Raw genomic sequence first — 280,355 nt, 5'->3', positions numbered from 1 at the left:
TTTTAAAATACTTTTCAAACTAATAAAAACATGTTATTAGAAATAGAAAATAATTTTTTGAAAACTTTTAAATTTTGAAAAACACTTTTCCAAAAAAGTTTAATAAAAAAAGTTTTTGAAAAAAATACAGTTTTAAAAAAATATTTGTTTATAAAAAATAGTATTTGAAAAACGGTTTAACTGTTTTTTTTAAAAAAAATTCTTTTAATAAAATACAATATTTTTCTTAAAAACATTGTTGAGAGAGAGAGAAAGTTTTGGTTATTGGCAAAAAGTTGCTAGTTTTGATTATCTAAGGCCATCCACAGTGGCATAATCAAAAATGGATAATCAAAAGTTGACACATCAGCTTTTGATTATCCATTTAAGAGGTTGTTAAGCTTAACAATATTGAGGTCCACAATGGTCACTTCTAGTCCATAACTAAAATAAGGGATACATTACAATTCCACTCTCTCTCCCCTTGTGTTTTCCACCATTGATTACTTCCCTCCATTACACTTTTTTTTGGCAAAAATATATCGATTTTCTCCTTTAATTTTGGGGAAAAAATTGGTGACTTCCTTCCCTAATATTATGAATTTGAAAAAAAAAAATCATGTACTAAAAAAAAAAAACAACAGATGTGTTCTTGAATTTGTAAAAAAATGTAAGGTTCTTTATGTATTCAACCACAGGGAGAGGAACGAAAAAAGAATAAAATAAAAACGGAAAAAAAAACGTGAAATACCTTAATGCGGTGACAAATGTTTTCCACCATTGATCACTTCCCTCCATTATGGTTTTTTTTTATAAAAACAGATGTGTTTTTGAATTTGTAAAAGAATACAAGGTTTTTCATGTACTTAACTACAAGGAGAGGAATGAAAAAGAATAAAATAAAAACGGAAAAAAAAGTGAAATATCTTAATCCGGTGACAATGAATTGAATTGTAAATAATTGAAAAATATGAACTTCACTTTTGGAGGAAAAGAAAAAAAAAGAGTTTGTGACGGAAGAAAATGAGATATAGAGCAGGCGAAGAAAATAAGAAGAAAATACCATTTGAAACACGCGTGTACATAAATTTTAGAACCAGTTAATTTATGTGGTGTAAGATCCACAAATTTTGATTATTGAAAAATGTTGCTAGTTTTGGTTATCCAAAACCCAAAATTTGATTATTTCTAAGAATGTTATTAAGTTTGATTATACCATTGTGAGCCATCTTTTACCCTAATATTGTTAACTTTAAAAATAATTTGCTTTTGATTATGCCACTGTGGATGGCCTAATGATCAAAATTTGATGAGTTGCTAGTTATGCCATTGTGAATACTTTTTGGAGGGAACATTGGTAACTTTAACAACCTTATGGTTTTATTTATTCCACTGTGGATGCTCTTACTATTAGGATTTAGAGAGTTTACTAAGTCATGACTCAAGATTTATAAAAAAAATTAGAGTTATTTCAGGTATAGATCTATCAATTTTTATATATCGCCTCAACCCTGTTAAAAACTACGCGGCGCAAGGCGAAAGGAATAATCCGGAATGAATCGGATAAGATACTCAATAGATATAGTAGGATTTTTTTAAATTTAGTCTAGATATTATTAGATATTCCTAGATAATAAAACATTTGTTTAGATTTTATTAGATATCACTAGATATTACTAGATAATGAAAGATTTGTTTGGATAAGATTAGGACATACTAGAACTCTTTACCTACCTAGTATAAATAGGCATACTCCCTTCACATTCATTCCACACCACAAGCACACACATCACACACACACACACCCACGAGGCACCAAAAAGAAATAAACAAAAGAGAGAAGGATAGAAAAGAAAGGGAGGGAGGAGGAAAAGAAATTGGTGAGTGCTCACACTCCTTTTGTTTTCGGCAAGCTCACACTCCTCTTTCTCACTAATGTTGGAAAATATTATAGGATATAATATTTTATTTTTAGTGTGAATGAAAATTGATTTATTTTAGAGTTACATCTTTTCATTGGCGCTTGTTCACTGTGGATGGACGCGTCCTTCATGAACAGATGTGTCTCTTTCCTTGGTGACTTTTCGTAGAGGTACGAGTGGGCCTATAAATATTATTTCCCTAATTCATTTTTAGATGTTAATTTTTCCTTCATTCAAGTCCATTCGTATGAGAGAGTTACAAACATAAGATGGTTCGCCAGGCCCTCCAATTGAAATGCTGCTTTGGGGGGATTCCGATCAAGTAGTGTTGGGAGATAGTCGTCCAATACAAACCGTGAGCACCTTAGCGGAAGCGAAATCTGTCTTAAGTACAGAGTGTTACACACAAACACTCGCCTTGGTCACCAATTTGTTTCCATCAATTTTCAAGTTTTGCGTTCCGAATTTATTGCACTCATATTATCGGTTTTATCACAAATAGTAAGCATATTTTTCCAACAATCATAAGACAAATTTGGTTTACTTTTGGTGTACATTATGATTTGGAGAACTGATACATGATGGACTTGATATATGGGTTCAGTGATAATCTGATCACGTCATAAGTCTGCATGTCAAATGGAATTAAATGCTTGTATTTCATTTCACACATCGTTCACGGCATAATTAGAATGTGATGCAATGAAGTCCTAGTTTGGTGTTACTCATTCCTACAAAACTAAGAATGTTGATGGTTTATTTTATGCATTGAAGACATGAGACCATGGAGTTATGAACCATGGCCAGATTGTTTAATTTCTTTGAACCGCTGTCTCGAATCGTTGCAATTAGCATATTAGTTCTCATCTAAATTTCCTATTGTGTTTTGCTATATGGATATGATGTGCATGTGCACAGATGAGAATAAATTATACACAGGTTGTTTGCATATATTTCCCATTGTTTTGGACACCCCCACACTTGTCGATGTCTCACTATAATTGAATGTGTTCTGGTAGTGGGACCGTGGGAGTAATGATCTAGTACTACATAACATTAGTCGTGGCTTCGGGTTTGAGGATTAAATCGATTCTTTTGCAAGTGACAAGATTGGTTATTTTATACATTATCTGATTGTTCTGTAATACGGGACACAACTATTCCGTTAACAATCCTAAGTGTCTGATTGGTTTTGTGTGTTGAAAGGAATAGGTTGTGTAGACTGTAGAGAACCGGCCGTTTCATAATTGGTTCTTGATCGAGGTTGTTATGCCGGAAAAACTGTGAGTATTGCAATCTTGTGAAAAGACACATTTCTTGGTTAGTAAGTGTCCTTTGAGAAATGACACATCCATACCCTTTGGAATGACACATTCATACCCTTTGGTAAAGTCATGACTTTTATTCATGAACCACTATGTTCTTTTGAAAAAGAAGAACCATTTCATTTTGGTCGTGACTGTTCAAGAGTATGGATCAGTTAGCATAATTCTAGTTTTTACCTGTTTCGTATTATTGCATGTTCAAGTCATGCATGGTTGGTTCTTTGTTCTATTATGAACGGCTTGTCTAGCACGTGCACTGTGTTTTGGTATATTATTCCAATATATTACGTGCAAGGTCAATTACAGTGAAGGAGAAATACTAATGTGTTTGGTGGGAACAGTGACAACTGTGATTTTATATTCAGGTATGAAGAATTAGTTTACGCAATTTAGAAATGATTGCAGTGTTGGAATGTTATCCATCACAAATTAAAGATGAATCTACTTGTTCATTCGAAAGAGGGTTTGAGTAAGTGTGACACCATCTAATATGTCACATTGCTCTATATGTGAAGGTGTTTGACCCTTGGGATTCAACTAAAATGTGTGACCTCTTGTAGTTAAACCAAAAGGTGTGACCTTTGGGTTTACGTCAAGAGACATGACTGTGAGATTTAAACCAAGAGATGTGACTGCTGCGTTTACACCAAGAGACGTGACCCTTGGTGAATAAGTTATGTGACTATTGATGAATAAGTCACAAATTCTTATGACAATTCAAAAGTCACTTAGGCCAAATCTACTGGAGGCATTAAACATGTAAATTCATGTTTTGAATGATTTGAAATTTAGTTTAAACCCATCAGATTGGGTCACTATGTTTGATTTGGCATGAAACTGAAAATGAAATTGAAATTATGCGGAAGCGTTCAATCTACTCCTAGAGGGGGGGTGAATAGGAGGGGTGAATAGGAGTTTTAATAAAAATATACCAATTTTCAGATTTTAAAAATTATATCTCGATTAATCAAAATAAAAAATAAAAAATAAAGTACTGCAGTAGAATAAAAATTGTAACAAGAGACGCACGATTTATGCGGAAAAACTTAGGGTCCTAAATAACCCTAAGCCAAAACCACGGCCTAACACTACTGCTTTATTCTATTAATCGAAAAGAAGTACAGATTGCGAAATAGCAAAAACCTTACCCCAAGCCTTTACCTATTCTCGCCAATCTCCGATGCTCCCAGAGCTTCTTCAAGATCCAATAGATGCACCACGGACTTCACGCCCGATCTCCAGATTCAACTGGCTCCGAATCAATTTCCAAACGATTCGGCCACAGTAGCAAATAACACCAAGAACCACGAATAGTGAATGAATGATATGATGAGGAGCGTGATCTAAACAAACCAAACGGCGTTCAAAGAAACAATATGCAAGAACGGAAAGAAGGAATCTGGGCGGCAATGAGAAAACTGTTAATCTCGCCCCCTACAGCAGTCGTGCACCAATTCTTTCTTTTATAAATAAAATCTCTCACGCCTCTCTATAAATTTATCTTTTGTGCACACCTATTTATGACCCAATGGGTCAATATATATACACATGCAGATGCAAATAAAATCCTTGGTTTTCCTAAAAACGTAGATGGTCTTTCCTTTTGATATATATATATATATATATATATATATATATATATATTTTCCGGAGAGTAAATGATATATGATGGTAAACGAGTGTTCGGAGAGATTTAGTAACCTTTTTTATACTCCATGAAGAAAATCTCGTAATGATATGTGTGTGTGGAAAACGAAATTTCGGAGAGAATTTATAGGAAAGACAAACGTGTAGAAATAAGATTTCTAATCTTGGAAATAATATGCATGATATGTTGTGTAATACTTTTACCTTTTATGCAATTGGTTCGATTTTGTAGTGGTCAATTTGGCGCAGATAATGGGAGGAGCATCGAGCGAGCAACTACCCCTTAATTAACCTACCCATTACAATCAAACGAAGTCAATATAACAAAGACACCAAAAGAGGTTTTGAACACCCCGGAAAGTGCCAAAATATCTAACAATCTCCCCCTTTGGCATTTCCGGGACAAAACCAACTGCACTAAAATACAATGGAAAAATACAACTTAAAGAGACAAACACTAGTCTAAACTAGGTCAATCCAATGAAGCTTGAGTTGCACTTCCAATACCTGCAAAGATAGCTCAACAAAAACTACGCGACAAAATATATGTTTCGAAAAGTAGAATGGGTCAGCATAATTTAATAATAAATGATAAAGCAACATTATATCCAAAAGCATGAAAACTCAACCAGCGATTCATCAATAAAATTAAATCTCTCCTTATAAGTATCTCCCCAAATGAACAAAGCACTCAAAAATTCTCTATCTTTATGCAAGACTCAACGACACATATCACTCTCCATTACTCCCCAACCCATGACCATAAAAACTCTCCCCCTTTTTGTCACGGAAAAACAAAGGACATGACTGTATCCGAGTGAGATACATGCAACCTGAAAGCATACGAGAGAATCATACGATATGTAATAACAAGAATCACATAAGCAAGATGGCTATAAGAGAAATGCATCGAATGAAAAATTTAAGACCATATCAACTCATGGAAGCAGAATGATGCAGATCAAAGAATGGACAGAATACCATGCTCAAGCCTATGAATGTGAAGCGTAAACGCCGTGCATGAGGAGCAAGAAAACTTATCAAGGACTAAGTGGGCGCTATAATCTTATCTCAAGAAAGGTTTAAACAAGACTATCACAAGGAAGTCAAACCAGAAACGCTCGGACCTAGGAACTTAAGCACAAACCTCATCGGTTGTTTTAGACTCGAGATTAGCGACTTAAACCTAGCCTTGTGGGGCAAAGGACCAGGCAGCTATAACCTCAAAGTTGAAGAGACAAATGTAAATAAACCCCCTCTTTTTTTTTTAAATAGGGGTATTGTTCCTTTTTTTTTAAAGCAATAGACAAGAAAGAAAAGAAAGTCTCATTTTGATTTTTCCAAACCTTAGAGGTGCTTTACACACTAATCCATAGGCGGCCCATCTCATAAGGAGTCAAATGAGGGAAAGCATCCCTAGGTAAACAACGAACATGTGGTCAATCAAAGTGATGAGTTAAGATAAACTCAACTGAGACTCAATAGAGACCACTTAAACAATGTAAGTTTACTAGCTCCAAGTGAGATTGTGTGCATAGAAACGTGAGCATGGGATTCTATTACCAAAGCAGAGAACAACATCACTATGTAACAGAGAGATATGATAGAAAATTTGATTCGATACATAACTCTCAAAGACATAAACATATGTAAAACTGATATCAAGACAACACATGATTCCCAAGCACGCAAAAACATTGCAAGCACGCACACGATAATTTTTTTATTTTTTTAATTTTTTTAATTTTTTTTGAATCAAAACAATACATCGAAAAAAAAAAAAAACTACTAAGTACATACCAACACATGACAACTCAAAATTAAAAACATTCATAGCAAGTATATGAGATGACATGTGACCCCACACACAACCTAATCTAGAGAAATTAAACCAAGAGATTTCCTAAGGTACTCAAACCTAAGAGAATCTAAAGGCTTAGTGAAAATATCCGCTTTTTGATCTTGTGTGGGTATAAACTCAAGTGCCACGACCCCATCTTCAACCAAATCACGAATAAAATGATGATGGATGTCGATATGTTTAGTCCTAGAATGTTGGACTGGATTTTTAGAAATATTAATGGCACTTGTGTTATCGCAAAAAACAGTCATTACACCTTGAGATAGACCGTAGTCTTGAAGCATTTGCTTCATCCATAAAAGTTGGGTGCAACAACTACCAGTGGCAATATATTCAGCCTCTGCAGTGGACAATGAAACACAATTCTGCTTCTTGCTATGCCAAGCAACCAAGCAGTTTTCCAAATAAAAACAACCACCGGAGGTACTCTTCCTATCATCCGCGCTTCTAGCCCAATCGGCATCGGAAAATGCGGCTAAGTCCACATTAGTACCCTTAGGATACCAAAGACCAAGCATGGAGGTGCCCTTAACGTAACGTATAATTCGCTTGACAGCAATCAAGTGAGACTCTTTAGGGTCAGATTGATAGCGGGCACACACTCCAACACTAAACGAAATATCAGGACGACTAGCAGTAAGATATAATAAGCTTCCTATCATACTACGGTAAAGCGTGGAGTCAACACTAGCGTCCTCAATATCTTTAGCAATTTTAACGGTGGAACCCATGGGAGTACGAGTACTCTTGGAATCTTCCAAACCAAATTTTTTGACTAATTCTTTCGCATATGTGGATTGGGACAAAAATATCCCATTGTTCAACTGACGAATTTGAAATCCTAGAAAGTAAGTCAATTCTCCCATTAGGCTCATTTGAAACTCATGGGACATTTGTGCCCCAAATTGTTTCGCATGCCGCTCATTTGTGGAACCGAACACAAGATCATCAACATATATTTGAGCAATTAAAAGGTCACTTTCAATTTTCTTCAGAAATAAGGTTCGGTCTACTCCCCCTTTCACAAAGCCGGTATTTAAAAGATGATCAGTTAAACGTTCATACCAAGCTCGAGGGGCTTGTTTAAGGCCATAAAGGGCCTTACGAAGGCGGTACACATGATCAGGAAATGAAGGATCAATAAACCCTTTAGGTTGTTCCACATACACCTCCTCCTTAAGGTCACCATTCAAAAAGGCACTTTTAACATCCATTTGAAATAATTTAAAATTAAAATGAGATGCAATGCCAAAAAGTAACCTTATTGACTCCATTCTTGCTACGGGGGCAAAGGTATCATCGAAATCAATTCCCTCAATTTGGGTGTACCCCTGGGCAACTAACCTAGCCTTATTACGCACAACTATGCCATCTACATCCTTTTTATTTTTAAATATCCACTTAGTGCCTATGACATTAGTGTGAGAGGGTCTCTGTACTAAGTACCAAACATCATTCCTCACAAATTGTTGTAGTTCTTCTTGCATGGCTCCTATCCAATAGTCATCTCCTAAGGCCTCTTCTACCCTTTTTGGCTCTAATGTGGACGTGAAACACACATAATTGATCTCATTCCTAATTTGCCTCATAGTTTTCATCTCATCATCGGGTTCTCCTATGACTTGGCTAATGGGATGGTTAAGTTTTACTCTAGCCGAGGGTTCTTTGGCAGAGAAAGGAACTAAGTTGTGTTGACCTAACTCCTCATCTTCTAAAGGCTCATCTACCTCAATCTCACTATCTTTTTCAACTCTCTCATCCACACCCGTAGGAATGTCAACAACCTCTTTAGAAGAAACTCCCTCATCTAAACCATTGGATTGAAACTCCCCCTAAAAAATTTCCCAACTCCCTTCATCATCATCATTAACCTGAGGGACTGACTGATCAAGAGTGGTATCATCAGCAACTACATTGGCCGACTCAACTAGGGTAGAGGTGCGTAGATTATATACTCTAAAAGCTCTGCTCGTGTTGGAATACCCTAAAAAGATACCGTCGTCACTCTTTGAGTCAAATTTGCCTAAGGACTCACTATATCTCAAAATATGACATTTACTACTGAACACCCTAAAATACTTCACTGAAGGCCTCTTACCATTCCAAATTTCATAGGGTGTGAGAGTAGTCCTTGGTCTAACATACACTCTATTTATAGTATAGCACGCAGTATTAATAGCTTCAGCCCAAAGGTTTCTAGGGACACGCTTTGCATGAAGCATAACTCTCGCCATCTCTTGAAGGGTTCTATTCTTTCTTTCAACAACCCCATTTTGTTGGGGTGTGCGAGGTGCGGAGAACTCGTGCTTTATACCCTTTTTATTACAATATTTTTCAATGTCGGAGTTCTCAAACTCACGACCATGATCACTGCGGACTCGTGTGATAGGGTACCCTTTCTCATTTTGAATACGTTGACAAATAGTTTTGAAACAAGCATAAGCATCCGATTTTTCTCTAAGAAAACCAATCCATGAGAAGCGAGAAAAATCGTCAACTATAACCAGAATATATCGCTTGCCCCCTAAACTTTCAGTACGTGAGGGTCCCATCAAGTCCATGTGAAGTAACTCTAAACATTTTGTGGTTGCAACTAAATTTGTCTTTTTATGAGGGCTTTTTATTTGTTTGCCCTTCATGCAACCACCACACACAAGCCCTTGCCCATTGGCAAGTTTGGGCACTCCCCTCACAATCTCGTTCTTGGTTATTCGATGCAATTCTGGAAAATTTACGTGTCCTAAACGTTGGTGCCAAATTTCTACATCATCAAGCAAGACTCGATGACACACATTAGACCTTGCAGTTTCAACACAATAACAATTATCCGAAGATCGAATACCTTTAACCACACACACACCTTTAGCATCTATAATAGAGCAATTATCTTTAGAGAAATTTACTTCATGCATATTATCACAGAATTGCCCTATGCTTAACAGGTTAGCTTTTAAACCCTCAACATATAACACATTATCTATCAGAGGGATTCCGGGTGCGTTTACGGTGCCTTGTCCTACAATTTTACCCGTATTACCATCGCCAAATGTTACAAAACCACCATTATACTTCTCTAGCTTAGCAAAGAAAGATTTATTTCCGGTCATGTGTCTAGAACATCCACTGTCTAAGTACCAAGCGCAAGCATCTTGTGTCCGAAAAGCAGTGTGTGCTACATGACAAACGACAGCGACTCTCTTCCATGTTTGCTTTGGTTTGGTGTTTGCTTTGGTTTGGTGTTCACATGCGATGTGTGACCGTGTGTGATACGTCTTTCAACAATCCTATTAGTCTCTCCATTGTTATTAGCCAAATTTGACAACTTTTTGATTTCCTCGACGAGGTGAGAAGTTTGATTCGCCAACTAACTCAATGTCTTTTGAAAATTCTCATTCTTAATGTTTGTGGGAGACTGACGCACAATTTGAGGTCTTCCCACATTGGGTTGACCATACCAAACACTTTTATTAATTGGGGCTACAAATAGTTTCCCCTTTGTTCTCTGATTGTCCCTTCTAAGTGTATAACAAAAAGGTCGAATGTGACCTTGACCACCACAGTAGTGACAAATAAACAGATTTTTCTTTTCAGGAACATGATTACTGTTGTAAGCATTCTTAATGATGGTGGGAGATTTAATAGAAGATTCAGGTTTATCGCTCACTACCTCATTCTTTGCAATATCAGATTTCACAAACTTGATTTCGTTCTTTGTGACCTTGTTAGCCATAGGTGTCAATGAAGGTGGATCAATAAACCCTAAGCCGCTTCTATTTCTAAACGTACGTGTCATTTCGGCAATACGAGTTGCGCCACACTCATTACGCTTTATGGCCTCAGTGGCCTCCCTAAGGTCACGCTCCAATTCAAAAATCCTATCCTTAGACCCTTCGAGAGCCTTTAAGGCATCCACATGCTCTTTCTCTATTTTGGCAAACTTGTCTTTCAAATTAGCGGTATAGGTTTTTAATTCTTTAAGCTCGATGTTCGTAGATTCAATGTCATCACTAAGTTTGTTCCTCTCACCACTAATTTTCTCGATGACACTCATGAGTTCCTTCTTTATCTTTTTCAATTTTACACCCTCTTTAAACAATTGATTATAGGCCTCATGAATAGAATCTATATCATCATCACTATTCTCACAGTCTTCGTCAGTCGAGACATACTTACTATCATCGCTAAGAGTTGTAGAAAGTTCAACCGATTTGGGGGACGTGGGGGACTTAATGTTGGCAACAAGCACAGAATATCTAGGAGCTTCAGAACCCCCATCACTACTGTCATCACTATCGTCATCCCACGTAGCCTTATAACCCTTGGCCACTTTCTTTTTAAGAGTGTTTGCACACTCTGCTTGAACATGCCCAAAACCATGACACTCGTGACATTGTATACCTTGGGGTTTCTTGGATTTATCAATAGAAAATTTCTTTTCATTATCCCCAGAATTAAAATTCTTGCCCCCATTAGTCGAAGAAGAAAAATTTCCAGAATTATTATTTTTACGGAATTTGACAAATTTTTTGAATTTTTTAGCAAAGAAAGCAAGTTCTTCTTCGTCAAGGTCATCATCACTCTCATGTGTCACAAAAGATTCTTCTTTAGAAGATTTGAAAGCAATGCTTTTATTAGGCTTTAATGTAGGTTTCTTTGAGAGATGATTCAATTCAAACGTTTGAAGTTTACCTACAAGTTCCTCAAAAAGAATGTCATCAACTTTATCACTTTCTTCGATCACAACTACTTTAGCCCTAAACCTCTCAGGAAGTGACCTAAGCACTTTTCGTCAAACTTTAAGATTAAGGATTGGTTCTCCTAATGCGTGGAAGGAATTAACGATGTCACTCAACTTAGTGACAAAACTATCAAATGTCTCATCTTCCTGCATTCTTAAATCTTCGAAACGTGTTGTAAGCATTTGGAGTTTTGAAGTTTTAACAGTCTTAGTACCCTCGTGTGTGACTCGGAGAATATCCCAAGCCTCTTTTGCAGTAGTGCACGCGGAAATACAACTAAAATCAGTTTTACTCAATGCTCCATAGATGGCTCCTAAAGCTTTAGAGTTTGCCTCAAACCTTTCATTGTTAGCAGAATTCCACTCAGTGTCCTCCTTAGCCCTCATTTGTTTAGTCGTAGTGTCTTCTATGGTAGGGGCCTCATAGCCGTACCTAACAGATCTCCAAACCCTAACACCTAGGGAACTCAAATGCGTGGTCATACGGGCTTTCCAGTACGGATAATCATTACCGTCAAAAAAAGGTGGCCTCGAGTTTGAGGCTCCCTCTCGTGGTGCGTTCATGTCCATTATAATATAACCAGAATTAAACTCAGGTGGTTAAACCTAAACAGAGCAACCCGCTTTGATACCAATTGAAATTATGCGGAAGCGTTCAATCTACTCCTAGAGAGGGGGTGAATAGGAGTTTTAATAAAAATATACCAATTTTCAGATTTTAAAAATTATATCTCGATTAATCAAAATAAAAAATAAAAAATAAAGTACTGCAATAGAATAAAAATTGTAACAAGAGATGCACGATTTACGTGGAAAAACTTAGGGTCCTAAATAACCCTAAGCCAAAACCACGGCCTAACACTACTGCTTTATTCTATTAATCGAAAAGAAGTACAGATTACGAAATAGCAAAAACCTTACCCCAAGCCTTTACCTATTCTCGCCAATCTCCGATGCTCCCAGAGCTTCTTCAAGATCCAATAGATGCACCACGGACTTCACGCCCGATCTCCAGATTCAACCGGCTCCGAATCAATTTCCAAACGATTCGGCCACAGTAGCAAATAACACCAAGAATCACGAATAGTGAATGAATGATATGATGAGGAGCGTGATCTAAACAAACCAAACGGCGTTCAAAGAAACAATATGCAAGAACGGAAAGAAGGAATCTGGGCGGCAATGAGAAAACTGTTAATCTCGCCTCCTACAGCAGTCGTGCACCCATTCTTTCTTTTATAAATAAAATCTCTCACACCTCTCTATAAATTTATCTTTCGTGCACACCTATTTATGACCCAATGGGTCAATATATATACATATGCAGATGCAAATAAAATCCTTGGTTTTCCTAAAAACGTAGATGGTCTTTCCTTTTGATATATATATATATTTTCCGGAGAGTAAATGATATATGATGGTAAACGAGTGTTCGGAGAGATTTAGTAACCTTTTTTATACTCCATGAAGAAAATCTCGTAATGATATGTGTGTGTGGAAAACGAAATTTCGGAGAGAATTTATAGGAAAGACAAACGTGTAGAAATAAGATTTCTAATCTTGGAAATAATATGCATGATATGTTGTGTAATACTTTTACCTTTTATGCAATTGGCTCGATTTTGTAGTGGTCAATTTGGCGCAGATAATGGGAGGAGCATCGAGCGAGCAACTACCCCCTAATTAACCTACCCATTACAATCAAACGAAGTCAATATAACAAAGACACCAAAAGAGGTTTTGAACACCCCGGAAAAGTGCCAAAATATCTAACAAAAATATTTTAGTTTCTACGATCTTAAGCGGTTGGTAATTATGAACAACTACACCCCATAAGATACTACTGAAAAAAGTGAAATTGGTTTATATGCTATAAAGAGTATCTATTGAATCGGCAAAGATACTTAGAATGCAAGGTGCAGTTAGCATAAAATCATCTCAATTTGAGTATAGAGTTATTCGATATTGGGTGAGGCACTCAATGTGGGGGTTGTTTCTTGCTCCTGTGTCTTGGAACACGAGAGATGAAGAGAAGTTTAGATATTGTTTGTGTCGTGTCATAAACTATAGAAATTATTTTGTTGAATTCTGGATTAATTTCAGAATTGTGGGGGAAACAATATTTATAATTTCCACAATATATATTTACGTGTTGCACTATGGAAGATTTTCAACTATACTTAAAGAATAAAGTATGGTGATATGAGTATCCAATTTAAAGTTTTAGAATCCAAAGGTGGATTTAATTATACAATTGGAGTGCAACAATGATTTGGAAACCTTATGCATGTATAGCAAGGTCTACGATGGAGTCTGATCAACTTATTGTATTAGACAAAGAGGCTAATAAGCGGATGGTTGTGCCATCTCTTAGAGGATGTTCCAACAGGGGTCCAATTCTATGCCAGAGTTATAATGTGATGGCCATCAGTTGTTAGAAAGGCATAGAAGACCACGTATAACGGTAAGTCTTGATATTGCAGACATGGTACCGTTAAACATTTGTTCTCACTAAAGAATGAAACGTCAAAAGAATTTATAACGGATCCGTCGAGTTGAGTTTTGACTAGAGAACAAATGATCATCGAGGGGAATGAGATTAAAGCCTATTATTTAAAAGTCTCTATAACGGCAACCCAACCTAGTTGAATGGAGATCCCAAGATCTAGGTTCAACGGGACAACCGAGTTGTATGAGACTTAGGAGTATCATTGAGGAGATATCTCTCCAACTCATTCCTGGGGTGAAACAGTGATGCCTACAGCGTTTTAGGTTAAGTTTAACTTTTAATGATTCTTATACCTTGGTAAATTCAAGTGGGGTATTAGCAGGACACTCTTAATAAGAGATCACCTATGTGAGTGTGAAGGAGCTACTTCTGTCAGAATTTTCTAAGGCTGAATTCTCTAAAGCACTCTCTGAAACTAGTCGGTGTTCCAGGGCCAAAATGGGCACAACTGTAAGAACCAACTGTGTTCGGAAAGATTCTGTGTGAATTCTATTGTCTTGGTTTACACAAAATGCTGAACAGTTCAAGGCATCACGTCCACTGGTTAGCAAGTAAATCCGATAGTCTTTCACAATGGAAGGTTCAAAGCCAAAAGCTACCTATCCTATGCAGGAAATTTCCACTTGTACTCTCTTTGTCGATTGCATTGTTTTGCATTGGTTATCGAGTCAATTTCATTCATGTGGGTGATTGTTGGAAAATATTATAGGATATAATATTTTATTTTAAGTGTGAATGAAAATTGATTTATTTTAGAGTTACATCTTTTCATTGGCACTTGTTCATTGTGGACGGACGCGTCCTTCACGAACAGATGTTTCCTTGGTGACTTTTCGTAGAGTTACGAGTTGGCCCATAAATATTATTTCCCTCATTCATTTGTAGATGTTAATTTTTCTTTCATTCAAGTCCTTTCGTATGAGAGAGTTACAAACAAAAGATGGTTCGCCAGGCCCTCCAAATGAAATGCTGCTTTGGGGGGATTCCGATCAAGTAGTGCTGGGAGATAGTCGTCCAATACAAACCGTGAGTACCGTAGCAGGAGCGAAATCTGTCTTAAGTATAGAGTGTCACACACAAACACTCGCCTTGGTCTCCAATTTGTTTTCATCAATTTTTAGGTTTTGCGTTCCGAATTTATTGCACTGATATTATCGGTTTTATCACAACTAGTAAGCATATTTTTCCAACAACTAAAAAAAAAAGAGGGGGGAGGGGGATTAAGGAGATTGGAATTGGAAAACATTATATGTATATATATGCTACATATATATTTCTGATATATATGTACCACCTCATCTTTCATTCTCTTTCCTCCTAATTTGTTTCTATCTTATTCTTTCTTCACCACAAGCCGCCACGCCACCGCCGCACCGCGGCACTTGCACGAGAGAGCTAGTATTGTTTGTTTCCCAGAGCTCTCGGCTCACTCACACTCCTTCTCCATCATACTACAACAATCACCCACACCGCACCGTAAGCCACCACTTCACGGGCCCATGTTTTGGCTGCCAAGAAACTGTCGTCGCCATATCGTGGCTCAGACATGCATGGCAGCAGCAATAGCTGCTTGATCTCTCTCGGTTTCCACTTTTCCCTCAAAAATTACATATATGATACTAGCTAGTATATAATAACAAAAGTAGATAATGATAATAATAGTATCAAGAAAATAGATGTAGGGATAGTGATGAAAGGTAGTATTAAAATAATAAAGAACTAGCTGAGCAAAAAAAATAATAATAAAGAACTAATTGATAATCAAAGAATTAACGTGGGTATATAATTATGTGGCTTAACAGGTTCCGCTAATTAATCAATATACGCGCGGTACATTGTGTGCTTCACTATCAAGGTGAGTTACGAATATACTCCGGTTACATAATTCTTTCAAATTGTTTTGAGATTGTTTTTATAAAATGTTATGTTTGGGTATATGTATAGACGTCTCTAGTGGAAGCGTCATAGTGCAATATTAAGCACAACTTTGCGAAAAAGAATTTTAAAAGAACAAACATGGGATTAATTTTTTGAAAGAGGAACAAAAAGTTTTGTGGCAATATCTGGGCAATGAGTAATTTGTGGGCGGTGAGTTATTTATGGGTAGTGAGCTGCTCTTGGCGCTTATCAATGGATACTGTCGGGTATCCCTGTGGATTTGATATCATTTCCCTTGTTTTGCTGGCGTTGCTCCCCATGCTACCGCCGGTGTTACGCCCATTACGGATTCGAGCCTGGAAGTTAAAAAAATATTGTTGATTTTGTGCATATGGGATGTTTTATTTTGATTATGCCAGGTTTTATGTTGATGCCACGTTTTATGGTGATTGAGATTATACTCTGCATGCTTTATTCAAATTATCTTATGTTTTCTTATGTAATCTTAGTATATCGTAACTTACTGAATTGGTTTTATATTTTCATTAAACCTTTTCAGGTATTCAAGGTTAAAGAAGGTTGTCATTATATGTGGAAGATTCTAGTAGTTATGGCTAAATAATAAAAGGATGTGATGATAGTTGACACGTGTGTGTTGGCCACATTGATGTATTTTACTTATTGACGTTCAAAGTTTGTACTGGGTTCGGATGCTAATAAGCTCTGTTGTAATATATTTTAATTTTTAATTTATAGACTTGGGAGTTTTTAGAATAAAATTTTATGGTTGTTGATATCAAGGCCTGTGGTGATTTTTAAATCACTGGCCATGTCACGGATTTTACCATTCAAATTTGGGTCGTGACATTACCACATGCCAAAAATAGGGAGATTTACTTTTAGGGTTCAAGTACTCTTAAATATTGTCAAACCACATTGCACTGTGTTGTATGTGGACCGCTTGACCATTAGATCATGTATGGCACAACTCGTTTACCTTTCTCTGCTTTTAACCAATCCGATAACAAACCTAACTTTTTCAAACATGATACATCTAATCCATTTCAAGCAAGTGAATTTCGAAAAAAATATACTACTAGTTTACAACTACCAACAAAAACATGTCTAAGTTTTTCAAGATAAAAATTAGATCACAACCTAAGCAAATTAAACCACTACATAATGATTTGCTCTTTCAACTTCTGTAACCTCCTCAAAATATGCATAGAGCAATTTTAACAATTCATCAATTAAGTTAGATACAAAAAACTTGCACATTTCATCACACCCCTTTACATAGTGTTAAACCAACTACTCTATTTAAAGTTAGGAAATACAAATCAAACAAATTGACTATAGTACAATTGCATGTGCTAAAGCTCATACCAACCTAAACCAATTACTCTATTTTACTATTCACCTCATCTGTCTAACAAAAGGCCCAATTGCTCCATCTCCAAAATCATTGACACCTGAAAAAATAAAATAAAAATTATATTCATGTTAGTATGAAGTGTTACCTGTTACAGGCTTAACATGAGAGGCAAAATATGGTTTCTTTTATACTTTACTACATGGAAGAATTGCCATAGTCGAAGAATGCAAATCAATCATGTGTATTTGATGTGTACTATAGCGACTGAGCCCATGCCTGAAGGCCCTTAGCGTAAAAATCCTACAAAAACCTTTACTAACACTACAGTTTTCCTGCAATGCTCACATCAGCAAATAATCTGACTAATGCAAGAACACTCGAGATCAAGAAAACTGCTATTTAGGCCACAATGAACATTATTTAGGGAACATGGAAATAAATTAAACATGTAGCAATCTTCCAATCTAAACACCTTACGAATATGTTTGCTTTCTTTTCAACTCTGCAAGTATACACAGCACATACCAGTTAACAGAAAACTCACACACACATATGATTATAGGGCATGTTACAATTTAGAGAACATGGAAAGAACTTAAATGGGTAGCAATCTTCCAATCTAAATACCTAACGAATGTGTTTGCTCTCTTCAAATCTAAACCTCCACAAAGTCACAAAATTGCTCAAGAGGGGAAACCTTTCTTAAGAGGTAAGACTGACACTATACAATATGGTTAAGTTCTCAAAATTAAGTATTTAGCATCAAATTTAAGTATTGCGACCATGCAGCAAAGTTCTGCTTGGTCAAAATATCCATAACAAAAGAACAGACTAAAAGGACATGGACATAAAGGCCAGCGCAACCTCACTTTATCTCATCGACCGATGACTTTATCTTACAAGTTGTGTCTTTCTTAAGCTGTTTCTTCCTATTTGCTCTAAGTTCTTCTTCAATACATTTAACACCGACAAACAAAAATTAGCTCGTATAATGGCCGCTATTATCAACATTTTAAAGAAATGTGATGATTTTTTTTTCAGAAGAATGTGCAGCGCATAACCACCATTCTAGTCTGCATTGTTGCTTGACCGATTCCTAGACCTAAAATAATGGGTTGCCCCAAGCGTAGGGCGGAGACCGACATAGCACAATATCCGGTAAGACCGAAGTCGAATCCACTAAGGACGGTGAAGTGTGCTGACTAAAAACTCGGGTTCTAGTATTAAAATAGCTCTTAGGTAGCCACCCCTAATCTTTTGGTTGATTGACTAACTATTGCTACTAATAGATTGCTTGAAAGAATAAAAAGAGAGGCGCGGTCTTAGGGAATCCGGCGCTTGCTACCCAATTAGAATCCTCTCGATTTTCATAGTTCTAAAAAAATGGTTAAATTTAGGGAGAATTGGAAACCCCGAAGAATGCGAATCCTAAGATTGCCGGTCCCGTACACAGCGGCGAACAGGTTTTGGTCCCCTGTTCCCGCTCACATGAGCCCTGGCAATGCCTCAGATCGTCCAACGGACGTAGTTTTCACCAACTAAATTTATTTAATTGAATTAATGTGCAGAAAATTGCGAGACGAATCCTAATTGGGTCGCGGCGCGCCTTTACCCAGCGACCAAACCTCAGAAAAACTACTCACTCATTATTAAAAATAAAAAGAAAGAAAAATAAACCTTAACTTACATCATGTTTGAAATCTAATTTAAACAAGATATTAAAACTAAGTTAAGATTCACGAGAAACTTTAATTAAGAACGAAACATAAAATAAGTTACCGGAAGATGTGTTCTTGAACAAAACTTGAAAACTTCCAAAGTAAAGAGCTCTGGAAAGAAAGAACGTGAAAAGAAAGCTGCTAATCAAAAGTCCGAACCCTAAAAACAAAGTTCTCTAGGGTATTTATAATAAAATAACTAAAAAATAATAATCGGAATAAAGAAAAGAAAAAGCAGAACCAACGAAAGCCAAAACGACGTAATTAACAAAGATTATCTCCGCAACGGCCGTCGGTATCGATACATGAAATGGGAGTATCGATGCCCAAGTTCCCGTTCTTCCGTGGACCAATTTAACACTGCATTGTATCGATACATGCAATTGTGGTATCGATACCCAAGTTCCTGCTAGCCTTTGGATCACTCTTGCAACTCATTGTATCGATACATGCCACGGTAGTATCGATACCGCCCGCTACAGTGACCATCTTTCGATCCTTGCATGGGTTTTGACCACCCGACATGCAAACGACGTCACCCGACGTTTACGCCTCCGCTTTGGCATCCCGGCAACGTATGAACCGGCCTCGAAACCACTAATTCCAACCTTGGCGCTAAAACCACCCGATTACCTGTGAAAATAATAAAAACACAAAACCAAAGCAAAGCACGGCATCAAGTGGAAAATGGAATAAAACGAGCCTCTAATGCGCTAATTTGCCTTACTTAAGTGCTCATATCCAAGATATCACGCACCTATCACACCCCCCAACTTGAGCGTTGCTAGTCTCGAGTAATGAACGAATGGAAAATTATAAAAACAAAAACTGAAATGGTAAAAATGGGGATACGAGGGTTATGCAAAATTAGCAATGATTAGGCGACCGAGAGATTTCTGCATCCTCACTCTCCTGCAACTCAAACATATGCAAGCCTTGGAAAAACAGGAACAAAATTAGTGCCGAAACACATGCAGAGATAAATGCCCCACAATGGCAATGTTGCTACCCTCGCTCACCGGAACTCTCAAACATCCCATGAAAAGTGTTTGGCAAACTACGTGGGATCGAAACAAAAGTCACCACGCGCCAATCAAAAATAACGCTCGCAAAGAATAACAGCCCAAGATACCACTCATGATTCCACAATTTGAGCGACATTAAATAAATCACATGCATCTACGAGAGTTAACAACGTGCGTAAGATCTACTAAGGTCTTAATAAAGCTTATAACGACCATGGTTCTGAATAAATTAAAAGGAGAGATATGCAAAATTAGGCGGCAGCCTATAGTAGTGAAAGGTAAACTACCCAGACTGGCCGCCACCTTACCCTTAGCTAATAGCATGCACCCATTGGTGCCAACTAAACCAAGTCCAACGAGAAAATTAACCAACATACTAAAATATTACAGACCCAAATACTAGAAAATTAAAAACAGTCCACCGATACTGAAAAACATGAAATATCACATAAAATAACATCTCCACCTAGCCTTATGCATCATGGAAAACCCAGCTCAATCTAAATCACTCCCAGCGAAATCATCGCTAACCTCCAGCTCCGGGAAGGTAAGCGGCTCATATGGAGCAGAAGACTGTTCTGTAACACGGTTGTACAACCACTGATTCTGGTGGGCCAGTGTACGCTGATTCTGCCCAACCTGACGCACCTCTTTTTTTTTATTATCTTCTGTTGCCCTTTGGCTAATGCCGCCTGAAGACAAAAAAAATTTCTCAACCAAGTGTTCGTGTTGGCATTTGCTGGGGGCTCAGTCAACAATGCCCCAAGCCTATCAATAGAATGGGCTGCACTCTTCCGAAGGATAGAACTATCAATATCACCCGGCTTACCCTCATCATTCTTAAAATACTTTGCAGTTAACCCCTCATTGGCCCTACAGATAGAGGAAATTAGACACGGGAACGGCATCGGAGTGTTGGTTGCCGCATCTCTGAACTCTATGATTTTTATGAAAATATATTGGGCCCAATCGCACACTGTGTCCTCCTCCATGAATGTTACCAGCATGTTCCCAGTGGTTTCGGAAGGTTTATTCTCGGTTGCCCGAGGATCTAAGTTGTAACATACCAACTGATTGACAAACCGAAACGACGGCTTAAATTTACCGGGCAGGTGAGGAATCATCCCGTTCTTCTTCTTTTCAAACAGTACCTCATACACGACATCCTAAATAAACTCCGAATTAGGAGCCGGGTAGTTTGTTTCTCCCAGGGGTCGAGCATAAAGTAACATTATTGCAATAATCCCCGGGGTCAATGTCACTGATAACCTACCAATCCTAGAAGTAACACAAGCCTCGGGGTGTAATTCAGTCCCGGTTTCAGGCACAACCATATGCTTATAAAATTCCTCAACTAATTCTATGTTAAAACCAGGATTGGGTTCAAACCAGAAAGACAAACCTTGCTTGACGACCGCCTGAATGACAATGTCGTTCGGTAGGAAGCTATCCCTGACTATGTGTCTCTCCGCTTTGATTCCCCGGCCTTTGCATGAGGCTTCCCATGCCACCTGCTCATCCCGGGCGATTTGATCTCGGTTCCTCCTCCGTGGACGGGCCGGGCCCTCTGCCGGAGCGGGTTCTTGCCCCAAATCCGGATCAGTTGCATGACCGAAAGAACCCACGCCCTTTCCCTTCTCTGCCTCTGTAGCCCTCTTTTTGGGTGCCATGTGAATAATGGGTTTAGTAAAAGGTTAGGGTTTTTGGGTAGGATAAGATTTGGGTTTTTGGTGGAGTTTAGAAAGGAGTATGTAGTAGAGGTGGGAAAAAGGAGAGTTTTTATGGAGTTTGGAGTAATTTTGATGGAGAAAAGTGGGTTTTTGGAAGATTTTGGTGGAGGTCAAAGTTTCGGTGGTTATGGAGGAAAAAGAGGAAAGAGGGTTGAGAGAGAAAGGAGATTAAGAGAAAAGAAAAAGAAAAGTGAAGAGAGAGAGAGTGTTCAGCTGGCCCTTTTGCCTTTAACCTTTTCTTTTGCATTTTTTTTTTTACTGCTATGGAGTTCGGTATCGATACGAATGGGAGATGTATCGATACCGATGGAATTGTCCACCTTTGGCCGTTTGTCTTCTTTTCTTCTTTTTCTATTATTATTTTTGGCTAAGGGTGTTATTTTTTTTTTTCTTTCTTTCGGCAAGGGTTTTGGTTAAGGGTTTTGGGTAAGGATTCACACACACGATACCCATCAAAAATTCTTCAATTTCACGCCCAACAACAACGATGCTTCGAACAAGACACCCATGATGCACAAAGCTAGACCCCCCAAAACTTGAATCCAACCCACACATCGGCTTCCTAAGTTAAACTCAGGAACTGACTCGAACTGGTTTAAAATTGGAAAAAGGGACACATATGTGGTCTAATCATAGAAGAACGCCTTGTTTCATCCCCTATGCATGTTACCAACTCTCATAAATGCATGTAAAATATTAGGCTACTCAATTATGAAATAAACGCCTACTATTTTACTCAAATGCGAGAAGGGAAAAAAAAACAAAGAACACGGGAATATTTTTTAGGATGCAAAATTAACCACGTGGGGACACATACTCAATGTTAACAACAGCACTAACAAGTTCACGAAATGCCAAATATATGCATGAGTCCAAGTTAAACAGGCACGACAATTCGGCTAATTATAACATGCTTGCCTAATTTTGACAATCAAGCATAACAAACTATCCCCAACAAATAATAAAAATAAAAAAATAACAATTACCCCTAGCAACACCATGAGAACGTGTACAAAGTGCACCCCTCCTCCCAACTAAAAGCATGCTATGTCCCCAAAGCAGAAGATAAACACAAGAGAGAAGAAATGGACCTATGGGTGGCAGCCAACCACCATGACCTCGGCCGATGTTCGAGGAATTTCCTATCACCCAACCTGCGGGCCAACCACTGTAACCTGCAAAAGACATTAGTACCGCCCGGTCGTACTATCCGGGCTCCCAAAACAAAAATAAAAAGAGAAATACTCCACCAAATCTTCACGCGATCAACGTGTCATACTTTTCTCCCCATCCCGCGCGGGTGGGCAAGGAACGGGTGGCTATACAAGACCATGATGCTATTTTTTCTTTTTCAATTTTCTCAAATTTCTTTTCCTTTTTTTTTTTTGAGAAACAAAAATAACTAAACAAAAAAAAACAAGAATAAAGAACGAAGAAATTAAAGACAAATATACATAGATTGTGCCAAGAACAATAGAATGGAGTAAAATCCCATGTCATCGACACAAAATTGCCCTTACTAACCGGAGCTGGGCACACGATCCTTATTTTACTAGCAGCGTGCGAAGCTATAAAACCCAAGTCAATGATGGGTACCCCTATTGCTAGGAGCCGGGTCCACTTCTCAGTGAAGAAAGTGGTACGCAAAAGCTACCCGTCAGAACGTAGCCATAACGGCTACACAACAGGGTCGTCCGAATAAACAGGATCGACTAAAACCTCATCAGGTTCACCTACTTCCACATATTCTAAGAATGGTTTCAGACGCTGCCCATTAACCTTGGAAATAGTATTATTCTTAGGGTCACAAATATCAACCGAACCATTCGGATAAACCTTATTCACAACGTAGGGACCGTCCCAACGGGACCTCAATTTACCAGGAAACAGATGGAGGCGCGAGTTATACAGTAACACTTTTTGACCAACACTAAAGGTTTTGCGCTGAATATTTCTAGCATGATACGCCTTAACCTTAGCCTTATAAATACTCGCGCTCTCATATGCATCATTCCTAATCTCCTTAAGCTCACACAACTGGAGCTTCCTATGGGTACCCTCCTCTGGCAAACGTGCGTTAAGCGACTTAATGGCCCAATAGGCCTTATGCTCCATCTCAACGGGCAAGTGGCAGGCCTTACTATAAACAAGCTGGTAGGGTGAAGCACCCAACACAGTTTTGTAAGCAGTGCGGTAGGCCCACAAGGCATCGGTCAATCGAAGTGACCAATCCTTCCTATTCGGGTTCACAGTCTTCTCTAAAATCCCCTTAATTTCTCAATTCGCTAGCTCAGCCTGACCGTTAGTTTGGGGGTGATAAGCAGTAGACACCTTGTGAGAGATGCCATACTTGCTCATTAAAGCCCCAAAAGACCTATTAAAAAAATGCGTGCCCTGATTAGAGATAATGGCACGTGGCATGCCAAATCTCGACAAGATGTTCGTTCGCAAAAACTCGAGCACGACCTTAGAATCGCTAGTCTTAATGGGGATAGCCTCAACCCACTTGGAAATATAATCCACCGCCAGGAGGATGTACTCATAACCGTATGACCCTGGAAACGGGCCCATGAAATCAATGCCCCAACAATCGAAGACCTCTATCACAAAAATGTTCTGGAGGGGCATCATATTCCGCGAGCCAATTTTACCTACTTTTTGACACCGGTCACACGACTTACAAAAAACATACGCATCCTTAAATAGACTCGGCCAATAGAAACCACACTCACTGACCTTGGCGGCGGTCTTCTTTGTGGAGAAATGACCTCCGCACGCCTCGGTGTGACAAAACTCAAGAATTCCCCTACGATCAGCTTCGGGGACACACCGGCGCATAATTTGGTCCGCGCAATACTTGAACACATATGGATCATCGTAAATATACTGCCAGACCTCTCGCAAAAATCGCTGCTTCTCAGCTGTGGACCAATGGGGTGGAATCTGCCCAGTCACCAAATAATTGGCGATATCTGCAAACCATGGGCACGTATTAGCAACAAACAACTGCTCGTCAGGGAAAGTATCCACAATGGGGAGATGAGAGGTGGGGTCCTCAAACTCCAGACGAGACAGATGGTCGGCCACTACATTTTCAACCCCTTTCTTATCCTTAATGACAATGTGGAATTCTTGCAACAAAAGAATCCACCGGATAAGGTGAGCTTTCGCGTCCGACTTGGTCATTAAGTACTTCAAAGCCGCATGATCGGTAAAAACCATAATCTGCGATCCTACCAAGTAGGACCAAAACTTATCTAAGGCAAATACCACCGCAAGCAACTCCTTCTCGGTGGTGGTATAGTTCATCTGTGCCTCATTCAGCGTCTTGCTTGCATAATAAACGACACAGGGATCTTTCCCTCGCCTCTGCCCTAAAACCGCTCCGACTGCATAGTCGGAGGCGTCACACATCAACTTAAAGGGCAAACTCCAATCCGGAGGCTGAACAATGGGCGGAGTAGTGAGACTACGCTTTAATGTATTAAATGCCTCCTCACACGCGTCGGACCACACAAAGGGTGTATCCTTCGACAACAACTAACACAATGGTCGGGAGATGGAACTGAAATCCTTAATAAAACGCCGGTAAAAACCGGTGTGACCTAAGAAAGACCGGACATCCTTGACAGTCTTGGGAGAAGGAAGATTAGCAATCAAATTAATCTTCACCTTGTCCACCTCAATACCCTTGGATGAGACAATGTGTCCTAACACAATCCCTTGGGTCACCATGAAGTGACACTTCTCCCAATTTAGCACAAGTTGCTTCTCCTCGCACCGTTGCAAGACCTTTTCTAAGTTCTCGAGGCATTCGTCAAACGAATCTCCGAAAACTAAAAAGTCATCCATAAACACCTCCACGATCTTCTCTACCATGTCGCTAAAAATTCCCATCATGCACCTTGAAAAGGTTCTGGGAGCATTGCACAAGCCAAAGGGCATGCGACGGTAGGCAAACGTACCATAAGGGCACGTGAAGGTAGTCTTCTCCTGATCCTCCATGGCTACCTCAATTTGATTGTAGCCAGAGTACCCATCCAGGAAGCAATAAAATGCCCGGCCAGCCACTCTCTCCAGAATTTGATCAATGAATGGGAGAGGAAAATGGTCTTTCCGGGTGCTCGCATTGAGCTTCCGATAATCGATGCAAACTCGCCACCCGGTTTGAACACGGGTCGGCACTAGCTCGCCCTCGCCGTTTCTCACAACTGTCACGCCAGCCTTCTTAGGCACTACCTGCACCGGGCTCACCCACTCACTATAGGCACTACCTGCACCGGGCTCACCCACTCACTATGGGCTATCGGGTAAATAATACCCGCATCTAAAAGCTTCAGCACCTCAGCTCGAACCACCTCTTTCATATTGGGGTTCAGACAACGCTGAGGTTGCCTAGAAGGCTTCACATCCTCATCTAGAAAAATGCGATGTGTACACACCGTTGGACTAATTCCCTACAAATTCGCTATTGTCCAGCCTATTGCGCCCACATGCTTTCTCAACAAGGCAAGCAACTTAGCCTCTTGATCCTCCTCGAGGGATGAGGAAATTACTACCGAAAAAGTATCATCGCCTTTAAGGAAGGCATACTTAAGCTTGTCCGGCAGAGGCTTTAACTCAGGTTTAGGCGGCTGGACAGACGATGGGAGAGCTTTAGGAAGTGGGGTGCCTAGCGGCTCAAGAACTGGGTTCCAAGCTGCGCCACACACATCCTCCACTGCAAGCATCTCCATCAAACTTCCTACCTCTGGAGAATCTAAAAATGACGCCTCTTCGGCGGTTAAGGCTATCTCCAGAGGATCCTTGTATAACACACTATCGACATGCTCTTGTACCAGCGTGTCGATCAAACTCACCTCATATATCTCCTCATCATCCTTAACCCAACTATCCACGTTGAAAACGTTCACCTCCATTTTCAAGTCCCCAAATGATAATTGAACTTGTCCAGTTTTGCAATCCATGATAGCACTGGAGGTGGCTAGAAATGGACGGCCAAGGATGATAGGAGTCTTCTCAAAAACCTCCGAAATCGGGCAAGTATCCAGGACGATGAAATCGACTGGAAGCAGGAACTCGCCCACTTGAATTAAAACATCCTCCACCACTCCCTTTGAAACTCTCACACTCCGGTCAGCCAACTATAACGTGACTGGAGTGGCTTTTAAATCGCTTAAGCCTAGCTTCAAGTACACCGAATAGGGGAGTAAGTTAACACTTGCTCCTAAATCCAGCAAAGCCTTATCGAACTTTTGGCCTACGATCGCTACAGGGATGGTGGGACACCTAGGGTCCTTGCACTTGGTGGGGATCTCAGCCTGGAGAATGGAGCTCACTTGCTCCGTCAGAAGCACTTTGTCCTGACTCTTAGTTCTCCGCTTTGACGTGCACAGATCCTTTAAGACCTTCGCAAATTGAGGAATTGCGTCAATGGCTTCCATTAAAGAGATAGGAAACTGAACTTTCTTGAATAACTCAAGCATTTGAAAGTTCACATTGACCTTAGGTTTCGCCACCAAGCGATTTGGATATGGAGCAATGGGTGGTGTTGGAGTCGTGGGGGCCGCAGTTGCAGGCACCACCACTTCAGGAGACTCCGCCTCTTTCTCTACCTCAGGAACACTTCCCAAGTCTAGAACGACTGCTGGAATAGCTACCAGCATCGGGGGTGGCACCAATTTCTGCTTTGGGGGTGAGTCCTTGTCGATCACCTTTCCACTTCTGAGAGCGGTGATCGCCTTAGCCTCTTCCAGACTGAGATTTGGATTACTTGGGCCAGAAGAATCGCCCACATAATGAGTACCGACGGCATTGACTATAGGTTGAGAAGGAAACTTTCCCTTCTCCTGCTGGACTTGTCCAACTGCCGCCATCAACTGGGTCAATTGGGTTCTAATGTCACCAATTGCCTGCTTAGTCTGCTCAGTGAAGCTAATTTGAGACTGCATGAGAGCCTTCATCATCTCATCAGTCTGCTTATCCCACGGGGGATGGTTAATGCCAGGGGGTGGTCCAAAAGATGAAGGACCAAACCCCTGCTGCTGCTGAGGGGGGTAATGAAACTGGGTCATTTGGCCTTGAGGAGGCCGAAACTGCTGAACTTGCGGCTGAGGTGGTGCTTGGGGTTGCACCGGGGCTTTTTGATCCCGCCAACTCAAAAATGGGTTTTGGGCCCACCCTGGATTGTAGGTATTCGAATACGGATCCCAACACTGGTTAAGCGCGTTCACCTCAGCCTGATTACTATGGTATGCGTCTTTGACAATGGGAAACGCGGGACAAGCAGTGACAAGATGCCCCGGACACTCACATAACGCACACACCTCCTCGACTCTCACCTCATTTGCCTGATGGACTTGCTTAAGGTTCAAGTCCTCTAATTGTCTAGCCATCTTGTCTAATTGAGACTGGACATTAGGCTCTCGCACGCTCGAAGGAAAAATGCCGGACCTACTGGGTCCTTGTGCAGCCATGGCCCTATCACCGAGATCGGAAGGTTCCCAACTTCGGTGTTTCTCAGCCAACTCGTCAAGGAAGTCCCACGCATCGTCCGGGATTTTGTCTAGGAAATCCTCCTCCTTACAGAGGTGCTCAAGTTGTTGGGTCGTCACAACATTCAGACCCAAGTAAAAAAATGACACCAATTGGGGTTTGACAAACCCGTGGTGTGGCAAGGACAAAAGCAAGTCCTTGAACCTCTTTCAACACCTTAAAAATGACTCGCCCTCTTTCTGCTTATACGATTGGATTTGGCGAGTCAGGTACTTCGATTTACTTTTCGAGAAATATTTCTTGTAAAATAAATCTCGGACAGCAGCCCACGTCCTAAGAGACTGTGGTTTTTGCATCCGCAGCCTCTTATCCGCATTATCCCTTAGCGATGCTGGGAAAAGCTTAAGACAAGCATTCTCCCACTGAGTAGTGGTGGCCAGGGTGCGCACCAACCCCTCAAAATGACGGACGTGCTCATACGAATCCTCATTCTCCTTCCCATAAAACAGGGGAAGGGCATTATGCATACCAGGTTTTATGGTGAAAGCATTATGTGCTTCCACCGTCTCGGTTGGCAAAACTATTGGACCGAGAGGAGTGGTCCTCGCAGGATGCATGTGATTACGCATCGACATTGGTGGCTCTGCCATCTGGGGCTCGATTATTAACTCAACGAAAAGGCCCCCGATATCAAAAGAATCACCACTAAAAGATTCTTGATCCACAGTTTCTCTCGGCACTCTCTTAATGGCTACGAGATGCATGGTATTGTCTCAATAGTACTTAGGTTTTAGAGGTGATTGCTTTCCTACAATAAAGGATTGCTTACCTCTACCTATGTTGTCTCGAAACAACTATAAAAACTAACAAGAAAAGAAAATAAAAATACTACCCAAATTCTTAACACACGTTATCGTCCCCGGCAACGGCGCCAAAAATGCTTGACCGATTCCTAGACCTAAAATAATGGGTTGCCCCAAGCGTAGGGCGGAGACCGACGTAGCACAATACCCGGTAAGACCAGAGTCGAATCCACTAAGGACGGTGAAGTGTGCTGACTAAAAACTCGAATTCTAGTATTAAAATAGCTCTTAGGTAGCCACCCCTAATCTTTTGGTTGATTGATTAACTAATGCTACTAATAGATTGCTTGAAAGAATAAAAAGAGAGGCGCGGTCGTAGGGAATCCGGCGCTTGCTACCCAATTAGAATCCTCTCGTTTTTCATAGTTCTAAAAAAATGGTTAAATTTAGAGAGAATTGGAAACCCCGAAGAATGCGAATCCTAAGGTTGCCGGTCCCGTACACAGCGGCGAACAGGTTTTGGTCCCCCGTTCCCGCTCACATGAGTCCTGGCAATGCCTCGGATCGTCCAACTGACGTAGTTTTCACCAACTAAATTTATTTAATTGAATTAATGTGCAGAAAATTGCGAGACGAATCCTAATTGGGTCGCGGCGCGCCTTTACCCAACGACCAAACCTCAAAAAAACTACTCACTCATTATTAAAAATAAAAAGAAAGAAAAATAAACCTTAACTTGCATCATGTTTGAAATCTAATTTAAACAAGATATTAAAACTAAGTTAAGATTCACGAGAAACTTTAATTAAGAACGAAACATAAAATAAGTTACCGGAAGATGTGTTCTTGAACAAAACTTGAAAACTTCAAAAGTAAAGAGCTCTGGAAAGAAAGAACGTGAAAAGAAAGCTGCTAATCAAAAGTCTGAACCCTAAAAACAAAGTTCTCTAGGGTATTTATAATAAAATAACTAAAAATAATAATCGGAATAAAGAAAAGATAAAGCAGAACCGACGAAAGCCAAAACGACGTAATTAACAAAGATTATCTCCGCATCGGCCGTCGGTATCGATACATGAAATGGGAGTATCGATGCCCAAGTTCCTGTTCTTCCGTGGACCAATTTAACATTGCATTGTATCGATACATGCAATTGTGGTATCGATACCCAAGTTCTTGCTAGCCTTTGGATCACTCTTGCAACTCATTGTATCGATACATGCCACGGTAGTATCGATACCGCCCGCTACAGTGGCCATCTTTCGATCCTTTCATGGGTTTTGACCACCCGACATGCAAACGACATCACCCGATGTTTACGCCTCCGCTTTGGCATCCCGGCAACGTATGAACCGGCCTCGAAACCACTCATTCCAACCTTGGCTCTAAAACCACCCGATTACCTGTGAAAATAATAAAAACACAAAACCAAAGCAAAGAATGGCATCAAGTGGAAAATGAAATAAAACGCATCTCTAATGCGCTAATTTGCCCTATTTAGGTGCTCATATCCAAGATATCACGCACCTATCAATTGTCTAACGTGTACCAAATGATGGATTTTTGTTCTCAAATCCGAACATGAAAATTGCTATAAAGTATAGCACAAATCACAATACAAAAAATGCGAAAGTGTTTCTGTACATTAATGGACATTAATGGGCCATGACAAGGAAATTAGGCTGATACCCAATGATTCAAAAGTAGCACTGTATATTGTACAGTAATGGAACAACAAATGAGCCATTAGATGTAAAAAATAAAAATTCACCTAATTAATAGGAAAGCTATATTTGTAAGACGTGGTGAAACCATATAATTGTTTTAAGCTAGTTCTTCTGCTAATCATACTTGCCTAGACACCCATATATCCCTCAATCGCCTCAAAGATAAAGGTTTATCCAACAAAGCAGTTCACAACTAATATGCAGCAGAAAACTTATGAGCATTCATGTACCCTATTCCTAAGTTGGAATATTACCCAAGATCCTCCTAAACCGTCCTCTTCCTTGATTCAATGCACCTAAAAGCCATGAATGAGCCACTAAAATAACTAAAATTGCACCGAATTTCTAATTAGACAATGTAAATACAACCAAGATGACAGCATCACAGAATCACGTCAAACCCATTTCACAGAATCACATAGAACCTGATGCTAACTTTTGCACCAAGAATTGCCAACAATCATGCCCTGAAATTACAGTAATCAACTACACATGTACTTGCAAGCTAATACGTACAAACTCATTACCTTATGTTCAGCAAGTAGCAGAAGATGGAGAAGGATCTCAAACGGCTCAGCGTCCATAGCCATCACAACAAATTCCGAAATACCATTGTTCAGGGTCTTGGTTGCTGACATTCCAATAGGAAAATAAAAACCTTGCAATTTAAACTAACAGAACTTGTTGGTTATCACTTAAATCAATGGCATCCCACTGGCAATTCACCCTAGTATTTGCTTTAACTTGATTCTTTAGAAAATGAATCAACATCTACTTTCTCCTTTTTCTGTTCTTAGTGTAGAAACTCAAGAACTGATCTTGATGGTAATTTGGGCTAAGCCTCTACCATTGTGCATAGTCATAACCCAAATTAACGACTTACAAAAAACCATTAACATTAGAAGGAGAATCAACATTACAAATTGATGAGATAGAAGTAACGTACATTATCTTTTCGTTATACACTTGGCAATCAGGGAGAGAGCGAGGGAAATGGATGAGCAGGTCTTCTAATGATCTGATCACATTCTTACCTAGATTAACTCAAACAATACAATTTCACTAAAAGGGGAAGAAAGTCAAGAACAAATAAATACCCACAAAATATGTAACGGATTAAGAGAATATACACAAGCTCAAACGGATGAGATCCATGTGAACTTGCGTTGATTTGGCAAAATCGACAATGTAGTTGATGTTTACTTGAGATTCACATCATGGGCACCCCATGCACCTCTGATTCACATCACGGGCACCCCAAGATCTTCATCCCATCACACACCTGAGATTATAAATGTTATAATGCAGTCTTATATATAATGCCCATACCATGGCATGAAGGAAAAGAACTGATTTTTTTTTCTTCAAAAGGAAAAGAAAAGGTACTTTGATGCTAATTTTAGAATATGAAAAGATCTGATTTTTATCCTTCCTAAATTAGATTTTTTTTTTTGATCCGCTCCTAAATTAGATAGATTGGACCCTTTCATCTCTCCCGAACCTGATTGTCTGTTGTTTCTTCTTCGTTTTTACTTTGTTCTCAAAATAAATCTTCGGAACATCGATATACAATAGAGACAAATTAGGAGTTCATTTTTTTTCAATTTCCCTTTATTATCCTTCCTATGTTGGATAGATAGGACCCAAACCTGACTGTTTTCACTCTTTCATAGATATACAGAAAAGTTGCAGCCTTATTGTCTATTATTGCTGCTTCTTTTTCATTCGTTTGTTCTAAAAAATCAAGAGTCCAAAGATGGAGTTCTTCACTTCTCCCCATCGAAATCCTACAACTATGACCCACCCACTTCTATATTACCCATACATTAATTAAAACTCGGCAGATATTCACTGATAAATCCAAGCAAAACATCTTTTTTTGGTACACTATTGCCCAACAAATGTCAATACTCACTATATATCATCACTTTATATGCAAGAATCAGCTCACTTTAATTACCAAAACGAAATAAAAACCAGCTCATTTCCTGCAGAAATCTGACTCTTAAACCTGAACCCCAATCCAAAAATCCTTGAACCCAATTGAGAACAATACATAGCATGAGTCGAAACCCATCGGTAAATTATAGTTAAATCCGAGTGGATTTTGGAGTACAAATCATCCAAAATAGTGAAGAAAAATGAGATCCCGAATCAGAAACAAAACGAAAATTCGTGTCAAGAAAACTGGGTTACTCATATGTGACTCACCTCCTTCGCGGCTACTGCTGCTACAGCTGCTAGAGACTGATAAAGATCCTGGAAACTTCACTGTGGGATTAGATCGTCGGAGAAGCAAGCAGTGGACGGCGGCTGTGAGGCAATGAAGGAGAATAGGGTGAGGAAGAGAGAGAATAGAGGTAAGGGAGAGAGAGAGAGAGAGAGAGAGAGAGAGAGAGAGAGAGAGAGGTGAGGGTTGTGCATCAGATAGAGAGAGAGAGTGTGACTCACCTCTTGGATTACTCGAATGTGACTCACCTCCTTCGCAGCTGCTGCTGTTGCAGCCGCCAAAGACCGATAAAGATCCTAGAAACTTCAGTATGGGATTAGATTGTCAGAGAAGCAAGCAGCGGATGGCAGCTGTGAAGTGAGGAAGAAGAACAGGGTGAGGAAGAGAGAGAACAGAGGTAAGGGGGGGGGGGGGGAGAGAGAGAGAGAGAGAGAGTTCTCAAAATTTGAAACAAATGGGTGAGACGTGGTCTTCATCAGGATTTCTTTGTCAATTTTATTTGTCAATTTTCTTTGTCACTAGCACTCTTCTTTGGAAAAAAGCCCTGTGGGCCCTAAATCAGCTTGATATATTTACCAAAATGCCATCCTCGTTCTCGGCCCTTGGATTGGTTTCGATCTCAGCCCTTAAACATGTCTTTTTTTTGCCATTGAAAATCCAAAATATTTACGAAAATGCCATCCAAAAGTTAGTTTGTGAGAGGACATTTTGAAAAAAAACCCATCCCTTCTCTCTCTCTCTCTCTCTCTCTCTCTCTCTCTCTCTCTATATATATATATATATATATATATATATACACACACACACACACACACACTAGTGGATAAAAAAAGAGGCACGATGCAATGCATTTTGAATAAAACATGTACATAGTTTTCATACCATTTTTCTTGCCTCTTGATTGTCTCTCCAAAAATCTATAGACGGGTTATATCTTGAAAAAAGAAGCTATCTAGTAATTAGAACACCCATACTATTTAGAAAAGTTTGAATCCATCACAGTGGCGCATTAACCGAACAAGAAAATCCAAAATTTAATATGCTTCTTGAACCCAACAAAATCCAATTGATTGAAGTACGAAAGAATATTAAAATAAAAGAATATTGTTAGTATCTCATCTTCAGTTGCAGAGCAGCCATTGAACATACTTCTTCCCCCCTCTCTTTCATCTCTGAACGTGAGATTTGGTTGATTTTGAATATGCATTTTTGTTTAAATAATCAAATCAAATAAAGTAAATGAGTAGAGAGATTTCAAATATAAAATTGAGCGAGGTTTATAAATTTCAAATTTCAAAAGATAATATAAAATATCGGACAAAAAGTACCTCAATAAGCAATATTATGACTTATTATCTTTCCTTTCGAGACATTTTATAATTTAATTAGAGCATAAGGAAAGAAAACTTTGGACATTCTATCTTCTAAGAGTAAGTGGCCAGTTTGGTATGAGAATGTGAATGAAATCGTGAATTAGTAAATCTTCTGTTCAAGAATGATTTATTGTCATCTCTTCCATTTCAACAACATAATTAGCACAAATCATGGAATCATTATAATCATGTGTAATATTTATTTTTACATTAGTGTAGGTTTATATATTAGAAAATATGATTTATTCAATCCAATGATCATAACCTTATCGGAAAGTACGATTGAACGGCTGTAGATGCTACTTTATTTGTATGCCTTGACATTTCTCAACAGAAACCGCTCTGTTTTGTAATATAGATAATATATATATATACTCTCTCTTCAGGTAAGAGTGCCCTCATTTTAAATAAAATGCAGACATCCCATTTTCTCATCTTTTTCGATCAAATTTCGATGATCCGAGCCGCTCAATGTGTTCAGAACGTGATTTTAAGGGTATTTGCGTGAGAAATTAGCAAAACAAAGTGACCAGGAATAACTTGATTTGAGCAGTTTTTATTTGAACCGTTCAATAAAAAATAAACAAAAACTACTCGGATCAAGCTCTTCACAATCTTTTTTTTTTTTGCTAATTTCTCATGGGTACCCTTAAAATTACGTTTTGAATATATTGAGCGGCTCGGATCATTGCAAATTGGTCAGAAAATGAGACGTCCTTAACAAATTAAGGGCACCCTTACCTGAAGTTTTGTGCATATTTTGCAAAAATTACATTAAAACCCCTAAACTTGATTCGTATCGCAGATTACTCCCTGTAGTTCTGCTTTTTTTAGTTTAACTCCAAAGATTTGGTCTTGTTTCCATTACTCCCTCCATCCCTAAATAAGTGTCCAATTTCACTTTTCCCAAATTTTTTAAATTAGTTATATCTTTTAATTTATACCATTTTTAATAATTTTTAAAATTTTGTATAATAGAACCAATTGAGATCTATCAAATAAGATCTATATTGCATATAAAAAATAATATGCTTTGGAACATATAAATAATTTTTTAAAATGTCCGGAATAGTAACATGGACATTTATTTAGGGACAGATGGAGTATCTTTTTTCTCTACAACTTATTGCCTTTAGGAGGTGTTTCCACCAACCTAAAAGTTGAGAATTATATATATTTTGTTTTGTACTTATTAATTAAAAAAAAACTTTGCGTTTGTAAGTTTTGTGTCAAACTTATATGTATTATTGGTTCGTCTCGACAAAAGGAATAGAAAAGTAAAAAATTATGATTTTTGCCCAAATTTTTTTAGGAAATATCCAATAAGAAGCCCAAAAGGTCAGCTTTTGATTTTTTTTCTTGAATATTTTTAAAAAATACTTGTGTAAAATTATAATCTTTTTTTTCCAATTGATCTCGCCGAGACGAACCAATAATACGTAAAAGTTTGGTGCAAAACTAACAAACACCATTTTTTTTTTGAATAATGACAAAACAAAAAAAGTTGTAGTCCACAACTTTTAGGTTATTGGAAACACTCCCTTAGTTAAGTTGTTTCCACTAAACTAAAACACCCAACACATTTTCTTCCTCCAAGGCCCAGAGCAGTACAAAAAAAAATTGTCTATATATGGCCGGTTTAGTGAAAATAGCTTGACAACATAGTAGCTAGTGACAAGAAGTTGTCCATACTTCTAACTTAGCGAAAACGCCACCTTAAGTCCTTAACAACAATGTCAATCTTATATGTATCCTACTTAACTTGTCAAACAGACAGTTTCAAAAAACCAAAAACTTGTCTAGTGGAGGCAAAAACCAACACATGCGTGTATCTAACCCTTTAAATTGGTTTAAAATGTTAAACTTCGAGTTACCAAACCATACTTATGCAATCAGGGATAGTTCCAGAATTTTAGTTCAGCAGTAATGAAAATGTATCAAAAAATTCTTACACCAAACACATTATAAACTAAAAATTGTTTTGGTTGAAAATTCTCTAGACGTACAATTTAGTCTGAAACATGGAGGTGATAAGAGAAAAGAGACAAGAAATAGACTCGGGAAAATACTTGACCCACGGGACCACAAAAAACGCAACTTTGGTACCTTATTTTGAATTTGTGTAGTCATTCAACCAAAAATTAATATAGTAGTTATGAACACCGCAACGCAACTGATATAGAATTCGTGTAAATAGGAATGCACAAAAAATTCGATGAATCGTGAAATCAATCCGGACCAAATCGATTTGTACCTTTTGGATTTTGTCCGTGGATAAATGGTCCGGACATAAATTCAAAAATTAGAAAACCTTGAGATAAGGATTAGCCCAGAGATATTTATTTTGAAATCATTGATTAAGCGAACTAGACCGTGAGATATTTACAAAGGAAAAAAATAAAAAAATAATGTAATATATAGTAAATAATAATAATCACCATTGTAGCTCACAAAAGATTTCTCTTAATCCAATTTCAGAGTGAGTTTCATGATATTGCCTGCTCTACAAAATGAAAGATCTACATTGTTTTTTTTTTTTTTTGAACTACTTTGCTGCTTTTCTTTGGAATGTGACCCGTGGACAATGCTCGAATTTGGTTACTTTGATTTAATGCTTGGATAATACTTTATTTTATTTTATTTTTGCTTGGATAATTAGAAGTTTGGAACCTGGAAAGTGGACTGAAATATTGGGTGTAATGCAATTGCTTAGAACCTAAAACCTGGATAAACTTAGGTAGTTTGGTTGTTGCTGGCTTGCTGCAATTTTTTCTTTTTCCTTTTTAGTTGTTATAATGTTACTAATGTATGCAGATTTGGTTTTTTTGGAATCTGAAAAATCTAGTAACAAATTTTGGTTGATGTAATCCATTGATAAAATTGGGACCGATTCATAACTCATGGATTGGATTGAAACCGGACCATGGAACTTTTGGTCTAGGCATGGATTGTATTTTTTAAAAACAGTAACTCGCAGATTAGGATTGGATTCATAGGAATCCGATCTGATCCGGACCATGCGCAACCCTACTTGCAAAGGATAAATTAGTGTTTGATTTAGATTTGTCTCGATATGAATTCCACTCTAGCTAAAAGAGTTAAATTTTTATTCGTGACAAGATTTCAAGGATTTAGTTTGATAGCAACGACCTCGACTATACTATGTCAGCATGATACCCATGACCTTGTATTTAAATAAAATTGGACGGCTTTTTATAGGAAGTACTGCCGAGGGAATATGATATTTTATGTTTTTTAAATTGTCCGGGCTCTATTTTCTAATCCAAGCATGTTTAAAAGATAATAGGGCTAATGCCTAAATCTTAGCTTGGTCAGGATCATTTGCCCTTTCACTAATCTGGATCATTTTTTCCCTTGCCCTCGCCCTCATAACCTCCCCATACAGAAACCCCAAAAAAACTTCAGCAAGAATCTCTTTTTTGGTACTTCATCTGTCTCAAGTTGCTGGACTAATAGAAAAAGTTGACCAATCTTAAGAATATGAAAATAAAGTACTTTTATGCATGATTTTTAAAATTTTTTTAATACCGAATTAAAGAAATCGTGAAGGATTTTAATTTGATGCAAAGATATTAATAGAATTATGTACAAAAATATTTTATTTTTTTAATCTGAAAATTACATGATTTGATGTAGGGGACGGCAATTCATGATTTGATTTGATGAAGCCGCAAAAGGGATGGGTTGCATATAGAGGTGGCAATTTTAACCCACATTTTTGAATCCGTTCAAATTTGTCCATTTATAATCCAACCTAACCTATCCATATTATATAATGGGTTAGAAGTAAAAGACCCAAACTTGGGTTTGGAAATTACTATATTAGCCCCTGAGGGCTGGACTCTCTTCTTTCGTCTTCTTCGTCTTCAATATTACTATATTAGCCCCTGAGGGCTGATGTCTTGCTCCCCGATCCACTGGACTATCTTCTTTTCGGAAATCACTGCATTTTTGGAATTTTTTAAATTAAAGCTAGTATAAATACTGGAGATAAAATTAGAAAAATTATTCAAAGCATCCAAAACTGAAAGAAAGAAAAGAAAATAAAAATTATAAACTTATTTTCGCGTGCACAACTCTCTCCCATCTTTTTCTCATTCTCTCACTACAATTCATTTCCCCCTTTACTGGCCCCTTGTATGGACCATGTACGAGATATAGGGCTGGGAAACTGATTCAGTGCTTTACAATTGATGGTCCGTGATATCTTGGATGGACAACTTGAATTCATTCGACCACCGTTTCGTTTCAACACCGCGTAAAAATTAAAATTCGACTTTGCCTTTTTTTTTTCTTTTTTTTTTATCGTCAGAGTATCCAAAACTCCTTTTTTTTTTCCCTTTTCGTTTTGTTCTTATTCAACTTTTTTCGTATTTGTTGTTTTGCAACAAGTATTTTACAATTTTTGATTTGCTCCAATCGGAAAAGTAAAAAAATTATGACTTTTACCCAAATATTTTTAAAAACATCTAAGTTAAAGCCCCAAAACCGGTTTTTTGGGATTTATCTTGAATATTATAAAAACTACTAGGGTAAAAGTAAAAAAAATTACTTTTTCGATTATCTCGTTAAGACGAACTAATAGGGGTAAAAAGTTTGTCGCAAAACAATCAAATAAAAAAAAAAATTGAATAGAGACCAAAAAAAAAAAAGGCACTTGACTTTTTAATCCAAACCTAAGTAGCGGCTTCGGCTCTTTGTAAGTCTCTCTCTACATACATAAACTAACCATATTCTGTACCCATATTCTTGTACAAGCATCATTGATTTTAATAGTAAAACCAGAGAATATTTCGTGTTTTTTTTTTAAGGCATGACTTGGGGTTTTTTTTTTCTTATCAATTCTGAAAGGTTCGTAAATGTGGTATTTGGGAAGTGCTACAATACACACTCCTTATTTGGGTGTGTATCATATGCACCCTTATTAAAATACACCAAAATGTTATGAATCCCAAAATGTTACGAATCTATTGCTAAAAAGTTACGAATCATATTGTTGAAAAGTTACGAATTTTTAGTATAAAAGTTACGATACGAAATAAAATGTTATGAATGACCGGTTCTACAAGTAATTTTTTATGAGGTGGCACAATATGAACCACACAATAGGTGCATATGGTACACACCTTAAATGGGTGTGTATTGAAGACTTTCCCATTTTGGTTTAGCAAGTCTGAGTTTCGATATAGGGGAATTAGTCTTTTTCTTTTTTCTTTAAAAAAAAAAAAAAAGGAAAGGAAAACGGGTTGGGTTGGGCGGGTTTGGGTTTGGCTTGACCCATATTCGACCCAACTCGTTTACTTTTTAACCCATATTTGACCCGCGACCCGTTTCAACCTGTCCAAAGCTCCCAGACCTACCCATTTGCCACCTCTAATTGCATACATTAGTAACATTACAACAACTAAAAAGGAAAAAGAAAAAAAGTTCACCGAAGACAAAAACAAGTACCACCAAATAATTGTCTTTTAGAGCTTAAATGCCTTATTTGTTTGAAAATTTTCAACATTGATGAATATTTTTATACGTTATTTCAGAATATGGTTGGTGTCCAATTGTTTGAATGACATCAAAATATTCAAATATACGTGAACCGACCATGATTATCAATTCATCGAGCAATCTGATTTTTTCCAATTTCGCTATGGGTACTACACTTATGTACCGAAGATATAGGTGTAAGGCCACATTCCAGAAATTTTTTAAAAAAATAAACAGTTTATTTCACATTTTCAAACTCAAAAATAAAATAAATAAAAAATAATTTTTCAATTTTTTTTTTGCATCATTTAAACAAAATTCATATTAAATATTTTTAGATTTCAATAAACCCATAATTTTTGAGCTTGAAATTGCATTTTTAAAAATAAAAACTTATCTTTTAGTTCCGGAACGGAGCCTAAAAGTCTGGCCCACCTACCCCATTTCCCGTTCAAATTGAATACTCCTATTTGTTTCCCAAATTTTGAGGTTCCCAATTTTTTCAAAGCTTCACTGCCATTACTTCAGTACTTGCTCTTCAAGATCGAGACCAGCAATTTGGATGAACAATCATTCAAACCACCACACCCACTAACACACCTATTCATACACCCATAGTTACAATAAGGGTGGAACCCGCACACATTATACATTCAATGTGTATATGCTCCACCCTTATTGTGAGTATGAGAATGAGTGTGTAAGTGGGGTGTGCAGGTTCCACCCTTGTTGTGGGTGTGTGTGTGTGAATGGATGTGTAAGTAAGTGTGGTGGTAGAATAATTGTTCATCCAAAGAAAAATTCTAACACAACACCCACTTACACATCAATTCTCACACTCACAATAAGGGTGGGCCCACACACACTAAATCAGTAATGACTGAAATTTGACTTTCTCTCTCTCTCTCTCTCTCTCTCTCTTCGATGTGCATAGTGTTGGGAAACTGAATCCCCAAGACCCAGTAATGACGCGTACAGATTAGACAATAAGAATTGTAAAATCTTATAAAGCGGAATTAGGGTTCTCCCTCAACTCCCTGCGACATGAACACTGGTTGAACTTGTTATAGCACACCTTGCTATAAACCACGAATACTGCTCGACCGTACCTTACGATCTTCTATCGTATTCCCTGCACGTCTAGAACACGAACCAAGTATGGACTCTTTCGTGATCTGTTTGCTCTCTCTAAGTCTGCCTTTATTTACTGAATAATAGAAAAACTTCAAAACTGACCTAGAGAGCATAACGTGTATATATAGGGCTAAGATAGGGACCTAAGGAGTAATACGTCTGGGCTTTTAGTGTAAATAAGAAAAAAACTAATCCTGCTAGGATTCTATTTCTTATTTCACTGATTATAATTCACCACACTACAGAATTATAATTGCACTCCCGTCCTTATCTCAATTATATTACGAGCTTTATGATATTAAATACTTATTAATCTCCCAACGTTAAGATTACAGATACCCGTTGATTAAAATAAATTACTAACAATCTCCCACTTAATCAACATCTTAACTTGAGACTATCCGCTTAACTTATTCGATATGTCGGATACAAATATCCAACTGCAGGGTTTGACATAATCGAAACTTATAAGCTTACTCAAGGGGTATCATCAATCCCTACTGGGACGTGGATTCCATCAATAATTAATAGTTGTCATATACATAATGTTGCTACCCAACTCACAGAGACTATTGACCGTATAAAGATCTCACTCTTTAACCCAACTCACCGAGACTATTGACCGTATAAAGATCTCACTCTTTAATGAATCAAAGTCAACAATATTAAATATACACCTCTAATAATTATTTTTGGATTAAAAGCATAAGCATTCATAATAACCATGAGGTTTCAATTGTCTTATAAAGTTAGTATAAAGACAATTATCTCAATACGGTCCCGTTCAATACACACAAAGTGTACTAGCACAATGAGTTAGAACAAGACCGTTCCCTGTAGTCAAGACAGACCTACTAAACATTGTACTACAGTCCTACCGATGGTGTGTCCAGTTCCATCTAAGACTGTGAACCATATCTTATATTTCACAAGAACCGATGATCTGATCTTCTGTGTGTAAGCCGAACTTTACACACTGGATCATCTACTTTGTAAAATAAAAGACACACATCACAACATACAAAAATATTATGCAAACATTACCCATAAAAGATTCTCATCAAAAATGGATAAATTGATTAATAATTAAATATTAATCCATCATATAAAAACATAATTTTTACATAATCTCCCAACAAACTCCCACTAAGACTCAAAACCATACTGCCTTGCATCTCACTCCCATTCCCTCTACGTAACTATCAAAAGTCTTAGCTGGTAAGCTCTTCGTAAAAGGATCTGCCAGGTTATTCGCCGATGCAATCTTGGTCACAGCAACATCACCTCTCTGTACGATCTCTCGAATCAGATGATACTTACGCTCAATGTGTTTGCTCTTCTTATGAGTCCTTGGCTCCTTCGAATTTGCAACTGCACTGCTATTGTCACAAATAGAGTGTAATGGCTGATTGTACTGAAGAGACCACTTCCAGATCCAACAAAAAGTTTCTAAGCCAAACAGCCTCCTTGGTTGCTTCAGAAGCTGCCACATACTCTGCCTCCATGGTAGAATCAGCAATGCAAGATTGTTTGATACTCCTCTAACTTATGGCTCCACCCTCATAAGGTAAACACATATCCTGAAGTAGAGTTTCTGGAATCCCTATCTGACATAAAGTCTGAGTCTGTGTACACATGAGGTACCAGACTATCTGACTGGAACACCAACATATGATCTCTAGTTCTTTTCAGATACTTGAGTATATGTTTCACTGCAGTCCAATGTTCTTGCCCTGGATTAGACTGAAATCTGCTAACCATGCCAACGGCAAAGCAAATATCAGGTCTAGTACACAACATAGCATACATAAGGCTTCCTACTACCGAGACATAAGGAACTGCCTTCATTTTCTCTATCTCTTCAGGTGTTTTAGAACACTGATCCTTGGATAGGTTGATTCCATGTCTAAAAGGGAGGAACCCTTTCTTGGAATCTTGCATGCTAAAACGGGCTAGAATGACATCGATATAAGTAGCTTGTGATAAGCCCAACATCCTATTCTTGCGATCTCGTATAAGCTTAATCCCTAGGATGTGACCAGCTTTTTCCAAGTCCTTCATTTCGAATTGGCCGGATAACCACACTTTCACTGAAGATAACATTCCCACATTGTTTCCGATGAGTAGGATATCATCGACATATACTACTAGAAACACTACAACTTTTCTGTTGCGCTTCTTGTACACACATGACTCATCCGGACATTGATCAGAACCAAAAGACTTGATTGCTTGATCAAAACGAATGTTCCAAGATCTAGATGCCTGCTTAAGCCCATAAATAGATTTCTTAAGCTTGCACAACATGTGCTGCTGACCTTTTGCTATGAATCCATCTGGTTGCACCATATAGATACACTCATCTAGATTTCCATTAAGGAACGCGGTTTTTACATCCATTTGTCAAATCTCATAATCGAGATGAGCCGCAATGGATAAGAGAATCCGGATGAACTTAAGCATGGCTATTGGCGAATAAGTTTCCTCATAGTCAATCCCTTCTTTCTGAGTATACCCTTTCGCAACAAAGCCTAGCTTTGAAGGTATGTACCTTCCCGTCCGCCCCTCTCTTCTTCTTATAGATCCAATTGCATCCAATGGGTTTAATCCCTTCAGGTGGTTCTACAAGATCCCAAACCTGATTAGAGTACATAGACTCCATCTCTGATTTCATAGCCTTTTGTCAAAGTTCCACATCTTTATCTTGAAGTGCCTCATTGTAGTTACAGGGTTCGGCATGCTGATCATCAGGGATCATTTCAAAAGACTCTCCCAACAACGTATACCAACTGGGTGGAACAGTAACCCTCATACTACGACGAGGTACCGGTGTGTCAATAGGTGCCTCTATAAAAGTCTCTTGTGGCATTTCCTCTTGCACTATTGGTGGTAAAGAAGTTTGTGCCGGTCTCTCTCCTCTCAATTCCTCTAGAACAATTTTACTTTTGGGTTTGTAGTCTATCACATAGTCCTCTTCTAAGAACTGGGCATTAGTGCTAACAATGACCTTCTTATCCATAGGACTATAAAACAGACCACCTCTCATTCCTCTAGGGTACCCTACAAACAAACAAACTTCTGTCCTCGATTCCAATTTATCTACGTTCCCATCCCGCACATGTGCTGGACTACCCTAAACCCGAACATGCTGCAGACTAGGTTTGCGCCCAGTCCATAGTTCTGTGGGTGTAGATGGTACTGACTTAGATGGTACGAAGTTAAGAATATACGCTGCTATTTCTAGTGCATGTCCCCAAAACGAAATTGGTAAATCTGAATAACTCATCATTGATCTTACCATATCCGTAAGAGTCCTATTCCTCCTCTATGCTACACTATTTTGTTGTGGCATACCTGGAGCTGACAACTGGGATGTAATCCCTTCAGCTGACAAGTAGTCTCTAAACTCTCCCAAGAGGTATTCACCACCACGATCAGATCGTAGTGTCTTGAGACATTTACCCAAACGCTTTTCCGTTTTTGCCCTATACTCCCTGAATTTCTCAAAGCATTCGGACTTACAGTGCATCAAATAAATGTATCCATACCTTGAGTAATCGTCAATAAAAGTGTCAAAATACTCAAAACCACCTCTTGCTTGGACATTCATAGGCCCACACAAATCAGAGTGAACCAATTCCAACGGCTCTTTGGCTCTATATCCTTTTGCTGAAAAAGGTCTTTTGGTCATCTTATCTTCCAAACAGGATTCACAGACTGGAAGTTCCTTAACTTCCAATGAACCTAAAGGTCCATCTTTAACCAGTCTAAAAATCCTATTCAGATTAATATGACCAAGGCGTAAGTGCCAAAGATACGTTTGGTTCAATTTAGAAGGCTCTTTTCTCTTACATGGCAAATTATTAGTGTTATTCAATTCATGCAGTTGCACTGTAGAAAATATAGGATTAATAATGTAGAGATCATCCACCAATGAACCAGAACAAATAAAACGTTTATTTAACTTAATAACCACAGAGTCATTAAAATAAACCAAATATTCATCCTTTATTAACTTAGAAACTGAAACCAAGTTTCTTTTAATAGTAGGAACATAAAGACAATCTCTCAAAATTAAACTCTTATTACTACTAAAATTTACAAAAACATTTCCTACTGCAACTGGTGCCACTCTCGTAGCATTTCCCATATGTAAATAAATCTTCCCATCACTGAGTCTTCTGGTTTTCTGGAACCGTGCAATGAATTGCAAACATAATTAGTGGCTCCCGTATCTACACTCTAGGTACTGGTAGATAGCACCGCTAAACATGATTCAACAACTAGTGAAAAAGATTTACCTTGTTTGTTCACTTTATTGAGAAAAATCGAACATTCCTTCTTCCAGTGTCCTTTCTGCTTGCAGTGAAAACACTTGCCCGTAGGCTTTTTCACTCTACCTTGAGGTGCATGAACTGCCTCCACAACTTTTTTTTGAAACTTATTCTGCTTCTTCTTGCCTTTTGGCTTAGAAGTAGAAGCCTTCTCTACCACTAGCACTGATGGTGGTTTCTTCCAACCAAAAGACCCTCAGCTGCTTGGAGTTTCTTAAGAAGTTCCGTCAAAGATAAATGCATTTTATTTATAGAATAAGTCAGGCGAAACTACTTAAAACTCTCAGACTGCAGTGAGTTAAGAACAAAATCGATTTGGGTTTCCCCATCAATTTCAGCTCCAAGGATCTCTAGTTCATCAAAAAGAGCTATCATCTTCTGATAGCTTCAGAACATGATCCCTAATTGGGGTCCCTTCAACATGGGTGATGCTCACCAATTCCTTCATAGCAACTAGCCTTGCTGCTCGATTCTGATCCCAAACATTTCTTTGAGGTTCAGCATCATATCGGAAACAATTTTCATAGCTTGATGCTGATGTTGCAATATATTCGACATAGAAGCCAAAATATAACACCGCGCCATCTCATCAGCCTTAACCCAATCTTTATAAGGCTTTGCTTTCTGTTCTGTGGCATTCTCTTCAGGTATAGAAGGGCACGCCGTAGATAGCACATATTTGTGGCCCTCAGCAGTTAACACAATATTCAAGTTTCTTTTTCAATCAACATAGTTTGGTCCAGTAAGTTTATTTTCTTTAAGAATAGTGGCAAGTGGATTGAAAGAACCCATTTTTGAATCTGAGAATCAAATAACATAACAATCAATTATGAAGGGCAATAAAAAACTTTGAATTTCATTTTAATATAGATTCCCTCTACCACATGTTAAAAGAAAAACATTGGCAACCCTACACACAGTGAAGAGCATGCCTCGATGGGAAGTCTCTAATCTTTATCATTCGTGTAGATAGGCACAACCTTTTAATTTTACTATCTAGACATTATACCGTGCCAAGTAAAATTAAATAGTCAATATAGTTTCGGTCCTATAAATAATAATAGTGACTCAGATGATGAGGATACTATTATTTACAGCTAAGTGTATACCATTACCTAGCCCCATGACCCATTGTTCCGTTATGAATTGCCTCAGATGGTGAAGTAATTCACACAACAATTATCATAGACCTATCCTTTAAGGAAGTCTGTACCGATGAGACCATAATTAATTTTGCCGGGGGGGGGGGGGGGGGGGGGGGGGGGGGGGTGGGGAAGGTTCTAAAATCATCACATAAAATTAATTACATCATCTACATCCTAGTAATGGAGACTGTGGGATTTATAAAAATAAACTCCATCTCCCACTTAGTTATTTAAAAAAAAATTTGTGAGGGTTATCAAAATTTTTGAGTTTGCAAAAAACGTGATCTAGGTCAAAGGCCATATATTACCATGTTATCCCAATATGGTAAACTATCACATATGCAAACACTCATAGAAACATGCATAAACATAAATAAGGAAACATAATAAAATATGCATCACAACTATTATGGTCAAAGATGCAATCCTTGAGTAACAAGGAATTCTTTCAAACTTGAAATCCTTAAGCAATAAGGAGTCCTTCCAAACTTGAAATCCTTCGGCTATACTTGTGTAGAAGACTTAGATAGTTTGAATCAATCAAGGAAACCAAAATCCAACCGTGCTTAGGCAAGAAAATTCAAATTTGATGTATTCCTGCGTAAACTACACATCCTTCAGTATTTTGGCCATATCTTCCTCATCCGACCTCCAATTGAAGTGATTCAAATTGGGTTGGATTTGAAATTCAATTATCTACAACTTTCGTGAAGAACAGATTGTCTAATTCCAACGTTTACTGGGTCGAAATAGCCCTGCAATCAGACCCTACGAATCTGAAAAAAATCTGTTGCGAGCCAAACAATTTATATCTTTTGTATCTACCATCTTCGATCTCCGAATAACCGTCGCATGCTATTACAATCGAAGAAACATACAAACATCGATCTTATGCCTTCATTGGAGTTCACATGCTACGTTAATTATTATAATCACGAAAAATAATCGTGGCACCCAATAAATAACACATGCTACGTTAATTTTACAACCACGAAAGATAATCGTGATACCCAATAAATAACAATAACCACGAAAAAAATTATCGTGGAATCCAATCACATAAAATCAATAAAAATCATGTGACCATAATAGCTGGGTAAGAACGCTGCAAAACAAGGGTTAGTATAGTTCTACGTTTTACCCTTTATAACCTACGGACAACATGGCTTGTTTAATCCATACGCGTGATTACAGCTTGCTCTGATACCACTGTTGGAAAACTGAATCCCCAAGACCCAGTAATGACGCGTACAGATTAGACAATAAGAATTGTAAAACCCTATAAAGCGGAATTAGGGTTCTACCTCAATTCTCTGCGACACGAACACTGGTTGAACTTGTTATAGCATGCCTTGCTATAAACCACGAATACTGCTCGACCGTACCTTACAATCTTCTATCGTATTCTCTGCACGTCTAGAACACGAACCAAGTGTGGATTCTTCGTGATCTGTTTGCTCTCTCTAAGCCTGCCTCTATTTACTGAATAATAGAAAAACTTCAAAACTGACCTAGAGAACATAACGTGTATATATAGGGCTACGATAGGAACCTAATGAGTAATAAGTCTGGACTCCTAGTTTAAATAAGAAAAAAACTAATCCTGCTAAGATTCTATTTCTTATTTCACTAATTATAATTCACCTCACTACAGAATAATAATTGCACTCCTGTCTTTATCTCAATTATATTACGAGCTTCATGATATTAAATACTCCCTCCGTCCCTAAATGTTTGACACTTTCATGCTTTTTATTGTTCCATATTATTTGTCCATTTTGAAAAGTCAAAAGCAAAATATGGTAAATTTTCTATGTTACCCTTTTCTTTTGGGCACCAAATTTCAAATTCAAATTTTCAAATACTATTCAAAGTACACTAGAAGGGTAAGATTGGACACTTGATTTTTGCACAATACAATAATATTTGTTCCTTAAAAGTTAGAACTTCCAAAAGTGCCAAACATTTAGGGACGGAAGGAGTACTTATTAATCTCTCCATGTTAAGATTACAGATACCCGTTGATTAAAATAAATTACTAACACATAGAACTTCAGTTTCCGATCGATCTTTGAATCACCCATCTTACCCCGAATCGGATTCCCTTTTCGCACTTTAGAGAGGCTCGTGGAAATCCCTTTGATCATTTAACTGGGGTAGGTCGATCCCTTGATCTTTTTTTGATCATGATCCCTTGATCTTTGTTGCAAGATTTTTGATTTACTTGGTTCTTAGTTATGTTGTTTCTTTTTTTTGCTAAGCTTCTTAGTTATGTTGTTTGGAACTGTGCTACACACAGCAATCTGTGCACAGATTTCGTTGTGGGGCCCACTACGGGTCCCACACAAATCATCCGAACTGTTCATTAAATGTAAAACATTTTTTCAAGGGTCCTCGTAAAAAATAAGCTCAATCCAATACCTATATGTGCTTCATCCAACCATCTAACTTTTTATTCAGATTTTCGGGTAACGAAAAAAGTTATATGATTGGATCGAGCACCTATAGGTATCGGATTGAGATTATTTTTTACGCGGACCCTTGAAAAAATGTTTTACATTTAATGAACGGCTCGGATGATTTTTGTGGAACACGTGGTGGGCCCCACAACAAAATATGTGCACAAATTGTATGTGTGTGTAGACTTTCTGTGTTGTTTGCTCGAGGATTAATGATGAAGACCACGGTGCATGAAGCTAATGGAAAGGATGAAGATAATGTTGTTGGATTTTTCGCATGTATTAACTCGGATGTGGTTTAAGCCCAAAAATAGAGACATGAAATTTAACATGATGTATCTTCCACGAAGTAGGATGAAGACCTCTGTTTTAATCCTAACATGATGAATTTGAATGATGGAAGACCTCAGTTTTTGGAATACGAACATGATGAATCTGAATGATGAATACCTCTGTTTTTGGAATATGAAAGGGCATTGGATCCAAACATAGCACTCCGGGAAAAAAATGAACTACACTTGGGGAAAAAAACCCTTGGAAAACATATGATTTTGTTCATTACTCATTCGAACTCCGACGTTATTGTCGTCATTGTGCATTCAGATAAAAAGGGGGGAAAGGGAGTGAACATTGTGTGCCACAATTGGAGAGGAAAAAGATGCGCAATCCATCAAGCATCTTTCCTAATTCTTCAAGTATTGTTTCAGAGAGAGCAACCCAATGGAGTGGCATCAGCGGAAATGGGGGAGAAAAAAATGTGAAACCTTGAAAAAATAAAGAAATGTGTATCATGGAAGAAATTGAGGATTCTTTCCTTCCTCCCATGGGTATATTTGTTGTGGGTTTTGATTTTCTTCTTCCTCCATTGCGATTCATCCAAATTGCTGGTCTCGATCTTGGAGAGAGAGAGAGAATGGCAGTGAAGCTTTGGAAAAATTGGACATCTCAAAAAATTTGGAAAAATATTCCTTCACAACTGGCGGTCAAATTTTTTTGGAGTAATTTGAACGGGAAATGGGGTATTGGTGGGCCAAACTTTACACCTCAGCTGGTGGTGTACATCTTCGGGACATAAATGTAGTACCCATAGCAAAATTGGATTTTTACACACAGTACATTCAGTTCAGCACCCTCAGTCATCTGTAAATAATTGTCCTAAAATCTTACCCATGACGGCTAATTACATGTTCAATAATGCTACCTGCACATACATCAGGAACAGATTAGGAACAGCAGCCAACGTGGCAAAAAAAAAGGCCCCCCCCCCCCACCCCCTCTCTCTCTCTTTCTCTCTCTCTCATTTTGAAAGATTCAAAATTTTCAGAATACTGTATAATTTTTACTCCCAAAATCCATTTCTGCTCCATCTCCCCGCACCAGCACCAGAAATCACCGCCACCAACAACTGCAAACCATCCGAGATGCAACCGACCGCCATCCAACGAAAGTGTTCTCTCTCTCTCTCTCTCTCCACCGACGACCCCCACTCCATCACATCTGAATCGCACGACCACTCCTACCACTGATGCCTATAACGACCACCATCCTTTCTCCGTCCCCTACTTCCATCTCTCACAAGGCTTCTCTGTCTCTATTTTTCATACGAAGGTTGTGAGGGCGCCGAGCACCTCCACCATGGATTTGTGCAACCACGGCGAACCTCACAGCCACCCAAAACCCCCACCATGGACGGCACGCCAAATCAGTTGTGGTGCGTTTTTTTCTCTTGTGTAAGATCTTAACTTTTGTGGTGCGTTTTTCGCTCTTGTGTAAGATCTTAACTTTTGTTTGGGTCTAAAATTAGGGTTTCTTCTTTAGAAATTGGGGCTTTTTGTAAATTAGGGTTCTAAAAAAATGGGGCATTTCACAAATTTGTGTTTGTTCTTCGCAAATTGGGGCTTTTTACAATGGGATGTGCTGGTCTTTGATTTGAGAAAGAATCCAAAGCAAAGTATGTACTCTATCTTTTTGTAGTCGTAAATGTAATTAGTATCTTTTTGTATTTTAATTTGGATGGGAAGTTATGATATTTCTGTCATTTTGGAAGCAAGTTATACTTGTAAACAGAGAACTGCAGACCTTTTTTTTTTTTTTTTTCCTTTTTGTTCCGTTTTACTGGAGTAGAAAGAAGAGGCAAGGAAGATGAAGGCCTGCCTTATTTTTTAGTTCATATTACCAATATTAGGCTCTGTAAATTTGGCCTTTCTCATTTGCAAGTTGTGCAAGGGATTGCGTCTAATTATGGTAGTTGATTTCATGTTTGCAGGAAAAAAACAAGTCTACGTGAATTGAAGCCTAAGAGAAAGGAGAGCTGCTACTTGCGCAGCTAAAACAATGCCTTTGCTTCAGTAGTGAACATATCTTTCGGAAGTTAGCGAAACCATGAACTAACGAAGTGGAACCTGAATTGTTAATTTGTAGAATGTAAAGTATATACTAGAGTCAATAGTAAAACTGAAGCAGGCAGGCAGCACTGGATTAAAGTTCACACAAGTGCTTTGTAATGATTTACGAATTAATGGAATGAACTGTCATGAAACTGGTTCTGGTATATATGTTGTTGGAATTCTTGTGTTACTTTCAATTTTGGGGCTATAAGCTTGCATTTACAGTCTCTTACATGATAATTGGGGAAGCATTGTTTGATTGGGAAGCAATATAAGTGTCATTTTTGCAGAATCTTGTTTGGAGTTGAATGCTATCTATGTGTGTGATACAAGACACATGCCAGCTGTGGATAAACAAAGAGAGTAAACTGTAACTAATAGGCTACTCATACAAAACAAAAGCCAAATTCACATTTTCATTGAGCATCACAGTGAACAAACTGAGAGAGTAAATGGCAATTAGGCTACCGATGCAACACAAAAGCACAAAAGCCACATTTCAATTGATCATCAAAGTTACTCAGATGGTTGAGAGAGACTAATTGATCTCACAAGTCACTACCCTCAAAATAAATTTTTTGTTTCAGGTGGAACTAAACCATGAAACTCACAATTAATGCTGCCATAAGGGTGCCCTTTCTACATATATATAAGCTAAGAGAATATATGTATTGCCATCTGCCAAAAGTACAAAAAAGAACAAGTCTTCCATTATAAATCGGTTGAAGCCTCGTCAAGGTCATAGCTCCACATTCCACCGTGTGGTCCAACCAATTGGGATGTCTGAAATTAAAAATCAATTGTCAAGTACGTAACATGTGAAATTTTAGAATGACAAGATAAAAAAAAACATAGGGATACTTACACTACAATTTATGCTCCCTTGCATGATAACCTCGTTGAGTTCCATAGTGTGAACATCCGGATTATACTACACCGGTAAAAATAAAACATTAGTGTAATTATAAAGCTCACTGATACACATTTTCTAAATATTTTTAATAATTGCAAGTTGAAAGATATACCGTCATGCTCTTCGCATTGCCTCGACTAGCTTTGCCATTCTTGCTTGATTGCTTTATCTTTCGAATAATTTTTTCAATTCTTGGTTGTTTCCTATTTACCGGTGGCCGCCCTTTCCGACGACGTTTAATCGGATCACCCACGGGTATTTTTTTCTCTTCGGAACTTATGATTTCATCTACTATGTCGATTGACATAGGCCTATCGCCTAGGCACTCCTCCTCACAAACTTCATTCTCCACCTCAGCTTCTTGCAACTTGGCCACCACCCTCTTACTCTTCGCCTCGGAATCCATGGCCTTTTCAGCGGCTTTACGGAAAGCAACCAACATATAATCATAGCGACGCCATTCGGGCTTGCTTTCCCAATTTGCATAACTAACCTTCACCATTGTGTGACTCCTCCTCACATTTTTGCTCCACCTTTGTAGAATGTACTTCTCTGGAACTTCATTCAACTTCTTTCTTGACCAAACCATGACAATATGCTTGCACACAATCCCCTTAGATTCAAACAACCGACAAGTACAATTACTTTCTTTTGACTCCTCATTATAACAAACATGAAACGTAACGGTTTTCAATATTCCCTTCTCACCAACTTTTATATCTTCTTCAATCTCAACTTTTGAAATGCCATCATCTACCACCTTCATGGAAGTGAAATTGCATGCAATCTTACCGGTTACTCGAGCTTGAAAATCCTTATATTTTGCGAGTGTGTATGCATCTTGAAATTGATCTTCAAAACCATAAGGGGACACATTCTTTATTTGTTTGTTGAAACAATGGGCATCTTCCTCGTCTTCTTTTTCCACCTTCTTACGCAAGGCGTTCTCATATTGCTCCACAAATTCCTTTAATGTGGTATTAGAATGTACGTAGCCATCAAAGTAGGCATTCATGCTTTCACTCCGTTGGGTTGTTGACATCCCCGCCCAAAAAACATCTTTCACAAATGCGGGAGCCCATCGGTGTCTCTCATCGTACAAGCCACTTAGCCACTCGTTGGCCTCTAAGTGATATTTATTGATGAGATTGCCCCAATTTTTCTCAAATTCCTCTTTTGTCAATGAATCATACGCAACACTAAGGACATCCCATTTAATCGGTTCATAGTCATCGTAACCTTTCAACTTTTCAGGAACTTTTTTCAATAAATGCCACAAACACCAACGATGCCGTGCGTTTGGGAAAACTATACTTATTGCGTTTTGCATGGCACGACATTGGTCCGTTATGATGGCATTAGGAGAACACCCGGACATACAAGCAACCCATGTCTTGAACAACCATACAAATGAATCTGTGTCCTCTCGTAATATTAGTCCGCACCCTAACAAGATCGATTGCCCATGATGATTTACACCCACGAAAGGAGCAAACGGCATATTCCACGGATTAACCAAATAAGTGGTGTCAAATGTGACCACATCTCCAAATTCCTTGAATGCTTCTCTACTTCTCCCATCGGCCCAAAAAACATTCTTTAGCCGGTTTTCTTCATCTAGATCAATTGCATAAAAAATGCTTCATTATCAGTTTTCATCTTAATAAAATACTTGTGCATTGATTCTGCATCCCCTTCCTTAAGTTCTGAGCGTCTCACTTTATCGGCGTAATTCCTTGCATCCTTGGGTAACCATGGCAGCTTGCTAGGCCCCCCTACCTCAATCGTACATGAGGCAATTGTCTGATTCATTTTTATTCCAGCCGAGCGATTCAACTCTATTGTCCTTTTTGCATGTAGTGGGATAACCCGATTGGCTTGTAGATATCGAGCTTTCTTCGGGCACATTTCATGGTTATGTTTCAGTTCTATTGAATTCAAAAGCCACTTTCCATCGATTTTCAAGGACAAGTTCATTGATGCTTTACAATCAGTTTTGGATGTTGGATGGGCTTTGAGTGGGTTCAGTCCCTTGTCCCTTGACTTTCCACCCCTATGACAAGAGTAGGTTATATTCGTCTTTTGTCCATTCCTACGCTTGTTAGAAGTTCTTGTGACCACAACAAAACCTTGCACTTTCGCATATCTACCATAATAGTCACGTGCATCATCTTTTGAATCAAAAAACATACCAACCTTAGGTTCTGGTACCTCCTCCAAATTCTGATCTTCCTCCGAGACCAAGTCCTCACAATCCATTATTGAAATAGCTTTGATATCTTCGTTGATTTCTGGTGATGGGTTTTGAAATTCCATGCTTCTACTATCAAGCAAATAATACAGTGCATTAGACATAATTATTTTTAAACTTGGCATACAAAAGAGGCACATCGATTAGTTTGGTGTCTTGTTATTAGGACAACTAAAAACATAACTAAGACCAACATTTAGGTGTATTAGTTAAGTCAACCCCATTTACTTCAATGTATGGGTCATAACCATTACTATTAGAAAACTCCATAATACTAGTACCAATTTTAACAATAGTATTTTCAGGGACCACATCACCAAAAACATAACTAGGACCACAAAAAACAAGGCATGGAAAAGAGATTAAAAAAAAACACGCATGAACCAACCACACCTATACAATTCAATGTCAAACTACAATATATTTTTAAAGATACTAAGTGCACAACCATCCGAATACGACACCAAACACAACCCCTCACATACACGTGGGTTCCACATACATTTAACAGGCGAGACTCACGTGTATGTGAAGGATTGTGTTCGGATAATTGTGCACCTAGCATTTTTGATATTTTTTTGACATTTCAATTAAAGTAATTGTATTAAATGTTGAGGAGAAAGTTTTTAGCTTTACAAAGCAAGAAGAAGAAAAGCCAAAATTAAAGCTACTGTCATTACTCCCACTTTTGCTTCCAACCACCCCTTATTTTTGTTTTCTTCTCTATTTTGTGCACGTGGGGAGCAGTGAACATGGTACCCTTTAAAAAGAAAGTGAAGCACTTTAAAAATGCCATAAGTCTCTCTCACAGGAGCTAACAATGGAAACAGAGAGAAGACGCCAAGAAACAGAGCGAAACACGAAACAACGGCAGATTCGAAGGTTTGAACTAATTATACCCAAACGAGGAGAAGGCGCCAGAGAAGTAGGTGGGGATGGCAGCAGAGAAGATGTCAGAGAAGTCGCCGGAAAAGATCTCCACAACCTGAAAGGTACGCTGGAGAAGAATTGCCGGAGAAGAGGGGTGAGTTTGGAGGTGAATATCGGGGATTTGGGGGAAGTTCTTTTTTTCTCTCCCCTGTTTCCAATCTTTAAAAGTTTTTCGTTTCAATTTTGGGAGAAAATGGGCGGGAGTTGGAATTGGCAGGGAGAGAATGGGCCCCACTTTTTCCCACTTGGACTGCCACGTTGGCTTGCTGTGTAAAATCTGTTCCAAATATTAAAAAATTAAAAGGGAAAATTTAATGACAATATGATTAAGATTTGCTAATATGAAGTGGCTGGGTACTGCATTTTTTCGGGTAGTGTTGCATTTTCTTAAAAATAACTTTAATTTTTTGATTGGAGATGTGAAAACTTTTATGCAAATATGAGAGAGAGAGAGAGAGAGAGAGAGAGAGAGAGAGGGAGAATCGTGCAAAATAAGTGTGAGATTGCGATGGACATGATGGGGTGGGCGTTGGCGGTGGTGAGACACATAAACGGTGGAATTAGGGCTCGTCGGTGGTGGAAGAGAGACAATTGCTGTTCAAAATTTGGGGAAAGTGGGTTTTGGGAAAAGGGTCCTGCAGAGAGAGAAAGTTTGTGGGTCCATTTGCAATTTTTATTCCACGTGGACTGATCTGTGGAAGATTTGTGTTTTTTCTCTGTGTGGGTAGCATTATTGTTTTCTGATGGCTTCCAGTGCCGCTTCCTTTGGTTTATGAACCAATTGTTGATTTGCTTCTGATCTAACCCGGTTGATTTGGCCAGCGAAATTTTGTCGGCTTCCTGTATGGTGTAAATAGACCCCAGAAAAAGAATCGAAACTGATACTTCGAAGAAGGCAAACACCAACAAACGCCATGCACCCGTCATGGTGCCGGTAAGCCGGTAATCGTGGGAATCAGAAGTTTCTAACTTTTCCTTTCCCTCTTAACCTGAGAGTTTCTAACTGAGCAAAATAATGAAGAGTTAAACATACGAGGCAACCAAAACAAATGTCACTTCTTCTGGTTAGATTTCAGATGAACTAAATACCCATGAAAATAAGCAAAATTTTCTATCGATGATTCACACTATTTTCAGTCCATGCACTGTCAACTTCAAATATATATCCGTTTCAAAAAAAACTTCAAATATATCTCAAAGAGATGTCTATAATACCATGAGTCTCTCTCTCATCTGTGTGCGTACATATGTATATGTGAAAAAATAAGTTCTATATCAGCTCAAAAATTGTCAAGTGCCAACAAAGATCCACTCCATACTTCTTTCTTCACAAACCCGAATGCCCGTTTCATATCACATGTATCGACGGTTACCAATTGCCTACCCATCAATGAAGGTAGATATTTGATCTTCGATGTACTTCCCGATCTTTTCCTTTTTAATAATTTCCGTTTCATTGGCAAATTTCTTATTCAACTTCAAAACCCAGCCCACTAAGGTGTCACCTTGGGTAAAATGAACTATGGGATACAGTGGCAACCGAAGCAGAATTGTCACCATTAAGGGGATGCCCGGGGTTTTCACACGTGACGTTAAGTTCCATGGTTTTCTGGTCAACAAACGGCGGATTACTAGGTGGAGGAAGGTGTTCGTTCGTCTTTGCCAGCATCTGTAGTGCCTTCGACATCGATGGTCTTAACGAAGGAGCCTCTTGGGTGCACAGAAGCCCTATATGTATGACTCTCAAGACCTCGTTTTTTACGCTGGGATTGTGGTGGTAGTTGTGTAACATTAGGTTTGGGTCGAAGAGTTCCTCCACTGTTCCTTGCTGGAAATGCTTCCATGCCTGTTTCAACCAACACGACACAACACACAAAAAAAGAACAAAAATAGAGATAATTAAGCTTTTACTATTTTTATCCAAAAAAATTTAAATGACAAGAGTATTTGAACTTACAATTACGACCTGACTCTCGTAGTATTCGGCAGATTTGTTCTTGTTGTTTTGCCTTCCTGTTACAATCTCTAACAAAAGAACACCAAAACTGTATACATCTGCCTTCTTTGTTAACTGCCCATGGGCTAGGTACTCTGGTGCCATATATCCCCTATGGATAAGCAAAGTCATAAAATGGTTAAATTAAACAAATAGTAAGGTCATGTTCTGCATTTGGTTTTTGATTCAAGTTTTTCTTTTTTTCTTAAGAAAAATTAATTAACTATTCAATTTTAAGTTTTTTACTACTTTTCGAACTAGTATATAAAAAAAGGAGAGCGATTCTCACAGTGTTCCTGCAATTGCGGTGCTGATGTGACTCTTGTCTTCTTGAAAAGACCTTGCCAAACCGAAATCAGCAATTTTGGCATGAAGCCTAGAATCCATAGTTTTAAATCGCGGTATCGGTCGCCGTCGCGGTATCGGTCGCGGTATATCGGTATCGGGACATATCGGTGATACGTCGCGGGAATCGGGTGTCGCGGTCGTGAATTTTTAAAAATCATCAGCAACATGTATAAAACTTGAAAAATATACTTTTACCCCAAACATTGGCTTAATTATCACATTTACTTATTTTCCAAGACAAGATCCAAAATTTTTGCAAAAAAGCTGTGAAAAAAGCTGTGTGGAAGGAGTTTTTTGTTTTTTGCTTTTCTTTTTTTTTTTCAGCACCGATACGTATCGGCCGTATCGGCCGTATCGGTCCAAATATCGGTTACGGACCGATACGTATCGGGAACCGGCCGATACGCCTGTGAATTTCAATCTCACCGATATATCGGCCAATATCCGTATCGGAAGCCGAAAATTCCGGTACGTATCGGCCGATACGGTACGTATCGGCCGATATTTAAAACTATGCTAGAATCCAACAAGATGTTGCTTGCTTTTATATCTCTGTGAATGATCCGGTTCTTGTTGTTTTCATGAAGGTAAACCAGGCCTTCCGCTGTCCCAATAATTATTTCGTATCTCTTCTTCCAGTTCAACGTTTTCCCTCTGTCTGAATCTGTCAGTTCGAATGAACACGTCCATTAAAGTCAGTTTTACACCGTGAAACAATAAAATATGGCTCTCTATATGCATGTATTGTTGAATTTCAAACTCAATACGACATTTTCTAGTGCTTACTAAAGATGAAGCGATCGAGACTCCTATTTGGCAGGAATTCATAGACAAGAAGGCTTTCGGGTCCTGAACAACTGCATCCCAACAACCTGGCCAGGTTTTTGTGCTCCACACTGCTTATAATGTTAACCTCGTTGTAGAAATCTGCTGCTCTCTGTCTATTGTTGAAGAATAGCCTCTTCACAGCAATCTCTCTTCCATCAGGCAGAACTCCCTGCATTGGAGTTTTATTTGTTCATCACAATAGCATCCAGTACAATCAACAGGTTGTTTCAAAGATTCTTAATCGCGTAAAGCTGTCCGAACTTGATTGCTTTGGTGTACTTTTGATACGTACCTTGTAAACTGTTCCGAATCCCCCGTAACCAAGTTTATTTGCCTCATTGAAAGATCCAGTTGCTTTCTCAAGCATGGAGTATTTGAAATTTAAGCTACTGTCATGAAGTGTCTTCACCAATTTCTCTGCATCATTTGAACCTGTGGAGGGAGAATGATAAATCAGGAATGAGGAATTTTGAAGTAAGGTAAAATCTCCATTATGATTGGCTATTCTATATCCGAGCAAAAAAATAAAATAAAATTTGGCTATTCTATTGCTGTTGAACCAAATTTGCAAAATATCTGGGATGGGCAACTATGCATTTCTTTGTCATCATAACCATTGAAAGTTTCATGTACCAGTATTTGTGATGGAAAAATAACGTTTAAGAAGCTTGTACCTCTTCTCTTCTTCTCAATGACTCTGTGCTTCCGCATGTAAACTCCAATAACTCCCCCAACTACAAAAACTAAGATCGAACTGACAACTGCGACTACTATCACTGCCACCAACACTGCACAGCGCATCAAGGAAAACCAAGAACATGCTAAACTCGGCAGCATAAAGAAAAAAGAATTATTTCACAATGTAGGAGAAGATCTGAAAAACTTCTCTTACCTCTCGAATTCCCATTTCCCACCACCGGATTCAGAAAATCTTTATCTGAATACATCAGGAAGCATCCAGTGTTCAATGCCCGCCCCTCAGACCAAGGCAAGCACCCCAACACCGACTGGGAAGCGTTCTCCAAACAGGCCATGCAAGAATTTGCGCTCAATGTCCTCCAACAATCCGCCAAAACATAAACTGACTCATTCGTTGCCCCAGAAATCGCCATCTGAGCCCGCGCAAACCCATTACCCTTCGGCCCATTGTCAACCACTTGCGTCACGCCTTGCCTGGCTGAATCCTCAAATGCCGAGTTTTTCTGCGTCGAGTTTCCACACACCGACGTGTCCTGGGGCCCACTATACTCCTGGAAGAAGCTATAGTTTTCGGCTCTCGAGAAGCAGCCGTTGAGGAAAACGCGGCCACCGTTGGCCGGGAAGCACTGGGGGCCGACAGTATACGCCTCGGCATAGCACAGGACGCAGTCGGGTAGGGAGAGATCGCCGTAGCATTGGGCCATGCCGTAGATAGTGTCGGGTCCCAAACCGGCTACGGCTATTCCGAAACCAGATGTTCTTATCTGGACACTGATGTTCTCCATTATCTCGACGAAATTGGGGACGTAGACACGTACGGTGGGGTTGTGCTCGAGTTGGTTTCCGCACATGACTCGAACTGTTTGGGCCCTCGAATCTCCTAACGATGCATCCGGTAATAATAGTAGTAGAGTTGCAGCAAGAATGGAGAAAAGACATGGGACTGGATTTGATTGGATTGGTTTCTTCATCTTCTTGGAGAAACTGACGAGCTTTCTTTTTTACTTGCCCCCCTTAACAATCAGCAGAGCGGATTGACTAGCTATCCTATAATATGTGGAGATAAAAGAACAGAACTGAAAACAATCACTTTGTTTGGTTTAACTTTTTAAAAGTAAATGTAATGCCGTTTTAATTTTTCAAAAATGAAATTTTATAATAAAAAGATAATTTTAAGTTCAAAAGTTATGTATTTACGTAAATAATTTTTCTATTAATATGGATTTTGTTTTATAAATTTCATTGAAATCTTTTAAACGTTGTAAAAAAATTAAAAAATTATTTTTTATATTCATTATATTTAAATTTGAAATTACTTTTTTTTTATAAATATTTAAAAAGAAAGCGAAACACCGTCAAAAAGCATTGATGGAGTTGGAATAAGGTCCCGTTCTAAAACTTGAATAAGTTCTTATTTTTTGTTCAATAATAAGGCTTGTTCCACAAAATAAGAAGTAAGTACATATTTTTTGGTTAAAGCAACTTTAAGCTCAAAAATCATGTGTTTACGCAAATAATTTTCCTATTGATATGGATCTTATTTGATAGATCTCATTGAGATTTTTAATACGGTGCAAAAAAATTGAAAAATTATTTTTCATTTACGTTATTTTTTAGTTTGAAAATGTGAAATAAGCTGCTTATTTGAGTTTTCTGGAACAACCCTTTTTATTTTTCTTTGAGAAATTTTAAAATAAGTACTTATTTTTTAAGAAGATTTCTGGAACGGAGCGGACAATGGGCAGTCTTTGGTCTTGCGGAGTTGACTTGATGGTGGAGTTTCATTGCTTGACCCGTTGACCCTTTTTGTCCATTAGGAGTTGAGTAGAGAAGCAAAATTCAAGATGAAGACAAAGGTAGTCGTAGATAAGAATTAATGGCGCACCTAACGTTGAAGTTTTGACAAGGCCTGAAGTATGACGTTTTGGGTGTGAAAGCATTGACGGATCCTTTGACACCTTGACTGAAACAGTTGATATTTTGCACTAGTCGTCACTCGTCAGAAAAAAAAGGCCGTGAGGATAACGAAGAGAGAGAGAGAGATGTATGCCAATTTAAATTTAGAAATGACTAGAATACTGATGTCGGGCACACATTCTAGATCCAGAAATGCTGCCAAGAGTCCTGTTAAATGCATTCAGATCGTCTATTTTGATAATCAATGGTTTAAATTGAAACAAACTCTTTCATGGCTTGGTAGGGACTATTGAAATGAACTTATCGAGGCCACTGAAAATACTTTTAGACGGTCCGAATATGCTCTACACACGCATGGCAGCATCCTCGGACCCCAAATTCGAAGATAGATGCATGCGCGATCCACATGCATCGAACAATTTTGAACACATCTATATCTGAACATGCCGAACAACTCATTTCAATTAGTGCCAGTTTAGAGTCGTCGTTTCCTTAACAAAAATGCTAGAGGCACATCGGTATGACACACCTTAGAATTTCTATTTATAGATACATCATCTGTATATAGTACATACCAAATGTACACCAGAGTACGTAGGACCTAATTCGGAGCCAAAAAATTGATCAGAGTCATTCAAATTATTTAAATATATTTTTAAAGGTCATATATACACGGCTCCGATTATTTGCGTAGAACCCAATCCTATAGTCAGGGCTGGTTGCTTAAATGAACTCAACAGCAATTTGTGTGAATTTTTGTCCCAAAATAAATCCAATCACCACCCTCTTCATGTGTGGGTCCAACATGTATAAGAGAGAAACTTATTTCCGGAGCAGTAACAAACAACCTATTTACGGAGCCGTGCAACTTTAACCTTTCGTTTCAGTAATCAATAGTCCAAATTTTAAAAAGACTATTCGCGCAAATAGTTTTTTTAAAATCTGAACCATCCAAAATACTTATGGACAACCAAAAATGAGTTCCGTAAATATTTGTTTACAACTGCTCCACAAACCTTGGCCTTGTTCGTTTAGTAACTTTGGGTATTTTAGTTTTGGTAGTGGGTGAAGAGAGAAATAGAGTAATGATTGGAGAGAGGGGTAATGATTCGAGAGATAAATGAAATTAATAACGGAAAATTCTAAAATCAGCTCAATGGACTGACAATAATGAGTGTATGAATGTGTATTTAAGGGTATAAAAAGTACACAAAAATACGTATTTTTTTTGTCTTCTAGTGTGATTATCGTTAGCCCAGTGGGCTGACAATAATAAGACCGATTAATAATTAAAGAAATATGGTAATGATTGGAAAAAGATATAGAATAATAATTGAAAAACAAAATTAAAACAAAGTAAATATGTTAAACGAACAAGGCCCTTGATTTTTTTCCATGTATAAATATTACGAATGGATGTGCCTAAAATTGTACAGTATTCCAGAAGGCGCAGTCGGTGTGGTCAATAATTACAGCTAAAAACACATTAACTAGCACAACGAACGGGAAAGTCCAAAACACAAGTTTTCATTTTTTCCCCACTCCTTTTTATTTTTATTTTTTTATAACCACACTCCTTTTTTTTCCATGACTCCTTTTTTTTCCATGAGTTTACATTTTTTTCATTCTAAGGCTCTATTATCCTAAATTTTCTGTTTAAAATTTTTCAATATTTTTTATATTTAGCAACTTTTTGTTGAGCCTCTCGTCATAATTTTTGGAGTCAATCATTTGTTTCGACGAAAGAAATTAAAAAAGTATAGAAATATGAGTTGATGTTAGAAAAAAGTTCATATAAAACTATACTTTAGACGAAAAAACAGCTAAAATGCCTGGGTTCGAGTCTTATCGCTGCGAATTGCAGCACCTTTTCTCCTATCCCCTCCTATTGATTGACAAAAAAAAAAAGACGAAAAAACAGCTAGTTGGTAATTTTTTTCATCTTTAATGATATTTTTTCTTTTAGTCGTATTTTTTAAAAAAATTTTAGACTATTCTTATCGAAATGAATAATTAATCCAAAAAATATGATGTGAATCGAACAAAAATTTAGGAAAAGCAAACAAAATACACAAAATGAAATAGACAAAAAGTTGAGGAAAATGGTGAGTGTGAGACTATACAAAGTTTGACATTCCAAGATTTGATAATCATACTCTAATGTTTGTCCTTTAGTATTTAAATAAAATACATCTGACACAAACACTAAAAAGACAAATATTATAATGCAGTTATCAAAATTTGAAGTGTCAAAATTATTATTTTTTCGTAAATTCACATAACAAGATGACAAAAAAGGAGTACGGTCATAAAAAAAAAAAAAGCGGTGCTACAGTTCCCAACTGAAGGGATCCCGACCGGATTCCGATGGCGCACCGGATCCACTCCGGTCACCGAACGGCTGACCACTCCGGCCACCAAACGGCTGATCCGAGCTGTCCAAAAATTCTAAAAAAAAAAATCGAATGGCCTCTCGCGAGAATCAACGGTATTTGATGTGTGTAGGTAGCCGATTCAAACACTTTATTCTTTTGTATATAATAGAGTGTTTGAATCGGTCACTTACACACATCGGATGCCGTTGATTCTCGCGTAGGCCCACTCAAACAAGGTTTACTTATCCAAAAAAAAAAGAAAGTTAATACAATGTTAACTGTTCCAAGAAAAAACAAAGACCATCTTTAATCTTTCTGTAAATCATATTTGCCAGGGCCACACCAGGGGCAGAGGCCCCAAAAAAATTGCTAAAAAAGAAGGCCCTTAAATGCATAATTCTCTTACATCTGAGTTGAATCTTGACTTGATTCACTCCTGGTGTGTGATCGGACATCCCCTAACTCCTGATCAAGTTGTGGGGGTTTTTTTTTTTTAACTAACTAAAACCCCACCAACATACTGTTTACGATTTCTTTTTCTTATCTTATCAAGAAAAACAATCTGTTTAAGCATCTCAATTACCCATCAAAAAAGAAACAACAGCAGTAGACATGGAGAGAGAGAGAGAGAGTGTTTGGGAACCTGTTTGTTTTTTGAACTCTGAGTTCGATGTAAAAGATTTTGCTCTGGTTGATTCCGATCGAATAGAATTGCAGAGGAACAAACTACAAGCAGATATATATATAGACACACACACACTAGGGGTTGTTTCCGTGCTTGATGGCACTTTAGTGCTGAAATCGGACAAAAACCTTTACTATTATGACAGTTTACCCACAATGCTCCCATTATCAAATAATCTGACTAATTCAATAACACTTTGGTCAAGAAAACACAGAAAGAACTCCAATGTAGCGACTATGCCAGTGTTTGAAGGCACGGTGCAACATATTCGCAACAAATAAGCCTATGTCCGAAGGTACTTATTTTGTTTTTTTCTCATCATGAAGACACTTATTCAAAAGTATTAACCTAATACAAAAGTTTAATGGACTCACAATAAAAAAAATCGCCTATGCTCAAAATCACAAAGAATGCACTAAGTCAATCAAAAGAGTTTTCAATATCACTTAATATTATTAAATTAAATTCAGTATGAACTCTAAAAGGTAAAAAAATTATGATCCAAGTTCAAAATTTTGTCTGTAAAGACAACAATAATACAAAAAATTGTCTGCTTTACTTTTTTTTTTTTATTTATTTCCAAAATTTTAAGTTTGGTTAATGATTTTTTAATTATCTAATTCTTGTCGAGCTGTCGTGGAAACCCAACTACTACTAATCAACAAAAATTTAACGCTAAAGTAAAAATGAGGGGAAAAAAAAAAAACCCACCCAGTCCTCTTCTTCACCTTTATTTTCCGCGAAATTTACCCGTTGATATAACTTTTGCAATTTTACCTGTAATACCCCGATTTTTATAAACATATAAGACGCTATAAAGAATTAGAAGAAAATAATAATAATAATAAGTGCTAACATTTAGCAAGCCGCTTAGAGCATCTACAGTGGACTAATCAAAATTGGAGAATCAAAAGTTGTCACATCACCTTTTGATTATCTATTTAAGATTAACAATGTAGATGTCTACAGTAACATAATCAAACATTGAATAATCAAAACTTGCCACATCACATTTTCAACCTATAAAAATCTAAAAATTGTCACCATATAAAATATATTTTTTAAAATACTTTTCAAACTAATAAAAACATGTTATTAGAAATAGAAAATAATTTTTTGAAAACTTTTAAATTTTGAAAAACACTTTTCCAAAAAAGTTTTTTTTTAAAAAAAAGATTTTGAAAAAAAGACAGTTTTTTTTTAAATAAAAGTTTTTGAAAAACGGTTTAACTGTTTTTGTTTAAAAAAAATTCTTTTAATAAAATACAGTATTTTTCTTAAAAACATTTTTGAGAGAGAGAGAGAGAAAGAGAGTTTTGGTTATTGGCAAAAAGTTGTTAGTTTTGATTATCCAATGGCCAAAATTTGATGAGTTGCTAGTTATACCACTGTGAACACTTTTTTGAGGGAACATTCGTAACTTTAACAACCTTATGATTTTTGTTATTTCATTGTGGATGCTCTTACTATTAGGCTTTAGAGAGTATACTAAGTCATGACTCAAGATTTATAAAAAAATTAGAGTATTTTCATTGTATAGATCTATCAATTTTTATACATCGCCTCAACCTTGTTAACAACTATGCGGCGCAAGGCGTAAGGAATAATCCGGAATGAATCGGATAAGATACTCAATAGATATAGTTGGATTTTTTTAAATTTAGTCTAGATATTATTAGATATTCCTAGATAATAAAAGATTTGTTTAGATTTTATTAGATTACTAGATAATGAAAATTTTGTTTGGATAAGATTATGACATACTAGAACTCTTTACCTACCTAGTATAAATAGGCATACTCCCTTCACATTCATTCCACACTACAAGCACACACACACATGTGACACCAAAAAGAAAGAAACAAAAAAGAGAAGGAGAGAAAAGAAAGAGAGGGAGGAGGAAAAGAAATTGGTGTGCTCACACTCCTTTTGTTTTCGGCAAGCTCACACTCCTCTTTCTCACTAATGTTGGAAAATATTATAGGATATAATATTTTATTTTAAGTGTGAATGAAAATTGATTTATTTTAGAGTTACATCTTTTCATTGGCACTTGTTCGCTATGGATGGACGCGTCCTTCATGAACAGAAGTGCCTCTTTCCTTGGTGACTTTTCGTAGAGTTACGAGTTGGCCTATAAATATTATTTCCCTCATTCAAGTCCATTCGTATGAGAGAGTTACAAACACAAGATGGTTCGCCAGGCCCTTCAATTGAAGAGCTACTTTGGAGAGATTCCGATCAAGTAGTGCTGGGAGAGAGTCATCCAATACAAACCATGAACACCATAGCAGGAGCGAAATCTGTCTTAAGTACAAAGTGTCACACACAAACACTCGCCTTGGTCACCAATTTGTTTCCATCAATTTTCAGGTTTTGAGTTATGATTTTATTGCACTCATATTATCGGTTTTATCACAAATAGTAAGCTATTTTTCCAACAATCTTAAGACAGATTTGGTTTACTTTTTGTGTACATTATGCGTGTATAGCAAGGTCTACGATGGAGTCCGGTCAACTCATTGTATTAGACAAAGAGACTAATAAGCGGATGGTTGTGCCATCTCTTAGAGGATATGTTCCAACAGGGGTCCAATTCTATGCCAGAGTTATAATGTGATGACCATCAATTGTTAGAAAGGCATAGAAGACCACGTATAACGGTAAGTCTTGATATTGCAGACATGGTACCGTTAAACATTTGTTCTCACTAAAGAAGGAAACGTCAAAAGAATTTACAACGGATCCGTCGAGTTGAGTTTTGACTAGAGAACAAATAATCATCGAGGGGAATGAGATTAAAGCCTATTATTTAAAAGTCTCTATTACGGCAACCCAACCTAGCTGATTGGAGATCCTAAGATCTAGGTTCAACGGGACAACCGAGTTGTATGAGACTTAGGAGTATCATTGAGGAGATATCTCGCCAACTCATTCCTGGGGTGAAACAGTGATACCTGCAGCGTTTTAGGTTAAGTTTAACTTTTAATGATTTTTATACCTTGGTAAATCCAAGTGGGGTATTAGCAGGATACTCTTAATAAGAGATCACCTATGTGAGTGTGAAGGGGCCGCTTCTGTGAGAATTTTCTAAGGCTGAATTCTCTAAAGCACTCTCTGAAATCAGTCGGTGTTCGAGGCCTAAAATGGGCACAACCGTAAGAATCAACTGTGTTCGGAAAGATTCTGTGTGAATTCTATTATCTTGGTTTACACAAAATGCTGAACAGTTCAAGGCATCGCGTCCACTAGTTAGCAAGTAAATCCGATAGTCTTTCACAAGGGAAGGTTCAAAGCCAAAAACTACCTATCCTATGCAGGAAATTTCCACTTGTACTCTCTCTGTCGATTGCATTGTTTTGCATTGGTTATCGAGTCAATTTCATTCATGTGGGGGATTGTTGGAAAATATTTTTAAGTGTGAATGAAAATTGATTTATTTTAGAGTTACATCTCAAACCACATTGCACTGTGTTGTATGTGGACCGCTTGACCATTAGATCATGTATGGCACAACTCGTTTACCCTTCTCTGCTTCTAACCAATCCGATAACAGACCTTACTTTTTCAAACATGATACATCTAATCAATTTCAAGCAAGTAAATTTTGAAAAAATATACTACCAGTTTACAACTACCAACAAAAACATGTCTAAGTTTTGCAAGATAAAAATTAGATCACAACCTAAGCAAATTAAACCACTACATAATGATCTCCTCTTTCAACTTCTGTAACCTCCCCAAAATATGCATAGAGCAATTTTAACAATTCATCAATTTAGTTAGATACAAAAAACTTGCACATTTCATCACACCCCTTTACATAGTGCTAAACCAATTACTCTATTTAAAGTTAAGAAATACAAATCAAACAAACTGACTATAGTACAATTGCATGTGCTAAGGCTCATACCAACCTAAACCAACTACTCTATTTTACTATTGACCTCATCTGTCTAACCAAAGGCCCAATAGCTCCATCTCCAAAATCATTGACACCTGAAAAAATAAAATAAAAATTATATTCATGTTAGTACGAAGTGTTACCTGTTACAGGCTTAACATGAGAGGCAAAATATGGTTTCTTTTATACTTTACTACATGGAAGAATTGCCATAGTCGAAGAATGCAAATCAATCATGTGTATTTGATGTGTACAATAGCGATTGCGCCAGTGCCTGAAGGCCCTTAGCTTAAAAATCCTACAAAAACCATTACTAACACTACAGTTTACCTGCAATGCTCCCATCAACAAATAATCTGACTAATGCAAGAACACTCGAGGTCAAGAAAATTGCTATTTAGGCCACAATGAATATTATTTAGGGAACATGGAAATAACTTAAACATGTAGCAATCTTCCAATCTAAACACCTAACGAATATGTTTGCTCTCTTCCAATTCTGCAAGTATACACAGCACATACCAGTTAACAGAAAACTCACACACACGTATGATTATAGGGCATGTTACAATTTGGAGAACATGGAAAGAACTTAAATGGGTAGCAATCTTCCAATCTAAATACCTAACGAATGTGTTTGCTCTCTTCAAATCTAAACCTCCACAAAGTCACAAAATTGCTCAAGAGGGGAAACCTTTCTTAAGAGGTAAGACTAACACTATACAATATGGTTAAGTTCTCAAAATTAAGTATTTAGCATCAAATTTAAGTATTGCGACCATGCAACGAAGTTCTGCTTGGTCAAATTATCCATAGCAAAAGAACAGACCAGAAGAACATGGACATAAAGGCCAGCGCAATCTCACTTTATCTCATCGACCGATGACTTTATCTCAGAAGTTGTGTCTTTCTTAAGCTGTTTCTTCCTATTTGCTCTAAGTTCTTCTCCAATACATTTAACACAGACAAACAACCCAAGTGCAGGAGCATCAACCTTACTCATCTGGTTTTGCAGATGATTTATTCATCCTTTGTGGATCTTCTACTGTTTCTTTTCAGCTTATTCAACAACTACTAGATGACTTCTACTCCTATTCTGGTCTCAAGCCTACCATGAATAAGTGTTCTGTTTTTAATGCTGGGGTTCTGGAGGGTGATAAGGCTGTTTTAAGGGATATCCTCCCTATTCCTGAGGCCCATCTTCCTGTCAAATACTTGGGTGTTCCCCTTATTTCTACTAGGCTAAAACCTGCTGACTGTTTGGTTCTAAAAGAGAAAATCTTGAGAAGAATCCATAGTTGGTCTGCTAGTACATTGACATATGGGAGGATGGCTCAATTGATTCAGTCTGTTCTCTTCAGTATACGGGTCTATTGGAGCTCAATTTTTATTATCCCTAGCAAAACAATCAAAGAAATTGAGAGCACTTTGATGGCTTTCCTTTGGTCAGGTTTTGAGATGAAACATTCTGCTACAAAGGTTGCTTAGGATCAAGTTTGTAGCCCAAAGGAGGAGGGAGGTTTGGGTTTCAGGAGACTTAAGGAATGGAATAAAGCAACGATGCTTAGGCATCTCTAGGACCTTTGTAACAAGGCAGATACCCTGTGGGTAAAGTGGATTCACTCATACTTCATTAAGGGACGCTGTTTACGGTCCATGGATATTCCTAGTGATGCTTCATGGACAATGAGAAAGTTGTTGAACCTCAGAAGTGTGGCTCAACCTCTGATTCAGTACTTGATTGGCAATGGACAATGTACCTTTCTTTGGCTTGAAAACTGGCATCCCCTTGGACCTCTTTTTAATAAATTTGGTGAAAATATTGTATATAATCTTGGTAGATCTTTGAACTCTAAAGTCTCCTCAATTATTCATGAAGGGGTGTGGAGGTGGCCTAGACAAAGGAATAGGGCCACTCAGTTTATCATAGAGCATACACCTGTTGATTTTACACCCATATGTGATAGACTGGATTTAGTTGTGTGGATCCCTCATCCAGCTGGATTTACTGTGTCTTCTGCTTGGGAGGCGATTTGGCTTAAACTTCCTATCCAGCCTTGGTCAAGCGTAGTTTGGTATAGTAAAAATGTGCCTCGCTGGGCTTTCATTCTGTGGCTAGCTGTGCTTCAGAGACTAAGTACAAAGGATAAGTTATTGAGTTGGCGAATGAATGTAGAGGATGGTTGTGTTCTCTGTAACAATGGCCAAGAGTCTCATGAACATCTGTTTTTTCATTGTGTTTTTTCTCAATCAGTTTGGGGTGCTATTTGGCAATGATGTTCTGCCGCTCAAATCCCTTCTTCCTTATCTGATATGATAGATTGGTATATCCAGAATGCTAAAGGGTCTAGTTTTAAGTGTTGGCTTTTGAAGAGTGTGCTAGCTGTTTGTGTCTACAACTTGTGGATAGAACGTAATCATCGGATTTTTCAGTACAAGGTTTCTCCTTTTGATCAGGTTATACTTAAGATTGTAACTTCTATTCGGGAATTAGTGCATTCAAAGAGGGGGGGTCAAACAATCACAAAAGAACATGGAGTTATGTTATAGTCGGGGGCTCTCAAATAGGATTTTTGCTCCACCGGTTTTGTTTAGGCAAAATCTGTAAAGATTAGGTAGTCCATTCAGTGTTTTGGGTCTTGTTTCCTTTATTCTTTCTAGTGGTTCTCTGAGATTTTGTCTCAGGTGCCTTAGGAGTTGTGTTCTTTCGGGGGTATGCCCCTTAGAGTTGTAAATGAGTTTGCGCTTTATAATAGGAATGTGCTTATCTTAAAAAAAAAAACAAAACAAAACTTAGCTCATATAATGGCCACTATTAACAACATTTTAAAGAAACGTGATGATTTTTTTTTAGAAGAATGTGCAATGCATAACCACCATTCTAGTTTGCATTGTCTAACGTGTACCAAATGATGATTTTTTGTTCTCACATCCGAACATGAAAATTGCTATAAAGTATAGCACAAATCACAATACAAAAAATGCGAAAGTGTTTCTGTACATTAATGGGCCATGACAAGGAAATCAGGCTGATACCAAATGATTCAAAAGTAGCATTGTATAGTGTAAAGTAATGGAACAACAAATGAGCCATTAGATGTAAAAAATAAAAATTCACCTAATTAATAGGAGAGCTATATCTGTAAGATGTGGTCGAACCATATAATTGTTTTAAGTTAGTTCTTCTGCTAATCATACTTGCCTAGACACCCATCCCTCAATCGCCTCAAAGATAAAGGTCTATCCAACAAAGCAGTTCACAACTGATATGCAACAGAAAACTTAGGAGCATTCATGTACCCTATTCCTAAGTTGGAATCTGATTTGGAAGATCAACTTTGCCAATAAAAATTAAAGGCCAATATGAATCCTAGTTTAAGGGCAAATCAACTTTAAAAGCACTATGTTATCTTTTTGCCGTTAAAATATTCCCCAAGATCCTCCTAAACCGTCCACTTCCTTGATTCAATGCACCTAGAAGCCACAAATGAGCCACTAAAATAACTAAAATTGCACCGAATTTTTGATTAGACAATGTAAATACAACCAATATGACAGCATCACAGAATCACGTCAAACCCATTTCACAAAATCACATAGAACCAGATGCTAACTTTTGCACCAAGAATTGCCAACAATCATGCCTTGAAATTACAGTAATCAACTACACATGTACTTGCAAGCTAATACGTACAAACTCATAACCTTATCTTCAGCAAGTAGCAGAAGATGGAGAAGGATCTCAAGCGGCTCAGCGTCCACAGCCATCACAACAAATTCTGAAATACCATTGTTCAGGGTCTTGGTTGCTGACATTCCAATAGGAAAATAAAACCTAGCAATTTAAACTAACAGAACTTGTTGGTTATCACTTAAATCAATGGCATCCCACTGGCAATTCACCCTAGTATTTGCTTTAACTTGATTATTTAGAAAATGAATCTACAGCTACTTTCTACTTTTTCTGTTCTTAGTATAGAAACTTAAGAACTGATCTTGATGATAATTTGGGGTAAGCCTCTACCATTGTGCATAGTCATAACCCAAATTAACGACGTACAAAAAACCATTATAATTAGAAGGAGAATCAACATTACAAATTGATGAGATAGCAGTAACGTACATTATCTTTTGGTTATACACTTGGCGATCAGTGAGAGAACAAGGGAAATGGATGAGCAGGTCTTCTAATGATCTGATCACATTCTTACCTAGATCAACTCAAACAATACAATTTCACTAAAAGGGGAACAAAGTCAAGAACAAATAAACACCCACAAAATATATAACGGATTAAGAGAATATACACAAGCAAAAAACGGATGAGATCCACGTGAACTTGCGTTGATTTGGCAAAATCGACAATGTAGTTGATGTTTACTTGAGTTTCACGTCATGGGCACCCCATGCATCTCTGATTCACATCACGGGCACCTCAAGATCTTCATCCCATCACACACCTGAGATTATAAATATTTAATGCAGTCTTATAATGCCCATTCAATGGCATGAAGGAAAAGAATGGAAAAGAACTGATTTTTTTTCTTCAAAAGGAAAAGAAAAGGTAATTTGATGCTAATTTTAGAATATGAAAAGAACTGATTTTTATCCTTCCTAAATTAGATAGATTGGACCCTTTCATCTCTCCCGAACTTGATTGTCTGTTGTTTCTTCTTCGTTTATACTTTGTTCTCAAAATAAATCTTCAGAACATCGATATACAATAGACACAAATCAGGAGTTCATTATTTTTCAATTTCCCTTTATTATCCTTCCTATGTTGGATAGATAGGACCCAAACCTGACTGTTTTCACTCTTTCATAGATATATAGAAAAGTTGCAGCCTTATTGTCTATTATTGCTGCTGCTTCTATTTTATTCATTTGTTCTAAAAAATCAAGAGTCTAAGTATGGAGTTCTTCACTTCTCCCCATCGAAATCCTACAACTATGACCCACCAACTTCTATATTACCCATACATTAATTAAAACTCGGCAGATATTCACTAATAAATCCAAGCAAAACATCTTTTTTTGGTACACTATTGCCCAACAAGTGTATTGCTAACTATATATCATCACTTTTATATGCAAGAATCAGCTCACTTTAATTACCAAGACGAACTAAAAACCAGCTCATTTCCTGCAGAAATCTGACTCTTAAACCTGAACCCCAATCCAAAAATCCTTGAACCCAATTAAGAACAATACACAGCATGAGTCGAAACCCACCGGTAAATTATAGTTAAATCTGAGTGAATTTTGGAGTACAAATCATCCAAAATAGTGAAGAAAAATGAGATCCCGAATCAGAAACAAAACGAAAATTCGTGTCAAGAAAACTGGGTTACTCATATGTGACTCACCTCCTTCGCGGCTGCTCCTGCTGCAGCCGTCAGAGACCGATAAAGATCCCGAAAACGTCACTGTGGGATTAGATCGTCGGAGAAGCAAGCAGTGGACGGTGGCTGTGAGGCAAGAAAGAAGAATAGGGTGAGGAAGACAGAGAACAGAGGTAAGGGCGAGAGAGAGAAAGAGACGTGAGGGCTGTGCATCAGATAGAGAGAGAGAGTGACTCACCTCCTGGATTACTCGTATGTGACTCACCTCCTTCACGGCTGTTGTTGCTGCAGCCGCCAGAGACCGATAAAAATCCTAGAAACTTCACTGTGGGATTATATCGTCAGAGAAGCAAGCAGTGGACGATGGTTGTGAGGTGAAGAAGAAGAACAGGGTGAGGAAGAGAGAAAACAGAGGTAGGGGGAGAGAGAGAGAGAGAGAGGTGAGGGCTGCGCATCAGAGAGAGAGAGAGTTTTCAAAATTTGAAACAAATGAGTGAGACGTGGTTTTCATCATGATTTCTTTGTGAATTTTCTTTGTTTCTAGCACTCCTCTTTGGAAAAAAGCCCTCTGGGCCCTAAATCAGCTTGATATATTTACCAAAGTGCCATCCTCATCTCGGCCCTTAGATTGGTTTCGATCTCAGCCCTTAAACATGTCCTTTTTTTGCCACTGAAAATCCAAAATATTTACGAAAATGCCATCCAAAAGTTAGTTTGTGAGAGGACATTTTGAAAAAAAATCCCATCCCTTGTTATATATATCGGGACGGTTCAAGGGACACCCAAAAAACATCCTAAACCTCAAGCTCATAGTTTTCGATCAAATTTTTATGATCCGAACTGTTCAATGTGTGCAGAATGTGATTTTAAGGATGCTCGCGAGAAATTAGCAAAAAAAATGACCAGGAAAGGCTTGATTTGAGTAGTTTTTATTTGAACCGTTCAATAAAAAACTGTTCGAAACTGTTCGGATCAAACCCTTCCCGATCATTTTTTTTGTTGATTTGTCACGGGTACCCTTAAAATCATGTTCTGATCACATTGAGCGGCTCGAATCATCAAAATTTGATCGAGAACCATGAGGTGTTTTTTTAGGTGCCCCGTATATATATATATATATATATATATATATATATATATATATATATATATACACACACACACTAGTGGATGTCTGTACCTGAAGGCACGACTCAACGCATTCTGAATAAAACATATACATAGTTTTCATACCATTTTTCTTGCCTCTTGATCCAAAAATCAATAGACGGGTTATATCCTGAAAAAAGAAGCTATCTAGTAATTAGAACACCCATACTATTTAGAAAAGTTTGAATCTATCACTGTGGCGCATTAACTGAACATGAAAATCCAAAATTTAATATGCTTCTTGAACCCAACAAAATCCAATTGATTGAAGTACGAAAAAATATTAAAATAAAAGAATATTGTTAGTATCTCACCTTCAGTTGCAGAGCAACCATTGAACATACTTCTTCCCCTCTGATGCAGGGAAGAACTATGAATCAAAGAACTAACGTGCAATAAGGACAATCACAAACAGGATAGATATGGAGAAACTCTCTCTAGACTCTTTGTCATTCAATAATTAATCAAAACTGACCAGCCCTAAGGCTAACAACTCCTTAAATACGAAAACAAACCCTAACCCTACTAGGAAAAGGAAAAAACACTATAAATACGAAAACAAACCCTAACCCTACTAGGAAAAGGAAAAAACACTAATTTCGGAAAGTTCCGAAATTATTACATATTCTGAAAATATAAGAAAAAATAAAACTTCTCCAACAAGAACGAATGTTATTGGACTTTCCTATTAAAAGTTATAAGCAAAAAGATTATTTCCTAAAACAACAAAATTGGCCATTGGGAGCCCTAAACGGCCGAAACATGTTAAAATCAAAGGCCTCGATCACTTATTTACGAAAAGACCGACTAGTAGGCTTGAGGTGGAACTCCTCTTCTATGCGCACCGCATCATCCTCCCCTTCTAGAAAGAAATTCGCCCTCGAATTGGCATCCTCATCAAAAGAACTATCACCCCGGAATGGGACTAGATGCTTAATGTTAAACACATCGGCGGTACGAACATGGCTGGGAAGCTTCAAATGGTAGGCATTCAGATTTATCTTCTCAATAACCTCCACAGGACCAATCTTGCGGGCCTTCAGCTTGTTATACTCCCCTTCAGGAAACCGGTCCTTTGTTAGGACAGCATAAACAAAATCACCAGCCTCGAACTTTAAAACCCTACGCTTCTTGTTTGCGGCCTCTTTGTATTTCGTAGTAACACTATGCAAACGTTGTTCAGTATCCTTATGAATTTGTTGCAGATCAGTCATAAACTCATCAGCTTTCACACTGGCTCGTTTCAAAGAGGGAACATGAGCCAAATCAATCGGGGCGCGTGGATTGAAGCCATAAACAATCTGGAATGGAGAGAGACCCGTGCTCCGATTAACCGAACGGTTGAAAGCAAACTCAGTTTGGCATAATTTCTAATCCCAACTCCCGCGATGGTCCGCAAACATGCTACGGAGTAAATTGCCCAAAGAACTGTTTATCACGTCAGTCTGGCCATCTGTTTGAGGGTGATAAGCCGTGCTAAAAGCCAGATTGGTGTTCGCCATCCTCCACAAGCAACGCCAAAAATGACTCAAAAATCGCGTATCACGGTCAGAAACAATGGACTGGGGCAGTCCATGCAAGTGATAAACCTCCGAAAAATATAATTGGGCCACCTTGATCGCATCGGTTATTTTCTTACAAGCTATGAAGTGAGCCATCTTGGAAAATCGATCCACCACCACAAAGACGGAATCATTGCCACGATGTGACCTCGGCAAACCCAAGACGAAGTCCATACTGACATCGGCCCAAGGTTGTGATGGGATCGGCAAAGGCATGTATAAACCCGCATTAAAAGCCGTACCTTTAGAGACTTGGCAAGTGTGGCAGCTTCCCACAAATTTGTAAACATCCTTCCATAGAGTTGGCCAAAAATAAGAAGCGGAAACCAACGCAAAGGTCTTGTCACGCCCTACTTGCGCCCCGTCGTACAACTCCTTAATAATTTTTAAACGAAGACTACTATCCGGAACACACAATGAATTCCCTTTAAACAGATAACCGCCATGCTCATGAAAGTCAGACTGATTGTCACCTGCGATCTTCCCAAGCACAGTAGAGAAATACGGGTCAGCCAACAACAACTCACGAAAAGCGTCAAATCCAATTACCTTACTACGCATAACTGTGAGAAGATTGCTGCGGCGACTGAGGGCATCAGCAACCTTATTCAAAGCACCAGACTTGTGCTTGATAGAGAAAGAGAACTGTTGTACATAAGCAGCCCATTTCGCATGCCGACTGGAAAGCTTATCCTACGAGTTGAGATGCTTCAACGCCTCATGATCAGAATATAAAACAAAGTCGCTGTGTATGAGATAATGATACCAATACTTCAATGACTGAACCAAAGCATAGAACTCCACATCATAAGTGCTATAGTTCAACTTTCCCCCATTCAGCTTCTCGCTAAAATAAGCCACAGGCTTGGAACCTTGGCTAAGGACAGCCCCAATTCCAACCTTGGACGCATCACAATGCAACTCAAAAGGCTATGAAAAGTTCGGTAACACGAGAACGGGGGCAGAAGTTAACTTCTACTTGATCAACTGGAATGCCCTGGTAGCTGCTTCATTCCACAAGAACCTTCCACCCTTCATACAATCCGTGATAGGAGCCATAATAGTGCTAAAGTGCAGAATAAAACGACGGTAAAAAGAAGCCAACCCATGAAAACTATGAATATCGAACAAGGTCCAAGGTTGTGGCCAGTCTCAAATTGCCCCAACCTTAGACTCATCTACCGAAATCTCATTATTCGACACAACATACCCAAGAAAAAGCACAAAATCCGTCATAAACACACACTTTTTAATAGCCCCATACAAATTTTCAGCACGCAAAACAGAAAGAACCTCACGTAAATGCTGCAAGTGTAACTCAGGAGTGGCACTGTAAATCAAAATATCATCAAAGTAAACGACAACATATTTACCGATGAAAGGCCGTAGCGTTTGGTTCATCACGTGCATGAAAGTGCTCGGCGTATTGGATAAACTGAACGGCATAACCAGCCATTCGTAAAGCCCCTCTCTGGTCTTAAATGCTGTCTTCCACTCATCTCCCAGTTTGATACGAAGTTGATGGTAATCACTTTTCAAATCCAGCTTGGTAAAAATCTAAGCACCCCCCAACTGATCCAATAAATCATCCAACCTTGGCAGCGGAAAATGATACTTTACTGTGATCCTGTTAATTGCCCTGCTGTCCACACACATCCTCCACGACCCATCTTTTTTGGGAACCAGTAAGACTGGAACTGCACAGGGGCTAAGACTCTTCCGGATAAAACCCTTAGACAGTAACTCCTCCACTTGTTTTCGCAATTCCTCGTGCTCCTACGGACTCATCCGATAATGGGGTCGATTGGGCAAACTAGAACTCGGCACCAGATCAATCTGGTGCTGAATATCTCGCAATGGAGGCAACCCATCAGGTAACTCAGTCGGGAATACATCCGCAAACTCAGCAAGAAGGGGCTGGATCTTAATTGGCACTTCCTGCTCAAAAATCGCTGGTGAACTCTCCTTTGCCACGACAATAAACATGACTTTTGTGGCCAAGAACTCTCCTTGAAACTGCACCTTTGTCAGAAGGTTGGTACCCTCTCCACTAAGTGGTTTGGACACAACCTCCTTAGAAGGAAGCAACTTAATTATCGTACCCTCAGATTTAAGGGTATACGTGTTAGAACCCCCGCTATGCATCACCTTACGATCAAACTGCCACGGTTTTCCCAATAAAAGGTGACACACATCCATTCCCACAACATCACACCAAATCTGATCTTTATACTTAGAACCAACAGAAAAAGAAACCAAACGACGCTTGGTTACCTTAACTTCATTACTCTTCTTCAGCCACGCCAGCTTTTATGGGTTGGAATGCGGCTCCGTCTTCAACCCGAGTTTCTGCACCGCTTCTTCGGACACCACGTTCTCACAACTACCCAAGTCTATTACAAAATGACATACCTTTCCATCAATTGTGCAGGTGGATTGAAAAACATTACCACGCAGCCAAGAATCGCCTTCAACTTCTCGAGGAGCATAACAAGACCTTCGAACCACCAATAATGGCCCGACATCCCCAACAACTTCTTCCACGACACCATTCGGTGAGTCCGACGACGGTTAGGATTTGTCATATGCCGCTTCCTGCTCATAATGTTTGCTAACAATTCCATCTACATCCACAAACAAGGCCTTACCTGGTCTATCCCCCTTTCGACATTCAACAGCACGATGACTGGGCTCCCCACACTTGAAGCACTTAGACCCCGAAGCACCCCATTCTATTGGCCTGCGAAACAATAGGTACTGAATTGCCCGTAGGCCGAACTGGCGCTGGGTGGTCGTTGTACGGGATGTGACACCCCAGGTAGGAGTAGCAGACCTGCGATTTGCCTGCTTCTCCAACTGCAAGGCCCTCAGATGGGCATCCGAAATAGAATATAGATCAAACATATTCAATGTAAACTGAAATTGCTCACGCAAACCTCCAACAAACCTTGAAACCAATTGCTCCTCTGTTTCAGCGATATCATTCCGGACCACCAACTGATGAAACTCCGTAGTATAATCATCCACTGAACGGGAACCCTGACGGAGATTCTGCAACCGCTGATACATCAAACGAGAATAGTTGTGGGGAAGAAAAGCCACCCGCATTTTTTTCTTCAATTTTTCCCACGAACTAATCTTCTCCTTACCCTGCCTCAACCTAGACAGTTTCAACTGTTGCCACCAAGCTGCAGCCCTACCTCGAAACCTAATAGCAACCAGCGAGACCCGTCTGTCCTCCGGGACCCGCTTGAAATCTAAGATCTCTTCGATAGTTGCAACCCAATCAAGAAATTCCTCCGGTGCCAAACCCCCCTGAAACTCAGGAAGATCAACCCTTAACCCCGATTCCCACTGCCGAGAATCGCGGTCCACCATGAACCCACGACCGTTTTCCCTCCGTTGATAGAAGGCGCCGCCACCGGGCGCTACTACCGCAAAAGGGTTTTCGGCCTCTTCATCACTCGCAGCCTCCTCTTCATATAGAGGATTTCGGTTGATCGAGCGACAGCGAGGCTGGTTCGCAACAACAAGGGCAGCGACCTGATCGGCTAGGGCAGCGACCTGATCAGCAACCTGTTGGATCCGCGCCTCTGTTCGTGCTTCTCGCGCTACGTCATCCCGTTCATAAACGTCGTCCACAAAAGCTGTACGATCACCTCGTCCCTCTCGACCTCCAGCAGCGCGTCTTGCGGCCATAGTCAGGTTTGGAACCTGGCTTTGATACCAACTGATGCAGGGAAGAACTATGAATTAAAGAACTAACGTGCAACAAGGACAATCACAAACGTGATAGATATAGAAAAACTCTCTCTAGACTCTTTGTCATTCAATAATTAATCAAAACTGACCAGCCCTAAGGCTAACAACTCTTTAAATACAAAAACAAACCCTAACCCTATTAGGAAAAGGAAAAAACACTATAAATACGAAAACAAACTCTAACCCTACGAGGAAAAGGAAAAAACACTAATTTCGGAAAGTTTCGAAATTATTACATATTCTGAAAATATAAAAAAAAATAAAACTTCTCCAACAAGAACGAACGTTATTGGACTTTCCTATCAAAAGTTATAAGCAAAAAGGTTTTTTTCCTAAAACGGCAAAATTGGCCATTAAGAGCCCTAAACGGCCGAAACATGTTAAAACCAAAGGTCTCGGTCACTTATTTACAAAAAGACCCACTAGTAGGCTTGAGGTAGAACTCCTCCTCTATGTGCACCGCATCACCCCCTCTCTTTCATCTCTGAATGTGAGATTTGGTTGATTTTGAATATGCATTTTTGTTTAAATAATCAAATCAAATAAAATTAAATGAGCAAAGAGATTTCAAATATAAAATTGAGCAAGGTTTATAAATTTGGAATTTCAAAAGATAATATAAAATATCGGACAAAAAATACCTTAATAAGCAATATTATGACTTATTATCTTTCCTTTCGAGACATTTTGTAATTTAATTAAAGCGTAAGGAAAGAAAACTTTGGACATTCTATCTTTTAAGAGTAATTGGCCAGTTTGGTATGAGGATGTGAATGAAATCGTGAATTGGTAAATCTTCTGTTCAAGAATGATTTATTGTCATCTCTTCCATTTCAACAACATAATTAGCACAAATCATGGAATCATTATAATCACGTGTAATATTTATTTTTACATTAGTGTAGGTTTATATATTAGGAAATATGATTTATTCAATCCAATGATTATAACCTTATCAGAAAGTACGATCGAACGGCTGTATATGCTACTTTGTTTGTATGTCTTGACATTTCTCAACAGAAACCGCTCTGTTTTATAATATAGATAATATATATACAGTCTAGATCAAGTTCACACCCTTACGGTCCGCACCCGTCCGCACCTCCCATTTTCCGATTGAATTTCGATGATCCGAGCCGCTCAATGTGTTCATAACGTGATTTTAAGGGTACTCGCGAGAAATCAGCAAAAAAAATAACCGGGAAGGGCTTGATCTGAGCAGTTTTTTTCTGAACCGTTCAAAAAAATACTGCTCAGATCAAGCCCTTCCCAGTCATTTTTTTGTTGATTTCACGCGGGTACCATTAAAATCACGTTCTGATCACATTGAGCGACTCGGATCATCGAAATTCAATCCAAAAATGTGAGAAATGGGGAGGTGCGGACCGGAGCTCCGGTCCACACCTCCTGACTTGATCCTGACTGAATATATATATATATATATATATATATATATATATATATATATATATATAGAGTTCTTTTCAGGTCCGGACGCCTTACGGTCCGGACCGTCCGGACCTCGCATTTGCCGATCGAATTTCGATGATCCGAGCCGCTCAAAGTGATCAGAACGTGATTTTAAGGGTACCCGTGAGAAATCAGCAAAAAAAATTATCGGGAAGGGCTTGATCTGAACAGTTTTTTATTGAACGGTTCAGTAAAAAACTGCTCGGATCAAGCCCTTCCCGATCATTTTTTTTGCTGATTTCTCACGGGTACCTTTAAAATCACGTTCTAAACACATTGAGCGGCTCGGATCATCGCAAATCGATCGGGAAAGGGAAAATCCGGACCATAAGAAAATCCGGGCGAGTGGACCTGAAAATTACTGTATATATATATATATATAGAGAGAGAGAGAGAGAGAGAGAGAGAGAGAGAGAGAGAGAGAGAGAGTCCTCTTCAAGTAAGGGTGCCCTCATTTTAAATAAAATGCAGACATCCCATTTTCTCATCTTTTTCGATCAAATTTCGATGATTTGAGCCGCTCAATGTTTTCGGAATGTGATTTTAAGGGTATCTACGCGAGAAATTAGAAAAAGAAAATGACCGGGGAATGGCTTAATTTGAGCAGTTTTTATTTGAACCGTTCGATAAAAAATAAACAAAAACTACTCGGATTAAGCCCTTCCCAATCTTTTTTTTTTGCTGATTTCTCACGAGCACCCTTAAAATCACGTTCTGAATATATTGATCGGCTCGGATCATCGCAAATTGGTCGGAAAAGGGGACGTCCTTAACAATTAAGCGCACCCTTTCCTGAAGTTTTGTGCATATTTTGCAAAAATTACATTAAAACCCCTGAACTTGATTCGTATCGCAGATTACTCCCTGTAGTTCTGCTTTTTTCAGTTTAACTCCAAAGATTTGGTCTTGTTTCCATTACTCCCTCCATCCCTAAATAAGAGTCCAATTTCACTTTTTCTAAATTTTTTAAATTAGTTATATCTTTTAATTTATACAATTTTTCATAATTTTCAAAATTTTGTATAATAGAACCAATTGAGATCTATATTGCATATAAAAAATAATATACTTCGGAAGGTATAAATAATTTTTTAAAATGTCTGGAATAATAACATGGACATTTATTTAGGGACAGATGGAGTATCTTTTTTCTGTACAACTTATTGCCTTTAGAGCATCCATAGTGGACTAATCAAAATTGGATAAACAAAAGTTGGCACATCACCTTTTAATTATCCATTAAAGACGTTGCTAAGATTAGCAATATAGATTTCTATAGTGGCATAATTAACATTGAATAATCAAAATTTGGCACATCACCTTTTCAATCTGTAAAAATCAAAAAATTGTCACCATAAAAAACAATTTTTTAAAATAGTTTTCAAACTTATAAACACAGGTTATTAGAAATAGGAAATAACTTTTTGAAAACTTTTATTTTCAAAAAAACACTTTTCCTAAAAAGTTTTAAGAAAACAGATTTTGGAAAAAATACGGTTTTTTTTTAAATAATAGTTTTTGAAAAAAAAAGTTCTAAATTTTTTTTTTGAAAAACTGTTTAATTGCAAAAAAAAAAAAAAAAACTTTTAAAAATATTTTTCTAAGAAAACATTGTTGAGAGAGAGAGAGAAGGTTTTGGTTATTGGCAAAAGGTTGCTAGTTTTGATTATCCAATAGTCAAAATTTGATGAGTTGCTAAGATGTTAAATTTGGTTATGCCACTGTGAGCACTTTTTTGACCTAACATTTCCAACTTTAGCAACATTATGATTTTGATTATTCCACTGTGACTAAAATGTTGCTAAGGTTAGCAATGTTTGTTCAAAAAAGTGCTCACATTGGAATAACCAAACTTAACAACCTCTTAGCAACTCATCAAATTTTGGCCTTTGAATAATCAAAACTAACAATATTTTATCAAAAACCAAAAAAAATTTCTCAATCAAGTACACCATCGTTGCACAAAAATATTCTCTCTCTCTCTCTCTCTCTCTCTCTCTCTCTCTCTCTCAACAATGTTTTCAAAAAATAATTTTTAAAAAGTGTCTTTTTCAAAAAAAATTTTTCAGAAACGTTTTTTTTTTTTATACTAAAAACTGTTTTTTCAAAAATTTTAAAAACTGTAAGTAAATAAAGTGTGTTTTTAAAAAATTGTTTTTGAAATTTCAAAATTGTTTACAAAACTCTTTTACACAAAACTGTTTTTTTGGTAAACGGTAAAACTGTATTTTTAGTTTTTAAAATTTCAAAACTATTTGTGTAAATACAATACTTTGAAAATTTCTCAAAACTGTTTTTATAGTTTTTAAGTGAACAAAGTGTGTTTTTTGAAAAACTGTTTTTTGTTTCCAAAAACTTTTTTTTTTCAAAAACTTTTTTTATACAACTGTTTTTAACATAAACTGTTTTTTTCTTCAAAAACTTTTTTTTCAAAAAATATGCGTGAAACGAAGAGAAAAAGTTTGGAGGGCTTATTGATTTTGATTATGGGCAAAAAATAACCAATGTGGGATTTAACATTGCTAACTTTAACAACCTCTAAATGGATAATCAAAATCTGATGTGGCATGTTTTGATTATTCACATTTGCTTATTCCACTGTTGACCTAAAAGTTGAGAATTATAATTTTTTTGTTTTGTACTTATTAATTAAAAAAAACTTCGCGTTTGTAAGTTTTGTGTCAAACTTATATGTATTATTGGTTCGTCTCGACAAGAGAAATAGAAAAGTAAAAAATTATGATTTTGACCCAAATTTTTTTAGGAAATATCCAATAAGAAGCCCAAAAGGTCAGCTTTTGATTTTTATCTTGAATATTTTTAAAAAATACTTGTGTAAAATTATAATCTTTTTTTTTTTCGATTGATCTCGTCGAGACGAACCAATAATACGTAAAAGTTTGGTGCAAAACTAACAAACACCAATTTTTTTTGAATAATGACAACAAAAAAGTTGTAGTCCACAACTTTTAGGTTAGTGGAAACACTCCCTTAGTTAAGTTGTTTCCACTAAACTAAAACACCCAACACATTTTCTTCCTCCAAGGCCCAGAGCAATACAAAAAAAAAATTGTCTATATATGGCCAGTTTAGTGAAAATAGCTTGACTACAAAGTAGCTAGTGACAAGAAGTTGTCCACACTTCTAACTTAGCGAAAACGCCACCTTAAGTCCTTAACAACAATGTCAATCTTATATGTATCCTATTTAACTTGTCAAACAGACAGTTTCAAAAGACCATAAACTTGTCTAGCAGAGGCAAAAACCAACATACTCGTGTATCTAACCCTTTAAATTGGTTTAAAATGTTAAACTTCAAGTTACGAACACCGCAGCGCAGCGCAACTGATATAGAATTCGTGTAAATAGGAATGCACAAAAAATCTGATGAATCGTGAAATCGATTCGTACCTTTTGGATTTTGTCTGTGGATAAATGGTCCATACATAGATTCAAAAATTAGAAACCTTAAGATAAGGATCAGCCCACAGATTTTTATTTTGAAATCGTTGATTAAGCGAACTAAACCGTGAGATATTTACAAAGGAAAAAAATAAAAAAATAATGTAATATATAGTAAATAATAATAATCACTATTGTAGCTCAAAAAAGATTTCTCTTAATCCAATTTCAGAGCGAGTTTCATGATATTGACGGTTGTCCTGCTCTACAAAATGGAAGATCTACATTGTTTTTTTTTTTTTTTTTGGAACTACTTTGCTGCTTTTCTTTGGAATGTGACCCGCGGACAATGCTCGAATTTGGTTACTTTGATTTAATGCTTGGATAATACTTTATTTTATTTTATTTTTGCTTGGATAATTAGAAGTTTGGAACCTGGAAAGTGGACTGAAATATTGGGTGTAATGCAATTGCTTAGAACCTAAAACCTGGATAAACTTAGGTAGTTTGGTTGTTGCTGGTTTGCTGCTATTTTTTCTTTTTCCTTTTTAGTTGTTGTAATGTTACTAATGTATGCAGATTTGGTTTTATTGGAATCTGAAAAATCTAGTAACAAGTTTGGTTGATGTAATCCGTGGATAAAACTGGGACCGATCGATCCATAACTCACAGATTGGATTGAAACCGGACCATGGAACTTTTGGTCCGGGCACGGATTGTATTTTCTAAAAACCGTAACTCGCAGATTAGGATTGGATTCATAAAAATCCGATCTGATCCGAACCGTGCGCAACCCTACTTGCAAAAGATAAATTAGTGTTTGATTTAGATTTGTCTCGATATGAATTCCACTCTAGCTAAAAGAGTTAAATTTTTATTCGTGACAAGATTTCAAGTATTTAGTTTGATAGCAACGACCTCGACTATACTATGTCAGCATGATACCCATGACCTCGTATTTAAATAAAATTGGACGGCTTTTTATAGGAAGTACTGCCGAGGGAATATGATATTTTATGTTTTTTAAATTGTCCGGGCTCTATTTTCTAATCCAAGCATGTTTAAAAGATAATAGGGCTAATGCCTAAATCTTAGCTTGGCCAGGATCATTTGCCCTTCCACTAATCTGGATCATTTTGCCCTTGCCCTTGTCCTTGCCCTCATAACCTCCCCATACAGAGACCCCAAAAAAACTTCAGCAAGAATCTCTTTTTTGGTACTCCATCCGTCTCAAGTTGCTAGACTAATAGAAAAAGTTGAGCAATCTTAAGAATATGAAAATAAAGTACTTTTATGCATGATTTTTAAAAAAAAATTAATACCAAATTAAAGAAATCATGAAGAATTTTAATTTGATGCAAGGATATTAATAGAATTATGTACAAAAATATTTTATTTTTTTAATCTGAAAATTACATGATTTGATGAAGGGGACGGCAATTCAGGATGCATGGAGTAGGAGGAACTAGGGAAAGCCCAATTTTTGGATAGAGGTCAAGACGCTGACCCAAGCAACAAAAATAATTGGGTTATTCATCAGTTGATCAAATAATTCCAAAGCTCTTTCTCTAATTCAATTTCCCTTTTGATGAAGCTGCAAAAGGGATGGGTTGCATATAGAGGTGGCAATGCTAACTCATATTTTTGAACCCGTTCAAATTCATCCATTTATAACTCAACCTAACCTACCCATATTGTATAGAGATAATTCTGGGCCGCTCCTAATTTTTGCCTTCTTAGCCCGCCAGATCCTTCACGCCACAAGTTCAATTCCCACCAAGTCCTTTGACTGTTATTTTACTTATTTACCCTCACTTAAATAGCTTTTGTACTGTTGTTGGGTTTACTGGATTTACTTTGTCCTTCGCCAATCCGGCCACTTCGCCGGCCAAACCCTAACCCTCCTCTCCGTCTTCTCTGGCCACTCCGCCGGCGTCTCCAACCTCGCCTGATCCTCCGCTCACACCACCTCACCTCCGCCTCCAACGACCGCACCCTCCGCATATGGGACGCGCGCTCCAAGGACCGCGTCAAGACCCTCAAGGGCCACGCCGACTTCATCTTCTGCGTCAACTTCAACCCCCTGTCTTACCTCATCGTCTCCGGCTCCTTCGATGATGGTGGTGGCGCCATGACCGCAGTCTTCCCGTCGACGCAGTTGTTCAAGGAGCAATCGACGTGCCGGCACACGGTTGACTCGTTGAGGCACTTGTCCTTCAGAATAGCTCTAAAATCGTTTTTGATCTTAGAGTGGCCGTCGCCGACATAGGTGAAAAGGTGGTTCCGTCGACGGCTCCCGACAAATTTCTGCCACTCGATGATATCGGATTCTGATCTAGGGTGGAAGATTGAGGGGTAGGGAACAATTTCTCTAATTCATGTGTACGTGTATATGTCTATATAAAACTTAAGCAGGAAAGATAAAGACTACATTTTGATCAAGTAGAACGCGGAAATCTCGAGGGAGATCAATTGCTCTACGTTACAACGCTAAGCACAGGAATGCTCCAGAAACAGGGTTATTTAAATACAGATGGGGCCTTCTTGAAGATCATGGCAGGACTCATGAGTATAATATAGTAATAGTGTGTTATGAATCTTATGATTATTTGAAAATAAGGAATGTGAAAAGGCAAACGGCTGAGATTCAATGTTGAGGTAGATATCTGGGGGTGTAGCTCCAAAAAAATTCTGTTTTGGAGTGCTTTATTACTAGTTGGATCTTTTTTAATGCACTGAAAATTTATGCCTTCCAACTGACAGAGCTATCAAAATAAACAACTTCCCGTTTCGATTGATTCGTCCAATCTCTCGTTGCCAACTTATTAAGAAAATCAAATATGATTCATTGATTTGAAAATTTACATAATTTGATCTACTGGACCGTTAATTTAGGACATAAATAAGTCAAAAAAGAAACAAACAAATCATGCTTTAGCACTGTTAATTGCAAATTTAGACAAAATTTAACACTATTAATTATAAATTTAGAAAGAATTTAACATTGTTAATCATGGTTTTACACTTTTACCAATTAACACTGTTAATTGTTAATTGTGTTTTTAGATAAAAATTAACAATGTTGATTGTTGTGTGAATTTAGATAGAAATTAACACTGTTAATTGTAGTGTAAATTTAGTTGAAAATTGATACCGTTAATTTAGATAAAAATCAACACTGTTAATTGTATGGTGGAGTGGTGGTGACGGAGGCGTGGTGGTGGTCATTGTGATGGTGGTGGCGACAGGGTGGTGGTCGTGGTGAGGTGGTGGCGGTGTAGGAGGTTGTATGGGCCGACTATTAATTAACACTGCTAATTTTTGGTGTGAATTTATATGTAAATTAACACTGTTAATTGTGATGGTGGTAGTAGCGGCGACGACGTGGTGGTGGTCATTATTGTGGCGGTGGTGGTGGTGATTGTGGTGGCGAGGTGGTGGCAGTGTAGGAGGTTGTATGGGCCGATTGTTAATTAACACTGTTAATTTTGGTGTGAATTTATATGAAAATTAACATTTTAATTTAAACAAAAATTAACACTGTTAATTGTGATGGTGGTGGTAGCGGCGACGACATGGTGGTGGTCATTATTGTGGCGGTGGTGGTGGTGATTGTGGTGGCGGTGTAAGAGATTGTATGGGCCGACTGTTAATTAACACTATTAATTTTTGTGTGAATTTATATGAAAATTAACACTGTTAATTTAGACAAAAATTAACAATGTTAATTGTGATGGTGGTAATGGCGGCGACGACGTGGTGGTGGTCATTATTGTGGCGGAGGTGGTGGCGGCGAATATGGTGGCGGCGTTGGTTGTGGCGACATGCTAGCGGCGGCATGGTGGTGATGGTGTAGGAGGTTATATGAGTCGACTGTTAATTAACACTATTAATTTAGACAAAAACTAACACTGTTAATTGTTATGGTGGTGGTGTTAATGGTGACGGCGACGGCATGGTGGTGGTGTTGGTGGTGGCATGATGGTGATGGTGGAGTGGTGGTGGTGGCAATGGCGATGGCAGAGTGGTGGTGGTCGTTAGGGTGGCGGCGGCAACGGCATTATGGTGGTGGTGGCTGCATGGTTGTGGTGGTGGTGTAGGAGTTTATATGGGTCGACTGTTAATTAACACTATTAATTTAGACAAAAATTAACACTGTTAATTGTTATGGTGGTGGTGGTGGTGTTGGTGGCGGCGGTGATGACGTGGTGGTGATGGCAGTGGTGGCATGATGGTGATAGTGGAGTGGTGGTGGCAGCGTGGTGGTGGTCATTATGGTGGCGATGGCGGTGTTATGGTGGTGGTGTAGGAGGTTGTATACGCCGATAATTAATTAACACTGTTAATTGTGGTGGTGGTGGCGGCAACGTAGTGGTGGTCATTATGGTGGCGGTGGTGTTGGAGTGATGGTGGTGGGGGCGGCGTGATGGTGGTGGTGGCGACATGGTGGTGGTGGAGTGGTGGTTGTGGCGGTGGTGGCGACATGGTGGCAATGGTGGAGGCGGCGACGGTGGTGGTGGCAGCGGCGGCGTGGTGGTGGTATTTTTGTCTCCTCCAATCGCCTTTTTTTGCGAGAGGTATTTTTGTCCACAAAATAATCAAGAGGACTTACTAGACTATGGGCTCTTTGGACGGGATCTAGTGGGCTATTGTTCACCCAAGGAGGACCGGCCAGGAAGTTTCTCTATTGTATAATGGATTGATGTGGGTTAAATATGGGTTAGAAGTAAAAGACCCAAGGTTGGGTTTGGAAATTAACCCGAAAGCTGGACTCTCTTCTTTCGTCTTCAATATTAGTCCCTTAGAGCTGATGTCTAGCTCCCCGATCCACTGGACTATCTTCTTTTCGGAAATCACTGAATGTTTGGAATTTTTTAAATTAAAGCTAGTATAAATACTGGAGATAAAATTAGAAAAATTATTCAAAGCATCCAAAACTGAAAGAAAGAAAATAAAATAAAAATTATAAACTTATTTTCGCGTGCACGACTCTCTTCCGTCTTTCTCTCATTCTCTCACTACAATCCTTTTCCCCCTTTACTGGCCCCTTGGATGGACCATGTGCGATATATAGGGCTGGGAAACTGATTCAGTGTTTTACAATTGATAGTCCGTGATATCTTGGATGGACAACTTGAATTCATTCGACCACTATTTCGTTTCAACACCACGTAAAAATTAAAATTCGACTTTGCCTTTTTTTTTTATCGTCAAAGTATCCAAAACTCCTTCTTTTCTTTTCTTTTTTCATATTGTTCTTGTTCAACTTTTTTCGTGTTTGTTATTTTACGACAAGTATTTTACGATTTTTGATTCGCTCCAATCGGAAAAGTAAAAAATTATGACTTTAACCCAAATATTTTTAAAAACATCCAAGATAAAGCCCCAAAACCGGTTTTTTGGGATTTATCTTGAATATTACAAAAAATACTTGGGTAAAAATAAAAAAAATTACTTTTTCGATTCTCTCGTCGAGACGAACTAATAGAGGTAAAAAGTTTGTTGCAAAACAAGCAAATACAAAAAAAAATTAAATAGAGACAAAATAAATAAATAAATAAGTCACTTGACTTTTTAATCCAAATCTAAGCGGCGGCTTTGGCTCTTCGTAAGTCTCTCTCTCTCTCTCTCTCTCTACATACATAAACTAACCATATTCTGTACTCATATTCTTGTTCAAGCATCATTGATTTTAATAGTAAAACCCGAGACGATTTCGTGTGGTTTTTTAAGGCATGACTTGGAGTATTTTTTTTTTCTTATTGATTCTAAAAGGTTCGTAAATGTGATATTTTTGTTTAGCAACTCTGAGTTTCGATACAGGGGAATTAGTTTTTTTTTTTTTTTTAAAAGGAAAGTAAAATGGGTCGGGTCGGGTCGGGCGAGTTTGGGTTTAGCTTGACCCATATTCGACTCAACCCGTTTACTTTTTAATCCATATTTAACCCGCGACCCATTTCAACATGCCCAAACCTGCCCGTTTGCCATCTCTAGTTGCATACATTAGCAACATTACAACAACTAAAAAGGAAAAAGAAAAAAAGTTCACTGAAGACAAAAACAAGTACCAAATAATTGTCTTTTGGAGCTTAAATGCCATTTTTTTTAAACTTTCAACATCTCTATTATAAAACAGAAAGGTATAGGGACAAGTTGTTGAAACGACTTAGATTCATTTGATCCAAAGGCTGTACTACATCCTCCTACTTCCCGGTTAAGTGCCCATTGGTTTTCACCTAAATTATACAATTGCCATCCACATCCAATTGAGATGCGTAATGCCGTAGGCACGGGCTAACACTAGTTGGTCAATATTTTTATAAGTTATTTCGGAATATGGTTGCTGTTCAATTGTTGAATGACATCAAAATATTCAAATATACATGAACCGACCATGATTATCAATTCATCGATCAATCTGATTTTTACCAATTTTGCTATGGTAAAAGTCTGGCCCACCTACACCATTTCCCGTTCAAATTACTCCAAAGTAATACTCCTAAGCCTCTGATTTTGTCACTCTTTTTTTTTTAACATCACTCATTTGCAAATATTTTTTTAGTGCAAAAATACATTTGTAAAAAAGTGACATTAACAAAAAAAAAAAAAAAAAAGTGACAAAATCATTTCCTTACTCCTATCTGTTTCCCAATTATCTTTTTTCTAAACTTCACTGCCATTACTTCAGTACTACTCTCTCTTCAAGATCGAGACCAGCAATTTGGATGAATCAGTGATGACGGAAATTTGATGGAATACAATCGTTGCCTCTCTCTCTCTCTCTCTCTCTCTCTCTCTCTCTCTCTCTCTCTCATGTGCATAGAATTGAACTTCAGTTTCTGATCTATCTTTGAATCACTCATCTTACCCCGAATCGGATCCCCTTTTCGCGCTTTAGAGGGGCTCATGGAAATCCCTTTGATCTATTAACTGGGGTAGGTCGATCCCTTGATCTTTGTTGCAAGATTTTTGATTTACTTGGTTCTTAGTTATGTTGTTTGCTCGAGGATTAATGATGAAGACCTGAAGCTAATGGAAAGGATGAAGATAATGTTGTTGGGTTTTTCGCATGTACTAACTCGGATGTGGTTTAAGCCCAAAAATAGAGACATGAAATCTAACATGATGTATCTTCCACGAAGTAGGATGAAGACCTCTGTTTTAATCCTAACATGATAAATCTAAATGATGGAAGATCTCAGTTTTTGGAATACGAACATGATGAATCTGAATGATGAATACCTCTGTTTTTGGAATATGAAAGGGCATTCGATCCCAAACATAGCACTCTGGGAAAAAAATGAACTTCACTTAGGGAAAAAACCCTTGGAAAACATACGATTTTGCTCATTACTTATTCGAACTCCGACGTTTTTGTCGTCTTTGTGCATTCAGAAAAAAAGGGGGGAAAGGGAATGAACAATATGTGCCACAATTTGAGAGGAAAAAGATGCGCAATCCATCAAGCATCTTTCCTAATTCTTCAAGTATTGTTTTAGAGAGAACAACCCAGTGGAGTGACGTCAGCGGTAATGGGGGAGAGAAAATTGTGAAACCTCGAAAAAATAAAGAAATGGGTATCATGGAAGAATTAAGGATTCTTTCCTTCCTCCCATGGGTATATTTGTAGTGGGTTTGATTTTCTTCTTCCTCCATTGCGATTCATCCAAATTGCTGGTCTCGATCTTGGAGAGAGATAGAAGTAATGGCAGCGAAGCTTTGGAAAAATTGGACATCTCAAAAAATTTGGAAAAATATTCCTTCACAACTGGCGGTCAAATATTTTGGAGTAATTTGAACGGGAAATGGGGTATTGGTTGGCCAGACTTTACACCTCAGCTGACGGTGTACATCTTCGGTACATAAATGTAGTACCCATAGCAAAATTGGATTTTCACACAGCGTAAGTCTGTTCACACAGATAAAACGTGCACAAATCATGCACAGATCCCGATGTGGGGTCCACTAGGGGTTCCACACAAAAAATTCGAGTCATTCTTTAGATTTAAAACATTTTTTCAAAGGCTTCCATGAAAAATCAGTTCAATCCGATACCTAGAAGTACTCGATCTAATCATATAAGTTATAGTTCAGGTTCAAAGTTGAATGAAAAGTTAGATAATTAGATCGAGTATTTCTAGGTATCGGATTGAGCTGATTTTTTGCGAAGGCCCTTGAAAAAATGTTTCAAATTTAATGAATAGCTCGAATCATTTGTGTAGAACCCGTAGTGTGCCCCACATCGAGATCTGTGCAAGATCTGTGCCCCCTTTGTCTGCGTGAATAGCACCTCTCCACATTTTTAAACTAAAAAATAATGTAAATAAAAAATAATTTTTTGATTTTTTTTACCATATTAAAGATCTCAATGAGATCTTTCAAACAAGATCTATAATGCATATTTTTAGATTTCAATAATCCCATCATTTTTTAATTTGAAATTGTCTTCTTAAAAAATAAGTACTTATTTCACGTTCCGAAACGAGGCCTCAATCATCTGTAAATAAGGGCAAATTTCAAATTTCACTGACCTCCCCTGAGGTTTCTAACAAGTGCAAAAACCTCCCCTGAGGTTTCTAACAAGTGCAAAAACCTCCCCTGAGGTTTCTGAAATATCACTGCCCTCCCTTACTTTTTAAAATATTGTCAAGATTCCCCCTTATTGTCTAATTGGCTCTAACGGTGTTAAACTTTGGAGGAAAATGACACATATGCCCTTAGCAAACAACCTTTTCTTTACATTTTCCACTGTCCCAGCTTATTTTCCTTTTGTAAAAAATCATTTAAGCCTAGTGGGACCAACAAAATTAATGCAACATGATAAATTAAATATGAGGCTATTCAAGAATTTTTATGTTTTAAATTTAAATCTAAGTTTATTTATTTATTGATTTCTGAAAATTAATATTGCTAAAGAAATATTTATATTTAATTTTAAATGAGAAATGATATCCAAAAATATTATAGCCAAAATAGAGCCCCTAATTGATATGGGGCCTAGGAAAACACTTACTGTAATTGCTTGCCCTTGAGTCGCCACTAAGAATTTGAATTGTTATTTATGTGTTAAGGTCCACATAAGCCTCATTCCCCCCAATTTTTTTTTCTTCATATTTTTATCTAAATTGTATTTTTGAACATTTTTTGTCTTCATGTTAAAGAAAAAAAATGAGATAAGACGACATTAATAACAAAAATGCTAGTTGTTTCAAACATTTTGTCTTCTTTTTTTTTTTTTGAACAGAGAAAAATTTTCATTAATCTTTAAGATTGCAAAACTAATGAGAGTAAGAAAACAACATCATGTTCAGAAAAACAAATCTGTCCAATCCAAGACCAAATATTTCATCTTTAGTAACGCGAATCTAAAAACAATAAAAACTGATAAGAAAAATAACAAAAGAGTTAAGGAAGAATGAGTCAAACATTTTAGGGAGAATGGTGGGTATGGGTATTTTAGCACGTGTTGAAAGAAAAAATACCAAAAATAAAACTAGGAATAATGAGGCGTTAAAGGTTCGGCTAATGTTCTTATTTTTTATAAATTTATTTTTCATTTTACGAGACATATTATTCTCTTACAATATATTATCTTTAATTCAAAAAATAAGTACTTATTTGAGTTAGCGAAAAGGGGCCATAAAGTGTAGTTTAGACTAAAGTAACTATTTCTTATTTATATTTTACTGACTTTTTTTAAGCTTTTGCGCAAAAGAATTAACCATGTGGATCATCTCAATGAGAGGAATAAAAAAATTAACAAATGAATCGAACTTGAAATAAAATTATCAAAGATAATAACGATTAAAAAAATAAGTTAGGTATTCCTTTTAGTTGTTTCGACAAGAAAGGTCAAGTTTGGTTGGGTAGAATCAACGGTTTAGTGGTAATATGAGAATTAAGAAGTGAAAACAGGTGACATCAGCAATTTTTGTTAACAAAGTCAGCAGATACTAACAGAAGGGGGAATGGAGATAGTATTTTGAAAAGCAAGGGAGAGCAGTGATATTTTAGAAACCTCAAGAGAGGTTACTGCACTTGTCCGAAACCTCAGGGGAGGTCAGTGAAATTTGCCCCTGCAAATAATTGTCCTGAAATCTTACCCATGACGGCTAATCGCATGTTTTCTGATGGCTTCCAGTGCCGCTTCCTTTGGTTTATGAACCAATTGTTGATTTGCTTCTGATCTAACCCGGTTGATTTGGCCAGCGAAATTTTGTCGGCTTCCTGTATGGTGTAAATAGACCCCAGAAAAAGAATAGAAAAGGAATCGAAACTGATACTTCGAAGAGAATGCAATTTTGTTTACCATTCTTAAAAGAATATGAACATTATTTTCTCTCTGATTGGTTGAAATGATGTAAACCCCATCACAAAGTGATGTCATGCTTACCATGCAATACACTTTTTGGTAAGCATGACATCACTTTGTGGTGAGGTCCACACCATTTCAACCAATAAGAAGGAGGATAATGTTCACCCTCTTAAGTGGAGGGTGAACAAAACTCAACTCCTTCGAAGAAGGCAAATGCCAACAAACGACGTGCACCCGTCATGGTGCCGATACACCGGTAATCATGGGAATCAGAAGTTTCTAACTTTTCCTTTCCCTTATAACCTGAGAGTTTCTAACTGTGGAAAATAATGAAGAGTTAAACATACGAGGCAACCAAAACAAATGTCACTTCTTCTGGTTAGATTTCAGATGAACTAAATACCCATGAAAATAAGCAAAATTTTCTATCGATGATTCACACTATTTTCAGTCCATGCGCTGTCAACTTCAAATATATATCCGTTTCAAAAAAAACTTACTAAAATATATCTCAAAGAGATGTCTCTAATACCACGAGTCTCTCTCTCATCTGTGTGCGTACATATGTATAAGTTCTATATTAGCTCAAAAATTGTCAAAGTGCCAACAAAGATCCACTCCATACTTCTTTCTTCACAAACTCAAATGCCCGTTTCATATCACATGTATCAACCGTTACCAAATGCCTACCCATCAATGACGGTCGATATTTATTATTTAATCTTCAATGTACTTCCCGATCTTTTCCTTTTTAATACTAATTTCCGTTTCATCGGGAAATTTCCCATTCAAGTTCAAAACCCAGCCCACTAAGGTGTCACCTGGGGTAAAATGAACTATGGGATACACTGGCAACTGAAGCAGAATTGCCACCATTAAAGGGATGCGCGGGGTTTTCACCCGTGTCGTTAAGTTCCATGGTTTTCTCATCAACAAAAGGCGGATTACTAGGTGGAGGAAGGTGTTCGTTCGTCTTTGCCAGCATCTGTAGTGCCTTCGACATCGATGGTCTTAACGAAGGAGCCTCTTGGGTGCACAGAAGCCCTATATGTATGATTCTCAAAACCTCGTTTTTTACGCTGGGATTGTGGTGGTAGTTGTGTAACATTAGGTTTGGGTCGAAGAGTTCCTCCACTGTTCCTTGCTGGAAATGCTTCCATGCCTGTTTCAACCAACACGACACAACAAAAAAAGGAACAAAAATGGGGATAATTAAGCTTTTACTACTTTTATCCAAAAAAATTTAAATGACTAGAGTATTTGAACTTACAATTATGACCAGACTCTCAGAGTATTCAGCGGATTTGCTCTTGTTGTTTTGCCTTCCTATGACAATCTCTAACAAAAGAACACCAAAACTGTATACATCTGCCTTCTCTGTTAACTGCCCATGGGCTAGGTACTCTGGTGCCATATATCCCCTATGGATAAGCAAAGTCATAAAATGGTTAAATTAAACAAATAGTAAGGTCATGTTCTGCACTTGGTTTTTGATTCAAGTTTTTCATTTTTTCTTGAGCAAAGTTTTTGATACAAGTTAGTTAATAGACATTTTACCTAAAAGTTAAGTAACTATTCAATTTTAATTTTTTACTACTTTTCGAACTAGTATATTAAAAAAGGAGAGCAATTCTCACAGTGTTCCTGCGATTGCGGTGCTGATGTGACTCTTATCTTCTTGGAAAGACCTTGCCAAACCGAAATCAGCAATTTTGGCACGAAGCCTAGAATCCAACAAGATGTTACTGGCTTTTATATCTCTGTGAATGATCCGGTTCTTGTTGTTTTCATGAAGGTAAACCAGACCTTCCGCTGTCCCAATAATTATTTCATATCTCTTCTCCCAGTTCAACGTTTTCCCTCTGTCTGAATCTGTCAATTCGAATGAACACGTCCATTAAAGTCAGTTTTACACCTTGAAACAATAAAATATGGCTCTATATATGCATGCATTGTTGAATTTCAAACTCAATAGGACATTTTCTTGTGCTTACTAAAGATGAAGCGATCGAGACTCCTATTTGGCAGGAATTCATAGACAAGAAGGCTTTCTGGTCCTGAACAACTGCATCCCAACAACCTGACCAGGTTTTTATGCTCCACGCTGCTTATAATGTTAACCTCGTTGTAGAAATCTGCTGCTCTGTGTCTATTGTTGAAGAATAGCCTCTTCACAGCAATCTCTCTTCCATCAGGTAGAACTCCCTGCATTGGAGTTTTATTTGTTCATCTCAATAGCATCCAGTACAATCAACAGGTTGTTTCAAACACTCTTAATCGAGTAAAGCTGTCCGAACTTGACTGCTTTGGTGTGATTTTGGTGTACTTTTGATACATACCTTGTAAACTGTTCCGAATCCCCCGTGACCAAGTTTATTTGCCTCATCGAAAGATTCGGTTGCTTTCTCAAGCGTGGAGTATTTGAAATTTAAGCTACTGTCATGAAGTGTCTTCACCAATTTCTCTGCATCATTTGAACCTGTGGAGGGAGAATGATAAATAAGGAACGAGGAATTTTGAAGTAAGGTAAAATCTCCATTATGATTGGCTATTCTATATTCGAGCAAAAAAATAAAATAAATATTGGCTATTCTATTGCTGTTGAACCAAATTTGCAATATCTGGGATGGGTAACTATGCATTTCTTTGTCATCATAACCATTGAAAGTTTCATGTACCAGTATTTGTGATGGAAAAATAACGTTTAAGAAGCTTGTACCTCTTCTCTTCTTCTCAATGACTCTGCGCTTCCACATGTAAATTCCAATAACTCCCCCAACTACCAAAACTAAGACCGAACTGACAACCGCGACTACTATCACTGCCACCGACACTGCACAACGCATCGAAGGAAAACCAAGAACATGCCAAACTCAGCAGCATAGAGAAAAAAGATATATTTCACAATATAGGAGAAGATATGAAAAACTTCTTTTACCTCTCGAATTCCCATTTCCCACCACCGGATTCAGAAAATTTGTATCCGAATACATCAGGAAGCATCCAGTGTTCAATGCCCGCCCCTCGGACCAAGGCAAGCACCCCAACACCGACTGGGAAGCGTTCTCCAAACAGGCCCTGCAAGAATTTGCGCTCAATGTCCTCCAACAATCCGCCAAAACAAAAACTGACTCATTCGTTGCCCCAGAAACTGCCACCTGAGCCCGCGCAAACCCATTACCCTTCAGCCCATTGTCAACCACTTGCGTCACGGCTTGCCTGGCCGAATCCTTGAAAGCCGAGTTTTTCTGCGTCAAGTTTCCACACACCGACGTGTCCTGGGGCCCACTATACTCTTGGAAGAAGCTATAGTTTTCGGCTCTCATGAAGCAGCCGTTGAGGAAAATGCGGCCACCATTGAACGGGAAGCACTGGGGGAGGACAGTGCGCGCCTCGGCGTAGCACAGGACGCAGTCGGGTAGGGTGAGATCGCCGTAGCATTGGGCCACGCCGTAGTTAGTGTCGGGTCCCGAACCGGTCACGGCTATTCCGAAGCCAGATGTTCTCATCTGGACACTGATGTTCTCCATTGTCGCGACGAAATTGGGAACGTAGATGGTGGCGTTGTGCTCGAGTTGGTTTCCGCACATGACTCGAACTGTTTGGGCTCTCGGATCTCCTAATGATGCATTCGGTAATAATAGTAGTAGAGTTGCAACAAGAATGGAGGAAAGACATGGGACTGGATTTGATTGGATTGGTTTCTTCATCTTCTTGGAGAAACTGATGAGCCTTCTTTTACTTGCCTCCCTAAACAATCAGCAGAGCGGATTGACTAGCTATCCAATAATATGTAGAGATAAAGAGCATAACTGAAAACAATATAAAAACAAGAAAATAAAAAAAATTATACGAGTTTACAAATGCTTGGTCAAAAAGCATTGATAGAGTTGGAATAAGGGGGAAATGGGCATTCTTTGGTCTTTAGTTATGGCTTGATGGTGGAGTTTCATTGCTTGACCCGTTGACCTTTTTGTCCATTAGGAGTTGAGTAGAGAAGCAAAATTCAAGATGAAGACAAAGGTAGTAGTAGATAGAGTAAGAATTAATGGCGCACCTAACGTTGAAGTTTTGACAAGGCCTGAAGTATGACGTTTTGGGTGTGAAAGCATTGACGGATCCTTTTGACACCTTGTCTGAAAGTGATGGGCAGTTGATATTTTACACTAGTCGTCAGAAAAAAAGGCCGTGAGGATAATAAAGAGGGACCCGGGGGTGTTGCACGATGTAATTACAGTACCAATGTGAATTTTTTTTTTTTTTGATCCGCGTACCAATGTGAATTTAGAAATGACTTGGATACCGATGTCGAGCGCAGATTCGAGGATCCGGGAATGCTGCCAAGTGTCCTGTTGAGCGCATTTAGACTTTCAATCTTAATAATCAATGATCTGGATTGGAAAAGAATTTTTCAGGACTTGGTAGGGACCGCTGAAAACAAACTCATTCGGACCACTAAAAATACTTTTGGACGGTCCAGATTCGCACTGCACGCACTCGTCAGGGCGCTTGGCAGGGACCACTTGAGAGCGCCCCTGGATCCCAGATTCGAAGATAGATGCATGCGCGATCCACATGCATCGTCTAGAGCCTGCATGCATTGAACAATTTTGGACACATCTATACCAGAACATGCCGAACAACTCATTTCAATTAGTCCCAGTTTAGAGTCGCCGTTTGCTTAATCAATTCAAAAACCTTTTTAAACTTGAGGTGGAGGCCCACAATACGTGTTGGTTGATCAACAACAACGTTTGCTTAACAAAAAAATAAATAAAAATAAATTATTGATAGAGAGCTGCTAACTGAAAAGACTGTGCGCATGCACAAATCGTGGTGCGGGACCCACTATAGGTTCCACACAAAAAAATTGAATTGTTCATTAAAAGAAAAATAGTTTTCGAGGGTCCCCGCGAAAAAATGGGCTTAATCAGATACCTATAGGTGCTCAATCCAATCATCTAACTTTTCATTCATTCAGATTTCAAGATAATGAAAAGTTAGATGATTGGAACGAACACCTATAGATATTGAATTGAACTGATTTTTCGCAGGACCTTGGAAAAAAATATTTTACAAATGGTTTGAATATTTCGTGTGGGACCCATAGTGGGCCCCACACCGCGATTTGTGCAGTTAGACTTTCTAACATTCATGCTACTCACCCAGCAACTGTGCACAGATTGCAATGTGGAGCTCACTCCGGATCCCACACAAATGATCCGATTCGTTAATTAAATGTAAAATATTTTTTCAATGGTCCTTCCAAAAAAATCAGCTCAATCCGATATCTGTAAGTGCTCGATTCAATCATCTAACTTTTTATTTAGATTTCCGGATAATGAAAAGTTTGATGATTGGATCGAGTACCTATAGCTATCGAATTGAGCTGATTTTTTGCGAGAACCTTTGAAAAAATATTTTACATTTAATGAACGGGTCGGATCATTTGTGTGGAACCCGAAATAGGCCCTACATCACAATCTGTGCACAAATAATCTGTGTGAGTATCATTTCTGTATAACAATTACGAATTGATGAGATTGATGAGCGTGTGCCTAAATCCTAATTGTATTCCAGAAGGCGCGGTGGTGCGGTCAATAATTACAGCTAAAAACACATTTAACTACCACATCGAATGGCAAAGTCCAAAAACACAAGTTTTCAGTTTTCCCCGCACCCTTTTTATTTTATATAACCAAACCCTCTTTTTTCTTGAATTTACATTTTTGTCCTTCTAAGTCTCCATTCTCCTAAATTTTCTTTTTTAAATATTTTTCAGTATTTTTTATTTTCGTAACTTTTTGTTGGGCCTTTTGTTGTAATTTTTGTGGTTAATCATTTATCTTGACGAGAGGAATGAGAAAAGTACAAAAATGTGGACTGATGTTGGAAAAAGTTTATACAAAACTATACTTTAGACCAAAAACCAGCTGGTTGGTTTTTTTTCGTCTTTAATGATTTTTTTTTCCTTTTAGTCATAATTATTTTGTACTTTTTAGACTCTTGATGAGATGAATTAATCAAAAAAATGACGTGAATCAAACAAAGATTCAGAAAAGGCGAACAAAATACACAAAATGAAATAGACAAAAAGTTCAGAAAAATGGAGCCTAAGTGTGAAAGACTATACAAATGAGATATTACTTTTTTAAAGATTAGTTTTTTAAAGGTAATATATTTTGGCATTCTATTTTTAGATAATCATACTCTAAAATTTGTCTTTTAGTATTTAAAATACATATGACACAAACACTAAAAGACAAATATTAAAATGTTGTTATCAAAATTTGGAGTGCCAAAGTTATTTTCTTTTTGTAAATTCACATAACAAGATGACAAAAAGGAGTGCAGTTATAAAAAAAAAAAGTTTGAAAATCAATTATTTTTTATTTTTATCAGAGCAACAAGCAATTATACATTTGTATTGTCCTTCCTTCTATATTATCCTGAAAGATGAAAATCGCTTCATTTGCGAACATCAAAATCTTTAGCATCCCAACTTAATTACTGTCCTGAGGACTCGGTGGGTGGTGGAATTGTTCTCCGCGATTAATCGAGGTGCCCGTAGACCGGTATGGCTACTTAAAGTCATAAAAATAAAAATAAAAATTTCCTGTCCTAAGATACCTCAAAAATTCTTTACCATTGAATTTGAACATTTCATTTATGCAGTCATCCAAATCACTACAACCAAAGCTAAGACAATGTTAACTGTTCCAAGAAAAAACAAAGACAATCTTTTTTTTCTTTTTTTTAACGGCAAAACAAAGACAATCTTCAATCTTTGTGCAAATCATATCATATTTGCCAGGGCCGCCCCAAGGGGCAGAGGCCCCAAAAAAATTGCTAAAAAAGAAGGCCCTTAAATGTATAATTCTCTTACATCTGAGTTGAATCTTGACTTGATTCACTCTCCTGGTGTGTGGATCGGACATCCCCTAACTCCTGATCAAGTTGTGGGGGTTTTTTTTTTTTTTTTTTACTAACTAAAGCCCCACCAACATACTCTGTTTAAGATTTATTTTTCTTATCTTATCAAGAAAAACATCCTGTTTAAAAGCATCTCAATTACCCATCAAAAAAGAAACAACAGCAGTAGACATGGAGAGAGAGAGAGAGAGAGAGTTTGGGTACCTGTTTGTTTTTTGAACTCTGAGTTCGATGTAAAAGATTTTGCGCTGGTTCTGATTCCGATCGAATAGAAATGCAGAGGAACAAACTACAAGCAGACATATATCTTGCAAAAACTACATAAAAATCATTGAACTTGATCCGTATCAAAGATAACTCCCTGTAGTTGTGCTTTTTTCATTGTAACCCCAAAGATTTGGTCTTGTTTCTTTCTTTTTCTTTTTCTTTTTGATAACCTTGGTCTTGTTTCCACCATCTTTTTTCTCTACAACTTATTGCCTTTAGGCCCTCAGCTTTTGAGTTTTTTTTTGGATATTTTCAAAAATACTTGTGTAAAAATCATAATTATTTATTTTTTTGATTCTTCTCATCAAGACAAACCAATAATACATACAAGTTTGGTGCAAAACTAACTAAGGCGAATTTTTTTTGAATAAGGACAAAACAAAAAAATTATAGTCCACAACCTTTAGTTAGGGGAAACACTCCCTAAGTTAAGTTATTTCTTCCTCCAAGGCCCAAAGTAGTACGACAAAATTGTCTACATATAGTTTAGTGAAAATTACTTGACTGCAAAGTAATTAGTGACAAGAAGTTGTTCATACTTCTAGCTTAGCGAAAACGTCACCTTAACAACGATGCCAACCTTATATGCATCCTACTTAACTTTTCAAACTGACAGTTTCAAGAATACAAAAAACTTCTCTAACGGAGCCAAAAACCCACACACTCGTGTATCTAACCCTTTAAATTGGTTTAAAATGTTAAACTTCGAGTTACCAAACCATATTACAATCAAACCATATTTATGCAATCAAGGGTAGGTTCAGAATTTTAGTTTAGCAGTAACGAAAATGTATCAAAAAAATTCTTACACCAAATACTATATAAACTAAAAATTGTTTGGTTGAAAATTCTCTAGAGGTACAATTTAGTCTGAAACATGGAGGTGATAAGAGAAAAGAGACAAGAAATAGACTCTGGGAAAATACTTGACCCACGGGACCACAAAAAACGCAACTTTGCTACCTTATGTCGAATTTGTGTAGTCATTCAACCAAAAATTAATTTAGTACTGTAGTTATGAACACCACAATGCAACTGATATAGAATTCGTGTAAATAGGATTGCACAAAAAATCCGATGAATCATGAAATTGGTCCGGATCGAACTGATTCGTACCTTTTGAATTTTGTCCGTAGATTAATGGTCCAGACACGGATTCTAAAATTAAAAAATCGTGAGATACGGATTGGCCCACGAATTTTCATTTTGAAACCGTTGATTAACCGAACTAGACCGTGATATATTTACAAAAGAAAAAATAAATAAATAATGTAATATATAGCAAATAATAATAATCACCATTGTAGCTCACAAAAGATTTCTCTTAATCCAATTTCAGAGTGAGTTTCATGCTCTACAAAATGGAAGATCTACTTTTTTTTTAAAAAAAACTACTTTGCTGTTTTTTTTCTTTGGAATGTGACCCATGGATAATGTTCGGACTTGTTTACTTTGATTTAATGCTTGGATAATACTTTTTTTTTTTAGGGGGGGTGGGGGGTGGTGGTGGTGGTGGTTGTGTGGGGGGCCTTGGATAGTTGGAAGTTTGGAACCTGGAAAGTGGACTGAAATATTGGGTGTAATGCAATTGCTTAGAACCTAAAATCTGGATAAACTAGGTAGTTTGGTTGTTGCTGGCTTGCTGCTATTTTTTCATTTTCCTTTTTAGTTGCTATAATGTTACTAATGTATGCAGATTTAGCTTTATTGGAATCTGAAAAATCCAAGTAACAAAGTTTGGTTGATGTAATCCGTGGATAGAATCAGGACCGATCCATAACTCATGGATTGTATTGAAACTGGACCGTGATATGGATTGTATTTTCTAAAAATCGTGACTCGCAAATTATGATTGGATTCATAGGGATCCAATCTGATCCGAACTGTGCGCAACCCTACTTGCAAAGGATAAATTAGCGTTTGATTTAGATTTGTCTGGGTATGAATTCCACTCTAGCTAAAAGAGTTAAATTTTTATTAGTTTGATAGCAACGACCTCGACAATATTATGTCAACATGATAATCGTGACCTCATATTTAAATAAAATTGCACGTCTTTTTATAGGAAGTACTAAAAAGGAGACTGAGGGTGCAAGGACCCGTAATTTTGGAAATTATTTAAAGGTTTATTAGTATTAAAAATTGAGGAAAATGTGAAATATGTGTTTATGCGATTTGGGGTCAATATGAAAGGATTGTTAGTGGGGGGAGTGCTAGTGTGAGTTGTGTGTGTGTGGGAGTATATATAGGTGTGTGTAGGAGCAGGGGATAAAAAAAATCCCAACTCCATTCTCTCTCTCCATCTCCCGACCCTCTCTCTCTCTCATTCTCATTCAAAACCCAACAAATCAACTTCAATCCTTCATCAACCAACCTTAAATCCTTCACTTCTTCGCGTATTGAAGCTCGAATCGCGTCGGTAGAAGCTCGGTGTGCCGTATTTGGCTCGGGGTTGATTTTGGAGGCCGAGGCCCGATCTCTCGTTTGGAGCTCATTCACCAAGTTTGAGGTAGAGATTTCTCTCACTCTTTATTTATTCTTGAATTGGTTTTGTGCATGAAATCGTGCCATTGACCGTGGTTATTATTGTTGATGTTGTTATTGTTGAGAAATCTATGAAAATGTGTAGAAAATCTACTCGAACAGCCTTTGTTATCGATACCTTTGAGTTCCAAAACCTAGAAAATCACTTGTTATCGATACCCTTGCGTCTGGAACCATTTTTGACCAAATGGTATCGATACCTTTGTGTTAGGTATCGATACCTGTTGCTTATCTCCAGCATTTGCTGTTTTGCTTCATTTTTCACCGTTTTGGTTTCCGATCACTTCTAACTATTCTAAACCACTTCCAAACATAGCCTTTCGCACTCTAATGATCCTTTGGTCATCCTCATTCGTTGGTTCTCGTTGCGTTGAACACAAATATCATATTTAACGAATTACCGTCCTAATGTCTTATTGGTGCGTTCGTTTAACTATTAGTGGTAATGTGAGGTGCTAAGATAGGTGGAGTGAACATGCTTAAGCTAAACGTGAGTGTTGATAAGATTGAATGATTGGATAGGAGGATGGATAAACCATAAGACGAAATATGAGGACCTGACCCTTGTTGCCATGTAGTACGAGAAGTGAGTTGGGAAGACTAGTTTGGAAATAAAAATGGGAATATGAATTGGTATGTAGACCGTTTAATTGATATCAAATTTTCTTTATATTTGTAATCATACTATCAGAACCTTAGAGATGCATATGTTGAAAAGCATAGAGAATGGGTTGTAGTCGGATGTACGGGGTCGCGAGCACCCGGAACTTGAATCGGATGTACGGGGTCATGAGCACCCGAAATGCAAATTGGATGTACGGGGTCATGAGCACCCGAAAATGTATTGTGGGTATATGGGGCCCTAAGATCCGGAAAATCTCTTAAGTTCATTATTCGGTACGTTAATGGAGGAAGAGCTATCTGAGCTCATGTTGGAAGTAAATGAGAGATGTACGGGGTCCTTAAGACCCAGAATGTAAGCCAGTAACCGTAGAAGTGTACAAAATGGAATTGATCAATAAGGACACGAAAAAGGATGGCAAATAGATCGATTAATGACAAGTGAAGTGCCCTTGAGCCTTAAGTTCCTTCATGAAGTTACTATGATTGCATTATCTATCATTGTCTTTGACTTCATTCTTTTATGTTCAAATCTCCTCATTTGCATATAACGTTTGTAGAAATTTTCCTACTGGGCATGTGTTTTGCTCAAACCTATCATTCTTTCAGGTACAACTCAAGAGTATTAGCATGGAGTACTTGGCGTGCATATCATCTCATCCTTTTGAAAGTGAACATCAAGGAAACAACTCAGATATCTTTGTAAACTCTTTTGGGAAGACATAAATTGTAATTTTCAATTAATCATTGGTTTAAAAGTATTGTAATTATTTAACTTATCATTGTCTAAACTTTGGAACTTTGGGACCCGAGTGCCATTGTTGTAATCTTTTGAACTTGATCGTACTGAAATAAATGAATATGAGAAAGTCCTTTGGGTTATTATAAGTATACCATGGTGGTTTTTCTTTTAAAAGTTATATTATTATTATGTTAAAAATCGAGGGTGTGATAGAGGAAATATGATATTTTATGTTTCTTAAACTTTTCGGGCTCTATTTTCTAAACCAATCCAAGCATGTTTAAAAGGGCTAATGCCTAAATCTTAGCTTGGTCTGTATCATTTGCCCTTCCACTAATCTGGATCATTTTTTCCCTAATAAAAAAAAAATCTGGATCATTTTTGCCCTTGCCCTTGCACTCATAACCACCTCCCCACACAGAGAAAAAAATTTCCGCAAGAATCTCTTTTTTGGTACTCCATCCGTCCCAAGTTGTTGGACTAATAGGAAAAGTTGTGCAATCTTAAGAATATGAAAATAAAGTACTTTTATGCATGATTTCTAAAGCTTTTTTTTAATACCAAATTAAAGAACTCGTGAAAAATTTAATATGATGCAAAGCAATTAACAAAATTATGCACAAAAATATTTTATTTATTTAATCTGATAATTCATGATTTGATGTAAGGGACGGGCAATTCAGGATGGGGAAAGTGACGGTTCAGGACGTGTTTTGATAATTAGTGCAGGCTAAGGACATGCTAAAAGCATTTGTTAATGCTAAAAATGTCCTTAACGAGTATTAATTATCAAAACACGTCATTAACCGTCATTTTCCCTTCAGGATGCTTGGAATAGGAGCCTAGGAGGAACTAGGGAAAGCCCAATTTTTGGATAGAGGTCAGGACGCTGACCCAAGCAACAAAAATAATTAGGTTATTCATCAGTTGATCAAAATAATTCCAAAGCTGTTTCTCTAATTCAATTTCCCTTTTGATTAAGCTAAAAGTAACAAGGCCTACACATATAACAAAGTATGCTAACCATCCTATGGAACCCGCGTCTCCCGTCAGTTTTCTGTGTAAGACACCGCATATTTATATCTTCATCTAACATCACACACTATAAACTACAAGCTTGCAAAAAGCGTTACATTAGGAGGTTTACATCCGCGCTTTTTCTAGGCGCCGCTGCTAGAATGAGGATTTCCAAGCGCCCAAAACAAAAATGCGTACTGGAATAGGCCGACCATTTCCTAGCGCCCAAGTAAAAGCGCTAAAATAGACACCCCCCCCCCCCCCCCCCCCCCATTTACCATCCCCATTTTTTAGACTGTTTTATATATATATTAAAACTTATGGTTAAAAAATTAAGTGCTATAATTTTCAATTTGTTTGAATCGGTGCAACGGTTTTATTTTTCTGATCATATTATTCAAAAGAGTCATACTTAATTATTATTTTTAGGGCTCTTAAATTAAGTATATGCTCTATAGGATCACAATTAAAGAGCAGATACTTAAATGTGAGAATTTTAGAGATAAAAATTAATTATGAATCTTTAAAATAATATGATCAGAAAAATAAGATCTTGATCACTTAATTTTTTAATCATATATTTTAATATATAAACAATCTAAAAAAACGAGTTGCTCCAATTTGTAAATTGAGGTTTGAATAATAACAAAAAGGGCTACAATTTTTTTTGGTTATTCGTTAATCTTAATCTACATTATCTTAGGGGATTTGGGGGAGGGAGATAGGGCTTAAGGGGATCGAATCCTGCCCATGTGTATAAGAGTATGTAAGGGAGACCAATTGTACTCCACTCCACTCCACTTGCGGCTACAACTTTCATGTTTAGGCTGAGTTCTTCTAAATTTAACTTATTTCTTCGTTTTGTGCGTTTTGTTCATTTTTTTAAAATTTTTGTTAGATTTAGGTATTTTTTTGGATTAATCATCCGTCTCGAAGAGAGAAGTCTAAAAAGTATAAAATTATGACAAAAAGCAAAAAAAAGTTCACTAAAGACAAAAAAAAAAGTACCAAACAATTGTCTTTCGGAGCTTAAATACCGTTTTATTTGAAAATTTTCAACATTGGTCCATATTTTTATACTTTTCCAATTTTTCTCGATGAGACGAACGATTAATCCCTAAAATTACATTGAAAAGTTAAACAAAAAGTTGCAAATAGTAAAAAATACCAAAATAGGTTCCAAACTTATTTATATCCCGTTGTAGAACACCTTCTTAAAAAATAAATACTTATTTCACATTTTCAAATTCAAAAATAATGTAAATAAAAAATAATTTTTTGATTTTTTTTGCACCGTAAAAAAGATCTCTATAAGATCTTTCAAACAAGATCCATATTTCATATTTTTAGATTTCAATAAGTCCATTATTTTTGAGCTTGAAATTGGCTTCTTACAAAATATACTCCATCCGTATCAATTTAAATGTCCTCTACGGAAAATCGTGCATTTTAAGAAGTCAAAATTTTTACTTTAAATTTTCAAAATTAAACTTAAAAACTGTGAAGTTAATTATATGCATGAAAATCACTTATATCTTTTAAGGAAAATTCTAAAATTAGCACAATGGACTGACAATAATAAGTGTGTGAATGTGTATTAAAGATTGCAAAAAATACACAGAAATACGTGTTTTTCGTGTTTTAATAGCAGGACCAATTTTTTAATATGGATCTCAAAAAATATGTAATATAGATCTTGTTTGATAGATCTCAATTAGTTTTACTATACAAAATTTTTAAAATCATAAAAAATATTATAAATTGAAAAATATTGTCAATCTAAAAATGACACGAATGTAAAAAACTGTCAAATCAATGTGTACTTTTTTGGGGTAAAATTGGAAGCTTGGCATATTTTGATGGTTATATTTTTAGAAACTGAACACTTATTTTGAGACATCCCAAAATAGAAACATGGACCCTTAAATTAGGATGCCTTATTCTGGATTACCCCTTAAAAAATAAGTATTTATTTGTAATTTTTAAACTTAAAAATAATAGGCTTATTGAAATAAAAAAATATGCATTATGGATCTAATTTTATAGATCTCGGGAGATCTATCAAATCTTGCAACAAAAATTAAAAAATTATTTTCGTAAACTCATTATTTTTAAGTTTGAAAATAAATCCTTATTTTTTAAGTAATTTTTTGGAATGTCCCTGTTCAAGAAAAATGTTTTAAGTATTTATTTTTGAAGAAGGCAATTTCAAGCTCTCAAATAATATATTCACGCAAATAATTTTTCTAGCAATATGGATCTTATTTGATAGATCTCATTGAGATCTTTTGAGTGATAAAAAAAAATTTAAAAAATTATTTTTTATTTACACTATTTTGAATTTAAAAATATAAAATAAGTACTTATTTTTTAAAAAGGTGTTCTAGAACGGTTATTTCTAGGGGTGTACATAATCCGGATTGGTCCGGTTCTCTAGAAAATCAGTAGTCGGACCATTTTAAACGATTCTAGAAAATTGAGAACCAGAACCTAATCAATATATGCATGAAACCTAACCAGAATCAAATCCCAAGACCGGTTCGATTTTGGTTCGGTTCCAATTCTATCCAATAAGTATCCAAATACTTATTCACAAAATATGAACTCATAAAATTAAAGAAAATAGGAAGATAATTTGTTGGAATAGGAAATGAATGAAGAAAATAAAAGCTTTCCTAATAAAAGAAATTTCATCTCTAAATAAATTAAGTTTAGCAAGAAAAAGATTAACCTATCAAATTCAAATAGTATTTAATTATACAAATTGAGAACTAGTAATCGAACCAAAATTATCAGTTTTTATTTTTTTGGAACAATAGCCTGATCGTAGAACTGCAGAACCGGACCAAATAGGACGGTTCTATCCGGATCGAACTGATTTTACGGTTCGGACGATTTTCTTGAACACCTTTAGTTATTTCCCGTTCTAGGGCGTAAGTTTAAAAGAACGCAGGTTTTTTTTCTTCTTTCTTTTAATCATCGAAAATGATGTTGGTATCGATGGTACCGTAAGGGAAATGTACCGACGGCCGTGTTGAGTCGTCTCCAACCACTAGAAGGCTGATCCGAGCCATCCAAAAATTTTAAAAAGAAAATCGAGTGGGCTATCGCAGAAATCAACAGCATCCGATGTGCGTAAGTGGTCGATCCAAACACCCCATTTTTTTGTGTATACATGTATGTACAAAAAAATGGAATGTTTGGATCGAGTACCTACATAAATCGGATGCCGTTGATTCTCACGAAGGCCCACTCAGTTTTTTTTAAATTTTTTTTGGACTACTCGGATCGACCTTCCGATAATTGAAGATGGCCCGGCGGGACCGTCAGTGTATTTTCCCTATGCTATTGGTCGATACCAATAGCAACTCTTTAATCACGAACGCAGCCGGAACTATTCACTGAATCTAAACCGAACCGTCCATTCCCCGGATTGGGAGATGCTGCCAAGCAGAGGTGCTTGGCAGCGGTGCCGAGCGCATCTCGGCCGTCCAAAAGTGTTTTGGATGGCCCGGATGTAAAGGTACCGAACGGATTTAAAAAAAAAGAAAAAGAAAAGGAAAAAAATGTTTCGATTCGGGCCATTGATTCCGAGATGAACGGCCGGATTGGCCGCTCGGCACCCGCTCGGCAGGGGTGCCGCTCGGCAGGGTCCCCGGTCCCCATTCCCCTCTCATGAATCATGATTGAACTTCATGAACCCGACCAACCTCCTTTCTTTATATTTAAAAATATATCCTTCCTTTAAATATCAACAAAGAATCCGGTATTCACGGGGCCCACGCTTCCTTTCCCTCCATCTCCCACACGAGGAAGCTCACATTTCCAATGCTCCAGCGCGCATCTGTGGCCGTATGACTCCACGACACGCGTACTCACCTTGTTGATTGATAAAGCGCAGTTTCTCCTTCTCATCACTCTTCGTCTGTCTCCGTTTCCTATTTTCAGGGAAAAAAACAAAAAAACACAAATCTTGAGCCGAATCACTCTTTTGCACCTTCCATTCACACTTCACTGTCTCCGACCTCTCCCTCCACAATTATCCGTTATTTTTCTCTCTACCATAGCTCTAAATCAAGGTAAAATTTCTCAATCAATAGCTCCTTTTACTGTATTGATCACTTTTTGTTGTACCCATTTCACTGCAATTACACCTGAGATTTTCGAACTTCAAACTTGACTCCAATTCTTTTTCAAGAATTCACTGCAATCGTTAAATTCGATTTTCATTTCCCCCGGTACGTATTGATATTGTTGCATGTACTTTTGAGTGTGCGTACTGATTCTTGATGTTTTAACTCAGATTCAAGATTCGGAACATGAGCAGTTCGATAGGGCACAACTTGCCTCACCAGAGTTTCCTCGCTCCGACGGCGCTGGAGCACCAAATTATTAAGATCAACCCTTGTTGCATTTCCGGGCGAAATAATTTATTTCAAGCTCAAGCGTATTCGCGGTTACGAAAGTCGCCTACTGGTACCAAATTCTGGGGCAATTCTCTGAATGTGGGGAGAGTCAAGTTGCCGATGGGAACGCATCGAGTTGGTTCTGTTTTTCCGCGAGCTGTGTTAGCCACTGATCCGGCTTCTGAGGTACTACTATTATAGTACTCGTATTATGGTCGTTTTCTGTAGAATTTTAGATGATAAATCTCAGTGGCGGCTCAGTAAATTACTTTAATTTGACTAGCTCTATTAACAAACGATACGCACCAAATTTTTTGATATGATAGTATGAATGTTGCGATCGGAAAACATAAAATAGCACGGATTTTGCAGTTATCCTTCCTAGAGTTATTAGCCAAGGAGGGTCACTGCGGCGGATAAACCCACTATTATTATTTGAAGGAAAATTGTGGTGAATATGTTGACATGGACCTTTTTGAGATATTCTCTTCTCAATATAATGTAACAAGATTTTTGTCGTAGTTCTAGATGGAAATGAAGATTCTTCAAGCCAACAGGTTTTAGTTTAAAAGAATCTTTGACCATTGGCTATTATAACAAAAGTTTTCGTGAAAGATGAATCTTAAAGCGTAGTTAGATTTCTTTATAGAAATTTGTCTATATTTCCATAAACTAAATAAAAAAAAAGAGTTGATGTATGAATATTAAGTTAGGGACATTTTAGACTGTAGGCAATGGACATGGAGTCAATCGTCGTTGAGGGAGAAGGCAGAGCACAGTATTGATCTCACTTGAACTTTCCCCCCCTTAATTATTATACGTTTTTTCATAATGAGTGTGGGCTTTGTTTGGCATAATGTATTAGTTGTTCAATTATTGGTTACCTAGACTAGTTGGTGTTCATAATGTATTGGGCTAAAAGTATTCAAATAAAACTTAAATTAAAATTGGGGAAATGATTTCAACACTCCTTTTTTTGATTAAAAGCACTCCACTTGTGAAAAAAATACACAAATTGTTCACTAAAGGACAAAAAATGGAGTGCAATTATCGAAAAAGGGAGGGTGAAAATAACTACCCTATGAAATTTAATGAAAGCTACCTATTGTTGTTTACTGCTAATAAATTTATGGTGAGAAAAGTTATCATGGTTGTGTCCAAATTTGTTATGATGCTTCTTTTAGGTACTAGTTTTGATGTGGTACTTTTGACTGTTTTTCTTTCCCTTCTCTTCTAGCAACTTACAGGAAAGTTCAACCTTGAAGGAAATATTACATTGCAGGTGTTTATACTTTGCCCTTTTAAATTGTCGCTGACCTAGAAAGTTGTTGAGTTTGGATGAATTCAAGTACCCAAATCTTTTTTATGTGAGATATATTTAACAAGAGCTTATTGATTCAATGTAAAGGTGGACGTTAGAGCTCCTACTCCAGGTTCTACATCACAAATAAATATCCAGGTTACAAATGGTAGTGGCCCCTTACTTTTACACTGGGGTGCAATACAAAATATCAATGAGTAAGTTAACTTGTAAGTCCAGTGGGTTAATTTGAGTTTTTACTTTACATGTAAATAATTTCTTTTCCTTTTTTCAACTCTTCAGGAAGTGGGTACTTCCCACTCGTCATCCTGAGGGAACTAAAGTATTTAAGAACCAAGCTCTTAGAACTCCTTTTGTGAAAGTAAGTTAAACTATTGGTGGAAATGAATTCATTGAGTGCTGTCTGTGACACTAAATCATTGGTACTTACTAGTCGTTTTTCTTCTTAGACTGGCTCGGACTCCTTCCTGAAATTAGAGATTGATGATCCCTCAATACAAGCTATAGAGTTTGTTATATTTGATGAACAACACAATAAGTGGTAATTCTCCCTTGATGTGCAATACAAACCATGAAGTTCCTTTCCTCCTTTGTTTCTGCAGAGTCATTTTGTAATGAAAGAGTTGCGTCATTTTTTCCACTACTTCATTCTTTTTTTGCAAGGTTCAAAAATGATGGTGGGAATTTCCATGTTAAGTTGCCGGTGAGAAACAAGTTGATTCAACCTATTTCAGTTCCTGAAGATCTTGTACAGATTCAAGCATACATAAGATGGGAGAGGAAGGGTAAACCAATGTACACTCCTGAACAAGAGAAGGCAAGTCAGTAACAACTGTTATGAACGGATTACTTTAGTATTGTCAATTTGAATATTGATAGCAATTATGTTTCTTGTTCTTTCGTCTGAAAGAGGCCACTGTGTCGTGAAGTCCTATGGCTGCACCCGTGATGGTTGCTGCTCAACTTTAAGATTAAAACATTTTTCATGAATCATACCTATGACAGTTACACTGAACACTTCTGAAATAGTCAGGTGTGGGGCAAATGGAAAGTGTTGAGAAATTTGGAAATGTGGAGTTGCCCAATAGTAATCATTGACGTAAGGGCTGTTGCTTGACAAAATCTGCGATATGATTTATGATAATTTGTTTATTCCATGTTGGCATGATTAGTGTTGCCGTCTGAGAAACTATGCAGCTTTACTAAGCAATGGTTTCCTTGACCTGATTGCCAATAAATTTAACTTCTAGCTTTCTCATGTTTAGCATATCTCCAAAATGGAGGCTTGAACAAATAGGGTTGTTGCTTCGCTTCATCTTTCCATCTTCTGTAGAGTACGGAGAAGAGTGTGGGTGAGAATCAAGACGGAGTATGAGGAAGAGTATGCGTTGAGCCTTGAGTGTGGCATTCACAAGTTTTGTAAACATGAAAATTTAATTAATTTTTGTTTTTAGCAATTATATTTTTGAAAAAAAGAAGTTGCTAAATACAAAAGTCAATTCTCTTTTCATGATACGTAGTTCTTAGGCTAGAGTGGGGATGCAGATTCTGATGCATTACAATTCAGCTTTATTCAACTCTCTGTTTTTTCTCTTATTTGGAAGAAGGGGACGATGGACAGTTGGACAATAACGAGACTTTTGTGCAAATATGTGCTATTGGCAAAGTATAGGTCTTCCAATTTTGTATTTGCGAAGTACTGGTCTACTCATATCATTCCTTGTAATTCATTGCGCCGTATATGTGTATTGGGTTAGGTCTACATGTTGCCATACGGGGGGAAAACATACTGGTAGGATAATTATTCGACGGCCAAAAAGGTCTTCATGCAAGTTATCGTGACAATAGAGCATCGTAAAGGTTAGTTGTAGTTTCATCCAGAGCACTTCTGGGGAATAGTACATAAAACAACAGGTTGCTAGAGTCATGTAGACTCAATATCGAGTTGTGTCATGGTTCAGATCGTTTATTGTGTTGTGCCCTATTGGGAAACACAGCTTGCAGCTTGTCCTCTCTGATTGTTTTAACTGGCTAACCTTCCCCCTACCGCTTATCTTCTGTTAGTGTGTTGGAGGTTACAGAGCATCTGATGAAAGGGGGTTTAGAGCTAGGTGAGGTCCTTTGATGAGAATCTTCTTTAATGATCCCATTATAATAAGCTTTTTTATTTGCAATACTTTGACAAAGATTATATGTTGTTGACTTTTTGTGGACTAAGACCTCCTCTTGTCACCCATAATTTCCTTTTACTTATTGTAGGAGGAATATGAAGCAGCTCGACAAGAGTTAATGGAGGAAGTTGCAAGGGGCACCTCCATTCAGGACCTTCGAGTAAGGCTAACAAACAAAAACAATACAAGTGAAAGTAAGGAGCGGCTTCTTTCTGAAACAAAGAGCCAAATAACTGAAGATCTTGTTCAAATTCAAGCTTATATAAGATGGGAGAAAGCAGGAAAACCTAATTATTCCCCGGATCAGCAACTTGTAAATCATGAATCTCTCTTAAACTTTTGTGTTTTTATATATTTATTTTCCCCATAATGTCCAATATTTTTTTGATAAAGTGGCCCAGCTCTAAGTAGGCCAGTTTTTTTGTCATTGTGCATTGAATTTTAGTACGTGGAGTTTTTTATTGACAGAAAGAATTTGAAGAAGCAAGAAAAGAGTTGCAAATTGAACTAGATAATGGTACTTCTATCGATGGAATACGGAAGAAGATTACAAAAGGAGAGATACAAACTAAGGTTACAAAGCAACGAGAAAAGAAGAAGTATTTTACTGTTGAAAGGATTCAGCGCAAGAAGCGGGATTTAATGGAGCTTCTCAATAAGCACTCGAGTGGACTTGTGGAGGAAAAGATCTCACCCGTCTCAGTCAAACCAAAAGTCTTGTCTACGATTGAGCGTTTTGCCCAGGAAAAGCAAGAACAAGGTGGTGGTCCTATTACAAACAAGAAAATTTTCAGGCTTGCTGATAAGGAACTTCTGGTGAGATTATGATGTGCTATTTATATCTCTGTAGTGCATTTTAGTTTTTGCAGTACGTCTAATACTTTTCGCCCTGTACTTCTGGAAGGTACTTGTGATGAAGACTGCTGGTAAGACAAAAGTTCAATTGGCTACAGATATAAAAGAGCCAGTTACCCTTCACTGGGCTTTATCGAAACAACCCGGAGAATGGCTAGTAAGAATTAGAATTTTTTTGCCATGAACATTGTTATCTCAGAGCTTATTGGGTTATTTGAGTGTAAATAATTCTTTCTACTCTGCCCTAGTTGTGCAACCTTTCTGTTAATTAACTGTAAAGATCTATGTTTTTTGCAGGTGCCACCTCCAACTATCTTGCCCCCTGGTTCTGCCTCCCTAGACAAAGCCTGTGAAACACAATTTGTAAGCATTTCCGACGATCAAACTTGCAAGGTGTGCCAAGAGAAATTTGATTGGATACATGCGTGATCTAATTTTCGACTAGATTTATGCACAAGCTCATTCTGATGTTAAATTTCAGGTCCAATCCTTAGAAATTGAAATTGAAGATGATGGTTTTGTGGGGATGCCATTTGTCCTCTTATCTGATGGGAAGTGGATAAAAAATGACCGTTCAGACTTTTATGTTGAATTCAGTGCTGAACCCAAGCAGGCCCAGAAGGTTGCTCTCTGTTTTATCCCTAGAAGGATAGACTGTTATATTGTTATCTAAATTTTTAGTTGTGGTTTTCTTCATCCCACAACACATTCCAGATGTATTGACTAGGCATTTTTACTGAAAGGATGCTGGTGATGGCCGAGGTACTGCAAAGAAATTGTTGGATAAAATAGCCGAAAGGGAAAGTGAGGCACAAAAATCCTTTATGCACCGGTCAGAATCTCGACCTACTTTCAGTAGTCCTTTTAGCATTTACATTGCAATTTTTTTTTGTTATTTTACTTATCCACGTGTTAGGAATTCAAGGTTTCCCTCACCTTGTGGTATCTTAGGTGAACTACATGAAATGCTTAGTTTCCACTGCAGCAGAAGGCTTCAGGAAATGAGTTTTGGCTTTACTGTTGATATGGATATAACATGTCCTTTTTTTGTGAGCGTATTGCTTCTAGGAACACAGAAGTGGTAAAGGAGTGCTTGGGTGCCCTTAAATCTTTGTGTTTCTCTTATTTTGCATCTTTGCTGTTGATGTGCTCATTATGTTACTCCGTGTTGTGAGCCATGCTTTTGTAAATGTGTTGGTGGAGTGAGCGTTATCATCCTTATATCGGTCCTCTTTGGTTTCAGACTATCCCATCCGTGAAAATTATGCTTTTAGAGTTTATTGGGGCCATACCTTACATATGTGCAAGAAATGCCTAAGGTGGGAGCAAATACCCATGGGGTAGCTAAGCTCCTTTAAATCTAGTTATGATCTTGTAATATGCCTTATTCTTCTAGTGGCATCATTCAGGTAATTTATGCTTGTAAGTTTTAACTTGTCTTGATTGGGCTCACAATGACCTGCCTGTCACTCTGTCAGTACATCTCTGCCTGAAGTCCCTGAACTAACATTATTTGTTTTAGTTTCTGAAACATGTTTGGGGTTTTTATGTGGTTCATTGGTACTGAAGCTGTAAGTGTGTTTTCCTCTCAGATTCAATATCGCAGCGGACTTGGTAGATGAAGCCAAAGATGCTGGTGAACTTGGCTTTGCTGGAATTCTGGTGTGGATGAGGTTTATGGCTACAAGGCAGCTCATATGGAATAAAAACTACAATGTGAAGCCACGGTATAACTGTTACATATAATCCCTTCAGGCATCTCAAAGCTTTAATCTTTCATTTGGACTCCTACAGCTTCCAGATATCACGTTCACTTTATTAGTAGTTGGTCAAATTAACTGCTGACCATTGTGGATTATCCATAAACAAACTTTGCTTGTTTGTAGTACAGTATTTTGTCAATTAAATACTCATCTGCACTGAACAAAGTTGTTAGCTTCTGCATGCATCTCCATCCTCTAATTGGAAGTGTTACCACATACCCTCACTCTCTGAATGTGGCTGTGCTTTTTGTGCCTTCGGTTGTTCAGAGAAATAAGTAGAGCTCAGGATAGACTTACAGACCTGCTCCAGAGGGTTTATGGCACTCATCCACAACATCGGGAGCTTTTGCGAATGATTTTGTCTACTGTTGGCCGTGGAGGCGAAGGGGATGTGGGGCAGAGAATCCGAGATGAAATTCTGGTTATCCAGGTAATTTCATACGCACATCTTTATTTAACTCATTATTTTTTGCTCTTTCATGGTGTTGGAGTTGTAGTACTATTTATGTGTTGATCGCAGAGAAATAACGATTGCAAAGGTGGAATGATGGAGGAATGGCATCAGAAGCTACATAATAATACAAGCCCGGATGATGTTGTCATATGCCAGGTACAAGAACGCAAATATTGACGGAATTTTCCTGTAATTTACATTACTCAAATTTGTCTCGTTGAATGTTCTTGCAGGCACTAATTGATTATATCAAAAGTGACTTTGACGTCAGTGTTTATTGGAAAACCCTTAAGAAGAACGGAATAACAAAAGAACGCCTTCTGAGTTATGATCGTGGAATCCATTCTGAACCAAAATTCAGAAGGGATCAAAAGGACAGTCTTTTGCGTGATCTAGGAAATTACATGAGAACATTGAAGGTTGGCTCCTTAAACTTCTCTGGTCAGTGCTTTACTTGTTATCTAAGTCGCACCAATATCTCCATATGGAATTAAAACTCTACTCTGGTAAGTGAAATTGTAATGACTGGTAAGAGAAGATTATTGGAATGGGGTTTTGAAACATGCACTTCTACTTATATGTGAAGACATCTATGGAGGTTTGAAGCACGCAAAGTGTTAAAGCATCCAACTCCAAACCAATTGGCAAAGAGTGGAGAGGCCGCCCAGGCTCATATACTAGTTTTGGAGGAGATAATTAACCGATGTGGGACAAATCCCAACACTCCCCCGCACGTGCGACCCCTGATTCGCTTGTGGAGAGGTCAACAATGGATCCGGAACACACGGATCACAATGAAACAAAGTGCAACTATGGCACAAACAAAGGGGAAAAGCCTCCGAAAGCGTAGCTTTGATACCATGTTAAAGCATCCAACTCCAAACCAATTGGCAAAGAGTGGAGAGGCCGCCCAGGCTCATATACTAGTTTTGGAGGAGATAATTAACCGATGTGGGACAAATCCCAACACAAAGTTATCTGAACTATGCACCTATCTGCAATCCGTCTGTTGATATATGCATTTATCTCTTGCTGGTAGTTTGCATCCAGAAGGTATTGATGTGACTTCAGGAGAGACATGTGAGATATGTAACAGAATATATATGTGCCTTTAATCGTGATGAAAATGGTACTGTTAAGGGAGAGACTTTGCTTCTGACCATTGAGATGATCTCAACCACAGTCCAATCTTTATCTAAAATGCAGGCAGTTCATTCAGGTGCAGATTTGGAGTCTGCTATTTCGAATTGCATGGGCTACAGGGCTGAGGTATACTCAGTAACTGCATGGGTTATGTTGCTCAACATGTTGATCTTCTCAATCAGTTGATGACAACCTTAATTTTCTCAGGGACAAGGCTTCATGGTAGGGGTACAGATAAATCCTATATCAGGCTTGCCATCTGGGTTTCCGGTACTACTTAGGCTACTCTATTTAAGAAGCCTTTATGATGTCACCCGCATGTGTAAAATCCGGTTCCATGTGAATTTGACCAATCCTTCATACAGGAATTGCTCCAATTTGTGCTAGAACATGTTGAAGACAAAAATGTAGAAGCCCTTCTTGAGGTACGGTTGCTTTTTCGGCAGGCTTGGGTTTACACTATTATGATTGTGATTGAGATATATGTTTACATGAGATTCTTAAATTCAGGGATTGCTAGAAGCCCGCGAAGAAATTAGGCCATTGCTTTTTAAACCAAATGATCGTCTTAGGGATCTTCTGTTTTTGGACATTGCACTTGATTCTAGTATCAGAACAGCAGTTGAAAGGGGGTATGAGGAGTTGAATAGAGCTAAACCAGAGGTATGTACTGTTGCCAGCATATCTATTTCTACTACCTCATCAGCTATATAACTGCCCTTTTCTTTTGACTGACCATTTCTCATCTCTCTTTACCACTGTGGTTTGGTTTACTTTCATTGTTGGACACAGGTTTTTGATAAGCTAATTCATGAAATTGCAGAAAATTATATATTTCATCACTCTTGTTCTTGAAAACCTTGCACTTTCTTCAGATGAGAACGAGGATCTCCTCTATTGCTTAAAGGTAACCAGTGACTTGATTAAGTTGTTTACTGCTGCCCATTCTTTAGTAGGTATACTGTATCGAAAGATCCTCATTAAATCTCGACATAAATTGGGAACAACTGTATGTAGTTACAACACTTCATCTTCATTGTAGGCATGTTCACATGTTCAGAGAACAGACCCCCTTCTACCCAATTACCAAAAAGTATTACATGCTGGTAGCTCGAATAATGTCTACTTAGTGCAGAATTTCTTTATGTACCGTTATTTCTACTGGAACGGATTGCTGTTTAAAGTAATCTGTTAAATATCCATCGCAACAGTAGTATGGTTGCCCCATTGTGAACTGGAACGCAGAAACAGCCTCTCTGCATGGGCTGCATGCATCTACCTTCCCAGACGCCACATTGGAGGAATGTCGTGCACTTGTCTGCCCGTTTCTATTTACCATCAATTGCTTTGGGTGTTACACAGTGTCCTTTCAGTCATGATCGGACTTCCAAGAGCTTTCATATTTTGTCCAATTGTGCTTGCTTTTCTGGAGCGGCGAGGTTTGACTTAGTTATGGTATCCTCTTAAAATTTTTAGCTTTGCAGGCTCATTAAGAAAGACCAGTCATTTGTTATCAGTGTCCAGTCGCATCATTCTCATTATGAACACAATGAATTAGGGGAGGTCTAAAATTCATTAATCTGTGTCGCATCATGCAAAACATAGCAATATGGCAAACTCTTACAACATGTTGATGTGTATGAAGGGATGGAATCAAGCTCTGAGCATGTTAAAGAATGGGGAAAGTCATTGGGCATTGCATGCAAAATCAGTGCTTGACAGAAGCCGACTTGCACTTGCAAACAAGGCAGAGTGGTACCATCATTTATTGCAACCATCTGCTCAGTATCTTGGATCACGGCTTGGAGTGGATCAATGGGCTGTATGTTGATTATGCGACAATATAAACTAATTTATCTCGTTGTATATAATTGTTATTCAAAAACTATAATTGCTTAATGCAGGTGAATATCTTCACAGAAGAAATTATTCGTGCTGGATCAGCCGCTTCCCTATCCTCGCTTCTTAATCGACTTGATCCTATTCTTCGTGAAACTGCTAATTTGGGAAGGTCGGTCCAAGCTCTAACTGGCGTAATATTTTTAACGCTCAATGACATAGTGCATTTTTTGTGCAACCGCACGCTATGAAGCACTGACACCTCTAGAGGTTGAAGTGTCGCAGTGTCTGGACATGGGGACACGCGTGGGACACGTGTCTGACAGGCTACATGGCGTGTTCAATAATTTAATTAAATTTTTTGAGGGAAACATGGGGGACACCGATGGGGACATGGCAGGGGTCTAATTTTTTTTTAAAATTTGGGGGTCAAACTATAAATTTAAACAAATATTTGGGGGTCAAACTGTTATTACTTAAATGTATAAATAAATAAATATATGCGTGGTGTGTCCCCGCCGTGTCCGTGTCCGTGCATCATGGTCCGCACGTATCATCGGATTAGTTGTAGACCCCGCCAAGTTTAGCTTTTACGGTAAACTATTCTACTATGAAGCTCAAGCACATAATATCCTAATTCTGTAAGACTAAAAATTTGTATGTACTATAGTATCAACCAACTTGGCCTTGCCTGATACAGTTGGCAGGTTATCAGTCCTGTTGAAGCTGTTGGATATGTAGTAGTTGTAGATGAGTTGCTTGCTGTCCAGAATAAATCATACGCACGACCTACAATTTTGGTGGCTAAATCTGTAAAAGGAGAGGAGGAAATTCCAGATGGTGCAGTTGCCGTGCTGACCCCTGACATGCCAGATGTCCTATCTCATGTTTCTGTGCGAGCAAGAAATTGCAAGGTTAAATCACATTGGTTTTGTAATTATTTGTTGTTTCTCTTTAGATATTTTCTGGTATCATTATTTTTCCCATTGTTGCCAGGTCTGCTTTGCTACATGCTTTGATCCCAATATCTTGGCTGACCTTCAAGCAAATGAAGGGAAGCTGTTGCAACTAAAACCAACATCTGCAGATGTAGTGTATAGGTAAGAGAGCTGCTACCCACACAGACAAATAATGCAGAGATTTTGTTGTGGGCCAATCACAGGTTCTACACAAACGATCCGAGCCGTTCATTAAATGAAATCTGAATGAAAAGTGACGATTGGATTGAGCATTTATAGGTATCGGATTAAGCTGATTTTTTTAGGGAACCCTTGAAAAAATGTTTTACATTTAATGAACGGCTCAGATTGTATGTGTGGAACCGTGATGGGCCCCACACCAAAATCTGTGCACAATGTGTGCATGATTTGTCTGTGTGGACAAACTTTTTGTATAGGTACCAACATCCATGAAAGTATTGCCAAGAATTTACGGCTTCTCATTACTGCAAAAGGAAATTGTTGTGCTTTTTTCCTCTTTTTTTTTATAATTTTTTCGTAATAATCTCTATTTTTCGTTCATATTATGAACAAGTTGAAAATTCATCACTCCACTCAAGTTCCACAATTCCCGTGGAGCCCCTTTTGTTGATAAGTTTGCACAAGGTGCCCAATATTAAAATTTCTTTCCTTGTGGATGATCTCAGCAAGGTGGAGGGTAACTTAACAAGTTCAAGTTCAGCTAACTTCAAAGAAGGCCCTTTGCCCTCTTTAAAACTGGTCAGAAAGAAGTTTGGTGGTAAATACGCCATATCATCGGAGGAGTTCACGAATGAAATGGTTAGGATCTTCCAATTTCTATGTTTTTCCTAGTTTTCTCTTGTTCCTCGTTTTTTTTTTATATCTTTTTTCTAGTAAATACTAAATCGTATAGAACCATATGCAAAGGTTACATGGATTCTGTTTAAGATTAAATCAGATCATTGTAGTCTATGTCACTTATAGATTGTTGATTTTCACAGGTTGGAGCTAAGTCACGTAATATCGCATATCTAAAAGGAAAAGTGCCATCTTGGGTTGGGATTCCTACCTCAGTTGCTCTACCGTTTGGAGTTTTCGAGAAAGTTCTTTCAGATGATTTAAATCAGGTTTTCGAATCTCAAAAACTTTCAATGCAGTTTGTAATTTGAGACAGTACTCTGTGCATCATTAACTTGTAAAATTTTGCAGCATCGTAAATAATAGGGGAACCCTCATGAGTGTTATTGTTGCACTAAATTATTGAATTTCTGAACTCACCTTTTCAATTTCACGGGTGATGTCGATGATAAAAGGATGTCCTTGCAAGGTGTATTCTGCAGCTTAAGTTGTCGGGTTTTTTTTTTTGGAATATCTTTGATGTTGCAATTTTGATTTTCCTATTCTTTCTTTCACATTAATGTTTCTGTATTGTTTTGATAGACATCGCCTTGTATTTAACTGACAGAAAGTGGCAGAAAAGTTGCAGTTCTTGAAGAAGAAGTTAGAAGGAGATGTCAGTGCCCTCGGGGAGATCCGTAAGACAGTCTTGGAGCTTGTGGCACCATCCCAGTTGGTATGTCCCTATTACAAGTTGTGTTGAGTGCTGCTTTCCATTCCTCTTTTCTGTTATCTTTCTACTTATAGGCTTCACAAAACTGTGAGGACAGAAATACCTGTTAATATTTGCAGAATTGACAAAAGGGTATAATTTACTCTTCTTATGGTTCTGCTGTGTTCTGTTGGATGTGCTCACGAACCAACAGAGGAAGAGCACCAACTGCATGGGAGCTTTATTGTACAATTTTTCCAACTTAAGGTGAAACCTTATTCAAGTGTTATTTCAGGTACAAGAACTGAAAAACAAGATGCAGAGTTCTGGCATGCCTTGGCCTGGAGATGAAGGTCAGCAGAGATGGGAGCAAGCATGGGTGGCTATAAAGAAAGTAAGAATGAATCATCCTTGAAAGAAAAGTATTACGTTATCACCTAAGATTCATGTCCTACATATCCTTCGTAAAGCGAGGCAGTACCTTGCTTCTCTCTACAACTAAGAACTTGTCCCGAAGGATCTGTGATCGCATCCTTTGCTTTCATGTAATATTGAGGAAAAGTATAGTTGGGCCTTCAGAGATCTTTATTTCTGGTTTATTTTCGTTAACATTGCATGAAACTTTGAAGTTAATCGACAAAGTCATTGGGAGGCTTGTGCTTAGTGCGAACTTATCTCTCTGAATTTCTTTACAAAAATATTTCTATGCTCGTTCCGCTGAAGAAGTCAAAATGTTTATCTTGATTTTATAGGTGTGGGCTTCAAAGTGGAATGAGAGAGCATACTTAAGTACAAGAAAAGTGAAGTTAGATCACGACTACCTTTGCATGGCTGTCCTGGTTCAGGAAATCATAAATGCTGATTATGCATTTGTCATCCACACTACAAATCCATCTTCAGAAGACTCATCAGAGATATATGTTGAGGTAATCTTTGTGGTTATACGTAGTACTTTTTCTACCCCTCTCTCCTTGGTATGCATGTGGGGTATCTATTCCCATCGGGCAAGGCAAATCATGTCGTCCCTGTCGTTAAGATCAAAAGCTTAATTTGTTTATTGCTGTTTGATCCATAAGCCAACTGATCTGCTTCAGCTCGTGGAGATTTTTCTTCTTGTTCTTGGGCAAAGTTCCACACTGGCCCCATGTGGTTTGGGTCATGTGCGGATACACCCCCTATGGTTCAAAAGTGTGTGCATAATACCCCTGTGGTTTGTGAAGTGTACACATAACACCCAATTCCGTCCATAATAACGTCAAGTGTTACGGACGCACATTATCCGATATGCCCTTACCTTCTCCCTTGATTCTTCTTCTTCCTTAAATCTAACCAATCCATCCCGTGTGCTAAAAATTGGATCCAAATGTTGATATTGAGAGTTTGACGAGTACTACATCCATACTAAAATTCAAGTCGATCAAAAAATGATAACTTCATGGTCGAATCGAATTTTTTATGAAGTTAAATTTCAAATTTAAATTTATCATTCATTGTAACAAGAATTAGATCATTGAGTTGTTAATGTCTGATTGAGTTGATTTTTTTATAGAGATGCTCTATTCTATGATTAACACATTCTTTGCCCTTTGTTCTTTTATTACTATCACAAGTGACTAGTTGAGAGAATGCGGTTCATCCATGTTTCTACTTTGGCACAGGTGGTGAAGGGCCTTGGGGAAACATTAGTTGGAGCCTATCCAGGTCGTGCTTTGAGTTTTGTGTGCAAGAAGAGTGATCTCAACTCTCCTCAAGTGAGTAATTTTTCGTTATTATAGAAAATGCGATTTGTTTGCTTTCTAATTTTCTCTATTGTCATCACCAAGCAAATTCGTTGCAATGAGAATCTTCTTGTTAGATAATATTATTCAATTGTGATGCTCTTCTTAATCGGTAAAATCTCTCCCGCGCCTATTGTTCATTGAATCACACCTCATGTAACGTGTCTGAACATTTTCAGGTATTGGGTTACCCGAGCAAACCCATTGGCCTTTTCATAAGACGGTCAATCATCTTCCGGTCTGATTCCAATGGTGAAGATCTTGAAGGTTATGCTGGAGCGGGACTTTACGATAGGTAAAATTATGTGAACAGCAATGTATATGAAAACCATATTCCGTTAAATTTAATTTGTGGACGATATGTTCTCAAACTCTACTTTTCCTTCTCTCTTTTGGCAGCGTCCCAATGGATGAAGAAGAAAAAGTTGTGCTTGATTATTCGTCAGACCCATTGATAATGGATGCTAAGTTTCGGCAATCAATCCTCTCAAGCATTGCCCGTGCTGGAAGTGCAATTGAGGAGCTATATGGATCTCCTCAGGACATCGAAGGTGTCGTCAGAGATGGGAAAATCTACGTTGTCCAAACAAGACCTCAGATGTAACTCTGATTCTTCTCTATTTCTACACTATTTTCACAAATAACGTAGGGGAAAGTTACCCGAATACCGTAGTCACAGGAGATAAAGAAAGAAGAAAAATGAGAGAGAGAGAGAGAGAGAGAGAGAGAGAGAGAGAGAGAGAGAGAGAGAGAGACGAATAGCCAAATGAGAAATGAGAACATAGTTGACAGTTGAATAACTGGATGAGATAACACCCACTCCCTTTGAGAGTGTGTGTGTGAGTGTTTGTATGCGGTTGTATTATTGATGAACTTAATTCGTAAAATGTGTTTTCAAAGACGGCTATTTTCTGGTGTATGTGATATCACGTACTGTTGTACATCAAGAAGATGAAATTTTCTACAAATGAAACCCAAAGTGCACAACTATGGGCACGGTCCACGGACGTTTGGAATGTGGAGAACCAGAATCCGGCCAATTGGCAGCCTAGAAGCCTCTTATTCTGGCGCACTAATGGTAATAAATTTGCGAATCGGTTGCATCTCTATCTGTCACACACTTTGCTCTAATTCGAGCGGTAGACGTTGATCATTCCTTCCCACTTTTTTTTTTTTTGGTACTTGTTGGTCATTCCTTCCCAACGTTATGGATCTCAAGAATTTAGTAGTGCTTGTCCAAAAAATACGTAAAGAACATGAAAAGAAAAAGTGGATTAAAAAAAAAAACCATGAAAAGAAAAGGGTTGCTGAGATGCCCTGCTCCAATTTTTTAGGGGAAAAAATTAGTAAATAAATCAGATGATTTCTTGGGAATTTATTTTTTTGTACCTGGAATCTTGTGGATTACAATTTGGTCTATTGGATCAATTGCAAATGCACTGGGTGCTTCCATTGGAAGTAGAGAACCCGTCAGAAAATTAACGAATGGGAATATCATCACTTGTTTGGATAAATAAAAGTGGTCAGAAATGCTATAATTAATGGTGCAAAATAAAGAGAAATGACATATTTTATTGCTCAATTTCGTTTCTCACTTGTCTAAAAAAAAAGGTAAAATTTGGTGAGAAATCTCAATTCCTTTCTTTTCTTTTCTTGGCCTTTCTCACCGTCAAAAGAGAATGTTAGGGAATATTTATGTCCTCATGTCTGATGTCTATTCACTTGATCAACTTTCTCATCGGTACTACGACTAGCTAATACAAATACTACTACAACATATTGCACAAGAATATGCACAACATGTTCATGTGCCAATGTTTCATTGACTATTGAATCAAATGGTATTTTACAACTACGGAATAAATTGATTACACATAATTATGTCATGCATACTGTTGTACACTTGTACGTATTTTTTTATTTTTTTTTGATCCGCATACTGTTGTACGTATGATGCTGTTAATAGAATTTTCCTTCCAAAAGTTTCCATCAACAAAGGAAAAAAGAAAAACTGTATGCGAAAATCTGAATGAACGAAATTAGTCAATCGACCCAATAAAGCCTTCTATTCTGCTGCCTTCGACCTATCCATATATTGTATAGGATAGTGATTTTTTATTGGGAAAAAAACAGAAATGATCCCTGTAGTTAAGTATTTGTGTCAACTTGATCCCTATAGTTGTAATTGACTCGATTTACACTCTATACTTTCCATTTTGTTCCAATTTGGTCCAATTGCTAACTGCTGTTAGTCCGCCGTTAGTCCTTTTAAATAAAGGCAAAAATAAGCCAATAAAGACAAAAATAAGCCAATAAGCCAATTTTTTTTGTCTTTATTGAGAAAAATTTGGATTTGGATGGGAATTTTTTACTTTTTAGGTTTCTCTTGTCATGACGAAGCATTAATCTCCGAAAATTGACAAAAAACTAACAAATGCGAAAAAAAATTGAATAAGGACAAAAAAAATAAGCCGCTTGACTTATTTAGCCGAACAACCCCTGAGTTTATGTAATATTTTGACTTTTGGACATGGTTCTTTATCATGTTGTCACTTTTGGACATGGTTCTATATGCATTTTCAGTACTATGTAGAAAATAAGGCATCTTAGTATTTGTCCAGAAGTTGAACATGTAGACAATACCAGTGGTTATGTTGCCTCATGGCTGATCATGAAAATGCTGAATTGGAGGACAACTTATTGCAGAAAATTATAACCAAATTTCTTCTTAAGTGCGTCCTTATTAATGGAGAATGGAAGAATGAGCTGTGTTTTGGTTCAGAGGTATATTGGATAGGCCTGTGCAAAAAATCCGTCCACCCGTGGACCCGACCCGACCCGACCCGAAGGGTCTCGGGCGGGGTCGAACATGTGGTTCGGACAGGTACAGGTTCATTTTCTATTTTCTGTTACAAATCAGATTTCGGTTCAGGGTCCGGGTTGGTGTGTTTCTTACCCAACCCGACCCATTTATAAAGATTAATTCAGTTTTTGGCCGGCCCGACCCGACCCGACGTAAAGAATCGGGCTCGCGGACGGTTCTTACCTCTTTTCGGTTCGGTTTGCGGGCCTAAAATATTTGTTACCCGACATGTTGGGTCGGGGTTCGGGGGGCAAACCCGACCCGTGCACACCCCTAATATTAGGGTAATAGGGGAATGAGAGAATTATTATTTTAACCCCAAAAATGGGGCCATTTGATTTTGCTGTTAAAAAGACTAATGGTGAACTAACGGCGGTTAGTAATTGGACCAAGTTGGAACAAAATGAAAAGTATAGAGTGTAAATCGAGCCAATTACAACTACAGGGACCAAGTTGACACAAACACTTAACTACAAGGACTATTTCAGTTTTTTCCCCTTTTTTATTTTATCAACATCAATTGTATATTTCATTCAAGTCCGAAGGCGATGACTACATTACAAAAATAGGAGTGAACCAAAGCTACCAAAATCTAAGACATGAGCGCTGCTGAAAGCACTATAGACTATAGGCTCTACAATTCGTACTGCCGAAACAGACCAGCACGAGGTGCCGTCATATGGTCCATCTTCGACTTGATAGTAGAGTATCCAGCGGAAAACCTAGCTCAAACCATAGGCACAGAACAGCATGCAGCTAGCTAGTGATAGCTTGAATATTTGATCCCCGATTGATTGGTCGGATAATGATTTGTTTTTATAATTTCATAATACAACGACTAATTTTACCGTACGAGTAGTGAGCAAATTATCAATCGTTGCCTTCAAAAGCCGAAAATACAATCACACACTATTTGCAATCCAATTCTATGCTTAAAGTTTAAGGGAGAGAGGATAGAGAAAATTAAATGGAGCTAACCCAGAATAGAATAGGTTTATTGATTCTCCAGCTCGTGCCGGATTCGGTTCCCGGCCAAAACCTTGTTGCAGATTCGTCCCAATACACATATACAATTAATCGTACGAAGAATAAATCAATCAAAAAACAAATTAAAGGAATTAAGCACATCCCCTCCCATTTCTTTTAGGCTAAGACTAAGGACGGATCAAGGGACGGGTGAGTTCGAGCGACCACCCTACTCACGTTTCAAATTTTTCTTTGAATTATAGTAGTATTATTTTTCCTAATAACTTCCAAATTACATAAATTTGTCCCCACAACATCCAGATATACAACACCACCCTACCAAGATTTTTGAAAGAATAATGCTACAGTATTTTTTCTAAGTTTTTTGTCGTAATGTTAGTATTACTTTTTAAAATGGATAGAGCTTTATGCTCGCTGTTGTAATTATAGATGACAATATCTTACTAAAAAATACATAAAAATCTGGTTGGTATAGTAGTAGTTTCACACTTTGCGTTGAAAAAATTGGTAGGAGTATCACATGCATTTCATCGATATGGTTTTTCTCTAATGTTCGCCCTCCCTATATACTTTTAAATTTCTGCGTCTGTCCCTAGCTAAGACTAGAGCATGGGATTGGAATATTACGAATATAAGTTTAAGAAAAGTGATGAATATTTGCATGGTGTGGATATCTGTTGTTCAAGGTATAAATAATAAAATTGTATCTCTCTCTAACAGCTTAGACTTTTAGATGAGTTGATGGTTAATTAACATTCTAATATAATATCAGAGCAGACAATAGATCTTGTGTTCGAATCTCACCGCCAACCCGCTTATGGACGAGAGTTTTGCTACACGTGAGGGGGGCGTGTTGAAGGTATAAATAATAAAATTGCCTTTCTCTCTAACAGCTTAATCTTTTAGATGAGTTGGTGATTAACAATCTAATAATATCCAATTGAGCTAGAACATGAAATCATCATGACACAAACAGTGATGTAAGCGAAATGGCCCAAGAGGATGGATGATGCCCCAAGCAAAGCATATATGCCATACACACAAAGGAAGTGGGTATACATAAAGACATGCACATTCTTTCCAAATATATCCTCCCAAATGCAAAATCATGATTTAGGAAAAATCTCCACTTTGTACATGGTGGGACGTTGTTGGCGATACATTTCAATGGGCTTTGTTCCCTCTCTACAAAAAGAAAGGAAAAAAAAATTAAAAAAAAATTTCATGAGGTTTTAAAAGTTCAACTTTCATTTGGCTAAGAAAGCTGGCCGTGCCCCTCTTTGAACATCATCATTGCTTAACATAACCATTCCAAGGGTCAAACTCTTTTATCTCCTCTTTTCTTCCCTTATACGTAGAGGTTTTTGTGCTTGAGTATAGATCAATAATTAAGACCAGATGTCATCTTTATTGACGTGTTATTATCTTTTAACATCTACCTAATTAATATATGCTTTCATTTTTTAAACGTTCACTGTGGAAAGTTATGCAGTTTATGAATAAAGAAGTGAGTGTTTCGAGCATTTATTTTTTAATTAAAAATCTCAATTAATATTTTAAATTAGAGAAAATAAATTATGCAAGCACAAAAATACTTTATTTATTTATTTTTAAAAAAGATTGTACTACAACTTTTCGTCGTTGACAGTCATATATATAATATATGGACGGAGGGAGAATGGTGCTAGACGTAAATATATATATATTCTTTCTGATCATGATTCCGTTCTCTTCTTTTGATGTGGGTCAAAATCCAAGTGGAATTCTCTTTTCATTTTATTCCACTTTTAAACTATTCCAAAGTTAAATTTAGATGCTTTGATGTTATTCCAACAAGGACAGCAAAACAGCTAGCTTGTTCCATTCATTTTGTTTTCCACTTTATGTTTTTTGTTTATTTGGTCCTAAAAAGTTGACAGGGAGCAAGACTTGCCAATTTTTGTTCCTAAGCAATGATCAAATCCACATGTGAATTTCTTCTCCATTAAAGTTCGTAGATTAATATTCCCCTCACATTTCAAACAATCTTTTTTTTTTAAGAATAGGGTGTCCCAAGCCGGACTGTGCATCTCGGACTAATCCCGACAGTCTCTATTGCAGTTTTTTCCCATAGTTTGTGTGGAAGTGAAGTGACTCAAGAGTTGCTGACAATTAATTAATCCCGTAGTTTGCGTGGAAGTGAGGTGACCCAAGAGTTGCTGACAATTAATTAAGAGGAATCAAACTTGAGATTCTAGGAGGAAGCAAACTTGTAAGTTCTAGGCCTAGACCATTAGGTCAATCCATTTGGGTTACATGTCAAATTTTCTTTTCTTAAAGGGTGAAAGGATCATTCGAATGTGACTCGATCTGATCATTATGTTGAAGTTAGTGAATGTTCCTTTCTAGACTTTGAATTCAAGCCCACACCAAAAAGATGGCGACCAGAATTTCCAGAATTTGGGGCGGGTGTAAATATTTTCAATGAATAGAAACTTTGTCATCATGGGATATGGCTAATGCACTTCTTATTCCCTTGGGGAGCGTTGGAATTTTTAGGCCATTGAAAGTGATTTTACAAAACAAAAAGGAACAGAAGGAAAAAAAAAAAAAAAAAACCCTCTCTTGCGTACTACTCCCTCCGTCCCCTTTTAAGAATCCAGTATTTTATTTTGAGTTGTCCCTTAACAAGTGTCCATTTTGTAAAGTGATTGAGTAAAAGTTGGTACATTTTCTATTTTGCCCCTAAAAGTATATTACATTTTGAAAAGTTAGTAAGTAAAAATATAATGAAGATGCCTCCATAGAGGATAAGTAGGGAAAGTTATAATTTTTAGAATGTAATGATGATATCTCCATAAAAAATGGATTTACAAAGTAAGATGACTCTTAAAAAGGGACAGATTGAGGGAGTAGAAGGTTTGTTATTATTATTTAACTATACATTGTTAAGGCCAAGTCTGTTGTACGTAGTACCCAAATTTACTAAATATTATTGTCTGATGTACTTTCAGCCATGGAGAGCTCTTGCATTTTTTGTTTTTTTGTTTTGGTAATCCAAAACCAACCTCATCAATTGCAATTTTAGGTCGCGCGGTTGATTGGCAAACCATAACCCCTTCCATAACTATATTTATTTTTATTAGAAAAGAAGTAATTGCATGCATATATAAATCAACTCCAAGAATAAATACTAATTAAGAACAAAACATCCTCTTCTACAGCTATTTCGTAGAAGCTTTCACTTTTAAAATAAGCAGCTCTCCATTGCTTTGGTTCTTCCCCAAAGAAAGAAAGGAAAAAGGCACAAACACTTGATCACCATTAGGAGAAATGGGTCGTCAACTCTTCTTTTTGTCGATGGGTTTTTGTTGGAGGCCTTCAGTGGGCCGAGCCTGCAGAATATAAAGTCTACAATAAGCCTGGTATGTGGACCCATTTTCAGTAAAGTTACCTTTCCTACGCATACGAATCATAAAAGTACCAGAGGCTTGGTACAGTCCATGACACTGAATCCATGAAACTTATCTATGAAAGAATCTGGACTTCCAGAATCACCTGGACTGTTTCACGGATCCATGTCATGCATCTTATCATTTTTGTCATAGGGTGCAATGCTCAAGGGAGAAAACAACACAGAGAGTGCAACTTGCAAGATAGTAGATTTTATAACACAACATTTTCTTTTTTCTTTTTTAAAATTACGGATGTCTGGGTCAGCTTGCGCGCGTTTCGACTGATTCTGGAGCCATGAAGTTAACAACCGTGCAAACAAACACTATAATAGCCCCAAGGTTTGAAGTGTTTGCTCTCCGTGGGATTCAAACATATGATTTCATGGAGGGACAAACCCTTATTACTTTTTTCATTTTCACTCAGCCAAAAATATACACGAACTAGTTGAAATCGATTTTCAAAATGCCACAAAATTTGAAGAAAAAAAATGCTCAGAACTTCTTTGAAGTGACCTTATGGAGTATTTCATTCAACTGATATTCTGGAGTGAAAGCAGCCAAAGACCTTGGACTAATCAAAAAAGGGGAACGTACTTTGGCTCCCACACTGAATTTTGAACATACTGATACTGTTTTCTTTAATTAAGCAAGAGGATGTATTGGACTGGGGAGCCTATACACTATAGACTACTATTAAGTTAATAATTTTTACTTTGTGCAATGCCTCAAACCCACATCATGCATTCCCTCAACTAGGAGACAGATTGAGGAGATTTCGTTTGAATGCATGAAAAATGGGTGCAATGGAATGATTGGGTTTGAGGCAAAATCTGATTGTATATTACTCAGACAAACTGGGAACCATGAAGAATGAAGGTGAACGAAAAAGTATACATTGTGAGTCCTGGCGTAAAAGTATATATTGTGAGTCCTGGAGAGAGAGAGAGAGAGAGAGAGAGAGAGAGAGAGAGAGAGAGAGAGAGAGAGAGAGAGAGAGAGAGAGAGGATCAGTTTATGATGATTGATGCAACAAGGCATGCATGAAGCAAACAAAAACAAAATCAACATATTCACTTTTACTGATCATTTTGTTTCATTACTTCCATGTGTGGCTTATCCCTTTAGCATTTAAAAACCTTTGAGTACATAAACTTACAAACCCTGGAGTACATACAGTACTACTATTGTTTGTGGCCTAAACTATGGTATACCGTGAAGCATTCCGAATCCAAGTTAAATACTCAGTTCGTTCCCATTTTTTAGTCCATTGTTCTATCGGAATCCATCCTAACCGAATGGTAAATAGGTTATATTTTCAATTAGCACTAATACTATTTATATGCATGCAATATGAATCTTTTGGTAGATCTCGATTAGAATTATGAAATAAATTTTTTTTAAATTACATAAAACTTCATAAATTACAAGATATAAAAAATTGAAACGTGGCACAAACTCTAAAATGTCTAAACAATTAGGCTGAGGGAGTAATTAATAGGATGTGATTATGTGAATCACATATCCAGACATAAAGAAGGTAGCTGGATGGGTGTGATGGTTTGGTGTGTTCTTTTGTACTATCATTGTATGTTTCTTTTGTGTTGCTTTCATCCTCTCTTTTGGAAATGTAATAAGGTCCGTTTTGCTAAGATTCTTATTTTTAAAATATTTATTTTCTGCTTTACGAGATATGTCATTCTCTTTCAATACATCACTTGTAATTCAAACAATAAGTATTTATTTGAAAATAAGTACTTATTTGAAAAAATAGAACACACCAAGTCTCTCCTATTTGGGTGTGTAATAAGTGTCCCTTTTGCGGGAGTCAATCTATGTATGCATATCATTACTTTCATTTCTCTCTCCACTCATTATTCTTATCTCTCTCTATCTCTATCTATTTATTATCCATATCTTCAATTATTATCCTAATTTATCTTTCTACTTATTATTCCAAAAATCAAATCCAACAATTTTTAAAACACCATCCAAATAAGGCATTAGCCTTCAGGCAATGTGATGTGGTCTCTGTGAATACTCCCAACGAATTAGATCTACACACGTACATGAGAGAATCTTAGGCAGATCAGACTCCCAACACTTGGAGCACTTAGTACCGAAATACTTTCCGTTTAAGCTTTGGGTTAACAAAAGCATCTGTTTGATCGAAGAACAAATTATGTTAAAAACTGGCTAGCTCGCAGTGGCGGAGGGACATAGAGACAAGGGTGGACAGCCGATCTCACTGGTTGCCAAATTTTTATCGAAATCGGTATAATTTAATTTTTATCAAAATCGGTATAATTTTCGTAGCGCTAGTTTGTTCGTTCCTCAAAACAAATCAAGGGTTTCGTTCATGAATTACACATAGTTCAAATTTTCAACCCCACTTATTGAAAATCTTGGTTCCGCCAATGCTAGAGCGGGAGATTAATAGAGTTCCAGGTTGCGAAACTTTATTTTTAATCTGCAATTTTTTTAATTAATTTTTTTGAAAGGATTCCAAAGAAGGATCACCAGCACACCGACATACGCCACTTGAGAATCAAAATCAAAAGAAGGCAAAATGCCAACCAAAACACCAGATTGCCAAATTTTCCGCTTATTCAAGTAGTTCTTTGGAATTATTAATTCATCTTCACACGTACAATTCAATAAAAAATATAATTAAAAATTGTAAAAATTCACGAAAGACAAAACTTCTAAACTTCTTTCAAGTCCGGTTCATACTTTTTTTTTTTTTTACATTACCCATTTCTCTTGTCAAAATAAATCTGAAAAATCAAATATTTTGAACAAAAACTATAAAGAAAATCGCTTAGCGTAACTTAAAAAAAAAAAAGAAAAGAAGAAGTTAAATATGACCATACAAATTCCCCCTAAAGCCCTGGTTTAATTTGTGTGGATTTTAAAGGGTGGCAGGTTTCTGTAGTATGATGTGGCACTGCCGGATTACATTAAATTTGATGTTCTGTGAAGGGGATAAATATGGCACAGATGGTAGGTCAGAATTAAACTCTCGAAGCCAGGGGATGAAGAAAAATTAAAGACTCCACACATCTGAATCTCTTTCATTTTCCTGCGGATATTGGTATTTGAAGATAGCTACATGACCTTGTGACCAAAAATTTCTCAAAATTGACCGAAATCCAATTCTTGGGATGATGCCACAAAAAAAGTAATTTCTCATGAATTTTTCCTGGTTTCGGTACAAATGGTCTGTCTTTGATTGGACTGAGGAGAATATTAGTCGAGATATGCGTAAATTGGCCCTGGCATCTCTGACTGTTGAAAAAAAAATCCCTAAATTAATTTCTTTTGCAATTCAAAAGTGGGTTGGTATGAGTAGGCGCATCTCATAAGTAGTGCATTAATTTTACACACAAAAAATGAAGTCGTAAAAAGAAAAGATAACCACTAAGCATTGAAAAGTGAAATACAGAAGAAAAAGTAGTGGGACTGCTAGCTTGGGCGGCAAGCATCATTGCCAGAGCCCTAGAAAGAGAACTAGATCGATAAAGCTATATGAACCCAAACTCTGTGCTCACATAATACAAGCAACCACTACGTAAGCTCTACGACAAAATCCAGAGCATATATACTCCATTTTGCAGCTTATTAACATTTGGATAATAAAGCGGTAAGATTTCTTTTTCGTGAAGATTTGGTTTTGGTTTGATTCTTATCATGGAACCAGGGTAGTGGCGAAATATATATTAAAAAATTTAGTGGTGGCGAGACTATATAAGTTGGGCATAATTTTTTTTTTTACATATAATAACTGCATTTTTTAAAATTCTTGTCGTGGCGGTCGCCGCCACTAGACCCCCTGATCCCATCCTTGATTCTTATGGTGGGGCCTTACATATCTCGGACGTTTGGGTGGCTTTTTTCAACTTTTCATTTACAATATTTTTTTGGCTTTTTAGTTTTTTAGATTATGGTCAGAATGTATTATTGAATCTATAGAAACAGGGATGCTGCAAAGAAACTCCCTGTAGAGTGCTTTGCAGGGCGCATCCAAACTGTCTATCTTGGTAATCAATCGTCCAGTTGAAAACAAACTCTTCCAGGGAAGAGTTAACTGTTCCCTGGGCAAGTTCATTTTTAATCCGGACCATTGAAAACACTTTTGGACAACTGTGGTGGTGCATTACAGTGTACAGGGAGCTGTTTTGTAGCATCCCTGGATCCAGAGTGTTTAAGAGATATGTGCAGAATGCATTTTGCAATAAAAGTAGTGTTTAAGAGATAAATGAACAAAATGTTATGAATTCATGATTTACTATGTTGCCCTTGGGTCCTTTACGATTGTATCATTTTTTTTTTGCTCGGCAAAAGGAAAATTTTTATTGAGCTCGACAAGGGTACATCGAGAGAGGAGGCCACATAGGTCCCACCCCCAAAAAAGAGCAGGAGACCAAATGGCAAAGGGGAAACGAAAAAAAACAGAGGGGACACTTCCAATAGGTCAGTTGGAGGTGCAAAACATAGAAATCACAACACTCCCAAAATTCTACAGTCAAATCCTCTTACGCCTTATCACCTCTATGCCCCTTTTGAAGTCTTCCACTGAGTATTCCATAACATTAAACTTTGCCTTGATCCAAAATGCCACTCTAGTTTTGATCAAGTCCACAACTTCCGCAACATCTAGATGCTGTTTACTATTGTATCATAATGCGTGAATGATGTTTTTAAATATTTTTTAAAGATGTCTTCTGATATACTTGTGTCCCATATTTGAAAGTCTCCGCTACAAATTATTTTGGCTAATTAGTAATAATAAAACATAATAAGTTAAAAAATCCTCCCTCCGTTCCAAAATGAGTGACTTTTTTGGTAAAACGTGTCATTTTTAATTGTTTATATTTTTCAATATAGATGTTAAAAAATATGCAATATGAATTTTGATAGATTTTAATTAGTTCTATTAAACAAAGTTTTCAAAATCACATAAAACTTCATAAATCGAAAGATATAAGCATTTTAAAATGACACGGAGTCCTAAAAAGGTCACTCATTTTGGAACAGAGGGAGCAACGATTAAATCAAATCCATAAGGGAAAAAAAAAAAAAAGACTACGAAACACAATTTACAGTAAAAAGTTGGTGAGAAATGAAAGGAAAATAAAAATACAAACAAAACATTTGGAACCAAATTAATATTGTTTTCAAAGTGGAAGCACAAACTAAGTGTAGGGTAAAATGGTCTTTCAAAAATTGGGGTAAAATGGGCAAGAATGTGAAAATGCAAAAAGAACCTCATGTGCTACTTTTCACTTATCTTTTCTAAAGCTGAGTTTTGAGAAGTCATTTTCCAAAATGAGTTCTCTCATGGGCAAGCCAAAGCCAAACATCAAAAATGTAAAAAGTGGAAAAGAAGGTGAAAAAGAAGGCGCCAAAAACCCACTTTATTTATGTGCGTGTTGTCCATATCTATGTATACGATATCCTCAAATTAACAAGCTAGCATAGTATTTGTTTAAAGTATTTTGTTTAGTAGTCGAGCATACGAGTTAATTTATGCACATCATGATTAGCATTTGTTGCAGCAACCGTATTGATATGAAAGTGTGAAAGCAATTGGCTTGATTTGGCATAGTCCGTTTGGAGGGTCAGCTTGTTCGGAATCTTCGACGATCTGTGATATTTTCCATCTTGATAGTGGTTAAGTCCGTTCAGACACGACACAACTCAAATTTTTTTCCCCCTGATGTTTTAAGGATTTTGAGAAGTCAAAAATCTATATTGGCAAGGAGTCTTGCCAAGGAGTACTCTTGGTATAAATATTTGAGGTTTGACTTTCTCTCGGCAGTGTGGCTTGCTTTTCATAATTTGTTCATTTTGATAGGAGTTTCAAAAAGTGCAAAAAGTGAGTTTTGTTCTTATTCAAATTTTTTTCGCGGTTTATTAGTTTTGCGCCAAACTTTTGTCACATTTTTTAGCTTAAAAGTGGATATTTCTCAAAATATTTGGGTAAAAGTAAAAAATTTTGGGTTTTCCGATTTTTCTCATGGAGACAAATCAATTATCCACAAAAAATTTGACGCAAAACTAACAAAAGCAAATTTTTTTTTTTGAATAAGACCAAAATTTCCAAAAAGTCTTAAAAAGTTAATTAGGCGAAACTCATAGTAACTGTTATTATTCGTAATGTGATCTTTGGTGGCTCTCTGCCAAACATAAGGAACTTTAAATCTTAGCCAAAAAAGGTCTTAAAATTTAGTTAGTCGTTCGAAGGTGGATCATTAATTTTCTGATATATAGTACATCAAATATCGAACTACATGTACAAGAGTATGGGAGAGAATTAGATAGTTATGAATTTGTCACAGTTTGTGTTGAAATGGGTAGTGAATTAGATAAGTAAACACAAAACATAAGCAAGGGTTGTCTCACTGGTAAGGGTGAATGACTGACTTTGGGAGTATTCTTCTTGATCAAGGGTTCGATTCCTCACAGGATGAGTACCTTTATAGTAAGTGGGAGGTCTTGATTGGTGTGGCAGTGTTAGTTCCCCTGGGGTTTGGATTACGTAGTCAGGTCCAATTATGACTCAGCTGTAGGGCTATTCCTCGATTATAAAAAATAAAAAAAAAATCTAGTGCACGCATGCATTGATGCCTTCATAAGCATGCAAAAATATCATATTAGCATGGTGCGCGTGCCCCCATGCCACAATCCAAACAAACATCATCTTCAAAAGTTGTGTTTGGTTTGCTAGAAAAAAAAAATCCACTTTTATTGTACTCCAATTAAACACACTCTTATGATATCTGGTTTTCTTAATACTAATTCAGGGTGTCCGAATCAATTTACTTGCATCTCAACTAATCAATTCAGTGTAACCAATTTTTTTAAAAAAAAGTTAAGATAACTTGGCTTCATTTGTTAAGAAGGTGAATTAATTTACGCTATACTAAGTGGACTAATTAAAGCTCAAGTTTTCTTAGATATTTAGCCCGAGATTATTTTTATTGCATACATCAACTAAGATAGCATTTTGAAAAAATAACTTGACTATTTCTATTAGCCTATCGTCCATTTAACCTAGCACAAGAACGCACCGAAAATCAATTTTGGTTTGTTTGAGGGATGGGAGTTGTTAGAAAGAATGGAGAACATAGGGTATATATAGGCTGACACAGAGAACATCTAGGGAGGTGAGAAAGAGACGCCCCAAGCAAAGAACTTTGGAAACCCAGAATCAAGTGTAAATTCCTAGTATTTGTCCTCAAACCCGAAGTAAGGAATAAGAAGCAGCCCACCTTGATTTTTTTGCCCCTATAAAAATTAGCACAAAAAGCTAAAGTTTCAGTCTTGTATTGGACAATGGAAACACATAATACATACCCAAACCCATACCCCTCTCTCTCTCTCTAAAGTTGCTTTCAAATGTTAAAATTTGTGCATGTTTTGATCACAACCCATTATTTATTTCTCCACGCCCACATGGGTAAAACTCTCCAAAACCCACAACCCATTTGAACCGCTTTATTATTTGCCCATGCCCTGAGAACCGTACGCGTCAGAACATAAACCAAGGTATAGAAGCTTGAGAGAGAGAGAGAGAGAGAGAGAGAGAGAGAGAGAGAGAGAGAGTTACGTAGGGTTTTTCTTGTTCTTGGGGGGTTTTGGAGCTCTGAATTGGGTTTTCGCATGATGGATTTAGCAAAAAGCCAGAACAAATGGTGCCATTTTGATCACAGAAGAAGACAACACCACCGACGCACGAACTCACAAACAGATACAATACAAGAATCAAGAAACAAGACAAACTCCCCAGACATGGCTCCTACATATTACAAGACCTCCCCAATCATTCCTACTTTTGTTGTTTTCTTCTTCCTTGTCACTTCCTCTGTTTTTCCAGTCCATTCGTACGATTTCAACCAGGCCAATCAAACCTTCCGACCCACCGAAGAGCTACAGAAGTTGCAAATGATCAGAGCTCATCTCGAGAAAATCAATAAACCATCTACCAAGACAATTCAGGTTCTTTCTGTTGCTAAATATTGGCAAAATTTGTCTGAGTACAGAGCATCACACTTGCTTTGATTACTATTTTGTTTTCGTAGATTTTCAAGTTTTGCGTTCTGATTTGGTTGTGTTTTTTATATCATTGGGTTTATCAAAAAATGTAAACATATACTTTCCACCTCATTTTTGAACATCTTGAATACCTTTTCCCCTGTTTTTCGCTCTGTTTCTGCTCTCTTGTTTTTCCCTGAGAAATTCGGTTTTGTTGCAGAGTCCGGATGGTGATCTGATAGACTGTGTTCCCTCTCATCAACAACCAGCATTTGATCACCCTCAATTAAAAGGGCAAAACCCATTGGTATCATCATTTTCCTATTTATTGATTTTGAATTTTTGTATATATGGTGCTTTGGAATTGCATTTTTTTTAAGAGAATTTTACTTTAAGAGGTTTTTTTTTTGTGATCGGATTTTTCTAAAGAGTTTGGACAATTTCATTTCACAGGAATCACCAGAGACACCAAAAGGCGAAAACCCAGATGAAATGGAATTGGAAAATCATCAGTTGTGGAGCTTGAGTGGGGAATCATGTCCAGAAGGAACAATTCCAATCAGAAGAACAACTGAACAAGATGTTCTGAGAGCTAGTTCCATCCAAAGATTCGGAAGGAAAATTCGACGGCCTATTCGACGAGACTCTTCAAGCAATGGCCATGAGGTCAGTTACAAGCTTCTCAAAAACATGTTTTAAAAAACAGGGAAAAAAAAAAGAACCCGTAATTCGTTTTCAAGAGGCAGGCATTACGTAAGATTCCTGGGGTAAGGCAGCGAGCGAATTTATTTTTTTGCGAATCTTTTGGTGTCAAGCGCGAATGACTTCCCTTTGATCAACTGGACGTGCGCATAAGCAACCCGGCCACCTTAACCGTCGGGAAAAAAAACAGAAAGAAAAATTAATTATGTCTTGTTTGAAAATTTTATCTTAGATTTTTTCTATTTTTAATTATTTCTCTCTCTATTTCTCTATTTATTACCTTTTTCATTTTTTCAAAAAAAATTCAAAAAGTGTTCCAAACACAGCACAAAGATGGAAAACCTGTGAAAGAGTAATCGAAAACAAAGAATTTAATTTTTGATGAAGATATTGGATTCTAAATTTTATTAGTGGCTGTCAGTTACTTTATTACTACCATTTATTGAATCCGGGTACAAACTTTAAACTTTTTCAGAAATTACGGAATTCCATGTTTGTCTTGGTGGTCTGGCTTCACTTATTTTCAAAGCTAAAGGGTATTGTCAATGTCATTCATTGAATGTTTGCACCAGAATTTCTATTTCCAGAAATTAGCTTTCCTTGTTAATCTTTTATCTCAACCCTCATGCTTTGAGAAAATTCTGATTTCTACAGTAGCAACAAAAGCAACAATGATCGGAATCGTTCACCTTCTAGAGCTCGCCGGGAATACCGACCACGTCAAAAATCATGTTGATCGGATACCGTTTGATATGATTTCGAAACACATTAAGCTTGCTAAAAAAAAGTGTGCAACACTTGATTGCAACTCATTGGACATAATTATCTGAATTTTAATTGATTTCAATATCATATCAACCTGTATCCGATCAACGTGATTTCTGACATGGTTGATGGTCTCAGCAAGCTCCAAAAGGTGAACGATTCCACAAAAACTAGATTCCAGACTGGATGGTGGCAAACTGGAGGGAAGCTGACTCCTACAAAACAAGGGTCCTTGAAAATAAAGACATGTTTGTAGTGGATATTTATCTAATATCAGCATATATTACAAATCTTCGTTACGAAAGAGTGTGTCTGATTGTTAATTTCAGAATCTCAAAACCAGACATCCGTCTATAGTAAAAGTATTTGCACATATAGGAGTATTTAATAATGTTTGGTAATTTTTGGTTGTGCAGCATGCGGTTGGGTACGTAAGTGGACAAGAGTATTATGGAGCAAAAGCAAGTATAAATGTATGGGCACCTCGGGTAGCTAACCAATATGAATTCAGCTTGTCACAGATGTGGGTCATCTCTGGTTCATTTGGGAACGATCTTAACACCATTGAAGCTGGTTGGCAGGTACCTACTATATATACGTACATGCACACGAATTTCTTGTCAGTTTACACATGCATCTCAACTAATTACGGAGTCCTGAATTAACGATCGGATAAACCTCTAATTGCCTCTGCTATAATTCTGTTGTCGGTGAAAGTCGAACTTGCGGTTTTTTCTCGGTATAAACAACGTGGTTTTTCCAATTGACAACAAAACGAAGGATAGATGAAAATATCCAAAACAAAAAGAAACGCGGTTTCGTGTATTATTTGCAGTGTAATGGTGTTTTCAATGACCTGAAACTAATGTATGTACTGTCCTTTAAAGTAAACTGTTGACATTTCAACAACTTTCGAAATTCATTAAATGCTTTGAATTTTTGCCACAAAAACCAAAATTGACAAATCGCCCGCAGGTTAGCCCAGAGCTGTATGGAGACAGCTACCCAAGGTTCTTCACTTACTGGACTGTAAGTGTTCTGTTACATTTGAACTTGATCTTTTCAAAAATAATTCTCTGAAAAATAAAAAGACGAAGCAATTAATTGTGGTTTAATTTGCAGAGTGATGCGTACCAAGCGACCGGATGCTACAATTTGCTGTGTTCGGGTTTTGTTCAAACGAACAATAGGATTGCCATCGGGGCTGCGATTTCCCCTAGGTCGTCGTACAAGGGTGGTCAATATGATATCAGCTTACTAGTTTGGAAGGTAAACTTTTGATGATTTCCTGTGATTTGGCTAATGGATTTCCTTATTTTTGTTCTGTAATTAGAATCCATGAGTCCAAGACCAATTAAGAGGCTTTTGTCCATGCTTTAAAAATGTGGACCGCGTACATTTCCACTAAATTAAACGTTAAACTGTTTTCGCTAAATATTTCCACTAAATTAAACGTTAAACTGTTTTCGCTAAATGTTAGTATTTTAGTTGATGTATGCGAAAAAAATGATCTGTCTAGAAATCCGTAAAATAATAAACTTTAAGTCTATTTAATTTAGTAAAAACACACTGCGTATATAGTAATAGTAGAATGAATGGTTGGTGGGGCCCATCCTCCACAAGGTAGCATTACGCAACTAAATTCTTATGCCAAAAGGTTTGGGAAAAGCCAATCTCTCGCAGGTAGTAGTATTATTCTGTACTTCAGGAGCAAATGCCCTTTGTAAGATTCTCTTCTTTTTTACTTACCCAAAAGGCTAAACTAGAATTCCTGAGCCACCCCCACAATTCACATGCCCTTGTCTAGTACTTCAACAACCCTTAATTAAATTAGTTTTTTTGAATTTACATGAGAGCTTGGAGTATCACATAAAAAGGACTAGAGTTCCAAAAACATATACTCCATGAGAATATCTTTCTCTACGGACGATACCGTGAAAATTGGTTTTACGGAGCCCAATCTTGTGCGTCCAAAGTGCTTTTCGGATGATTCAAATTAAAACCCAATTTACCGATCAAAATTGGAAATGAATCCCAACTATTGATTGCAGTAACGGACGACTGCGATTGCACGAATTCGCGAAAAACTTGTTCACGGTTTTTCTCATACTCCATATATATAAAAGGACTAGAGTATGGAGTAATTGGCTTGCCCATTAATTTTCTCCCTTTAGTCCTTTCAAGTAGCTTTTTCTCTTTTTCATCATTTCCGTAGCCACACTTCACATGGGTTGTAATGAATATGTGTAGTCTCTTTCTTATACCAAGAACATCAACATTGTAATATGCAACAAATTTATACAGGATCCGAAGCATGGGAATTGGTGGCTTCAATTCGGATCCGGGCCCCTAGTCGGGTACTGGCCCTCATTCTTGTTCACGCACTTGCGGAACCACGCAAACATGGTCCAATTTGGTGGAGAAGTCGTGAATACTAGGCCGTCGGGTACTCACACATCGACCCAAATGGGTAGCGGGCATTTTTCCGGAGAAGGGTTTGGAAAAGCATCTTATTTTCGTAATTTACAAGTGGTTGACTGGGACAACAGCTTGATTCCGGTATCGAATCTCCGGGTTTTAGCTGATCACCCAAATTGTTACGATATAAGAGGAGGGATTAATAACGTGTGGGGGAATTATTTTTACTATGGTGGACCCGGAAGAAATGTGAGGTGTCCCTAAGGGAAAAGGTAAAATGGGTTGAATAGGTTTTTAATTTCCATTTTTCTTCCCTTTATCTTTTTTTTTGGGGTGATTTGGGTTTTTCTTCTTTGAGCTTGTTTGGGGGCTATCAGTATATTTAGTTTTTTAAGAAATTATTACTATTTTTCAGTCTAACAGGTGAACAATTAATTTTACCACCTTTAGGTACTCTTGATGTAAATGGGAAAAGAAATTGTGAATATATTACGGTTGTGATTTCATTTCTGACAATCTAAAATTTTCTCTTTTGACACTCGTTAATTTTCACCCCAGCGGTCTTAATAGTTAGGGGGTCATACCAGTTCTTTTTCCTTAGATTTTTGGATAATATTACATTCGAACAAAGTCTTCCATTTGGAGAATTTTAAATCATAAGTTCGATTTTTTTTCCTGTCCAGTATCTTTGGTTTGGCCTCTAGAGACGTCAGGTTTGATTCATGAGTTTTTTTTTTTACAAAAGGTTCATGAGTTGAATACGGTGAACTTGGATCAAAATCAATACCAAACTAGTTTTGGATGAGGGCAAGAGGGTAATTTCACATACCAACTCACCTAGGCAATTGTTGACTATGGAGATGCATAATGGACCCTTTAAATACATACACACAATACCCAGATTCCCGATGTGGGAGCCAGCCTAACTGACGCAGGTCCAAAAGCCTCGCCACTAAAATACCAAACTAGTTTGAAGTGTTGGTGATATTACAAAAGTTGACACTAAAGAACAAAATTATAACGGACAAATTAACAGGCTGAGTAGCGAAAATCTCGCTCTCTTTAAAGAGATTCAAGCCCTCTATGGTAACAAACCGGTGCAGTAGAAAATCTCTGATTTATCCCCTCCAGGATATAAACAGCCCGATAATTTATTGTATGGTTCGGACCTACTCTGCACAAGTAGGAGAACCCAAAACTCTACAAAAGAACACCCTTACATTTTGCCCAAGACTCTCACGTACATATTAGAAACTCACCGACTAGTTTTTTTAGAGAACAAAGATGGAGGAGAGAATTGAGTATGGTTAAGCTAAGTGTTTTTTTTGGCTAGAATTGCTTCTTTTAATACAAAGCCACTCAAGCAAGCCTTATATAAGCAAGAAAGAATCCATACTACATCTTTTCATTAATAACCAAATCTTATAGGATAGATATGAATCCAAACTATATCTTTTCCATTAATGACTAAATCTACTTGGATATGGATAGATATGCTTAGATTTACTAGATATGGATATATATGAAAGATATGCTCCCGATTCTTTCTAGATTTGCTAGATTTTTCTAGATTTACTAGAGATCCAAACAATTAAATGATGTGATCCCAAGATTAGATATAATATTCCAAGTGGATATCCAAATAAATGCTAAGATAAGAGTCTCCCACACAGATATACACGTGACTAGTAAAGTTTAACACCAAAAAATGTACAAAAATTTAATATTAAAATAATAAATTTCCAACATTCCCTCACCTATTTTAATATTAAATGAGACTCCTGGGCAAAGAGGGATATTATGCATCATGAAGGTGTGCTCTGCATTGAACATTCACGTAGTGAAAACAGTAATCTCCACTCCAGAGTCAATAGTGGTCTCCGACTTGAGCTATGACTGCTTAGGGGAAATAAAAAATACTGCCCACACATAATAATTCAGGTATTGACATGAGCTTTAATAGCCAGCGCATTACGACCTTGTGCTAATCCCAGTTTTCATGAGTGTCTTTGAGAACAAAGCCTAATTCTCATAGGAAGCGGCCCCACCTCCACCCTTACATATGTGAAATCTGTCAAGGGTGCTCCTGTAATTCTAACACCCCACTCATAAGAGCTACATAATTTTGTTAAGAGTTTCTTAAAAAACTCAACCTTCACAACATTATAGGATAAATGCACTCACACCATAGGGATGGACTTAATAAAAATTTTCAGTGCATTTTCGAACGACCACCATATGATTCGTTCTTCCCATTGAACCCAGTTACAGGATCTCTGGTCCCTGGGTTAGGTATCTTCATATGTAGCTCATGAATTTAATGGCTTTAGCCCCATCCCCTCGATGTATTCCAGACTATTTCTCTTGCCAAGGCATTGGTTAATGGATCTGCAAGATTATCACATGACCTCACATAAGTCACATTTATGATGTCATTACTCAAATAAGATCTCACAGTACTGTGTTTTCTTCTGATAGGTCTGGATTTACCACTGTAATAAAGGTTTTGTACTCTACCAATTGCAGCAGTGCTGTCACAATGAATTAACACGGGAGGAATTGATTTTTCCTAAAACAGGATTTCATTTAATAAATCTCTCAACCAATTAGCCTCCTCACTCACTGATGCTAATGCTATTAGCTCAGCCTCCATAGTAGAATTAGCAATAATAGATTGTTTTTTCGATTTCCAGCATATAGCACCACCATCCAAATTAAAAATATATCCTGTGGTAGAAAGTGAATCATCTGACAAAGTATTCCAATCAGCATCACTATAAGCTTCAAGTACTACAGGATATTTTTTGTAAAACAAGCCATAATTTTTGACACCAGATAAATATCTCATAATTCGCTCAATGGCTAGCCAGTGTTCTCTACTGGGCTTGCTAGTAAACTTGCGCAGTACTCCCACTGCATAAATAATGTCAGATCTAGTACAATCAGTCGCATAACGCAAACTCCCAATTATGCTAGCATATCCTATTTAATCAACAATATCCTTGTCATTTTTAACGGGAAATAAATGCACATGAGGATCAAAAAGAGTAAGAACATGCTTGCAGTTATCAAAATGGTATTTTTCCAAAATTTTCTCAATATAATGCGACTGGTCGAGAAAAATACCATCACATGTTTTTGCAATTTTCATCCCCAAAATTACGTTGGCCTCACCAAGATCTTTCATATCAAAATGACTACTAAGCATATTTTTAGTCTTATTAAGAATATGCACATTAGAGCCAAAGATCAGTAAATCATCCACTTATAGGCTAACAATAACATGTGAATTTTCACAAGATTTATAATAGATGCACTTATCACACTCATTTATTTTATAATCATTTTCAATCATGCAGAAATCAATTTTCTCATGCCACTGTTTAGGCGTCTGCTTTAAGCCATATAGGGATTTAATCAACTAACACACTTTGCTTTTTTGGTGATCGGGCTCCACAAAGCCCTCGGGTTGATCAATTTAAATTTCTTCATCTAGGTCCCCATTTAAAAAAGCTATTTTCACATCCATTTAATGAATTTTTAAATCATGAATTGCAGCCACTGCAATTAACAGTCTAATGAATGCTACTCTAGTAACCGGAGAAAATTTATCAAAAAAGTCAAGATCAGCTTGTTGCTTAAGATCTTTTACAACAAGTCTTAATTTATATTTATCAATAGAACCATCCGATTTAAGCTTTTTTACATAGGACCCATTTACACCCAATAGCTTTACAACCCGGTGGTAAATCGACTAATTTTCAAATTTTATTGGACATTAGTGATTTCATCTCATCATTAACAGCCTCTTTCCAAAAACCAGTATCAGATGATGTCAAAACCTCTTGTAAATTAAGTGGAGTATCCTCCACATTAAAAATAAGATAGTCAGGGCCAAAATCTTTTTCAACTCTAGCTCTTTTATTCCTTTTAGGTTCAAATTCGAAATTCTCTTGATTTTGTAAATTAGGAGTTGAAGAACTAGGCTCAGGTAAAACTAATTCTCTAGATTCTTGACCCCCACCATTTTTAAGTTTAAAAGGGAATTTTTCTTCATGAAAAATTACATTACCTGATTCAAAGATAATTTTATTTTCCATATCAAAAAATTTATAGGCTATACTGTTTTTTGCATATCCAAGAAAAAGCACAAATGGTAGCTCTAACACCCAGTTTGGGTCTTTTACGGTCTGAAAGCCTCACAAAAGCCAAACAACCTCAAGCTCTCAAATATCCCAAATTTGGCTTATGACCTTTTCACAACTCAAAAGGCGTAATTTTAGTCTTTTTGTGTGACACTCTATTTATCACATAACAAACCGTTAAAACTGTTTCTCCCCAAAGATTTGAGGGTGCGCCTGCTTCAATAAGCATGGCATTGGTCAAGTCAATTAATGTTTTATTTTTTCTTTCAGCCACACCGTTAGACTCAAGCGAATACTGTGGAGTAATTTCATGAATAATTCCCAAAGACTGAGCAAAATAGTTAAATCCTAAAAATTCATACTCACGGCCTCTATCAATTCTAATTCTTTTAATCTTTCTACCAAATTGATTTTCTACTTCTTGGAAGAATTCTTTAAATTTGTCAAGTGCATCACTTTTATGTTTCACACAATATACATACGTATATTTTGAATAGTCATCAATAAAAGTAATAAAATATCTATTTCCTCCACGAGTTAAAATTCCTTCAAACTCACATAAATCCGTATGGATTAGTTCTAACAATTCGGTATTTTTTTTAACACTTTTATGAGGCCTCCTTGTGATTTTTGCTTTACTGCATGTTTCACATTTCTCAAAATCTTTTTTCAGTATGAGAATTAATCCTAAACTACTCATGATTCCTACATATTTACTGTTTACATGACACAGTCTAGTATGCCAAAAATTTAAGGAAGACAACATGTAAATAGAAACAATAACTGGTATTATTCTCAACGTTTAGTTTGAACATTTCATCACATGCATATCCCTTACCCACAAACACTCCTTTTTTAGTAATTACAAACTAATCAGATTCCAAAGTCTGCTTAAAGCCAGATTTATTGAGTAGATAACTGGACATCAAATTCTTCCTCATGGACGATGTGTAAAGCATATCTTTCAGAGTTAGCACACGTTCAGAGGTGAACTTCAAATCAACCTCACCACTCCCAAGCACCTTGGTAGTACAAGAATCACCAAGCATCACAATTTTTTCTTCTGCAAAGGGAGTATAAGTTTTGAACCAATTTTTATCATAGCAGACATGCTTGTTTGCACCAGAGTTTGCCCACCACCCTTCCACACATTGAACCATATATATGTCTGTAATCATAGCCACAAAAGGCTCCTCGGCAACATTAGCCTGCGGAGCATTCTGTATTTTTTGAAACTTGCAAAATCGAACAATATGTCCACTCTTGCCACAGACAAAGTACCCACTAGTTTGTTGTGCTTGTGAAGAGGGTCATTGGTTCCAATTATTTTTTCTCATTTGCATTTCACCACGAAATTGACCCTTATTTTTGAAAATTTTCTTATTTGGCTTTAAATAAGCATTCTTTGGAAACTGACCTCTGGGTAAGTTATTTTTTGCGGAAACTAAATTTACCTTAGTGGTGGAATGTTCGTTACCCTCGTGAGTTATAAGTGCATCTTGTCCTCTAGCCTCCTCCTCCACTCGGATGCGAGTAATCAAAGTCTCCAGGGTCGTCTCTTTTTGCTTGTGGCGCATTGATTTCTGAAATTCCCTCCATAAATGTAGTAATTTGTTAATGATGCCTACTACCAAAAGATTGTCCCCAATTTTGATGCTTCAGATCGTACCTCCACCACAATCATTTGGAAGTCTTGTACTTGCTCCACAACATATTTACCATCTATCATATGATAGCGGAAAAAACGGCTAGCTGCATATTTCTTTGCACCTGCCCCCTCAGTATCATATTTGCTCTGCAAAGCTTTCCAAATTTTCTTTGCAGTGGAGTAAGTAGTATCATAATAATCATAAAATTGATCTGCAAGGCAATTTAGAAGATAATACCGACAATTATACTCATCTGCATTGTACTGCTCAACTTGTTCAAGATGAGCATATTTTTCGTCATCGGTCATCCCATCGGTGGAAACTTTATTGGGATCCTTCTCAGTTAGGATGTAGGCCACCTTGAGGAGACTGAGATAGAAGAGCACCTTGCCTTTCCATCGCTTGAAGTGAGGTCCCTTGAACTTGAAGGGCTTGTTGAGATCTCCGATATTCTCTTTGGGTTTCTCAGCTATTTGGTCCATTGTTGAATCTCCTTAAAATTGTTGGTGATATTACAAAAGTTTACACCAAAGAACAAAATTATAATGGACAAATTAACAGGCTGAGTCGCAAAAATCTCGCTCTGTTTAAGGAGATTCAAGCCCTCTACGGTAACAAACCGGTGTAGTAGAAAATCTTTGATTTATCCCCTCCAGGATATAAACAGCCCGACATTTTATCGTATGGTTCGGATCTACTCTGCACAAGTAAGAGAATCCAAAGCTCCACAAAAAAACACCCTTACACTTTGCTCAAGACTCTCACGTACATATTAGAAACTCACCGACTAATTTTTTTAGAGAAAAAAGATGGATGAGAGAATTGAGTATGGTTAAGCTACGTGTTTTTTTGGCTAGGATTGCTTCTTTTAATACAAAGCCACTCAAGCAAGCCTTATATAGGCAAGAAAGAATCCATACTATATCTTTTCATTAATGACTAAATCTTATAGGATAGATATGAATCCAAACTATATCTTTTCCATTAATGACCAAATCTACTTGGATATGGATAGATTTGCTAGATATGGATAGATATACTTAGATTTGCTAGATATGGATATATATGAAAGATATGCTCCCGATTCTTTCTAGATTTACTAGAGATCCAAACAATTAAATGATGTGATCTCAAGATTAGATATGATATTCCAAGTGGATATCCAAATAAATGCTAAGATAAGAGTCTCCTACACAGATGTACACGTGACTTGTAAAGTCTAGCACCAACAAATGTACAAAAATTTAATATTAAAATAATAAATTTCCAACAAGAAGTCTTTTGAAATCACAAAACCGAACGTGGCCAATGGCCACGTTCGGTTTGTGATTTCAAAAGACTTCAAACTAGTTTGGTATTTTAGTGGTGAGGTTCTTGGGCCTGCGTCAGTTGGGCTGACCCCCACATCGGAAGTTTAGATATTGTGCGTATATGTATTTAAATGGTCCATTATGCTTCTTCCTAGTTAGCAATTACCAAGGTGAGTTAGTATGTGAAATTACCCTCTTGCCCTCATTCAAAATTAGTTTGATTTTGATTTTGATCCAAGTTCACCGTATTCAACTCATGAACCTTTTGTCAAAAAAAAAAAAAAACTCATGAACCAAACCTGACGTCTCTAGAGACCAAACCAAAGATACTGGACAGGAAAAAAAATTGAGCTTATCTAGTCCGGTTTGGATTTAAAATTCTCCAAATTGAAGACTTTGTTCAAATGTAATATTATCCAAAAATCGAACGAAAAAGAACTGGTATGACCCCTAACTATAAGACCGCCGGGGTGAAAATTACCAAGTATCAAAAGAGAAAATTTTAGATTGTCAGAAATGAAATCACAACCGTAGTATATTCACAATTTCTTTTCCCATTTACATCAAGAGTACCTAAAGGTGGTAAAATTAATTGTTCACCTGTTAGACTGAAAAATAATAATAATTTCTTCAAAAACTAAATATACTGATAGCCCCCAAACAAGCTCAAAGAAGAAAAACCCAAATCACCCCCAAAAAAAAAAAAAAGATAAAGGGAAGAAAAATGGAAATTAAAAACCTATTCAACCTATTTTACCTTCTTAGGGACACCTCACATTTCTTCCGGGCCCACCATAATAAAAATAATTCCCCCACACGTTATTAATCCCTCCTCTTATATCATAACAATTTGGGTGATCTGTTAAAACCTGGAGATTTGATACCGGAATCAAGCTGTTGTCTCAATCAACCACTTGTAGATTGCGAAAATAAGATGCTTTTCCAAACCCTTCTCCGGAAAAATGCCCACTGCCCATTTGGGTCAACGTGTGAGTACCCGATGGCCTGGTATTCACCACTTCTCCACCAAATTGGACCATTTTGCGTGGTTCCTAGACTCTAGTCAGCAAACATTGTCGGTTAGCTCTTAACCGTAAAACTACCACTGCGGTAAAACAAAAATTCGAACAAAATGCACGCGTGGAAAAAAATTGGCCGAAAATTTTGGATTGGTTTTCTCGAAGTATAAATACTTCGAGAAAACCAATCCACAATTTTCGGCCAATTTTTGTCCACGCGTGCATTTTGTTTTACCCCAGTGGTAGTTTCACGGTTAAGAGCCTACCGACAATGTTTGCTGACTAGAGTCTAGGAGAGGGATATAAATTTATCTATTGGGCCACGTTCGATTCAGTGAAACCCTGGTCAACCAAATCTTAATCCGAAAATGATAGAATACACGAAAAGATTCCAGAAAAGAAAAATGAAGGGTTCAAATTTCGCTGAACACTTTCCTAAAATCTTTTTGTGTACCGTATTAGAGCATCCACAGTGGAATTTTAAGCAAAATAAAAAAATTGTTAAAGTTAACAATGTTGGATCAAAAAAGTGCTCACATTGAATAACCAAACTTAGCAACCTCTTAACAACTCATCAAATTTTGACTCTTCAATAATCAAAGTTAGCAATATTTTGTCAATAACCAAATTTTATCTCTCAATAAAAGTACATCAATATTACACAAAAACATTCTCTTTTCCTTTCTCTCTCTCTCTCAACAATGTTTTCAAAAATAATTTTAAAAAACTGTAACTTTCAGATTTTTTTTTCTGTTTTTTGTAGAAACCTTTTTTTTTTTTACAAAAAAACAATTCTTTCAAAAATTTTACAAACTATAAGTACATAAAGTGTGTTTTTCAAAAATCTGTTTTTGAAATTTCAAAACTCTTTTATAGAAAACTGTTTTTCACACAAAATTTGTTTTTAAAAAACTATATTTATAGTTTTTAAAATTTCAAAACTATTTGTGTAAATATAATTCTTTCAAAATTTCTCAAAAGTGTATTTATAGTTTTTAAGTGAACAAAGTGTGTTTTTTGAAAGGACTCATGTATTGTGCTATCATTAATGGGTTGCAGAATGGGGTTGAGGTTGATTTTGTATGGCGACTCTCAAGGCCAATATTTCTGATATGGGACGGTGGTTAAATGACCTTTAATTGAGGGCTTATTCAAGTTTCATTAAACGTAATCTTTTTGTATTGTCTTTTTCTTTTTGGTCTTTTATGGATTTCAATCTTTGAAGTCTGTAATTGGTCCTCTCTCGATGTACCCTCCGGCAAGCTTTTAATAAAATTTTGTTGCCTATCAAAAAAAAAAGTGTGTTTTTTGAAAAACTGTTTCTAACATAAGCTGTTTTCTTTTTCCTTCAAAAACCGCTTTTTCAAAAAATATGTGTGAAATGAAGGGAAAAAGTTTGGAGGGTCCATTGATTTTGATTATGGGCAAAAAAATAACCAATGTGGGATTTGACATTGCTAACTTTAGCAACCTCTAAATGGATAATCAAAATCTGATGTAGCATGTTTTGATTATTCACATTTGCTTATTCCACTGCTGATGCTCTTAGACCTCGTCCTAATTAGGTCATAACCAGCTTCTTATTGTGCTCTATGCACGAATCTCCCATGCGTCATGTGTGGTAACCCAACATTGCAAGGCTTGTTTGGGGCTTATATTCAACTTCTTTGATCAGGCCTAAGAACTATTCAAGTAAAATACTAATTGAAAAATAAATGATAATGACGTTCACATCGATTTATCGATCTATGATTTATGATGAGCCGTTACATCAAGTATTGATTCAACTTCAAGTACTCGGGGACTCCAGATGCCGGGGGCCTGGTAATTTCCCCCATCCATTTTAATTTTACTTCTCAAAAGTAGATGGTGTTTTCATTTTTGAAATAAAAGTCGATCGAGAATGGTACGGCCTTCTACTAGTGGTCCATGAATTGAATCTCATGATGACTGTAGCTGCTCTCTCTCTCTCTCTCTCTCTCTCTCTATATATATATATATATATATATATATATATATATATGGTTTTAACTGAAAGAAAGAGATGTCCGAAAACAATCAGAAATGCTAAGAGTACATATGAAAGAGTGTAAATACGGTGTACATTGCCGTGTGGGGCCCACTACAGGTCCCACACAAATGATTCGGTTCGTTGATAAATTTTAAAATATTTTTTTGAGTGCTTTTGCAAAAAATCAGTTTAATTGAATATGTGTAAGTACTTGATCCAATCTTCTAACTTTTTATTGTCTAACTTCTGAATGAAAAGTTAGAAGATCGGATCAAGTATTTACACATATTCAATTGAGTTGATTTTTTGCAAAGGCACGCAAAACAATATTTTAAAATTTATCAACGGACCGGATCATTCGTGTGAGATCTGTAGTGGGTTCCATGGGACGATGTACAACGTATGTACACCTTTTCGTTTGTACTAATAGCAGGACTCGAAAACAATAGCTCTTAAAAGACAAGACAGGACATTGCAGGTGAGGACATTAACTTTAAGGATGCCGCTATTCGCCATCCTTTTATTTTTTTCCATAATTCGTTAAAAATTTTCAATTATACTCGACAGTTAGTTACCGAAATTGAGATATATTTTCAGCATCTAATTACCAAAATACAATATTTTTTTCAACAGCTATTTACCAAAAATGTATGTTCGGTAGTTGTTTACCGAAAGTTGAACATATTTTCGATAGGTAGTTACCGAAATATAATCTTATTTTCAACAACTATTTACCGAAATGTTATGTATGATTTTCAACAACCATTTACCGAAATGTAGTGGGCTATAGGAGAAAATAAAAGGCTGCAAATAGCAGCGCCCAACTTTAATTTAAAGCACATTTCTACCCATAATTAAGAAAGTGTCACTTTTGACAACTAATAATACAGTACTCTATTCCGAGTATCTAAGAGCAAGTTTACCAAATCAGGCATCATGCGTTTTTTAGCTCTTTTACCTAATAAAAACACAAAAAGTCACTTGCAGCAGATGAGCTAAAGGAGAAGGTAAAATAGATTTGAAGAAATGGATAGCTATTAATACCTATGCACTGTTCATGTGTCATTTTTAAACAATTAATCTCTCTCTCTCTCTCTCTCTCTCTCTCTCCTCATCCTCCCTCTCTCTCTCTCCAAAAAAAAATACTCCCTCCGTCCCAATTTGTTTGTTCTATTATCGAAATTCGTGTATTTCAAAAATATACTTATATCATACATTTTATAATATTTTTTATGATTTTGAAGATTTTGTATAATAAAACTAATTGAAATCTATCAAACAAGATTCATATTGCATATTAAAAATATTATGAATTGAAAATTATAGATAATTCTTTGAGAGGTCAAACGCTCTCAAAAAGGGGACAAACAAACCGAGACGGAGGGAGTAGTATTTTAATAAATGATAGGTAAAGTATAGAGTATTGGTGTGGGATTGAGAGAGATTTGAGTAGGTAAAATGAAAAAAATGTACTGTTGAGAAGGTGAAATACATTTTCATTGGTGCATATGCTCTAAGATGAGAAGGTAAATTCAAATTGTCGCTTTCGTGGCTAACTAGCCCTTCAATTTTGAGCCAGCTCTCTTGATGTTGTTATTTATGGCGTCACTACGTCGACTCATGAGCTTGACTGTCTGATTTTGTTCACCCACTAACATTACCTCTCTTTTTCTCATAGAGTATAACTATGAACTTAAGTACTCCATAATTATATAGAATTCAGATTGGAATTGGATTTTCGGTTTGGATACCCAATTTTTCGGATTGGAATTTGGATTGGATTTGAGCTTTTTAGGATTCGGATTGAATCCGGTTATTGATAGGCCTAATCTAATATGGATGGCGTATAGTATTACGGAGTCCGCAATCTCATCCAATATTCACATTCATCAGCAGGTGAGCAAATTCATCACAAATCACAGTGTGGGCTCGGATACACAAAAACTATTTTTTTGCACTCCTGACTAAAAGTCTGTTTTCTATCTTCTCCTTCTTAAATGGGCTTAATGAGTACCACCCACCACCAACCCACCAAATGGTGACTGACGTAGAATGTATTTAAGCAGCATTTAAACTCAGCCTTGTGAGAATGGTCCCAAAAAATTTTGCTTAAAAAAATAAATAAAAAAAATGGTCCAAAACTATGGATATAGAATGGTCCAAATTCATCATATTCAATTTTTGTAATCATGGGGGGGTATATATCTCGCTAGGCCACGTCTGGACCCTGTCTTCCGATACAGGTTGTCTGGTTGGGGATGTGGTGGGGAGTAGTTCTTAGATGACCCGTTACCTTCGCAAATCTTCTTCTTTGCGTTATTGGTATGTCCTAACGGCAACCGCATATATGCATTGAATTGTTGATGGGTACAACTCATCCTTTACATCTTGCTACAACAAGGAATACGGTGACAATTGACAAGCCAATGCTTTTAATATATACTGTATCCCAGTTGCTCATATACATGGTAGATATCACACGTTTGTGTGGTATTTAAAAAATTAGTACAGTTCGTTTCGGATCTATTTGTTTCCGATAATAATAATGACTGAGTGGTTGGTTGGATCTATTTGTTGCCCGATGCTTGAGTTCAAGTCCGCGTAACTGCTTTGGGGGGGGGGGGGGGGGGGCGTTAAACATTTTCTTCTGTGCTTTGTTGGGATTTCCCTAATCAATCCCACCCACAAACGAAAGCGTAATCGAAAAATTAAATACGCAATAAACAAGGCACAACGAGAACAACATTATTACGTGGTTCTCCAAACTCGAGTACGTCCACGGGAAAGAGAAAGCAATTTCCACTATCACCAAAAGTTTACAAGGGTTTACAAAGAGATCAAAGATCTCACGAACACCCTATCCAACAACCTACAACTAAAGTAGAAAGATCTTACCAAATACTCTCCAACACGGCTGGAAATGAAAGCCCGAAACTGAGATCAAAACAGCCCCAAATGTCGTCAACAAGCTGCCACACATATGCTTCAGTTAAGAGGACCAATGGCTGCCCTATAACTTTCCCTTTTCCACCGAGAACACCAACACACAGTCACACACGGTGCACCTCTCTGTTTCTTTTTTTCTTCTCTCTCACAAGTTTTGGAACCATCTACCGAAAATACACAAAAACCCCTTTTTGTTCCTAATAAAAACCTAGTAATATTGGTCTTCCAAAAACAAAACACTTGGGCCTATTTTCATGGGCGAAAAACCCAACACTAATCGTACGTGGTGAAATCTTAGCTTTGACTCTCGTGGTAATCACGAGGAAGTTCCATGCAGATGCCTAACTAATAGCTAGTACCAATATCTTAATCTCCCACATCAACTGAGCATGGAGTTGACCTTTTGTATGTAATCAAGCTCCTAAGCAAACTCCTCCTGCAAAGGTGGTTTCCGAGAGTGAATTCTACATGGGTTGTTCATTTGGTATTAAAACTTGCCACGGTGCCACCATGTTTATTATGGGATCGAATGCGGAACACGAGTATGGAGTCAGATATTATGGATTAAAATTCGTGATGATATTATTGGTATCGACTATCGAATACTTGAGAAAGTGAGTGGATCCATAAGCAGATAAAGGGGCTGTCATCGGGTTAATGTCAACGTAGTGCAGTGGGCTGTGGTGAGCACTGGAGCGTGGTGCCATGGTGGTATATTACGATCTTAATTTCCCACTCCATTACATTTGAACTTGACCTTCTGTACGTATGTACGTTGTTAGACACCCTCATTCTTGCGAAAATGACAAAACCATACACTTACACAAACACTTTATACACATTGGTGGAGCTGTTTTGTACGACGGTATTTCAGGCTGAGGTCTAACCAGAAATTTTGCACGACGGACCAACTTAGCTATCAGTGTTTGATGCAACCGGTAATAGATGTTTTGCTTGGATGAAAGTGAAGTTAGAAGTTGTCTCTCACCAACACGGATAAAAGACATAAAATGGCAATCAGGTGACCTGTTCAAGCTCCCAGACCTTAATTTATTTTTTAACTGGTGCCTGCAGTATTATTAAACGTACATTGTATAATCGGCGCTAGCCGACCTTCACAACGATAACTTCTGCCACACCCGTACAACGGCGCTTGCGTAATCGCTTCGGCCATTTTGAGGCTCCTAAGCACCCCGAGGGCATAGGGTCCTGCCGAGTTAACATCCCACACTACGGTTGGGGCTTAAGCTTCGGCACAGATCGAACAGTTCGAAGTTTGAATCTACACTAAGTACGTACAAACACTATGATTGGTTTGACGCTCAGTTAAACTCGCACTACAGCTGAGTAAACCACAACTTGCTAGAAGTCCACTACTTCTTTTCTAACTTTGGCTAAGGACTAGCATTTTTGGTCGAGCCCTTAATCAAAGTAGGGGCTAGCTATCATAATAAACAGCAAGTACATAACAAGCAATACATACAAAACAAAAAAATACTAAGGCATGAAAACCACTCATGTGCAAGAAAACTAAGGCCTCATTTGGCTTTAAAAGTGGAATAGTAACCTCTCTTTTTTTGTCTTTATTCAAAAAAAAATTGCATTTGTTAGTTTTGCGTCAAACTTTTGTGATTTATTGATTCGTCTTGGCGAGAGGAATGAGAAAAATAAAAAAATTTGATCGAAACTCATAATTTTTTTCAAAAAGACAAGAATAAGTAAAAAAATCTGACTTATTGACTTATTTTTGTCTTTATTCAAAAAATTATGAGTTTCAATCAAATTTTTTTTTACTTTTTCGATTCTTCTCGTCGAGATGAATCAATAAGTCAAAAAAGTTTGATGCAAAACAAACAAATGCAAAAAAAATTTGTATAAGGACAAAAAACGAGTCACTCATCTTTTTAACCCAAACCCACGCCATTGAAAGCAGAGTGTTGTGAAATCCTACTGGGGCGGGGGTGTTAGACCGTTCGGTGCAATCCCCCACAAACTGTTACAACCGTGACCTGGCTTAGGCCTAATGTTTGGCGCCAGGACACATAAAAAAAATACACCACGGCGAACTCTTACTGTTTGGAGCCGTCCAATCCAAATTTGAAATCATCCAAAAGTGCAAGTTTTATTGAGAGGAAGGTCAGGGATCGATCTGCATTTCATCGTGGCCCTGCGGCTCGGCAGAAGCCTCGTCTTACTGGCTCGCATTCAGAAGGGCCGGGGAATACGGCAAAGGAACCTCGGGCCTGCATTCAGAAGGGGAATACGGCAAAGGAACCTCGGGCCCTAGGGTCTCTGGAATCTTGGCCGTGAACTTAGAGTCGGGCTCCACATGCAACACCCCTGCAAGGGCTCAGAACCAGCCTCGTAGCCGAGCTTGAATGCTGCAGGAAACCCTTTCGTGACGGTTTCGTTAACCACAGACTTCCTTTCTTCTTAAAATCCTAGTTTACGGAAGTTAACCCTTCTACCTAACCGAAATTAATCCTTGAGAAGAGAAAAAAGTTAAGAATGTGATTCGGTGATATATCATTTGATCATACCGCAAAAATCTTGAAGTTGTGATTAAAAGTCTTGGAATTTTGAAGGAGAGAGATTCCTTTTTTGTTTTTCTCTCTTTCCCCTGTGTTCATTTTTACTTTTTTTGTTTTGTTTTGTTTTGTTTCTTTAGCCTTCAGCTTCAGTACTAATAATGGCCCTAGACCCATGTAACATAAGCCAGCGTGGCTTCGTGACCCTTTCGTAGCTTTTAACTCATAGCCCCTAGTATTTCCGTTTCTTTTTCCGGCTGTGGCAAATTCGCTACCTATTCCGAACGATTGATACCCAAACCGATCCGAACTGATCCGGACGGTCATTACCCAATTTTTAACCATGATTTAAGTTTTGGTTGCCAATTAATTTAGGGTTTGGGTCAGAACTAGTGAAACCCCGGGCCAAACCGACACGTAGCCGCTTCACTTGATTCGCCATGTCTACTAGATGTATTTGGCCGGGTTGAGATTTTGTGTTTGGAACCCACTGTGAAATTCATGTTGGTGTAGGTTTCTCTAACTACATGTGTATAACATCTTCTGTTTCAATAGCCCTAATGATTTTTTAGGGCATCGCTACTAAGAAGAAAATCAATATTCCCTCTCATCCAAAAGAACCGCGATTGATATGGAGAATAAAATGGCATACCGGGAACATGAAAAAAAAACTCCAAAATTAGCCATACATTATGAAGGTAATTAAATTCATGTATCAAATTCTATACAACCGATGCCTACCTAAAAGGTTTGCCAGATAATATGCATGTCGGATTCATTGGACATGAGCCACAGTACACCACAATTGAACACAGATATTTGCAGTTACAACAGAGAATTCGACACGATTCTAAATTGCCATGCATCCAATATACAACTCCACAATTAGTCAGAAAATAAAAAATAAAATTCGTTTCTCATCAATGCCTTCATGTCTCAAAAGGTCTATTCTACTACAACAAAAAAATGGCACCTAAAAAAAAAACTCGTATGCAGGCCAGATTCATTTTGAATATGACTCACACCGCATTAAAGTTGAACTATTATAACATTGTAGTTACGACGAAAATAAACCAACACAATTATTCCCTCCATCCCTAAATAAATGTCCGAACCGCACACCTAGGCATCTAAAAAGATATATTTTTTCGTTAAAAATTTAAATTTTTTCCACAAATCAATGGATATCAATGAGTTTCATTAAGTTGTGAAAAAAGTGTGAATTTTTAACAAAAAATACACATCTTTTTAGAGGCTAGATTTGCAGACTGGATATTTATTTGGAACCGTGGAGTATCACGTAGCCATGCACCCAATACCATACCTAGTATTAGGAAACACAAGAAACAAACCACTACAAACAATCCCTACCATCAAAGGAAACCCTTCCATAACCTCATCCATCTCCTTCTCATGACCCGGGAACAAACAGCCCGTGACCCGGCGGTCCGAAAACGCTATGGCCAGGAACACCAGGGCCGACATACAGGCATGGACGAAATCCGAAAGCCCAAGCCTGTACCTTTCCTCTTTAGGAACTTGCACTTCGATACCGGGCTTGAACACGGCCAGCCCGTTGGGTGTGACGAACCCGTAGTAGACCCGCCCATCTGGCCCGCGGAAGCTGTCCGTGAAGTGGAAGAAGAAGCAGGAGAGCGCGCACAGGGAGAGCAGGGCGGCGATCATGAGGGTGGTGACGTGGGTGCAGGTGCCGCCGCCACGGTAGACGGTGGGGACGAGGGTCTCGAAGGTGAGGAGGGTGCCGGTGGGGAGGAAGTTGGCGAGGAGTGAGGTCTTGGAGAGGGTCTTTTGGACGCCCTTCGCCATGACGGCGCGGCGTTTACGGCCGCCGTCTGCGGCCGCAGAGGCCGCGGTGGTGGTGGGGATTTCTTCGTTTGGAGGGGTGGCGTTGTAGATTTTGATTCCGATTTCTTCTCCTCTGGTTTGTTCCATTGCGTTGTAGAATATGAAGATTGGTGGAACATTTTTTGATTTTGGGTTGTGTTATTTATAAGGTTTGATTCGTTGTTGATTTGAATTTGAAGTGGCAGTTATTAGCGGTTAATTACCGTACAGGGTAACGGTCACATGACTGATCACTTGTATTGTTGTGCTATTCCCTTCCTTTCCCGGCTACCTTGTACTTGGAAATAGCAAAATTTATGAAAATAGGTTTCAAGAGATGATTAACCCAAATGTGGGCATGTAGTAATACCCTTATTAACAATACTTGATTATCAAACTGGTGGACCCAGGTTTTAAATAACGATAGTGGGAGTAGCGAATAATACGTAGCGGATACCAAGTATAGAGATCATGGTTTTTTGAAAATTATTTCCTGAATTAGCCGTAGCAGTCTGTGAATATAGCGGGCAAAAAATTGGAGACAAAACGATAGGTATTGAAAATTGTCTGATGATACATGTGTAAATTTTGGTAGCCAGTTTAGCAAAGTGTAGCAGTACTGGAGGACTAAAAGACGGCTTCGGAGGATGACGACGGATGTATGTATGGGAGCAAGACCAAGACATTGAGAGTCAATTTCCAAGTTGATTGGTACGTGTCAGTCTCTATCCTTTTGTTTTATGGTACTGTTTGTGTTGTATGGGTGAAGAAATGAAATAAGTAATTCATCGCTCACACAGAACCCAATCTGCTAAAATTTGCTGTCCTAACGCTCCTTCAACTGCCCTGCTAACTCTTTTTGGTCATGACCAAAACAACTTAATTCCACCACAAGATTCAAAACAGAACAAAGTTAATATATGTTTATCACCTCTCATAAGTAAACGATGTACCGTTTGGCTGATATTTATTTTTGACAATTATATGTCCATATCCTGATTGTGGGATGAGAGGTAACCAAACAGGTATCAATTATTCAGAAAATTAACCAAAATTTGGACATCGAGAGAGCGATGTAATACTTTTTGTTGTAATCCAAGTTTTGTCTGTCTTGGAAGGTAAGCCATAATCCTTATTAAAACATATCCAAGACTCACCAACAAACTATTGTTTCCAGTGATTATATAAGACCTATTGTGCATGTCATTAGTTAATGTATCAATTGGCTAACCACCCTGCTAGTTTTGATCGAACATCTCTGGATAAATCTGTGTTTATACGCTCCCGGAAACTAACTTGGCCAATCCAAAAAAAAGTAGAATGCTAAAACTCCCAAATAATAGGTTAGTTCAAGCCACGGAGGGTTATGTTAGGAGGATGGCTTTCCTCACGTCTTGTTGGTTTATCCTTGAATCTATCCTCTTCCCAGATGGATTTCTGAAGTTGTTTTATCTCAGCTTCTACATCCACCCGCTATTGCTCTTTCTCTTTCAGATTTCCCTTTGGATAAAACTACTACAAAGATGGCTTCCCCTCCTTGTCTTACTACAAAGATGGCTTCCCCTCCTTGTCTCACTAGCGATTTTGTAGCGTCTAAAATTTGCAGGGTGTTTCCTAGTATCCTCTCTGTTTTCCCATTCATTAGAATCGCCAATGATGAGTTTGCAAATGAGGCGGAGGAGCACGAAATTCCAAGTGCTACTATTAAAAATCAGATGGCAGATTCGTATTCCTCTTGCTATGCAGTATCCAATAAAAATGAAGCTGAAGTATATGCACTACACACGGAAGAGGTTGAAGCAGACACTGATTGCAGTGACAGCTCACTACTAGTGGAGTCGATTATAAGAGAACCCCGTCTGCTTATCGATGAAGACAGAAGCTTGGAGGTGTATATGCCTTCTGAGAGCAGCTCCATTTCACCTCCCCAAGATGATGAAATTAATGGAACTTTGACATCATTGTGTAGCTCTAATGCACCACCAATCGTTGAGGGAGAGTTGATCAATCAAACCATGGAGGCCGACGTAGATTCAATCTATCAGAAATACACTGAAAGTATGAGATGGTTTGATTTGCGTAATCATGATAGAACATGTGGAATAAGTAGATACTCATAATCATAAACTGATTTACAAACAGAACGTTAATATTTGAGAATACATTTACAACGATATGAAAAATTAGTTGCAGAAGCAGGAGGCATATGAGGTGAATTCAGAGCATGCTATTATCTTCTTGTTTCGTTAGTGGCATATTGACTGGCTATTTTGTATGCAGGTGCAATCTTGAACAAGCAATTGGCTTCTCTTAGTTCATTTGAGGATATAAAAAGCCTGTGGAATTCTCCATTCCACAGATTTCATGGAGCAAGATGGCTAGAAGAAGGCTAATAAGAAGCTTAGAAAGTGACTGCGAATTGGTTTATGTGGCTCAATCATGCTTATCCTGGGAAGTACTCCATTACCAGTACCGAAAAGTTGAGGCTCTCTTACGTTCAAACTCTAAAAATGGCGATTTTTACAATAATGTCGTCTGGAGATTTCAAAAGTTTCAAATACTTCTAGAGAGATTTACGGAAGATGAAAGGTGCGAGGGCAAAAGGTACTGGAATTATGTTCAAAGAAGGTTAACTTTCAGGAGTCTACTCCAAGTTCCTCAGGTTTCAGGTACCTTTCACAGGAACATATGTTTATTAATCAAGTTGGCAAATCAATGCTTAGTGCTATCCATTTATCCATCTCCAACATATATATCAAATACTAACTTCAACATGTGTTTTCCTTTTTAAAAGAGAAAAATAGTTGTTTATTTGAGAAGGGTATCTAAATTTTGCTGATTGAGATTTGAAAAGATACATAACTTTAAAATGTGATGAACCTTATTATATAACAAATTCTAAAACTTCATCACGATGAGAAAGATACGCAATCATTATATATTAGTAAGAAATGCATGCCTTCTCCTAAAACGCGTGTTGGACTGCTCCATGGAATGAAATATACTACAGTCCTATGCACAAATGAATGATATTTGCAAGACAGTAAGCATTTTTTGATATTTCCATTGTCCTCCAATGTCCAGGTTATACGGAGGAAAGAGAAGATAATGAAACTAAGGGAGAAGCCATGAGGGTAACAGAGGTGTTGCAGGGCATAGAGAAATGCATAAAGGCCTTTTGGATGTACATAAAAACAGACCAAAAGAAACCGTGGTGGAAAATGAGTAAATTCATGTGGACTTATCCTCCGGTAGAAGACCCTTGAGACCTGGAGCTCCTAGCAAATCTTACTAAGACGCTCCGAAAGGTAATTCCAGTTACGTATCTGCATAGCAAAGATCACATTCAAATATCAGTTGCTGAAATTTGGAGAACTCTGAATTTTATGCATTTTTAGTTTCATCATAAACTTTTCATCGTGATTTAGGATTTGATCAACATAATATACTAAATGCAAGAAATGGCTTTTTTTTTCTGAAGAAGGAGCTATGTGTCAAGGGTGGTCAAAATGTCGATGATTTCCACTTCTCAACTCAAATGGTGCCAGGAGAAGCTTAATGATGTGAAGTTTGAAGCAGGAAAGGTTGCGAGGGCAAACACAGTTTCCTTGTTTCCTAGTGTCTCTCTGAGAATGATAAGTATTTAGTACCAGACGTAATTAGGAATTATTTCACCAGTTCAAACGAGCAGGAAGAAAAAGAGAGAAGTTGTCATTAATTCTTACGTATGAAAATGTATAAACGTTGTATAACGTCTTCAGATATAGTATCAGCTTGAACCAAAACCTCGTAGCTCTTAACTACTGGTACCTCCTTACCATTGGGCTGAAGTCTAGGCCTGTTAGATTTCTTAGAGGGTTCCAACCTAAAGCCAATTGGCAATAGATAGAGTAACCTTTAGATTTTATTAACCAAGTTTGGGTGGCTTAGATAAGCAATGTGGGACAAGTCTAACAACAAGGAGATTTGACTCGGGCGACCCCTCACGTGCAGCCCGGATGCACGTACGTGGAGGTATGAATTGATGAGTTGACTCGGGCGACGGAGACTAGACCACACGATGTGAGACCACCCAAGACCTAGCTCTGATACCATGTTAAATTTCTTGGAAGGTTCCAACCTAAAGCCAATTGGCAATAGATGGAGTAACCTCTAGATTTTATTAACTAAGTTTGGATGACTTAGATAAGCAATATGGGACAAGTCTAACAAATGCCAAGAAACCGCAATACTTGGTTGCTGTGGTAAAACTGTCGAAAAAAGTGGCTTTTCTCCTTTCATTCCCAGGGCCAGGGTGATAGGTATTCTCAAGCCTGCATCGGCAGGGTTCTTTTGGCGATTGACAAAATATCCTTTCATACGATTTCAGCTGAATAAGTCCAGTCGCAATGGCCCGTTGTTTCCTGTCATTTTGATAATAGAAGGAAGATAGTCAGGTTCTGCATTTCCTTGTTGCCTGAAATTGTTCATTGTATTTTTTTTCTTTTTTAAAATTGTTCACTGCACTGTGGACCTCACATCCTCTCTCTCTCCCAAACATGCCGACCTCCGAAGCAAACACTCCACCACCGCAGCAGTCACCCCCTCCTCCCTCCGATCAAACCAGAGGCTTCACCCTACTTCACATTTCTTGGGTCTCTATCTTGTACAGAAATCCCTTCTTCAATTGAATGAAACTTTTCGGGGGGCAATATTAATACCTCGTTCGAGAAATACTATGCGGAGAATTTGATTGACAGACTATTTGCGAATGTAATCTCAGTCCTGCCTTAAACCAAGGGGAAAAGGAAAAACAATTCCGACATTTTAGACGAGAAAGAATTACGTACATGATCTGGAAATGGCCAACAAAGAAGCATTGAACATCTCTTTTCAATAAGAGAGGCTCAAGAACAAATTAGCAGTAGCTTCAATAGCCTGCTGATTCAGATCTTAAATGGAGAGAGAGAGAGCACGAGCTATCAACACTAATTTTTGCACATCTCATTAGGGACAAATCCACATCTCTCTCAAAAACAAACTATCTTTCGTCGTTCTGCATATTCAGAATCAGGAACTTTAAGACCACCTTTGACGGGCTTGGCAGTCAAAACCTGCTATAAACTACTCAGTAATTACCAAACTTGGTAACACACCAATTAACCACACCACATTAACTCTGCATTCAGCATAATATTTGGCATGAGAAATACCGGGCCAATCATTTTATTCAACAGGAAATCAACAAAGCCCCAAATCAAGGCTTAAAACAAACAAGAACTTTACAACATCCATTCGCAAAAACTAACAGCAACAAAGCCTCCCCAACTCGATCGAGTTGTCGGTGTATGGCTAACTTTGCCAGTCAACTGTCCATTGTGACATAAATGTGTCCACACATACACCTTTCCAGCATAGCAAAACACATCCGAGATATCTTTGAAAACAAAAGCAAAAACTAAAATACAAAATTTGCATAACTTCCCAAGGATAAGGCAAAACGGGAAACAATTCATTATTTGAATGGTACCTGATGGTGAGTAGAATTATCTCAACTAGTCTTCATATTCCAAAACTCTGAGAAAATTTGAGAAAAGAACAGAAGAATCACTCCGCACACACCACATCAAGTAACTTCATAGAGCCCTCACTCAACTCCACATTCTCCATCTTCAGCCGTCTTCGCATTATGGGGCTTGTCTTTCTAGCTGCTGCATAAGTTCTTATTAACGATTCAAATATCTCCAACCCCACTTCATCCACAGCCTTTTTCAGAATCTCCACAAAACCTTCCGCACCCTCCACATCTTTGTTTTCCTCAAAATGTCGCATCAAATTCCTTACAACATCAGGTGATGGGACCCACTTCCCACCATCCCCTCTACCAGAAGAAATCGCATTATCGACACAGTCAACCGCTGATTTAATCTCCCCACTTTTCAAATAGTAGTCCAAAAAGATCTCCCAAGTTTTAGCATTAGGCTTGGCCCCCCTCCTCCGGGCCCGCTCCTTGAGCTCTTCAGCCTTCTCAAGTAAACCATCTTTAGCATAAGCTCTAATAAGGACATTTGCAACACGAATGTCATACGTGGAGCAGCCAGATTCCCATTCCCTAAAACATTTCTCAGCACCTGGTAAATCCTTCAAGTTAACCAACACCTGAATCATGTTCAGATAGCTTATATTTGCAGTTTTCCGAAAAGCCAACCTTAAAGAACGCCATACCCTGTATACTTCAAGTAGATTACCAGTTCGACCGTATAATGTGATCAGAAATTGGAAGGCAGAAAGGTCTCGGCAGGCATTTTTCTTCTCCAATTCCTTGAGTGCATTTTCTGCCTTCCCAAACAAGCCTGCATCAGCGTAAATTGATGCTATATTGCTATAAGTGGTCCAATCTCCCGTAACTCGTCCATCCCTCTTCATCTCGTCGATGACCCTCTCAACCCCAGAAATATCACCACCGGAAGCAAGAGCCCTCATCCAGACATTATATGTGTAAGAATCTGGCATGATATCGCAGGCTTTCATTTCTTGGATTATGGAAGGGATCCTTTCTGGCTGGCCAGTTTTTGTATAGAGAGTCATGAGGCTGTTGTAGGGCATGGAGGTTAAACCTAACTTCAGCTCATTCATCTTTTCCAGTAAAGCTTCTGCTTTTTCAGTCATTAATTCCTTGCAGTAACAGTTTAGAAGAGCGCCATAAGTAAGGTGGTTTTTGGATGTTTCCGGGAGATTAATGAAGTAAGCTTCAGCAGCAGCAACACCTCGAGCTTTGGCAATGAGATCTAGATGTATGGCGTGATCACTGACGGTCTTGTTCATACCCCTTTCTGCCATAGTTTCTGAAAGCTGCATATCCAAAAACGTAGTAATGTACATCTTGGAAGAAATTGGAACTCGCAAACCCAGAAGAAGAAAGAAAACATAAGGAAAAAGAGAAGAATATTATGGGACAAAATGACTGATGTCATCATAATTCCGTGCAAAATGAAAATGATGAGTACCGAGCCAGCACCAAACTTCACAATGAAATCAGAAAAGTCGGGATGAGCTACAAGAGTGAAACTTGTTATTGGTATAAAATTGTGTACAGACAATCAAGTTCTGAAAAAACAACTAGCATATCACAAACTAGAAGTAAATCGAAAGCACATCATATGACTAACAACAAGTCCAGAGGTTGTCTGATATTTTACAGCATTTGCCAAGTTGCCAAATTTGATTCCAGGCTGACTTAACACGTCCAAACATTGATTGATACGATATTAAACTACGGCCCACAAGATCAGATGAGATTTGCAAAAGCCCATGACATTGATTGTCTTTGTACACACCAATGGATCTGAACGAATTGGCAAAGTGCATCAACTAAATCACCCGAACCGGAACATCTAGAAATAAGTAAGCACAGTTACGTCTCATGTACCACAACTGTTACCGAAAGTACTTTAGATAAGAGTAAAGAACAGCAGAAGAAGTAAGTCAACACCGTTGATTATAGCAATGAAAACTTCATTGAAACAAGCAAGATCCTAAAGAACTAACCGTTTCCTCCACTAACTGACCATTTCATACAGCCCTCAATGAGATCAGCTTTAGTGTCAAGTAGTTAGAACTAACCGTTTCCTCCACTAACTGACCATTTCATACAGCCCTCAATGAGATCAGCTTTAGTGTCAAGTAGTTAAGGTCAGCTGCATGAAGGCCTCAGCTAGAAGTTCCAAGTGTTCAACAGTATATGTACTGGTTAGTAAAGACGTGTGTGTCTTCCATACCCGCGCAATTTTATTTCAGCTTCCATACCATCTGGGTTGAAGCACTTCCTGTGCCCCAGGCTCAGACACAGGGAAATGAAGAATCTTCCTTTTGATTGCCCAGACATTTGGGAAGGTGTGCAGGAAGAAGAAAACACAAAAAGAATAGTGGTCAAAACGAAGGCAAGTAACCTATTTTCACCCGCCTGTACTTCTTAATTGATTGACGTGAACATATTTCAAGCAATATCCAATTTATGGAAATTCCAACACTTCAGTAGAGATCTCGTATTCAAGGTTCAGTTAGAAATAAACAGCTGCTGACTTTGTTAGGATGTACAATAAAGGAGACAACTTTGACAGGATGAGAGAGAGAGAGAGAGAAGGATACACAAATATGATTGAATTTTCTCGCACTTTTAAAATTTTTTTTTAATATTCCAGGAAAAGAAACACTATGGCATTGCAAAGAAATGTGGAAGCGACAAAAATAGAAAACTTCTGCGTGTTGATAAGCATAGCATACAGTTGACTATGATCTGAACCTGCAAACAGATGAAGTTCTCCCTTTTCAGTAACACCCATAGGAAGGTAACGAAAATGTGTGTTGCCCACTGATTGTTTCTGATAGCATAAGAAAAATATGAGGAACGGAAATGCCATACGATACAACCTACATTGCAGTACTGGGCTTCCATGGCTTACTAATATTTCTAATTTGTAACATCGAATCCAATAAAGTAACACATTTCTAGGATCATTACCACAATTTGTCCACTTTTCCATATTTCGTCTTCCCAAAGCTACATGCTCTCAAAGTTTTAGTTAATTAAATTCCAAATTACATAAGGGCAGGCACAATTTCTGCATGACCACAATACTAGAAGGTCGATACAGCCTAAACGTGCTAGCTCTACTTCACCAAACAACAACGCATTCCAATAAACTGAGAACGCCCCAATCTAGACATGAAGCCAGTCCCTATTAGTTTCAGAGCCGGCCTTAACTTTTCAGGCATCTAAAGCGAAAATTAAAGATTGAACCATTTTTTAAGACTATTATAAATGATATAGGAGTGGCCCGTAACATTTTAAAATATTTGGGACATAAAGCAGTCGCCTCTTCGGCAAAAACATGCCGATACACACTCCAAAACCCCATCGAAACGACAGAAAATCGAAACCCAAGACACAGCGCGAGTGAAAAAAAACAAATTGTGTGGATAGAAACCTTGAGGGCGGGGTAGAAGCGGTTGCGGCTGCGAAGGATCTTGAGGGAGTGGCCGACCTCCCATTTGTAGACCCTCTTCCTGCCTTTCAGAAACTGGTTCAGCTGCTGCCTGACGCTCACCTCCGAGCTACCTTCCTTGAACAGCCGCTTGTACAGCGCCTCCTCCAAGTACTTCTTCGACCTCTTCGCCACGCTCTTCGTCTCCTTGAACTGCTGCATAAACGCCATTCTCTCTCCTACCCTTTCACCTTCACTCCGTCGATGAATGCGATCGGAACCCTAGCTGCAGTGCGTGTTTGTGTGTGTGGGAACAGTGGGGATGGGGGAAGGGAAATGATTTTCTGTTTTTTCTGGGGTTTAAGGGAGGCAGAATCGAGTAGTGGCTCGGTGCATGAGAAGTAGGGTGTTCTTGAGCTGTTTTTGGGCCAGTTGGGCTATAGCAAACTTACTTGGGCTGTTGGGCCAACTTATTATTTTCCTTTCTTCTATGGTACACTTTCTTTGAGTTCAAAACATAGGCATGTGAAAGCAATTATTGGTCTTTTGAAGCTAAATTATGACTCTACTATGAAAACCCACAAATGCAAGTGCTTCAAAGAGGCTAAGCCCATATAAATTGGTTGAACAACAATATCTCGACCTTGAACTACCAGAGTGTTATAAATACTAGGTATCTTCCCTAACGGAAAGATGTATGCAATTAAAGGAAAGAATATATCTATTAATATTTCTTGTAAATATAAATCTCCAGGAGAGAAGTCTCTCAAAGAGTTATTTTTTAAAGAGGAACATGTACATAAAAACAATGAGATCTCAATTAGTTATATAACTACAGGAGAAATAGTGGATAGAAATAAAACCATTACTGACAACATATTTTCATTTAAAGTTTCTCTTGATATTATTAGAAGTGATGATGAAAATGCTACCAAAAGTAATGAAGAAAGTGAACCACAAACCGTCGAAGAATGTCGATGTAGAAATGATTGATCAATGGCAACATCAAGCAGAGTTATATTATCTTGCAAAAAGAGAAGTATTTGGCCCTATAATCCAAATTCCTAAAGGAATATAGCCTTCGCGATATAAGTTGTGGTTTTTGCAAAAGTGCAATGAAAAATAATGAAATTGCGCGATATAAAGTGCAACTTGTTGCAGAGTTGAAGTTGATTATGAGGACACATGCTCCTGTAATGAGTGGTATCACATGCATATTTTTTATTGGCTTGATATATACTCGAAGAATGTAGTAACAACATATAATATGAATCACTGGATATGTTGATATTACATGTTGATATTACATGAAGATTCCTGAAGAACACAATATATATGCCTCAAGCATGAAGCATACAGTCCAAAACCCCGAAATCTTTTATTCTCTTAAGCTACTCCGGTGCAAGTGATGCATGATTAAACGAAATATATAAATTGTGAAGTGTAGGTTGAGGGAGAAGAGGAAAAACCAGAGAAAGAAATAAGGTTTAATAGAGATCACGTAATGGAATTTTAGAGGTCCAGAAGACCTATTTTGTTATAAATCTGTGGTCGGAACCATGGATACCCCGAGCCCTATCCTTCAAGGTCCTAAGCACACCTCCTATGGGATCACATTTAGCCCCTTTACCACAAAAAGTATCTGATCTTATTGATGAGGAACGACACGAATAGAATGATAGCTTGGTGAAAGAATTTTTCGGCCCAATAGATGCCCAAGATATTTTGGCTATCCGAGTCAGTCAGCAAGGAATTCCAGACAAGGGGGTATGGCATTACACTGATGATGGCAAATTTACGGTCCGGTCAGCATACCATGTAGCAAAATCCCTTCTTTTTCCTAAGAAATCCACTGTGAAGGGGGAACCGAGTTCGGGAGGACTGGATCGAGTAAATTGGAAGGCCATTTGGAAGCTTCAGATCCCGAATAAGGTACGTCATTTCATTTGGAAATGCTCTCATAATGCACTAGCTGTGGCTGCCAACCTTCATCGTAGACAAGTTATTGGAGACCCATTTTGTTTTCACTGTCGCAAAGAACTTGAAATGATTGAGCATGTTTTTTTTCGCTGCAAGAGGGCAAGGGAGGTGTGGAAATTTGGCCCCCTAAATGCTGTTACTAGTTGGAAACATTTGAGTTTTCGGCAATGGTGGATGTCTTTACCACAAGGGAAGATTTCGGAGGTGGACAGTCGAGATGGGAAAGCTCTTGCGTCCATGATTTGCTGGTCGATTTGGAAAAATAGAAACCAGGATTTGTTTGAGGGCCAGCAATGGGAACCATTAGTAGTTTATGAAAAAGCTCTGTTGGTGTGGAAAGAATACAAGGTGGCGTGTGATTTATTGGAACACAGGGCTCCTCCCTTGTCTTCTCCTTGTACCCAAAGCAGTCTCCACTGGAGGGTTACATAAAGATAAATGTTGATGGTGCTCTAAATCCTCAGGATGGCAATGGTGGTGTGGGTTTTGTAGCTCGGAATAGAAATGCAATATTGGTGGGTGCAGCAATGGAAATATTTAAGGGTCCTCTCTCTCCTCGTGTAATTGAAGCTTTGGGATTCCTGTTCGGTCTTACTACTGCTTTACGTTGGGATTATTCTCGAATTATTGTTGAGGGGGATGCACTTCAGATTGTTCAAGCTCTCAACGGCTATCGATCCTTCGTTGACTGTGATACCATTATTTTAGATTGTCTCCGGATTGCTTTGAATTTTTCCTCATGTCTCTTTTCTCATGTGAAACGTAGTTGTAATAGGGTAGTACACTTTGTGGCTAGAAAATCCCTATCGTGTAATGGGTTGATGAGTTGGAGGGGTGATTTTCCCCAATGGCTCTTGACCCTAGCCTTTGATGATGTTAGATCCTATGACTCATCTTCTATATCGTGATAATAAATTCTCCTTTCGGTTTGACAAAAAAAAAACTATCTTCTATTCATAATTATTTTACTTTTTAGAAAAGTTTCTTTAGGAAATTGCTACGGCCACCGACGGTGGCCTTACTAATTCTGCACCGACGGCCACGCCGAGCCCTCTCTGGGTTCCTCACAAAAAATTTGAGCTGTTAAATAATTTAAAAAAAAAAACCGAGTTGGCCTTGTGAAAATCAGCTCAATCCGATATGTATAGGTGCTCGATCCAATCTTCCTATTTTTTCATTCAGATTTTAGGATTCTTAATAAAAAAATATGAAGATGGGATCCAGCATCTACACATATTAGATTGAGCTGGTTTTTGCCAAGCCCATTCGTCTTTTTTTAAATGATTGAATGGCTCAGATTTTTCATGCGGGATCCACTCTGGGTCCCACGTGACCTTCGGTGCAGAATTAGAAAGGGCATCAGAGGCCGTAGAAGGACTTCGCTTCTTTAATAATATTATCGTAGTTTTATATTTATGTATTCTCATATTGTAGTTGATGTTCCAGAACAAATTTCTTTTTCTTATCCAGAAGTTTCTGGTTTGATAAAGAGAAAACCCATGTTTTTGACTTATGGATTGGTGGTTACATGTGGTCAAAGAAGTTTGGTGATTTAAAAGTGTCACTCTTTTTTCTTTTTCTTTTTCATTTTTGAAATTATACTAAGCACTAAAAGAGTCCTAGAGGGGGGGGGGGTGAATAGGACGATCAATTAAAAATTCATGCAATCTTCTATTTTAATCCATTAATCAAGTACCATGCTATTATATCAATTCAACAACTAAAGACAATAGCAATAAAACTAAAGAACTCGAATGCAAGGATATACGTGGAAACTACTTAGGGTAAACTCACCCTAAGCATAAAACCACGGCCTAATCTACCAAAATACTATAAATCAAAAGGTTTACAAAGAGAATACAAATTAGGAATTACCCACAAGCCTCTTGTGACACCTAACTCCGCTCTTTGATATAGCTCTCGGAGCCCCTTCTTGATTCCCTAGCCACCACGAGTTCACCGCCTCGATCTCCGGGTCAAGCCGGCTCCGGAATCATCCGGCCATGTAGAGTCATAGGCAACAATGTATGGATTTAAAAAGAGATGAAGTTTTTTGTGAAAAACAAATCAACCAAGAGAAAATACATTGAATATTAGAGTATTTCTCTAGGATGACAAAGGATGATCAAATACTCAATTTAGATCATCTCAAATGCATAAGCACACAAGGGATATGAGTGAAAATGTTTTTCTCTCTCTAAAGTGGCTGATGCAAGAGTGGGTTACCCTAAAAGAGTGAAAATTAGGAATATATATGTGCTGAACCGAAACCTAGAGCTAACCAATGAGAAACAGACACGACGGGCGCTAGCGCGCTGCTGGGGCGCTCTTAGCACGCGAGCTGGCGCTAGCGCGCTGCTAGGGCGCTCCGCGAGCGCCATTCAAACTCTGGCATTTAAAATTAAATCAAAAATCAAGAACACTTTGAATAGCGCCACCGGAGAGCTCTGGCACTCTTAAGGCGCTAACGAGTGCTACCGCGCTACAAGAGCGCCCCGGTGGCACACGGTTCTGATCCCTTTAAAGCCTTAGAAAAATTTTCTTCGTTCAAGCAAGGCCAGCAAAGCTTTTCTCATGCCTTAGAAAATTTTCTCCATCACCCACCAATGCAAACAAAGAAAACTAATTCCATGGAATTAAAAGGCGTGGTTACTGTATTGAAGTTTATGCATAAAACTTAGAAGAGATGCATGAAAAATATTACACCAAATGCATATGAATGCATATACCTCTTTCGAACATAATCTGAGCATCCTTCAAGGCAAGAGCTTCTCAATATTTCTTCATTCACCGGGCGGAGTATCTAGACAAGATAAAATAAAAACTCTCTCCCAAACCCAAATGAAAAAAGAACAATACAGACTCCAATGGTTTTGACAAAATCCGGAAAATGCCAATCATACTAACAATCTCCCCCTTTGGCTTTTCCGGGACAAAACCATTTAAACAACAAAAGCAATATATGGAAACAAATCCTAAGAAGTCTGAGAAACTTCTAAAAACTCAAACAACTTGGCAATGAAGCTTCCATGATAAATACCAAGATCCTGCAAAGGTAACTCATCCAAGAACAAGCAAGCAAGATAGGGTATGATAGCTACAAAATATAGTGCTACAGAAATAGAAACAATTAGTAAAGCTATCACATGGAAAGCATAAGCAACAAGATGAGCGTATCTAAAGAAAATTACAAGATCAAGGCATAAGCTAAGTAACCATAAAGCTAGAGCAACTTCTCCCAGGCTTTCAAACCAAATAACTTCTCCCCCTTTTTGTCACGAAAAAGGCAAAAGGGTGGAACAAACACCCAAAAGCTCCCCCTCACACCAAGCAATGCTCATAAATCAAGCATTCAACCACATAAAGCAAGTGAGCATGCAACAAGATAAAAAACACAAGCTAGAAGCACCTTTTAGCCAGAACGAATAAATACTCCCCCTTACTTAATACCAACTCAAATGAGCACCCACGTACAAAGATGATCCAAAAAACATATGCATATCAAATATTCACTTTTAAACGTCATACCCAAGCATAATGAAGGAAAGCTCTTGGAAATTTTAGACCCATTGAAGATACAAAACACCAGTTAAGAACAATGCATATTATGAGCAAATACTTAATCATGCCATCGTTTCAAATTGCATTGGAACAATAAAACCAAGATGGGTAGCCCTCAAAGCCTACACTCCCCCTTACTGTATCAACCCCTAAAATGAACATTCAAGCATTCCTCCACACAAAAGGCTCAAGCATGAAATAGATTCAAATTCTCCAAGCATCATACTCAAGCATAAAGTAAGGAATTACGTGAAGTTGAATTTGAAGCAATAAAGGTACCAGAGATTGCATAGAGCTAAGCATAACTTAATCATGTTATGAAATAAACCATGTTTCAAAAGAATTTCATGCTCTATGCTGTCAAGCTGAACAAGTGAACTCTGTGAGGGTGGTGCGAGATCCTTATAGAAGCCAAGAAATATCCAAAACGATTCCCAAGGAGAATTCACACAAGCTTGATGAAAGAAGTCAAACCATAAGTCGTTTGGACCTAAAGACTTCACGCACAAACCCCATTTCGCATTCTTATGGACTCAAGAGACACACACACCTAGGATGGTGCAATGATTAGGTAGCCATTCGCCCTAGGTGCGAGATCACGTAAAGAGGGTGCACTAGAGCAACAACCTCAATTCTAAAACTAATAAATAAGAAGAAGGGGGGTGCACTAGAGCAACAACCCAAGTCTAAAGAGTACTCATAATTTTTGTTTTTCTTCTTTCTATTGTTTTTTTTTTTTTTATATTCATTTTTTTTTTTTTAAAGATAGGGAGAGGAAAATGAAAGACAATAAGCAAAGATCTCACTGTTTTATGCACAAAGGGAAGCTTTCACACTAATCCCTAGGCGGTCCCTCGAGTAGAATCAATGGGGGAAAGCATCTAAAGGTAAACCTCAAACATTTGGTCAATCTAAGATCAAGACAAATAGAATTCAACCGAGAATAGAATTAAGAATCCTTAGACACCAAAAGGACCACGCCCCATGAGAGTGTGTACAAATAGCAAAGAGCATGAGATTCAAGCGAGACAGTGAGACACCTCACAATATAATCAAATATGCACAATTCTATGGTCACAAGAGATGCCTTCAAGGCTCAAAGCTCAACAATCAAATAATACCGAACTTATCCTTAAGCATGATACTTGGAGAATATTCAACGCAAGCATGCAATCATACGGACAAGCAAGCACACCCAAAGGCATAAAAGGTGAGACAAATGCAAAAGAAAAAATAACAAAAAGAAAGTCAAGGCAAAAGAAAAATACCTAAAACAATGAGACGCACACTCTAAACATGATTATGAAAATAAAACACACAAGAGTGTCATGCTATCCAAAACAACTCAATCACGAGGAGGAGAACCCCTAAACTCTCTAAGAGTATCTAGAGGTTGCGAGGCACACGAACCATGAGCAACTTCCTTCCAAACATGATTAGGTTTCTTATGAACACGTGATGCACCATTCATGTTCTTAGCATGCAAAGTCAACTTATTAATTTCCTCAACAATGTAAGATGATTGTGTTGCAAGATGAGTCAATTGGGAAAGAAAATCATCATTTCGAGTCTTAGGAGGAAAGCAAGTGACATTATGAGATCGTTTCACATAGGATTGACCAAGAGAGACACTACGAGGGACAAAAAGATTCACAGGTCTATGAGTTTGACCCTTCTTACGAATCTCCCTTTTCAAACGATAGCAATATGGTCGAATGTGACCCTCACTCCCACAATGATGACATGTGAGGACTCTCTTTTTAAGAAACGCATGTACTATAGGTTTTGAGTTGCAAGATGAAAGAGAATTAGCTATGGCTTTAGGACTCACAAGTGTCTCGTTTACACTAGACTTTGCATTGCTAGAAGAGGAAGGATTCATTATAGTTTTAGCGCTTACAAATGTGATTTTCTTCGTAGGCTCACTAGACCCTGTTTTAAGGGATGGTGGATCTATGAAACCTAGACCACTCTTGTCTCTAAATGTAGGCGTCATCTCGGCAATTCTCATAGCTCCACAGTCATTTCTTTTAATGGCTTCGCTTGCCTCACTAAGGTCTCTCTCAAGCTCACAAATCCTAGACTTAGCCTCCTCAAGTTCTCGTAATCCTTCTAACCTCTCTTTCTCTATGATGGCAAACTTATTGGCTAATTTGGCATTATACTTCTTAAGCTCATCTAATTCTTGAGATGTGTTAGTTAGATCTTCCCTAAGAGACATTTTCTCCTTTTCCACTATTTGAAGGCAAGTTTCCAACTCTTTCTTTCTCTGTCCTTGTTTCATAAAGTCTTCATACATTAAGTCATAGGCCTCATGAATGGATTCTATCTCATATTCCTCGCCTTCATTTTCAACATTTCTAATTATCTTTACTTCGGCACTTGACTTATCACTTTCAATGCTCTCAAGACTAGAAGAGGAGGAAACAGACAAGAGTTTAGGAGAAATGGGTGGGTCAACGGTAGCCACTAGCACGGAGGCACTAGAATTCCATTCACCTCCTAATTGAAAATCACTCTCACTATCATCATCTCCACTATCATCATCCCACGTGACTTTAAGTCCCTTTTTCATCTTTTTCTTGAGGGTGTTAGCGCACTCGGATTGAATATGCCCAAAACCATGACATTCGTGACATTGGATTCCTTGTGGCTTTCTAGACTTGTCAAACGATGGCCTCTTATCATCATTTCCTAGAGTGTTTTTCACAAGATTAGACGAAGGTTTATGGGACTTACGTAGGTCATTCCTTCTCTTAAAAAACTTCTTAAATTTTTTAGCAAATTTAGTAATATCTTCATCACTAAAATCATCATCATCTTCACAAGTCTCCGAGGTGTCTTCATGGGCGGACTTAAAAGCTATACCGGTACTAGACTTAGAGGGTTTGAAATCGGAGAGGTGGTTAATCTCAAAGATTTGAAGTTTTCCTACTAGCTCGGCAAAGGTCAAATTGTCAACATCTGGACGCTCTTCTATGGCAGTGACCTTAACCCTAAACCTCTCGGGAAGAGACCTAAGTATTTTGCGACACACTTTGAGATCGGAGAGAGGTTCACCTAGACTATGAAAAGTGTTAACAATTTCGGTTAGCCTAGAGATGAAACTATCAAAGTTTTCCTCATCATACATTTTAAGTTGCTCAAATTTCGTGGTGCACATTTGAAGCTTAGACACTCTAACTGTCTCTATTCCTTCATGAGATGTACGAAGTATTTCCCAAGCCTCTTTGGCTGTGACACAAGAGGAAATACGTGTGATTTCATTTCTAGACATAGCACCAAAGATAGCACCTAAAGCACGGGCATTAGCCTCACAATTCGTATTATCACCAGAATTCCACTCGGACTCCTTTTTCGCTCTAATCACCTTCGTGATGGCATCCTCGATTGTAGGTTCTTCGTAACCATACAGAACAGACCTCCAAACCCTAATGCCTTGAGATATTAAATGATTTTTCATTTTTGTTTTCCAAAGAGCATAGTCACTTCCATCAAAATAAGGTGGTCGAAAATTAGAAGCACCCTCCATCGGGGAATCTCTATCCATAGTGCAAAACCAGGATCTACTCAGGCAATTATACCAACAAAGAGCAACCCGCTCTGATACCAATTGAAATTATACTAAGCACTAAAAGAGTCCTAGAGGGGGGGGGGGGGGGGGGGGGGGGGGGGTGAATAGGACGATCAATTAAAAATTCATGCAACCTTCTATTTTAATCCATTAACCAAGTACCATGCTATTCTATCAATTCAACAACTAAAGACAATAGCAATAAAACTAAAGAACTCGAATGCAAGGATATACGTGGAAACTACTTAGGATAAACTCACCCTAAGCATAAAACCACGGCCTAATCTACCAAAATACTATAAATCAAAAGGTTTACAAAGAGAATACAAATTAGGAATTACCCACAAGCCTCTTGTGACACCTAACTCCGCTCTTTGATATAGCTCTCGGAGCCCCTTCTTGATTCCATAGCCACCACGAGTTCACCACCTCGATCTCCGGGTCAAGCCGGCTCCGGAATCATCCGGCCATGTAGAGTCATAGGCAACAATGTATGGATTTAAAAAGAGATGAAGTTTTTTGTGAAAAACAAATCAACCAAGAGAAAATACATTGAATATTAGAGTATTTCTCTAGGATGACAAAGGATGATCAAATACTCAATTTAGATCATCTCAAATGCATAAGCACACAAGGGATATGAGTGAAAATGTTTTTCTCTCTCTAAAGTGGCTGATGCAAGAGTGGGTTACCCTAAAAGAGTGAAAATTAGGAATATATATGTGCTGAACCGAAACCTAGAGCTAACCAATGAGAAACAGACACGACGGGCGCTAGCGCGCTGCTGGGGCGCTCTTAGCACGCGAGCTGGCGCTAGGGCGCTGCTAGGGCGCTCCGCGAGCGCCATTCAAACTCTGGCATTTAAAATTAAATCAAAAATCAAGAACACTTTGAATAGCGCCACCGGAGAGCTCTGGCACTCTTAAGGCGCTAACGAGTGCTACCGCGCTACAAGAGCGCCCCGGTGGCACACGGTTCTGATCCCTTTAAAGCCTTAGAAAAATTTTCTTCGTTCAAGCAAGGCCAGCAAAGCTTTTCTCATGCCTTAGAAAATTTTCTCCATCACCCACCAATGCAAACAAAGAAAACTAATTCCATGGAATTAAAAGGCGTGGTTACTGTATTGAAGTTTATGCATAAAACTTAGAAGAGATGCATGAAAAATATTACACCAAATGCATATGAATGCATATACCTCTTTCGAACATAATCTGAGCATCCTTCAAGGCAAGAGCTTCTCAATATTTCTTCATTCACCGGGCGGAGTATCTAGACAAGATAAAATAAAAACTCTCTCCCAAACCCAAATGAAAAAAGAACAATACAGACTCCAATGGTTTTGACAAAATCCGGAAAATGCCAATCATACTAACAATTTTTATCAAGAGAAGTTCACCAAATTTAATTGTTCAACTTAATTAATTAATTAATACGTTTAGTACGTAGTAATCGTATTCAATCGGGAAAAGGCGTGTATCGTAATTTTTTGACTAAAACCTTCAAAGAATTGAGTAAAGTACTGAATAATTCTAATCACACCCTCGATCTCAAAAGTAGACTAATTAAACTAGTAGCAGTAAATTAATCCAACCGACACGACACAATGATGACCACAAGTTCATGCATGACCAACTTCATCACGACTGTATAAATTCCCTAATCGTAATAATACATCCATATCAAAAAGGAAATGCGGTGAAACAAGTATAACAATAAACGTTACACCAACGAGCATTTGATAACACAGTTAGATGCTTGGCGGAGATGGCCGGCATGCAAAATATCGATGAATAGTTGTCACTGTAGTTCCACTATTGAAAAGGCTTCTTATGAAAATTGACCGATAACCAACCAAGTGACGAACACTTCAAGTAGAAAGCACCGCGTGCATGAAAAACATCCCAACTACATGGTGATCTAAGCTAGACACACCAAGAAATCAACCAGCTACAGTGCATAAATCAGTAGAGAAAAATATAAATTGTAACTGTGATTATTGAAACATAACCACTGAAAAACAAACAAGAAAACCCTAACCAATCGTGATTCTGGATAATTACTCGATAACTAAACACATGATTAATGAGTAAAACCATGTCAAAAATGCTATAACAACATTCATTTACATACCCGAGTATACACTCACACTTACAAGGGTGTGAGCACACAATCTTGTAAGTATAAATATATAAATGAGTGTGATCGTAGAATGATTAAAACCTTAAAAACTGATATTGTGTACTTACACACTCACGATATTAGAGTGTGTCACTGTCAACTAAGCATACGAGTTGATTGGGTAAAACAAACACTAAGAAAATTCAATGATTCTTGCAGGCCCTCTCGTGCCTCCTAAATTGGCTCCATTCCATAGGAATCAATTCGTTCCACGCTTCACCTTTCCATACTCTCCATGTGGCTCCCACTCCCGAGTCAATGTCGATGATCGGAACTGTTCATCTTGTAAATCCCGCAATTTGTTGTGGGACATCAACGGTAATATACACACACACTCTATCTGTCCCAAAAAATATGAGCGATTTCGATTTTTGGTGTCGACTTGGGAGTGGGAGTCATTAGGAGAGTATGACTATGGAGGGGTATGGAGAGGAATTGATCCTCTATCATCCCCCTGGGTCAAGACTCATAGCAAGTGGATTGTCTACAAAAATCTCAAAAGCCAACTACCGATATTTTGACATGTGGACTTATATATTAGTAATAATCTAGAGGACGAGAATTCAATTTTAAATAAATAAATAAATATATATATATATATATATATATATATATATATATATTGTGATTATTAAAAACGCCTTAATTAACAGGCGACGAGAATTCAATTTGGCGGTTGAGAATTGTGGGAGGTTAGATCACCGAATTGTTGTTAGAAATGGTCCTCCACGTAGTACTATAATCAAAGAACAAGTAGCCGACCTAGTGGTACTAAAATAATAATTAGGAGTATTTCCTCCGACGATGGAAATAGAATACCACTGAGTTCTTTAAAAGTTGAGAGCCAACATAATTGTATGACCAGCGACAGTAACATAATTTTCCAGTAAGATCATTCGTTCCGGGCTCCATTTGTTTGGGCGTCAAATATTTTTCGGTAAAATGTTTTACCTATTTTTTGGTGTTTGGTTGTGTAAAAAATTAGGAAAACACTTAACATGTAAAATTTTTCCATCAATTGGATGAAAATGGCTTACTTTTAAATCTTCCGTAAGTTATTTTCCGAAATGAATCCGCTGCTTTCTACTACAATTCCTACTGCTCAGTTTCCTCAATCGTCAGTCTTGACCTACGTTCAATTCTAATATTATCAGATTTCTCCACAGTTTAAGCCCCCCTCTCTTTACACTATTTTTGTTGATTTCTAAAAATATTTTCAAGTGCCAACCAAACACTAAAAAATAAAAGTTTGAAGTTTTTTTTTCTGAAAAAATATTTTCCATTGTAAAATATTTTACATCGAAACAAACGGAGCCTTGATTTCTCCAGGTTATTTTTCCTTGTCTCTCAAACCAAGAAACAAACCTACAAAGCTAAAATTATTTTCATATGTGTTTCCTTTCGCCCCGACATTTTTTGTTGTTTTGTTATAATCTGAATAGTTCTTTTTCCTTACTCTTTCTTCCCTGTCGAGCTAAATGCATCATTCATGAAATTCGTTTTCCGGTGACAGGACACTCTCATTGGGAGGATATGATTTTTGACAGAAATGAAATTCTTGATGAGATTTATAAAATAAATGATTTTGATTATTGAAATGAGTTCGACATGACAATATAGTAGATCTTAAAAGGGAGGATCTGGCTCAAAGAATAAAAGGGTCATTCTATGTGAAACCGAAAAATTCTCTCAAGTCCCTTTTGTTTATTTTGGCTAAAAAAAATTTATTTGGTTCAAATAGAACATGCAAATAGAAAAGAAGTTCTTCTAGAAAATTACTGTATTTGGCTAGAAATGAGTAGACCCCATGATTTTAAAAATTATTGCAAGGGAGTGGATAATATGTACAAGAATCGTGGGACAGTTGTTAGGTGGCTCTATTTTGATTGATAAAGAAGTGTACCTTCCAGCTCTCATCCAGCACATTTTTTTTGCAAAATAAATGCAAGAATGAAAATGCTACTACTAATAATAGTAATAACCAAATGTTGTTTTCTTTCCTAGATAGATAAAATCCCAAAATCATGATAGGAAAAGTTCAAGATGGAGGTGATGGTGGTATAATTGTAGAAGTTGAGAACATTGGGATGGCAGGCTCCAAACAAGTCAAATGATGGTTCAGGGTCAGGGACGGATCCAGAAATATCTCCTAGTGAGGGCATTTGTTAATTATAATGGCAAAAGTTTATTTTTTTTAATCAATTATTATGAGATTGTACAAAATTAAAGCATGCATTACTAATTACAAAAGTTTATAACACATATTTTAAGTTAAATTAGGTAAAAATGAGCACAAAATCTCAGACAAAATATTTAAATTACGTTTTAAATGAACATCAACAAATTTTAAAATGATCGAGCTAGATTTGTTTTAATGCATGTATTTTAAAATATTTCTCTCAGACGGTTAAAAATAAAGAGAATTAAGAAAGAATAGCTCCAAATTTATAATACAACTCGTAAAGTAACAAAGTATAAATTCATTATATGATGAAATTCAGGCATAAAACTAATTTTGTATGTGTATTTTCGGGATAAATACAAGTGTTTATGTTTATATATTAGCACATTTTCATAATTATGCCAATTTATACATAAATATATTTTAAAAATATTTTAATTTCGAGTGGGGGCACGTGCCCCTGCGTGCCCCCGTGTGGATCCGTCTCGATGTATCATGGTAGTGTAAGGGGGTTAACTACTTTCAATATTAAAAAAAAAAAAAACTTTCGATACCAAAATGCATTTTTCTTTACGCATTCATTCAATAAATGAATATGTGAAAAAGTTGAAAAAGAAGTAGTTTGATTGTGTATGCAACTAGTGTAGAACAAGATTCCCGTGAATTTTTGTATTTTTTAGGATAAATTTAGAGAGAAATTTATAATAGAAAAATTAGAGACGCTTGTCTCACAATCTGCTTGCTAATTGAAATTGTAAAATAGAAGAAAATTAGACATTCTGTTACTCATCTTTCCTTATCCATCAACGGGAGGTCAAAATGCTTCCCAACTTTTATCCCTAATCTTGATGTGTAATTTTGGATTTCTCCAAATCCCATCACCGATCAGCATGCGTATCTGAACTCTATGGAGGGTCAAAATTACCCAAAGTTATTTTTCTAAAGAACCTGCACATGCAGTCCAAGTGCGGAGGCCTCCCCGGCCTTTGCATCTCACCCATTCATCTTTGCAACAGTTCAAATTTTAAAAGGCTCATTACCGTAAAAAAAATGTTTTTGAAACCTTCACTGTGAAAAATATTTTTGAACGAACAAAATCACATCAACAATTTATGTAGTTGAATATCAAAATGCAGAGAAGCCAGGTTCTCTTTTTTTTCCGCAAATTACCGAAAGTTTGTCCACCTAACATAGGGCCCACAAGGCTGCACGCGGCTGTTAAAACCAGGGCACGTGGCACCAACTCAGACCAGTCTTTTCTTTTTTGGTTTTTTCCCCTTAAAAACATAAAAAAGAGCAAAAAATGAATGAACAGTAAGTCATTGATTGGTTGGTTGTTGAAATTTTTAATGACTTGTAAAGGTGGGGAATGAGAAAATCATGGGAAATCATTCTACAAGTCTGAAAAAACAAGACCCATAAAACCAACAGAGAGGAAAGGGGCCTCCAAGCTTCAAACCATCTCACCTTTCTACATGCATCATAGAAGGGTTTGATGAGGGTTTTCTCTTTTCTCTTTAGAAAAGATTTGATGCAATAGAGCCTTCTCTGTACATATTGTCCCAGAAGAAGGCTCTTCCTCTGACACATAGGTTTACATACATAGTTTTTATGCTCTTTTTGGGTTAGAATAATATGATCAGGTTGTGGGTATCTGCTCTGCAATTGCTGGAGCTGTTTGTGAGCTCTTTGGTTCATTTGGTATATGGGTTGTACATATTCAGCACGGCTTTGGCCGGTGACCTTTCCCAGGCCTTGAATGAATTTCGTTTCAAGTCAAATGTGATTGCACCGGTCAAAGAAGAAGGGCTAATCGGGTCTACAAATTCTGATGATTTGCCTCCTATAGTTCTAGTCCATGGAATCTTTGGATTCGGCAAAGGGGTATGTTACAATCTTGATGTACCCCCTCCTCCACCCACACCCCCCCCAAATTGGCTTCGGCATTTATCATTCTTTTTTTGGGTGATTTGTGGCTAAATTGTTTTGGTTATTGTTTATGGGTTTTCAGAGATTGGGGGGGTTATCGTATTTCGCGGGGGCGGAGAAAAAGGATGAGAGGGTTCTGGTGCCGGATTTGGGCTCATTAACTAGTATATACGATAGGTAGGTGGTTGAAACTCAAAGGGTTGAGGTTCATTTTAAGGGCCTATTGTTTCCCATGATTTATGCCTTTCGTTTCCTATGATTTCTGCTTCTGTTTCTGTATTACCGATGTTCGAAACTGTTTTTGGTTTCAGGGCTCGTGAATTGTTCTATTATTTGAAAGGGGGGCAAGTTGATTATGGTGAGGAACATAGCAAGGCTTGTGGGCACTCTCAATTTGGAAGAATTTATGAGCAAGGTTGGTTGATTAACCTTGACTATCCTATCCCCATTTAGTTTTCTGATTTGTTGAAACAGCCCCCATTATTTGTGGTTTACTTGAATTGGATTGATTTTAGAGAAGGCTTAGATTTCATTTGATTGAATTGGGTTCAGGGCATTATCCTGAATGGGATGAGGATCACCCTCTTCACTTTGTGGGGCATTCGGCTGGAGCGCAGGTTGTTAGGGTTTTGCAGCAAATGCTTGCTGATAAGGTATGTTTTTTTCTTTTGTTTCTTTCAAGAATCAATGATAACAGAAGTTTTAGATTTTCCTTCCATATGGATAAACAGTGGTGGGTAAACCATTTCAGGCATTTAGAGGGTATGAGGGCACTTCAGAGAATTGGGTATTAAGCCTAACATCATTATCTGGAGCTTTCAATGGAACAACCAGGGCATATTTCGATGGGATGCAGTAAGTGTGGACTCGATGTAAATATTTTTGTGTATTTGTTTTGAAATCTAAACATAAATTGTAGCAATTTTCAATCCAATCAATGGACGGTGAAGATAGAGAATGATATGGGGTGTTGAGGAGAGATTTTTGAAGGTGACTTTGGATTTTGGATGATAAGTATTACACAATCTGGCAGAAGACTTCAGAATTGATACGGAGTGCTAGTGTGCTATAGTTGTTTTTGATCTTCTGAATCTGTGGAGTTGAACATGAAAATTTGGACAAACTTGCCACTCTCTATTACACATATGCTATGCGTGCCAAAATAATCCTGAACTTATGCTAAACGGCTTATAATTTGTTACAGGCCAGAAGATGGGCGTACAATGAAACCTGTTTGTCTACTTCAGCTGTTGCGCTTAGGAGTAATAGTTTTCGATTGGTTAGACATCAGCTGGCTGAAGGCTTATTACAACTTTGGGTTTGATCACTTCAACATGTCTTGGAAAAAAATAGGTGTTTGGGGTCTTGCCGATTGCCTTATGGGAAATACAGGTCTGTTTGCTTCAGGAGATTGGATCCTTCCAGATCTGACGATTCAAGGGTCTATTAGACTGAACAGTCATCTACATACATTTCCCGAAACGTTCTATTTCAGCTATGCCACGAAGAGAACTACGAGAATCGCGGGTTTCACCTTTCCTTCTAGCATACTTCGAACCCACCCTTTGCTTTTCATAAGAGTCTTTCAGATGAGCCAGTGGACTCATCCTCTGGATGCCACTCCGCCTTACAAAGGCTATAGGTGTGTTCTGTTTGGCTTATTGTTCTACTGACTTTAGGCAGTGTTTGGTTTGTTAAGAAAATGGAAAATGTGAATTGTAAGTAGAATTATTGTTTATAGAGAGCAATGGCCCTATTCCATTGGGAGGCCAAGGAACGAACATTCCGTTCCTTACCATTATCATTCCAGTGTACAAAAAGTACCCTAGTTTTTATCTAACTAGTAAACACAGCCTTGTGGTTTATTCCGACGTTCTTTCGCTCAAAGAAACTCTAAGAAGCTGCACTGTGCTTAGAATTTAAGCCATTCCAAAATCTCTGGTGTTAGGAAAACTTGATCAAAATTGAACTTACCCAGATGAAGTTTGCTCTTGTTTTTGGATAACATTATGTCACTAACCACGTTTAGATTTCTTATACTTCCGGTTTTGCGACTGCAACTTTTAAACTAGGAAATTTGGTCTTAAAATTAAGAGTTGTACTGATTGACACAAAATTGTGTCAAGGGAAATCTATTGTGATTCATGTTTCATGTAAACCCTGCAGGGATGAAGATTGGTGGGACAATGATGGAGCACTTAACACAATTTCAATGACACACCCTCGATTGCCAGTTGAACATCCAAGCCAGCTTGTTGTAAGGGATTCTGATTGCCAGCCTTTGCAACCAGGCATCTGGTTAGTCACAATTCTAACTATTGTTTGTTTAACTTGCCTGAAAAATCATACGAGTAGCAAGTGTGAATGTTATGTTTGGACAAAATTATGGTTGCAATCACGCTTTCTTCATGTTATAACTACTTGAAATGATTGCTTATCCTAGATAACAAATAATTGAGTTTAGCAACAGAAGTTAAATTTCACAAACTTTAGCTTTTGTGATTGAATCTCGAGCCAACTCAAAATTCAGATCTACAATTTTTTTTTTTTTTAAATCAAAATTTTGACTAACTTAGCTAAATTCCTTTTCCTGCATTAAAAGCAAGTTAGCGTCTCGCAACTAGCATGAAATTTGGCTGTTATACTTTGTCAACATTTTCATTCTGGTGTCACGAAAATGATCCTTATCAAAATCATGCTGTTGTGTTGGAAAGGAAAAATGACACGTTTGGGTATAGTATCTTGTTTCTATAGGAAACTAAAACACATGACTCCATGAAGTATGAAGGGTGAATTTGAAGAATTACAATCACCATGTTGTTGGTGATGATGATTGATGGGATGACTTTCAGTCTTTGACAAAATATTGTTTGCTGTTGGTTGTGATCCTGAGGTCACTTCCATAAAATTTTGACATGTTGATGTAGTTCTCCTTCAAAGCGCTCGGAAGTTTCTTATAGGTTTTTATGCAACGTTTTAGGGAATTACATTTTGAAGTGCTATATATTTTGAACCCTAAAAGTAGGGCATTTACTCGTTGCTAGTACTTGTTTGTATCTTGCATTTGAATAGGTTGCATGTCCTTGGGGCTGAAATTTTTTTGCTTTTCCCTGGGTAGTCCAAGTATTTCAAAGCACAAATTACATTTTTTGAGATCTTACTGAAATTAAAAACTACACCAAGTATTATAAGAATCTTGTCCAAAGTGGTTGTCTGTATAATACATCCACTGAAGCTGCTATCGTATTACCGACATGATAGTTCCTTCAGATGCACCTATGGATTGACTTAATTCTGAGCTTTGTTTTCATGTTATCAACATTTCTGTTTCTGTTCATTACTTAAAGAAAATCAAAGTGTACTGAGAAATCGCAGATTGTGTAGTTGTTATGTGTTATGTGTTTCAGCTGTCCAGTAGAAACAAGGAATTGCTTCAGCCTTCAGGGTTAAAGCCAATTTGGCCAATCGTTAAAGCTACAAAGCAAAGTTGATCCGAATAGTCATACGGTTGCTTAAAGCATATTTTTAACTTGTTCTTGATATGGTCATATAAGGGACTAGAACTCCATTTTATTGTATGAACTTTTTCCAATATCGGTTCATATTTTGAACTCCATTTTCGTATATGAACACCATTTTCTGGAACTGAGAAGATTGTGACAGTTGGATATCTATATGCTAATTATTAAGCTTTTCTTTTCTGATTCCGAATTGCAGGTATTACAAGATTGTGGAAGGCGATCACATACTTTTCATTATAAATCGGGAAAGAGCGGGAGTTCAATTTGATTTGATATATGACAGCATCTTCCAACGCTGCAGAAAACATGTTTTTAGGAAGACTCCAACGCTACCGAATCAAGCTCACCAATAGTAGAAATCGTTCTACCCACTCGTACATTACGGCTAGATGAAATGAAAATAGAGAGAAAGGAAGCTGTTGCTCTGCTATTTTTTTCTTCTTTCTGTGTACCCTAAAATGTAAATGTAATAGCTTTCCTTTCTTCTATTTTTTCGACAAAAATACTTCTCTCGAAACGAATTCTCAAATGCGTACCTATACATCATACCCCAATTCATCAGTGCATCGTAAAAGATTTTGTTCTCCGAAAGATAGATTACGCTAAGGACCGCCTATAAATCTGGTGGTAAGTCGAGAACAAAGCCACAACAGTTTAAATTCTAGTTACAGATTTCACATCTATCATACATGTTTGCAAACTTAGGTATCTCTCTTTCTCAAATTTCTGCACCTTTTTTTACCCATACATTCAAGTCATTCATCAAAAAATGTAATAGTTCAAATACAAATCCACTGCGTATTGTTGAAAAATGGACTAAACAACGGTGTTACGCCCCTCTCTGTTTCATTGCTTAGCATTTCACTGTCCGTCCCGGCATTCAATAGTATGAATTTTTAAAAAATCTTCTTGTGAAGAGTTTTAGAGCGCTGGGGGGAGCAGTAAAAATTGAACGGTGGGCGTAGACTTTCTGTTGACTAAAACGAGTCACATGTACAATCAGATAGTAGCACATGATTTTATCCTTTGTCCCACATGCACACAGTCAAATGATCATGTGTTTGTTTTCTGGTAATTAGTTGCAACATGAATCATGTGTCTCTGACTGAGTATGTTTCCTAGGTTAAAGAAACACAAGACCAGTCATTGATTCAAACACACTTAATTGCTAACCACTTCCCTCTAACACACATCAAACACGCCGGCCTAATAGGCAGCTACAAAGCTCTGCTATACTGATTGAAGTCAGTTGAATTGTTGACGCATTTTTAGACCAAGAGGGAGAGTCCCCTTTTTATGCCAAAAATAGATTGAAAAAACTTCTACCACTAACAAACTGCGGAGGAGCACAAGTGGGGGATCTGCTAATGCTCAAAGGTAAGCATGTGTGTTGTCCCTATCCAAATCTTGTGTCCAAAAGTATTTTGGATCTTATCCACAATTATCCTCAACGAATAATTCTCTCAGAAAGAGATAATGGATCCTTTTTCATACGGCTGTCACGTAGACTAGATGGTCCAATTAACCCCGCAAGCGAGTTTAGAAAGGGAAAGATTATTCGATGCTCTAGGATCTACTCCTACCTCCAACAAAAGTTTGTGGGGTCCACACACTTAAAAGTGGGGCCACACACTTTTGTGAGAAGAAAGAGCAATACTCCTAGAGCGCGCACAAAACAAATACTATATATTTTTTCTTTGTGGAAAGGGCATACTTTGTTAATACATCGTCCGTTGTTAGATATCATTTAGAACTTCAACCACATCATAGATTCACAAGTAACATTGATTAGGTTGTCACATTAAATCGGAACTTATTTAACTGTGCGTGATTGATATTACCAACGAGTTTAGGCTCCGTTCCGGAACGAGTTTTAAGTACTTTATTTTTTAAAAAGATAATTTCAAGCTCAAAAATAACGGGCTTAATGAAATCTAAAAATATGTAATATAGATCTTGTAGGAAAGATCTCGATGAGATTTTTTATACGGTGCAAAAAAAATCAAAAAATTCTTTTTCATTTACATTATTTTTGATTTTGAAAATGTGAAATTAGTACTTTTTTTTAAAGAAAGTGTTCTGGAATGAAACCTAAGTGAACGAATTCCATTATATCAAAGAGGACCCTTTCTGGGCCCACAGCTGGGCTTTGCTGGACTAATAAAAATAGCATTTGCTTCATTTTGTAACTTGGAATTAATTGCCCAATATTGGGATATATCCTCTTAAATACAGTAATTATCTTCAAAAACAGAATGGATGTGATGCGATGACACATCAACACTATCTTGACATCCACATTTTCACCTCATCCTAATTAATGCTAATCATTTACACCCCTAGTTAATAGGATTCCCTCCACATTATCTAGACAAATCCACCTGTAAAATCTACCATAAATAATGTGATCCACATTATCTAGACAAATCCACCTGTAAAATCTACCATAAATAATTAATGTGAACCCCAACTCTTGTCCCAACCAGTTGTCATAATATATAATAAAAGCCTTTTCACATTTTCTAATCCATTGATCCAGTTTTAGGAGTAGCTAGATTCATTGAAGTTTATTAATTTATCGGAGATAACATATCTAACTCAATTATGAGAAAGAATCTGCCAAAGTAAATACGAAATTAAATCCTTGCTATCTCTCTCCTCTCTCTATATATACATGTACTCCTATATAGATAGGGACCCAACAGAATATAACTGAGATACTCAGATCTGTTTTTCCTCAAGGAGCATTGGTGAGAGAGAGAGAGAGAGAGAGAGAGAGAGAGAGAGAGAGAAGATGTGTGGGACAGAGAATGCGGCTCTCGTTAACAAATGCTCCTTGACCTCCACTGCCAAGGAGAATGGCAGTACTAGGACCACCCTCTCTTCTGATGCTGTCATCAATCTCGACCAGTTAACTCTCTTTCCCTCTCTGACAAGTATTTTACATTGCGATAACGATATCGGTAATGCAGTCGTGTACCGACATCGAACAATGTCGGTCGGTATATCAACAAAGAACGAACTCGGCTTCTCAGCAGTAGAACTGCGCTTCTCAGCAGTAGAAATGCAAAGAAGCCAAGTGCAGTTCAATGTCGGACATTCATCTCGACTGTCAATAGTCTGGATGTGTAGAAGTATCTTATTGGTAGGATACTTATCTTACTGGTAAGATTCTTCCAGCAAATCTGTCTGGCTGCGACTGCACAAACTGTCATGATCTGCAGATCGCAGACAAGCCGGATTCATTGACATATGAATATTAATTCGCAATACTTTTTTGTTTCTTGTTATATTGAATGGTAACATGAAAAATGTTAGTAATGAGAATTTCTATGTTGGCGAACAGCGGTGATCCAATGATTTTCGAGTCTTACTGGCAAGAAACGGGTGACAAGTGCACGTTTGTGATACCGGGCTGTCAATCGCTGAGCTACTTCGCAAACAGAAACAACCTGTGCTGGTTTTTGGAGCCAGAATTGGAGGAAGAGATCAAGCAGTTGCACCGTGTGGTGGGGAATGCGGCGGTGGAAGACCACCATGTGGTGGTGGGGACCGGTTCAACCCAACTTATTCAGGCTGCATTATACGCTCTCTCGCCTCCTGATGAGTCCGAGCCCACTAGTGTGCTGTCTGCTACTCCTTACTACTCGGTGAGTGAGTCAATATATACTTTCCCCGAATACTAGTATTATCTGCTCGATCATATGCTCTCCATTTATGTATCAATATATGTGTACGTTACAAGTACATTGAAACGTGGTTTTTATAAACAATATTAGTGGACGATGAAATTGATTCTTCAGAAATAAGTCGAGGTGTGTGTAAATTGGTCTAAATCCTGAATTAGTAGAAGAAATGTATATGATGCTATAAATGATAGTACAAATCATGGTTTAATTGGAAGTGGGCCCCATACGATAAATGTTTGTTTAGTTAAATTTGGCACATTGTTTAGGGGAGCTGATTTCAATCGATTTTTGATGAAACCGATCACGAACTGGTCTGAGATTCTCAAGTAACTTCAATTTTCTAAACATCATAAATAAACTAGACGAGTAGGGATAGTACTATCATAATAGGATGAAATCAAAACAGTTTTTTGACGAATCGACTAGGAACTAAAACTCGAGTAGTTAAGTTTGTTTATCTTTCGTCTCTCCCGGTGGGTTGTGTTGACATTCCTTGAGACCACCACAGATGAAGGCATGAAGCTGATTTTTCTTTCTTTAAAGAAATGTGTGATCACATCAATGATTCCTTTTGAATTCATTATGCTTGACTAGATCAGGAGGTTGTAATGATAGGACCATGATGAGATGATGAGGGTGAGGGTCTTAATTTAAGTCAACTGGACATGCAAAGCAATGGGGGATTCAACTGCATGTTGTGCGACAAACCGTGTCCATCGCTGAGTGCATGTTTGTTTGTGTCCGACACGACACTAGCTCGGAAAACAAAACAGAGGCAGCACATTCCCCCTCTTTGGTTTGTTTGGTAATAAAAAATAATGATTCAACAAGGAATATGGAACGTGGGTGCCTGACAAACGTACTCTTATTCTCAAAGCCCAAAAAAGAAAGAAAGGGAAAAACACATGCATGAACGTGTTTCTATCTCTCTCAAGAATAATACTACAAGTCAAAGAGTCGAATGCATAGATTAAAAACCAGATTTCTTTCAGCATTCTATTAGAACACACCTTTGACCTCAAAACCAGGTGTTTTTAGTTTTGTATCCACTTCGTGCATATAAAGTGTCACATACATCAAATGATACTCAAAATATAAGAATAGTAATTTGTAACTCAGATCCCGCAACGGGCCGACAAAAGTCAAAAGGATACCAATGTTTTACGCATGTACCAATGCTATTATGCTAGGGTAAGTATTAACATGAAACACAAAAATACTCCCTCCGTCCTATAATGTTAGATACCTTTGGGATTGCATGTCATTTTTAAATTGCCTATATCTTTCAATTAATAATGTTTTATGCGATTTTCAAAACTTTGTTTAATTGAACTAATTGAAATCTATCAAATAAGAGCTTATAAAAAATATGTTGGATTAAAAAAGATAGGCAATATATTTTTTCATATGGGCTGGAATAGTGTGAAAGTGTAACTTTTTGGAAAGGATGGAGTATCTGATTTTGACTGCAACTTAAAAAAAATCAGAAGACATAATTCTCCCAATTCTTTGTTGTTTCTTCCATTTGGTTGTGGTGCTATACAATTAGAATTTTTCAATATATACCTTTTTGCGGCCATTTTACTTTAAACCAGAATATCCATTAATATGCTTACAAAATTCAAAATTATCATCGCCGTGCCATTGACAAATTTTATGAACAGAACTTTCGGAATATAAATGATTTTACTAAGATGACTAGTTTCCTCTTATTTTCTCTGCAGTGCTATCCAGAAGTAACAGACTTTTTGAGGTCAGGTCTCTATAAGTGGGCAGGTGATGCCCGCGCCTTTGACAAGGATGGACCTTACATAGAGTTTGTGACCTCACCAAGCAACCCGGATGGCAGCATCCGAGAAGCCATAGTCAAAAAAGGCCAAGGAAAGGTTGTGCATGACCTAGCCTACTACTGGCCCCAATACACTCCAATCACTTGCTGTGCCCATTTTGATGTTATGCTCTTCACTGCTTCCAAATGCACTGGTCATGCTGGTTCTCGCATCGGGTACGTCTCTGTTTCTCGTTATAAATATATGCCTAGCAAGAAGTTTAAGAATCATGAGCAAATGCAATGGAGGGCAGGAGGGAATTTCGGTTACTAAAACAGTGGAGTTATTGGAGAAAGAAAACTGTCTAGAATAAAAAATGTTTGGGATTTACAATCCACTAGGATGATTACGATGTCTTGATTGCAATCTCGACACTTTCCAGTGTTTTTGTTTACGGATTTTTAACCTTCCATCTTTTAGTTAAGAAAATAGGACACCGGCTTCTCTGCAATTCAATTTTCAATCTGCACGGTGTATGCAGTTCTCTTTTGTGGGGCTAACAAGTTCGAATTTGATGGAATTCATCGAATCGCATTTAAACTGATTCTTGGCTTTATTTATTTTCCCTTAGATGGGCTCTTGTGAAGGACAAAGATGTGGCTAGAAAGATGACAAAATTCATAGAGATCAGCACAATTGGAGTTTCAAAAGAAGCCCAACTCCGATCTGCAAAGATCATGGGAGTCATTTCTGATAGCTGCCTTCATCATCCCAACTCGAACAACTTCTTCGAGTACTGTCAACGTCTAATGGCTGAAAGATGGGGAAAACTAAAAGAAGTCGTGGGGCGCAGTAAAATCTTCACCCTTCCGGAGTACCCACCAGAATACTGCCTCTTTACCGGAGAGTTCAGCAAAGCACATCCCGGTAATGTTCGTAGCAGCTTCTGAGCGTAGCAACTAACAAGTCACACTGTTTAACTGTACTAAATGTTCACAAATTTCTTGTTTTTGTTTTCTGGAAACAGCGTTTGCATGGATGAAGTGCAACAAGAATATAGAGGACTTTGAGAAGTTCCTTAGAGCACAGAAGGTTCTGGCAAGAAGTGGGAGGCGTTTCGGGAGCGACCCGAAGTTTGTTAGGGTTAGTATGCTGAGTAAGGAAGAGGAATTTGAGATCTTTCTACATAGGTTGTTGTCTATCCAAGGAACTAGTAATTGATATCATGCTAGTATTTATTAGTAAAGCACAATTTATGAACTCAAATGTTAAGTTTATTCTGTACCCTGCAAGGCATGAACCAATACTGCTTGTAGTATGGAAGCAGTATTGGTTCGCCTAGGCAGTATGTGCTCTGGAGCCTCCTTGTGGATGTGTTTCAGTCTAGGTTTTGGTAGTTTTGGTTCATTCCTGTATTTTTTGATGGAATCTTTGTAGCCTTCGGGCTTTACCTTCGGGTATTTTGAAATGAATTGCTTGACTTATCAAAAAAAAAAAAAAATACTGCTTGTAGTTCCCTTTCATAACCTTCTTTGTTCTGCAGGCTCAGTGAACAACCTTTGAATATGAAGATATACACATACACTAAACAGATGATAAATTATAGTTACACTAGTAATAAAATAGAAAACCACATTAAGAGCTAAAATAAATCTTCATCTTCCACTAAAAACCCCGCTAAAAACATGGCTATCCCCTCCTAGGGAAGCTTCCCATTCTATCGAGGACGTCACAATCTGAGATAGTTCCACAACTATCTCCCTCATCTCTGGTCTGTTACATGGATCTTCACTTAAACACCACACTGCGATTTTGGCCGTCTGAGAGAGAGAGAGAGAGAGAGAGAGAGATCACACAAGATCGAGAACGTAAATGAAGTGAGTTAATTAGGAGTTTGGGCAAAGTCCACCTGGACCCCCTGTGGTTATCGCTATGTGTGGATACCACCTCATGGTTCAAAACTGACCACATACCCTACCTGTGGTTTTGAAAATGTACGGATAGACCCCCTGTCGTTAAGTTTTCCATCCATATTAACGGACACAATATTAAAAGACCGATATACCATCATCATGTTTCTTGATTCTTATTCTTTTTTAAATCCAACCACACCTTCCCCTGTACTAACCGTTGATATTGTAAATTTTGATGAGTACTACATCTATGCCAAAATTCAAGTTAATCAAAAAATGAAAAGCTCATAATTGAATCGATTTTGTTATGAAATTAAAATTTCAAATTTGAATTTACTAAAAATTAGATCATTGGGTTATTGATGCCTGATCGAGATGATTTTTTTACACAGATACTCTATTTTTTATTTAATACATTATGAACGATTCAGATTACATTCTAGAGGCATGTGAGATATACCTCCGTTAATATAGATGGAAAATATGACGGCATGAGGTCTATCCGCACATTTTCAAAATCACAGGTAGGTTATGTGATCAGTTTTGAACCATGAAGGGGATATCCATACATGGCGATAACCACAGGGTGAAAGTGGACTTTGCCGTAGGAGTTTTGTACCGAAACAAATGGTGTTTGCTAACCTTAAATACATCCACCACAGGATAGGTGCCTCCAAGATTGCTATCTATAATAGATTCCAGAGCAGTCTCTGGGTTTTCATCTTCGAATATCCTCTTAACCTGAACAAGCAATGCGATGAAATTAAAGAGATTTCATCGGATCAAAAAAACCGCATATCTCTGATTTACATGTTCTCGTCAGTTTTATGCATGTAGATATTGAACTCTTTGAAAATAGTCACCTAGAAATTGGAATTGTCTTCGAATACGACTAGTCATGTTTTCGGTATCAGACATTTTTGAGTTGATCTGTTTTGTTTCTCTATAGTAAAAATCTAAAGGTCTGCTTACAACTGAGACGAGTGATTTCATTCTCTTGGGCTCCCGGTTGTCACGAATGAGTGCGCGTTGACCGGTTATGAGTTCTGCCAACACCACTCCGAAAGCAAAAACGTCGGTTTTAGTAGTCACTTGCAGCTCCTTCACCGATCTGTTCATCGAACAAACCAAGAAATTGCAAAATTACATTTCACTTGGAAAGTAAAATCAGCAAGTGTGATACAGATGAATTTCATTGCAACCGTAACGCACAAACAAGATTGGAAAATTACTCTGGCGGAAGGTATCCTGGTGTTCCAACAAGGCTAGTCGCAATGAGATCATCTTCGTTGGTTCTTTCAACCAGCTTTGCCAATCCAAAGCCAGCAACCTACACTAAAAAATACTGTCCTCAAGCACAACAAAAACCTTAAATCTTTCGTTATTAAAACAGAGCTGGGGTTGGGGGTGGGAAGTACCTTAGCTCTGGGTCCTTCAGCGAGTAGGATATTACTAGTCTTTATGTCACGGTGCACGCACCGGGACTTCATGTGGTCGTGAATGTACTCAATACCCTTTGCTGCATCTAGCGCGATGGTTGCTCTTGCTGTCCAAGAAAGAGGCTGCTTACCTAATACCAATTTATGCAACATCTGTAACTTGTATGCCAGTAGTTGTTAGAAAGTCAATTGGTTCATTTTGACAAAATTAACTGCCTTGAGTGAATCAATCTAAGCTGAAGCCTAAACTTATATTGACAAACCTCAAAAGGCGAAAAATTCGAACCAATACTAATACATAAAAGAAAAAAGCAACAATAGTTATGCTACCGAGATGAGAGGTAAGCGTAGGCAAACTAAAACTACCTTTGAGTAACGGGTCGTGTAGATGTTCGCTCAGAGATCTATTTTGAATGTACTCATACACCAGATAGAGGTGGCCATTCCCATTTGCATACCCCAACAACTCCACCTATATAATCTTCTTGAAACCTGTTAAAATCATGTTCTGTTAAATGAAATTCGGAAGGAATTAGCCGTTGATCCTTACCACATTAATGTGATTTATCTTGCATAAGGCCTTGAGCTCTGCGAAAAACTCCTTGTTAGACCTCATCTTCTTAACTGCAACCCTCTGAAAAACGAGTTAAGGCCGTTGAGTTTACCCATCAAACAGCGAGTGAAACAGGTGAAGCTCGGAATAATGGAAGTAAATAAGCAGAAAAGTACTTCACCTGTTCTCCTATTACGCCATAATACACACTACCGTATCCACCCTCTCCGATTTTCCTAGATTCATGGAAGTTATTTGTTGCCCATGCAATCTCCTCTAAACTATATGCTATCGCTCTTTCTGATTCAAAAACCGACACATCTGCACATACGAAATCACTATGAATCATTGAATGCAATGCTAGCAACTGAACGAAAGGGTAATTAATATCTGGGACTTGGGTTATCTGACCTTCCACCTTTTCCTTATGTTGGAACCGTGAGGAGAAACTTTTCGACTTTGAAAATGCTTTTGAATTTTCCTCGCTGTTTCTTCGATTTCTTTTTCTCCTCAGAAGGTTTATTGCGAGTGCACACAATACAATTACTGAAGCAGCTGATAGTATAGAAGCTAATACTATTGTCCAGGTGTGCCCCTTTCTTGTTGATGAATCTGAAAAACCAAGTTAGAATAATTGCTCGAATTAACCTGAAATATTTATGTAGTATACCGAATGAAGCTGTATACAAGTGAAGGTTATTTTTGGACGAAGGATATGTGGAGGGATTCGAGGAGGGAAAAGAAAAGATTAGCTGAAAAGGCCAAGTTCAAAAATCAAGAAAATGCTAAAGTTCTATCTTTCATATTGCTATGACGTTCCTCCACAAATCCAGGATCCAAACATAGAAAGAAGAAAATTGGAACTAACAACAATAACAGTACCGATGTGATTCCCTGGTGATGGGGCTATAGACGGGGGAGGAACTCGAATTTTCTCCACAGGCACAAAAAGGGGATCTGTTGGAGCCATTGATTAGGGCATTAGGGGGTCATGGGAAGGACAGAATGGTGAAGAAACACAAATTGAGGAACTCTGAAATGTATTTTTGTTGATATTTTGAAAAAAAAATTTCCCCTGTCACTAATGTTTGTTAGTTTTTGACCAGAATGACTAACATGCCTATGGGAAACTGGTAGTTGTTGTTTAGCTACTAAAAAAAGAGAGATGACGAGTCAAAATTCATAAATACTGGAGTACAATTTTGTTCTAAACAAAGCCTCTATTGGACTGCAAAGTCATCTAACAATCGTGGATGATACAACTTAATTACTTTGATAATGTGTTTCGTTTTCTGAGTACCCGAAATTTGATCAACAGATCGATGTGGTCACCAACATTGCCCTTTAAAAACATATTAAGTTTTCTGTTGACCCATAGCTTTGCTTTTCTCCGTATGACTTGGTTTTGCAGACCTCATTGGTAATTTGTTTGAACAATGAAGATATCATTCTGAGGTCACAAGTGTTCTCCCTTGTTTTTTAATCATCTCTATAATATAATCACCAAATTTTTAGACTTGTGACAAACAGAGAAGATTAATCAGCAGATAGAGCTAAGGAGAAATTTTGAATAAGTTGCTGGTATACTTGCTTCCTCCAAATTCCAATTGTTCTTCATAGATAATACTTCCCCCCAACCCAAAAAGATTGTCTCGGTATGCGAAACAAGGACTTAAAAAACGTTCATGTTGGTGGGGGAAAAAGTCAAAAACTTTTTCGCAAATCGATATAACTCATTGATATCTAGTAATTTTCAGGAAAAAAAGATATTTTTGACAAAAATATATTCTTCTTAAATTCTCAATATAAGTGTCAGATAATCTTTAAGGACGGAGTCAGTATTGTCAATAAAACCTTGGCTTTGCTAGCTAATAAGCAGAGAGAATATCAAGTACAGCCCAACTAGCTATTGATTTACCTAGCATCGCTCTCGGTGTTCGTCATTTAAATCGTCCCACGAACATATATTAAACACAGAGCATCGTGGCCGGTAAGCTCCTCCATATGACATAAGACATATCTTTGATGATATAATGGAAAAATCCTCCATGCAGCCTGTCATTCTAGTTCAAAACTAGATGTCGGATTAAATTAATTAACCTCGTTGATTTGGTCTGCGAAAAATAGTACCAGGCCGGTTGTGAACCAATGGGGCCCAAAGCGTTCTGCATTTTAACTGCTGATAAACGCGAGTGACTAGCTTAATACAATGATAAAAAATAGAGAAATGCTAAGTGCAAAGAAAAATGGCAAAGAAAAGACCATTAAAGTGTAGATGATTGGCTTAGATTTCATCTACACTTTAAGGATCTTTTCTTTGCCATTTTTCTTTGTCCCTAGCACAGCTCTAAAAAATACAATAAATTACTTGTAGAGTGAAAGTTTTTGAATGTTTATGAATGTTATATATGGGCAAAGTAGTTTGAAAAGTGTGAAATATCCATTCAAATGCTATTTCTTAGTATTATAGTCACCAAAGTTACTAAAACCCATATTTTTATCTGTATCGTCAACAACCAATTAAAGTCATTGTTCAATATTTTTTTGATGTGTTTCATCAAAGTTAACGACAACGGAATATTTTAAACTATCTATGATCTATCAATAGCATAGTTTTGTTTATGCGGTACATATACTTTAAAGTCATAGTTTTGTTTTGATAGTGTCAAACAATTAAATAGTGGAGGCTTAAGAAATAAATTTGACTTATTAAACTAAATCGAGGCCTAATTTCCCCGAAAAAGAACAAGAAAAATGAACGAGACACCTTCGACATTCAAGTCGAGAGGATTTGAATCCACTCACTAGGACTAGAAAATGGAAGTGGTGTCAATTTTAAATAGATGTGCATATTAATTTTATGCTCAAATGGGTTCACTTTGGACCAAAATTCAGAACTCGTGAATTAGCCTCTCCTTAGAGCCGGGCCTAAATAGTTCCAACAACAATCCAATAAACTGTTTGTTTTAATTTGTCAAGTAAAAAGTGCATAAACCAGTTGATTGGATGGGGCTTTCAACAGTAAAAGTTCTTGCAATTAGAGTTCTTGCAGTTAGTATTGGGAGGAAGAGAAGGGGAAGGAGAAGGAGATTTTAGTGAGAGCCATGAGGTGTACATGGGAATGAGGGGAGTCGTGTGAAGGAAAGAAAGCAGAAGGAAGAGATGGTGAGGAGAAATTTACCGGGTGGGTACCACGTGGTGCCCGAGCAGTCCATCTGGACCGTTCAAAAGTGTGTTGGACGGCCTAGATTGAAACCCTCTCTCTCCTCTCACCCTACCACTCTCTCTCTCTCCTTTTTCTCTCTCCAAATCCGAGCCGTCCAAAACCGAAATGGATAGCCCGAGCGGGCACCACATGGTACCCACCTGGCACTGAAAAATATCTGGACGGTGAGACTTTTTGAAAGTGGGTACTACAAAGAAAGAAATATCAGAAAGGGAAGACTATGAAGACTATTCAGTACTCATTCTCTTTACGAATTGTTGTGGCCGAGATATGAATTAATCTTGTGTGATTTATTTTATGAATTTTTGTGGTTACTTTTATGAATTTCCGTGATTATTCATTGCAAATGTAGATTTTTCAAAATACGGTGCGCTTCATATGGGCATGGGCCTTTTATCCAACCTGCATTTCTAATCAAGGGCATTTATATCGCCACATTTGAGAATCCCAAGCTGTCTAAACTGTAGAGGACTTTTGGAATCAGTAATACAAATGCTTCATTCCTTGCACTTCTTGTTCATGATACTAACGAAAACCTTAAATTTGCCGGCTAATTAAAGAGAGAATTAATTCCTTTGCTATGCGTAATTCCAGACTGGCTGTATGTCTAAATTGTGGCCGTATCGTTGGACCTCTCTTCTTGGAGAAACACGAACAACACCCGATATAACGTGTCACCAACCTTCAAGATTTAAATTAAGAAGTTTTCTTGTTTTGATGATCAAGTAATCAGATATCCAAATTTACACACAATGGCTGCTCTGGTCTACGGTAGGTAGCTAGCAAGGTAGTACTAGAAATCTGCTATTTACGACCTACTTGAACTTCAATGTTCAAACCTCAAATCCACATCTACAATTCCCCATAGTACTGGGGAAAGATGCAAAAACAAATTATTGCAACAAATACCTCATAAAGTACTACATCCACTAGTTTCTTTTAACATAGCAAGATTTGCGGAGTCATTTTTAGCATGGATAAGGAGCAATGCCTCACAATTCCAAAGGAGTCAGGGACAATGATAGCCATCCAATATTGTTTGAGAGAAAAACTGTTTACAAAATTGGTGAAACTTATCTGGTTGACGCGGACGTCAAAGTGTTCTAAAACCTTGGAATGACACAAGGAAGACAAACTGACCAATGACAAAGCATTTGACCTTCTATCTTTGCAACGAAAACAGGAAATGACAAAGGGAATCCTTTTAAGAACAGAGTCCAGCCGATTTCAACATTTTGAATATGGAAATCTCAAGCTGTCAACAAAACTATTTTCACTCGTCCAAACCCTAAATAGAAACTTTGAGACTCTTTCAACATGGGTTTACAACTTTCCCTCCTAAAAAATGGCCTAAAACCCTCACCACCCAACCCCTTCATCCTTGTCTATATAAACCCTCTTCCCCCTCAATGACAAATTGTCAATCTCCTAACCCCAATCTACAACCATCAAAATGGAAGGAGGAGCTAGAATGATCGTGACAATCTTTATTGTGTGCTCGATATTTCTTCCTCTAGCTTCGGCTAAGCTTGTGCCCAAAGGGCTCCGCGTAGGGTTCTACGAGAATTCATGCCCACAAGCTGAGCAGATCATAGCTGAGGTTGTCTCTGAAGCCTACAAAAAAGATCCTGGAGTTGCTGCTGGTTTTCTTCGCATTTTCTTCCATGATTGCTTTGTCAATGTAAGTCAATTCATTCACCTCCTCTCTTGATTATGTAAATCCCAAAACATCAATGAGGATGATCGCTGTTGGAGTTGTACATATCAGCAAAAGAAACAAATAACTCAAGAAAAATGACAATCTCCTTTACATTTATAAATTCAATATTGGTGAATCAATTTATCTAGCTTGTTCGTGAAATTTGATATCTCCCATATTTTATTGATTGTTTTACAATTCTTTCAAAATATTCGTCAAAACATAAAAACTTTAGTCTTTACCATTTTGTTTTATTCACTGCAAACCAAAACACTATTCTTCTTTTTTTGCACAACTATTAAAAATAGTCCATCACGTCCTTGTGGACGAATATTTTGGGTAAATGCATGGAAATCAAGTTTTTGGATCATATACTTGAGTTAAGGATAAAAATGCATCCTTGGGCAAAAATTGTAAATGGAGACCCCTTTTTGGATAATATATTTGAGTAGTTTCCCGAAATCTTCTGATTATCTAAACAACAACCATGATTAGGGTAATGAAATTTAAGGTCCTTCTATTTATTTAAGACCAAAAAAGCCAAACGCTCTCTCATGAATATAATTATGTTCATGCCATATCAATTTGACATGCATTTGTTCATAGAATTTGATTCCGAAAGAATATGATAGGACAGTGAAGGGGTTTAGAAATCATATTTCCTCAAATCATTATACCCCTCACAGAAAGTATCTCATTTAATTTCAAGAATCTTTCTAAGGATTTTCATGCCAAATTAATATTTATGTGTCAAACAGGGCTGCGATGCCTCAATTTTGCTGGATTCCACCCCTTCTGGGGAAAAAGTAGAGAAAGACTCACCGGCCAACGGCAAATTCCTAAGAGGCCTTGAAGTCATCGACACAGCCAAAGCAAGGCTAGAAAGTGAATGCCCTGGAATTGTATCCTGCGCTGACACCCTGTCCTTTGCAACCCGAGACGGTTCCATACTAGCCGGGGTCCCACAATACAACATGCCGGGAGGCCGCCGTGATGGCCTTGTTTCCCGTGCCGCAGATGTCGTCAGCAACGTGCCGTTCGTCAATGCACCAATTCAACAAATCACAGAACTCTTTGTCAGGAAAGGCTTGACCCAAGAAGAAATGGTTGTTCTTACTGGAGCCCACTCAATCGGCGTTGCACATTGCCCGAATTTTGCTTACAGAGTGAACAAATACAATGACACTTTCCAAACAGACCCTAAGTTGGACGACGCGGATTCAGCTAATATCAAGTCTGCATGCCAAAGACAGGTGAGCAATGAGGATATAGAGAAGACTACTTTGCCGTTTGACACCCAAACACCATTCAAGATGGACGGTGGTTTCTACACGAACCTGTTGAAAGGGACAGGGTTGATTGAGTCCGATCAGGCAATGGCTTTGGACCCCAGGACAAGACCCATTGTACAGAGATTGGCTGAAGACCAAGGAAAATGGTTGAATCAGTTTGGTAGGGCAATGAGTCGGTTGGCGATAGTGGATGTGAAAACCGGAAGTGAAGGAGAAATTCGAAAACAATGTCGATCAGTGAATTTAGAAAACAAAGGAAACACTGGCATTGCTCAAAATTTAGGCAAAACCAACAACGATGAAGATCCTGGCAAATTAGACGAAGTTGAAGATTCAGGAAAATCTGACAATGCTGAAGATGCAAGCCGCACTTTTGATTCAGGCATCAATTCCGATTCAAGAAATACCGCTGGCTTAGGCGACAGTTCCGATAAAACTCAACATTTTCCAAGCAACTCTATTGATTCGCTACACGACTTTATGAGGACTATGCCTTAGGGCTTTTCTTGGGCAACAAAAGGAATGCTGGTTTGGATGTGGCTAATCAGCTTCTTCCTTTCTTGTCTCTTTCGATGTCGTTTGAATTCGATTGTTATTTTTTCATTTTTCCAACTAATAGTTGATCCTGTCCATGTGACAACAATGGAAAGAACACAATTAAATGATCACTGAATATTTGATGGGACATTACATGCTGAACAATGTTGTTTTTATGAATGAAGTTCTAGTGAGCAGTGTCATCTACACACACATATATAATATGTATCGATGGTGTATTGACTATTGTGTGTAATATTATGACCCTACTCACTTTGGCACATGCTGAGGCCAACAGCGAGAATCTAGACGAGCATTTTGAGTGTATATATACAAAGAAATAATAAACCAAAATGCCATCCTTCCCCAACTCTCCCGTAATAGCTTACGACGCGAGAGCAATATAAAGAGTCCAGCATCAAAGCCGCCCTTTTCTTTTTGATTCTCAAAACCTGCCTTAATGGCTACAAAGATAAAGAAGAAGAATCCATACTCAAGATAGAAAGAAGAGCCTCTGGAAGGAGATTTTGGGCAAGAGATTGTCTCGAAACTACAGCCGTAACTTCATGGGTTGCCTTGTTGGCTGATCGGTGAACCCATCTTAGTGAAAAGTCACCCAACCAAGGAAATTCACAATTATCTAGCTAAGATCAATATATGCATTCACCTACCAATGGGACACCAACTCATAAACGCAAAATACAATTGGTTGCTCAATATTGTCCGACTCAACCTCCACCACCCTAGCCCAAAAGCCATACCAATCAAGTATGCCTCTCTGATTGCCTTAAGCTCTTGAAGACTTGAAGAAACTTTAGCTGACTTCACCAGGCCATCCACCAGCTTTATATCTCAGTACCTTAAAAATTCTCGCCAATTTCCCATCCTTGTTGTTTGATCTAATTGCAACGTCACATTTGCCCTATACTTTCTAGGTTTCGGACTCCAGAGCCCTCCAACAAGACAAATCATCTTCTTTTGGTGATTATCCCTGTTGACTCGAATTCTCAAAATTAATTTGAAATTCTTGCTTATTAAACTGGGCTTTGTCGTAATCACCATTGGATACATCTTAGTGTTTCCAAGCACTATTTCATTCATCGATTTCCATATAAACCAAGCGAGGTATAAGAGCAACATTACTCAAGAAAGCACTAATATCATCACATGATAGATTTTCAACAAGGCCCAGATGACCATTTAAGGGCAGAATAAGGAGAACTCAAAACATTATGGAGCGAAACATTTTCTCCTTAACCACATCGCTTGGGCGTCCACGAGCAAAAAAAAAACAGCATACATATATATATATATTTATAAATCTTTATATAAAATAGAATAAAGGGTAATAATAGTAATTTACATAATGCAAGGATGAAAACATAAGCATGCAATGTGGACGGGATGAATTCTTACATGGCATAGATAAAGATGATGGTTATTTAAATTTTCCATACGGAGTTTGACCCGTTATTTTGAGACATTAAAATTTCTTTTTTAATCGGCAAAGGGAGAATTATATATGAATAGAAGAAAAGATACAAAGAAAATAGGGGGCATTGATAAGGAATCGACCCAACAAACCAAGAAACAAACAAAAGTAACATTGCAAAATTAAAAACAAACAAAAAGAGAGCGAGAGCAAGAAACAGGAAAAGAATAGGGAGAACAAAATCTAAACTATAGGAAACCAAACCAAGACTTCAAAACACTCCAAGAAGTTGCACTCCATAGAATGAGCACACCAGGACTTTTATTCAAAAGGAGCATATGATCTCACCAAAATTGGAGCTGAGGACCCAAAGCCATCCAAACTGTAGGAAACCAAACCAAGATATCCAAGCATATGAAAAGCCCCAAGACTTTATTTGAAAACATCAAAGACATTACCCCATGCATGCAACACAGCACCCCCTTCAATTTTGCAGAAACTGGACTCACTGATACCAGAAATAGCCAGCCAGATAAAATCCACAACATAGAGAAGCCCCATTATATGCATGAAAATCTACGTACGCTACAAAGACATTGCATTGCTGAACCTCAATAGAAGGCATCAAAGGCAGATGAAATCCCATCATAATATGCAGAGCCACTCTATTGGAGTTCCATGGGTACAGACATTACTTAAGACACATCCCTACTACCTTAACTACAAAAGACACGACCCCTGCTACTCTTAAGAGACAACCTGAGACACAAAACCCAGAACCCTCCAACAAACCTCCAAAGCCCAACTGACTCAATCCCAAAGGACACAACCACCTCCCAAAATCCAAAATAGAGGACTAGGACCCCCCAGTGGCGGCTCCAGGAATTTGTGATAGGGTGTTTAGAATTTACCTGAACTCTACCAGCTGATATATTAACTAATAATATATGTACAGAATCTCATATAGTTGTATAAATAGTACGATAGGCGAAATGAGAACTTAAAAATATATACTATTTTTTTTAACAAAAAATTAATTTCTTCGAAAGTTGTTGTATTTCATAATAGACATTGTTTCGAGAAAGGAGGGGGTAAAATTTTACAAGTTGTCCTAGATGAGTTTTCATATTTTGTGTCAACGTTTAAATAGCATATTAATCTACTAAAATCTTTTTGAAAGAAATTATAGAGAGTATATTGGGGTTGACCTTCTTAAAAATATGTTATTCTTTATGATGACCTGATGCCTTGGATACACCTCTTGAAGTCATCAACGGAATAGTCTTTTAGATCATAGTTTTGATTAGACCCAAAAAGAAATCTTTGTTTTGATAGTATCCACCACATCCCTAACAACAAAGACAGAGCCGCCGATAAAAAAAAGAAAAAGAGAAGCAGCCCCTAAAGACTAAAACATTTCTAGCTAGCTAGCCAAATAGACCAAAGGCAGGTAAAAAAGTTGACTTTCCAACATCTCTCCACATTATGATATTGGTTCACCATCCACCAACACAAAAGCTCATATACATATTGAGGGAGGATTTCAGGAAGTGTATCCACAGTGGCAGACAAATTATTCAGGGAGGATTTCAGGAAGTCATACAAGGAGGATTTTCGTGATAACAAATCGGCTTCAGTAGTAAGAATTTTCTGATATGTTTGCGAGAATCTCCAAGTTTGGCTGAGCTCATTTATAGAGACTGTGCTAGTTAATAAATGCTCTTGTAAAAAGCGAACCGGTAAAAAAGTCTGTTATGAATTAGTTTGTATCAAGTTTAGTTAGTTAGTTGTAGTAATTGTCACCGATTTAGTTTATAAGATCTGTGAATTTCAGGTTGTCAAAGCTAGCGGAAAGAAGTGGAATGGCATGTCTGAATCTGGAAGATTTCTTTCCATTCTACTTTCACCTCCAACCAAATGGCTAAATGAAAATTTTTCATTTTTCTTACAGACAGTAATTACTTTGTGTTAATTCATCTGAAAAATTTCTAGTGAAAGTTTTGTAATTTTGTTATGATTGATGCATTGTTAAAAACCTAGTATATTTGTTCGTGTTTTCTGTTTAAAGACGAATGGTACGGTGTGTGACATCTAGGTCATTGTTTTGTATGTATAGAGAAAGCTCCGGCACAGTGAAGAGGAAGGGAAGTACGAGAAAGCAAAGGAAAAGTTTGATATGAAACTCATAATGGTTTAACAATGGCCCCCAAAAAAGAACAAGAAAAATGAACGAGAGACCTTCAACATTCAATTCGAGAGGATTCGAATCCACCCACCAGGACTAGAAAATGGAAGTTGTGTCAATTTTAAATAGATGTGCACATTAATCGATCTTTGGGTTTTGGCTGGCCGGCCCCATTTTGTGAGATTTTTATCAAAGTAATCTCATTTTTAAAACAATTGACCGAAATACTCTAGTTTTCAAACTATTTTTAAAATTACTCGGTAGAGCCACTTCAAATGGCTCTACCTGAGTAGCGCCACTTAGACTGGCTCTACCCGATAAGTGGCGCAAACCCTTGTGCCACGCAACTGTATGACGTGGAACTAGCGCTTTTTCAAATAACTCTACTCAATGAAGTAGAGCCATTTGCTATTAATAGCTCTACTCATTCAAGTAGAGCCATTTGGAATGGCCCTACCTGATTAAGGCTCCGTTCTTTTAGACTTAATTTAAAATTGAAAATTGTCCTTATTTGAATTTTTTTCGCATTTATTAGTTTTGCACCAAACTTTTTTGGCGTATTGATTCGTCTCGATCAGAGGAATCCGAAAAGTAAAATTTTGGCACTTTTACCCAAGTATTTTGAGAAATAACCACTTTTTAGCACAAAAATGTAATTATTTCTCAAAATACTTGGGTAAAAGTAAAAACACGGCATTTAATATATATTGGGAAAACACGGCATCAATCAAACGTGGACAACGAAAATGGGATGAATGTGAATACAACGAAAATAAAATCAATTGTGGTGTAAAAAATTATGCTGTTAAAACGTATTAACTTTTTCCATTTTCTTATCTCCTTTCTACTTCAATTAGGGGAAAAAGAAAAATAAACATGTTTACATATTTTTGGAGCTTATTTATGTTGTAATAAAAACCTGTGGACACGTCTTCTATGACAAATTTTTCCGTATGTATGTAAGTTAAGCTTTCATGGGTTCCACATGTCTGGTATATTTCATTCACTATTTGAACAGAGCCAGAGGGCGTGAGTCCATTCCATTTAGAAAACAATTAAATGTGGTGTTTTTCGGGATGGGATGTAACATATGTATGTGCATATTATGCTGTAATTTTTTTTGTTTAATATGAATAAAGTTAGGAGTATCTTTTATTTATTGTTAGATACTCCTACTTCTTATTGTTTTCCTATTGAGAATTTTTTTTTCTTTTGTTTTTTGATAGGTCATGTTGAGATTTTGTTACCCCACCGTGCTGTGTGCATATTATGCTATAACGTATTTTTTATAATTTTTGAAGACATGGAATAATGGCCTCCGGGCCTCCGTAAGGCGCACTATTTGTACCGTTGCGAAGAGAACCATTTTGGCTCCACAATGATATGGGGGATGCGCTCTACGGAGGTTCAAAGGCCAACATTTTATGCCTTCAAAATGACTTCGCAATAAACTTTGGGGTATATTTGGAAGTCAAGTGATCGCAAGCCTTATTGAAGGCATCAAATAATGGACTCTGGGCCTCCGTACGGCGCGCCCTTTGTACCATTTCAAAGACAAACATTTTGGCTTCGTGACGGTATGGGGACACACCCTATGAAGGTCAGAAGGCCAACATTTTTTGCTTCAAAATGGCTTTGCGATAAACTTTAGGGTATATTTTTTTTGGAAGTTGATCGCCAAGCCTTGAAGACATCAAATAATGGCCTCTGAGCCTCCGTACGGCACGCCCTTTGTACCATTTCATAGACAAACATTTTGTCTTCATGACGGTATGGGGGACGCATCATACGGAGGTCCAGAGGCCAATATTTTTTGCCTTCAAAATGGCTTCATGATAAACTTTAGGTCGTATTTTTTTTGAAAGTTGATCGCCAAGCCTTTTGAAGGCATTGAATAATGGCCTCCAGGCCTCCGTACGGTGATTGAGCTCTTGATTGATTAGTTGATACTTCGTAGTACAATCGAATAAAATCGTTTGGGCATGTGAATGTGGGTCACTCATGACATGTTGACGTTTAGATGAAAATACGATAACAAGGAAACACGATGAAGGGTACGAAGGGCATTAACTTGGGATTCGAAAGATTGATTTAGATGTGCATGTGAGTGTCTGATCTTGATGTCGTATCACATGTAGTGTCTGAGGTGTCATTAGCAAATTAGCGAGGAAAATGTACGATACAAATTAGCAAATTAACATTTTGAGGGATAGAATTTATTTTTCTTTTTCCCCTAACTAAAGTACGAAGGAAATAAGAAAGGGGAAAAAATTGAAATAGCCCATGTAGTTAAGTATTTGTATCAATTTGGCCCCTGTTGTTGTAATTGACTCGATTTACACTCTGTACTTTTCATTTTGTTCCAATTTGGTCCAATTACTAACTTCCGTTAGTCCGCCGTTAGTCCTTTAAACAACAAAATCATATGGCCCTCTTTTTTGGGGTTAAAATAGACTCGTTCGGCTAAATAAGCCAACTGACTTATTTTTTTATCCTTATTGAATTTTTTTTTCGTATTTGTTAGTTTTTCGTCAATTTTTTTGGGGTTATTGTATCGTCATGACGAGAGGAATCTAAATAGTAAAAAATTATGATCGAAATTCAATTTTTTTTAATAAAGACGAAAAAATTGGTTTATTGGCTTATTTTTGTCTTTATTCAAAAAAATTAGGTTTCAATCGTAATTTTTTACTTTTTAGATTCCTCTTGTTATGATAATGTAATAATTTCCAAAAAAATGGCGAAAAACTACAAATACGAAAAAAATTTAAATAAGGACAAAAAAATAAGCCAGTTGGCTTATTTAGCTGAATATGGTTACTCATTCCACTCTTGCCCTAATATACCTCTGAACCAAAACACAGCTCATTCTTCCATTCTCTATTGATAAGGAGGTACTTGAGAAGAAATTTAGTTATAATTTTGTACAAAAAGTGGCCATCGAATTCAGCATTTTCATGATCAACCATGAGGCATCATAACCACTGATATTGTTTACATGTTCAATTTGTGGACAAATACTGAGATGCCTTATTTTTCTGCACAGTACTGAAAATGCATATAGAACAATGTCCAAAAATCACAACATGATATAGATCCAAAAGTCACAACATGATAAATAACCATGTCCAAAAGTCAGAATATTATATAAACTCAGTTCCAAATTTACCATGTCATAACCTAATACATAGACATAATAAACCACTCAACTAGGTTACAATAAACATATCTTAATAGCCCAAGTGGTTACAAAAAATAGTGCCATGTCATTCCATTCATTTTTCTACACTTGGCCCATCCACTGATTCATGACTAGGAATGTTGAAAAATAAACTTAAGCCAATTTTTTCGTCTTTATTAAAAAAAATTGAATTTCGATAATAATTTTTTACTTTTTAGATTCTTTTTGTCATGACGATGCAATAACCCCCAAAAATTGACCAAAAACTAACAAATACGAGAAAAAAAATTTGAATAAGGACAAAAAATAAGGAAGTTGGCTTGTTTTGCCGAACGGGTCTGTTTTAACCCCAAAAAAGGGGACCAATATGATTTTGCTATTTAAAGGACTAACGGCGGACTAACGGAAGTTAGTAATTGGACCGAATTGAAACAAAATGGAAAGTACAGAGTGTAAATCGAGCCAATTATAACTACAAGGACCAAATTGACACAAACACGTAACTACAAGAACTATTACAGTTTTTTTTCCGAAAAGAAAATAGAAAACACTATTCACATTTTAACAACAAAATTTTTTACACCACAAATGATTTTTACTTTCGTTGTCCCATTTTCCTTGTCCACATTTGATCCCGTGTTTTTTCAATATATATTACGTAGCACCATTTCAAATGACTCTACTTAATCAGGTAGCGTCATTCCAATTGGCTCTACTTGATTAAGTAGAGCTATTTCAAATTGCTCTATTTGTTTGAGTAGAGTTATTTGAAAAGGCGCCAGTTCCACGTCATACAACTGCCTGGCACAGGAGTTTGCGCCACATGGCATGTAGAGCCAATCTAAATGGCGCTACTCGAGTAGAGCCATTTAAAGTGGCTCTACTGAGTAGTTTTAAAAATAATTTGAAAACTAGAGTATTCCGATCAATTGTTTTAAAAATGAGATTACTTTGATTAAAATCTCTCATTTTGTCAAGGGGTTTCCGTCCAAACCCACCGCCTGTCCCGTTTTAAGTAAAGTTCTGAAAATACCCCGCCTCTTCGTCACTCATACGTGTCTCGTCTTCTGTTCTCTGTTCGCGTTCTTCTTCCAAATTCTTCACCTTCGTTGCGCCTCCTCCGTCGCATCACCTGTCACTCATCTTCACCGTTGCTTGATTTTGTCACAAGCAGGACCCCGAGGTGGTTCAAGTTCTGGAGCGATGCTGTTGTGGACCGGCAGCGAAGGAACTCTAACTCCTCGTCGGAATCTCCCGAGCGGTACTTCAACATAACTCAATTGGAGCCGCCGAAGTGGGTGGAGGAGTACGTGGAACAGATCGGTACGAAAGCCCCAATCAATTGAACTAGTTGGTAAATTTCCCGGTACGAAGCCCCAATCAGTTGCAACCCTAATGTTTGTTTTGAGTTTGATTTGATTTTGAAGGACGGAAAAAGCTTCAGTAGCGGGGGCTGTGGAGTCATCGGTGGACGTGGTTCAGGGGAGTTCTTGGTCTCTTCGTCAATTTTTTTTTTTGGTTTGTTTATTGATTTATGTCTTCTTCTTTTTTTGTTTATTGATATATGTGGTGAATTATGAGGGGTTTTTTTTATAATCATTTTAGTAATAGCTATTCTGCTCATATGATTCAGGTTGGATGAGATTATGGCTGTTTTTGTAATTTGTGGGCGTGAATTCTGCATATGAGTGTGTGAATTTTAAATTTAGGGGTGTGAATATGTAGATCAGACTATTTTAGGGTGTGAAATTCTGCATATAGATGTGAATTATGGGGTGTAAATTCATATACCAAAAAATTCACACCAACAATTCACACCTAAAATTCACACCAACATTTCACACGCAGAATTCACCCTTCTAAAATAAAAGATTTCAAGACATCTTCTGAACAATTCACACCCTCTAAAATGCAGAATTCACACCTCAAAATGCAAAATTTACACATCACAACTCACTTTCCAAAATACACAATTCACAAACTAAAATGAAAGAATTCACATCTCTTAAATGTAGAATTCACCACCTCTAAAATGAAAGAATGAATTCATACCTCTCAAATGCAGAATTCACCACCTCTAAAATGAAAGAATTCACACCTCTTTTGAAGAATTCACACTCCTGAAAATGCAAAATTCACACATTACAACTCACTACCCAAAATGCACAATTCACAAACTAAAATAAAAAACTCACACATCTCAAATGCAGAATTCACCCCCTCTAAAATGAAAGAATTCACACCTCTTCTAAACAATTCACACTCTCCAAAATAAAAGAATTCACACCCCTCAAATTCAAAATTCACACAGACTCTACACAATTCACATCTAAAAAATACACAATTCACACTTTCAAAAACAAAACAAAAAAAATACACATAATTTTTTATTCAATATGGATCTTATTTGATAGATCTTTTTGAGTAGAGTCTAAAAATATAAATTTTACAAAAAGCTGATATATATATATATATATATATATATATATATATATATATATATATATATATATAATAAAAGATATTGAGTTTTAAACTTTGTAATGGAAAAAAAGTAGTAGCAAATATGTCCACATCGGTATGTGTCAACATCAACCACATGTTTATATGTTATCCACGCAAAGAAGTGAGGGCAAACTAGTAAAAACATCTTCGAAATGGGTCTGGGTGGGATAGCGCAATAAAAGAGGATCCACATAGAACCCCAACAAAAAAACAGGGCCGGATGGTAATTTCCCTCTTTTCCTCAAATGGGCTCACTTTGGACCAAAATTTAGAACTCGTGAATTAGCCTCTCCTCAGAGCTGGGCCTAAATAGTACTACCAACAACAATCCAATAACCTGTTTGTTTTAATTTGTTTAATTTATCAAGTAAAAAGTGTATAAACCAGTTGATTGGATAGGGTTTTCAGCAGTAAAAGTTAGAGTTTTTGCTTAGGCTTCCAAAAAAATTTGAATTTCAAGGCCCTTCAAACTTTTTTACCTCTAATAATAGTCCAACCAAAAAGCCTCATTTTTTTTATTTTCACTTTAAACCCTTGAAAAGTCAAGGCCAGCTAGCTCTGAATGAGATTAGAGAGAGTCATGAGGTGTGGGAATGAGGGGGAGACATGGGAAGGAAATTTAGAAAGCAGAAGGAAGATATGCTGAGGCTTTTTGAAAGTGGGGGTGCTACAAAGAAATATCAACCAGGGAAGACTATTCGGTGCACATTCTCTTTACGAATTATTGTGGCCGAGATATGAATTAATCTCGTGTGATTTATTTTATGAATTTTCGTGGTGACTTTCATGAATTTTTGTGATTGTTTCATTGCAAATGTAGATTTTTTTTAAAGGTGTGCTTCATATGGGCATGGGCCTTTTATCCAACCTGCATTTCTAATCAAGGGCCACATTTGAGAATCCTAAGCTGTCTAAACTGAAGAGGACTTTTGGAATCAGTAATACAAATGCTTCATTCCTTCCACTTTTTTGTTCATGATGATACTAACGAAAATCTTAGATTTGCTGGCTAAAGAGAGAATTAATTCCTTTGCTATGCATGATTCTGACTGGCTGTGTGTCTAAATTGCGGCCCTATAGAAACACGAACAACACCCAATATAACGTCTCACCGACCTCCTAGATTTAAATTAAGAAGTTTTCTTGTTTCATGATCAAGTAATCTGTAACGACCCGAATTTTTGACCCAATTTTTTTTTTTTCTAAATATAATATTATTAGAATTATTTTCCTTAATGCAGTTTTTTTTAAATACAATTATGCATGCAATATATATATATACATGCATTCTTTTTAATTTTTTTTTTCTACACACACATGCGTGCATGCACACTCCTTCTCCTCCCTCACCTCAAACGCCTTCCGTCTCTCCGTCTCCTACTTAGTCTCTACTTCCTCCCTAACTCTAAAATCAAGCTCAATTCGTCCATTCCAAATCCCATGAACCCAATCCCATTAAATTCACTCTTATTCAACCTCTTCCAAAATCACCTATGTAACCCTCCCCATTGACCTACGAAATTTACACCACAATATTCCCCATGCGCCCACCAGTCCAAGAGAGAGAGAGAAAAATCAGAGAAAACTAAGCTCCAATTCATGGAGTTTTAGAGAGAGAAAGAAAGAGAGAGAAAAGTGGGTTTTATAGTTACGTTCAACCGAAACTCAATTCAACCATCCCGATCAACTCCTACAATCCAGAGCATCCCCAAACAAGCCTCAATCCGATCCCAAAGTCTCCCGATCAAAGAACCCGAATTCATCTTCTCCAAAATTCAAGATTTGTTTTAAAACCAATTCGATCCGATTCGAGGTATTATAATCTTATCCAACCTCTTCTTTAAGTACATTAAGTGTATTCACCAATATGATATTATTTTTGAACCCGATACTTTATTTGTAATTATTTACGAAGAAGACAACCCTTATGATATTTATTTTATAGTATTTCTGATATTAATATTATGAAAAACTACTGACTTGATATTATTTTCTTACAATATAATATCATCTTAGTATAAAACGTATTAATTATATCAGTTTAATTTATCTGGTAGATTAAGTTTGTTTTAAATGTTTCGAAACAACTTGGCGACCTTCCAAACCTCATTTTTGACGCCCGGACTATTTTTTCTAGACTTTTCACACCTGAAAGATCATAACTTGTTAAGATCATTTTTTTTATTTAATTATCTATTTATTGAATTATTTATTAGTTATCTATCAAAGTTTACAAACGAAAAATCTTTGCGACCTTCCAAACAATGTTTTAACACCCAAACTAATTTTTCCTGGACTCCTTTCATCTCAAAGATGATATCTTGTTAAATTAAATATTTTCTTTATTTAATTTACTATTTATTGTTCTTTCTATAGTATTTCCAATCAAAATTATTTTACGACCTTATAAACCATATTATTAATGCCCGAGTAATTTTATATAGACTACTTACACTACAAAGATGAAACTTTGTTAACCTCAACATATTTTAAATTTGTAAATTATTTATTATCTATTTACTTCACTTTTGGCCACTTTATTTAACGTCTTCATTTAAATTAATTCCGAAAACCTCCGAACCAAACTTTTGACACTTGAGCATATTGCATAGGACCGTTAGGACTCTTACTAAGGTCAAGATAATTTTTCTAATATTTTTACCTAATTAATGTATTTAATTAGTTTTTAATCAATCTAATTACTTAGAAATAATTAATGGGAGCCTAGAAAAATATATTTTTTTAATTCTTTTAAAAAGCTCTTACTTATTATCATCTTGGCCGTACAAGATTAAGGGCAACGGCCCATTCATAAAAGGTTGTGTGATTATTTTGCTTGTAGGTTGTTTTAATTTTTATTCGTTTTAATTGTATATTGCACTATTACTTGATTTGAATACTAGATTGGACCCTAGAGACATGGAGTGGTATGCGAATAGAATTCACCTAGTCGATGCTAGGTAATGGATAAATTGGAAAGTTTTGTTTTTCTTTAGAATGCCCGCAAGCGGGATTTTGAGATGTGATGAGTTGGATGTGATGATTTGAAACTGGCAAAGTAAGCCCAATGATGAATTGAAACTGGCAAGAGTCCAGTGATGAATTGAAACTGGCGGGAGTCCAATGATGATTTAAAACCTAGCGGGAGTCCAGTGATGTTTTGATAAAACCTGGCGGGTAGTCCAGAGGTGTTTTGTGATGATAAAACCTGGCGGATAGGGCCAGAGATATTTTCTGATGATAAAAACTGGCAAAGGTCAAGCGATATTTTGTAACAGTAAAACCTGACGGTTGGTCAGTGACGTTTTGCGATGATAAAACCTGGCAGTGGTCTAGCGATGTTGTTTTGATAAAACCTGGCGGTGGTCTAGTGATATTTTCTGATGATAAAACCTGGCGGGTGTCCAGTGATGAATTGAAACTGGCAAAGTAAGCCCAGTGATGAATGTGATGAATGATGATTGGCAAAGTAAGCCCAATGATGAATGATGAATTAAAACTGGCAAAGTAAGCCCAGTGATGAATGTGATGATTGTGAAGTGGTGTATAAGATAAGCGAACCCTAGTTGTGATTCAGGCATGATAAGCTTTCCCCTTGTTGTAGTGATTGGGGTGCACACACTCGGTATATCTGCGACAGCAAAGGGGAGTGATCTCATGGGACCGAGCATGGCTAGCGGTTAGGGAGGAAAGATCCCGTGGAGGAGATCTTAGATCGCACGATAGGATAATGGATAGTAATAAATCAATTTATGTGAAAAATCTTTGTTTTACTTCTTCGCACCATATTTATCCTGCTGCGTGCTAACTGTATAGTAAGAGGGGTAGTTGGGTTGGATTATTTTACTGGGTGATTTATCACTCACGGATACGTCTGTATCCTGGTAAATCGATTGCTTCGGCGATCAATTTGCCAGAGGGCGCAGGATTCAATGGAGGAGCAGTCGGACACAAGAGGAATACCAGGGATGGAGATCGAGTATGCTCGGGATTCGTGTCAAATTTAGAGTCAACTCTGAAGCTAATGTATTTTAAATCAGTAAATTTATCTTGTGATTGTAAAAGATAAACCTTTATTCTGAAATATTTTATTTATTCTGAAATATTTTATTTATTTAGAAATATTTTCGTAAAAAGTATTTTATTTTACTCCCGAAAAGTCAGGGCGTTACATAATCAGATATCCAAGTTTAAACACAATGACTGCTCTGGTCTATGGTAGGTAGCAAGGAAGTACTAGAAATCTGGTTTTTCCGACCTACTTGAACTTCAATGTTCAAACACATCTACAATTTCCAATGGTGGGGAAAAATACAAAAACAAATTATTGCTACAAATACCTCATAAACTACAACCACTAGTTTCTTTTAACATAGCAAGATTTCCGGACTCATTTTTAGATGGATAGGGAGCAATGCCTCACAATCCCAAAGGAGTCAGGGACAATGATAGCCGTCCAATATTGCTTGAGAGAAAAGCTACTTACAAAATCGGTGAAACTTATCCGGTTGACGCGGACGTCAAAGTGTTCTAAAACATCGGAATGACACAAGGAAAACAAACTGACCAATGACAAAGCATTTGACCTTGTATCTTCACGGCGAAAGGAGGAAATGATGAAGGGAATCCTTTTAAGAACAAAGTCCAGCTGATTTCAACATTCTGAATTTGGAAATCTCAAAAAATCTCAAGCTGTTAACAAAACTATTTTCACTCGTCCAAACCCTAAATAGAAACTATGGGACTCTTTCAACATGGGTTTACAACTTTCCCTCCATAAAAAATGTCCTAAAACCCTCACCACCCAACCCCTTCAACCTTGTCTATATAAACCCTCTTCCCCTCAAGGACAATTTGTCAATCTCCTAACCCCAAAATACAACCTAGAAAATGGAAGGAGGAGCTCGAAAGATCGTGACAATCTTTATAGTGTGCTCGATATTTCTTCCTCCAACTTCAGCTAGGCTTGGGCCCAAAGGGCTCCGCATAGGGTTCTATGAGAATTCTTGCCCACGAGCTGAGGAGATCGTAGCTGAGGTTGTCTCTGAAGCCTACAGAAAAGATCCTGGAATTGCTGCTGGTTTTCTTCGCATTTTCTTCCACGATTGCTTTGTCAATGTAAGTTGTTCATTCACCTTCTCTCTTGATTACGTAAATCCCAGAACATCTATGAGGATGACTGCCATTGGAGTTGTACATATCAGCGAAAGAAACAAATAACTCAAGAAAAATGGCAATCTCCTTTACATTTATAAATTCAAAATTGGTGAATCAATTAATCTTGTTTGTTCTGGTGAAATCCGATACCTCCCATATTTTACTGATTCATTTTACAGTTCTTTCAAAATAATAAAAATACCCCAACACGTCATTGTGGATGAATATTTTTGGTAAATGCATGCAAAGCAAGTTTTTGGATCATATACTTGAGTTAAGGACATAAATACATACTTGGGCAAAAATTGTGTATGGAGACCCCTTTTTTGAATCATTTATTTGAGTATTTTCCCCAAATCTTCTGGTTATCTAAATAACCACCATGATTAGGGTAATGAAACAGACAATTTCTCGTACATAGTATCATAAGTAGTAGTGAAATTTATGTCCTTCTATTTAAGACCAAAACAGCCAAACGCTCTCTCATAAATATAAATATGTTCAACCCATATCAGTTTGACATGTATTTGTTCATAAATTTTGATTCCGGAGGATAGGACAGAGAAAGGGTTTAGAAATCATTTTCCCTCAAATCATTATAGCCCACTCATTTAATTTCAAGAATCTTTCTAAGGATTTTCATGCCAACATTTATGTGACAAACAGGGATGCGATGCCTCAATTTTGCTGGATTCCACCCCTTCTGGTGGAAAAATAGAGAAAGACTCACCAGCCAACGGCAAATTCCTGAGAGGCTTTGAAGTCATCGACACAGCCAAAGCAAGGCTAGAGAGTGAATGCCCAGGAATTGTATCCTGCGCTGACACCCTGTCCTTTGCAACCCGAGACGGTTCCGTTCTAGCCGGGGTCCCACAATACAACATGCCGGGAGGCCGCCGCGACGGCCTTGTTTCCCGTGCTGAAGATGTCGGCAGGAACATGCCGTTCTTCAATGCGCCAATTCAACAAATCACAGAACTCTTCGTCAAGAAAGGCTTGACCCAAGAAGAAATGGTTGTTCTTACTGGAGCCCACTCAATCGGCGTTGCACATTGCCCGAGTTTTGCTTACAGAGTGAACAAATACAATGACACTTTCCAAACAGACCCTAAGTTGGACGACGCGGATTCAGCTAATATCAAGTCTGCATGCCAAAGACAGGTGAGCAATGAGGAGATAGAGAAGACTACTTTGCCGTTTGACACCCACACACCATTCAAGATGGATGGTGGTTTCTACACGAACTTGTTGAAAGGGACAGGGTTGATTGAGTCCGATCAAGCAATGGCTTTGGACCCCAGGACAAGACCCGTTGTAGAAAGATTGGCTGAAGATGAAGGAAAATGGTTGAATCAGTTTGGTAGGGCAATGAGTCGGTTGGCGGCAGTGGATGTGAAAACCGGAAGTGAAGGAGAAATTCGAAAACAATGTCGATCAGTGAATTTAGAAAACAAAGGAAACACTGGCATTGCTCAAAATTTAGGCAAAACCAATAACGATGAAGATCCTGGCAAATTAGACGAAGTTGAAGATTCAGGAAAATCTGACTATGCTGAAGATGCAAGCACACATGTTAACTCCAGCGATGTTGTTCAGTCTGGCAACTATTTTGATTCAAGCCACACTTTTGATTCAGGCATCAATTTCGATTCAAGCAATACCGCTGGCTTAAGCGACAGTTCCGATTACACTCACCATTTTCCAAGCAACTCTATTGATTCGTTACACGACTTTATGAGGACTATGCCATAGGGCAACAAAAGGAATGCTGGTTTGGATGTGGCTAATTAGCTTCTTCCTTTCTTGTCTCTTTCGATATCGTTTGAATTCGATTGTTATTTTTTCATTTTTCCAACTAATAGTTGATCCTGTCAATGTGACAACAATGGAAAGAACACAAAGTGATCACTGAATATTTGATAGGACATTACATGCTGAACAATGTTGTTTTTATGAATGAAGTTCTAGTGAGCAGTGTCATCTACACACACACATATATAATATATATCGATGGTGTATTGACTATTTTGTTTACTATTATGACCCTACTCACTTTGGCACATGCCGAAGCCCACAACGAGAATCTGGACGAGCATTTTGAGTGTATTTATACAAAGAAATAATAAACCAAAGTGCCATCCTTCCCTGATTCTCCTGTAATAGCTTACGACGTGAGAGCAATACAAGGAGTCCAGCATCAAATCCACCCTTTTCTTTTTGATTCTCAAAACCTGCCTTAATGGCTACAAAGATAAAGAAGAAGAATCCATACTCAGGACAGAAAGAAGAACCTCTGTAGGAGAGGAAACCCAGTTTTGGGCAAGAGATTGTCTCGAAACTAAAGCTGTAACTTCATGGGTTGCTCTGTTGGCTGATCGATGAACCCATCTCAGTGAAAAGTCACCCAAACCGAGGAAATTCACAATTATCTTACCAAGGGGACACCAACTCATAAACACAAAATAGAATTGGTTGCTCTTTGTCCGACTCAACCTCCACTCCCCTAGCCCAAAATCCATAGCAATCGAGTATCTCTCTGATTGCCTTAAGCTCGTGAAGACTAGAATAAACTTTAGCTGACTTGATCACTAGGCCAGCCACCAACTTTATATCCAAGTCCCTTAAAAATTATCGCCAACTTCCCATCCCCGTTATTTGATCTAATTGCAAAGTCACAATTTGCCATATACTTTCTACAATTCTACGGTCTGGACTCCAACAAGGCAAATCATCTTCTTTTGGTCGGTTATCCCTGTTGACTCGAATTCTCAAAATTACTGTGAAATTCCTGCTTAGTAAACTGGGCTTTGGCGATAATATTCATCGTTGGATACACCTTAGCGTTTTGAAATACTATTTCATTCATCGATTTCCCTATAAACCAAGCTAGCTATAACAGCAACATTACTCAAGAAAGCACCAATATCATCAGATAGATTTTCAAGAAGGCCCAGACGACCATTTTGAGGGCAAAATAAGGAGAACTCAAAACATTATGGAGCGAAACGCTGCTCATTAACCACACCGCTCGAGCCCACGAGCAAAAAGGAAACAACATATGCTCTACATATTCAACATGGTTATCACAGATAGAACAAGGATTAGAAGGAGCACACATACGTTCGCAGGATTTTGCTTTGTAGCAAGACTCTCTCCGCTAAAAGGTTTTGACCATGTTGGGATTTAGTTTCCAGATTGATTTCTATAGGTTGACACAAGGGTTTCGAAGAGGGTTTATTAGGTAAGCTAAATGGTATCCAGATTTTACCAAGTAGTTTCCATTCGAGTTGAAATGCCACACCAGCCTGTCCCCTCTCTTTATGATAGGAAGAGAAATACAAGTAATTGCTTTTGGAGTAACAGGGCCGCCCGGCGTCCCTGACATTTATGGGGCCCTACCGCCCTACACGAACTTTAAAAATGAGGGCCCTTACATACTTTACGAGCACACAAAACAAATAGCAATCAGTCTTGAAAAACATATACAAGGTAGGTAGATCGGCCCCGTTTACGCTAGTGATTAATTTATGCATCACAATTTTTTGGTTATTCTTATTCAATTTTTTTTTTGTTAGTTTTACGCCAAACTTTATGTGATATAGATGAGTAAGGACGAGAGGAATCGAAAAAGTAAAAAAAATTGACTTTTACACAAGTATTTTGGGAAATATCCAAAGAGGGTCTCTTGTCAATTTGACTAATACTAACGGGGATATTTGTTGGAAAATTTCTAGAATTAGTGAATGGAATCGGGGTATTCGGAGGGTCTCCTGAGGTAACTGAAAAGGTTTATGTTAATCTGGGCATCAATTAATGGTGTGCGGTTACTTAATACCTCATGATCTCAGATAAAAAAAAAATATTGATCATCCCATGATCTCAGATTTATTGGGCACAATTGATGCTCCAGCAGCTTTCGAATTCATTGTGGTTGGGCAGCCAAAGGTCTTCCTTGGTTATATAACGAGGATCCAGTTATTGTATTCTTCACCTTTTCCAGAATTGATCATACAGAAATTTCTAGAGTTTGTTCTTTGTTTGACTGCAATCTCCGGTTCAGTTCGCCAAGGCAGTTTAAGGTGGCATTTTGTGGGATGTGGCTCTAGCCGAATTATCTTGAGAGACATGCGCCAATGCAACCTCAACACCCTCAATCGATCGATAGGTGGCGAATCTGTCTTAAAGAGATTTTGTGAAACACATGATTCAGCTTATTATTTTGCTTGTGTTATTTGTAATCTGTAATTTACAGTGTATTGCTCAATAAAATTATACTAGTATGCAGGAATTTGCCCATTGTATTTTTCCCAACAAATTAAAACAATATTTTGATCATTTTGAAAGATTGATAGTTTGCTATATAAACAGTATTCTTTCCATTTTCGGTCATTTGTGACACAAACGGGAGTAGTTCCATTAAATTTTTTTTTTTTGACGGGAATTTTCGCTCTTTAATGTGAAGGGGTATTTCGATCAGTTCGTATATGATAGTTTGCTTCTGAGTAAGCATGGGTATTAGGTTAAAAATATAAGTATTTGGGTCATAAAACTCTTTGTTGGATATTTTAATATTAAATTTCTTTATATTTTTAGTGCTAGACTTCTACAAGTCACATATATATCTGTGTAAGAGGCTCTTATTATGGCATTTATTTGGATATCCACTTGCAAGATCATATCTAATCTTGAGATCACATCATTGAATTGGGTATTTGGATATCTAGGAGCAAATTTAGAAGAATCAACGGGTATATCTAAGAAATCTAGAAAAAAAAAAAATCAGGAGCATATCTATCTAAGTGGATTTTGTCATTAATGGAATAGATGTAACTTGATTTCTTTTATTTTTCCATTTTGCCCTTATATGCATGTTCGATCTGATGCCTATATAAGAGCATCCCCATTGTAATAAGCAAATGAGTGTGGATAAGCAAATTCAACAATAATGCTAAAAAAATACCCACTGTGGGCTCCCCGACCGGCGCGCGCCCGAGAGAGTCGCCACCCGAATTTTTGAGATGGATGATCCGAGAAACCGACGATTCGTTTGAAAAATGCTTTTGGTCTAGCGAAAAACGTCGAGACTTTGGGTTCGGGAGCCACGTTACGAATATGGAAGGTTTTGTCGAAAAGCACCCATCTCGCCCGGTGAAACCGGTCTCTACTAAACAATTTCAAAAGGGAAAGTTTTCATGAATCTTTTGGAAAATAAAGCTCTTTAATAAGCAAGTAAGACGGGAAGGGACATGGGAAGTATATCACGTTGACGTGTACGTGGTGTTATTTTGTACAGAGGTGATAAAGATGATGCAGTGCATAAAAGAAAAAGGAAGGTTCTGGACGAACTGTCTGGACCACTGTCATCTCTTTCACAGCATACTGTAATGTCGCGCACGGCTTTATAATATGCCGTGTGGGGTTTCTGTTCCGTTATCAGAATGTCATCAACTCTCAGGATATCACGTGCAACATTTTTAAGAAATATCAAAAGATGCACAATCACTGGATCGTCTCAAGACAGTGCCATTTCATCAAGTCATGAACGTAAAACAACTTTTAGTATACTTTTTTACTTGAAATGTTCAAGAAAACCTTGTTTGTAAAACGAGACATGACTTGCAGATATGGTGGTATTTCTGAAGACACTGATGATTGATTCCTCAACAACAAAACAGGTCTTACAAAAGATGGCTTTGGTTCAGACAGTTTGAAGAAGAAAACAGTAGTTGATGAAATGCCGTGCATCTGAACACACTACGCCATGCGACGCATTGAAACGCTGCGCAGCGTGGTGCCTTCAAGTCAGTGACTGTTTTGTTTTCTAAAAATGATTTTTAAGTCAAAATTTAACCAAAGGAGGGTTAAGCCTGACAGCAGAAGAAACTCCCTTAGGATCAAGACCGAGTCTAATCCAAGGAAACTTGATTTTTACCTTTGATCTCGAGCTTGGATGAGGACGGACGACGGTGGATGAGCATTGGTAAGATCAATTGAGAAAAGAGAGGTGTGGATATGTGTAATAGATGAGTATTTTGGGTAGTTGGGATCTTAAAGTGAGAAAAATGACTCACTTTTAATGGTGAGGAGAAAAATGGGGGACTTTGAGAATGGAGAAACCCAGAGAATATTTTTAGAACAAACTTTCTCCAATGCTTGGAAGTGAGGAGTGGGTGTGAAAACATGATAAGAGAGAAAGAGAGTTCAAGGCCCCTTTCCCTTGAGCAGAGGGGTGTATTTATAGGCAAGAGCCAAGAATTTTGAATTCAAATGGTGGAAATATTTTCTGGGCGGGTCAGAAGTGCCTTTTCAACTTAGCCAACTTATAGCTGTGGCTCAAATGGGCGTGACCGACAGCTAGCTGAGCCAATCAGAACTTTACTTGAAATGTTATGTGGTTAACCTCATGACCTCGTAAGGCATAATGAATTCTATTATGCCATGCGGTGTAGAAGTGTTCCGCGCGGTATTATAGGTCCAGTACAGGGCTTTTGGGCTTTGGGGTTTGGGCTGAAGGAGTCCTTTATCCAAGCTCCCGAAGATATTGTTTCCTTTATTTCATCATCGGGATGTTCAAAGTCCCTTCGAGGTTCAAATTGAGGTGTCTACACCCACATTGTAATAAGCAAAATTACAAGTCATTTAGCAAATAATCAAATTTCACCCATTCCATGACAAAACTTAACAACTTTTACCATTAACCAAATTCAATAACTCAAAAACATTACATATTGGAGATGAATAATTTGGTGTGGTCGGGTGTGTGATAGAAACTCGTTTGCTATTAGACAAATATGCATTGTGTATTGTGGAGGTTTTTTTTATTAGGGATGCAAAAATAACCAATGTGGAGATAGATGTTGTTAAGTTTGATTATAAACTACTAAATGAATAATCAAATGCTGACGTGACACATTTTAATTATGAATTTTGATTATTACCATTACGGAGTATACAAGATGTAATCCCAGCCAAAAAAGCCAAGAGTAATACCAAGACTTTTCCAAAACACGTATTAGCTTTTTCCATACTCAATTCTTCCCTCCATCTTTGTTCTCTCCAAATCAGTTTGTGAGTTTTTAATATGTACATGAGAATCGTGGGCAAAGTATAAGGGTATTTTTATTTGTAGAGCTTTGGGTTCTTTTACTTGTACAGAGTAAGTCCGAACCATACGATAAATTATCGGGTTGTTTTATCCTGGAGGGAACAAATCAGAGATTTTTTATTACATCGGTTTAATACCGTAGAGGACTTGAATCTCCTTAAAGAGAGCGAGATTTCCGTGACCCAACCTGTTAATTTGTCCATTGTAATTTTATTTTTGGTGTAAATTGTTGTAATTTCAACAACACGCTTAAATGCTACTCCTACAATGCAATTTTGGTTATTTTGTAATATTGGTGTTTTTCGGTATGAACTAAATAATAGCAATATTTCAAAAGAAAAAAATGCTCAACGAATGATTAAGAGTATCACATCCTCTCAAATCACAAACCAAACAAAGCATAAATATTTACTAGTGATGAAATAGCCCACCCCCATAGGAAGGAGGAGAAGAGAGTCCACCCTAATAGTTCGTCATGATACTATTGATGACCCATTTGGATGCGGAGAAAGAATTTAGAGTATTAGTTAATAAGGGAATACGATAGTAGGAGGTATTAGTTAATATGAGATAGCCCACATTGATATGATGAAAGGGATTAAATAGTAGGTTGTTTGGATGAGGTAATAGAGAATGAGAGATTAAATAATATTTGGTTTGGATGAAGGATTAATAAAGGGTATAAGGAATGATGGATGATATAAAAAGTTATCAAATGACCATTTTGCCATTGTGTAGTCTCTACATTAATTATGTATTACGTTTTATATGTAAATGCAAATTTAATTATTTTTTCACAATTTAAGCTATAATACTAACAAATTAACGAATTTAGTATTATTATTAAACATTTTTTTATTATAAAATTTGGTTTTTTTTTAAAAAATTAACTGTTCCAAATTTCAATCCGTTTGAATCGGTAAAAAGATTTTAGTTTTCTGATTATTTTATCCTAAATGATCATAATTAAATTTTGACTCTAAAGATCTCGTTAATTAGCTCTAAGAAAGTCGTAGAATCAAATATCTCTTGAGTCTAATCAACGAGAGCCATAAAATCAAAATTTAATTATGACAATTTAGGATAAAATGATCAAAAAACTAAAAATTTTCCACCGGTTCAAACGAATTGAAATTTGAAACACTTAATTTTTCAACCTCTTTAGACAGTTTATATATTAAAAAATATGGTTAAAAATTTAAGTGTTTCAAATTTCAATCCATTTGAATCGATGGAAAGATTTTAGTTTTCTGATCATTTTATCCTAAATAATCATAATTAAATTTTGACTCTAGGGCTCTCGTTGATAGCTTTAAGAAAATCGTAGAATAAAATATCTCTTAGGGTTAATCAACGAGAGCCATAGAGTCAAAATTTAACTATGACCATTTAGAATAAAATGATCAGAAAACTAAAATCTTTCCACCGGTTCAAACGGATTGAAATTTGGGACAATTAATTTTTCAATCTCTTTAACCAGTTTATATATTAAAATATATGGTTAAAAAATTAAGTATTTCAAATTTCAATCCGTTTGAATTGGTGCGAAAATCTTATTTTTCTAACCATTTTATCTTAAATGATCATAATTGATTTTTGGCTCTAAGAAACTTTCTATGAGCACCTTAAGAAAGCTCTGAAATTATTTAAGGAGTCTTATGATAGGTTTAAATGAAAAGTATGATTTTGGATAGAATAAATAATATAAGTTGGTTGAATAGTGGATGGAAAAAGGAGATAACGAGGGGTATCTTTGTCCATAAAATACCTCTCCACAGCTGAATTATTTTTTGGGACCTTAAGAGGAGTCTAAATATAAGACCGGAGAAACCGTAAAACATGGGAAACGGTGGAGGGTAAGAAATTATCAGGATAATTAATGCGATGTCAAACGGGGAAAAAGGGGTGGGCTCCTCCCGTATACCCCCCTCTTGTTTTTTCCCTCCCCTCTTGATTCCATCCAAGCAGGCCCTGACAGTGATTGTGACCACAGGAGAAAGAGACCAAAGTAGCAGATGAGCCAAACCATGCGAGCGCTCAATATCGACCAACGGGTTCATAGCTCGAAGCTACACCACACTTCTTGCATGAGATTTATCCACAGAAAAATCTCTCAAATTTCCTTCGGAAAATTTCCCATATAATCCATCTACCACTTTTCAGTGGCTGTGGTGTTGCCTCTGGCTCTGAGGTCAATGTGAGCTGCCACATTGCCCCCACAAAACGTTCCAACTCTCTTCTTTCTGTCTCTAGCCAACCACAATATTCCAACTTGGGGGCGGTGCCAGTTTGTTTTAGCACCTGGCCTCGGACTCAAAAAACCAACTTCACAGCCCCATTCGAAGCCATCTCGAAAGGTAGCAGCCTGAACTGTATGCGGTACCAATTAAATACCCTTTTGAAATATCAATTAAACGCTTAATTAGTAGGATTTGTTTGATTTTGCTTATGAAATTAGGTTGTGTGAAATGGGTATTGATTTTCTTTATCACTGCTTGCGTCAGAATTTGTGATTTAAGTCGTCAATTTGAGGCTTTTGCATTAGGTTATAGATGGGGTTTCAGTCCTAATCGAAATATGTTTATATATTTCATTGCTTTTAATTGATTGATTCAACTTATTTTAGTCTTTTTAATGGGTTTTCCTTACGCCCCAGTTGTTTACTGCCAAAAAGTATCCACCTTGTGAAAGTTTCTCACGATATGGGTCTCTTCCTCTTCGCCAGAGCTCGAACTCAGACTTGGTTTTGGATGGTTGAACTGTCACATCCATTTTTTTTTCGAATTGTCACAAGTGTTGGTTGCTGTTTCTTACTGATACGCGTATCCTGCATTGTTTCCGTTCACTTTTGGTTAAATTTCGTAATTTAAAGCCACGTGTATGTGGCCGGACTAATAGCGGAGGGTCTGCGTAATTTCCTATGTTGAGGTCACCCTATTCGATTAATTGTGAGAGGATTACCAAAACGATATCGCCAGAGGTTTATATTCCATGTTTTGTATAATTTTCCCTAGTTGTGGCATTCAAACGATACAAATGACTTCCCACATCATTTTTTTTTCTATCGAATTCTATGCTTAATTCGGTCAATCAAGGGGACCATCTATATGTTTTTAGGCTCTGGTGATCCTAATGAAGTAGTAAGATACTGATCTTTCAGTGGTTAGGTGTACCGATAAATTGTTGGCACCACCTCCCCAATGGCTACATGTAGTACGATTTATTTATTTATTTATATAACTAAGTGTTCGGACCAACTTACGTGAACCTTTACTAATCCTGGGGACCATAATTCCAACGTCCACTAGCGGGGGACATGTAGTACGACTTGATGTTACAAAGTGGATGGGTTGTGGTTGTGGTAGGAATTTTGATAACGAAGCAGAATTATTTTATGCTCCTATTTCAATCAAAGACATATGCAGGTGTACTCTCTACTACTAATAAGCAATATCATTCTTCTATTTTACGATTTCGTTCTAAGTAGATTATTGATTGAAAGAAGTACCTGTGAAATTATCAGATAAGTGGATAACCGAGTGCAGAGGTTGTTGTTTGACCTCTTGTCTGTAATCCAGGAAAATTGGGTGGGGTCAGTTGGACAATCTCTCCTCCACCATGTCGCCCAAGGCATTGGACTACGAATACTTGAATGAAAATGTGAAGAAGGTTCAATATGCTGTCCGAGGCGAGCTGTACCTTCGAGCTTCAGAACTTCAGAAGGAAGGGAAGAAGGTACAGATTTTTTGAACACTTTTGGACTCTTACTTCTCTTATAACTTGGGATTTTCTTCATGTATGTGCATTCATCTGTTTGTTTTGTTTTTACTTTCTATCCACTTTTCCTTGCATAGCTGGCTGGCACTAAACAAGCACAAATAAGCTCTTGAAAAGCAGTTGCAAGAACTTATGTTACAGTTGCCAAAGCAATGCCTTGAATAGATTCTCTGTCTTGTATAATATATAAGGTTCATTTATTTGAACGTATATAAGCATCTGATATTCTGATTGAACCACATATCCAAGTTTGCCACGTAACTGGTGTTCGGTTAAATATGTTTTGACCCACAGTATCCATTGCAGATATAACCTACAAGGTATGGCCATATGGGATAGACAAAAACATGGGGGACAGTAGCACTATTAAACATTAATCCGATGGGATAATATTTGCGATGGCCTATGAGATTACTATCCCTTCACTTTTAGTCCCATGAAACCCATAGGCCAAATTTTGTTTTAGAACATGTATGAGAAATAAAGGAGAGATCCATAGACACAATTCAAGATCGTTCGTCCCTGTTCGGTTTGGGTTTTGAGGGAGGTTTTTGAGATTAATGAGTGGAGAGAGAGATAGAGAAAATTTATTGAAGACCGTGCCCAAGGGTTGAGTCCCCAAAACGAACAAGGCCTGTTCAGTGTTTCTTCTCCAATACATTCTCTCGTTTCATCATTTCTGTTTTCTTCTCCAATACGTTTTCTTGTTTCATCATTTCTGTTATTTGCAGATTATTTTCACCAACGTTGGCAATCCCCATGCCCTAGGACAGAAGCCATTAAGTTTCCCTCGTCAGGTAAATTGCAATTCCAATTATATCTGTTTGATTAACGGTGTAGAAATCTTACTTCATGTCCATTCCACCAATTTATAAACCATATTTTTTGGTTTTCTGTGAGATAATTGTATATGCAGTTGAAATTCATTCGAAAGATCCTTTATTTCAGGTGGTTGCTCTATGCCAAGCTCCATTTCTGCTGGATGACCCTAATGTTGGACTCATATTCCCTGCTGATGCAATTGCAAAAGCTAAGCATTACCTGTCATTGACTTCAGGAGGTCTAGGTATTCTCTATGCATATTGTCATGAGAAGAGTGTTCAACTTGTCTTGATTAAACACCATATTAGGACTTTTCAAGATTACTTGCCTCCAGGCAATGTCCTGATCTCAACTTGACCTGTCGTATTAGCATTCCCATGATATACGTAGTAGCTATTTTGCACAGCATTTTTCTTTTTCTTCGAACTTTTTGGTTGAACTGTTGAAAGATAGAATGCAGTAAATGAGATGGAGACTGAGCACTCAAGCTCTGTGTAATTAGTTCCATTGTCAATTGATAAGGTGCTTACAGTGATTCAAGAGGCCTTCCTGGAGTGAGGAAGGAAGTGGCAGAGTTCATTGGAAGGCGTGATGGGTATCCCAGGTGATGATGCTTGATATTATTATGTTACAGTTTTAAGTCTCAGCTGATTATAGTGTTACTTGGATCGTGATTTTAAATATCTTAAAGTGCTTTGTTGGTTCATGCATCAACAACAGTGACCCAGAACTTGTATTTCTCACCGATGGTGCAAGCAAAGGAGTAATGCAGATCTTGAACACTATTATCCGAGGTGAAGGGGATGGGGTACGTAATTTTCACAGGACTTTGCAACATTCTATTTCCTGTGTTGTGAAATCAATAGTTTTCTCTCTCAATGGGTATTCGTGACTTCCTATTGGTTTCTCCAGCATACTTGTGAATAAGTTACTTGTGTGACCAGATTTTGGTTCCTGTTCCTCAATATCCACTTTACTCAGCTACAATATCTTTGTTTGGGGGCTCACTTGTTCCATATTACCTGGAAGAGACAGCAAACTGGGGTCTTGATATTAATAACCTTCGAGAATCAGTTGCACATGCTCGCTCTAAAGGAATAACTGTGAGTATTTCCCTTGCATTTTGTTTGAACAATAAAATAACAAATCTGTATACATTTTGGAACTCTGAAGCTGTATGACTGGATGTCTTAGAGAAAGGGCCTTTGATTTTGCAATTTTGACACCAATTGATTGGTCCTAACTTGGCATTTAACAACTGAATGAAATTTTTTCTTGGCTTGTTGTATGGCGTTTTTGGTGTTCATTCGTACTCCCTTCATCTCATATTCCTGTTCCATCTTTCCATTTGGGGATGTCCCCAATTGTTAGTTCTCTTTGAAAAGTCAACGTATACATCTTTTACTGTTTCAGAACTATCCCTCAGACCCTTACAAGTCACAAATAACTATAAATCACTCAAAAGTGAGAATAAAGGGGCCATATGGAATTACTGCCTTCAAATTTCTATTAAAATTTAAACACCATTATTACATGCCTCCTATAAAAGCTTGAATTCCAAAAGGGTCAGAATTATGGGACGGAGGGAATATATTGTAAAGCCAGGTAGCTGGAGTATGGTACATTGTCCTAACACTGTCTTCTTCTTTTTTTGATCGGATGACATTTCTCTTCTGTGTATGCAACTTTTTAACCAAACTTTGGACCATAACTTCACGTCGTTTCTCCTCCATATCCTTATCTGTTCTACTATTTATAACCAGGTACGAGCAATGGTGATTATAAACCCTGGTAATCCTACCGGACAGTGTCTCAGTGTAGCTAATCTGAAAGAGATTTTACGCTTCTGTTACCAAGAAAATTTAGTCTTGCTTGGGGACGAAGTTTATCAACAGAATATTTACCAAGATGAGCGCCCGTTTATCAGTGCAAGAAAGGTAAATGTCCTTACGGTGTTAGGAACTTAATCCGATTTTTTTATGGGATCTTAAAATCAAGTGACATTGCACTTTACTTTCACAATGATAGGTTATGTATGATATGGGACCACCCCTAAGCAATGAGCTCCAGCTTGTTTCTTTCCACACCGTGTCAAAAGGATATTGGGGTGAATGCGGACAGCGAGGCGGATACTTTGAGATGACTAACATACCTCCAAAGGTTTGCAGTGTTTTGTCAAATAGTCATCCACATGCTTCTTGAATTGTAAACCAGTCCGTTTCTCATTTCTTTTCAAAAAGCTTTTCTGAATTTGTTATTATGTTTTGAGCATGAAAAGAGAATCCAAGGTTTCAAGGAAATATGGTAACACACACACGCACACATATAGTACTATATATTCACGTGATCAACTGAAGCTCTACCATGTTTCAGTTTTCTTTTATCTTTGTTCTCCCATTTTTTTCTATTTATTTCTCAATGGACAATCTTCATGCGACAAACAAATGAAATAGTATTTCATTTCGTTGTGATGGAATTACTTATCTACTTACCTTCCCTTGGAACGGTAACTTGATTTCAAAAGAAGTTCATTTCGATACGTATACATGCATTAGTGAAGGCGCCTTTTCATCTTTTTTTTGTGTGTGTGTGTGCAGACTGTTGATGAAATCTATAAGGTTGCATCAATATCACTCAGTCCAACTGTTCCTGGGCAGATATTTGTAAGTAGGAATCCAATAGTCACTTATTTCTGTGTCATCCAGGGAGTGGAGGAACTTGGTTGAGTACCATATTGTATTGTTTGTGACTTTTGTTTCTTTCTGTATGTTGTGATTTATATTCGTGAAACTAGACGGTGCAACTTCCTTTTGATAGATTAGTCTCAAGGTGAGAGGATTACTAACTTTTGCAGGTAGGACTAATGGTCAACCCGCTGAAACCAGGAGATATCTCATATGACCTATTTGTTAGGGAAAGGTATCTTTCAACCCTATATAAGTTTCTCGTTCTGTAGTTTGTACTGTGACTGATGAAAGTACCAGACAAATCCCTAATGTCTTTTCGCTATCCTTGGTCAGTATAGAAACAAGGGTCAACTACATTCCAAAGCCACGATCGAAAGAAGTTTTACTGACCATGACTAGTCTTTCAGTATCAAAACTAGGGTCAACTGCGTTCCAAAGCCATGATCTAGTGGTTATAGACTGATAGTGGTGTTCAGATAGTCGCTCTATTCATTTCTCCTCGTTTTTTTTACTCTCGGTTTGTGGGGTTGGTGGATCAAAGTTATAAAACAACTACGAGAAAAACAGCATGACTACATAATTGGGAGCATAATTTGTGAAGGCACGGTCACTGGAGAAAAGAGTTGGTTATACACCTTTTCCATCCAGAAGTTGACTAGCTAAGGGCTTAAAATCATCAATAATTAAACCCTGGGAGTGCTGAATTTCTAACATGGAATCCAGAATGAATCCGGCTTCTCTGAAGTCTGTTTTTGGATTGTAGAGAGCAGTCCGTGCAATTGCGGCCGCCCAAAAGTGTTTTTAATGACCTGAAGTGATACCAGAAAAGTATCTTACGACATGAGTCTTTCACAAACCTTGACCATAATTGTCGAGATGGGCCACCAAGATGCGACTGCAATCCAAACCAGGACTGCGGAGAAGCCGGGTCCATCCAGAAATGATTTTATTTGGTAGTGAACTAATTGTGGTTCTCTTAATGGTGAGTGCAGCAAAGGCATCCTTGAGTCACTGAGGAAGAGAGCCCAAATTATGACTGATGGGTTCAACAGCTGCAGAAATGTTGTTTGTAATTTTACAGAAGGTAAACCATTTCTCATTCTATTCCCAGTTTCTTGTGCTTTCCGAAATTTATTCTAATATATTGGGGAGTATTCAGGTGCCATGTATTCCTTCCCACAAATACGTTTGCCACCAAAAGCAATAGAGGCTGCGAGAAGGCTTGGAAAGGTTCCAGATGTTTTCTATTGTCTCAAGCTATTGGAAGCCACTGGCATCTCCACCGTCCCTGGTTCAGGATTTGGACAAAAAGAAGGGTAACCACTTTTTTTCTTCTTCTTTTTATCATTCCATAGGCCATGTTCCAATCAAATTTCTTCCGATACCTCTATGTTTTCAAAGACATTGGTGCTCTTCTTCATATCCCGATTTACAATTTCCCTGCATAATGTTACAGGAACTAAGTTTCATGTTTTTCTTAAAGGGACTGATATGCATAACTTCATCTGAGAACAAGAATTTTAGCTCTATTCTTGGTTTCCCCCCTTTTTTGGGTCAATGGTGATGTGCTACACTGTTTTACTAAGAACAAACCAAAAGGGTAATTAGCTATGCAACAGCAGGTCCCATCCCACGACTCCACAAAATCAATGCAAGAAAGTATAGAAGAAAGAAATTGCAAGATTAAATCTCATTTCTCAAGTCTTTGCCAACTTCGTACTTTTGTGTGTCTTACACTTTGTTGCAACCAAAATGCAAGTTCATCTCATGGCTTGCTTCCTGAATAGGGTATTCCACCTGAGGACAACCATCTTACCAGCCGAAGAAGAGATGCCTGCAATTATGGCAAGTTTCAAGAAGTTCAATGATGAGTTCATGGAGCAATATGAAGACCACAGAGGCTATTCCAGGATGTAAAGGTGTGCTTAAGTTTATAATCTGTATAATTCTCTTCTGATGGTGGAAACTGTCAACTGTATGTACACCCCTGAACCAATATCCTCCTCTGGCCATACAATTGGGATATACCAATTTGCTTCTGTTTTATAGTAGCCCTTATTGACTTTTCGCTTCTGATGAATTAATTATATGCATTGATGGTTCAAATATCCACCGAATTACTTCAGTATTCTTTACGATGACCACCTAAAATTAGATGTTCGACATGAAACAAACTTAACTTGGCATAATCGATATTTTGGAACCAATTTCCACTAGGATTTCTCTGTATGCAATGTTCCGAAAATAATGTGTCGTTCTTGAGTGTTTCAGAAGAGGCCAACATGGAAATTCATTTTTCATGTCGGGAAGCTCCAGCAACTAAATAACAGCATTCATAGGAAAAAGAGCAGTGATTTCTTAACCTGATTATGGGTGCTATACTAGGATGATTAGACTGTTTTCTGCGCTAATTTAGCGGCAGATCAGTTTTTCATCTCATCAACTGCGAAAGTTTTAGTTTACCCGGTGGATTCTCTAAATCAGTCAAGACTCTTTTCCTGCTTCTAAAAGGGAAGCTCCGGCAAATAGATAAAGAAAGAAGAGAGGTTTTGATGTGTGTGTTGCATATAAGCGGGAGGGTACCCAAATCGTTGGTTAGCTTTTGAATTTGAGTTTTTACTCAAAGCAGTGTAACAGCTCCAACCAACTTCACAAAAAAATGTGGAAAATATTCTTTGAGTTGTTCATATAGGAGAAAGTGCAACAATATTGGAGAAAATTAGAGAATGCCACAGACTATATTGATTCTGAAGAAGTGCCCAAATATTTGGAATCGGTGACGGGCCTATTCTTAAGAGTGCTATCTATAAGCTTGAAATGGTTCATGTTTAGTCATTCTGTCCTTGCAAGTTAATACCCTACCTAGATCAGCCTCTTTTGTACCGTTTGCTTTTCTAGCAAAAAGCAAGCTTTGGCCACAAAACACACACACACTCACTCTCACTCTCTCTCTCTCTCTCTCTCTCTCATAATATTGCGTTCACTCTCTCACCTACTGTTTACACCATAATTTAGTAATTTAGTCTAATATGATCGATTGGGTCAAAATGTTACACGTGTCAGCACATTTTGAACTAGTTAATATAAATGCAATATGAAGCCTATTAAGGCAAATCAAATGGACTAATCGACGGTTAATATTCAACTCCGGAACACGTTTCAAAGCATGAGTTACATACAGATCGTGGACAAGACAATTAATACAGGCAGACAGTTGAAGCAATTACAACATTGGGAACGTGTGAGGTTATGAAGAAGTAACCGCCTCGTGCAGATAGTGGAGCAAGATAAGGAAGTGTGGAAGTAACCACTCAATTCAAATCAAAGGAGGAAATTCCATCTGATTTGAATTTCAAGTATTTCAAGTCGAAGACAGCCTACAAATGCAAGAATAGAAGATAGTTAGAACCCCCAATCAATCGCCCAAAGGCTTCTACTTTTATCTGTACTTTACATTTCTTGCTCAAGGAGTAGCTTGTAACGTAATTGTCTGTTCGATTGTGTTCTCACCGTCGATCGACTTCTACCTCGAAGAATAATAAAGTCCATTTTGTTGTTCTTCTTTCATCTCCATTCACTTCATTAAGTTTGCTTCCAAAGAAGTCCTGAAATACGGCAAGGAATCAAACTCCACCACCACAAACACCCACATTCCAGCACACACACGTAACAACTCTAGTCGATTCGTCGACTGCAAACGAGAAAATAGACAAATAATTTTGGCACTAGAGGAAGGGCTCTTACTAATTTCGAAGTAATGGCACCAGCAACAAGAAAGCAAGGCGACCGACCAACAGAGCCTCAGAATGAAGGCTTGGAAACCCAAAACGATGTGATACATTCTGAACAAACGATGCCAGAGATTAGCCAAGGGAATGGCTTGAGTGCACCAACGGATATACAGAGCCTTTCCAGGCAGTTGGCACAGGTTTTGTCTAACCCAGAAGACGAAGTGGCACAGGAATTGATTACCCTAATGAGAAGGGTAGTTACACCCCCATCTATAATAGATGTTGATGCAAATGGAGTAGTCCATGAACTGTGACAACCCAAATTTTTACACTGCCTCAAAAATAATACATCTCCAATAATTACAAGCCCTCAAGATAAATATACATGGTGGGCCTAAAAACCTCCAAAATGTTACAGATTTCTAAAGCTAAATCTTTCAAATACTCCAACTCGGGTCCTCACTAATTTGCTCTGCACCTGAAAAATATAAAAAGCCCGGGTAGTATATGCAATACGAGGATAATAAACATAGCTATCAATAAGATTATGCTCAATAAACGAGGATAGCAAATCAATTAGGATCATTCTGAACATTTTTCATTTGTAGCCTTATACCCGGCTCATTTCGATAACATGCCAAGCACCACCCAGGTCAAACTCTGTATAGCCATTTGAGGCCCATAAACATTCTAGACTCCCCGTAGGACAGTCAATCATACATCTTTCATACTTCTGTGACCTGATGGGCTTATACAAGTACCAATCTGTTCCATGGCTTTCAGCCAAACATTTTCTGTGTCACGGTACAAGAAGTGACAATAACTGAATCAATAAACTTAGAGATCAAATGAGTACAAATATGAGAGGATCAAAGAATACTCTTTGCAAAGAGATTTAGCTAAGAATGTATTGCACACTACCCGGTACCTTAAATGATTATCGTATGATATGTTAACACCACCTCAAGAATTGACTCCATAAGTTGTACGATTACTGGACCTCAAATCACCAATTTTTCTTGCTCCAAATGATGGATAACTCACGGCTTTGCATGTGTACAGTAGGAAACTCCATGTAAAAATGGGAAAGAATCAATTTACTATCTAAGAGGAGGACAAAGATTCTTCCCCTTATAAATTATCCACACAAACGTGCAAAACCACATAGGTGTGCCACCTGCCCATGGATTCTATACAATCACCACGTGTACAGCCATAAGATGACTAGGTTAACACTTGCTTATCAACCATTTTTTCCAGCCACACGTCCAAGACATGGTAATGTGGGACCATCTCTTTTCTTTTTTTCCATTTTGTTCCAAATGGCAAAAAGGGCTATAAATACTAAAATCAGCGGATGTTACATGAACAGTTGCAATCCGGAGATTTGCCTAGACAGGCCCCTCAACAGGTATATTCAAACCCAACATTTGATTCAAATATGAATGTGCATAGTCGACCATTTGTAGGTCCAACTGCTCTACGATCCACAATAAAGCCAACTAGTTTTTATCAGAATGTTCCATCTATATATGAAGTTGGAAACAATAGTGGGAATGGTCAAAATAATGGTCTAAATCCTGGTCAGAATCCTCAGAATGGTTTCACAGGAGTCCATGTTATGAACAATGGTCAGCACATATACAGCACTGCACAAACTTTGCCAAATCATGGCCATCATACGTACCATACTATGCCAGTTGTGTCAAATAATGGAAATAGTGGTTAGTACATTCACAATCTGCCAAATATTGGCAATGGTAACGGTCAGAATGTCCCTTTCGCGCAACCTCATGTACCAAATGTTCTTAGAGCCCCAAATCCCATGAATATTAACAGGGCACAAATATTGGAAGTCATCCAAGATGTGTACGGACCAGGGCTACGCAGGGTAGAGAAACCTATGTTTAGGAAGCCTTACCCACATTGGGTTGACAATGTTCCTTTGCCAACGGGGTACAAATTACCTGAGTTATCACTTTTTAGTGGTACGGAGAACCAATCAACAATCGAGCATGTAGGCCAGTTTTGCCTGCAATTAGGTGAACTGGGCTCCGATGATGTTTTTAAATTGAAATTGTTTCCGCATTCGTTAACAAAAATAGCATTTACGTGGTTCATAAGCTTACCTGCAAATTCTATCCATACATGGCAAGATATGGAAGTACAATTTCATGCTCAATATTTCAGGCACGAACCAGAGGTTTCAATCGCTGATTTGGCTAAGTTAAAACAAAAGCCAAATGAAACAGCAGAACAGTTCTTAACTAGGTTTAAGAAATTAAGAAACCAGTGTCACTGTAATGTGCCAGAGACCGAGATAGTTCGAATAGCTCAGGATGGTCTTGAGTTTAATTTTAAAAAGCAATTTAATGGATCTAACTTCAAAGATCTGTTTGAGCTTTCTATGAGAGCATCTCAATTTGAAGCTATTCTGCAGGAAGAAGAGCAATTGAAGAATACGTCTCTGGGAACATATTACCAAGATGTGAAAGGGGATATTGAAATCGATGTAGCACAAGTTGTTAAGAAATCCCCCATAATTTGTGACACTCTGGTTAAAGCAGAAAAACCAATGAATATGACTTCATCCCAACCCAATAGGCGTGGGGGGCAAGCAAATTATAGACAGTACTCGTTTGACTTAGCACAAGCTGACCAAATATTTGATGAACTGTTGAAACAAAAGTATATCACTTTAAGTCCTGGGCATATAATTCCTTCTGATAAAGATAGAAAAGGAAAAGAATACTGCAAATGGCACAATTCGTTTAGGCATAATACTAACAATTGTGTTACATTTCGAAATTGTGTACAGGATTTGATCCAGAAAGGGCTGCTGCAATATGCTAAAGGTGATAAGGACCCGATGGGTATCGAATCCAACCCTTTTCCAAAGATTGAAGTGAACATGGTGATGACCAGCCTAGCTAAAAGGCTGGGTTCCAATATTGCGAAACAGAAGCAAGGGGATGAAGATCAGATGCAGACTGAAGAAGAGTCAGCAAAGTCTCATACCTCCAGATTCCCAAATGATTACCTTTGTATCAGGTGTGGACATGAAATCCAGTATGGAGAAGCAATTATAGCAGAAAAGTGCATTCTCCAAGTCCGGGATAAGGTTCAACACAATGGGGGGAAACGATCTTCAAATATATGTTGGAGCCAAACTGATTTATGAAGGAATAGACCTAGGGCTTTTCAACAAGATAGAGTCAGAACATTGTTATGGGCCAGATGATGGACCATTCTTATTCAGAGGAGACCCAGTGGTACCTGCAAGGCCTGGGGTACCTTCTTGCCAAGACCTTGAAGCAGTGGGATACCAATTTCCCAATCGAGGGAGATACCCTAATCAAAGGGGTGTTGGTTCCAGAAGAGGTATTGGACCACGAGGTGGAGGACCTTATGGACGTGGGTGGCACCAACCTAGGATGGTAATGCCGCCTAATCATGATCATGAGGATTGGAGCATGCTTAGTCACCCAAAATTCCTAGCAGAGGGTTGGTACACTAAAGTATCCAATTCGCAGAAGAGAAGACTTCAAAGGAAATTTGCAGCCAGGGCTTATGGTGACCCATGGGATCATGTTTTCGAACCAAGAGAAAGATTGGAACCATCAAAGGTTTCAAACATGGTATGGACCCGAGAGCAGGGAGAAACTAGTGGTCCGAAACAACCAATTCTCAAGCATGGGGGGTAAGAAAGTAATGCTGAAGTTTCTTCCCAATCGACTACCCAACCAAAGGGTAGAAAAGAGTTGAAGCAGAGCTTGAAGAAGAAAATGGAGGAATTCCAGAAACTCATGGAAGCAGACAATGATGATCTCTTTGATGAAGGTTCAGAACAAGAAGACCTGATCAAAGATACTTCCCCATCTCCACAGAGGTCTGCAACATTTGGTGAAAGTCTGGCCGCAATCCAATTCGGGTCAGTACCTATAAACTATCAGTGTAATATGATCTTAGTTTTGCCAAAGTAGTTCAAGGCAAAACCAAATCAGCCTATGAACTTGGCAGGTGATGTTGAAGATACTACCCAATCGATTGTAAAAATAATGGATAAAGAGAGGCATTCTTAGTCACAGCCCATTAACGTCGAGATGGATGAACATGGAAACAGTATCGTAGTTCTTATAACACCTGATGATGCCTCAATAAGGCATTTGAAACCACTATATATCAAACTTCATATGAATGGCCAGCCTAACTCAAAAGTGTTGGTCGACAATGGGGCAGTAGTCAATATTTTACCCTCTAGAATGCTGAAAGTCCTGAACAAAACTAATGACGATCTGATCCCAACAGAAGTTACAGTTGGCAACTTCGCTGGAGGATGTTCTCCTGCTAAGGGGGTCATATCTTTGCAACTGCAAATTGGGACTAGGAGGATGAATGCAACGTTTTTTGTAATTGATTCTTCTTCTAATTACAATGCCTTACTAGGCAGAGATTGGATCCATATAAATAGTTGTGTGCCATCTTCTTTGCATTAGGCTTTGATCTTTCTGAAGCAGGAAGAAGCAGCAAGAATGGAGGTTTTTTGGGCAGACCGACATCCATTCAAAGCAAAGACCAACAATATCGAAGCGGATCTTTACGACGAACATTTGTGGCCAATGAGGATAGAAGACTCAGAAGTTAGATCTAACCAAGTTGGGGTAACTGAGAGTCAATTCCTCACATACATTAAGGAAGGATTCCAGGAGTTGAGCAAAGATTTCACCAGGCCTAACATTATATCAAGGCCTGTCAAAGCGGACCAACAAGTTTTTAATGTTTAGAGACTTATTAAACATAGGAAGTGAAGAGTTGGCTACCGTTAAGCCACTTTTAAGAGGATGTTTTCTTTTCTTGTTGACAGAAAGTTGCAGGCAGATGAGCCTATTTCTTGTAATTGGGCTGAGTGTGTCTTTGATGATAGCCCACTAAACATGAAAGAATTAGATTTAGCAGACTTAAAACCAGCACCGGCTAAGCTGGATGATGATGGGGCCCAGGTTAAGGATCCTACAGAAGAGGTTAACTTAGGAACTCCAGAAGATCCTAAGATCACATATATAAACGCTACTTTACCTGATGAAATAAAGGAAAAGTTTAAGTATTTGTTACGTAAATTTAAAGATTGTTTTGCTTGGAGTTATGATGAAATGCCAGGTTTAGATAGATCTTTAGTCGAGCACAAAATACCTATAAAAGAGAATTATGTACCTTTTAAACAGGCACCTAGGAGAATGAAAGATAACGTTCTTCCTCAAGTCAAAAAAGAAATGGAACGTTTATTCGAGGCAAAGTTCATTCGACCGGTCAAATATGCTGAATGGGTCTCAAATGTTGTCCCAGTATTAAAAAAGAATGGGAAAGTTAGAGTTTGTGTTGATTTCAGATATCTTAATACAGCATCACCAAAGGATGAATATCCAATGCCTGTTGCCGATTTGCTAGTCGATGCAACGGTAGGGTACCAAATGCTGTCCTTCATGGACGGTAATACTGGTTACAATCAAGTATATATAGCAGAAGAAGATACACATAAAACAGCATTTAGATGTCCTAGGTACATAGGAATGTTCGAATGGGTGCTTATGGCTTTTGGATTAAAAAACGCAGGAGCAACCTATCAAAGAGTTATGAATTTGATTTTTCATGATTTTCCACATAAATTCTTGAAAGTTTATATAGATGACATTGTTGTGAAGTCAAATTCAATTGATGAACACTTACATCATCTTGAACAGACTCTAGAAAGGATGAGGCGTTACAATTTAAAAATGAATCCTTTAAAATGTGCATTTGGTGTTACAGCAGGAAACTTTTTGGGATTCTTGGTGCATCAAAAAGAGATCGAGGTTGATAAAACCAAAGCTGATGCTATCTTGAAAGCACAAGCCCCAACCAATAAAGAAGAGCTCCAACAGTTCTTGGGAAAGATTAATTTCCTTCGAAGATTTATTGCCAATCTATCTGGGAAAACAATGGCATTCTCCCCGTTGTTAAAATTGAAGTCAGAAAAGGATTTTAAATGGGAAAAAGAGCATCAGAAAGCTTTTGATATTTTGAAACAATCATTGGCAACGCCTCTTGTTCTGATGCCTCCAATAAAGGGAAAGCCATTGAAGCTATACATATCAGCGACACACCATTCAATTGCAAGTCTATTAGCTCAGGATAATGAACAAGGCCGAGAGCAATCGATTTACTACCTAAGTAGAAGGTTAAATGATTGTGAAGGTAGATATTCGTGTGTTGAAAAGATTTGTTTGGCATTATATTTTTCAGCAATTAAATTGAGGCATTACCTTTTGCCAGCTAGGGTAAAGATCATTTCCCAAACAGATATAATAAAATGCATCTTGTCTAGGCCCATTTTAAGGGGGAGACAAGGGAAATGGATATTAGCCTTAATCAAGTATGACTTTGAATACGCGCCTCAAAAGGCAGTGAAAGGACAAGCTTTGGCCGATTTCCTATCTGAGCATCCAAATCTACCTTTGGAAGAAGATACCTTCGAGGTGCATTTTTTGGAGCTTAAACCTTGGCAATTATCTTTTGATGGTTAAAAAATAGACAATGGAGTTGGGGTAGGTGTTGTCTTGACATCTCCAAAAGAAGAAATGTTGCAGTTCTCTTTCAACTAGATGATAGTAGAGTTCTGACAAATAATCAAACAAAATACGAGGCCTTAATCATAGGCTTGGAAATAGCAAAAGATTTGAATATATGAAATTTGAAAGTCTCTGGGGATTCACAGTTGATCATTCGACAAGTTACAGGGCATTATAAGTGCAATCACCCTTTATTGAGTCTGCAGCTTGCAAAAGTTCGACGTCTTGCTCAAAACTTTGATGAGATACGTTTTCAGCATATTTTGAGACTTCAAAAAAGTGAAGCCAATCAAATGGCCCAAGCAGCCTCAGGAGTTGAAATTCCTGAAGGGGACACGGAGAAAATAATCAGAATTCAAAAAAGGTTTTTACCCTTCTCAATGGAGAGGGAGAAGGATCGATTGGATGTATTGGTAATCGATGTTTCTGATAATTGGATGGTTCCAATAAAAAATTATCTCCTAAATCCTAATGAGAAAGCAGAAAGGATTGTCAAATGCAGGTCCATTAATTATGTTCTGCTAGGACAGGATTTGTATAGAAGAACTTTTGATGGCCTACTATTGTTGTGTGTCAACAAAGACCAATCGATGAGAATCATGGGAGAGGTCCATGAAGGAATCTGCGGTGCCCATCAAGCTGGTGATAAAATGAGATAGTTAATTAAGAGACATGGATAATATTGGCCCACCATTCGGGCAGACAGCATTCAGTATGCTAAGGGTTGCCAACAATGTCAAAAGCATGGACCTATCCAAAGGATACCTGCTCATCAATTGCAATCGATTATCAAACCTTGGCCATTCAAAGGTTGGGCGATTGATATGATAGGAGAAATTCACCCAGCATCTTCATTATAACACCAATTTGTTGTAGTAGCAACTGATTATTTCACAAAATGGACAGAGGCAATACCTTTAAAAGGTGTTTCACAGAAACAAGTAATTGATTTTATTGAGGAGTATCTTTTATGTAGGTTTGGGATTTCTGAAACCACTACTGTTAATCAGGCATCTATATTCAATGGTAGAGAAGTTGTCCAGTATGCACAAAAGTATGGAATACAGATCTTGAATTCCACTCCGTACTATGTCCAAGCTAATGGGCAAGTCGAATCGACTAACAAAATTATAAAGAACACCTTGGCAAAGGTAATCGATGATAACCTAAGAGAATGGCATGATCTGTTGCCCAGAGTTTTGTGGGCATATAGAACATCACAAAGAGAGAGTACTAGGGTAACTCCATTCGAATTAGTTTACGGGCACGTAGCAGTTTTGCCAGTCGAAATTAATGTTCAATCGTTAAGGGTGGCACGTCATTATGATCCAGACTTACAATATGAAGAAGCAATGTATTTGGACATCGATGGGTTGGAAGAAAAAAGGCTGCATGATCTGAACCAAATTCAAGCCCAAAAAAAAAGAGTGGAACGGGCCTATAACAAAAGAGTGAAACAAAAATCTTTTGCAGTCGAAGACTTAGTTTGGAAAACAATTCTCCCAATCGATTCAAAAAGGAAGAAGGGAAGATTTGAGAAATGGTCTCCAAATTGGGAAGGTCCTTTCCGTATTGCTCAAATCTTACGAGAAGGTGCATATCATTTAGAATCAACCGAAGGGGCTCTTCACGAAAGAACCATTAATGGTAAATATTTAAAGCATTATTTTCCGTCTATGTGGGAAAACATGAGCTAAAACAAAAATATTTTCATTCCATAGTCAAAAGCTGCCCATGGATAGGGCAGCATTACAAGTGGCAGTCCAAACACAAAAAAAGATCCCAAGAAGGATCTAACAAAAAAAAAAAAAAGATCCCAAAACGGGGACATAAAAAGAAAAAGACCCCTGTGGGGACCAACCTACAAAAGAAAAGATCTCAAGCGAGATCCAAAAAAAAAAAAAAAAACACCAGGACTCCCCACAAAAGAAGGCCTATTCTTTAGGCCATTCTTTCCACTGACCAGAGGTGCCAGCCATGGAAGACCCGATGTCAGCAGGATCGATCGAAGGAGGCTTGTAGTCGATGGTGTCCCAGTTTGCCACCACAAGTTTAATGGCAAACTCCATCTTCTCCATGCGAAGTGTCATACCCTCCACTCGATCGTGGATAGCCTGAATCCTTCGTTTACACTCGTTATGGTCTTCCATGAGTGCCCACAAGAGTTCAGTGGCTAATTGCTTGATGTGAGCAAGAGTGATCTGGGCAGAAAGAGGAGTATAAGAGCTGTTGTTAGCCATAGCGTAGAAACACAAGTGCTTGAGCTTGTACTCAGTGTTGGTATTTATAGACCAAAAAAGATCTAAAGATGTGGGTTGTGGGCAGTTGCCCCGAGGGAAAATTAAGAGACGTGACAACTGATAGGGTTAGTGGGCACTCAAGTGTTGTTTTCCAAGGTAAGGCGGCTAGTTTACTGCAGAACGGCATCATCTGTTGTACTTAACCGTCATTAATTACTGTGCATATTCCCTAAAAGTAGAAGGGAAACGTCGCCATGAACCATGATGTGGTAATGCCATGATTATAGGTGCCCACGATCCGGATATATGGGGATCAAAGGTTTTGATCGTGTGGTTTACTCACATTACTTACATTACATTTGAAAGTAAAAGGGATATGAACCAATCATGTGGGTTTATTCCTTAATTTGGACATTCACAAATGTTAAAAGGATAGTCATTCCAAACAAAAGTAAGAGAAGGGCCATTTAAGGCCTAACACTAGTTCGATTGCCATTAATAATTCTTGGCATGCCACATGATGATAGGTAATAAAACAAACAGTACTTACAATTTTGTACTGACAAAACTAGTCGATGACTGTAAAACTAAAACTATCCATGAAGAAAGGAAGACTTAAAAGCCTCCCATTTAATTACAAGTTCATCACATTTAATTCTGTTCCTTTGCAAGTCCTCACGAGCAGCAAAAACATGAACTGAAACTCCTTTGCCTTCTTCTGCTAAATGTTTGAAGTCCTTGTCAAGTTGGCTTGCTGTTACCAGAAGATGTTCTTTCTCAGATTGCAGTTGGCCCAGTCGATATAACAATTCCCGTTCTTCTTGATCAATGGCCACAAGTCTCGACTTCAAAGTCGAAGCATCAGTATGCATAGTCGATAACTTAACCGTCAGGTTGGACAGGTTACCAATCAACTCCTGCTTTTGGCTTATCTCTTTCTGGTAATACCGGAAAAGGCTAATGTTATCACCCAGTGATGATGCATAGTTTTCCAAAATGGATTGTTCCCTGAGAGGAAAGACATGCCTTTGAGATAAGGATTCAACACAGACACTAAATTCTGTAGACTTCACTGTCATCAATTCCTCAAAAGGAAGTTTTAGGAAGTCAAAGAAAACTTGAATTTCTTTTTGAAGTTCTGCACTGAATTGGAGGAAAAAGATGGAGCTACTGGATTCTGAGACCTCTGCTAGAGATTGAAAGGCTTGAGAAGTCGACTCTATTTCTTCCATCAGATGGTCTAATGAATCACTTTAAGACTTAACCTGAGCCGAATCCTCCATGCCTGCAGGAGTTGTTGCAGCTTTGTTCACTGAACGGGGGGATGTGTTTAAAGCAAGAGCCCTTGGAATGTTTACAGGGTTAGGATTATTCACATTTGCTGGTGATATAACTTGATTACCAGAGGGATTACCAGAAGGACTAGAGGCTACATCCTCTGCACCTTGACCACTTCTTCTGTTAGGACTGGCTTGAGCAATGTGGACAGGACCCTCTGTTGGTCCTTTCTTTTCCATTTCCTTTTCTATTGGTGCTGGTGGAGCCTCTAAATTTGGCGCATCCGCCATTCGAGGGGGAGCCAAATCCTCCCTACTATCACCCTGTTGGTTCAAATCAATCTTCTGGGTTTGTTGAGGAGTTGGGTCAACAGTAGTTTTCCTCCTTAGTATAGCATTGACTGAATCTAATGCAAGTTGGTTTGTTGTGACAATGCATTGTTGGGTGGAATGTGCACCTAGCTCAGTATCATCTGGCATCGAAACAGTGCCCTCACCAATTTGTAGAAAAGAACTGTCGTCCTGCAGCAAAGGATTTTCTTGATGTAACAGTTTTTCTTGCAACTCTGGTAACCAATCAGCTTGATCCAAGGGGTCTGATACTGCTGTATCGAAAGACTCATATTGGTCAATCGCCAATTCAGTGTCAACTGTCTCTCCTACTGAAAAGGAAGACTTCTGAATTTGTGAGGACTTTGAAGAATTTTCATCTTCCTCCATTTCTTCAAAAGCATTCACAATTTTTGCTCCCTTTCCTTTTTGTAAAAGAAAGAAAAGATGAGAATACAAAGGCTTATGAAGAGTATGAATCAATAAGGGAAAGAAGAGGGTGAAAGTGTACCCTTGAAGTCAACCCGTTATCACTCAAACTCTGTTTCTTGGTGGGTTTTCTTGTCGATTGCTTCGTGGGGGTAGATACTTCATCGACCTGTCTTTTGGATCTATCAATGGAAGGACTTTTAGAAACTTTCTGGCTCACACCTGACTTGATTCTGAGGGTCTGCGTTCGTGGCCTAGTTTCAGAGTCCTTGATTGATTCGGCTTTCCTTTTTCTGGTATTCCCACTTAGTACAGATGATATGGGAATAACTGTTCCTGCATGAGGCACAACGGCCTTGGAAGGTTCATCAGGCTGTCGAGCTGTTACCTCTGTCAAGGAAACAATGTCACAATGTTAGTAGAAGCATAACTAATTGAATTAAAAGCCAATGAATAGCTTTGCTTACCAGCCTTGTCCTGAAGATATTTGTATTCTGGGTCAAGCCTGTATAGGCAATCTGAAAGTGGAGCACTGAAATAAAGGGCCTTCATGGTCGACCACCATTCATCAAAAGCAGGCAAGGTCACACCATTGGTCTTGAAATCAATAAACTGAAAAGCTTTCACACGATGATGAAAATTGCTAACCATCAAGGATATCATTTGCGAGTCCTTAGCTTTAATCGTTGGCCTGCTTGAAGCCATCTCAGCAATGTATGGGTGGACGAAAGGCATGGGAATGCCTTGTAAAAGGCCAAATTGTCGAGTAAATTGACAAGGAGAATAATTTTCGAAACTACAATTTCCAAAAGGAGTGTTATTCAAGGCAAAACCGACTGGGATAAGCCTTGGAAGGAGGATGCTGGCCCAGAATAACCGCTTGGAATGAGTCATTTTTTCTACAAGTTGAGGAGAGGCTGATGGAATGCTCTCAAAACATGGCCTTAATCTTTCAGATGCATATTCGAATTTATCGAATGGATAGAAAACAGGCCAATTCTTTCTGTTATCTTCATAGAAGAAAGTGAAATACCTTTGAAAGGATGATTCCTCTGTTTGAGTTAGAAAACCTAAGAGATGTTCAGCATAGCTACGGCATGTTTGCAAGGTTTCATCTGATCGAAAAGGATTATTCAGCTTAGGCTTCAACTGAGGAAAATATGCATACAACCAAGCTTGAAAAATCCAAAATGGACCAACACAAGAGTCTGCTATTTTCTTGTCAACAAAGGTAAACAGGCCCTTATACAAGGATCCTAGAACAAATGGAGCAAGGGCCAACCTTTTTACTTGAGCCGTACAAACGGCCAAATTGAGATACTCTTTGGTAACCCTGAGCCCAGGAACTGCCATAAGAAATCTACAGATCCAAAATAGATAAAACGCGACCTTCTCATGAAAGCAAGGTCCAGATGCTTTGGCTTTAAAGTGAGTCTTCAACCATTTTGAGTAACTAACCCCACATGATGGAACAATAAATGGGGGATGATATGGATCGGGAGAAAGTAGAGCATTTATCTCACGGCCTAAGGAAAGAAGGCCGGTCAAATGAGAAATATCCAAGATTGTTGGAGATAATAAACCACAATGCAGAACTAGGGTATTGGATGATTTGGACCAGAAACAAGCTGCAGCAGCTAAGAGTTCAGAGTTCATTTCTAAGTGAAATTGTGAGAGTTCGATTGTCTCACGAATTCCCATTGTCTTCCAATCCTCGAAAAGAAACTTCATCATACGCCTTACCCAGTCTACCCATCCCATTTCAACGGTATAAGGCCAGGAACGAAGGCAAGTGTTCTTACCCCAGCCTGACCATTCGAGCATTGGAAGTTGTAGGAGAAGTGGATCACGTTCCTCCACAGGGTAAACTTCTGGAAGACCGTTTGGAAGAGCTGACGGAAAAGTTGGACCCAATGTACAGTGAGAACTGACGTTATCGTCGGGAATCAGGACTTGGATGTTCTGATCAACCCCATTTCGGTACGACTCAGGGAATTGGAAGGAGTCCTCCGTTACCAACTCGGTAGTCGGATCTTCAACTGGATCGCTGGAAACCTTCAATTTGGATTTCAGTGCCATTTGGGTTTGAGAGCTGTTTCAGGGTTTGGTGTGAGAAGAAACTCAAATTCGTGCCCTAAAATTTGAAGTACTCTGCTTTATATAGGCGGTGAGTTACTAAGGGATTATTTACCTAAGTTAATCTTTAACTCGGGTAAATAGGGGGGCATTGTTTACACCATAATTTAGTAGTTTAGTCTAATATGATTGATTGGGTCAAAATGTTACACGTGTCAGCACGTTTTGGACTAGTTAATATAAATGCAATATGAAGCGTATTAAGGCAAATCAAATGGACTAATCGACGGTTAATATTCAACTCCGGAACACGTTTCAGAGCATGAGTTACATACAGATCGTGGACAAGACAATTAATACAGGCAGGCAGTTGAAGCAATTACAACATTGGGAACGTGTGAGGTCATGGAGAAGTAATCGCCTCGTACAGATAGTGGAGCAAGATAAGGAAGTGTGGAAGTAACCACTCAATTCAAATTGAATGAGGGAATTCCATCTTATTTGAATTTCAAGTATTTCAAGTTGAAGACAGCCTATAAATGCAAAAATAGAAGACAGTTAGAACCCCCAATCAATCGCCCAAAGGCTTCTACTTTTATCTGTACTTTACATTTCTTGCTCTAGGAGTAGCTTGTAACGTAATTGTCTGTTCGATTGTGTTCTCACCGTCAATCGACTTCTACCTCGAAGAATAATAAAGTCCATTTTGTTGTTCTTCTTTCATCTCCATTCACTTCATTAAGTTTGCTTCCAAAGAAGTCCTGAAATACGGCAAGGAACCAAACTCCACCACCACAAACACCCACATTCCAGCACACACACGTAGCAACTCTAGTCGATTCGTCGACTGCAAACGAGAAAATAGACAAACACCTACGCAGGATTCTATGTACGCAGTTTTGAGTGGACAGTCGTATTGAGAGCATCGCAAGTAGATTTTGTCATTTTGGTAATGTCTTTGCCAAGCTTGCTACAATGCCAAGTTATAATCTCTTAATACTGTTGCGCAGTTGGTACATTGTTTGTTTGCACAAGGACTCGGTTATTTATCGTTCCATCAAAAGCTAGCAAGAGACTAGAGAGATCAAGGGTATTGATGATGATAGGAAAAGAAACCAATAAATGACTTTGGCAGACTTTAAGGGATTTGCTAAAATTTACTCCACAATGACTAATTACTTGTTTGGATGCTAATTTGAAGAAAAATATTCAACTTAAAAAACACTTATTATCCTTACTTTCAATCATTACTCTCTCCACTCAGTACCTTTATCCCTAATCATTATTCTCATTTTTTCTCTCCACTCATTACTTTAATTTCTCTCTCTACTAATTACCCCAAAAATAAAACTCAAAAATTCTCAAAAACCAATCTAAACAAAGCATAATAAAGCTCGAAACAGTAGAGATGCACTTTTGCTGTCGTATAAAGGCCACATGCATATTTTTTATTTTTTTGAAGAGTGTGAAACGGCTATGAAAAGTTAGTAGAGATAAATTCGAGATATGCGCAAGCTAGCTCAAGACATCCTGCATCACCAAAAGAAAAAATGCAGTGCGAATAGTCTTCCAAGTTCGCACGTAGTTATGCACAAAAGTCTCTGACATGAGTAAACTTCCCTACCATATAGGCTTTCTTCACTCTCTACATCATTTAGCACAAAGTCAATGAAATCCGTGAGGGCACTGGTCCGCCTTACCTATCTCATCCAAATCGTACCTTCGTCCCTGCTGCCAAGGCTATGTTCAATCAGGATTGGAAAATTCCATTCCAGCTGCTTCTTTTTTATAACTAGACTAGACTAGAATACTAGATAAATGTCCGGCCAGCTTGTGTGCACATTGACTAATTCTGGGGCTCCCAAGGTAATGACCGGATATAACCCCAGTGGCCTCAAGGTTTGATATGGTTGCCCACTGTGAGATCCCATGGTCAAACACTTATTGCTTTCTTATGTCCACTTTGCCCACCCCTTAGGGTTAATTCCATTCCAACTTTTAGTCTCGTTCCATTTTATTGTCGCATCATTATTTTTTTATTGGACGAAGGGCCGTTGTGCCATTGATTCGGGTCACGTACTGAGTTTGAATTCATAATCTAAACTGTTCATTTTGTAAATTTTGATGCGTGTAATCGTCCCGTAAATAATCAATTTAATCTAGCATTCGCAACTTACAAAGAAAATCACGCTCCTCTTTAGTACATGGGCAACAAAAATGCACAAAAAATTTATTTGATTGGGTCAGTAAGCTAACGATGCCGATGCAAATTGAGTTTTTACATAGTTGTTGCTCGCATTTAACTCTAAATAGAACAGTTCATGTTACGTTTTCAAGCTTGGGACGAAACCCGAATGGGCGGCACAGCAGGCCCGTATCCTAGCTTATTTATAGGGGAACTTTCTGGCCGGTCATGTCTGGGTGAAGAATATCCTACTAGATCCTACCCAAAGAGCCTATAGCCCAGTAAGTCATCTTCATTATTTTGTTAACAAAAATACCCCTCGTATAAAAAAAAAAAGCGGTTGGAGAGAGACAATTCAGCCACCACCACGACGCTGCCACCACCACCACCATCACCACTCCACCCCACCGCCGCCACCACCATGTCACCGCCACAACCGCCACCACACCACCACCACCACATCGCCACCACCCCCACCCCCCACCACCGCCATAACGTCACCACCACGCTGCCACCACCACAACCATGCCGCCACCATCACCACCACGCCACCGTGTCGCCACCACCGCCGTCGCTGCTGCGACCACCACACCGCCACCCCCATAATTAACAGTGTTAATTTTTGTCTAAATTAATAGTCGACCCATATAACCTCTTACACCACCACCACAACGTCGCCACCGCCACAACTACCACTACCACCACCACCACCACCATTCCATCACCACCAACACCATCACCACCGCGCCGCCACCACCATTGCCACCACAATCACCACTACCCCACCGATGCCGCTGCAGTTACCACTACCACCACAATTAACAGTGTTAATTTCTATCTAAATTAACAGTGCTTATTTTTATATAAATTTACACCACAATTAACAGTTGGCCTATATAACCTCCTATACCACAACTCCACCACCACCACTGTCACGATTAACAGTGTTAAATTCTGTCTAAATTTATAATTAACAGTGTTAAATTCTGTCCAAATTTACAATTAACAGTGTTAATTATCTCCACAATTAATAGTATTAAATTCTGTCTAAATTTACAATTAACAGTGTTAATTACTGCCACGATTAATAGTGTTAACTATTGTCTAAATTTATAATTAACAGTAACAGTGTTAAATTTTATCCAAATTTACAATAAACACTGTTAATTAACGCTGTTAGTTGAAAATGTGGAGACAGAAAAGGCAGTCATCGTCGAGTAGCCGGCGGTCACGCGCAGGTGGAAGGTCAGTGTCGCGCCGCCTCCAAACAGAGTGATCCTGGTCGAAGAGAGGGCGGCGGTGGAGAGATGGACTGGGAGATTTGAAACCCTAAAATGATGAGATGGGGCATTCATTTGAGAATCGCGGCAAGAACGACGATTGCAGCGGCAGGCGGAGGTGGCGGCTGAGGCATCAACGTCCATGGAGGTGACAGACGGAGGTGGCGGCGGGGGTGGAACGGCCGGAGGAGGAGTAGCTAGCGGTGGAGCTAAGATCGGCGGAGGAGTGACCGGTGGCGTGGCTGAGACCAGCGGAGGAGTAGCCGGTGGTGGCAGGGTTGACTGGAGGAAAGGGAGAGAGGGGGTGGGCTACATTCATTTGAAACCCTAAATAATGGGCTGTGTTCATTTGTTGCTATTTAAAGTGGGATAAAAAAGTAAAATCACACCCACAAGACTTAGTGAGTATTGCACTTTTATCCCATAGGACTTAGTGGGCTATGAATACAATATTAGGATCAGTCTAGAATCAACTCTTATTTATAATCTCGATTCATTACTGGATAAATTACGGGCAAGTCCAGGTAATTGGCCCATACTTTCAAGAATTCCAACTCAATCTAAAAATGCACCATCAAGGAAAGACCCACAATTTTCTACCTAGACTTGCAAGTAAATAAAAATGGGTCATACTTCTTAATGAAATTAAGGGGCACTTCTTTTTCTTTACTCATATTTTTTTTTGAAAAAGGAATTTTATTAATCTTTATAAAGGATTACAAAGATTAAACAAACTAAGGACACACCAGCATACGCCCCACAAGACTGAAGAAGTACAACCAGGGACAGACCAGCACATGCTAATACAACCATAGCCCAATGCATGCCAATACCAATCAAGTGACCGTACCCTTGCCAAAACCTATCTATTTACTATCAAAACCTCAAAACCGAATAGCTACAACTACGTTTAGAAAAATCCACTTTCAACGATCAATTACTCCCACTTTATATCCACCTAGCTGTCCAAGTTTTTTTTTTTTTTTTTGGGTTGAAGCGATGAAACATAGGAATCCTAACCATCAACGAGTTCATAGGGTATTCACCTAACAACCATCAAGGAATTCATTGGGTAGTTCCTCAAACAACATAATTATTGACCTTTCCTAATAGAACATAACCAATTCTCTACTAGAATCTCAAGCCTAGGAACGAAGGACCGATCAAACAACAACAATTCAGGAATATCCGGGATGTACTGAGTATTACAAGTAAGAAAATCTTAGCACACCTTCACACAATCCGACTAGCCCATTGTCAATACCAACTTGTAGCAGTCCTCTAAGTTACATACTTAAGTCGATCTCCAAGTGTATTACCACCAATACTAATTCTTCAGATTCAATAACATGATAGTCCAACTCCATTCAGTCACCAAAGTGCTCATAAAATATGTGTAACGATCCCAATATCAAATAAAATCACTCTCTACATTCTTCTCCAATACCCTATTCAAAACCTACAGAAAAATAATGTTTACCGCAATTGTGTCACCCAATGACTATTATCTCCGAAATACTCTGTGAGTACCAATACACATCAAATAACAAATGTTTCCAAAAAGGCAGTAGGACTCTAGGGACTCGGACCTCCACTAGATGAACATGATAGAAAATGAATGCAAAAGTTTTTTTTTATTTTTTTTTATTTTCAAACCTGGCTCTGATACCACAATTGTCACACCTCAAAACGGTAAGTGACCGGCCGTGAACCATGAGACTAACCCATGGAACACGCAGCCTAAAAAGAAAATAAATTAAATGCCAAAGCTTTGAATCACCGAGTAAATTTTATTTCAAAACAGTAGCAGCCAAAAAGGTTCAGACAAAAGCATGAGGCACAAACATCCCACGAACCAAATAATACGAAGTGATCCACCAATAATAAAAGAATTCGATAATTGACAAATGTTTCAAATGCGGAAGCGATTAATAAAATAAAAATATGATGAGATACCCTAAGGAGGTCAACCAAACTAAATCCCCGAGATGCCACCAGAGTCCTCCTAATTGCCCAACTTGCCTGAAAAAGAAGTTGGAAAAAATCCGTCAGCTGATGAGCTCAGTGAGTAGCAAAGCATGTATATTAAATACAGTTCCAAAATAGGGATCAAAATAATTTACCATGTCAACATAAATTTGGCATATACGGTGAACAACAAAATAATCTATTAATCCAATTAACGATTCATCCGATAAATCTTAATAGTGTTCTCAATCCAATCTCCAACAACAATGGGGAACCACAACCAAAATCAATAGTACCAAGTGCCAGTGAATAAATATATCAAAATTGGATCCAATATCAAAATTTAGAGTCACCACGAGTAAGCAGCCCGTGGAACTTTTCCCTAAGAATGATCCGGTCAATAACAACCGTTGAGCATTAGGGTCACCGGCCTAATCCGGTCTCTTCCCTAATGGCCAGAGTCACCCGCACACAGAGGATTAATTTCCCTGGGCTTCCAAAATATGTTCCCAATGATATCCACAAAATTCTCACCAAAAGATTATCCGAACAATAAATAGTTTTACCAATCCGCATGCCAATTTCAACAACCAAATAAAACAAATACATGTTTCCAATTTCAATCATCAATTTTCTAAAACAATAATTTAAGGAATACGGGAAAGTTCGAAAGTACGTAACATGCTTAACCACTCACTTGGGTCCAAAAATAATGCAATCGAACAACGCAAAACGAGCCTAACTTGAACAAAGCATCATATAGCAATATTATCACGAATTGTATCAAGTATAATATTACCTACGGTAGTTTAAAGCTTCCAGGAACTATGCTAATTTAAGCCTAAGAATGATTCAAGACTAATCCTACCAAAACCATTATCCAATTTCCATTCCCATTGCAATAACCTTCTGTTCAACCACGTACACCCAAAAACCTAGTGCTTTGCTCTCTATGTATTCCTCTTGTTCTCTCCCAACCCATTCAAAACCATAAACACCATTCACCATTCGCACACATGCGCCCACTTGCACCCACACAAAAAAACGCCAGCCCAATCCTCCTACGCACCATGGTCCAATAGCATTAAAAGAAACGAATCGGTGCCGGTGAAACTTTTGCAAAGCTACGGGCAAAACCCATTTTTTTCCTTTATTAACTCCATTGATCTACACCTCCAATAAACCCAAGTTTTGTTTTCTAGTTGAAGCCCATAAACTACTGGAACATGGGAAAAGGAAAAGAGAAACAAGAATTGAAGAGGAACTAACCACTTCGATCGGCAAATCCCCCACCAAGCAAAACCCTTTACTGCGGCTTCAATCTCCAACCAAGCAAAACCCTTGACTGCGCCTGCTCTGACCCACAAATAATAACCCTAGTCTAATATAACAACTTCCTCTAACTCACGTTCTCTCTTGGCCCTATTAATAAGCTACTAGGTATTATAGACCCCGTAATATTAATATAAATCATATTACTAATTATGAAATCTGGTCTAATACCAACTGTATTATCATACTTATTTACTTAACAAAATGAATTCTTATACTCTAAAATTACTACCGTGTCAATACATACCCATAGCGCACAAAATACAAATTTGGACCCGACAATAACACTCAATTAATAAATGACCAATATAAATAAATAAATAAATAAAAAGCTAGGCCGTAACAACCTAAACCCTAGAGTATCCTATGAAAGTGCCTAAAATCCAATGAAAATGCCTAAGGTGCCATTTCAATTTTTTTGTTAACCTTCTTTTTCAACAAGAATATAATTTGAAGCTCAAAAATTATGTGTTTACGCAAAATAATTTTTCTACCAATATAGATCTTATTATCTAATTGAGATATTTTAAATGGTGGAAAAAAATTGAAAGATTATCTTTCACTTTCATTATATTTGAGTTTGAATTTACCTTCTTTTTGAAAAAGAAGATTTTTGGAGAAAGTGGAACGGGGTCTAAACTACTAAAATCCTATAATAGAAAAGTACACCATAAAACTCTATAAAAGTGCCAAAACCCAAGGATACTCTAGGCTAGGGTAATCTAACATTCCCTAGGGTACCCTATCCTATAATAAAAAAAATGCACCCTAAAATCTTATGAAATTACTTAAATCCTAAGGTACTCTACTCTACTCTGAGGTACCCTAAAATTAATGAACTTAAGACCTTACAAAATTAATAGGTGGACTTGTGCTTATAAAGTTCACATAATGGATCTAAGACTAATTTTCTAAAGAAATTATAGTAGCACAAAGAGTTGAGAAAATTCTATAAATTAAGTCACAAATAACTTCAAAACACATTTTAAGTATCATTGGGTTAGATGAATTATCTGAAGAGAGATATCATGAACCACTAGACGCTGAAGGCATACTTGTATGAGATGCGATCGCACTATGAATTTTTTGAATCCCAATAAGGCCTAGTTTTTTCCAGAGTACTAAAAGTGTTACAAATACTAAGGAGTTATTTTTTCACTTTTCTCTCTTTTTTTTAAAATGTAACATGCCTTATTCTAAAATTATAATTAAGCGTTCTTTGAAGGCGTGGATTGGCATGTGTTCACGATCTCTACCCTCGTTCATTTACTAGATCATTGAGTGTGACTCGCCCTCCATCTTTCAATTCTGTTGGAAAAATGGAGTTGTCTGCGTTAGTAGAAGCACACTTTTACCGAAATTTATAAATTACGGGAAAAAAAAAAAAGCTTTACCCGGGAGGAAGAAAGGGTAATAGACTCAAAATTGTCCATCGTGCAATCAAAAGAACAAAAAAAGTGAGAAAATCAATTTTGAAACTGAAAATTCACTTGTTTTGGATAGCAGTGAGGAAGAAGGAGAATAAAACTATTTTAAGGGTTGGAAAAAAGCGATTGGCGCCAAAAGAAATCCAGGTCATATGTTTCCTACGTATGCCGTGCCCGCTGTCAGCAACTTTCACGGGCAGCTTCACCCCTCTCGCTCTCTCTCTCTCTCTCTCTCTCTCGCTCTCTCTCTCTCTCTCACATTAGCCTTTAATCGATCTATCTTTCGCTTAGGTCACGGTTTCCTCGGGTGCTCTCTGTCTCTCCTCTTCTTATTGGCTGTAACAGAACATTAAACACTCAAATCTTCACTTAAAAGCCTCTTTTACTTCTTTCTCATGTCTCCTTAAATAAAGGTTCCCCAACAGTCAGAACCAAAGACCCTTTTTCCCCTCCTCCACCCCTACTCTCTCTCTCTCTCTCTCTCTCTCTCTCTCTCTCTCACTTGCAATACTTTCCATCTAGTTACTCAAGAGAATCAGATTCCGTTTTCTAATATTTTTCCTCTGCTATTTAATCTAAGCACTGCACTTTGATCCTAACATGGGATTATACCCGCCAGACAAACCTCAAATGGACGGAGGAGTCAAAGAATCGGAAGGCAAGAAATGGGTGGTCGCCGGAATTCCGTTGCGGAGACAACTGAAGCCTATTTTCACGAAACCGGCACCGGAGAAACAGCCAGAAAACGACGAAGGGGAGCTCCCGACGACTCCGACCGGGGAGGAAGCCAGAGTCCCGGCCAGGGTGACTTGTCCGGCGGCTCCGAGGAAGCGCAAATCTTCTCCAATGTGTCATTACGGTAGTGTTAGAGAGTTTTTCAATCCGCCGGATTTGGAAACTGTTTTCATTCGCCGTGTTGAGAGTGCCTAACTTTTAATCTAGACTTGACTATTGTTAATTACTACTTATTCTGGTCGATCTTTAGCTTTCTTTTTCTTTAATTTCTTTTGCCATTAGCTCTTTTCAGTGGCCAGGAGTTCATCATGTAAATGGCTTGTTAGGAGTAAAATGACATGTAACTTTTGCTTTGGTTCTTTGAGTTTCTGTCAAACTACTCTATTAATTACTCTTGTCAAATTAGTGCACTTTAATCTTTCATTGTCAGTGTTTCAGGGGGCTTTAATCCGTCTAATTTTCCTGTAATTAGATAGTGAGTTTATTTATCAAATTTAAACTTTGCCGGCCGTAGTCTTTGTTCAAAAATTAACTTCCTTATGGTGAAAAACCTGCTAGCTCTTTCACTTTGTGATGGTGGTTTGGTTTGTCCGTGAACAAGTATATATATGATCCCCGACCGCCTCGAATTACTGTGTGTTTCGCCTAAAAATATGTGGCTAGCAACCATATCAATTCATGGTGGAAAAATCCTTTACAGCAATCCTCTAGAAGCAAGGATGGGATAGGGAGTCTAGTAGCGGCGACCGCCACGACAAGAATTTTAAAAAATGCAATTATTATATGTAAAAAAAAAAATTTATGCCCAACTTATATAGTCTCGCCACCACTAAATTTTTTTAGTATACTTTTCGCCACTGCTAGGATAAAATTCTGGTTCCGTCCTTGTCTAGAAGCACTGAACAATCTCTCGATGCATGATCGATCTAGTAGTGGCGTTGAGAGTAATGAGAGCTTTTTACTAATCCAAGTTATCCAACCCAACACTCTATTTAGGAGTACGTACGAAATCGTGCATCTTATTCAAAAAGTGATAGGAGTGTGAAGAATTTTACTGAAAAAGTGATATTAAGATTTTTTTTTTTTTGATAACTCATGAACCCGGTCTGACCAATTTTTGCGCAATTTGATTAATTATCTATCTATGAACAAATACTCTATCTCTACCTCTATTTTTTTCAAAAAGGGAAAAAAAAAAATCACTCTTCAGACTCAATGATTTCTCACTTCCCTTCCGAAATGAAAATTATAGCACCTTTTAGATTTCCATTAAAGAACTTAATTTCATCGTTCATCATATTTTAAAGGTATTATGATTATCTTTTAATTATAATGGAATTTTGAAAAATAAATGTTCAAATCGAAAGTTATAGCCATTTAATGATAGTTTTTTTATTTTTTTAAACTTTTTCTTCATACGCTATATTCGGAAAATGAAAGCTCATGATCCTCTAACATAGAGGAGAGTTTTAAAGTAATATTCTTACGGCTTAATAATTGCATGCATTGTATATGTATCATTTTATTTTATTTAGAAGACATATAGAATCCATTTGACGCAATAATATTCAGTTTCTAGCTCCTGTGCCAAAACCAACTTCAAATTAAAGCTAGCTGAACGCAAGGATGGGACCAGGGGGTCTAGTGGCGGCAACCGCCACGACTAAAATTTTAAAAAATGTAATTATTATATGTAAAAAAAAAAATTATGCCCAACTTATATAGTCTCGCTACTACTAGATTTTTTTTAATATATATTTCGCCATTGTTAAGGTAAAATCCTGGTTCCGTCCTTGGCTGAACGGACAAATCTATTTTATGATCAGAGGCTTCCAATATTCCCACTCTTTTGGCTTTTACTTGCAAATAACAAGATCCAAAGTAAATTCAGCCGCAACAAACAACAGTACCCACTCCGGCTAATAACTCTGTGTCTCATGCACATGCAAGTCAAAAACTAAGAGTAGACAAAAGTTGGGTAAAAGAGGTAAAGGTAAGAAATTCTACTCAAAGCATGAGATGCTGCACGGATGCTTTAAAGCAAGCTGATTGACTAAAAGACACGTTAGCCCTGCGGCTGGCCCGGACGTTTGGTGTGTTTGCTCTCCCAACAATTAATCAGAGTTTGATTTTTCTTGTGGTCTGGCTGTCGTAACATATTTCTTATGAATTTTCTAATTTCAGTGTGGATTGCCTTTGATTGCACCGAAGAGAAAATTATTTGAAGTTTGAGTAAATTGGCCCCGACATCCGTAAGGAAAAAAAAAAAAACTTAAAGGACACATCCCCTCATATCTCCATATCATCAAATCTCCCCAAAGTACATTTTTTATGGTATGTAACATCTCACTCATGGCTGCTTCTCACTTTATTCTTTTTGGTGTGTCCCACATCCAATAAAAACTCCTCCCCCACCTACGACGCCCTTACAGTGGGAAGGTTCTCTGTGAATCGATGCTTTTTGGGATAAAGGGATGTGGATTAGGATCCTATGTGAGGTCACACTTATTATATGAGGATAATTAATGTTTACGGTCTGAAAAGCCTTTAAAATGATGATTTCCATTCTTCTTTTTTTCCATACAAGTTTAAATTAGCGTATGAAACAGAGGCCCCGTTCTGTTAATGTTCTTATTTTTTAAGTGCTTATTTTTTATAATACGAGACAGATTATTTTCGCACAATACATCACTTTTAATTCAAGAAATAAAAACGAAGGCCGGAAGTAGGGGTGTGCAAAAAAACCGAGCCCCGACGGACCCGACCCGAAGGGTTTCGGGCGGGGCCGAACATGTGGTTCGGTCGGGTACGGGTACATTTTTCCAAAAAAATCAGTTTTCGGTTCGGGGCTCGGGGTGCTATTTTTTTTTACCCGACCCAACCCGACAAAAGGCAATGAATTCATATAGTTTACTTCGGTTTTGGTCGGACACCGACCCGACAAAAAAATCGGGCACGCAGACGGTTACCCCCACTCCTTCGGTTCGGGTTCGGAGCCCAAAAATTCAATACCCGACCAGTCGGGGTCGGGGCCGAACCCGACCCGCCCGACCCGTGCACACCCCTCGCCGGAAGTGTATATTAAGAATAGTAGTTGACTCAATCCATTTATAAGGATTTTATTCAAATAACTCACTTCAATTAATTCTGATTTTTAATGAAACGATAACAACATGTCAATTCTTTCTTTTAAATTAGGGAATATTTACGAATTTTTTTAGTCATATACTACTACGCAAATTTAGGGAATAAATATCCTCAAAAAGTAAACTTAACAAATTGACTTTATAAGCCCTTTTTTGGCTCCTAGACCTTGTTGTTAGGCTCTCTTTTTTTCCTTTTTCCTAAAAGGTGTGGTTCGGCTTGTTGATCGAAGGAAGCACTTAAATGATTGAAGCTATATATTCACTTTTGAAAGCTTTCCAAGAATATCAACAATGCTAAAAAAATTGTTTTTCGGTACCAACTTATATAATTACAAAACCCATTAATCTTGGCAAAGATAGACTGATACAATGGATTGGATACTGATTGACCACAAGAAAATTTGCGATCTTGTATTGGTGAATTTGTTTCCAATCAATATTATTTTAAAGATGATTGTTATTCCGATAACAAGTTCTAAAAGCTAAACGATTTCATCTATTCAAATAAACCTGAAAAAGATTCACAAATGGCCGTAACAACACGATGCAACCCCAAAATGACTAGAGAGGAGCTGGACCCTTTGGCAAAAGCCCTCACATAATTTTCATTTCCAAGTCATATACTAAATATTTCCTTAGATGAAGTACTCCCATATTTGCTTTGGAGCCAATTGTTTTGACCAGAAAGCTAATTAACCATCATTGGTAATTTTACTATTTGTTTACAATAAAAGTACAAGCCCCTGTTTTATTTATTTACCAGTGGAGATTATGGGCATGATATCAAGCACAATAAAAGCAATATGTTTAATGAGTGAGACAAGGGGAAGTTTACCTAATCCAAGATTCCTTTTGTGCAATCATCAATACTAAAACAAAGTCTATTTTTGGGGATCGGAGCCGTTGAAGAAGCAAATGTTGTTCCTCTGCCGTGTTTTACTTGGCATTTTGTGGGTCAGTGGGGCTTTAGGATAAGATAAGCTACTAAAAATTAAACAGTGTTTGTGGTTTGATCAATTATTGGAGACCACATGAGGGTTTTCTTTATATTTTCCATCATTATGTAGATATCCATGAGGGCCATTTCATTAGTGGATAATGTATTTCCTGCACTTCAACTATTTTTTGATGACTCGGGTATCCGATTAATTTTGGGAATCCTTAATTAGTTAAGGAAGTCGAACAGTACATTGGATTTTTACTAATTTTTTTGAACGGGAAAAGAAATTTTATTAGTCTTTGAAATTGTTACAAAGAGCTAAAGGAATAAGAATTTGACGGCATCATGTTCCTAAACAAACCTAAGAATAATTGTATGTCTAAGAATCCGATATCCAAATTCGAGATTAGCAAGATGTCAATTAAGAAAACACTCATTGCAATAAGCTCAAACACGTAATGGACCAAGTCCAGAATACCTATTGGGTTGAATTTTTATTAGTTAGTGCCGTAAGAAGTTTTGCCGAGACTAATTTTGTCTAGAGTTAATACTTTTTAATTTCTTGTCACTATTTTGTACTTTTTTAAATTAGCGAGGAATTAATCAACAAAAAATATGCACCAAATTTGAAGACACAACAAAAGCAAGATGAAAACTTTGACTTTTTCAACGTCTTCTCAGTTCTGTTAACGTCGTTAAGCTGTTCTTGTTTTCTATTATCGAGACTAGAAAATTATAACACGTTAAGTTAATAAATCAATCCATAAGGAGCCTGGGGAATTATTATTATTATTTTTTCCCGAACAGCAGAAATCCGAGGAACTCGAACCTTTTGCATTAGTATTTTCTTGGACATGGTACAGGTGATACCCTGTGCGCGATCGCAGCCGTTTTTTAGAGAGAGAACAAGAGGAGAGAGAGTACTGGTCGGGTGCGGGGAGAGAGATTGTAGAAATCTAGACCGTTCAAAACACGTTTGAACGACTCAAATGTCTGCAGAGTACTGCTACGTGATATCCGCTCGGCACCCAAAAATTTGACACCGATTAAGATTCGATTAAAGCATAGGCCCAAACAGATTGGGCCACAAGGTATGACAGTAGCACGAGATTCAGTGGGTCTAGCTAGGTCGTAAGCCTAAACTGATTGGGCCACACTAACCTTACTATAGTACTTAGTAGTAATGAATAATGGCATCACGAGAATTTTGTGGTTCTGCGCTCCGTTCAAAACAAAAACCAAATCTGATCATTTTGAATCATTCTCCAGGCAACAAATCAAAACCCGATAGGGAAAGAAGAGTTCCATTTGAACATTGATTTTTCTGTTTTTCTGTTTTTCTTAAACTAGTACTATCTGTATCGTTGCATGTTGTGCAGATAGTTTTGTTTGCATACCTAAAAAAAAAGAGGGTAAATTTTTTGGATTGGCTTGATTTTCAGTTCTAAGTCTGAAACAAACAAGAAGCACTTGTAGGCCCGAAAAGGACTAAAAACTAGTAATTCCAAGTTTAAACAAATTAATTATTCCCCATAATAATAGCAATAAGAAAAAGAACAAGGATACAACGAGGTGTTTGAGAGCCGACTTTTTGGCTTTTCATTTTTAGCTTTTTGACTTTTTGATTTTTCAAAATGTATTTTGAATCTGGTGGGGGTGTTTGGGAGCTTACTTTTTAGCTTTTCATTTTTAGTTTTTTGGCTTTTTGACTTTTTGAATTATGGTCAGAATTTATTTTGCAAATGGAGTAGTGTTTGAAAGATATATACTATGATGAAAATGAATTATGGGTTGGTTTTTTACCACATTGCCCTTGGTTCTTATTATTGAATTAAAAGATGTATGAATAATGTTTTTCATTTATTTAAATTGGGTAAAAATATAATTTTTGGAAAATAATTTTTTTTAGTATTGCACTTAACAAATATCTCATAATTGAGTCTTGAATTTTTTTATTTGTTAATTCAAAATAATTAGCAAAGTGAGTAGGGTTTCTGTAAGAGTAAAGCGAGGGTAAACTGGTAACCAGTTAAGATTAGTGAGGGTATTTTGGTAACTTTATCTAAAATGGGGAAACCCAAGTTCGGGGTGGCTATAATCAAGTTCAGGGTGGCTATGTGGATCAAAGTCAAATTCAATATTAGACTGTACTCTGTAGAGGATTTCAAAAGTTTTTTGGATGGTATTCGTGCGTTAAAATTGTAATTGTTTGGCGTTAATCATTGAACCCCCTGCTGGATGATTTGCGCCTTCCCCTCCCCGGGTTGAGTCTGAGCATGTGTGCTCCTCAGCTTTCCCTCTCGTTGTATCATTTTGATTGTTATAAAATTTTGCTTTTGCCGAGCAAAAAAAAAAAAGGGAAAACCCAATAATGCAAAAAACACATTTCCCCCTACTTCTCACTTTTGCCCTCTTTAAGAAAAATCAGTGAATTCATTTTGGCCAACTCATTTTCAAAAGCTGGTGCCAAACAAGGAAAATGTAAAAAGCCAATAATGAGAACCAAAAACAGAAACACATATTCCAGACTACATTTTCAAAATGGCTGCCAAACATCCAAAATGTAAACAACAAAAAATGAGCAGTTGAAAACGGAATTTGAAGCAAGCCGCGAAAAAATCGGGGCGCGATAGTGGGGTGATGCCTTGGCCAAAATTTTGAGCTCTACTATACCTAACCTTAGAAAATTAAAAGCCAATTAAAAAAAAAAACCTTAGACAATTAAACGTACGTGCATATGACTCACTCATCCAATGCCTAGGACAAGCACAACTGCTAAGCATGATATGAGTACAACTTTCTTCAACCGAGCACAATCTTGAACAACACGAGAAAAACTTGTATCAAAGACCGGGGTATCTAGTCTAGTCTAGAGATATAAAACTAGCTATAACCCCTGAACCCGGCCGGCCAAATGACACAAGTAAAATTATAAACTCTGATGGTTTGTCTAACACCGAAAATTGCCAATAAACCCAACATGGTCGATTGCACTCGTACTTGTTTTAGTCAGCTCTAGCTAGCTAGCTGGATAATTTTGCAACAAATTTGTGGTTCTGATTAGTTCGACATGCAGGAGCTCAGTTTCAGCTCGACCCAGGCCCCGGCCACCTTAAACCTAACTGGGATAAGTTCATGGCAAACTCGGTTTCGGCCGACTTAAAAGTTTGGGACTTTGTTTTGGACTCTCTAAACTCTAGTTTGGGTATTTTGCTATTCGCTTATGAGAGTGTCTTTTTCACGGAGCCTCCGTGAATAGGATGTTCAATGAGCTGTTCAATCTCGCGCGTCCATTTCGGTTTTGAATGATCTAGATTTTAATGAAACTTTTTCGATGAAAAGTTAATCACAATCAATTATTACCGGTCATAATTGGTTTTCTATCCGGATCGTCAAAAAACACTTTGGACGGTCGTGTTTGAGCTCTGTAACTTTTTTTTAACGGAACAACCGTAAAAAAGATTTTCTCATTCGCTTGTACTACTTGGAGTGCAATGAAGGACATCGCTACTGGGTGATGAGTTTTGGTATGGACTCTTTTATAACATAGTACTGTATATTGAGATTCATTCTCATGTAGAGAATCTCAATTAGGTTTGGAGAGTGAACTTGTAATTTGAGTTGTTTGATGAGTCTTTTCAGAGGAATTTTTTAGAAACACTATTGGCTATATATATTTTTAAATAAACACTTAAGTAAAACTCACCCTTATTAATTAGAGTTTTTATTGATTTGCCCGCGCTATCGGTTGGAGTATATATTTTATTTCATTTTATTTCCTCCAGCTGATCAATTCTTTGTAATTCTTTTTTACTCCAGCTGATCAATTCTTTCTCCCTTAATTCTTCTAGTTAAGCAAGTCATCATCCAGAGTCAATGGTATCACACATCGCATTTCCCGAGATAACCACAAATTTTCCATCACGCACACAAACATGCGCGCCAAGAATTAACCTAACCAAATTACCTAGCTCTATAAAACTGTATTTTGGATATTTGGCCGACTTAAAAAGTTTTGGACTTCGTTTTGGACTCTCTAAACTCTAGTTTGGATCGATATTTGGCTATTTGTTTGTACTTGGAGTTTAAGGAGATCACGATCGAGTGATTAGTTTTGGCAAGGAGTCTTTGAGTACATACTTTACTAGCAAAGACCCGTGCATATATAGCACGGAGTTATCACGTAAGTTTGTACGTAGAAGTGTAAAACACAGACTTTTTTTCCTTTTTGCCTCTATTTTTAGATATTAGAGTAGTTAGTTTTTCATTCTTTTGTAAAATAACATTTATATGCAATAATCAAGAACTTGATTCAAGAAAATAAAGTAAGAATAAAGAGGTTAAACTCTAGCAAATGTTTTTTTTGGGTAAGTTGAAACTTTTATAAAGCAAACCAACCAAAACCAATTAGAGGTCAAAATCTCAGCACAATCAGAGCAAACCTAACAAGCTAGCTAGGAGAAGTAAAAAACATAAAAAGAGCAATTACATAGGAACGAATATCCTAGAACTATGGCTCTAGGATGTAACAAGAAACTGATTTGCATTGCTATGTTGAACATTCTTCCACGAACATAAGCGGCCTTGGACTTCCTCGATAATTTGGGACCCCAAAGTTTGAGCATTAACTCTAACAAATGTTGCTTCTATCTCATCCAATGTTTTAACCGTCTAATTCCAAAAAAGATTTTCCATAGATGGCGTTATCACATCTGAATAGTTCTCTAAGTTTACATGAATTCTTGCAATAGCCATGTGAGTTCAAAGTAACCTAGAAATCAGGATATACATGGGGTTCCCTTTTAACAAAGAATTCTTAGTACAAGAGATCATATATTATGGGAAATTAAAAAGAATAAAGAGCTTTCGAAGCAGAAAATGGAGCAAAGTATTGTAGTGTCAACTTTTTAGCATTTTTAATAGAATAGGATAAAAGAGATGCAGGTATCTCTCTAGCTATGGGTTTTTTTTTATTTTTATATGGTATTATACTATATTTTTCAAAAAATAAAAAGAATATGAAAAAAATTGACAAATGAAAATGGCTAACTGCAAAGAGTTGGAAGTGTTGTTGCATCTTTAAGCTGATCATATAGTAGTCCTTGTTGATCATCACATAAAACATATACATAAATAAGAAATTGAGATTGTAAGAGATCATATAATTATACAATAAAAAAATGAAAAAGAAGAAGAGATAATTGTTCTGCATATTGAGAGTCAAGATTGATACCAACAACTTCCACACTTAGCCCTTCTTGATCCACATAAAAACTTGTAAAAGATGTTAGAGAACATAACATCGCAAGCAAAAGAGTACGTATAGATCATATTAGTAAATTATTCTACACTTTGAGAGCCATATCGATACAAAAGAGATTGATACAAAAAATTTGATATACATAATAGATTGACTATGTTTGTTAGTATGCATAAGGAATTCGCCCTTGAACTCTATTTAGTATCCATACGTAAGTGTATAAGTTCTTTTGAAAATTGGGGTGGGAGAGTGTACTTGGAAGGAAGGAAATCAAAACTTTCCTTCATAGCATAATTAATTAATGATTTAGTTTATCTTTCTTACATTCCATTAGTACTACGGAAATTATTTTAAGTACCATACCATACTATTATTCTTTTGTAAATATTTTGCAATTTATCTTTAATGCTTTGCATGTCGGATTAGTCCATTTTCATATAAAGTTGGTACCCTAGTGCGGAAGATTAGTAACCCTATTTTCTATACTTATTTTTTCTCATTTACTTTGAAGAGACGAAATGTCATTAGAGACATACTACTATATCCAATTGGAAAGTCCGAGCAAGGAGTTATATGCTACATGTATATACTTTTATATATGGCCATTGGTACTCATGGCACCAAGTCAAATTGCACATTGATTGACCAAGTCAAGTAAAGTGGTGCTACCCACACAGATTTTTTTGCACGAATTATTTTATGGGACCCACTATGGATCTCATACAAATAATTTGAGCCGTGTATTAATTATAAAATATTTTTTTGAAAATTTTCGTAAAAAAATCAGCTCGATCCAATACTTAAAGATACTCGATCTAATCATTTAATTTTTCATTCAGATTTCAAGATAGCGAAAAGTTTGATAATTTGATCGAGTACCTACAAGTATCGGATTGAGCTCTTTTTTCCCCCACAAGAGCCCGCCCTTGAAAAACATTATACATTTATTTAATAAACGATTCGGATTATTTGTGTGAGATTCGAAGTGAACGGGATCAGAAGTGAGCCTTATACACAGTAATCTATGCACAATCTGTTTTTAAAAAAGTCCGTGCCCACAGACTTTACTCGTCAAGTAATAAGTCAGTCTCTCCAGAGTCAATGGTATTCCAGTTACCACATCGCATTCCCCGAGATAACCACCATATTCCCTCTCATTCCTCGCCGAACGCCCACGCACACCCCCATGCGCGCCAAGAATTAGCCAACCAACCAAATTCACCGCTGCTACTGTATAAACTACTAAACCAATCTTCTCAAAAATTAAGTAAAAAACTCAACTCATCATAAACCCATTCAAACACCACCGCGGCACCACCACTACGCTTCCGTCCCAAAACCCTAATAACCGAATGTTCACGAATCGATTAGAAACAGTGTAATGGCCACCGACGAACATGACAAACCAATCCAGGAAGTCTTGTCCTTCCCGATCCTCCTATCGGACCGGATACGGACGGCGGCCGACGACGCCGGCACTTTCAAGGCCGACTGCGCCGAAGTGGCGAAACAGGTCGACCGCATCGCCCACATGCTCCGGTCCGCGGTCCGGTTCGCCGCCTCCTCCCTCTACGAGAGGCCAGTCCGCCGCATCCTCGCCGAGGTCTCCAGGACCCTGGGCCGGTCCCTGAAACTGGTCAAGAGGTGCAAGCGGCGGCGGCGCCTCCTCCTCTGCCTCGGCCGCGTAGCCCGGTCCGATTTCCGGAAGCTCCACGGCCTCCTCGAGGCTTCGGCCGCCGACATGCGGTGGCTCTTGGGGATCCTCGACCGCGACTCCGGTATCGTTCTCTCTCTCCCCCCCATCGCTAGCACCGACCCGATCCTGTCCTTCGTCTGGTCCTTCGTCGCCGCTCTCCACTGCGGAGAGCCGGGCGATCGAATCGAGGCCGCGAGCGAGCTCTCTTCGCTCGCGCGGGACAACGACAGGAACAAGCAGATTATAGTGGACGAAGGCGGGGTTTCGCCGCTGTTGAATCTGTTGAAGGAGGGCTCGTGTCCCGATGCCCAAATTGCGGCCGCAAACGCGTTGTTCGAGGTGGCCGATAGTTGGGATAGGGTTAGGTTGATGGGTAAGGAGCAAGGGATTTTTTCGGTTGTAGTTCAGGTTTTGGGGAAGTCCCCGATGAGGGTCCAGATTCGGGTGGCGAATTTGATTTCTAGGATGGTGGAACTAGACCCGGAATCGCAGGAGGATTTCGCTAGGGAGAATGTGATTAGGCCGCTTGTGACGCTGTTGTCGTTTGAGACTTTTGTGGATGGGGAGGAACGGAATCCTACATTGGGTATTCACCCTGTTGTTAAAATTAATAAGGAGATGGAGAGGAATTCGGAGAATCCGAAACAGGGACATCATTTGAGTTGGTCTTGGTCTTTCTGTTCGGATGGTAGTAATGGGAATTATAGGAAGGAGAGAGAGAATGAGGATCTGGAAGTGAAGCTTAAGTTGAAGATTGCTTGTGCTGAAGCTTTGTGGATGGTTGCTAAAGGGAGTGTGTTGAATAGTAGGAGGATAACCGAAACCAAAGGGCTGCTTTGTTTGGCTAAGCTTGTTGAGAAGAGTCAAGGGGAGTTGCAATTTAATTGCTTGATGGCGATTATGGAGATAACAACTGCTGCTGAGTTGAGTGTTGATCTTCGACGTGCAGCCTTTAGGAATAACTCTCCGGCTGCCAAAGCTGTGGTGGACCAACTCCTGAGGCTGATTAAGGAGTTTGACAGTCCATCGCTACAAATTCCGTCTATAAAGTCAATTGGGTCATTGGCTCGTACATTTCCCGCTAGAGAGACCAGAACTATTGCTCTCCTAGTTGAGCGGCTTTGTCATGCGAATCAAGATGTGGCAACAGAAGCTGCTATTTCCCTGGGGAAGTTTGCTTGTCCGGAGAATTTTCTTTGTGTTCAGCATTCTAAGACAATAATTGAGTTCAATGGGGTTCCACCTCTGATGAGACTGTTGAGGGCTGGCGAGCAGGCGCAGTTGCATGCACTGATTCTCCTTTGCTACCTTGCAATGCATGCTGGAAACACTGAGGATTTGGAACAAGCAAGGGTGTTGATTGCTCTAGAGGGGGTGGACCATACAGTGGTACCTCAAAATCACGAGCTAAGAGAATTGGTACCAAAGGCAATTTATCATCTCAATCTGTATCAAGCCAGTGTCCATCCTCAGAGACAGCCTTATGCCCCATAAGTACCATTTGAGCATGTTGGAAGCCCAATTCTCTATATTTGCTATTCCTACACTAGCTTAGTACATATTGGAAAGAAAATGACAAGAACCAAAAAGAAAAAACAAAGAGGGCAGGGATACATAAACAGTGTTTCATTTGCAAATTATTGATTTACCTAAAAGGAGAAATGCACTAAAGTGCGATAAATTCTTTTAATGAAGATTACATGGACCCATATCTTGTTAGCTGCTCAAATTGTGATGGGTTTGTTGGGTTTTGTCAACAAGATGCTACAAATTTTTGTTTGACTCTGTTCCCTTCTTTTGCTGCTTATTCCCTCCCCTTCTTGAAAGTAGATTTATCTTCACTTTGGATCTATTTTGAGGCAGTTGATATACTAATTCCATCCATCCGACGGTTTTGCTGTCAACAAGCATAATATATTTCGCGTAATGCTCTATAAGTTTTGCTTGCTTGATAATTGGTTGTAAGGCTCTGATCTTTGCTTTTCCCAAAACACAATAGATTTGGTGTAACCATTTGTTAACAATACTACTTAGGTTTTGCAAGCTTTCAAATGTCTTGCAGAAAATAGTAAATACCAAGATGCCATATTGAGTCTTTATAGTGCAACTGAAGTTGATAGCTAATTCGTTGTACGGTCTTAAGCTATTCATTTGATGGATGCCAACTGCTGTTTCTTGTTCAACATTAGAACGATGTGGGGGGCACTTTTTTTATGCATAGACCTCTCTCTCTCTCTCTCTCTCTCTCTCTCTCTATGTTTTACTTTTGGTACAAATCTCCATAGCTGATAGCTTCCATTTACAGACTCGAAATGTTGGTAAGCTTACTTTAAGCAACAAGAGGTGACTCGTGTAAATCTTGAAGGAGGTAGTTCAGTACCTGTAGTGCAAATATAATTGCTTCAAGGTTGATACCTCCCAAGGCCTTTCACCTGATTGACAGTCGATTTTGTTTCTCTCTCTTATTGTTTACTAATTGTGAAGGCCTCCTTTTCAGATCATTTTTCTGGTACCTGAAGGTCTGGATCGTTTGCTTCCTTTGGTTGTCCTTTCCATCACGGTGTTTTCTTTTGATAGTGTACCATGTCAAGGAGAACTAGTGAATTTCTGATTCAAAGTCAATATGATTACATTTTTGGTCACTAGATTGTCCGATCTACATGAACCCTCATGCCTCTGCTGCTACTTGGAAATTATCTTGGTTAACAAGTCGGTAGGATACAAGTATGATCAGCATATGGGCTTGGCAGTAAATTCAGTTGCAGACTCTTGAGTTTTGTGTTTCAAATTACGCAATGCCATATGTGTGGTCGAGATGTGGTGATAATTGACAAAGCTTGTTCAAGGTTTGGCCTTTTGGATGGCTTGATTGCTGAATTTCCAAGGGGAACGTAAATTTGCAAGCGGTTGTACCTGTTGCGGCCAAGATTTTACTTTCGATTGTCTCTCGTGTATCTCATTTTCCCGTGCTTTTCTTTTTTCGGCTTGGTTTCTGCTTGCTTTCAGGCTTGTGTTCCCTTGGGTTTTTGCTATTGCTTCTGTGGGAGGTGAAACTATAACTAGTATTCAAGAGCTAGAGATCAAATCCAAGTAGTGCAAAAATTACATCGAAACATTTCATATCATATAAGCTTTTCGATGACAAAGATGTCTAACTTTATGTTAAACTATAATTTTCAAAATAACGGGAAACTCTCTTCCAATCAAAAAAATAGAGTGAGATTCTCTCTAACATGGTATGTATTCCGATTCACTTTCACACAGTCTGCAGAATAATTCAATTTCGGTCGTCTCTCATAATCCTGAAATTTCTGGAAACAATAGCAATTCAATCAGCAGGTCAGAAGGAACCCTAAATAGGCCATCCATAAAATGTGAACACCAATTCAAGCAATGCCAAAAATTCATTTAGTCGTCATGCACTCTAGTAATACTCTATATTTATTTGTTCTTTCTTTCTCACAAGGGTCAATACGTAAAAAAAAATGAGAAGAAAATATAGCGGATGACAACATCAGTTCCCACCCTAAGAAAAAATCAACAGGTATATAACGTTAACAACTGTGTCAGCCAATTTAATTTCAAATGATTATCTGACAATGACCAATTTAATGATAACGTATCCTAGGAATGTTTGATAATTACTAAAATAAATATACTAATGGCAGGACTTGTCAAAAAATATACTAAGGGCAGGGATCGAGCTTTCAATTTTTTTTTTGATGAAAACTATAGTCATGCCTTTAATTAGAAATGTTCCATACCACAATTAGCGGTCAATGAAATACATATTTTCAATATGCTTGCCCAATGAAGGCATTATAACATCATCACGAGAGGAGGTAAACAAAAGGGCAAACTTTACTTACACTTGCTGTGGTTTGGTCTATGTACGGATATACCCCTAACGCTTAGTTTGTTGCACAGAGCCACCCTGTGGTTTGTGGAAGATTGCAGTAGCACCCAATTGCGATTCCATCTAATTTGACAGATTTAAAAAATTTTGACATATATATCCCCATCCTCTTGTTTGAATCATGTCCTTCCTTGAGTATAACCAAGATGTTGTAAAACTTTAATTCGAGCCGTTCATAATTTAGTAATCAAAGAGTAGTGCATCTTTGTAGAAAGTCATGTCGATCGGCACTAATGTTTATTCAAGCGAAGGGATTGCTTATGGTTATTTTCATACAACTGTCCTTCACAAATTTTTTATTTATCACCTAGAGTTAGACGGGTCATTAGGTTATATATTCAACAATCAAACACCATCTCCGGCCACTTAGCACCAATACTCGGTTCAAAACTCCATAACCGGTTGGTTGGGGCTAAGCTTACCCTTTAGCATTCGTAGCATGCGGTGGAACATCCATAGAATATCTAGCCCCGCCATAAGTGCGATAGGATGACTGTGTAATGCCAGGCAATACTACCTGACAGGTATGGGGTATGGGGAATAGGCTATCAGCAAATTATTGATTTATTTATTATAAATACTGCAAATTATTTTGTTCAAAGGAAAAAAAATACCCACTCCGTAGCTTTCTTCTGAAAGGCATATTAGGCAAACTCCCAAAATGATGTTTAAATCGCTATTCTACATGTCAACCCATTGCCGCCTAGATTCTCCATGGCTATATAGTGAAATTGATTACTACTATAAAATTACAATGTTTTTTTTATTAGTGTTATATAAATCAAACATACGACCAAAATATTCAGAATTTTCCTGCAATGAGGCCAAGTCCTATGAGAATCTCAAAACACCTCTCGAAAAGCTATAGCGATCGAATACAGTAGACAAATTATCCAAATGTTGTTTGGTTTCCTTCTGGCTCTGGATTCTGTGAATTGAACAAAGAAGGTGAGATTAGATTTTGCTCTGTGTTGGGGTGAATGGCCTTGGTTTCACAGTGGGCATTTGTAAATAGATTCAACTTGGAGAAACAGGGGAAGACGTCGACGCAACAGTTTAGCTAAGCCGCTGTTTCGAAGCAAAAAGAGAGAGATGCGAGGAGAAACTCGAAAACTGAGTACCAATAACTTCTTGGATCTTGCGAAAGGATTGTGAAGCAACAATGCCATGCCGGCTTCATCTCTCGACTGTTGCATGGTTTCACTAAAACCTTCTGCCGCATGAAAACCTTCCGATGATAACAAAATGTTTTTTTTTTTTTTTGATCAGCAAATAACAAATTGTTGATAGAAGACCCAATCCCATACTTGGACGCGGTCACTAAAATCTTCTACCACCAACAAACCTTAATGATAGATTCATAATTGTACAAGAAAAGAAAAATCGAGAGTGATAGAGATAGAACGAGAAAAAAATACCTACTTGTACAAGCATAACGATTGATCTATAATAAATTTGTGTGTGGGTGATTGGCGCAGAGTATTTTGGTGGATTATAGAGATTGGATTGTAGATTGTGGAGTCTCATAATCCGAAATTGAGAAAGTGTTTGGTAGAAGTGCGAAAAATAGATTATACATCTGTGAAGTGTATGGAAGTATAATCAGATTATTGGATTGTGGATGAACATTTGACCATAATGCCCTAGCTATTATGTCTCTTTATGTAAATATATGTGACATTACTTTCCTTGAAACTATAACTATCCATCATGCGCGCATATTCGTTCATTTTATTCATTACATAACAAAAACGCATATTCTTTCATTACATAACTTAAATTGCTCTTCGTAACAAATTATTTCTACACAATGTTACCTCCTTTACATAGAGGGGTAAAAACCCTCTCCAAAATCGATTACCTCCACATGTTAATTAGCTTCAGTACATTAGCAAAAAATAAAAATTAAGAATTGTCCATTAGTGAAACTCAATGGGTGGGTAGGTTTGTAAATAGTTCAAAAAGTTAGAGGATAGAATGGTCATCGTATTTTAGTAATCTAGAATCAGAATCGAGAAGTCGCGATGGAGTTACTTTTGAGATTGTGCATCCTTACGCTTGTCTTTATAAATCCATTCTCTCATAATCCACTCTTTTAGAATCTCTCCTATCACTTCAATAATCCAGAAGCGCAATCCAAAATCCAGAATCCCTCCCAAACACCCTCACTCTCTTTCATTTTCCATACACAGAGGAGGATATAAGATAAATAGATTCATAGGGCACACTTGATTGTGGGTTTAGGAAATATGATAGTACTTGTTGAAGCATATGTGATTATTATGAAGAACAAGAAAACCTGATTAAAAAGTCTCGTGTATCATTTCTGCCGACCTTCCTTGTAACCATGTTTGATTTGTGCTTTTAAAGTTTCGCGAGCAATGCATTCTGGAGTGGCTTTGTCACAACAACCCCGTTCCCATTCTCGTTCCCATTCCCATTGTCCTTCACATCTGAATCACATGAGCTCGGAGGGACGTCCACCGCAGGTGAGCAGTTAAAAAACCCATGCGGCTGCATGACAAACAGAAAAAATGGCTCAACTCAATAAACCAGTATAAAACGCTATGACATAAAAGTTCCTCAAAGTCGAAAACGTAAGGACTTCAATGACTTTTAGGTCTAAATAGTTGGTAATCATAAGGAAAGATAAGACCCTTCTCATGAAGATCGCAATTCTACGCTATAAAGATGAGAGTGAATATATACCATTAGCATGAAACCGATATGGTCAACTGGCATGACAGGCCAGTCTTCTAGTCGAGGAATGTGGGTCACCCCAAATACATACCTGTAACAGTTAACAGAATTAGATGTTGAAAGATCGTATCTTGCCATGCTATTTACCAAGTTGTTCCTGAAGAAAAAAGAGAGTAAAAACTAATCCCCACGCCCACCCAAATGAATGAGAGAGAGAGAGAGCCTCTGCCAGATCCAAAATTTGAAAACTAATCGGCCTGCAATTGACCTGTCCCTGTTGCACTACAAATCCAACATGAGCAATGTTCGCCTCCATAGAAGTTTCAGTTTGTGGTTATTTTAAACAAAAGAAATATCGGCAAGAAGACCAATCAACCAGAGTACCATGAGGTCATATTCCAGTAATTAAGATTGTGAAATTGTTGAGATAACAAAATCAATGTTCTAGAATAGATAAAACAGATGCACATATGAATGACAAAGATAGTATGAGTGCATTGTTAGCCTCTACTGACGGTAGGAAAACAGTTTTAAAAAGATATGATTTTAACAAAACTTTTATACAACCACATTCCTTGCTCTGCTCTTACTGAAGTACCGTTATAGAAAGCATTTGATTGGTTACTAATAGAAATTATAGTCTTGTAAAATTTACTTAAGAAGAATAAAATGTAGTGTGAAAATAATTTCCCTGATCAAACAACAAAACATGGTAAAACAAGAAAAGGATGGACAGACTGACCAAAGAACTATGTCATTTTCCTCCAGGGATCGATTCTGCTTCACCCAAGTAGCCAATCCCTCCCCAACGCGTGGATTTTGGTTAGGAAACTCTCCTCCAGGGTACATCTCATCATGTGCGTAAGGGGTGACCCAAAGATTATGCCTCAAAAATGCAGCTCTTCTCAAAAATTTTGCCTCGGTGCCAGCTAAAGGTAAACAATTTCTTCCAGGCACAAGCTTGAAGCCCGTCAATTGCCCAGTCCGGTTGACATTTCTTGTGTTTCTGATCTGGATGATGAAAATAGCTTTCACAATTTATCCAACACATACAAGAAATCAATTCTTATAAGAATGGAATTCTTCTTATTGTATACAATGAATATAGGGAGCAGAAGATACAAAGAATCACCATGAGAAGCAAATAACTACTCAAGAATTTTGAAAGGTGAAATTCTACGGAGACCCCTCATCTATAGCTGTTTCCCACGGAGACCTCTTTATGTCTAAAAATCCCCAAATTGACCCCCTCATTACTTTCATTATCTAAGTGACACCCTTCCGTTTCAGAACCATTTGTTGCAAGGGCACAAGTCACTAATTTGGGCATTTTTTAGACAAAAATGCCATTTAACAGTACGATATACATCGTTCTTCCCTCTCATCAAACCTTAGTCGTGATTCGCTCTCTCTCAGCCGTCATACTTTGCTGCACCTCGCCACCACCCACACTGGCAGCAGCCTGTCTTCACCGCTCACCCATTCGGAAATCTGCTGCCCTCTTTCCCTTGGTTATTTAGATTAAACCAAACCACAATATCTGCCACTCTACGCATTCTATAGGACTCCCTTTTTTAATCTCCTCACATGGATGCATACATATGTACATATACAAAGTACATAGTAGTTTGATTCTATAAACATTCTGTACCTTTGAATTGCAAGCTACTGCAATTTATTACGTAGTAGTTGTTTGACATGGGTCGGAGTCAAGGTTGCAAATCTCAGATGGGCGTGGTAACTTTTTGTTCCACGGTCGACTGATAAGGTCCTTTGGGTTACCTTTGCAATGTGGGACGCAGATGATTTCGAGGGGATCAGTGAATGTTTGGCGGTTTCATTTCCGCCGATGAAGCTAGGATTCAAGAGCCCCATTCTATTTCCGTCTCACAATTCCCAATTCACACAAACATCTCTCCAATTTCAAGGTAAATTAAGCACGACGTAGGGGAAATTTCTTGCAGAGCGGTTGTTACTTGTTGCAAAGATCCACATCGAACAGGAGTTTCAATTTCTTGGAACTTTTGTGGACGGTTCCATACACGGTCTTGGGTAGTACTCACC

The 280,355-nt window shown here is 37.8% G+C and overlaps 20 protein-coding genes across 27 annotated transcripts in view; 10 read left to right on the top strand and 10 right to left on the bottom strand.

Annotated features, from left to right (window-relative positions):
- Positions 1-51,411: 51,411 nt before the first annotated feature.
- LOC131310994 (protein FAR1-RELATED SEQUENCE 5-like) lies at positions 51,412-53,820 on the bottom strand. The gene is made up of 2 exons (XM_058338296.1): positions 52,162-53,820; positions 51,412-52,079 (listed from the first exon to the last, which is right to left on the bottom strand). The coding sequence occupies exon 1, from the start codon at positions 53,708-53,710 to the stop codon at positions 52,295-52,297; it is 1,416 nt and encodes a 471-aa protein (XP_058194279.1). The 5' UTR covers positions 53,711-53,820; the 3' UTR covers positions 51,412-52,079; positions 52,162-52,294.
- Positions 53,821-53,826: 6 nt separating this feature from the next.
- On the bottom strand, positions 53,827-54,525 carry LOC131309557 (protein FAR-RED IMPAIRED RESPONSE 1-like). Its single transcript, XM_058336172.1, has one exon. The coding sequence runs from the start codon at positions 54,523-54,525 to the stop codon at positions 53,827-53,829; it is 699 nt and encodes a 232-aa protein (XP_058192155.1).
- Positions 54,526-56,750: 2,225 nt separating this feature from the next.
- On the bottom strand, positions 56,751-99,337 carry LOC131310153 (cysteine-rich receptor-like protein kinase 2). The gene is made up of 9 exons (XM_058337000.1): positions 99,202-99,337; positions 59,455-60,308; positions 59,237-59,350; positions 58,855-58,994; positions 58,521-58,731; positions 58,261-58,398; positions 57,676-57,772; positions 57,348-57,498; positions 56,751-57,236 (listed from the first exon to the last, which is right to left on the bottom strand). The coding sequence occupies exons 2-9, from the start codon at positions 60,230-60,232 to the stop codon at positions 56,892-56,894; spliced, it is 1,974 nt and encodes a 657-aa protein (XP_058192983.1). The 5' UTR covers positions 60,233-60,308; positions 99,202-99,337; the 3' UTR covers positions 56,751-56,891.
- On the bottom strand, positions 76,583-78,433 carry LOC131310152 (uncharacterized). The gene has a single exon (XM_058336999.1). It carries the CDS (start codon positions 78,392-78,394, stop codon positions 77,972-77,974), a length of 423 nt encoding a protein of 140 aa, XP_058192982.1. The 5' UTR covers positions 78,395-78,433; the 3' UTR covers positions 76,583-77,971.
- Positions 95,557-102,394, bottom strand: LOC131310150 (cysteine-rich receptor-like protein kinase 2). 3 transcript variants are annotated; one of them, XM_058336997.1, is made up of 9 exons: positions 102,282-102,301; positions 99,202-99,310; positions 98,083-98,894; positions 97,864-97,977; positions 97,484-97,623; positions 97,139-97,349; positions 96,782-97,016; positions 96,415-96,565; positions 95,557-96,306 (listed from the first exon to the last, which is right to left on the bottom strand). In XM_058336997.1, the coding sequence occupies exons 3-9, from the start codon at positions 98,852-98,854 to the stop codon at positions 95,962-95,964; spliced, it is 1,968 nt and encodes a 655-aa protein (XP_058192980.1). In that variant the 5' UTR covers positions 98,855-98,894; positions 99,202-99,310; positions 102,282-102,301; the 3' UTR covers positions 95,557-95,961. The 3 variants fall into 3 exon arrangements, with proteins under 3 accessions (XP_058192980.1, XP_058192981.1, XP_058192979.1); XM_058336998.1 differs by lacking the exon at positions 99,202-99,310 and having other exon boundaries at positions 102,282-102,394; XM_058336996.1 differs by lacking the exon at positions 102,282-102,301 and having other exon boundaries at positions 99,202-99,333.
- An 8,798-nt stretch (positions 102,395-111,192) lies between these two features.
- LOC131310144 (alpha-glucan water dikinase, chloroplastic-like) lies at positions 111,193-126,405 on the top strand. 2 transcript variants are annotated; one of them, XM_058336990.1, is made up of 34 exons: positions 111,193-111,347; positions 111,572-111,860; positions 112,912-112,956; positions 113,083-113,192; positions 113,278-113,356; positions 113,445-113,536; positions 113,659-113,812; positions 115,255-115,479; positions 115,635-115,982; positions 116,071-116,178; positions 116,319-116,384; positions 116,503-116,643; positions 116,765-116,853; positions 117,614-117,748; positions 118,052-118,214; positions 118,305-118,394; positions 118,472-118,657; positions 119,445-119,507; positions 119,589-119,651; positions 119,747-119,806; positions 119,892-120,044; positions 120,205-120,288; positions 121,027-121,203; positions 121,286-121,392; positions 121,921-122,134; positions 122,217-122,320; positions 122,866-122,998; positions 123,181-123,306; positions 123,645-123,752; positions 124,024-124,122; positions 124,481-124,654; positions 125,387-125,479; positions 125,686-125,801; positions 125,906-126,405. In XM_058336990.1, exons 2-34 carry the CDS (start codon positions 111,588-111,590, stop codon positions 126,108-126,110), a joined length of 4,383 nt encoding a protein of 1,460 aa, XP_058192973.1. In that variant the 5' UTR covers positions 111,193-111,347; positions 111,572-111,587; the 3' UTR covers positions 126,111-126,405. The 2 variants fall into 2 exon arrangements, with proteins under 2 accessions (XP_058192973.1, XP_058192972.1); XM_058336989.1 differs by having other exon boundaries at positions 116,319-116,414.
- A 13,570-nt stretch (positions 126,406-139,975) lies between these two features.
- Positions 139,976-145,225, top strand: LOC131311485 (protein neprosin-like). Its single transcript, XM_058338975.1, has 7 exons — positions 139,976-140,788; positions 141,045-141,131; positions 141,278-141,490; positions 142,708-142,872; positions 143,267-143,320; positions 143,414-143,560; positions 144,596-145,225. Exons 1-7 carry the CDS (start codon positions 140,453-140,455, stop codon positions 144,971-144,973), a joined length of 1,380 nt encoding a protein of 459 aa, XP_058194958.1. The 5' UTR covers positions 139,976-140,452; the 3' UTR covers positions 144,974-145,225.
- Positions 145,226-150,338: 5,113 nt separating this feature from the next.
- LOC131311484 (uncharacterized) lies at positions 150,339-151,337 on the bottom strand. The gene has a single exon (XM_058338974.1). The coding sequence runs from the start codon at positions 150,983-150,985 to the stop codon at positions 150,482-150,484; it is 504 nt and encodes a 167-aa protein (XP_058194957.1). The 5' UTR covers positions 150,986-151,337; the 3' UTR covers positions 150,339-150,481.
- Positions 151,338-161,291: 9,954 nt separating this feature from the next.
- On the bottom strand, positions 161,292-162,616 carry LOC131311021 (protein DMP9-like). Its single transcript, XM_058338334.1, has one exon. It carries the CDS (start codon positions 162,268-162,270, stop codon positions 161,614-161,616), a length of 657 nt encoding a protein of 218 aa, XP_058194317.1. The 5' UTR covers positions 162,271-162,616; the 3' UTR covers positions 161,292-161,613.
- Positions 162,617-162,734: 118 nt separating this feature from the next.
- LOC131311123 (uncharacterized) lies at positions 162,735-165,610 on the top strand. 2 transcript variants are annotated; one of them, XM_058338452.1, is made up of 3 exons: positions 162,735-162,873; positions 164,443-164,831; positions 165,247-165,607. In XM_058338452.1, the coding sequence occupies exons 2-3, from the start codon at positions 164,537-164,539 to the stop codon at positions 165,426-165,428; spliced, it is 477 nt and encodes a 158-aa protein (XP_058194435.1). In that variant the 5' UTR covers positions 162,735-162,873; positions 164,443-164,536; the 3' UTR covers positions 165,429-165,607. The 2 variants fall into 2 exon arrangements, 1 of the variants encoding a protein (XP_058194435.1); XR_009195408.1 differs by lacking the exon at positions 162,735-162,873 and having other exon boundaries at positions 163,052-164,831; positions 165,247-165,610.
- A 1,690-nt stretch (positions 165,611-167,300) lies between these two features.
- LOC131311122 (large ribosomal subunit protein mL101 (rPPR4)) lies at positions 167,301-171,493 on the bottom strand. Its single transcript, XM_058338451.1, has 2 exons — positions 171,129-171,493; positions 167,301-168,993 (listed from the first exon to the last, which is right to left on the bottom strand). The coding sequence occupies exons 1-2, from the start codon at positions 171,354-171,356 to the stop codon at positions 167,749-167,751; spliced, it is 1,473 nt and encodes a 490-aa protein (XP_058194434.1). The 5' UTR covers positions 171,357-171,493; the 3' UTR covers positions 167,301-167,748.
- Positions 171,494-185,949: 14,456 nt separating this feature from the next.
- On the top strand, positions 185,950-190,616 carry LOC131311181 (uncharacterized). Its single transcript, XM_058338525.1, has 8 exons — positions 185,950-186,484; positions 186,612-186,706; positions 186,841-186,944; positions 187,082-187,182; positions 187,281-187,384; positions 187,734-188,171; positions 188,696-188,827; positions 190,247-190,616. Exons 1-8 carry the CDS (start codon positions 186,236-186,238, stop codon positions 190,401-190,403), a joined length of 1,380 nt encoding a protein of 459 aa, XP_058194508.1. The 5' UTR covers positions 185,950-186,235; the 3' UTR covers positions 190,404-190,616.
- Positions 190,617-192,740: 2,124 nt separating this feature from the next.
- Positions 192,741-197,009, top strand: LOC131310940 (L-tryptophan--pyruvate aminotransferase 1-like). Its single transcript, XM_058338218.1, has 5 exons — positions 192,741-192,960; positions 193,397-193,700; positions 195,464-195,744; positions 196,140-196,435; positions 196,536-197,009. Exons 1-5 carry the CDS (start codon positions 192,845-192,847, stop codon positions 196,727-196,729), a joined length of 1,191 nt encoding a protein of 396 aa, XP_058194201.1. The 5' UTR covers positions 192,741-192,844; the 3' UTR covers positions 196,730-197,009.
- LOC131310941 (lysM domain receptor-like kinase 3) lies at positions 196,999-200,773 on the bottom strand. Its single transcript, XM_058338219.1, has 9 exons — positions 200,296-200,773; positions 199,825-200,025; positions 199,595-199,734; positions 199,411-199,494; positions 199,227-199,332; positions 198,840-198,991; positions 198,654-198,751; positions 198,064-198,532; positions 196,999-197,328 (listed from the first exon to the last, which is right to left on the bottom strand). Exons 1-8 carry the CDS (start codon positions 200,381-200,383, stop codon positions 198,247-198,249), a joined length of 1,155 nt encoding a protein of 384 aa, XP_058194202.1. The 5' UTR covers positions 200,384-200,773; the 3' UTR covers positions 196,999-197,328; positions 198,064-198,246.
- Positions 200,774-203,716: 2,943 nt separating this feature from the next.
- On the top strand, positions 203,717-206,351 carry LOC131311020 (peroxidase 5-like). The gene is made up of 2 exons (XM_058338333.1): positions 203,717-204,320; positions 205,097-206,351. Exons 1-2 carry the CDS (start codon positions 204,093-204,095, stop codon positions 206,126-206,128), a joined length of 1,260 nt encoding a protein of 419 aa, XP_058194316.1. The 5' UTR covers positions 203,717-204,092; the 3' UTR covers positions 206,129-206,351.
- Positions 206,352-219,977: 13,626 nt separating this feature from the next.
- On the top strand, positions 219,978-222,418 carry LOC131311116 (peroxidase 5-like). Its single transcript, XM_058338445.1, has 2 exons — positions 219,978-220,588; positions 221,294-222,418. The coding sequence occupies exons 1-2, from the start codon at positions 220,361-220,363 to the stop codon at positions 222,377-222,379; spliced, it is 1,314 nt and encodes a 437-aa protein (XP_058194428.1). The 5' UTR covers positions 219,978-220,360; the 3' UTR covers positions 222,380-222,418.
- Positions 222,419-229,735: 7,317 nt separating this feature from the next.
- On the top strand, positions 229,736-237,126 carry LOC131310195 (glutamate--glyoxylate aminotransferase 2). 3 transcript variants are annotated; one of them, XM_058337092.1, is made up of 14 exons: positions 229,736-230,089; positions 231,256-231,467; positions 232,241-232,306; positions 232,458-232,575; positions 232,854-232,935; positions 233,052-233,139; positions 233,276-233,434; positions 234,095-234,268; positions 234,360-234,491; positions 234,929-234,994; positions 235,186-235,250; positions 236,011-236,102; positions 236,178-236,334; positions 236,806-237,126. In XM_058337092.1, exons 2-14 carry the CDS (start codon positions 231,351-231,353, stop codon positions 236,933-236,935), a joined length of 1,446 nt encoding a protein of 481 aa, XP_058193075.1. In that variant the 5' UTR covers positions 229,736-230,089; positions 231,256-231,350; the 3' UTR covers positions 236,936-237,126. The 3 variants fall into 3 exon arrangements, with proteins under 3 accessions (XP_058193075.1, XP_058193077.1, XP_058193076.1); XM_058337094.1 differs by having other exon boundaries at positions 229,767-230,104; XM_058337093.1 differs by having other exon boundaries at positions 229,767-230,111.
- A 23,240-nt stretch (positions 237,127-260,366) lies between these two features.
- Positions 260,367-261,062, top strand: LOC131310922 (cyclin-dependent protein kinase inhibitor SMR6-like). The gene has a single exon (XM_058338189.1). It carries the CDS (start codon positions 260,499-260,501, stop codon positions 260,826-260,828), a length of 330 nt encoding a protein of 109 aa, XP_058194172.1. The 5' UTR covers positions 260,367-260,498; the 3' UTR covers positions 260,829-261,062.
- A 10,033-nt stretch (positions 261,063-271,095) lies between these two features.
- LOC131309916 (uncharacterized) lies at positions 271,096-273,459 on the top strand. The gene has a single exon (XM_058336629.1). It carries the CDS (start codon positions 271,361-271,363, stop codon positions 273,167-273,169), a length of 1,809 nt encoding a protein of 602 aa, XP_058192612.1. The 5' UTR covers positions 271,096-271,360; the 3' UTR covers positions 273,170-273,459.
- A 3,858-nt stretch (positions 273,460-277,317) lies between these two features.
- LOC131309915 (amine oxidase [copper-containing] zeta, peroxisomal-like) overlaps positions 277,318-280,355 on the bottom strand; it is a 12,504-nt gene continuing 9,466 nt past the window's right edge. The window contains exons 10-13 of one of the 2 annotated variants that reach the window (XR_009195042.1): positions 279,034-279,302; positions 278,301-278,382; positions 277,851-278,105; positions 277,318-277,452 (exon numbers count right to left, since the gene is read on the bottom strand). Coding sequence is in view for 1 of the 2 variants with exons in the window: in XM_058336628.1 (XP_058192611.1) it covers positions 277,956-278,105; positions 278,301-278,382; positions 279,034-279,302 (501 nt within the window). In the remaining variant the exon portion in view is untranslated. Of the gene's footprint in view, positions 277,453-277,625; positions 278,106-278,300; positions 278,383-279,033; positions 279,303-280,355 lie in introns of those variants that run through there. The other variant, XM_058336628.1, reaches the window with a different exon arrangement.

The sequence above is a fragment of the Rhododendron vialii genome, chromosome 12a (genome assembly GCF_030253575.1).
Source record: "Rhododendron vialii isolate Sample 1 chromosome 12a, ASM3025357v1".
Classification (NCBI taxonomy): domain Eukaryota; kingdom Viridiplantae; phylum Streptophyta; class Magnoliopsida; order Ericales; family Ericaceae; genus Rhododendron; species Rhododendron vialii.
The sequence above is the reverse complement of the archived record's forward strand: the minus strand, read 5'-3'. Positions and strand labels throughout refer to the sequence as shown.

Coding starts and splice junctions, on each gene's coding strand:
- LOC131310994 (XM_058338296.1), bottom strand. CDS start 53,710: ATGCCGTTTGCTCCTTTCGTGGGTGTAAATCATCATGGGCAATCGATC.
- LOC131309557 (XM_058336172.1), bottom strand. CDS start 54,525: ATGGAATTTCAAAACCCATCACCAGAAATCAACGAAGATATCAAAGCT.
- LOC131310153 (XM_058337000.1), bottom strand. CDS start 60,232: ATGAAGAAACCAATCCAATCAAATCCAGTCCCATGTCTTTTCTCCATT. Junction 58,995..59,236: donor CATTGAGAAGAAGAGAAGAG/GTACAAGCTTCT, acceptor CTCCCTCCACAG/GTTCAAATGATGCAGAGAAA. Junction 58,399..58,520: donor TCTCGATCGCTTCATCTTTA/GTAAGCACTAGA, acceptor TCGAACTGACAG/ATTCAGACAGAGGGAAAACG.
- LOC131310152 (XM_058336999.1), bottom strand. CDS start 78,394: ATGGATGTGTGTCACCTTTTATTGGGAAAACCGTGGCAGTTTGATCGT.
- LOC131310150 (XM_058336998.1), bottom strand. CDS start 98,854: ATGAAGAAACCAATCCAATCAAATCCAGTCCCATGTCTTTCCTCCATT. Junction 97,978..98,082: donor GGGAAATGGGAATTCGAGAG/GTAAAAGAAGTT, acceptor TGCGTTGTGCAG/TGTCGGTGGCAGTGATAGTA. Junction 97,624..97,863: donor CATTGAGAAGAAGAGAAGAG/GTACAAGCTTCT, acceptor CTCCCTCCACAG/GTTCAAATGATGCAGAGAAA.
- LOC131310144 (XM_058336989.1), top strand. CDS start 111,588: ATGAGCAGTTCGATAGGGCACAACTTGCCTCACCAGAGTTTCCTCGCT. Junction 118,395..118,471: donor ATGATGTTGTCATATGCCAG/GTACAAGAACGC, acceptor ATGTTCTTGCAG/GCACTAATTGATTATATCAA. Junction 118,658..119,444: donor ATTACATGAGAACATTGAAG/GTTGGCTCCTTA, acceptor TCTAAAATGCAG/GCAGTTCATTCAGGTGCAGA.
- LOC131311485 (XM_058338975.1), top strand. CDS start 140,453: ATGATGGATTTAGCAAAAAGCCAGAACAAATGGTGCCATTTTGATCAC. Junction 140,789..141,044: donor CATCTACCAAGACAATTCAG/GTTCTTTCTGTT, acceptor GTTTTGTTGCAG/AGTCCGGATGGTGATCTGAT. Junction 141,132..141,277: donor TAAAAGGGCAAAACCCATTG/GTATCATCATTT, acceptor TTCATTTCACAG/GAATCACCAGAGACACCAAA.
- LOC131311484 (XM_058338974.1), bottom strand. CDS start 150,985: ATGGACCAAATAGCTGAGAAACCCAAAGAGAATATCGGAGATCTCAAC.
- LOC131311021 (XM_058338334.1), bottom strand. CDS start 162,270: ATGGAACAAACCAGAGGAGAAGAAATCGGAATCAAAATCTACAACGCC.
- LOC131311123 (XM_058338452.1), top strand. CDS start 164,537: ATGGCTAGAAGAAGGCTAATAAGAAGCTTAGAAAGTGACTGCGAATTG. Junction 164,832..165,246: donor CCAAGTTCCTCAGGTTTCAG/GTACCTTTCACA, acceptor TCCAATGTCCAG/GTTATACGGAGGAAAGAGAA.
- LOC131311122 (XM_058338451.1), bottom strand. CDS start 171,356: ATGGCGTTTATGCAGCAGTTCAAGGAGACGAAGAGCGTGGCGAAGAGG. Junction 168,994..171,128: donor GCTTCTACCCCGCCCTCAAG/GTTTCTATCCAC, acceptor TTGGATATGCAG/CTTTCAGAAACTATGGCAGA.
- LOC131311181 (XM_058338525.1), top strand. CDS start 186,236: ATGATCAGGTTGTGGGTATCTGCTCTGCAATTGCTGGAGCTGTTTGTG. Junction 186,707..186,840: donor TTAACTAGTATATACGATAG/GTAGGTGGTTGA, acceptor TTTTGGTTTCAG/GGCTCGTGAATTGTTCTATT. Junction 188,828..190,246: donor CCTTTGCAACCAGGCATCTG/GTTAGTCACAAT, acceptor TCCGAATTGCAG/GTATTACAAGATTGTGGAAG.
- LOC131310940 (XM_058338218.1), top strand. CDS start 192,845: ATGTGTGGGACAGAGAATGCGGCTCTCGTTAACAAATGCTCCTTGACC. Junction 193,701..195,463: donor CTGCTACTCCTTACTACTCG/GTGAGTGAGTCA, acceptor TTTTCTCTGCAG/TGCTATCCAGAAGTAACAGA. Junction 196,436..196,535: donor GTTCAGCAAAGCACATCCCG/GTAATGTTCGTA, acceptor TTCTGGAAACAG/CGTTTGCATGGATGAAGTGC.
- LOC131310941 (XM_058338219.1), bottom strand. CDS start 200,383: ATGGCTCCAACAGATCCCCTTTTTGTGCCTGTGGAGAAAATTCGAGTT. Junction 199,495..199,594: donor ATGGCGTAATAGGAGAACAG/GTGAAGTACTTT, acceptor CTCGTTTTTCAG/AGGGTTGCAGTTAAGAAGAT. Junction 198,752..198,839: donor CTGAAGGACCCAGAGCTAAG/GTACTTCCCACC, acceptor TTTTTAGTGTAG/GTTGCTGGCTTTGGATTGGC.
- LOC131311020 (XM_058338333.1), top strand. CDS start 204,093: ATGGAAGGAGGAGCTAGAATGATCGTGACAATCTTTATTGTGTGCTCG. Junction 204,321..205,096: donor TCCATGATTGCTTTGTCAAT/GTAAGTCAATTC, acceptor TGTGTCAAACAG/GGCTGCGATGCCTCAATTTT.
- LOC131311116 (XM_058338445.1), top strand. CDS start 220,361: ATGGAAGGAGGAGCTCGAAAGATCGTGACAATCTTTATAGTGTGCTCG. Junction 220,589..221,293: donor TCCACGATTGCTTTGTCAAT/GTAAGTTGTTCA, acceptor TGTGACAAACAG/GGATGCGATGCCTCAATTTT.
- LOC131310195 (XM_058337092.1), top strand. CDS start 231,351: ATGTCGCCCAAGGCATTGGACTACGAATACTTGAATGAAAATGTGAAG. Junction 232,307..232,457: donor CATTAAGTTTCCCTCGTCAG/GTAAATTGCAAT, acceptor CCTTTATTTCAG/GTGGTTGCTCTATGCCAAGC. Junction 232,576..232,853: donor ATTGACTTCAGGAGGTCTAG/GTATTCTCTATG, acceptor TCAATTGATAAG/GTGCTTACAGTGATTCAAGA.
- LOC131310922 (XM_058338189.1), top strand. CDS start 260,499: ATGGGATTATACCCGCCAGACAAACCTCAAATGGACGGAGGAGTCAAA.
- LOC131309916 (XM_058336629.1), top strand. CDS start 271,361: ATGGCCACCGACGAACATGACAAACCAATCCAGGAAGTCTTGTCCTTC.